This window comes from Oryza glaberrima, chromosome 12 (assembly GCF_000147395.1).
Source record: "Oryza glaberrima chromosome 12, OglaRS2, whole genome shotgun sequence".
In the NCBI taxonomy this organism is placed as follows: domain Eukaryota; kingdom Viridiplantae; phylum Streptophyta; class Magnoliopsida; order Poales; family Poaceae; genus Oryza; species Oryza glaberrima.
Genome location: NC_068337.1, coordinates 3,829,268 through 4,088,870, shown reverse-complemented (window position 1 = coordinate 4,088,870; position 259,603 = coordinate 3,829,268). Strand labels below are relative to the sequence as shown.

General features: G+C 42.6%; 23 protein-coding genes, 3 long non-coding RNA genes, 1 other non-coding gene and 5 pseudogenes across 40 annotated transcripts; 15 read left to right on the top strand and 17 right to left on the bottom strand.

The window, feature by feature from the left end:
• The first annotated feature begins 19,516 nt into the window (after positions 1-19,516).
• Positions 19,517-22,416, top strand: LOC127757934 (uncharacterized). 3 transcript variants are annotated; one of them, XR_008013561.1, is made up of 4 exons: positions 19,517-19,654; positions 20,263-21,194; positions 21,364-21,540; positions 22,017-22,416. XR_008013561.1 is itself a non-coding variant. In XM_052283522.1 (3 exons), the coding sequence occupies exons 2-3, from the start codon at positions 20,289-20,291 to the stop codon at positions 21,463-21,465; spliced, it is 1,008 nt and encodes a 335-aa protein (XP_052139482.1). In that variant the 5' UTR covers positions 19,517-19,654; positions 20,263-20,288; the 3' UTR covers positions 21,466-21,989. The 3 variants fall into 3 exon arrangements, 2 of the variants coding, with proteins under 2 accessions (XP_052139482.1, XP_052139483.1); XM_052283522.1 differs by lacking the exon at positions 22,017-22,416 and having other exon boundaries at positions 21,364-21,989; XM_052283523.1 differs by lacking the exons at positions 19,517-19,654; positions 22,017-22,416 and adding an exon at positions 19,670-19,826 and having other exon boundaries at positions 21,364-21,989.
• Positions 22,417-29,044: 6,628 nt separating this feature from the next.
• Positions 29,045-35,369, top strand: LOC127757804 (protein kinase STUNTED-like; annotated as a pseudogene).
• A 6,447-nt stretch (positions 35,370-41,816) lies between these two features.
• On the bottom strand, positions 41,817-44,763 carry LOC127756450 (uncharacterized). Its single transcript, XM_052281780.1, has 8 exons — positions 44,359-44,763; positions 44,114-44,256; positions 43,762-43,920; positions 43,463-43,642; positions 43,136-43,365; positions 42,882-43,022; positions 42,541-42,615; positions 41,817-42,099 (listed from the first exon to the last, which is right to left on the bottom strand). The coding sequence occupies exons 1-7, from the start codon at positions 44,606-44,608 to the stop codon at positions 42,561-42,563; spliced, it is 1,158 nt and encodes a 385-aa protein (XP_052137740.1). The 5' UTR covers positions 44,609-44,763; the 3' UTR covers positions 41,817-42,099; positions 42,541-42,560.
• Positions 44,764-46,976: 2,213 nt separating this feature from the next.
• On the top strand, positions 46,977-52,366 carry LOC127756451 (uncharacterized). The gene is made up of 8 exons (XM_052281781.1): positions 46,977-47,078; positions 47,142-47,192; positions 47,281-47,419; positions 47,532-47,588; positions 51,420-51,539; positions 51,623-51,675; positions 52,105-52,199; positions 52,281-52,366. Exons 1-6 carry the CDS (start codon positions 46,977-46,979, stop codon positions 51,628-51,630), a joined length of 477 nt encoding a protein of 158 aa, XP_052137741.1. The 3' UTR covers positions 51,631-51,675; positions 52,105-52,199; positions 52,281-52,366.
• Positions 52,367-56,630: 4,264 nt separating this feature from the next.
• On the top strand, positions 56,631-65,665 carry LOC127756452 (uncharacterized). Of its 4 annotated transcripts, none has more exons than XR_008013215.1 (4): positions 56,631-56,897; positions 59,353-59,418; positions 61,800-61,901; positions 65,435-65,665. It is a non-coding gene; the product is annotated as an uncharacterized LOC127756452 (long non-coding RNA). The 4 variants fall into 4 exon arrangements; XR_008013216.1 differs by lacking the exon at positions 65,435-65,665 and adding an exon at positions 63,830-63,844 and having other exon boundaries at positions 56,662-56,897; XR_008013214.1 differs by lacking the exon at positions 61,800-61,901.
• Positions 56,915-65,983, bottom strand: LOC127756447 (uncharacterized; annotated as a pseudogene).
• Positions 65,984-67,991: 2,008 nt separating this feature from the next.
• LOC127756448 (protein kinase STUNTED-like) lies at positions 67,992-71,295 on the top strand. Its single transcript, XM_052281779.1, has 8 exons — positions 67,992-68,312; positions 68,393-68,672; positions 68,828-69,337; positions 69,457-69,717; positions 69,817-69,986; positions 70,083-70,162; positions 70,254-70,557; positions 70,645-71,295. Exons 1-8 carry the CDS (start codon positions 67,992-67,994, stop codon positions 70,906-70,908), a joined length of 2,190 nt encoding a protein of 729 aa, XP_052137739.1. The 3' UTR covers positions 70,909-71,295.
• A 4,737-nt stretch (positions 71,296-76,032) lies between these two features.
• LOC127758038 (probable anion transporter 7) lies at positions 76,033-79,158 on the bottom strand. 3 transcript variants are annotated; one of them, XM_052283656.1, is made up of 2 exons: positions 78,811-79,158; positions 76,033-77,992 (listed from the first exon to the last, which is right to left on the bottom strand). In XM_052283656.1, exon 2 carries the CDS (start codon positions 77,713-77,715, stop codon positions 76,396-76,398), a length of 1,320 nt encoding a protein of 439 aa, XP_052139616.1. In that variant the 5' UTR covers positions 77,716-77,992; positions 78,811-79,158; the 3' UTR covers positions 76,033-76,395. The 3 variants fall into 3 exon arrangements, with proteins under 3 accessions (XP_052139616.1, XP_052139615.1, XP_052139617.1); XM_052283655.1 differs by having other exon boundaries at positions 78,835-79,158; XM_052283657.1 differs by having other exon boundaries at positions 76,033-77,849; positions 78,835-79,158.
• Positions 79,159-85,610: 6,452 nt separating this feature from the next.
• Positions 85,611-91,982, top strand: LOC127757524 (NAD-dependent protein deacylase SRT2-like). Its single transcript, XM_052283050.1, has 12 exons — positions 85,611-85,733; positions 86,586-86,628; positions 86,716-86,965; positions 87,050-87,115; positions 87,193-87,238; positions 88,131-88,291; positions 88,381-88,510; positions 88,830-88,994; positions 89,401-89,528; positions 89,642-89,741; positions 89,830-90,210; positions 91,490-91,982. The coding sequence occupies exons 1-11, from the start codon at positions 85,695-85,697 to the stop codon at positions 89,881-89,883; spliced, it is 1,182 nt and encodes a 393-aa protein (XP_052139010.1). The 5' UTR covers positions 85,611-85,694; the 3' UTR covers positions 89,884-90,210; positions 91,490-91,982.
• Positions 91,983-92,667: 685 nt separating this feature from the next.
• LOC127757525 (NAD-dependent protein deacylase SRT2-like) lies at positions 92,668-97,563 on the top strand. 2 transcript variants are annotated; one of them, XM_052283052.1, is made up of 11 exons: positions 92,668-92,807; positions 93,701-93,733; positions 93,834-94,069; positions 94,155-94,220; positions 94,303-94,348; positions 95,232-95,392; positions 95,484-95,613; positions 96,172-96,336; positions 96,769-96,896; positions 97,009-97,108; positions 97,199-97,563. In XM_052283052.1, the coding sequence occupies exons 1-11, from the start codon at positions 92,778-92,780 to the stop codon at positions 97,250-97,252; spliced, it is 1,149 nt and encodes a 382-aa protein (XP_052139012.1). In that variant the 5' UTR covers positions 92,668-92,777; the 3' UTR covers positions 97,253-97,563. The 2 variants fall into 2 exon arrangements, with proteins under 2 accessions (XP_052139012.1, XP_052139011.1); XM_052283051.1 differs by having other exon boundaries at positions 93,691-93,733; positions 93,820-94,069.
• A 2,312-nt stretch (positions 97,564-99,875) lies between these two features.
• Positions 99,876-102,383, bottom strand: LOC127756471 (uncharacterized). Its single transcript, XM_052281797.1, has 2 exons — positions 100,876-102,383; positions 99,876-100,206 (listed from the first exon to the last, which is right to left on the bottom strand). Exon 1 carries the CDS (start codon positions 102,293-102,295, stop codon positions 100,886-100,888), a length of 1,410 nt encoding a protein of 469 aa, XP_052137757.1. The 5' UTR covers positions 102,296-102,383; the 3' UTR covers positions 99,876-100,206; positions 100,876-100,885.
• A 12,396-nt stretch (positions 102,384-114,779) lies between these two features.
• LOC127758254 (uncharacterized) lies at positions 114,780-118,577 on the top strand (annotated as a pseudogene).
• Positions 118,578-118,776: 199 nt separating this feature from the next.
• Positions 118,777-119,557, top strand: LOC127756456 (uncharacterized). The gene is made up of 3 exons (XR_008013217.1): positions 118,777-118,901; positions 118,975-119,044; positions 119,184-119,557. It is a non-coding gene; the product is annotated as an uncharacterized LOC127756456 (long non-coding RNA).
• Positions 119,558-123,737: 4,180 nt separating this feature from the next.
• LOC127757377 (uncharacterized) lies at positions 123,738-125,034 on the bottom strand. Its single transcript, XM_052282876.1, has 2 exons — positions 124,937-125,034; positions 123,738-124,776 (listed from the first exon to the last, which is right to left on the bottom strand). Exons 1-2 carry the CDS (start codon positions 125,032-125,034, stop codon positions 123,738-123,740), a joined length of 1,137 nt encoding a protein of 378 aa, XP_052138836.1.
• Positions 125,035-128,234: 3,200 nt separating this feature from the next.
• Positions 128,235-139,772, top strand: LOC127757572 (uncharacterized). The gene is made up of 16 exons (XM_052283114.1): positions 128,235-128,687; positions 129,484-129,648; positions 129,814-129,936; positions 130,166-130,387; positions 131,208-131,341; positions 131,434-131,526; positions 132,566-132,629; positions 132,806-132,854; positions 132,964-133,046; positions 133,374-133,528; positions 136,262-138,000; positions 138,102-138,259; positions 138,455-138,506; positions 138,617-138,699; positions 138,805-138,898; positions 138,993-139,772. Exons 1-16 carry the CDS (start codon positions 128,301-128,303, stop codon positions 139,526-139,528), a joined length of 4,137 nt encoding a protein of 1,378 aa, XP_052139074.1. The 5' UTR covers positions 128,235-128,300; the 3' UTR covers positions 139,529-139,772.
• Positions 139,773-143,010: 3,238 nt separating this feature from the next.
• Positions 143,011-148,373, bottom strand: LOC127757375 (bidirectional sugar transporter SWEET7b-like; annotated as a pseudogene).
• Positions 148,374-152,112: 3,739 nt separating this feature from the next.
• Positions 152,113-156,791, bottom strand: LOC127756832 (probable methyltransferase PMT26). The gene is made up of 5 exons (XM_052282211.1): positions 156,541-156,791; positions 153,976-156,106; positions 153,445-153,892; positions 152,815-153,009; positions 152,113-152,631 (listed from the first exon to the last, which is right to left on the bottom strand). The coding sequence occupies exons 2-5, from the start codon at positions 156,056-156,058 to the stop codon at positions 152,403-152,405; spliced, it is 2,955 nt and encodes a 984-aa protein (XP_052138171.1). The 5' UTR covers positions 156,059-156,106; positions 156,541-156,791; the 3' UTR covers positions 152,113-152,402.
• A 2,620-nt stretch (positions 156,792-159,411) lies between these two features.
• On the top strand, positions 159,412-163,227 carry LOC127756834 (probable L-ascorbate peroxidase 5, chloroplastic). Of its 2 annotated transcripts, none has more exons than XM_052282214.1 (11): positions 159,412-159,586; positions 159,688-159,819; positions 160,124-160,244; positions 160,326-160,426; positions 160,521-160,608; positions 161,630-161,697; positions 161,785-161,871; positions 162,073-162,147; positions 162,227-162,304; positions 162,404-162,508; positions 162,620-163,227. In XM_052282214.1, exons 1-11 carry the CDS (start codon positions 159,497-159,499, stop codon positions 162,656-162,658), a joined length of 984 nt encoding a protein of 327 aa, XP_052138174.1. In that variant the 5' UTR covers positions 159,412-159,496; the 3' UTR covers positions 162,659-163,227. The 2 variants fall into 2 exon arrangements, with proteins under 2 accessions (XP_052138174.1, XP_052138175.1); XM_052282215.1 differs by having other exon boundaries at positions 162,602-163,214.
• A 1,228-nt stretch (positions 163,228-164,455) lies between these two features.
• Positions 164,456-168,153, top strand: LOC127756835 (probable L-ascorbate peroxidase 6, chloroplastic/mitochondrial). Its single transcript, XM_052282217.1, has 11 exons — positions 164,456-164,623; positions 164,745-164,864; positions 165,254-165,374; positions 165,448-165,548; positions 165,643-165,730; positions 166,792-166,859; positions 166,941-167,027; positions 167,299-167,373; positions 167,460-167,537; positions 167,634-167,738; positions 167,820-168,153. The coding sequence occupies exons 1-11, from the start codon at positions 164,558-164,560 to the stop codon at positions 167,835-167,837; spliced, it is 927 nt and encodes a 308-aa protein (XP_052138177.1). The 5' UTR covers positions 164,456-164,557; the 3' UTR covers positions 167,838-168,153.
• A 23-nt stretch (positions 168,154-168,176) lies between these two features.
• Positions 168,177-177,005, bottom strand: LOC127756833 (aldehyde dehydrogenase family 3 member H1-like). Its single transcript, XM_052282213.1, has 10 exons — positions 176,730-177,005; positions 175,770-175,838; positions 174,298-174,394; positions 171,089-171,295; positions 170,858-170,973; positions 169,829-169,933; positions 169,570-169,742; positions 169,385-169,475; positions 169,104-169,253; positions 168,177-168,654 (listed from the first exon to the last, which is right to left on the bottom strand). The coding sequence occupies exons 1-10, from the start codon at positions 176,931-176,933 to the stop codon at positions 168,412-168,414; spliced, it is 1,455 nt and encodes a 484-aa protein (XP_052138173.1). The 5' UTR covers positions 176,934-177,005; the 3' UTR covers positions 168,177-168,411.
• Positions 177,006-179,999: 2,994 nt separating this feature from the next.
• Positions 180,000-185,702, bottom strand: LOC127758253 (putative receptor protein kinase ZmPK1). 2 transcript variants are annotated; one of them, XM_052283884.1, is made up of 4 exons: positions 185,414-185,702; positions 185,220-185,325; positions 183,386-183,629; positions 180,000-182,685 (listed from the first exon to the last, which is right to left on the bottom strand). In XM_052283884.1, exons 3-4 carry the CDS (start codon positions 183,411-183,413, stop codon positions 180,371-180,373), a joined length of 2,343 nt encoding a protein of 780 aa, XP_052139844.1. In that variant the 5' UTR covers positions 183,414-183,629; positions 185,220-185,325; positions 185,414-185,702; the 3' UTR covers positions 180,000-180,370. The 2 variants fall into 2 exon arrangements, with proteins under 2 accessions (XP_052139844.1, XP_052139845.1); XM_052283885.1 differs by having other exon boundaries at positions 183,386-185,325.
• Positions 185,703-189,303: 3,601 nt separating this feature from the next.
• On the bottom strand, positions 189,304-192,763 carry LOC127757896 (aspartic proteinase Asp1-like). The gene is made up of 9 exons (XM_052283487.1): positions 192,404-192,763; positions 192,076-192,193; positions 191,328-191,563; positions 190,999-191,232; positions 190,426-190,564; positions 190,158-190,346; positions 190,004-190,076; positions 189,818-189,905; positions 189,304-189,739 (listed from the first exon to the last, which is right to left on the bottom strand). Exons 1-9 carry the CDS (start codon positions 192,568-192,570, stop codon positions 189,628-189,630), a joined length of 1,356 nt encoding a protein of 451 aa, XP_052139447.1. The 5' UTR covers positions 192,571-192,763; the 3' UTR covers positions 189,304-189,627.
• A 15,364-nt stretch (positions 192,764-208,127) lies between these two features.
• Positions 208,128-211,323, bottom strand: LOC127757374 (uncharacterized; annotated as a pseudogene).
• Positions 211,324-222,125: 10,802 nt separating this feature from the next.
• On the bottom strand, positions 222,126-223,816 carry LOC127757635 (uncharacterized). The gene is made up of 4 exons (XR_008013503.1): positions 223,400-223,816; positions 223,148-223,283; positions 222,954-223,043; positions 222,126-222,593 (listed from the first exon to the last, which is right to left on the bottom strand). It is a non-coding gene; the product is annotated as an uncharacterized LOC127757635 (long non-coding RNA).
• Positions 223,817-225,206: 1,390 nt separating this feature from the next.
• LOC127757122 (eukaryotic translation initiation factor 2 subunit gamma-like) lies at positions 225,207-229,499 on the top strand. The gene is made up of 9 exons (XM_052282558.1): positions 225,207-225,361; positions 225,909-226,022; positions 226,676-226,737; positions 227,184-227,296; positions 227,519-227,621; positions 227,982-228,209; positions 228,291-228,509; positions 228,599-228,859; positions 228,936-229,499. The coding sequence occupies exons 2-9, from the start codon at positions 225,917-225,919 to the stop codon at positions 229,236-229,238; spliced, it is 1,395 nt and encodes a 464-aa protein (XP_052138518.1). The 5' UTR covers positions 225,207-225,361; positions 225,909-225,916; the 3' UTR covers positions 229,239-229,499.
• Positions 229,500-229,869: 370 nt separating this feature from the next.
• Positions 229,870-235,657, bottom strand: LOC127757121 (SWI/SNF complex subunit SWI3C homolog). Of its 2 annotated transcripts, none has more exons than XM_052282556.1 (9): positions 235,505-235,657; positions 234,849-235,412; positions 234,185-234,744; positions 232,948-233,302; positions 232,760-232,830; positions 232,206-232,294; positions 231,971-232,023; positions 231,736-231,878; positions 229,870-230,602 (listed from the first exon to the last, which is right to left on the bottom strand). In XM_052282556.1, the coding sequence occupies exons 1-9, from the start codon at positions 235,533-235,535 to the stop codon at positions 230,039-230,041; spliced, it is 2,430 nt and encodes an 809-aa protein (XP_052138516.1). In that variant the 5' UTR covers positions 235,536-235,657; the 3' UTR covers positions 229,870-230,038. The 2 variants fall into 2 exon arrangements, with proteins under 2 accessions (XP_052138516.1, XP_052138517.1); XM_052282557.1 differs by having other exon boundaries at positions 231,971-232,017.
• A 1,999-nt stretch (positions 235,658-237,656) lies between these two features.
• LOC127756605 (replication factor C subunit 2) lies at positions 237,657-241,730 on the bottom strand. Its single transcript, XM_052281956.1, has 12 exons — positions 241,549-241,730; positions 241,347-241,425; positions 241,175-241,254; positions 239,986-240,105; positions 239,834-239,903; positions 239,682-239,755; positions 239,480-239,600; positions 239,330-239,392; positions 239,185-239,244; positions 238,711-238,836; positions 238,551-238,634; positions 237,657-238,080 (listed from the first exon to the last, which is right to left on the bottom strand). The coding sequence occupies exons 1-12, from the start codon at positions 241,590-241,592 to the stop codon at positions 237,982-237,984; spliced, it is 1,020 nt and encodes a 339-aa protein (XP_052137916.1). The 5' UTR covers positions 241,593-241,730; the 3' UTR covers positions 237,657-237,981.
• An 897-nt stretch (positions 241,731-242,627) lies between these two features.
• TRNAR-UCU (transfer RNA arginine (anticodon UCU)) lies at positions 242,628-242,700 on the bottom strand. The gene has a single exon. It is a non-coding gene; the product is annotated as a tRNA-Arg (tRNA).
• A 2,604-nt stretch (positions 242,701-245,304) lies between these two features.
• Positions 245,305-247,396, bottom strand: LOC127756637 (nifU-like protein 1, chloroplastic). Its single transcript, XM_052281994.1, has 4 exons — positions 247,217-247,396; positions 246,872-246,962; positions 246,382-246,698; positions 245,305-245,732 (listed from the first exon to the last, which is right to left on the bottom strand). Exons 1-4 carry the CDS (start codon positions 247,295-247,297, stop codon positions 245,541-245,543), a joined length of 681 nt encoding a protein of 226 aa, XP_052137954.1. The 5' UTR covers positions 247,298-247,396; the 3' UTR covers positions 245,305-245,540.
• Positions 247,397-250,356: 2,960 nt separating this feature from the next.
• Positions 250,357-250,869, top strand: LOC127757373 (bisdemethoxycurcumin synthase-like). Its single transcript, XM_052282875.1, has one exon. It carries the CDS (start codon positions 250,357-250,359, stop codon positions 250,867-250,869), a length of 513 nt encoding a protein of 170 aa, XP_052138835.1.
• Positions 250,870-251,144: 275 nt separating this feature from the next.
• Positions 251,145-254,078, top strand: LOC127757268 (protein GAMETOPHYTE DEFECTIVE 1-like). 3 transcript variants are annotated; one of them, XM_052282762.1, is made up of 4 exons: positions 251,145-251,479; positions 252,215-252,798; positions 252,943-253,100; positions 253,212-254,078. In XM_052282762.1, exons 2-4 carry the CDS (start codon positions 252,259-252,261, stop codon positions 253,444-253,446), a joined length of 933 nt encoding a protein of 310 aa, XP_052138722.1. In that variant the 5' UTR covers positions 251,145-251,479; positions 252,215-252,258; the 3' UTR covers positions 253,447-254,078. The 3 variants fall into 3 exon arrangements, with proteins under 3 accessions (XP_052138722.1, XP_052138721.1, XP_052138720.1); XM_052282761.1 differs by having other exon boundaries at positions 252,218-252,798; positions 253,212-254,077; XM_052282760.1 differs by lacking the exon at positions 251,145-251,479 and having other exon boundaries at positions 251,502-252,798; positions 253,212-253,979.
• Positions 254,079-254,112: 34 nt separating this feature from the next.
• On the bottom strand, positions 254,113-259,243 carry LOC127757267 (transmembrane 9 superfamily member 1-like). Its single transcript, XM_052282758.1, has 12 exons — positions 259,050-259,243; positions 257,977-258,169; positions 257,756-257,860; positions 257,621-257,638; positions 257,437-257,525; positions 257,194-257,346; positions 256,885-257,019; positions 256,607-256,773; positions 255,779-255,873; positions 255,197-255,570; positions 254,690-254,963; positions 254,113-254,600 (listed from the first exon to the last, which is right to left on the bottom strand). The coding sequence occupies exons 1-12, from the start codon at positions 259,167-259,169 to the stop codon at positions 254,533-254,535; spliced, it is 1,791 nt and encodes a 596-aa protein (XP_052138718.1). The 5' UTR covers positions 259,170-259,243; the 3' UTR covers positions 254,113-254,532.
• Positions 259,244-259,603: the final 360 nt, after the last annotated feature.

The following is a 259,603-nucleotide window of genomic DNA, read 5'->3' as shown; positions in this document are numbered from 1 at the left end:
GTGTTTTTTTGAAAAGTTTATATAAAAAATTATTTTAAAAAATCATATTGATCTATTTTTTTAAAATAAATAGCTAAAACTTAATTAATCACGTACTAAACACTGGTTTGTTTTGCGTGCGGGAGAGTGAGGCGCCCAAGCCTCACTCCCGAACAGAGCCTAATGGAACATTGATAGAGGCGACGTGGTGGGCCCAGCTGGCGGAGGGCTACACGCGCGTGCAGTGCAAGTGCAGTGGCGGCGCTTTGTGGAGTGAGTCAAACGCGTACGCGTCATCGGCAGCGTCTGGTCCTCCGGTGTACGGACGCCCGCGTTCCCGCGCTATCTGCCGCGCGCCCGCCGTGCAGCTTCTTCCTCGCCGAGTCTTCTCCGGTGATGTCACGGTGGTTGGTCGGTCGGAGTGCATCGTCGACTCGTCGTGTCCCAGACCATGAGGTGAAGTGTCCCGGAATTATTCTTATTCAGGTTTCACTTAATTAATTATTACAGTACTAGTAATTCACCCATGTCTACGTCTCCTTTGCATGGTTATAAAGTTTTTCCAAGTGATGCAAACTTTGGTTGAAAAATGTCATGAAATTAAGGCCCCTTTTCGTTAAAGTGTGGACATATAAAACGAGAAAACCATTTATTCATGATTAATTGTTGATCCAATTTTCGAAGATGCTTATAGGGATAGAGTTTAGGTGTGTGTTCATACAGGTGAGTGTGCGTGTGTTGTGAGTGTCTGCATTGTACTATGTAATTTTAAAAAGTGTTAATTAATTAGTTTACTTTTAAAAATAAATTAATCTGATAATTTAAAACACCTTATATATGAAAAACTTTTACAAGAAATAATACACTATTTAGCCATTAAAATACGTGCTAACGAAAATTAAGATAAAATCTTTATCTTAATTAAAAATAGGGCCCTTGAGAGTGACTATATTCCTCTCACACCGAAGGAATTAAGCTTCGTTTCAGCTCACAAGTTTGTGGTCTTGTGGAGATGATCTACCGGTCAAAAGTTTCTGATCTGAATGACAATTGAGAGAATACATGTGTGTGTACCTGCCATGTTTGAGTCCTTAACTTCCACAGGTTAGTTAGGTACTGATTTCTGATGGCACCTTTAATTTGCTAACCATCTTTCCGTTTGGTCACTTCATTTCAGGTACTAGAATATCAACAAGAGTGGCTGAATTAATGAAAGCGTATTTTCAAGGTAATCAATACATTATATAGTACTATGACGCTACTTGTGTAGTATAACGTTTACTTGTTGCAGCCATACAAATAATTAATTGTTTTTTTTTTGGAAAACTCATGTATTTTCAATATAGGAGTTCACATACAGATTACATGAGTGATTTGGACATCTCTCAAAGAAAGAGATTGAGTTGCTCTTAAAACGATCTCTATGTAATTTTCAACACACGTAAAACAAGAAAGTTCATTAGTATATAATTAGTATTAATTATTATAAAATTAAAAAAATGATAGCAAACCTCCGAATCGCATGAGAATGGAAGGAAGCACCGACTGAACGGAGCTGAGCATGGAAGGAAGCATCCCAGACAAAGAAGATGGGTGTTGATATCTTCTTCGAGCTGTACACAAAAGGGGAAAAAAAACCTAGAACGAGATAAACTCGATATATAACGGGAACATCCACGGAACCCCCCCTCCTCATTGGTGATCATAGCAGCCACCGGAGACGGAGGGGAGAGGGGTTCCAACGAAGGGGAAATTAAGGAGGAGTCTGTTATTCGCTTTTCACCCACGGGAGAGAAAAAATAAGGTTGAGAAAGAGTCCCCCATCACAGGTATAATTAGGTTAGTCACATATCAAAATAATAGTTTCACATTTGAGATTTTGTGGAAGACTGCTATTAATTATTCAAATGAGTACGATTGGGTTGTATACATTCCGCGTTAGAAATCAGCGTATGGTTATACTATAGTAAGTCTTGGGGAAAAGAAGCCATTTTTCTGACAAATTGACCCTTTTCAAAAACTTATTTCGAAACTAACCCCTGCCAAAAACATCAACCAAAAATAGGTCGTTCGCTCAGCGCCAAGTGCATTGGCGCTGAGGTTGGGTGTGTCAGCACCAACGGGCGTGGCGCTGATTTCGTGCCACCGTGGCGGCCGGGCCGATCCCCCAGCTGACGTGGCAGCTACCTCAGCGCCAAACACATCGGCGCTGAGCTGGCCAACCTCAACGCCATCCGCTTCGGTGCTGAGGTGGCACTTAGCCTTTTCGGCCGAGTCCCGACCCAGCAGGCCGTCTGTCTAGCTAGCGGGGGGGTACCTCAGCGCCAGCAGAAATGGCGCCGAGACTAGGTACATCACCGCCATGCACCCTGGCGCTGAGATGGGACTTAGCAAGCTCGGCCATGGCCCAGCCCAGCAAGCCTTCTGGATGGCTTGCGGGATGGGACGTCAGCGCCAGCCATAATGGCGCTAGCCCTGGGCACCTCAGCGCCAAGGCACCTGGCGCTGAGGTTGGACTTAGCCGGCTCAGCCATGGCCCAGCCCAGCCCAGCAAGCCTTCTGGATGGCTTGCGGGCTGGGATGTCAACGCCAGCCATAATGGCGCTAGCCCTGGGCACCTCAGCGCCATGGCGCTGAGGTTGGACTTAGCCGGCTCGGCCATGGCCCAGCCCAGCAAGCCTTCTGGATGGCTGGGCTGGGAGCTCAGCGCCAAGGCATCTGGCGCGGGCCTGGAGTATGTCAGCGCCATTTTGCCTGGCGATGAGGTTCCAGACCTACTGTAATAAGCAACACAGCTCTTTGCCCAGTCCAGCTTAACACAACCACACATCCAGTCAGTAATTTATTCACATCACAGGCAGTATTATATCCATACATCCATACATCAAGTCCAACCTCATTCCATACATTCAGAGAATCCATCAATCCATGCATACATTAAGTCTATACATATAAGAAATAAAAACATTCCATCCATCCATCCATCCATACACAACGAGCAAAAGTCGTAGTCCATTGATCGAACCATGCATAAAGTCCATCCATCCGTCCATCGAACCATGCACTCACCTCCTCCTACCTCTAGTGCGAGGACGAGGCACATCGGGGGTGTACCTCCAGTCCTGCGAAGGAGCCCGCCTGCGTCGTGGTCGAGACGGACCGGGTTGCGAGAGATCCGGTTGTGGTGCATCCTGCAGCTGCGAGGGACCGAGCTCATCCGCCTCCTCTTCTTCGTCCACCTCCTCTTCTTCCTCCTCATCCCCTTCTTCCTCCGCCTCCTTGTCTTGCTCGCCCTCCTCGTCATCCGCCTCCTCTTCTTCATCCCCCTCTTGGTGGGCATGAGCATGTTCGACCACATCAGTTGACCTGCAGCCGAGCCTTGCTGCCAACTTCCAACATCGCTGCCGTAGTCTCTGAATGAAAAATAATCCCTATTGAGTTATCGCTTTTGGAAAAAACAACGTAGTTTCATCTCTTATTTCAACGAGTACCTGTAGGGCGTTGCGAAGGGTGCCGCCCTCTCCTTCCGAGCCAGGAGCCGTGCCTAGCGCCACTCCCGCGTCGTTGATGGTCCGCAAGAGCTCTCGACCCTACAAGTTTGAAATGAAGTAAGTCACAACATTTATGGGAGAGCTTGCATACCACCAAAGAGTGCTAGAACTAACCACTCTGTCGCGAACAGGTCCCGTCTCGACCGTGCTACCTTCACGGGTATGAGTGTCGTACTCGTTCTGCTCCTCCACATCCTCGGGGTCATCCGCTATGTCGGCTAGCGTCCAGGCCGGACGTAGGACAAGACGGTAGGTCCTGTGGAGCCACGCCAAGTACGCGTCGAACTCCGCCATGTTGTGCTGACCCTGGTCTGGTACTGCATTCTCCTCGAACTTCTCCCATTGTGTGATATGATCCTGATGGTAATAGGCCCAATCAGTGACCTTCTTGTTCTTCTGACGGTCCACCCTACACATATGCAAAATATCAATCTCAAATATGTCAGAAATGTTGACATGAAAATAACTCTGCATGCAAAAAAAATTCTTAACCGGAATTACTAACTTGTGTAGGTCGATACTGGAGAAACGGTGCGGGATTGTTTGAAGCCTCCCGAACTGTCGCATCACGCGGTTGCACATCTGGAACTCCACTGCATAGAAGCAGATCAGTGGGCACTGAAGGGTCTTCAGCGCATCCTTTATATGGCACATGGGATTTAGTTCCAGCTCGAGCACTTCCTGTGCCTCATATGGCATCCACACCACCTGCAGCAACAACAATAAAAAACATTGAATCACATTTAGTACTATATAGTAAGAAAACATTTTCATGTGCGATAGAACGGTGATTTCCTTACATGTTCTGGCTGTAGGTAGTCCATCTTATTTGTGTAGTGGTAATAGGCCAAATTCCTGCGGCCTATTACTGGAGATGGGACCGATTCCCACAGGTGAGCTACAGTGGGACGTCGGTCGGCATCCTGATGCGGCCAAACCTGATGGGTCCTCCACATGGGCCGACCAACAGGAAGCATCGTCCACATCCAAACCTACGTCACATACGTTATTTTACAACTTTTAAGCAAGAAATTGAAATGTTATGAAACAGAACATGCGTGAACTAACCTGTAGCAACCAAACACAGCCTGCTAGGTTCGCGTCCCCGCCTTGCCTTCGGTAGGCATCACATAGTTGCCGGTACAGCCAGGCTAGGGCAGCAGACCCCCAGCTGAAGGTACCAGCCTCGTCCCAGTCCGCGAGTAACGGCAGCCACATCCAAGAGGCCATGTCTCCACCAGAGTCAGGGAACAGAATACTGCCGAAGATGTACAGGACGCACGCCCTACAGTATCGCTGCACAGTGGCCTCGTCTGCCTCGGCGGGACACTGACCGAAGTTGGCACGCAACCAACTCAAAGGAACCCCTGAGGTCTTCGTCTGCCTCTGACCGTCAGGTGCCACTGGAGGCTCCACGCCAATGTACTCCTCGACCCTCTGCCTCCAGTTCCCCGACGCTGTGTCACCTGTGACCGCTTGACCCCGGATAGGAAGACCCAGGATCATGGCGACGTCCTCCAGAGTGACCGTCAGCTCCCCGCAGGGTAGGTGGAAGGTGTGTGTCTTTGGACGCCACCGGTCCACGAGGGCCGTCAGAGCAGCGGCGTTGTACAGAGGCACCGGTCGCTGCGCCATGGTCACGAATGCCAAGAGCTTCGCCCGCCGTAAGTACGGGACGTACCGGTCATCGAACAGTATGTGTGCCGTGTGACCTCTGACTCGAAGGGTCTTCAGGCGCTGCATCAGTAGACAAACATAATTACTTATAGTTAGCGACAATATGACATATACAAGGGTTGTGAAAACAAATGGAATATTGTTGATGCTAACCTCTCCGCTCGCAATCTGGGGAGCCCGATGCTTCTCCTCGTAGAAATCCTCCAACCCCGGAAAGTGCTCCATCCTGTAAATGAAAATGGAATCATCAGTAATTGCAATGAAATTAAATGGAAAAATCACAATGAGAAAGGAAAGGAGAACAACAGAAAGTAAACATTGAAGCCAAAATAACAACTTAACAAATGTAATGCAAACTAAATTTACAACATTAAAAAATATGAATGTGATCCAATCCAACCTGTGTGCTACCCTCACCACCTCCCCCGGTCCTACGGTGCTTTTTTGGTCGATCCTTAGACTTGTCTCGCTTCGGGCACCTAGTTTTCTTATGGCCTAGTTCGTGGCATAGCGAACATCTATTTTGCATGACTGGCTCTGAATTTGTATTGTTCGGCTTTTGTGACCGGCGGTTGCTTGAACCTTTGTACGCTTTGTCCATGTCGTTCTTGAACCTTTTTGTCCTTCTTCTACCCCGTGTGTTGTTCTTCAATGACAAGTCCAAAACGAAGAACTCTCCATCATAACTTGGCCACTGCGATGGATCTAGGTAAGGTTCAAACCTAGGGGAGTACGTGTCCTACACAGCTCTATTGGAAGCATCATAACACATTCGGGGGGCCACCTCCACATCCAAACCTCGCAACTTACAAACGGTTATCATGTGGGAGCATGGCAAGTGATGGAGCTGAGGGAACTGACAACTGCATGTGTTATCTCTCGCAACCATGACGTAGTGACGTCCACCCCATTGCACCCCAGCCGCCGTGACTCCGCCTTGCTCGCTAACCTCATACTTCATCGAAGGGAAATCGAAACATGATGTTCTTTGCCCCAAAGTTTGTCTTTGTTGCTCCTCGAATATGTCCTTAACTTTTGTGGGCCACTTCTTTCCACTCAGGATATCTACAGTTGCCTCTTTGTGTCTATCAACAAACCAACTATTGCACTTCGAAAATGTGTATGCCACAATAGCTGTAACCGGCAGTTTCCGAATGCCTCTCAAGACATTATTGAAACTCTTGGCCATATTACTAGTCATGATGCTGTGGCGACGCCCGTTGGTATCAAATGCTCTTGCCCATTTGACCTTAAGTGCCATATGGTCTTCTAGCCACTTCTTTAGCCTCTCTCCGACCACACCCAAGAGGCGTTTTATCTCATCTAGGAACAATGATTTCTCATTTATTTGACAGATTCGCTCAAGATCTTTCATCTGATCCGTCGTAGTTCCAGCTATGTAGAAGTTAGCACAGAAGTGCCTCATGCACCACCTGTGGTGAATGGTAAGGTGATGAGGCATGCTGTGGTTGATGGAGTTCAAAATGCCAGGGTGTCTATCAGAAATTATACACACTTCTCTATTAGGACCGATCAACTTGTGTCTCAACATGTTGATGAACCACTCCCAGTTGGATGTATTCTCCTTCTCTACCAGAGCAAACGCCAAGGGAACAAGATGTAACCCTACGTCGACCCCTATTGCCGTGAGCAATGTACCTTGGTATTTACCGGTTAAGAAAGTGCCATCAATTGCTAGAACCGGCCTCAAGTGCTTGAATGCTTATATGGACTGGCCAAATATCCAATATGCACGTACAAATACTCGCCTCTGTACTCCCTCCACCATCCTTGACTTCTCGGGGTGAGCCTCAACATGGAAATGCATGGTAGGGTTCTTTTCTTTGATGGCACACATCAGTGTAGGCAAGCGAACATACGCCTCATCCCAATCTCCCCAAATGACCTTCATAGCAACTTGCTTAGCACGCCATGCTTTGCCATACGTAGGCCGATAGTGCCATATTTGCTCAACTGCCTCGACAATCGCTGCTGGAGACAAAGTTGGTTCAGCTCGCACAAATGCCTGTAACCTATTTCCAATAAATCTCGAAGTAAGTTGCAAATGCTTGCCGGTTACTTCCGCACTACAGCATGTGTGGTCTTCGCCTACCCTAGTCACCCGCCACCTATCTCCTCCACTCTTCCTTGCATTAATCTGCCATTTGCAATCGTGATCGAGACAAGCCACAGTATACTTTACTGACGCGTTAGATTCCTTCACATGGTACGGCCGGTGGACACGGATAGAATAACTCTGCAGCCATATTTTCAGATCATCCATCGATCGAAACTCCAATCCCTTCCTTGGTTCATCACACATTGGTTCGAAGGCACCATCATATTGTGGATCCCCATCAGCAATTGCTAGCCTGGATCTGGTAAGATCCTCGAATTGTGTTATTTCCGGGTTTCTATCCACCAATTTCTCAAACACAGTCCTTTCATGCTCCGACATCTTACGCACTGGACGATCATCATCGGAGTCGGAAGCGGACTCATCCAATTCATCCTCTGTATCATACTCCAACCAGCCTGGGTTCAATCCACTGCGTATCATAGCCTCCTCACACTCCTCTCGGGTATAGAATTTCAGCCTAACCAACTCCCTTAGGCCCATACTTACATTCTTAGCATTCGCTTCTTCCTCAGGCAACTCCACATCATCTCCTACCTCCCGACCATCCTCAACATCTCCTTCCTCTCTTACCGGCACATTCTCCTCCACATTAACTTCCTCCCTTAACGGCACATTCTCTTCTGCATGTACTTCCTCACTTACCAAGACATTCTCCTCCCCATGTACTTCCTCCCTGACCTCCACATCCGCCATATCATTTACTCCCTCGCCCACCTCCACGTCTTCCCCAATTAATTCTTCCTTCCTACTACACCTCTCCGACAGTTCGTGAGAACTAATGGGTGATTCTATGAGTGGACTTTCGTTCAAGTCTACAAATTCTTTCTTCCCTTTCCTACCTTCTTTCTTCCATGCAAACACCTCAAGAGCTTTGAAATGTGACCCCAATACTATATCTATATATGTTTGCCATTCGATCTCTCCATTCAAGTCTAACATAAACTTATGCGACATGACACCGCCGCCCACATCGTATCTCCCTTGCATACCAACCGACTCATCACTCCAATCTAATTCATGCTTAATGCGAGACATTAACTCCTCAAATGTTGGCTTCGCATGAAACACTAACTGTCTAACAATCATTCCCTCAAATTTGCTTTCACCGGTACTTTCATCTACCACACAACCACCATAATGAAGCCGGACCAATCTATCCATCTACAGTATTTAACCCATACACAAACATTAATTAATTTGAAAATAATCTCTAAATACCATAGCAATCCCAAAACTTCCAAACCTATCAACATGTCCAACTTTTCCATAAAACAATACCTAATTGTTTCAACTAAAATACTACACATTATTCATAAAAAAAATTCCCTTCTCCTGCATAGTGCCTAGACCTCACCACACATCAACCCCTTGCATCCATTTCAATCACCACACATCAATCCAACAAAGCCCTAACCATCACCACACATCTTTCCAAAATATAGGTTCTCAATTCTACAAATCAACATGAACCAACTGGAGCAAGATTAATATGTGTCTTCCGCACTACATCCCCACCCACATTATCCAATTAACATCCCAATCCGAGCCAATAATTATCAAACCACGGTTAGAACCAAAACAATGTGAAATATCCAATAAAACATGGGGGAAATTAGGGTTTCTAGAGGAGTTTACCTTCTCAATCGATCTCCAACTCAATCCCGACAAAATCCTCTTCGATTTGAGTGGATTTGGGGAAGAATAGAGGAGAGGCTGGCTGGGGGCGGCCTCGGCCGGCCTCTAAGTACCAAAACTCAGCGCCAGGCCCTTTGGCGCTGAGATTGGCCTGGCGCTGAGATTGGCCAGCTCAGCGCCGATGCGGTTGGCGCTGAGGTAGCTGCCACGTCAACTGGGGGATCGGCCCGGCTGCCACAGTGGCACGAGGTCAGCGCCACGCCCGTTGGCGCTGACATGCCCAACCTCAGCGCCAATGCGCTTGGCGCTGAGCAAACGGCCTATTTTTGGTTGAAGTTTTTGGCAGGGGTTAGTTTCGAAATAAGTTTTTGAAAAGGGTCAATTTGTCAAAAAAAAAAGGGAAAAGAAAAGCGTTAAGACTTGAAGAGTTGTATTAGATGATGACTTTGTCCACAAGATACGGATCGATGTGAATTTACGTATTTCGGGATAATAGAGTATAGGCATGTACGGATTATTCGTACGTGATTATTTGTCTATGGATGGTACAACAGCTTGACAAACATAAATGTTTCATCCTCACACGTTCATACATAATGTTTCTTTTTTCCGTTATGAAATAATGTGAAGTGGTCTTTTACTTCATCGTATACAGAGCCCCGTTTGAACCTGCAACGGATAAACATAAAGGACGTAAAATGAAAAAAAAACTATTAATGTATGATTAATTGAGTTTTCATCATCTTAAACTAGAAAATGGGTCTATGTGATTTTAGAGCAACTTATATATAGAAAGTTTTCATACGAAACCTACTTTTTACTTCCTCCGTTTCACAATGTAAGTTATTCTAGCATTTCTCACATTTATATTGATGTTAATGAATCTAGATAGATATATATGTCTAGATTCATTAACATCAATATAAATGTGGGAAATACTAGAATGACTTACATTGTGAAATGGAGGAAGTAATTTTAAAAAGCGTGCTAACAAAAACCGATGTAAAAGGTACATCTTAATCGAAAAAAGAGACTTTAGATGAGCTTTCAATCTGCCCCGTACTGCTGATAGAATGTCCATCACTCTTTGTGTTGGACAACATATTCTATCGGTAGTTATGTTTTAGTTTAGCTTTACTATGTCTTAATTAACATTAATCTATTATATTATTAAAACAGCTTTTAAAGAATGCACAACGTTCGTTGTGGAGGCTAGAAATTCCCACATTAATAGGAGAAAAAGAAAAGAAGAGTTTAAGTAGAATACAATTTAGAAATATCTGAAATCTAGAATTCAAAATAAGTAATATTGGAAGAAGAGTCCATATAGAATCGAATACGAGATTAATTAAAATTCGGTTAAAATAAAATAAATTCTGAAATTAGAAAAGAGAAAAAGAAAGTTCAAGTAGAAATATAATTTAGAAACAACTGAAATTCGGAATTGAAAATAATTAATGTATGAAGAAGAGTCCTTATAGAACTGAATACGAGAATAATTAAAATTCGAAATAAAAATAAAATAAATTTTGAAAATACAAAAATAATTATAAGAGTTCAAGTAGGAATACACTTTATAAATAAAAGAATATCAGAATAAAAAAATATAAAATTTTCAAAAAATTAATCAACCTAGAACTCAACGATGACAAATAACAATAAAGAAGGGACAAGTAATAGCCCCGTAAAATAGTAAGGTGGTGAACGGTTGTTGGGAAATTCAAAATTTATAAACAAAACCACAAATAGAACCTCCAAAGACAATTAAGAGGTGGAACGACAGATAGGACGTTAAGAAACATAGTCACAATGGTTGGCGGGACTTTTATAAAGTAAAAAGTAAATCACAATAAAAATTATGTTTTATTTTTAAAATCTCAATGATAATAAAAAGGGAGACAATATGCAAGCCATACAGGAGTATAGTGGTGTGGAGTCGGCGGCGGTTGGCGGGACTTCTAGAAATTAAAAGATGAATCCTTAAAATTCTAAATAAAAAATAAAATAAATTTTGAAAATAGAAAAATAATTCTAAGAGTTCAAGTAGGAATACACTTTACAAATAAGAAAATATCAGAACAAAAAATATGGAATTTTCAAAAAAAAAACCATGTAGAACTCAACGATGATAGATAACAATAAAGGGGAGAGAAACATTAGACCCGTAAAGGAGTAAGTTGGTGGTAGTTGATGCGACATCTAAAAACTATAAGCAAAACCACAAATAGAATCTCAATGATAAGAGGGGGATGATAGACAAGCCGTTAAGCAACACGGTCACGATGGTTGGCAGGACTTCTAGAAAGTAAAAAGTAAATCGCAATGACAATCATGTTAGATTTTTAAAATCTCAATGATAACAAAAATACATGAGTATAGTATGGCGAAGCCGGCGGCGGTTGGGCGTATTTCAAGAAAGTAAAAGATGAACCCCAACGATAGGTATGTTCAGGGAGACAACAGGCGGATCATAGAGAAATACAATATTGATGTTTGACAACACTCCTAAAAATTATAATAACAGAACCTGACGAGACAATGGACTCTAAAAACTAGAAGGTGTATTTTTTAAAGGTTTAAAGGAAGATAAATAAAAGTCGTGAAAGATTGGGTAAACAAATAAAGGGGTGATAAAAGAGTAAGAGGTAACGACTGGTGTGACTTTTAAATAAAAGCTATAAAAATTTAACGATGATATGTTTCGATCTTTTAAGGTTATAAGACAACATAATGGCTATTTAACAGTAATGTCAAATATAGAAAAATAGATAATTTTATATGGGTGCTAGCCACGTAATTGCGCGGGTCACCCATCTAGTTTATAACTATTATATCATGTGAGTGAACACCAGGTAACCTATTTTGTTTTTCGAACTTTACCCAATATTATTTTCATAACATGTTGATGTGTAAAATCGAAAAAAAATTCTTGACTGAGATATGTATGGTAGATATATAAATAAATTACGGTTAGTGCTACTTTTATTAGCAAATTTGTTTTACTTCGACCGTCCTTTAAACCATCTTTTTATTTTGGAATAGGTTATTTTGCCTTTGTTTTATTTAATTTGGAGTATCCAGAAACTTTCTCGAGTAAATTAATAACTTTAACCATATATTAGCACCTGTAATATGATAATCTTCTCGACTTATATGCATATTATTCTTTATGATATTAAGTGTAGATGCCTAGATGGAGGCATGCAGATAGATACTAAGTGGCATGAGATGGTCCAAAGTTTAACAAAAATTATCTTACCTAGTCTAAAGTGAAAATATTAGTTAGATGGTAGCTCAAAATGAAACTTTGATAATAAAATATGGACCAAAGTGCAATTAACTATATATATACCAACCAATTTTTAATTCAAAAGGTGATATGATTTTGTAAATTCACACGTGGACAGTTACTTTTGAAAATGCAGAAAAAGCAGTAATAAGCACTCAATTACGAGATTCGTTTATGACAAGGACCAGATTCCTTAAATTTTTTAATCCATTTCTCCCCTCTAATTGTGACACAATTAAGCGCGGTTATGGCACGTTTAATTATTCTCACTTGGTGAGGCTTGAAAAAAAAATTAAAGAACCTTCAATTAATGGTGCTTTTGCACTTTTACATCATATTGATAGATATGATCAACCGATGTGGCAAATATATCGAGCCAATTAAATCCATGTCGTTAATCACGCGTTGCATAAATCAGTTCGATCCCAAAGCAATCGCTAGCTGATAATTAAGTGTTAGTAGTAATAATTACTCTAACTCCTTACTGGACGACTAGTTAGGCACGGCCACGTGCACGCATGCGAGTGTCGACTGTCGAGCACTATAAACTTGAAAGTGATTACTTGAGTAGTGTATACGAGTAATAGGTGCTAAGTGCAAGTCGACGCTCTCGCTCTCAAGAAGGAGGAAAAGAATCAATGTTTACGCACGTCTCATTTAGAGGAACCAATATTTTCAGTGGTACGCGACGTTTACGATGACTTTGCTAGATGCTTTCTCTATTCTAAATTTATCTATATATTTCATATGTACACCAAGACCAAAAAAAACTAATAACTCTCTCATATTATATTTACTCTAGCAACAAACTCAATACATGCACCATCCCCACTATTTTTTAGCCAATAGCAAATCAAGATATTGCATGTAGGTTATAAATACTTGTGTGTATGGAGACATGCATCAATGTCCATTTACTCCAATGCACAAATAACGAATAGACTTAATGAATGAATACAAATATGATGATTATTTAGGAATAACCTCAAACAAAAAAATTATATGTAGATCAATTTGAAATGGAGGGAGTATGTCCGTCTAGTCTAGGAGGTGTACATAAAAGTAGGAATATAGGATGTGCGCGTGTTGGTTTATTAGGGTGAGTATGTATGCATTGGAAGCGTCTTCGTTTGCACGGTGTTTGTCAAAAGAAAAATTGTTTGATTTTTTTTCATTTGAAGTATTGTTTATAAAATTTAGTTATGAATTAATTATTTCCTCCGGTCACAAAACTGTCTCCTTTTCAACATTGTCATATTGATCACTAGTTTATACTATAGCATGTTTATGAAAAACAATAATACTATTTAACAAGTTAAGACCTGATTTATTTTTTAATATTTGTTGTCTGTACTCCCAATTAATATGAATATTTTGGTGATATTTAAAGTGAAGTGTCGTTGATCACGTGTCTTTATTTGAATTAGCAGCTTTTATTTGCTCCACTGCATTTGGATTAACTCGATCGTTATAAGTGGAGAAATGCTGGTGGAAAGGCCAATTGATAAGGTGGTAGTGCATGACCCAAGAAAATAGATTTAAAGTTTATTTAAAAACATAATTGTATTTTGCTACTATTTTTTAAATATGCCTTTTTTTATAGAACTATATATGTATCAATCAATATATATCTGGTTCACAACCCATTTTCTTCTATTTTTTCTAGAAACATTACTGAATTTTGTCAACAAACCCATTTTCTTCATTCAATGTATACATCTATAATTTGAACCACCTAGAAAATTAATGTGGTTAGCACATAAGCAAATGCAATATATTTCAACTTTCTTTGAAAGTTAGATAGCCTTTACTCCAAGAAAAAAATGTGTTCTTTTTTTTTCATCAACTAATACACCAGTACTCCCTCCGTTTTTAATAAATGATACATTGACTTTTGGACTTTCGTTTGATAAAAATTTTATGCTAATGCACAAGGTATAAATCATGTTTAAAATACTTTTAGTGATAAAACAACTCTCAACACAATAAATAATAATTACGTAAAATTTTTAAATAAGATTAATGTTCAAACGTGTATCCCAAAGTTAACGACATCATCTATTTGAAAACCAAGGTTATTACTTTAGGTTATCATAGTGAATATAATGGTTCCTTTTAGCCATATACTTATACAACATAATACTACTCTGTTGTTTTGTAAACTTATTTTAATTTGAAAGAGGCGTTCATGATAAAACGTTTACTAGTATTTTATCTTTTACCGTCAATAATTTTTAAATAGTTAAAACTACCGTGAACACACTTTGATAACCATCTTTCTACTAGGTACTAGTCTATTAAGTTGCACTTTCGCGCGGCTGTAACCTCCCTCTATGTTAGATGTGTTTACGTGCTGTTTATAGTAATTAGATTCAACTTAGGGTTCGTTCGATTCTTCCAACTGGAGAAGAAATTGTAGTGCTCGCTAAACAAGAAGCGTCATTAGCATATGATTAATTAAATATTAACTATTATAAATTTGAAAAATAGATTTATTTTTTTAAAACAACTTCTATATAGATTTTGTTAAAAAAATACACCATTTAACAGTTTGAAAAGCGTGCTAACGGAAAAGAGGAAATTGAAGTTCCAGGTTGAAGAATAGAACAGGGCCTTATAATAACAAAAGAGTAAATAAGTATTTGTAGACCATATTTTACAGGAAGTGTAGCTACGCAAGAAGTCATGATAATTATGTATATAAGCGTCTCCACGGATATGTCTCATTGTTGATGGATACGTTGCCTACCATTGAAACGCTGTTGATGGGTACGCCGCTTGCCCTGAAAGAGATTATCATCATGGACACTCCATTGTCGACGGGTATGTTACTTGCCATTGAAAGAAAAATTATTACTACGAAGGCCTCGTTGTCGTTGATTACGTCTCCTATTACTGAAAAAAAATTAGTTGTAAATGCGAGCACCCGTGTTAACACTACTTAAAAAAAGCCCATAAAGATCGGCACTATAGGTGCCGGAACAGCTAAAACCGGCACCTATAGTGATTTTACCGCGTCCATAGGCTGAAAGCACGTAAACCTAGCACCTTTAAGTAACTATAGGTATCGGTTCTAAAGAAAATCCGTCACCTATAGTATAGGTGCCGGTTTTATAAAAACCGACACCTTTAATATATTATAGGTGCCGGTTTTTTTTAGAACCGACACCTATCCAAACCGAGCCGAGCCACCAAGCCAATCTAGCCGACGGACGAGTGGGCGACACATCGGCCTATATGAGAGCCTTATCCCCTCTCCCATCTCTCTCGTCTCTCTCCCTCTCTCTCTCACTCTCGGCTCTCTCAAAAAATCTCAGCACGAGGCGATGGCTGGAGGGGAGGCGACGGGCAACGGGCGGCGGCGCATCGTGGCGGGCGACGGGCGACGGGCGGCGGCGGCGGTCTCTGTCACGCCCAGAAATTCCCGAATAGAATTCCAAGCAGAATGTGCATTAAAATCCCCGTCCAGGACCGGCCGAGGTACACAAACGACAATGTTGACATTCAGATCCACGTCTTACAAACATCATAAAAGTCTTACATAAATGCAGCGGAAAAACGAAAGACAACAGGAGCTAAGCCTTGACTAGAACTGCAGCGGGAACACCACTCCACAGGCATCCTCGACGGCATGGACGAAGCCTACTCCTCGGAGAAACCTCCATCTGACACATACTCGTACTCTGGGGTTGGGAAAAATAGAGCAAGACTGAGTACTACCCACTGTACTCAGCAAGTCATACCGGAATAGAGGTATGATGCAGGGAATTATCAAAGGAGAGCTAGAGTGGTTCATTTGCATAAAGCGAGCATTTATAAACAGAAGTTGAAAGAATTAAACAGTTGCAATAATTAATTAATATTGATCATCCGCTGTCCAACGCTATCCCACGTTGCAACAGGCCCAACCATCCACCTATACTATCCAATTTCATTAGACTAAACTAGGGTAAGACTAATCACGGTGAATCTGGTTGACTGCCCATAACCGCGGGCACGGCTATTTGAATAGTTTTACTCTGATCAGAGGTGTACAACTGTACCCACAAGACACAGCCCCACGACACGTTTCCGTGCGCCGACATGCCACCACGATATACCGGAAAGAGGCCGTGACAAGACCCTTCGCATAACCCCCTCTAACCAAGCACACCACACCTCAGGTTTCACCCCCACTCCTCGCAAGGCAGCGGGCAGTCCCCTCTCGTGCCTAGGTGAATCCGGAAGCGACAGAGGCCGTCGCAGGGCCCGTCCCGCTCCATCACGCCCACCCTTGCCTGGATGCGTCAGCTAGAGGAAAGCTACACTACAAGCCCAGCCGTTGCCCACGCTGGCTTGTGGTAAGTACGATAAGTTCTTCCAGGGCATCCCGCGAACCGGTCCTTAACTGCCATGGGTGCGACTAGCAAAACCATGCACCCACAGCCCACCATGTGATTCATTTTAATTAACCAACACCAAAACGGTGGTACTAAACCAACCTTACCAATTGAACCTAAAGGCTATATTTTAGTGAGCTTTCCCCATTGTGTGCTAGTGGAACTAAGCATGGCTAAGCAATTCCTAGTCCAAAATCTATTCATGTTATAACCCAAGCTAACAAAGGAGCATGATATCAAAATGGCATGGCTGTAACAATAGGTAAACACCCCATAGTAACATTATAAAACAATGCAATATTTGAAGAAAAACAATAGAGCATTTGCAATATAGGATCAACATGTTCAAGTGACAAGCATGACTTGCCTTGCTCTGCTGCTGGAGGAACCTCGGCGACTATTTCGAAGAACACCGGAGCGTCGGAAGAACCAGAATCTAGCGACATACAAGGCAAACTTCGCAAACAGGCTATAAGACTACTGAAACAGAGAACAAAACCATTTTTAATGGATTCTACACATTTTTCTTGATTTACTGAGACTTGAATGGACTTAAACGGAGCTCGGATGAATTAGTTATGAATTTTAGAAGATTCACTGTGTTTATTACTATAACAAAAAGTCCTTAAATCATTTATTGCGCAATAAATCCCAGGGCTGACGTCATCAAGGGGGCGCGGCGCCGACATGCGGGGCCCACCGGTCAGCGGCTCAGGGGGGGCGGTTCACTGTGGACCGGGACCACGCGGGTGGTCCACCGCCAGTCCACGGGACCGACGGCCTAGATCGCCCTTGGGGCCGATCGGACGGGCGGTGGCGACCCGGCTCAGCTCAAGACCGGCCAAGCGGCCACGGCGACGGCGAAGGCGCGCGCACACGCGTTGCCGGCGACGGCAACCGGCGGCGGAGGCGGCGGCGCAAAGGCGGCGCCGACGGGCGGTGGTGCTAAAGCGACGGCTAACGGGCGGCGGCGCTAAAGCGGCGGCTAGGAGGGAGAGGGAGGGGAATAGAGGGGAGAGGGCGCCTCACCGAGGGTGCCCGGCGCGGAGGAAGACGACGGCGAATGGCGACGGCGAGCCACGGGAGGACGACGGCAACCGGCGGACGGGATTCGGGGTGCCCTAAGGAAGGAGAAGAGAGAGATTAGAGGGAGGAAGATGAACCACGGCGACCGGCATTCATGGCCGAAGGCGGCGGTAGAGATTGAACTCATCGGAGCGCGAGGGGATGCAAATTCCGGCGATGAATCCCGATGGGGAAGGGGCGGACGAGATGGAGTTCGGCCTCGCGAACCCGACGGCGACGGCGGCACGGCGCGGCGGCGACCCTAGCGGCGGCTAGCGGCGGCCGGAGTAGAGGGGGCGGCGGCGGCGAGTGGTTGCACGGCGCGGGGACGATGGAGAGCTCGGGAGAGAGAGGCGGCAAAAGGAAAAACGAGGAGGAGAGCTCGGGGATGGATTCTATAGGGACGGGAAGGTCGGGAACGACCCGAGCGTGTCCGATTTCGCCGGCGACGTGGGGAAGGAGAGAGAGAAGGTGGGGGAGGATTCAAAATCGAATCCCGCCCCTCTCGTGCGCGGGCGCGGCCGGGAGACGCGGGGAGAGGGGGCGGCGACGTGGCGTGGGCGCGGGCGACGCGGCGCGGGCGCGGGGAAAGCGGGGGAGGTGGGGCGCGGCGGCGGCGGTTTCGGGGGTGGTGACCGGCGCGGGCGGCGGGAGGTTGGGGGAGGACCCGACAGGTGGGCCCCACCTGTCGGCGACCGCGGGAGAGGAGGGAGGCGGGGCGGCCTGGCTGGGCCTCGGCCTGCGGCCGACCCAGCGGGGAGGAGGGGGAGAAAAAGGAGAGAATGGGCCGGTGGCCCATTCGGAAAGGGAAGGGAAAAAGAAAAAGAAAAAGGAGAAAAGGATTTTCCCTGGAATTAAAATATTGCATGCTTAATTTTAATTGGTTAAAATTATTTCTAGGGCTCTGAAAATTCCACTAAAAATCCTGTTAGTGAATTTCGACATGTAGAACTCAAGAAAAATTCCACATGTCAGATTCGATTATTATTTGTATTACTTTCTTAGGGTTTTCTCTTGATTTGCACCGGCATTTTCTTAGGGTCATTTATAAATTAAATTTTAGGCTTGAGAGGAGAACTTCGGGGTGTGACAGTCTCCCCTCCACCAGATCCGATGGGAGGGGAGGCAGCAGGCGGCAGGCGACGGGTTGCGGCGGCGCCCAGCGGGGGAGGGGGGAGCGGCGGGCGGTGGAATTTGTTGATGTTTGTGTGAATTTGTTATCGAATATGTTCATTCTGTGATTTCATTTATTTTGGTAAAGATTTGTGGATGATTTTGGGGTTTGGGGCGCATGCCCTGTGATGGCGCCGCTTGGTGAGTTCGGCTCGGATTCAAGCCGGCTCACTTTTTTTTTTTTGGCTTGAGCAATGGTAAAGGTGCCGGTTCTATTTTTGTTATAGGTGTCGGTTGCTATTATTGGTGCCGACCAATTAGTGTCGGATGAAAAAGGGTACCTATAAGCCTTTAAGGTACCTTTGGACTTTTCTGTAGTAGTGTAACTTTATAAATTAAACACAACTGGGCGGTTCCACTTCAATAAATCTAATCCAATTAATTGAGTTATGCTCATTTCGCAGGTGTTATTAATTTATTATTAATTACTATAATGTAAAATATATAATGAAAGTTGTAACCGTTATACCGGACGGAGTATTAGCAAAACGGAAGAGGTGAAAGTTAGATAGAATACAAAATTTAGGTATGGAATATTCAGTTTTCTTTAGCAACAAAAATAAATAAATAAATTCCTAAATAAGAAGGGGTTTCCTCTTCTCTTGCCGCATGCGTTCCTGGTGAGTGGTGACCCGGTCGGTCGGTCTCCCCTTGCTTGTCGTTGCCTCCTTGGGCCACACCTCTCCTCTCCCTCTCCTCGTCGCCCTTCCACCAAAGCGAGAGGCGACGCCTGCGCCGATCGATCGAGTCCTCTCCCTCCGCGGCGGTGAGCGATCCACCCGTGATCCTTTCCTCCTCGCGTTGTTTTGCTAATTGTTTTAAAATATCAATTAAATCTATTTTTTTTCAAGTTTGTCTCTCTCTATCGTATCTCTCTCTCTCTCGCTCCGGCATGTGTTAACGCTGTTTCTTGGTAAAGATGCTCGACTTGATTTAGGGTAAGGAGATTGGTCATACTGTAATGGGGGATTAATTAATTGCAATGCGTCCTCTTGGTGTCTGAAACTCTGAATTCTTTTAAACATTATCATCCTCCTAGTAAATTATATATTTCATCGAAGATAGATAGTACTAGATTCTAGGACGAATTCCATTTGAACATAGCAATTTTTCTGATATCTCTAGTAAATAAGTTCTATATTTAATTCCGAAATGTTGGGTGAAACAGGCATTTCAAATCTTGATCTTGACTTTGAGCATATATATACATACATACATACATACATACATACATACATACATATATGTATGTATGTATGTATGTATGTATATATATATATATGCTCAAAGTCAAGATGTATGTATGTATGTATGTATGTATGTATGTATGTATGTATGAATGTTGCTTGATCTGAAATCAACCTATATATCCAGGTGTTGTTGATCGATCGATTTGTGAAATGGAGCTCCCAGTTGCTGAACCTGGGCCGGTGAGGTCTGAAGGATTGCTCCTGCAGTGTCCCTATTGTGATTCAGAGGCAATGCACAAGCTTGCGCAGCTGTTGCTCCCGGGCTTGGCCGCGGTATGCATCGACTGCACGACGGGCGATCTCTTCAGGAAGCCATCGGTGGTGGCCGTCGACATGAGGAAGGAGATGGTGGACTACGTGACGCAGAGGAGCGAGACGTTCATATCCGATTCGCTCATCGAATCGGAGGCGAGCCAGGATGAGGAGAAGGAGATGCCCGAGGACCCGTTCGAGGTCGTGTCCATCTTCATGGACGATTTCAGCAGCACCAAGAGGAACATCATCGGCCATGTCTCTGGGTGGCTGATGAGCGACAGCCGCGAGGACAAGATCGATGACTTCGTCCAAGAAATGGAGATGACCAGGTTCTGGCCGCTGGAAAGGAGAGAGGCCATTGCTGAGGTCCTCCTCAAGAATGTAGACCTGAAAACCAAGTACCACTGCCCTGAGAAGTATGAGAATGAGCAGCGTCTCGCTGATCATAAGGCCCAATGTAGCTTCAGACCTGTTACTTGCCCCAATGACGGATGCCGAGCCAAAGTTTCAGTTCGCTGCATGACAGACCATGATTCTGCTTGCCTGTTCAAGATCCTTACATGTGAGCAGAGCTGCGAGAAGCGGCTCATGAGACGCGATATGGATAGGCACTGCGTGACCGTGTGCCCCATGAGGCCCATGAAGTGCCCCTTTGGCTGTGATTCCTCCTTCCCTGAGCGTAATCTTGAGCAGCACTGTTCTGAGTTTCTTCAGCCACACCTCCTTAAAGTCCTCAAGGCTATTCATAAGAAAGGTTTTACAGATGAGGGGTTCAAGGACCATGCTCTACTGCTGGAAAAGGTTAGGCTCCTGATTTTGTTAATTTACAATGTGTAACATATGCTTTTCAATTCAAATGGTTTCCCTCTTTTCTTGATTTGGAAACATTTTGTCAAACTATTCTGAAAAAGAAGACATACATGGACTGCAGCAATATGATTTACTGAAATAATCTGGTTTTGTTCTGCAGCAAGACATCGATGGTAAACTGGGTAAATCTCGAGAAGTAAGATCTCTTACTAATGTTGTAAAGAACCTTGAAGCCAAAATGAAAAATGGTGGTTCGAGTTAGAGTGCATGGCGTCTCCACAGCAAATGCAAGTTTTTTTTTTGGAGGTAGCAAAATGCAACATATGGATATTGAATGGTACTCTCTCCGTCCCAAATTATAGGACGCCAACTTTTTAAGTAAAAATCAAACTCAGTACTAACCATATATATCTTAAGTATTATGTATGTTATATCACTAGATTTATACTTTAAAGTACTTTCATGTGATGCTAATTTCATATTTGTTAGGTACATAACAAGGAATAAATTTATGGTTAAAGTATCTTATTGAAGACTGTGTAAAAAAATTATAGGTCTTATAATTTATGACGGAGGGAGTATAGTTGAAGAGTTGTTTCCACTCATAGTATACACAGAAGAGTACAAGATTCTGCACGTTTTTTCTGTTACAACTATAAATTTCCCCTCATGATTTTTCTCAAAATCGATTAGTTTTTTATGATGTAAAAGTATAACATTATTTTATCCTTGCTATTGTTTCCAAGGAACTCTTTTTTCATATAAATTGAGAATAACTTATCAGGAATGCTAATTTTTGTTTAATCATGGAAGTGGCGATGCTGGAAGTAAGGGATGTTCTGCCAAGTATGGTTCCTGTATCAGCTAATACCCACTAGCCGAAGTTAAATGCTATTCCTCACAAAAGGAAGTTGTTCTACACTTTTCAAAGATAGTATTTGTTTTTCGCGAACTTTTTCCCTTTTCAATAATCCAGATCAAGATTCAGAACACTGGCCGTTACCGGCAACTAGTTGAAAGCCAGTCACTGGTTGAAATAGTTTAAATTTAAATTTTATTTTTCAATTTACAATTGAGTGTCGTTTACATGCTGTCACATGTGTAATACGGTAATACCCGTTGCTAGGATATCTCCACCTCCTGCAAGTTTTGCCGTTTTCATTTATCATGGATTCATGTATGATGATTATCTCAATGTATAAATTACAAGAATGCCAAACATATTTTTTTTCCCAACAAGTCACTGGTCGGTAACCATTATATTTAAATTCTAATATTTGGATTTGGACTTCTAGAATTTTGATCGCTGATTACCGGCCTAGCTATTAGGCGATTGTTACCTTTGCAAATACTGGCTTTCTAAAACATCTATCTATCTATCTATCTATCTATCTATCTATCTATCTATCTATTATATACTAAAAGTCCATTAAACTTCCTCAAAACGCTCTCAAGCTGACACGTGGCGCTTTAATAAATTAGAGAAAATACTAGAAAATCTGAGAAAAAAGAAAAACATCCGTACGTTGATTTTCACTTAAATTGGTGGGTCCAATATTATAAACCGTTAGATTAGATTAATCTTAAAGCAAACCGGACACTACAACTTCGGTCCCACTTACCTCTCCTCCTCCCCCTAGGTACGTATACATATGGTGTACGTATGTATATATCGCAAGCAAAACAACCATGCCGCTCTCCTTCCTTCTGTATCCCCTCTTCTTTTTTCTCCTTGTATAGTTTCTATGAAATACAAATGCATACATATGTCTTATTTTTGGCTTGGTACTCTGTAAAGGGGAGAAGGGTTAATGCAGAATATATAAGTCACTGTGACCATGTGATAGGTAATTATTATGTACAAATATTCACGGACAACTAGCTACTAATTAAGCTTGTAACTAAATATCGCATTGACGTTATATATAAGATTGTGTTTACAAACATATATAAATTATATCATCATATCACTCTTTTCAAATATATACATAACTAAATTAGCTATGCAATATTTTAAAATAACGTTTACACCCATTATATATATATATATATATCCATCTATTATCTATCTATTATATACTAAAAGTGGCGCTCTAATAAATTAGAGAAAATCCTACAAATTCTAAGAAAAAAAGCAAAACATCAACCCCTTGATTTTCACTTAATTAAATTGGTAAGTCCAATATCATACACCGTTAGATGAAATTGATTTTAAAACAAACCAAATACTATGCGGTCCGACCTCTCCTTCTCCCGCACATATATAGGCATACGTTCTTACCATGTATGTACACTTCCTTCCCTTCTTTTTTTCCTTTTTTTTCTTTTTTTTTCATTTATGTAATGGATATATTTATTTAAATAATAATAATTTTACAAACAAAAAGTCTACCATCATACAACTCACAGATAACTAAATTAGCTCTACAATTTTTGAAAATAAAATTTACACCATTATATGTTACCCATTAAACTAATAATGTAAGATAATTTCCACTTAAACCGGTGTACTCATTACTTTGTACTATTATTTTCAAATAATACACTATTTTAAAATGAAGTTTACACAATTATATTGTGTACCTATCAAATAAACAATTTAAGATTTATTAACTAATTTATATGTACACTTAAACTGATGGACCCATTATTTGAATCATCGGATCTATTTTTTATTGTAGTGCACTGTTTCAAAATAAAGTCTATACCATTATATTGTGTACCTATTAAATTAACAATTTAAAATCTATATTAACTAATTTACACTTACACTAGGACCGGTGGACCCATTATTTAAATCATCAGATCTATTGGTTGCTAATAAATAAAACATCCGAATTTCTCTTTTTGGCCCGCAGCACACTACACGTCTGCACCTTTGCCTCTTGCACGCATGACAAAGCGTTGTGTTTGAGACATCTAAGGTGATCACGACCGCTGCAGCGCTATAGCTTTGCCACATATCAAATCATATATGGAGATGATTCATTTTGTTAATAACATAAAAGGAAAATTAAAGGTGTGATGCTGCGAGGAAAGATTTAGGCACCGTGGGTTCTGTTTTTCCCAACACTTAGCTCTGTTTAAGCTGAAACTGAGAGTTGATTACAGAATAATTATAATGCATTGTGTTATCTCTTATTTGGATTTTATACTATTTGTTTGTACAAGTGAAAGAAATAATTATGTTATAAATGCGAGCACAATATTAACGAATATCAATAGAACTCTTACTAAATTTAATTTGCCCTTAATCTATGAGACAAAATTTTTAAACAAACAATAATATTACCTTTCAACAATACAAGTGCCCGCGCATGCCTTCCTAGTTGATCCTAACAAATAATAAGATGTAAATGAGGCCATAGCAACATTTTTTCTTATATCCTCAATACAATATCGATCATCACGCATAGCGACTCATTTGTATCAAGGTACCAGGAGGTATAAAAATATTGAGTAAATTTCATAAAACCTCGTCAATTATGGTTCAAGTTATATAACAACATAGGGATTTTGTCACGTGGCACATTATTTCGGGTATTACGATCCTAAAGTTTCACAAAATTACATCATTAACCATTTTGACACTCCTATCAGTGACGAAGCCACGATTTGAAAATGAGGAGGGCCAACTTGACAAGTGATCGTGATTATAAACAAAAATAGCTTAAATTTGGTTTTTCATAGGTAATGAATTGTATCAACATAAAAGCACATAATAACACAAAAGATAGACAGACATGTAGCTATATTGTATATGTATTTACTCATTTTGATTTAGCACAATGAATATAAAGTAGACATATCATAAGCAGTGATAATATCATTGCAGCTGAAAGTCTAGATAAATAGGAAAACGGGACTGCCTATCCATTTGTCAGGTGATTTCTAACAAAAAAATCACCCAGATGTGATTTTTTTCACCCTTAGATTTATATCCAACGGACTAAAAAAGAAAATAGCAAATATATATTTACTTACACATTATTTTTATCAAAATTACAGTGCACTTACATGTCATATGAACTGAATTTACAAATGTAATTTTAGTTATATATGATTGTAATTTTATATTTTAAAGAGAATAACAAATACATATTTTCTTACATAACATTTTTATCAAAATTGCAGTACACTTACATGTCATATGAACTGAATTTACAAATGTAATTTTAGTTATATAAGACTATAATTTTATATTTTAAATAGAATAACAAATACATATTTGCTTACGCATCATTTTTATTAAAATTACAGTGTACTTACATGTCATATCAACTGAATTTACAAATGTAATTTTAGTTATAGAGGACTGTAAGTTTATATTTTATTTTTTATTTGAGTTTCAAATATTTTATTTTTTTCAACAGTTAAAGAAATCAATTTAAAACCTTGTTAGAGCAGAGATTGTGCACTGCTCGCATGATAATAGAGTTCACAGGTACTTGTAAACTGAAAAGGAAAAGGTGCACGATCGAGGACATCTGGACATGTGTGAGTGTGACCGTGCTGTGCGTTTGCTATCTACACACGAGCAGCTTCTCTGAGCCCCTCGGATGCCGAAGAAACAAAAACACACACGTATCTCGAGGTTAATTTGACGGTTGGAAAATCGACAAATTTCAACGGAAAAATTTGTCGACAGATTTCTAGCAAAACTGGTTTTCAATTGGCTGAGTATGTAGGCTGCATTTATCCCATTTTCTAAAACACAAACACATGATTTCTAAGTGGATTTATAAGAGCGTAATATGAGATGAAAAGTTTAAAGTTTTCAAAATTTTACTTACACATTTAAATTTCGAGTTGAAAGTTTTCAAAGTTTAAATTGAAAGTTGTTAAAATTTAGCTACAAAGTTTAAATCTGGAGTCGAAAGTTTTCACATTTCAACATGAAAGTTCAAATTTTGAGTTTAGAATTTCAAATTTTGAGTTGAATGTTTTAAATTTTTAGTATGGCTTTTAACTTTTAAATAGAAAATTATAATTTTTTTATGTAAGTTTTAGTTTCACGAATAGATTTTTTTCAATATGTTAGAAAAAAAACAACAAAAGAAAAGGAAAATCTTACCTTAATTACCACCATATCCAAATCTAACACGGTTAGTTACTGTACGTGTGTGTGCCTCGAAGAAACCGCGTGTGTCGCGTGTGTGCAATTTGGCTTGTCGACATGTACGCGTGGATCACGAAATCCGCACCATGAGGATGAAGGCAGTTAAAATCAAGGAACCATACCAATCTAATTTATAAGGAAACTACTAGTTTTTGTCTTAATTCCTAACCTGTAGCAGGGGCCCAATTCAGTAGTGCTCGTTGCTACAATACCATGTGGGTACTATCCATGTAGTGTGAAATCCCAAAATCCCACACGTTGCTGCGAAAATTTATTATGACCAGAGAAAAAGCCCGTGTGTTGCAATGGGTGAAAACTATTTTAATTTTATTATTGTTATATGGTTTAGTTAAGACGAAATTTACTATAGGAATTTTCTTGGATCTATATATTTTTAAAAAATTATGAGCTGCGGTTAGTAGTCTGTTCATCTAAAGTTAGCATGCGAGTTTTCTTATACAACTCCTTCTGTATTTCCAAAAACGAACGAACTTAAAAACCAACTCAAATACGGATATGTATTTCCATAAGCGAACAAACTCATAGATGACTCATACACGGATGACGTAACAAAGGACCGGCAAAAACATCTTCAATTTTTATAATTGTAGAGATATCAATAAATGAAAATAATGTGTAAGATAGCTTAAACAACATAGGCTTACATAAACATAAGTTTACATAAGTTGATGTGATTTAAATTTAAATAGTATGTAGAATGATTCAAATGTAAAAGTAAGATGATGTGGCATTGTGAGAGAACAAAAGAAGGAAGATAATTTAGACCATACATCTAAGGGTTAAAAAAATTGAGATGATATGGGTTAACGAGAGAAGAAAAGAAAAGAGACAATTTGAAGCATAGATTAATCATGTAAGTACTAAAAGCAATTAATGTGATATGACTTAATGAGAGAAAAGAAAAATAACATGAATTAAGTAAGTATGAACTATATAGATATATAGGATATTAAAAAAATAATGAAGAGATATATTGAAATATTATATGAATTATGTGGGATGATTTAACATGCTTACATTTTAAATATCTAAAATTTAATAAATTATTAAATTATAGATAATATAGCATTCTTGAATGATGCTTAAATATAATAATTGTTAGTAGATGATAATGTGGTATCTTTGCATGTTAAGCTTTAGGAATTAGTAGGCAACTTTATAATAAGAGAGGATACAAACTAACACAAACCCTAATTCAAAAGGGACAATTGCATCCATGCCCTCACTTTCAACCCCAACTACTGTTTTACCCCATTTTTAGGGTTTACAATTTTACACTCACTTTTTGAAAACGAACCAGCCGTTTGCCCTCAGTTTTAACACCCGTTAGGTGGGCCCTACTTTTTTGGGTTAAAAAACAAATGGAAATGAAAAAAAATGATTTATGAAATATCAATTTACCATTATACCCTTGAGGGAATGGATAAGCATCCAACCAGCTCTCCTCTCCTACCGGATTGGTCCTTGCGCGCGTGGAGGCGGCGGACGTGGGCGCGAGCGGGCGGGTGAGGCGGCGGCCGCGGGCGCGGGCGAGACGAAGGCGGCGGCAGCCACGGGCGAGCGCGAGTCGGCGGCGGCCGCGTCGAGGTCGCCGCCTACCTCTAGGTGTGGCACCTCGACGAGGTGGCGTCGCCCCTCGCCATCGACGGCCTCTTACGTCGGGTGGATGCGCCTTCGCCTCGACTACCTTGCGCCGCCGCTGCAGTTCCTCACCAACGCATGCGTCGTCCTCTTCATGGTCCAGACTAGCATCGACGATGAATGCTAGTAGTATTTGTGATTTTTGTTCAAATTTTGTAATTGCATAGTATTTGTGATTTTTTTTGTTAAAGTACAAAAAGTCACAAGAGATGCTCATATTTGGTCAAAATGCTCATCACACAAGCTAAAATCAAAAAATAGGAGCAAAATCACACCAAGCTGAAAAAATAGGGGCAAAAATACAATAACCACCAAGGGTATAAATGTCCTTTTTCTACAACTAACACCGTTAAAACCGGTTGTTAGAAGTAGAGGTACACGACTGATTCAGATTAAAAAGTAAGGTAAAACTGTAAACCCTAAAAGATGAGGGTAAAACAGCAATTGATTTTGAAAGTGGGAGCACCCATGCAATTGCGCCAATTCAAAATCCATGTCCATACTCATCATTAGTGAAATACATCACCATTTTTAACCAAAAAAAAATGTTTATAGACATAGTTTGAGATGTTATTGGTCAAGCTTTGCAAGTTAAAAAGTGAAAGCTGAAAATAACCCTACTTCATTTCGATTTGTTCAGAAATGAAATTGTTTAGGCTAAATAAAAAATAGCAAAAAATTTTAAAGGCTGAAAATAGCTTAGTCAAAGTACTAGTGCTGGCGACCGGGCGTAATAGACAAGGCAGCCAGAGTAGTAAACTGTAAAGTCCCCCCTGTCCCTGCGCGAACACGTCCCCCGCGCCCGTTAACCTCGCCGCCGTCCTCCTCCCCCTACGTCACACTGCACACGGCGTAGCCAGCGCGCCGCCGCTTTAAAATATTTCGCGCGCAGCCAGCTTCGTCGCCACGCCAACGAACGCCCCCCGCGTATAAACGCCACCGCCACCGCGCTCTTCTCTCTCTCTCTCTCCTCCGATCGATCCAAGAATCGAAGCAGAGCGGAGCAGCGTCGCCGTCGAGAGAGAGAGAGAGAGAGAGAGAGAGGTGTTCCGGCGCCGGGATGAAGCTCAGGTCGCCGATGTCGCGGCGCGCGGCGCCGATGATGCTAGCGCTGCCGGCGCCGCCGCGGCTGGGGTGGGGAGGGAGGACGGTGGTGGTGGTCGGTGTACGGGACGACGCGGAGGGGAGGGAGCTGCTCACCTGGGCGCTCGCCATGGTCGCCTCCGCCGGCGACCGCGTCGTCGCGCTGCACGTCGCCACACCCCCCGCCGCCGCCGATCAAGAAGGCGCCATGAGAATGGCGGCGAGGAGGATCAGAGCCACGGAATCGCTCGCCGCATTGCTCCGCGCGTACCATGACTTCTGCGATCTCAACCAGGTTCCAGCTCATCGCCCACACGTACTCTGAATCTTGATCCGAGAATCTCTCCGCTCGATCGCTTGACGAATTCTTCCTCGCCGCATTCTCAGATCAGCCTGGAGCTCAGAATCTGCCATGGATCATCCATCAAGAAGGCTCTCGTGAACGAGGCGAGCTCCTATGGCGCGGCGCACCTCATCCTTGGCGTCACAAACAACTCCCGTAGCCATCTCCGGCCATCGTCGTCGTCCTCCGCCACCATCGCGAAGTACTGCGCGAAGAGAGTGCCTCCGAGCTGCTCGGTCCTCGCCGTCGGCAATGGCAGGGTCGTGTACAGGCGAGACGCCGCGCAGCAGCAACTCAACCAGTGCATCAGCCCACGTATGCTATTGCCAATTGCCCACACAATTTCTCTCTGAATTTTTGTTCATGAAGACTCGTGCCATTTGCAATGTTATGTGAATTTTGTTTCAATTCGTTTTTGTTTTGGTAAAAATTTGGGTGAAAAAAATGTTGGAATGCTGCTTCTGCTGCAGTGGTGGAGACGCCGAGGAGGATTTACCGGAAGATTTACCGGAAGCTCGTCAGAGCGGCGACGACGATCACCCGCGAGAAATCCCAGGACGACGCGGCGATCGCCGGCGGCGGCCGGCACCTTCGCCGGAACATCTCGACGCCGACGAGCGCCCCCGTCTCGCCGGTCGTAGCGTTCACGCCACGTCAGGCGGAGGTCGCCGCCGGCTGGCCGCTCCTCTCGCCGGACCTGAAGTCCGCCTTGCCAGAGTGGACGGAGATGTCGGTGGCGCGGTGGGCAATGCAGCTGCCGAGCCGGTGTCCGGCGCCATCGCCGCTAAATCCACGCAACAACTCCGGCGACCAAGCGACCTCACCGGCCATCACCGCATCGGAAACTCCATCTCCGGCGACCGATGAAGCGGCGGAGCAGGTTGCACAAGAGCTTGCCTCGCTGAGAAACAAGTACTCATCCAAGTACACCATGTTCAGCTACAGCGAGCTTGCAAGAATGTTAGGAAATCTTGTGGGCTGCAATGTGGGCCAGTTCAGTGACCTTCTAAGCCTAGCCCAACCAAGACAAGGAGGAGAACTACAAAACAGCAGGGCTGCACTTTCAGGGGCTATCGAAGAGATCAATTAGCAAGGCGGCGAACGGCGGCGGCGGCGACCTGGAGGCGGGCTTGCCTCCTTGTCGATCTCCTTCTTCCTCCCTACTTCTGCTAGTAACTTGTATCCCTTGTTCACTCCCATTTCCACCACAAAGCTTGAGTTGTAGTAATACAATTGCAGCTCAAAACTACCTTCACCTCCATTGCTTGTACTGGATATTGGTTCGTTGTGATTTGTGTATTGGGTTGTTAACAATCTGGTATCAGAGCTGCTCGGTTCGTGGGATTTCTCGTCATTGAGGTCTTGGGAAGGCAGCAGTGCAAGGTGGAAGAAGAATTGGGCAAGGGAGGTGTTCAAGAATCTAGCGCACACAACCTGTTCGACAGAATGACAAGCCAACATAAGGTGTTCAAGGATGATGAAAGGATAGCAGAGCCCGTTCCCATCAAGTCCACCATGAACAAGGAGGGAATATCCATGGATGAAGCTTTAGATCGGATTCTTGAGAAGTTTGAGTTGATGGAGGCCAACCGTAGACAAGAGGAGAAGTTCAATCAAATACTACAGAAGTTGGAGGAGGTAGAGGCTCGTAGGAGCAAGGCTGCCGAGGAGACAATTGCATCCATCAGAGCAACCACTGCTATTCTCAAGGCTACATCACCTACAGCACCCATGGCACCACCTACTCTAGCGCCTACCAAGTGTTTGACAGAATGCCCCAACAACAACCTCACTTGGGCGACGGCGAGTTCAAGTCACATTAGTGAGGATACTGCTACAACAGTTCCCTGGGAGCTAGGAGACAACAAGGACAAGGGCCACGCCCCCTGCATCATCACCAAGGACTCACCCGAGGTCACGCCCACCATGTGTTCGACGAAATGCTCCGGTCCTACCGTCGAGCCTGATCTCACTGTGGCTGCAGTGGTTACGTCCGCCACCACTGCCGCGGCCTCTATGGAGTTGGTAGCTGCTGGGAACACAATCGGTGCCACTTACATCAACAATCTTGACCACCCCAAGGTGACGCACGCCAAGTGTTTGATGTTGGACCTTGGCTCCAATAGTGGCGCCGACCAAACTGTGGTCACGTTCCAGACCTTAGTGGACATGACTAAAGGCGTTTTTGCACCTGATGCAACAATTGAAGGCAGCTCACCAAGGAAGATCGTTGAAATAGACTTGGTCATAGTGATGCCTACAGGGTGTTCAATGCTATTCTTTGACAAAGGTGCCAGTGAGTTGTTGCCTGTAAGGGGACACGTTATGTGGCAATTGTTATTGGAGCAGTGCAAGCGAAACCCTTGGTCGCCTCCTAACTCAGTTTATCAAGTTAATGGAATATGGGAGTTGTGGCATGTGCCCTGGCTGGACTTCAACTATTTTAGGACAAGATTATCTTTGATGCCACCTTGGCCACCATCGACTCAAATTGGAACCATAATGCTTTGGCTGGTGGCAAACTCATGGCTGAGGATGGTAGAGCTGAAACCGTGGCCTGACCCACAATCAAGTCAATGTAGCACAGGCGGGAGGTGGACTGAACTGAAAGTCCCATGGTCAGCACCAGATTGTGAATGTTCTATGGGAGATGATTTTTGCAGTGCCAATTGCATAAGAAACGAAGCACTTTCTGTTGCATTATCTTGTGCACCTAAAGGAGATTTAAATCATGAAAAAATTGATGGATCACAGAAGGATACCTTGGTGGCATTACTTATCTTGGAACATTTCCATTATGTGGGTGATGAAGAAAAAGTTACACAGGGAATGCTAAATGGTCTAGTTGCAGTGGGCTGCAACTACTTGATCCTGATCATGTGTGCTGCTATAATCACAACAACATTTCATCTTGCTATGATTACAACTCAAGGCAACAACGTATATGGGCCAAATCAATTGCATGAGAAGCTCATTCCCAGATTGATTCCTTTGACCATGAGAGGATTGCCCCTGCCAATTCATGGTAATGGCTCAAATGTCAGAAGCTATTTGTATTGTGATGACGTTGCATAAGCTTTTGAGGTGGTTCTTCACAAGGGTCAGGTCGGCCATGTGTATCATATCGGTACTGCGAAGGAAAGAAGGGTGATTGATGAGGCTACGGACATATCGGTACGGGATTCTATCCTTTGGCCAAAACTGAAGCATGTTGATGTACTGGAGGATGGAAACAACAGGTGGACTAGAGATTTTTCAAGTAGAAGCATTGTATTGAAAGGGCGACAAGATTGTGGACTTTGTTGGTGTGCACTGGATGTTATCAGGGACGTGAAAGTTGATCTGGTCCTGCAACTTTTGAAGCAATATGGTTCAGCAAAATTGGTGATCATTAATTCCTTGAGTATACCATGGGATCCAGGCGGCTCTCGTGTGACACTGGCTGGGCGTTCTTCTTGTCACATTGGCTACATTACAAGAGAAGCATTAACAGAGGAAATCAAGTATAAATCATTGCATCAAACATATCCGTTGGTGAAGTTTCCACATTTAAGGTCATCGGCTTGGGGACAAACCAAATTTCAAGAAATGGGGATTGTTAGGAAATCTTGTGGGCTGCAATGTGGGCCAGTTCAGTGACCTTCTAAGCCTAGCCCAACCAAGACAAGGAGGAGAACTACAAAACAGCAGGGCTGCACTTTCAGGGGCTATCGAAGAGATCAATTGGCAAGGCGGCGAACCGCGGCGGCGGCGACCTGGAGGCAGGCTTGCCTCCTTGTCGATCTCCTTCTTCCTCCCTACTTCTGCTAGTAACTTGTATCCCCTATTCACTCCCATTTCCACCACAAAGCTTGGTTGTAGTAATACAATTGCAGCTCAAAACCACCTCCACCTCCATTGCTTGTACTGGATATTGGTTCATTGTGATTTGTGTATTGGGTTGTTAACAAAGAATCACTTCCAACTTCTCTCCAGGTAAAAAAAAAAAAAACCTAGTACATATGTATGTGAAAATATCAAAAATTCGGATGAACTGAGCTGAACGATGATGAATTCATGATCCATTGGATCGGATTGGGATTGCTCAGATCGGATAATCGGCAAAGGCCAAAGGAGGGGCGAGCGAGGTGTACAAGGGTTGCTGTGATGATGGCAAGGAGGTTGCAGTGAAGGTGCTGAAATCTTCAGACAAGGTGATGGAGGAGCTCGTCTAGGAGATGGGGATCGTCAGCTCCGTCCGCCACGACAACACCATGCCGCTCGCCGGGTTCTGCCTCGACGACGACGGCGGCGGCGCCAAGCTCATGCTGGTCTACGACTACATGGCGAGAGGCAGCCTCGAGGAGATCTTGCACGGTGTGTAAATGTAAATAGTAAATTCACAAGTTATAAAATGCAAGTTCTCTGAACATTTTGATCATTTCTTGATCGATGTTGCATTGCTGTTGTGTTGTTTGCGCAGGTGAAAAGGAGGGAAAAGATTTGTTTGGTTGGCCGGAGAGGTTCAAGGTGGCCGCCGGAGTAGCACGAGCGCTCGTGTACCTCCACGGCGGCGACGGCGACGGCCGGCCGGTGATCCATAGGGACGTCAAGTCGTCCAACATCCTCGTCTCTGAAGATTTCCAACCAAAGGTAAAAACATTTCTTCAGATCAGATTCTTGATTCTTCAGAGATATTTGTCAACATAGCAAAAATCTGAACCTGTGTGATACGTGATGCACAGCTGTGTGACTTCGGCCTCGCGCTCTGGGCGGCGGAGGCGGCGTCTCCGGTCACCGGCGACGATGTCGCCGGCAAATTCGGGTTTGTAGCTGCAGCTGCTTCTTCTTCTTCTTCTTCTTGATGAAGAATTCAAGTGAGGAAAAGAACTTGAGGTGATCAAGCTGGCATCTCCATGGCAGGTACTTGGCTCCAGAGTACTTCATGCACGGCAAGGTCAGCGACAAGATCGATCGTGTACGCCTTCAGCGTCGTCCTCCTCGAGCTCGTCTCCGGGAGGAAGCCGGTGAGCTCCGGCGGCGGCAAGGGCAAGGAAAGCCTGGTCATGTGGGCGAACACCATCATACAAGGAGGAAAGCTCACTGACCTCGTCGACCCCAGCCTGCCGACGGACGGCGGCGACGTCGCCGGCGAGGTCGAGAGGATGACCCTCCCCGCCGCCCTCTGCATCCGGCGATCGCCGCAACGGCGGCCTAGCATTGCAAATGTGAGAGAGACTAGCTGCTACTGCTACTACTACCTCCGAATTGCCATGTCATTCGGCCATTCTCAACCTCTGAATGTGTTTAGGTTCTCAAGCTGCTCGACGGCGATGGCGACGCTGTCAGGTGGGCGAGCTCGCAGGCCGGTCTGTCCGCCGGCGATGACACCGACGATGGCGATGGCGCTTCGCCGGAGAAGAAGGACATCCAGTCGTACATCAACCTTGCGCTGCTCGACGTCGACGACGACTCGGCGTCCGTCAGCAGCGGCGGCGCCGACTTCACGGCGGCGAACGTGTCGCTGGAGGAGTACATGAAAGGGAGATGGAGCCGGTCATCGAGCTTCGACTGAAGAGATGATCCATCATTTTTATTTTTTGGGTGTACATATTGATCTAATCATTCATTCAGTTCATTGTATTTTTCATGTATGTTAGTCCAGTTTCCTCACACGTCTGGGCCTTTCATGCTCTTCGCCGTCGGCGGATTTCATTGATTGGTGGCTTACAGCACGGAAATCTGTTGCTAAGGTTGACCGCAAAACATTCGATGCGGGGGTTATACTTGTAACTTGGTTGATTTGGAAAGAGCGAAACGCGAGGGTGTTCGATGGAATTGCGGCAACGGTTCCCGAGCTCTGCTCGGCCATGGGGGATGAATGGGAGACCTGGATGGCTGCAGGTCTTGTTAGCCCCATTTGCCACTCTGTAGCAAATTTTGCTATGAGATTTTAGCCTTTTCTTTTGTGTCGGTAATGGTGGTGTTTTGACGCACCGCGCAACCTTATACATTCCTGTTCTTTCTCTTAATATACATCGGCCAGCTATTCGCCGGCCCGGCGAAAAAGTCCAGCTTCCTCTCTTTGTGTTTTAAAGGGGAGTTGAGATCCCCATCTTCAGTTTTGGCATAGTGTTTATGCATTCAGTTCTGACTCAATTTGTAGTGTTACAAACTTACAATTCAAAGGATGAAAATGAAGTATGCACATTATTATCACTAATGTTGATTCCAGTGTTAGCTTCCTTCCATCTTCGTGTAATCTACCTGTAGTGTGATGTTAACTTTGGGTGTACATATGCTGCTTGTTTATCGACTATGAACCTTTTCAAATGTTCTACTAACTTATAAAATGGCTGCTATTCTTGCTCAAATCAGTACTTCCTCAAATCAGTTCATGTCCAAGTCCAAACTAATACTCATTGCACAAATAAAAAAAAGGGTCATGCCATAGTAAGATATCACATTATCACAGACTATTTTATGCCGTACCAAATAGGATGCAGCATCTTTTTGTCCGTAGTAATTCAAAATGCCATGGCCACAATCAATCTAGGCGTGCAGCGTGATGATTACAATAATCAAATAAACAGGTTAGTCCCAGAACCTAGATAACTCATGACAAGTCAACTGAAAGCTACGATAAGTTGTATTATTAGGCTTACGTGGAAATTGTTTCATCACATGCAACATCATGTGGACACAGGCACGAACAGATAGCATAGCATTAGCAGGTCATCACAGATATGCGAATGCATGTGCAATCATGCATTCATCAACAGAGAGCCAGGTCATCACACCCAAGTCAACAAGAATAAGAATGACACGTTTGCACCATGATCACCTCACAAGTCAAACATTCTTGCAACAAGTAAAATGGGTAGCTAAGATTCCACACTAAGACCCCCCATAAAAAACTGGATGAACTTTGATAACACGTGTTTAGATAAGGCAAATTTATCAAGAAACCATCTCAGAAACAGAATTAAACAGCACACAGAGTAATGTGAGCTTATCCCCTTCCACTCTTTTTTACTGGTTTTGCCGTCTCCTTTCCCTCTCTACTAGTTTTGCTGGTAAGGCGGGCATACGCCTTGACACTTGCCACCACCTTACCACTATGGCGACACTACAGCGACATCATAGCTACGCCTTAACAATCATGATTTGCACAGACAAGCCAGAGGTAAACAAACAGGCCATTTGGTCGGACATCTCCATGGATGTTGTTGAGGGATTTCCCCGCGTCGCCGGCAAGTCAGTCATCCTCACCGTCGTTGTCCGTTTCTCCAAGTACGCCCACTTCATCACGCTGGCTCATCCGTACTTGGCCGAATCGGTGGCACGCGCCTTCTACACCGATATTGTCAGGCTGCACGACGTGCCCGCGTCGATCGTCTCCGACCGCGACCCGGTGTTTACCTCCACATTTTGGCAAGCCCTGTTCGCCGCCACCGGCACAAAGCTGCACATGTCGTCAGCGTTCCACCCGCAGACGGACGGACAATTCCACCCGCAGACGGACGGACAATCGGAGGCTGTCAACAAGGCGATCGCCATGTATCTGCGTTGCCTTGTGGGCGACCGGCCACGACAGTGGATCAAGTGACTGCCCTGGGCGAAGTACATTTACAATACGTCTTTCCACTCGGCGCTACAAGACACTCCGTTTCGCGTGGTGTATGGACGCGACCTGCCTCGCCTCTGGGAGTACGAGCACGGTGAGCTCCGCTTCGTCGCTGTGGCGCGCACACTGCAAGAACGCGATGCGTTCCTTGACGATAGCATGCGCACTACAAGAACACGATGCGTTCAATTCCTTGACGATATACCACTGCTGGAGAAAGACTTTTTACCCACGGTTAGTAACCCGTGTAGTCTCGGTTATAAAATAATCGGGACTAAAAATCCATCTTATGTCAAAGAGGTAGCGGCAGTTCCGGTTGGTCGCTATTTTTTCTTTTTTATATTTTTTCTTTGCTCACTACATTTTGATTTTCCAAATCGATTTGTTTCCTACATATCCCCAACCATATCCCCAAATCATCCACAAATCAAAGTAGCATCACAGATCATAGATTCACATCACAAATTCTAAAAAAAAAATACATCACAAATTCTCAAAGAAATACATCACAAATCCAATACATCTCGGATCAAATCCAATGAATCATAAATTTTTAAAAAAAACAAACAAACAGCGCGCGCAGGCCGTCCGGCCGTCGCCCTCCCGGCCTCCGCGCGCGCAGGTCGCCGCGCCCGCCCGGTCGCCTCCCTCCAGGCCTCCACGCGCGCAGGCCGCCCAGCCGTCGCCCTCCCGGCCTCCGCGCGCGCAGGCCGCCCGGCCGCCGCCGCCTGGCTATCGCCCTCCCGGCCTCCGCGTGCGCAGGCCGCTGCTCCCGCCCGGCCGACGCCAACCCAGAGAGCGAGAGATAGAGGAGAGGACGTGGTAGGAGGAGGAGGAGGAGGCGCGGAGGGGGAGGAGAGAGGAAGGGGGAAGAAGGGGTGAGGAGAAGGATAGAGGAGGCTGAGATGAGACCGAGATGAAGGGGAGGAGGCTGTTTCAGGGTTTACCTTACCGCCGGTAACCGCGCGGTTACCGCGGTTACCGGGCTTACCACGGAGGTACGGTAATATAAATACCGCGGTAACCTCCTTAAATACAAATAAATTTAAAAAATAATTTGAATTTTTGATAAATTTTGCACGGTTTTGTACGGTTTGTCACGGTTACCGCGGTTACCGCGCGGTAACCGTGCTTACCGCCGGGGCGCGGTAACCCCGGCCCCGGCGGTAAGGTAAACCCTGGGCTGTTTAATGGGAGGGGAGGAGAGAGAGGAAGGGGGAGGGATAAGACCGAGATGAGACTGGCGCGTGGCTCGGGGTGAACTTTTTAATTTTGGTTCCGGTTTGTATAAAGAACCGGGACTAAAGATCCTTTTTAGTTTTGGTTGTTTATACTAACTTGGACTAAAAATAATTGGAGTCTAACTCGACTCGACAACTTCTTGAACCGAGACAAAAATGATCTTTAGTCTCCTAAAAATCAAAAAGTTTTTAACCGAGACTAAAAATAATATTTAATCCTAGTTCCTATTTGAACCGGGACTACTGTGATTTTTAGGCAACCGACGAAAAATGGTTTCTACGCTATCATCTCGAACAGGCCCAGCAACATGCCAAGAAGTTCTATGATCGCCGTCACCAGGAGCTTTCATTTGCTATCGGCGATGGGGTGTGGCTTCGCCTCCGCCATCGTGTTCCAGCCTCTCTTGCGACACCGGTGAAAGGGAAGTTGGGTCCTCGCTACTATGGGCCGTATCAAATTTTGGAGGTCATCAATGACGTGGCGTATCGCCTAGCCCTGCCTGATGGTGCACGACTGCATGATGTATTTCATGTCGGGTTATTGAAGCCTTTTGTGGGAACTCCGCCGACGTCGCCGTCGGCGCTGCCTCCGACGCAACATGGCGTCGTTCTACCTATTCCGGCAGAAGTGCTCAAGTCTCGTGTCGCGCGTGGAGTACGACTAGGGATGGCAATTGTGCCCGTTTGCCCGTTTACCCGCGGGTAAAAACCCTATTAGGGTTGGGTTTGTTCTCCATTTTATACCCATGGGTATCTTATTGGGTCAAAAGCTATGCCCTATGGGTAAATGGGCATGGGTATGGGTAATCACTACCCATGCCCGCTTTGCCCGTTTACCCGCGAAATCTAACTTACATGTAGGCTAGGAGCAAAATCCACTAGAATACATAAGCCACGTTCTTTGTTTTCTACGGTTTCCCTTTTATTTCCCTTATTATTTCTCTCCTCTTACTCTATCGCCGCCAGAGGAGAGACACGACACCGAGGCGGAGAATATTTGATGTTTTAAGTTCGATTTGAACTTAGTAGCTTGTAGACTTTTTGTTCCACTGTTTTTGTTGTGGCGGGTAAACGGGCACGCCCGCGGGCATAAGGCGCCCGCGGGCAATGGGCATGGGCAACCATCCTTACCCGTCATATAGTAATGGGTATACCCACGGGCACAAATAATCTCACGGGCATGGGTATGGGTAGGCACTACCCGTGCCCGTCGCGCCCGATTGCCATCCCTATGTACGACAGCTTCTGCTGCTGTAGCTCCCCTCGTGTTTCACTGTGCGCCTCTGCCGTTCTCCCCCCAACAGCAGAGCACTACTGGAGAAATGATCTTTGGAGGGTCGAGCGATTTCCACAATAGTCTCGGTTCTAATAAAAACCGGGACTAAAGATTGTTTTTAGTCCCGGTTAAAAAAAAATTGATCCCGGTTCATCCCCTGTCAGAAACCTGCCAGGGGGTCGAGGATCTTTAGTCCCGGTTGATACTACCAACCGGGAGTAAAGATTACCACTTTAGTTTCGGTTGGTAGTACTAACCGAGAGTAAAGATCATTTAGATCTTTAGTCTCGGTTGATACTACCAACCGGGAGTAAAGATTTATCTTTAGTCCCAGTTAGAGTTACCAACCGAGAGTAAATATTTCTCTCCCATCTTTGATCGGTTAAGTCCTATATAAAATCAGTTAAGTCCCCTCGATCTCTCCTCCCCTCAGATCCGATCTCTTCCTCCTCCCCTCCCCTCTCCTCCTCCCCTTCTTCTCTTCCTCCTCCTCCCCTCTACTCCCCCTCCTCCCTCTGCACGGCCGAGCGGCGGGCCGAGCCGCGACCGGCGCGGGTGAGCCGAGCGGCGAGCAGCGAGTGGCGGCCGGCGCGGGCGAGGGGCAAGCGGCGGGCTAGGCGGCAGCCGGTGGGCGCGCGACGGGCCAGGCGGCGGCCGGCGCGGGCGAGTTGCGGGCAGGCGGCCAGCGGCAGCGGGGCCGCGCACGCAAGCGGCGGCCAGCGTCCTCCATTTTTTTTTTTTGTGATTTGTGATTCACTGGATGTATAATTTCTAGAATTTATGATTCATTGCATGGATTAGTGATGTTTTTATTTTGTGTGTAATTTATTTAAGGATTTGTGATGTATTTGATTTGTGTGTAACTTAGATTTATGAGGTGAATGATTTGGAATGTCACTTGATTTGATTTGGGGTTTGATTTGGGGATATGCATCTCAACCGATTTGCGAGAAAATACAGGGATTAACTGTCAATAGTAAATTAGCAATGAAAAAAAAAAAAGGGGATCAACCGGGACGTGGCTCAGCCATTCTTAGTCCCGGTTGGTAACACCAACTAGGATTAAAGATGAATCTTTACTCCCGGGTATCTGAACCGGGACTAGTCCCAGATTCCTCCTCCCGGTTCGTTAGGGGGTTGCGAACCGGGAAAGATGTGGGGTTCTCCAGTAGTGGAGGATGGGAACCCCTGGTGCGCTGGGATGGTTTGCCTGCTTCAGCGACATCCTGGGAAGATTTGGACTCCTTCCGGTCTCGTTACCCAGCATTCTAGCTCGCGGACGAGCTGCTTGTCAAGGAGGGGAGAGATGTTAGAGCATCCCCAACAGCTCCTCTATCTAGTCATCCATCCGATATTTGAAGTATGAAGGAGAAAAACAGTGCTCCAGCAGAGTCTCCATCACATACTTCATTTTTGGAGGTCCTCCAAACCTAGCCCTTCCCAAGCCAATATGGAGGTTCTCTCTCCTCACTCCATCCTCAACTACCCACTTCCCAAGATTTTTTTTAAGTGGTGAAAGGTGAGAGGAATAGGAGTAAAAATGTGTGGTAGTTGAAAAATATTAGTAAAATATAGGATGTTGGTATATGTAGGATGTAATATGGATGATCTGTTGGAGTGAAAAGTTATATAGAGTGAGAATCTTTTTGGATGGCCATCCAAATAGGAGTATGGAAGATAAAATTTAGATGAGCTGCTGGATGCTCTTATGTAGGGATTAACGTATCGGCGCAGAGGAAGGAACGCACAGCTGGCGCAGGCGCATGGATAGGATTAAGCTTCATTCCAGTTAGTTGCTTTGTTAGGAGTTTGTTAATTCCCTTTACAATAGCAGATTAGTTTCATTTGTGAGGCTATATATGCCATCCGATCAGATTAATGAATCAAGCAAGCAAATTATCAGAAGTTCTCGTTCGTTTCCACCACGGCTCCGGGGCGGCGACGTGTGCAACCTCGCCCTCCCTTCGAGCACAGTTACGCCCTTCGCCGTTTAGGGCCAGCCCCTAACATCTAAAAGCAAAAGCTGAAAATTAAATTTCGATAAAAAAAACCCTAAAATCAGCTTTAAATTTAGGTTGAAAATCCAAATGTATGCAGCAAATACATACCAACAGCATACGCTATATATATATATGACTCTTGGATCATACAGCATCTGTATGACACATGACCATAGAAATAGGATTCCTGGCCTGGACTTGCAATGGAACGTCAGGCAAACATAAATCCCCTGCTGCAGCGTTTCCCTCCTAATTTTCGAAGGGCTGCCTTGGACTCCATTACTTGACAAATTGACGGACAACAAAATAGCAATCACAGGTACAGGGTAACCATCCCACGACTCCTAATAAATAGCGTTGGTACTTGGTAAGCCTGACCCGCGCATCAAGGATTACAGAACAAGGTTTTCAGGAATGTAGACCATAATAACTGAAACCTAACCCTATTGTCCCCCTGATACATATTCTTTCATTATACCAGGAAACACACAAGGTGAACATCTCAGCTTTAGTGCTTGCGACCGCGATTACCATTGCTTCCCATTTGTCCTATGCATCATCTATCCCTGCAGCAATTAGTACATGAAATTAGTATAGTTATCTAGTCAAGGACATGAGAAAGGACAGTGTGGAAAGAACATGATACCTACATCTTGAGGCCATATCTTAGAAACATCACAATGACAAGGCAAACATGTTTATTGAAACAAGGCAGAAGGATTCATCTATTTCATTTTGTTATTAAAATGACACATAATATTTTGCAAACTAGGAAAACAAAAAACGCTCTTCCAAGTTCTTGATTGTGAAAAAAAAAGAAAGAGAACGCACAGATTTTCCATCTAGACATAACCAATCAATTCAAATTTTGCAGGAAAACATAAAAGTCAATGAAGTAGGACCTTTCCTCTGCTTCAGAAAAAAGACAATTTCTCCTAGGAAATAGTAGGATCCCCTATTTCAGATATCATTTGCTGTCACAACATATGCATATGTTTTTCCCTAACCTTTCCTCTGCTCAGAAGAACTAAAGAATATCTTTCTTGAAGTACTTCAGTTCTTCCTTCAGTGAATTCTTTCCCCTACAAAACAGTGCATGTCAGCATGGTTTCATAATTGGAATTATCACAGAAATTTCAATATAAAGTTTGCAGATTTGAACTTTGGGGATATAAAATACATGAAAATACAAGCTTGTCCTTATTTCTCTAGATTTAGCAGTGCCAAGTGAACTACTGTTGCAATTTTGTTCAACCTATTTCAACTGAGATTAATGGTTTCATAATTCCTACATCCTAGCTAGTCTATATCCTTTCATATCATATGCACAATTAGAACTAAATTCTACCTCGGTTTTTTCATCTTCCTCTTGTGAGAGCCATTGATGTACTTGCTCATCATATCCTCGTCAAATATATTATCTAATGAGTCTTTGGAATAGTCTTCAGCGACATAAACTGCAGAATCCAATTTCTTAACAGTAGTGCCCCTATAGATAGTAGATGAAAATGGTATTAGCATTCTTCACATCAAACAAAAGATCCAGATATTTTATCTGTGTGACAAGCAACAAAAAGAATACTACGTTTTCACATATCATACCAGTTAGGATAGCCACCTTCGATGACAGCAATCATATTCCGTTGCCAAACAACAAAAGGTTCACTGCTCAAGTCAGCAGCTGTGGCAGCTGCGGCAGCATATTCATCCAATTCGTCCTTTATGATACACAGGGCAGAGCCCCTGATTGCTTCGCTTCTTCTGTCTCCTAAGGGGCCAACATCCTTGTGGCTTATGATCTTCCACGACCATTCAGCTTCTCTCGCTATGCCCTTGTGATCATTATGTTGCAATTGATGTCAACAGGTTCATAAATACCAGCTACAGATACTGCAAATTAAGTAGGTATATTTTGTCTCGTGAACATACCAAAAGTGCAGAATGAACCATAGGGTCAGTGACCGATGAAGAAGTAGGTCCCGTGCCAGCCATAAGGCCCAAAGCCTCATGCCGAATCCTTGTACTCAGGTTGCGATCACTGTAGTGCACGTAGATGCGATCTCCTAGACGCAGCCGCTGAACCATTAGCTCAGCCTCCTTGGCGACACACTTGGAATTAACCATCGTTTTGCAAATGATGCACATACAACAGCGAAACTAGTAATTAGGAGCTTCAAAACTACAAATTGCAGGTGCTGGAGATGGAAGTGAAGAGTTTGGACACATACTAAAGCAGCGTAGGCGACAGTAGCAGACTCGGCGTTCATCTTGTCCACAAGGTTTGAAGCGCATTCTAGAATGTTGTCACTGAGGCTGAGGTTGTAAGGGTGGACTTGGACACCTCGATTCTGCCACTCAGACCTCAAGATGCGCTCATTCTTCAGACACTATATATACAGGAAAGGAATGATGGATGATTTGTATATGTTTTCATTTGGTGAGAAATGAAGCTCAAGAGTCCCTACCTTAATCGGTAAAAGTATTATCTATTTATATACATTAGCTAGTCCTCCTATGTATCAATTAGCTAGATTTAACCAAATTAATCCAGCTTTGCAGAGTGAAAGAAGAAGCGATTACCAGCGAGATGGCGGCAGCAACAGATGGAGGAGCACTGCAATTGCGTCTGTAGAATTCCTGGAGGTAGGCATGATACTGAGGAGACTCATCCGTCACATCGCAAGGAAATAGTCTGCCGAATCCCCACGCTCGCTCAAAAAGAACTGACCAGTCACATTATTATTTATTGTGCAGTTGAGTACTCCAATTAAGAAGAAGCAGAAATTATCGAACAGAATGGCAGATGGATGGATTGAGTAATTTACCAGGGTATCTGACAGTTTTTGGTGGCGGCAGCGGCTTGAGCAGCGCGACGACGCGATCTACGTCGTCGACATATTCCAGCAGCTCAGCGTGCTCCTGGCGGAGCAAGGCCTCGAAGTACTTGATGGGAGGAGGGTAGGCGCGTAGCTGGGTTCCGACGTTCTGGGACGCGAGGATGTTGTCGACGGCCATGTCGCCGGAGAGGTCCCAGCCGTGCTCCAGGAGAGCGAATCGGTTCCCCTTCTCCGCCATTCCGGCGGGCGGCCGGGCTCGATCCTACTCGATTGGAGGCTAGGGTTAGGGTTTGGTGATGGGGGCGCAAGGCGGCGGCGGTGGCGGCGGCGGGGCGATGGACTCTTCTTCCTCTAGTGGCGGAGCAGAGCTGCCAGGCCACACACCCCACAACAAATCTAGTATAGTACTCCGGGTCCACGCGGCGGAAGACTGGAATTCTTTTTAGGTCAAATATGTCCAATTAGTACATTTCAGATTTTGAATTTTGAGTGCGGGAAACAGAAATCGTCATATCCGTCCGTCCGTGTGACGGTGGAGAGAAATTGGACATTACGCCACTGTCAAGAGTGGGCTTCATCACAATGCCATTTCACGAAATGACGTCGTTAAAATGTCACACACAAGAGTAAGCTTACATTTGTTTTGCCATTTGAACCATTTCTCTTCATTTTCACCTAATTTCTCACCTAGGCTACCCAAAATACCCCTTCGGTCTGATTCTTCTACCTCGGCTGAACTAACCGGCCGCGCAGCCGCTCGCCCACCGCGTTTGCATCTTTGCCCACACCATTAGAGGAGCTCCGACTGCTATACATGCTTGCTGCGGCAACGGTGATAGGGATGAGGCTGTTGTCGTCGGGGTCATCGTTCACGCCGCCGCTGTCGCCTTCGGCCGTCAGCGGCAGGGGATGAGGGGGGAGGGAGCGGGGTAGGCGGCGGCGCTTGGCTGCAGCAACCGAGCATGCTGGCACTTTGCCTGCCCGGTAGCACTCGGAACCTACGGCTTCGCACGTCGCTGAGTGCCCGCGACATGGCCGTCGATGAGCTGCTCACCACGGCGGCGGCGGGCGGTGGATCCATCGGGCCTCGCCTGCGCCTTCTCGAATTGCAGCGATGGCACCTGCACTGGCGGCGGAGGAGGCCTAGGGCCGAGAGTTTCGTGGAAGGGAGCGGCACCTGCATCGACGGCGGAGGATTAGGGGCGGAGGAGAGCTTTGCACGGGCAGCGGTGGTGGGACCGTCTTTTTCGGCGATGGGGTGGCCTGCTGCGGTGGAAGCGGCTGAGGCGGAAGTGGAAGAAGGCCGGGGGATGAGGGAGAGGGCGGCGAGGAGGAGGAGCAGGCGGAAGAGGCGGTTGGCAGGGAGGATGCAGCGGAGGATAGCGGGAGGACGACGATGGCGGGGAGGCCCTCTTCGCCGGTGGCGGGAAGAGCAGCAACGACGGCGGCTGATGCTGGCGCCGCCTCCCGAGCCCGTGAAGCCTTCTCATTACACCTCAGGTAGAAGAAACAGACCTAAGGGCATTTTCGTCAGCCCAAATGCGAAACCAACCGCAAATCAGTTAAAATGGCGAATGTGGCAAAGAAAATGTTGGGCAACGCTTGGGGATGTTTTTTAACGAATCGATTCGGCAGAGTGACATTCCAGCGAAACCAGTTTTTGGAAATGGCACAATATCCGATTTCTCGACGGTGGGAGGCTGTGACCGCGACTCTGCCTCCTATACGGTCATAGTCCATGCAGTACCACTCTACTTAAATGCAGTTTTTTTTCCTCCATCTACCATATATAGTTTAACAAATGGTTTTACTCATTCATCATTTATCATGTCACACATCCAATGGTCGAAACCCATCTGAAAAATTCCGATCCAACGTCCCAAATCAGCGCGCGTGTCCACACACCCCCTCCGCATCCTCTCCCGCACCTCCCTCTCTCCCTCTCGCGCACTTCCCTTCCTCATCTCTCGCGGAGAGTCTCTCCCGCACCTCCCGACCCCGATCCCTCCACAAATCACGCCTCCATCGCCATCCGCTCTCATCGCCGATCTAAGCCGTTGCCGACCAGAGCCGCTGCCTCGCCGCTCCTCTGCGCCTCCACCTAGGGGACCACACCGCCGCCTCCGCGCTGCAATCGACCGGCACCGCCGAAGCCCACCCTCGACATCTCCGGACAACGGGACAAGCTCCGTAATCCCGCCCCCCTCCTCGCAAACTCCTCCGCCCTCCCCTCGCCCTCCTCGGCCGATGGTTCGCCTCCTCGTGCAAACACTAACCCTAGCTCGCCTGGCGCCTCCTCGCGCAAACCCTAACCCTAGCTCGCATGGCATCTCCTTTCTTCCCGCGGATGCAACGGGTGGCGAGCGGCCTTCGTGCAGGTCACGACCGGCGAGGTCGCTATAGCGGGATGGGCGCGACGGGCGGCGTGATTGATTCATGCCCTATAGCTCGGTCTCGATCTGTACCTGCTGCTTATGGGGGAGGAGAAGGGATCTTCAAGTACATTGAAGGTCTACCTCTGTTACTTCCTTCTTTTCCTTTGCATTTAGTTTCATGGTTTCTTGCGTCATATTGATTTATGGTTTGTTCTATTGGCTTCGTTTTGCATGAGAACTTCTCCGGACGTCAGCTCTTTCAGTGGCCATAGGTCAGCAACCGCAGAAGAATTGATGTCTACAGACACAAGGGAGCAAGAAATTACATGGCTGGTAAGATTGAACAATTGTAATGTATAGCCGGTGTGAAAAAACTTACATATACAATTCGTTCAGGCAAGGTCTTGTAGTAGCAGTGGAAGTGATCCTAACAAGAAAATATCAGAGGTAAGAGGGGGAGGCAAAGCGTCTGTTCAAGTCAGAGACTTCACATGGCACATCATCTCCCAAGTTTTAGTAACTAACAATATGGCAGAATAGTGGATTGACTTTGCAAACTGAGGAGTCAGCATTTGAAAAACTTGTTTCGAAACCACACGCAGCATCAATCGCCCAAAGTGAACCTGGGGGAGAAGATCATGGCTTTGCAGCAGATTATGTCACCTTTCGGGAAGGTATGAGATCACTAAATGCACACTTTATGCTTCCAAACTAATGTAAGAAGCAAAAGTATTTTCTGTTCAATTTTTGGTCGTTAATCATTACCTATTTCATTTTGACAGACAGATACAGCGTCTGTCCTGTTGGAAACCATAACCTACATCAAATTTCTTCATGGTACAGGTGACACCATCAGCACAATCCTTTTTCGTTGTTTTGCACATGCCCCCTGTGTGTTTTTGTCTCTCAGAAGTTTCTATAAAGTTGTACGGAGTAGAAGATACTGCCATGATCCAAAGTGCACTGCAGCTGAGCGATTCACTGTAATATCGAGATATATGGATCGTTCATCGTTGCAACGACTACTTCAACCTTTTGCCTTATTTCAGATTACGCATTTGGGCATTTGGTATATTGACCTCTTGCTTTGTGCCTTTTGTCAGTGGACCTAGAGTGCATTTTTCTGATAAAAAAATAATTTTATTGCATTTATCTGCGAATACACATATAGAGTTTAGATGCTTCAATCTATCTATCTATCTATTATATACTAAAAGTCCATTAAACTTCCTACAAACGCTCTTAAGCCGCCACATGTCATCCCTACAAATGCTCCTAGGCCGCCAAGTGGCGCTCTAATAAATTAGGGAAATTCTGGGAAAAAAATAAAATATCTAACCATTGATTTTCATTTAATCTGGGGGACCCATATTTTCTAACCATTGGATCTAACTAAAAAATACCAAATAGATAGATTTATATTTAGAAAGCACCACGTTCTATATCGATCCATCCGTACGTGTACGTGCATGTGTGTATATACTTCGTACGTACGTGTCCCCCCTTCCCTTCTTTTCTTTTTTCTTTTTTTTCACTCATGAGAGATAAAAACCAAATTAATAATTTCAGCTAATAGTTGTAAAAAAATATAATGTTATTTCAAGTTGTATTCTACGCACAAGTCCATTAAACTTCCTATGAATGCACTTAAGTCGCCACGTGACATCCTACATACTCTCCTAAACTGTCATGTCGCACTCCAATAAATTAGAAAAAATCTTTGAAATTATGAGAAAAAAGAAAAAAAAATCTGACCATCCGTTATAACTTATAAACCGATGAATCTATTATTTCAAACAATTAGATATATCTCGATGAATCTATTATTTCTAACAATTAGATATATCTCAAGGATCTGTTTCCAATAAAAAAGAAATCTGCTCTCTCTATATATACGTACTCCTCCCTCTGTGCTAAGTACGTGAATTTCCTACTTTATTGCTAGCAACCCCATATAAAATCTTAAGTCACTAAATTATACTCACTCTGTCCCTAAATATTTGACAACGTTGACTTGTTTAAACATGTTTAACCGTTCGTCTTATTCAAAAAAAATTTATGAATTATGTAAAACTATATATATACATAGAATTCAAATGATAGGAAAAGAATTAATAATTACTTAAATTTTTTTTGAATAAGATGAACGGTCAAAGATGACTAAAAAAAGTCAACGGCGTCAAATATTTTGGAATTGAGGGAGTATAATAAACCATAAAGATGCAGATAAATCAAAACGTTGAATATGTTTTCAACGTGCGTGCTGCTTGCTTTAATGTGGTTATCCAAATAGACTAACCTATTCTTGCTAGGGATTATCAATGCAATTAGCAATTAGGTCTGCTACAAATGAGGGTGTGCACGTGTTTTCATCCTGCTAAGCTCTACTAGATTTATCTTAATCATCAAATTTGCGAACACATTTAAATTTAGATCCATGGTGTCTTTAAAATACTTAATGATTCAACCGTGGTAAACTTCTACGGAAAAGAATAATTTATAGGGCATGTCATCCTAATTACCATTTAAAAATAAAAAAATATATACTAAAGGTATACAAACACTCCTATACTACCACGTGGTACGTCTATAAACACTACTAAACCGTCACGTGGAATTATAATAAATCGGTAAACCATCTATTTTCGACTATTCGATTTATCTTTTTTTCTTAAAAAATCCACAATCCACATCCATCGCCTGTCTCCCACCGGCATAACTCTCCTCTCCCCACTGGCCCACCCTTCCGACCACCCCACGCATGTAAGTATACATATATACACTTTCTCCATCTTCAATAATTCTTTCTCTCACCTTCCTTTTTTATAAATAAAAATTTTAATTATAAAAAATATTATGAAGAAAACATTTCTAACCATCAATTTTCAATTAAATTGGTGGACTTATAATTTCATCAATTTTCATTTAAATCAGTGGAGTTATAATTTTAAAAACTGGATTTAAAGACATAAATAATCCAAACAGATGAACGCATTAAATCTACCTCAATAAAAAAAAATCTCCTTACCAAATAACAACAAAACATTAAAAAACATGACAACACATATTAGATATTCTTGAATCGTTTTGCATAGTAAAGATCAATTAAACATGCTCTATAGCACCCTTAAGTCACCACGTATGATATTTTAAAACTTTGAAAAATTGAAATTCAAAGAAAAAAATAAAGTACTCCCTCCATCCACAAAAGTTAGACATATTTCATATTTGAGTTTTTCCAAATAAGTTGTTCCTATTTATAGTCTTTATGTATTTAAGACTTAAATGAAGAGATAAATTAAATGTTTGATTAGAACCGGAGGAGTCATCTAAATACTCATTGGTTGCATACTTGCATGCTTGCATTTACTCCTTGATTTTATAACATCCAAGATGATTTAATATTTTCTTGGTTTTGGTGACAAAAGTAATATGTGTGGATGGAGGGAGTATATATCTATACATTGGTTTCCACTTAATTTGATGACCTATTATTTTTAACTATTAGATCACCTTTCTCTTTATAAAAAAACTTAAGCCACCACATGTCTTGTCTTAAAGATCCTTAGAATGAGAAAACAACAAATCATAGGTTCTCACTTAGATTGTTTACAAAAGATTGAAAAAAAAATAATGTACCCTCCACCTCCCTCTCCAATCACATGCACATAACACTATTACGCTGCGAACCCTTTCTTATACCTGATTCGAGTTCTATTCTATTCGTTTTTCTCCAGTCTCCTCCCTATTTTCAGCTACTAAACTAAAGAGAGAAACAAATATTAAAAAGACCATAATTTTAAGCTATACTTATAATTTTATTTTATATATCATCTAATCGATTTTAGATGATGGTTTCTTTTTTATATAAAGTCTCCACATGTTACCCCATAAATCCTCCTAGGCGTTTTTAAACTGATAACCCATTATTTCCAGCCATTAGATTTATCTCATATTAAAAGACAAGTGTGTATTCATAATACATCATCTTCCAAAATAATATATTGCACAACTATATTTCTTCATCCAATATTATTCACGCTAAGTTGCATGGAGTCTCACCCACACTCTACATAGAATGTTCACATATGGATTCTCTCTCAAACTAAACAATAATATTAGACTATATAAACCCATGCATTTAGTGGAGCCTCATATCCCACCCAATTCATCCGTCAACAAACAATGACAACCTACATTCAATTAAAAAAACACCTTACTTTTGAATTTACACTTAATTTGCTATACATGTTTTCTAACACAAAATATGTCTACCTACTTTTTAGATGATGAAGAATATTATAAATAATTGCTTGTAGGGATTAATTAAATATGACATGTTATAAAAATAACTAATAGCTAGGTTAGAAAATTATAAAGCAATGCTAATGAAAACAATTTATGGAGAAATCATATATTGTAGATGTTCAAACATAGTCTACGACACATGCCCGCGCGAATGCGCGGGCTATCTTCCTAGTTTTTAATAAAGTTGACAATAGAAACCCTTTTAGGTTTCCTTGCACTGAAAATTGTTTATGCCCTTTGAACAAATCATGGCATATTTCATTATACTGATATAACAAAAATATCTGCTATTAGATATGCAGCAAAAATTGAGTTATCGCAGTTATATAATTCAGTGATGAACATTTAATGGGACTATTTTTTCAGATGCCTTCAATGTTTTTATCTGGATAGATGCTGGTGCTGAGTCCACTGCTTTCCTTGATGGTGGATCAATTGAGGAAGCTCCCTGCATTTCTGCAAGACTGCCTTCTTGTGAGCGGTCAGGTAAAAAGCAAAATGTTCACAGTTGCTGTTTGTGCTATTCATTCTAATTTTGACCATCCTGTTATACTATTTCATTCATTTAGGTATCTGATGAGTTTTATCATATCCTACAAAGGTTGTGTTCAGGGAAATGAAGGTACATTTTTCTTAAACCCATTCCTATGCGATCAGTGTAAGCATTTTCTGTATTATGCCAGCAAGTTTTTGTATCAAAATGCAGGTAGATTTAATACCCAGATTTGTGAAAGAAAGCCCAAACTTGCTAAACAGAATCTCTATGCCAGCAATTTTGATGCGATAAGATGTTGTTAGGATTTAGGACAACTTATTCTCAGAACTTTAGCAATATTTCCTACCAAATTGGTGAGCGGTTAGACTAGACACCCTTTCAAGGTTTCTATTGTTCTGTCGCTGGGCTTACGTTTTATTGTTGATTTGACTAGGATTTAACAGATGATCAGCTGCTTGTAGGAATTAAGCTTCGAGTTGACAAGCCCATGGAAAAAGGAAGATTAACACATGGTCTGAGTAGGATGTTATGATTGTTTTTTTTCCTTTCTGACAGGAGGAATGGATACATCAGTCAAGAAAGGAGGAGTACGAACAAGAGAGCAAGGCATGCAGATAGGAAAACATCATTCGGCGAACTGACCAAACTGTGTGAGTAGTTAGATGATTTTTTAAGCATGCATATGTATTCTAGACAAGTTGTTAGGTCTAATGGTGCTGAGCATCTGTTAGGTTAGGTGACGGAGTGCTGATGTATTTGACAACTGTGGGCAAGTAAGTTGCTTTAATTTTAAATATCGAGGTTTATGCTGGTGCCAATGTATGAAATACAGCAAATAAGATGTTTTACTATTCCAATAGTTGCGATTGTACTAACTTCAAAAAGATTATATGTAGAAAAACTGAAGCTTGCATATCGATTTATTGATACCTAAAAAGAGTATATGTAGAGAAGAACTGGTGTTAATTGAACTGAGAATGATAGTAATGCCTAATTAAGGGCCTCATCATGTGACGCTCCGCAATAATTAGAGGAAAAAGAGAAAAGAAAAAGAGCAAAGCAGCCCAGCATCTGGCCTTGGGCCAAAGGCAGCAGCAGAACAGTAGCAGCAGGCATAGCAGAGCAGCAGCGCTACAGTACATCGCGGCGCTGTAGCAGTTCAGTGATTCAGTCCCACCTCGCTTTCCTAGCCGCAGCTTCACCTGCTTATAAGGCCTTCTTCAGCGGTATGAGTCGGCTGCTAGCTCATACGCGCTCGGCACAATGCCGGCCACTGCCTGGGCGAGCGTGCCTGTGAGCACTTGAAGAAGAGCTAGCGCGTCCTGTTCATCGCTTAAAAAACACTTGAAGAAGAGCTAGCGCGTCCTGTTCATCGCTTAAAAAACTCTATGAGCTAGCTAAAAAACTCTATGAGCTAGCTAAGAGCTGCCCATTGGAGACGGCCTAAGGTTTCTCGCCCGTTCACTATTAACAACGAATTTGTTTATTTTTCCGTTGAAAGCGAGGACAACATTCACTGTTAACAATGAATTTGTTTATTTTTCCGTTGAAAGCGAGGACAAAAATGCAGTGTGTTTTATTAGCGATTAACAAATAATTTATATGTAAAACCTTTATATATGTGTTTTAGAAACTTAAAAGCCATGCTGGAAAGAAACTATGTTTAAAACATCTTAAAAGCAACCTCAAATTAAGTTTTAAATTTTAAATTTTGGTTTTAGCTTTGGCTTTGTAGGCATCCAATAGGGATCTAAATCATACTACCTCCCTTATTTTTTTATTTGATGTTGGTTAGTTCAAAATGAAACTAACCAACGTCATCTAAATAAAAATAGAGGGAGTATATGCTATAGTCTATCAGATAATTTATTGATGTCTAAAAATTATCGTTTCTTAGGCCAACTGATACCGTGGTAAGAAAAAACCAAAAAACACATTGTTCATGAGTAATTTTGCAAGTTGGTGTTTTGTTTTGGTGGTGTGCTTTCGATATATCATATTAGGTTACTATCGGGGCTTTGAATTTCATGTTGTGATTGTTCCTTCCTTACTCTTTTACAAATGATTCAAACTCATGATTGAGATTTTTTTTTTGACAGAGAGAATATGTGTCAACGGGTGATGGGATGGTTAGCCCATAACCTAGAGGTTGTGTGTAAAACCATTTATAAAAGAAGGCAAACTATCTAAGAATTACATGCATGTAAATTCAAGGACTCACAGCTAAAGACATAAGGATCGGAGATAAATTACAAGGATTGTTAGATGTGAAATTTTGGTTGTAATTCCTAGAGGGGAAAAATATCTATTGTTATGTATATTGCGATTGTTAAAACATGTTCTTTTTTAATTGTTTGGGCTGCATTAACAAATGTTACCGTAGCGTTAGCACGGGCAAATTACTAGTCTAAAAATGTTAACGTATTTTTTCCTTTCTAGCCGCTTTCCGTCAATGCCGTTGGACTAAAAAACCTCGTCATATTTAGACAAAAAAATTAATCACATACTCATCCTTTCAAAAAATCTCTCAAGTCACCCCTTTGTAAAAAGGTTTTTTTTGGGAGAAACAAAAGAAAACTAGGGGTATGTTCGGTTCTTGGCCACGTTTTGTCAAACCTAAGGTTAGACATGTAACGATAGGCTTAGGTTGATATTTGCTTTTCTACTCATGATAGGTTTGCCGCAACTTGGTAGGCATGCTTCTGCATACTCGCTATGTTTTTCCTTTATCAAATCTGTGGCGTTCTTTTTCTCCGCCCAAACCAAATAGGCCCTAGATCCAAATATCCTCCAATTCACAAATTTACAATGCAATTCCATCATCACAAATTCAAAAGAAAATGTCATATTCACAATGCAATCAATTAACTTATTAAAGTAATAGAAAAAGGAGCCTTCACGTTCGCTGGCACGGCTTAGAAATTCTCATATTAATCAGAGTAAAAGAAAAATAAAGTCCATATAGAAATACAATTTTAAAATAGCTGAAATTCGAAATTTAAAATAAGAAATATTGCAAGAAGAGACTACAGTCCATATAGGTATACAATTTAGAACTAATTAAAATTAGGAATTAAAAAATAAGAAAATTAAAAGTAGATGTTAGAGTCCATATAGAAATACAATTTAGAAATAACTAAATTCGAAATTAAAAAATAAGGAATATTGGAAGAAGAGGAGTACATACAAAATATAATTTAGAAACGATAAATTTGAAATAAAAAATATTAAAAAAAGAGTTTAGAGTCGACGTAGAAATACAATTTAGAAATAACAAAAATTCATTTGATTAAGGAATGTTGGGAGAATAGCCTATAGTCTATATAGGAATTTAGAATTGATTAAAATTCAGAATAAACAATAAAAAATCAAAAGTGAAGTTTAGAGTCCATATAGAAATACAATTTAGAAATAACTATAATTCAAAATTAAAAAAATAAGGAATATTGAGAGAAGAGTTTATGGTTAGTATAGAAATACAATTTAGAAATAAATAAAATTTGGAATTAAAAATTAATAAATATTTAAAGATGAGTTTAGGGTTCATACATAAATACAATTATAAATAATAAAATTCAGAATAAAAAATATGAAATACAGAAAGAAGAGTGTAGAGTCCATATAGGAATTTAGAATTAATTGAAATTTAGAATTAAAGAATAAGAAATTAAATGTAGAGGTTAGAGTCCATTTAGAAATATAATTTAGAAGGCAAATAACTAAAAGAGTAAATTTCAGAAAACTGCAACTTTAGTTACAAAACTATCAGTTTGCTGCAACATTAGCGACATGTTTCAGTTTGCTGCAACAATAGCGTGGGAAATTATCACAAAACTGCAACTTTTACGTTATATGCTGCTACAGTTGTCACATGTCGCTAATGTTGCAGCAAACTGATAGTTTTGTCACTAAAGTTGCAGTTTTCTGAAATTTACTCTACCTAAAAATCAAGAGTCTAGAGTCCATATAGGAATATAACTTATAAATAACTAAAATTTGGATTTAAGAAATAATGAATATTGAAAGAAGAATCTATTCAAACAAGAGTCCAGAAATACGATTTAAAAATAACTAAAATTTTAAATGAAAAAAAATAAAAAATATTGAAAAAAGAGTTTAGAGTCCATATACTTAACTATTTGCCATTTTTAACCATGTGGCATACCAACATGGCAACTCAGTGTAAAAATCGATGTGGGATCCACTTCTCATTCTTACAACTTATCCTTCCTATCTCCCTTCGGTCCGGCCAGCCCTACCGACATTCAAGCGCCGCCCACTCCTCCGCCGGCGTTGTCGCCAGCCACTTCTATAGTCAGCGACGAAGATGCGCTCGGCGTCGCCGTGGTTCGCCAACCATGGCTCCGGGCCGCCGGACGTCGAGCAGCTTGCCACTGTCCAGCCGAGCGCATGTGGCGGTCGTCCTCAAATCCTCTGGCGCGACGTTGCGCAAGCCGTTACTGTGTCTTCGCCACGCATCCGGACGTCTGCAACTATGCAGGCTCCTGTGACGCCGCCATGCTCTTAAGCTGGCTCTACGTCCTCGCCGCCAAGGGTGTCCAGGAGCTTGTCCTCATCTTTCTTCCCATTTGGCCAGTACGAGTCGACCTACCTACCGATCTCCGCGTCGCCTCCTTCCGCCACCTCTACCTTGGCCTATTGAGGTTGTTCCCCGACATCGAGCACACTTTCTCCCCGACGCCAACGTCTTTCCTAACCTCGTCGAGCTCGCTGTGGTCGTCGCCCCGCGCCTCGAGCGGCTCATCCTATGGAACGAGATGCCCTACACCTGTCGTGTCCGTTGTGATCTTCGACGTCTGGTGGCCTGGAGCCATGGCTAGCGACAGTGCCAACGAAGGAGTGGACGACGCTTGGTTGTTGGCGACACTAGTTGGACCAGAGGGGGAGAGGAATGAGGGGTTGTGAGACTAAGAAGTGGGTCCTACATCGATTTTTACACTGGTTTGCCATGTTAGCATGCCACGTGAGTAAAAGTGGTAAATAGTTAAGAAACCACCGTCCTAGAGCGGAAAAAAATAAAGGCAGATAGAGGGTTATTTGGACAATTGACGAACCTACTGCTTTCCCAACCTAGTAGCGGCGAATAGTTAAATTCCCCGGCTTCGCCCCCGAATTAACGTGGGGTCGAGGTTCTTTCATCATCGCTCGATCTGCGCCCCGTCGATGTGTGTGGTCGTGGTTTGGGTGGGGGTTGCTTAACCGGCGCTGTTTGCGGCGGATCAAGCCTCCTTCGACCTTTGCGAAGCAGTCTGAGCGTGAGCGGGGAAGGAGTTGAAGACAGGCATTGAGAAGGGTGCTCCAGATCCAGTGGATCTTTTCCGATCCAGGTATGTATGGAACCAAAAACTTGCAAATCCAAAATTTGGGCCTTGGGACTTTCGTTGTATTAACGTTTAGATCACAACTAGTATCATCCATTTAGCTAGCCTACAAGGAAGCTAGATCGACCTAGTTTGGCTATTATCACTTCCTTTTCTTTTTGTCCCCCAAAAAAAAAGAACCGGGATGGGTTGGGTTGATCCCATTTTTTGGCTATAAACTGCATCAGTCCTTGCCTACAAGGAAGCTAGATCGACCTAGTTTGGCTATAAACTGCTTCAGTCCTTGCCCAAATGGAAGCTCAACAAATCGGAGTCATGTGCCATCAACTGGTCTGATTGTTCATAACATCTCTCAGCAGCCAAGTTTGACGCCCTGCTGGTATATAACCATGCTGATCTTTCTACCTGCGAAAACGGAATAAAGCCAAAAGAGAAACTGTCAACTGCTAATGGTAACTGTTGTATAACACCTCAAAACAAAATCTCAACAAATTAAATGCCACCTCGCGAGCAAATCGGGAATTCTTATTCCCAGCCTTCATAACTGGACCCCATTTATCATTAAACTGAAATAAAACAAAACAATCTGCTGTTAGCTGATACTAATTCCTAAATTAACTACCATAGCGTCGCAGATGGTTGAAATAAGTGTGCAAAGTTACCTTTGAAGCTAGCCTCTTTTCAGCAGTTTCACGTTCGCTGTCCATTCCCTTCTTCTCACTGGTCAGTTTGTTTATTTTCTCCATTACATCAACCCTGTCCAAAATAAAAACACAATTACTTATTTGCTGCAAAATCATTCGAGAGAGAAAAAATATTGAATAGGAAGAAAGTAGAATGAACAACACTATTGTCTTACTCAGTGGTGCTTCTGAGCATACAGATTTTATCTTCTACACTATTTGATTTCACTCTGGCACGAATAATAATCTGTGTTGGAGAGTCCAAATTGGAAAGAACAAGCCATAAGCAATTAAGCAGAAGCTAACAAACAGAATGATTGCATGCTACTCTAGATAATCCATAAATGAACAATAAATAGAGAAGACATTAAATATTGGTTAGACATTTTATTCAATATATTTTTCATGTTACCATCTGAATCACCCTTAATCATTGTAGCATGTAAGCATATTGAGAACCACTCAGTAGGAGAGAATGTCTTTTAAGTTTTCACGCAAAAAACATCAGAACATGTACTGATCTCCACTTTGAGAGGGGAAATGGGCTAACCATCTGTCCGAAACATTGTAGCAATTTTGTGTTTATTTTTTTTAGAAAAAGAATACCTGTCGAATTGACCCCTGTTCTCTGATAATTTGCAATTCCTTTTCCAGCTCAGGTATAATTTGCATAGTCTTCCAACCTTACAAAATGCAGCACGACCAATTATTACTGAAATAATATAAATGGAAAAATCCAGACTAATGGAATAAAAACAAAACACATTATATCGTTATCTTCAAGCATATAAAATTTCTTCCAGTTTTCGTTGTGCTGGATGCACATCAAGTGTTAAGGAAAATGATGATTGTCACTTGATTTTGCTGAGTACTCTTTATGTATATAACTCGTAAAGCTATGTTCACTGGCTCCTATTTTTAGAGTTAAAACAGGAGAGGATAATTTGGGATATTGCTACAAAAGTACAATTATACGCCTGGGTACCACCTTGTGCTTGATCATTCCCAGATGCATGTATTGTGGCTGTTTTGGTGCCAGCTAGAGTCGGCACCCATTCATCATGATTTTCCATGATGATGTATGATAGTATAATAATCCCTTCCTCTAACAGACCCAAACTATTATATTCAGTCAAGTTTATAACATCCACCATATTCTAGGTCACCTAAAAATAGCAAGTGAATAGCACATACCTTGGGCCTTGTTGTTGAGCATCTCTTTGGTAATATGATGTGTCACATACAGAACCTATATATAATCGTGAAGAATTTTGCATTGTTAGACTGTTTGTAAGAAAACATTCCTAAATATCATCAAATGAAAAAGAAAAACTCTATGTATACCAACTATATCTAAAGTAAATTGAATTTTGTGATAGGGCAAAGATGATACCTGCTTGGGGTCATTGGTATTAGGTAATAATCTTTGAAGATGTCCAACATCTCCTCCCTGAAAAAACCGAAAAGTGCCTCAAAATAAACAATAGCTTACTAAGTTGCAATTGTAATAAAGTTATAAGATGTTATTCTCGTAATGCATAGTATGTGGCTTATTTTGGACTAAATTTGGTGATAATTACAGTACCATGATGGGTAAATGAATTCAGGATGAATCTATTATGCTAACAAGACAAGAATTTGGTACGGAACAAAAGTGACATGAAATGTGGCCCATGGTTTGTTTAGCTGCAACTGTTTTTTTTTTTGGGTTCGTCTCAGAGTTTGTAACAGAACAATGGCTTCATAACTAACATTTTCTGTGCATTCTTTGTTACCAGGTATCAGAGTGCTCGGGTAAGCTCAAGGTCATTTACAATTGGAATGCTTTTGTCTGATTTCTTGAGGTTTCTTTCTCTGTTCTCTCCTTTCCTTTTTATTTGGGAGTATATGCAAGTCCTACAGTTTTAATCAAATATGAGCATGCAAAAATCTAGCCTGTTCTACCTAATAAACTACAGCTACCTGATTAGTCCTACGGTTTTAATCAAATATGAGCATGCAAAATCTAGCCTGCTTTACCTAATAAACTACAGCTACCTGATTAGTCTTATAATATGCCTCCACTGAAAAGCGAGGCTGATGTGCTGCTGACTTCCCTGACCTACTATTGTTGTGCATGCAACCGGTCATATTAATTGTCCTTAATAAATGGCAGGGTTCTTATCCTCATAATTGTAGTGTAGCTTCATTTACCCCTCCTTTGTTTATCTATAGCCACCACAATATCACTATATGTACACTTTATGCAGCATTTCACTAACTTGATGCTCTTATCTAGGAGGAAAAAGTCTACTTTCGACCCTTGACTCTTGCAATGGTTTAGTTTCGTCCCTCAATTGTCATACCAGTCGAAACCGATCATTCCATCCCTCGACAATCCAAACTAAACATTTTTCATCCTTGGACTTTACGGGAGGTGGTTTTGCATGCATGTACACTGCCCTTGGCGGTGTTACTCGATACGAGTGTGTATGTGTGGGAGAATTATGGGGAGTCTGAGTCATGTGGACATTGACTGTACATGGCATTAATGGCATTAAATTACAATCTATCTAGTTAATAATTATGATAAGGATTATTACATACATTCGAATGGGAGAACAGAGGGTACCTGATATACTTTCTGGATCTCCTTAGGTGCTTGATTTGTTTTCGATCTCCCCAACTACGTAAGAATCACATGGATTACACACACAAGAGAATAGAGCCATCTTGATGATTATTTAATATCACTTTGTTTACCTGATATTCTTTAGGATTTGAAATTTTCCCGGTTTCAATCTCCACGTCGAACAGCTCCACGTGGCTTTCTTCACTAAAAAAGCTTCGGCTGCAAGCAAAAATTTTTCTAAATAAATATAAACAAAATATGTGAGTAACTTGAAGTAGAGAAGTGAAATAGACATCACCAAACCTTCCTGTAAAGACAATGTCAAAATATTGAAGCCAGCTGTGTTTGTTCACTTTATCTTGATGTAGCGCATAATCCATAACAATGTCAGTATAATCCCACAAACTACAAAAGCAGGCACATATGTTGAATATCAAGACATAGCACTTAAAACAAAATAAGTGGAATGAGAAGAACTGAAAACTTTGTTAGTATAATCCTTGTTGTAGTTAGTTTGAGTTAATAAGTCAGGTCTTTTCCTTTGGGAATAGCTTTCCTTAGGGAGTAAGCTAGTGAGTCAAAGTCTTAGGCTACAAGTCAGTGGGTCAAGTGAAGAGTCTTAGTTATAAGCAAGCCACTAGGATGTTGTGTATCTTTGTCTTTCAGCTATAAATGAGAAGATGAATCAGCTAGCTGTAGCTCATCACAGCCCCAAAACCTATCTCTCTTGCTAAATCCATACCTAAAGCTTCCCTAACATTGAAGTAGTTCAATTCTGCACTAAAGGGATAACCAACGATCACAGTGGTATAATTTTGAAAATGCATAAACCACATACCTATCTGTTATTAAGAACGTGGAGATTCCTTTGTTCTTAATGTTCTGAAGCATTGGAAGAAGTGATGGATCTTTATCGATGTACCTGTCAGTTTCAAACTACAAAAATTAGTGCCATGGATAACATGCGAAATATATTCAAGTAGCAAATCAATGACAGATCGAGCCCATGTCATAAGTGTGCTCTATAGGGGCAATGAAGAGAATTTCAATATTTGTGCTTTCCACGTAACTTAGTTAACAGATCAGGAGAAAATTGATTAGTCTATAAAAGGATTGGTTATTTGTTTGGCTGCTTGTTAAGAGATGGGCTAGATATAAACTGTAGCCAAGGATGCGTTTATAGGGCTGGTTATTTGTTTGTCTTGTTTCTTAGAGATGGGCTAGATATAGATTGTAGCCGAAGATGACAACTATATATAGCAGCCCAAGTTATCTCCTTTTAATCAAACAAAAATTAAAAGGTCGTGCTATTTAGGATAGTAAAGAAATTGGCATAGACTTGTTCATTCTTAGATCATAATTTCTTACATGTACCACATCTAGCACTATTTGAATTATACCAATCATATGACTGAAAATTGCTACTCATACCTAGCAAGGTCATTGGCCACAGATTGTTTAAGAGTTCCATCTTTATAGCCCTGATCAAAGGCTTCCCTGAGATGTTTGTATAAAGTCATGTAGCTGCATCATCAAATATCACATTGAAATAATGTTAATGAAAATTGAAATGCTTTCACTATATAAATAATGTTTGGTCAAAATCATACGTAGGCGCTGGCACTTCTTGAGGATTGGTATCCATCAAATCAACGAGTTGGGCAAATAGATATCCTTCACAACAAGAGAAAGTTGTATCCATGGCAGCAAACTCAGGTTCTTCAAACATAAATGTAGATCCATAAACATTTTTTGATTCCTCATATGGCATCTCATTCATGCCATGGTATGACATTTTTACATTATTATAGTGGTCCACCTAATGTTCAATCACAAAAAAGGTGGATAGAGTCAATTAACCATTGTCTATTTTGTTTGTATACAAAAAAAGTTCACTTGTTTTGCTAACCTTGATTATATTTCCCTTTTTCTTGTCAATTATCAAACCTCTGATCATATGCTCACTGTTGTAGTTCCATTCTAATATCTATTCAATAGAAAATGAATAAATTAAATTAGAATATAACTAACAAAGTAAAATTACTCTTACTATGATAAATTTGATCTCATATAGTATTTAAACAAGTAGATTAAACAGTGCAACAGTAAAAGATGATATCATGACTGACAGTTAGTATAGAGTGGATGTTGTTTTGTCTAAGGTTTGCGGGGGTCTAGAGAGAGCTGCGGCCGTGGAGGAGGGAACTATTTTTTGTTTCTTGCTTAATCAAAAGAGATACAATCCCATGGAGAGGAATAACTTGACCTCTAAAATACCTTTCTCTAATATTAAGGAACCAAACCAATTTAATCTATAAGGAATTACTTATTCTTACATCTGGTTCCTAACCTGCACAACAGGAGGCCCATGCAAATAGTGCTCAGCACTGTAATACCATGGTTTTTTTTTTGTATCTGACATACCCTAATTATAACTAAATGGAGCTGCTCCACGCCCATAATATCTTATCCCTCCTTTTGGGCAACTCATCCTCGAGCTGCAGGGGGTGGCCATGGTTGCAACTTCAGAAAAACGCATGGTTGTCGACAAGCCATTCCATCGGTGGTGTTGTGGTTGTCCTCAACGTTGATTCAACAGCCCCAAACAGCAGCTAGGCCAACTTCCTTGACTAGGCAAAGAGCAATGGCAGTGGCTTGGCTGGCCCCATCGACGTCCTCACAGCATGAGCCCTTTGGCATTGAGATATGCAATGGCTCCAAGATGGTTGTCGTCAACGATGTTGCACTACATGGCAGCAGCCCTAGGGGAGAGAAGGAAAGGAGAGGAAGAAGAGAGATGGTGGGTGGGGCGGCCGCATTGGCCTTAGTAGCCTAGCTCAGCGCCAACCCCCATTGGCGCTGAGGTTAGACGGTTCAGCACCATTTCGGTTGGCGCTGGCGCTGAGTATTGCCACGCCGGCGAGGGGAATCGGCTCGGCCGCCATGTGGGTAGGGGGGTCAGCGTCAAAGTGCATGGCTGGTGCTGAGCCGATGGCCTATTTTTGTGAAGTTTTTGCCATGGTCTGGTTTTAAAATAAGTTTTTGAAAAGGACCCATTTGTCAAAAAAGGTGGTAACTATATGTAATATCAAGGAACCATATCAATCTAATTTATAAGGAAACTACTTGTTTTTGTCTCTAATTCCTAACCTGTAGCAGGGGGCCCAATCCAATAGTGCTCGTTGCTACAATACCATATGGGTACTATCCAAGTATCCATGTACTAAGACAAACTAACACAAACTCTAATTATAACGAACTAGAGTCAGCGCTCCATGCCAACAATAACCTTCACAGAAAAAGTGTTAGAATAACTCACAAACTTAACATATGAATTTCAAAAAACAACTGACTGACTCTTTTACTCAAACGTACCTTTTCGGGATACTTTCCATTTACTAATCTCTTTTTGGCTTCAACATAAGCAAGGTTCTCAAATGTGACCTTATAATTGATGAGTGTGTACTCCATTTTAAATCCAATGGCTTTGATATCTTCCATATTTACTGTTCTGCTACAGAAAATCTGTTGACAGATAGCAAATTTTGTTTCTGCACATACAATGAAGAGAAAAAAGTGTTTAGTCTAAGTAATTAATCTAAGTTATGTGAATCTGACCCCAATTTTGTACATACCCTTCACAGGCTCAACTTCTTCTTGTGAGTTAAACTCTTGAGTGACATCATGTGTTGGCTCCTCCTCCTCCTCCTCCTCGACCTCCTCGTCCCTGATAAACTTGGATCAGTATATGCTAAAAAGTGATAAATACTTTAATTAAAGAAACACAAACAATGTTTTCACTTCTAATAGTACATACGGTTCGGAAGGACATTTGTAGTAGTTAGTCTCCCATTCATAGTCACGGTTTGGTATTTCAGTGTAAGGCCCCGCTTCAATAAAATCATAGAACAAAACAAAACCATGTTCCCCTCCTACTGCTAGCACCTTAGGAGTCTTTTCGGTCTGAAATAAAATGATGATGGTGAGATGACATATCAAAACATGATTGTATGCTAAAAATACTAATAAATAAGATGTCAATCTTACGTTGTATTGCCAGGATAGGCAAGGAATGGTGGATGCCCAGCATTTAGCTTTTGACCAATGATGCTCCCAGTACTTGTTTAAAGCACTAACATACTGCATTTAGGTAAACAAGTACATAAATAGTAAAAAAAATATCTTGATATATCTTAAACAAATAAGAAGAACATGAAACACATACTTTTCCTCTTTTCTTTGTAAAGATCTCAATAGAACCATCCGTGTAACCAATTGCAATAGTTGAGTCTATGTAGCAACCCATGGAAAGAATTTTTTTGAATCGATTTCCAGTGTTCACTTTGTATTGGAAAGAAACTCTGCCAATAGCAACAATTATTTATATATCAAAGTCCTATAAAATATTACGAGTAAATATCACAAATTCTTAGATTTCGGGGCACATCTATCACCAAACCGCGGGTTAACTAATCATATTTATGGATGCTATTATTATATGGTGAATGGGTAGTTGGTCTATAATATATTTTGTCTCCTAAAATCATTTAAATAAACTAATGAAAATAGAAACTTTATGATAAACATGAGTTAAATTAGAAATTACCTTTGCTTAGCTGTAGGAGTCCACTCAGATCCGGAATAGTGATCATATTTATAGAAAGATATTATGTTATCAACCCTGAAGTACGGTTTAAATATAATCAATTTCCCTTTATGCTATAATATCTGTTTTTTTATGAACAATGACAGACCTTAGCTATAATGCAAAACATACCTAGCAATTGCAAATGATTTTGACGACCCATTACTTGAAATGATGAAATTAATTGAAGATATTTCACCGTCGTGATCACTATATACAACAATAATGCAATATTGGATATGACATGTTGTTTGATTAGAAAATTAATAAGCTTGACAAATTTTACTTACAAGGAAGCAACTTGAACCCACTTATCAGATTCTTTTTCAAAGCCAGTGATTGTGTTGGAGAAGATCTGGAGATAATGAAACAATAACAAATTAATGTGTGCACAAACGACGAGGATAAAAATATTGGGGAGCTAATTTTACCTTGATGTCTAATCCCCACCGCCGCTTAGCTATGAAAAGACAATTATGAACAGGGTGAAACTTTGCTATTAGGTTTGGTCGGCCTTCCATCTCAATTGATTGCACCTCATTTGTTCTTGAAGCACTTGCCCTCTTATGAATAATGATCATACTGTTGCTTGTCTCATCTTCAGTTGCTCTTGGGTGAAAACTTGATGCTAGATAAGAGCTGTTCCCACTCCATGAAATCGAGGTTGTTTCTCCTCTAGATGGCTTCTGTAGTAAGCAACAAACGTGCAAGTATTGAATATCATTATTGATGATATATAGTAATATTATTATCTAGTAAGTTAGTAAGAAGAGAATAAATGGGAACTTACGTCATGTATGATTTTGGATTTAAAGCAACCTTGCTCTTTGTTGTATTGCAATAATGTTATCAATCCTCTTTCATCGCCATACGCAAGGCCGAGCTTATTAGGCATCCACTCCATATGCTTTACACCAGGACAATAAGCTTCAAATTTCTTAGTCCATCCAAGCGAAGAGCTCTCGAAGACCGCCTCCCATATCTGTATTCCTAACCTAGTGCTGACGGCCAACAAACTTCTACGTTGGTTGTAGAAATCAAATGACATTGGCGTTGGACAATAAGCGATTGCATGAATTTGGGGAGGCATCCCAGAGTGTTCCTCACCCACGGGCAAAGAACTTTGGTAAGGGACCAACTGATAGTCCATTGTCACTGCACCTGGAGTCCCACACAAACGAAATACAATCAATCAATCAATCAGTTTTCTTCTTCAAGCAGATCGATGGTCGCACGCTAAACATCAAGGTTTATGGGTTGGGCTGGGCTTACGTGCCTAAAACCACCGATGAACAGTCCTAAATTGTGCCTACACGCGCGTTATGAGCTAATGAAGGAGGCTGCTCATGGATTCGAACAAGGCAGGAGACATCGTTCTTTTGCAAAGACTAGATTCGAACACGGAACCATGCCACAGATGTAAAAATGAATAGCAGCTTACCTTTTTCTATTGGAGAGGCCGGCCGGAGAGGTGCAGCAACAAGATAACACTCTGCACGGCTAGCTCCTGCAAGTTGATCGAATAACTTACTAGCAATCTTTCTTCTCGATCCCCACACACCCCATTGCTGGGTTTTGGAGGAAGAGCTAGCTTTCTTGAGGGAAATTGGGGAAAGTAGATGGATCAGCCACGAGCAAGATGGGGAGAAGAAGTGGGGTGAAACCATTCCCGAACAAGTAATTTTAGCTCTGCCTTATATTTTTCTATCTTGTATCTATTTTGGGTATGGGATGAGTGGTTGTAACTAAGGATATAATGGGATGGGATCAGCAACAGGCGCTGGAATTCTTATGCATTGTGCCTCGGAGAGTCAGAGAAGCTTCATATATTGAGCATTGTTTATATAATAAGATTATTAACGCTTAATTCTTTACTACACTTTCCTAACTTCTACTACTTTGATTTTGATACGCACGCATTCCAAATCGCTAAGCAATATGTTTTTATATAAAAATTCTATATAAAAGTTATTCTAAAAAATATATAATTTTTTAGGTAATACATAATTAATCATACACTATTGAGTTATCTCAGTTTTTGATAAAGGTTCCAAACCTTTACTAACGAATGTAGAAAAGTAACTTTTAAGATTTGAGTTTAGAATTTCAAATTTTGAGTTGAAAGTTTGAAATTTTTGGTATGGCTTTTAATTTTTCAATAGAAAGTTATATTTTTTTTCTGAAAGTTTCGATTTCACGTATAGATGTTTTTCAGTCTGTTAGAAAAAAAACAACCGAAGAAAAGGGAAATCTTACTTAATTACCGTCATATCCAAACAAACACAGTTAGTTACTGTACGTGTGCGTGCCTCCAGGAAACCGATTTCTCTTGTCGACGCGTATGCGCGTATCACGGAATTCTGCACCATGAGGATGAAGGCAGTTAGTATCAAGGAACCATACCAATCTAATTTATAAGGAAACTACTTGTTTTTGTCTCTAATTCCTAACCTGTAGCAGGGGGGCCAAGCCAATAGTGTTCGTTGCTACAATACCATGTGGTTACTATCCATGTACTAATACAAACTAACACAAACCCTAATTCAAAATCCATGTCCATACTCAGCATTAGTGAAATACATAACCATTTCAAAAAAATAATGTTTATGGACGTAGTTTGAGATGTTATTGGTCTAGCTTTGCAAGTTAAAAAGTGAAAGCTGAAAATAGCCCTACTTCATTTCGTTTTGTTCAAAAATGAAATTGTTTAGGCTAAATAAAAAATAACAAAAAAAATTTAAAGGCTGAAAATAGCCTAGTCAAAGTACTAGTGCTGGAGTAACAGACAAGGCAGAGTAGTAAACTGTAAAATCCCCCCTGTCCGTCCCTGCGCGGACACGTCCCCCGCGCCTTCTCACGGCGGCGGATGACACCGCACGCCGCCGCCGCCGCCACCGTTAACGGTTAACCTCGCCGCCGTCCTCCTCCTCCTCCCCCTACGTCACACCGCACACGGCGTAGCCAGCGCGCCGCCGCTTTAAAATATTTCGCGCGCGCGCGCGCGCAGCCAGCTTCGTCGCCACGCCAACGAACGCCCCCCGCGTATAAACGCCACCGCCACCGCGCTCCTCTCTCTCTCTCTCCTCCGATCGATCCAAGAATCGAAGCAGAGCGGAGCAGCGTCGCCGGCGAGAGAGAGAGAGAGGTGTTCCGGCGCCGGGATGAAGCTCAGGTCGCCGATGTCGCGGCGCGCGCCGCCGACGATGCTGGCGCTGCCGGCGCCGCCGCGGCTGGGGTGGGGAGGGAGGACGGTGGTGGTCGGTGTACGGGACGACGCGGAGGGGAGGGAGCTGCTCACCTGGGCGCTCGCCATGGTCGCCTTCGCCGGCGACCGCGTCGTCGCGCTCCACGTCGCCACCCCCGCCGCCGCGACCGGCGCCGATCAAGAAGGCGCCATGAGAATGGCGGCGAGGAGGATCAGAGCCACGGAATCGCTCGCCGCATTGCTCCGCGCGTACGACGGCTTCTGCGATCTCAACCAGGTTCGACTCGACTCCAGTTCATCGCCCACACTCCCCCAACCAGGTTCGATCGCTTGACGAATTCCTCGCCGCATTCTCAGATCAGCCTGGAGCTCAGAATCTGCCATGGATCATCCATCAAGAAGGCTCTCGTGAACGAGGCGAGCTCCTATGGCGCGGCGCACCTCATCCTCGGCGTCACAAACAACTCCCGGAGTCATCTCCGGCCATCTTCGTCGCCGTCGTCCTCCTCCGCCGCCGTCGCGAAGTACTGCGCGAAGAGAGTGCCTCCGAGCTGCTCGGTCCTCGCCGTCGGCAATGGCAGGGTCGTGTACAGGCGAGACGCCGCGCAGCAGCAACTCAACCAGTGCATCAGCCCACGTATGCTATTGCCAATTGCCCACACAATTTCTCTCTGAATTTTTGTTCATGAAGACTCGTGCCATTTGCAATGTTATGTGAATTTTGTTTCAATTCGTTTTTGTTTTGGTAAAAATTTGGGTGAAAAAAATGTTGGAATGCTGCTTCTGCTGCAGTGGTGGAGACGCCGAGGAGGATTTACCGGAAGATTTACCGGAAGCTCGTCAGAGCGGCGACGACGATCACCCGCGAGAAATCCCAGGACGACGCGGCGATCGCCGGCGGCGGCCGGCACCTTCGCCGGAACATCTCGACGCCGACGAGCGCCCCCGTCTCGCCGGTCGTAGCGTTCACGCCACGTCAGGCGGAGGTCGCCGCCGGCTGGCCGCTCCTCTCGCCGGACCTGAAGTCCGCCTTGCCAGAGTGGACGGAGATGTCGGTGGCGCGGTGGGCAATGCAGCTGCCGAGCCGGTGTCCGGCGCCATCGCCGCTAAATCCACGCAACAACTCCGGCGACCAAGCGACCTCACCGGCCATCACCGCATCGGAAACTCCATCTCCGGCGACCGATGAAGCGGCGGAGCAGGTTGCACAAGAGCTTGCCTCGCTGAGAAACAAGTACTCATCCAAGTACACCATGTTCAGCTACAGCGAGCTTGCAAGAATCACTTCCAACTTCTCACCAGGTAAAAAAAACCTAGTACATATGTATGTGAAAATTCATCTTCAGAAATCAAAATTTCGGATGAACTGAGCTAAACGATAATGAATTCATGATCCATTGCATCGGATTGGGATCGCGCAGATCGGATAATCGGCAAAGGCGGGGCGAGCGAGGTGTACAAGGGTTGCTGTGATGATGGCAAGGAGGTTGCAGTGAAGGTGCTGAAATCTTCAGACAAGGTGATGGAGGAGCTCGTCTCGGAGATGGAGATCGTCAGCTCCGTCCGCCACGGCAACGCCATGCCGCTCACCGGGTTCTGCCTCGACGGCGGCGGCGGCGCCGCCAAGATCATGCTGGTCTACGACTACATGGCGAGAGGCAGCCTCGAGGAGATCTTGCACGGTGAGTAAATGTAAATTCACAAGTTATAAAATGTGAATTCTCTGAACATTTTGATCATTTCTTGATCGATGTTGCATTGCTGTTGTTTTGTTTGTGCAGGTGAAAAGGAGGGAAAAGATCTGTTTGGTTGGCCGGAGAGGTTCAAGGTGGCCGCCGGAGTAGCACGAGCGCTCGTGTACCTCCACGGCGGCGACGGCGACGGCCGGCCGGTGATCCACAGGGACGTCAAGTCGTCCAACATCCTCGTCTCTGAAGATTTCCAACCAAAGGTAAAAAACATTTCTTCAGATCAGATTCTTGATTCTTCAGAGATATTTGTCAACAACACTGCAAAAATCTGAACCTGTGTGATGCGTGATGCACAGCTGTGTGACTTCGGCCTCGCGCTCTGGGCGGCGGAGGCGGCGTCTCCGGTCACCGGCGACGATGTCGCCGGCACATTCGGGTTTGTAGCTGCAGCTGCTTCTTCTCATCTTCTTGAAGAATTCAAGTGAGGAAAAGAACTTGAGGTGATCAAGCTGGCATTTCCATGGCAGGTACTTGGCTCCAGAGTACTTCATGCACGGCAAGGTCAGCGACAAGATCGACGTGTACGCCTTCGGCGTCGTCCTCCTCGAGCTCGTCTCCGGGAGGAAGCCGGTGAGCTCCGGCGGCGGCAAGGGCAAGGAGAGCCTCGTCATGTGGGCGAACACCATCATACAAGGAGGAAAGCTCACTGACCTCGTCGACCCCAGCCTGCCGACGGACGGCAGCGGCGTCGCCGGCGAGGTCGAGAGGATGACCCTCGCCGCCGCCCTCTGCATCCGGCGATCGCCGCAACGCCGGCCTAGCATTGCAAATGTGAGAGAGACTAACTACTACTCCGAATTGCCATGTCATTCGGCTATTCTCAATTTGCTAAGCTGCTTGATCTCTGAATGTGTTTAGGTTCTGAAACTGCTCGACGGCGATGGCGACGCTGTCAGGTGGGCGAGGTCGCAGGCCGGTCTGTCCGCCGGCGACGACACCGACGACGGCGATGGCGCTTCGCCGGAGAAGAAGGACATCCAGTCGTACATCAACCTTGCGCTGCTCGACGTCGTCGACGACTCGGCGTCCGTCAGCAGCGGCGGCGGCGACTTCACGGCGGCGAACGTGTCGCTGGAGGAGTACATGAAGGGGAGATGGAGCCGGTCATCGAGCTTCGACTGAAGAGATCCATCATTTCCAATTTTTGGGAAAATTGGAACAATGCCATTATAATTTTGCAAAATTTAAGATATGTTATTCTGACCCACATATCATTGACTCATGTGGGTCCTACATGTCATTGAGATGCCGATATCATATCTTAAACTTTGCAAAATTATAATGACATGGTTCTAATTTACCCTTTATTTTCTGGGTGTACATATTGATCTAATCATTCATTCAGTTCATTGTATTTTTCATGTATGTTAGTCCAGTTTCTTCTCTTTGTGTTTTTAGGGGGTGTTGAGATTCCCATCTTCAGTTTTGGCATAGTGTTATATGCATTTCTGACGCAATTTGTAGTGTTACAAACTTACAATTCAAAGGATGAAAATGAAGTATGCACATTATTCTCACTAATGTTGATTCCAGTGTTAGCTTCCTTCCATCTTCGTGTAATCTACCTGTAGTGTGATGTTAACTTTGGGTGTACATATGCTGCTTGTTTATCGACTATGAACCTTTTCAAATGTTCTACAAACTTATAAAATGGCTGCTATTCTTGCTCAAATCAGTACTTCCTCAAATCAGTTCATGTCCAAGTCCAAACTAATACTCATTGCACAAATAAAAAAAAGGGTCATGCCACAGTAAGATATCACATTATAACAGACTATTTTATGCCGTACCAAATACTACCTCCGTCCCATATTACTTGTCTTTTTGAGTTTTTGTTTGTCAATGTTTGATCATTCGTCTTATTAAAAAAAATTTAGAATTATTATTTATTTTGTTTGTCAATTGCTTTATTATCAAAAATACTTTACATATGACTTATCTTTTTTTATATTTGCACTAATTTTTTAAATAAAACGAATAGTCAAACGTTGCAAATAAAAAGTCAAAAACGTCACCTATTATGGGATGGAGGGAGTAGGATGCAGCATCTTTTTGTTCCGTAGTAATTCAAAATGCCATGGCCACAATCAATTTAGGCGTGCAGCGTGATGATTACAATAATCAAATAAACAGGTTAGTCCCAGAACATAGATAACTCATGACAAGTCAACTGAAAGCTACGGTAAGTTGTACTATTAGGCTTACGAGGAAATTGTTTCATCACATGCAACATCATGTGGACACAGGCACGAACAGATAGCATAGCATTAGCAGGTCATCACAGATATGCGAATGCATGTGCAATCATGCATTCATCAACAGAGAGCCAGGTCATCGCACCCAAGTCAACAAGAATAAGAATGACACGTTTGCACCATGATCACCTCACAAGTCAAACATTCTTGCAACAAGTAAAATGGGTAGCTAAGATTCCACACAAAGACCCCCCATAAAAAATTGGATGAACTTTGATAATGTGTTTAGATAAGGCAAATTTATCAAGAAACCATCTCAGAAACAGAATTAAACAGCACGCAAAGAGTAATGTGAAAGTTCATTCATTCCTATATCAGTAATTGAATGGGGCAATTGCAAGGTATCTACAACCAAGGAAACCTAACAGACACACACAAATTGTATAAGTTCTGCATATATAAGTAAAAACGCAAGCAAGCCGAACAAATTTAAAGGCATTAAAGTTTGTGCCAATTTGATCGTTTTTTTCCAGCGGTTGTGCTGATTAGACTCGCAGATGGAAATCAAAAGCCCACCCTTTTTTTTCAAAAACACAGCCCATTATCCATACAGCAAATTAGCAAATCACAATAAGAAAATTACTGCAGGAACATACCCCCCTTGATATAAAAGTCTTGAAAACAAGTTCACACACAACCAGAGGTACTCTGCCCACTAGTTATATCACTTCCATCGTCTGACATCACGGTAACAGTTACATAGTTGAAATGCAGCATGGATCATCACACAAATTCCTTGGAACATTCGTGAACAAAGGCAATAAGGAACAAGAGTTCTGGAGCATGCTGGGTCAACTTAACCTGCTGTCTCGGTCTTCTCCAGCGCTGAAATTCAAAATTGTCACTTGATAAGGGAACAGGAAAGAAAGCAAACTATAGCTTCTATAGCAGTGTAAACTTACTGTTGTAGTTGAGTAACTTCTCGATGAGGTCAACATGGGTCATGAGCATTCGCCGGCAGCAGTAACGGACCAAACCCAATGCATCCAGAGCATCCCTGACAACAGAAAGTCGTAGAAAGTATGTAAAAAAAATTAATAACATGTACATAGATAGAGTCAACAGCATGTCAAAAACTAATAACAGCTCATAATCATTTCCAAAGATACATATGTACTTGCACCAGTGTTGTTAAGGTGCTAAGGCATTTATGGAGACGAGTGTACACCTCAGCGCTATAGCGTGCAAGGTGTAAGGCAAGGCGACGCAATACGAGGTGGCTGAGGCGTGATTAAGGGAGAGATTTGCAAAGAAAATAGAAAGGAAAAGGAGAAAAGCCCACCAGGCCAGGCTGCCAGTCCACAAAAAACCAACATCAACTACCCCCACATCTCTTGTGCCCTAAGAGGCATCGACGCATCGTGCGCGGCTAGTTGACGAAGGAGAGCACCACATGTGCACGCTGAGATCAGCATCTCCATCCGCCAGCCGGCGACCACCTCCCCCATAGCAGACCATCTCTGTCGCGGCCATTAGACCCCAATACCTCTCCTCCCCTCGCTGTCTTCCACTGCCACTGCAAGAGATAAGAACCGCAGCAAGCAGCAGCAGCTTGGATCTGGAGCTAGATCTTATGGCAGGGACATGGGATCTACAACAGCAAGCTGGCTGCGACGTGGAAGAAGGTGACCACAAGCTATCTAGGATTCTAGGGTTTCAGGATGAGGCGATGAGCTTATCCCCTTCTACTTTCTCTTTTTCTACTGGTTTTGCCGTCTCCTTTCCCTTTCTCCACTGGTTTTGCTGGTAAGGCGGGCGTATGCCTTGACACTTGCCACCGCCTTACCACTATGGTGACGCTACAGCGACGCCATAGCTACACCTTAACAATCATGATTTGCACAGACAAGCCAGAGGTAAACAAACAGATTAACTCGTAGGGAAAGTAGAAATGAATTGGCTTATCTAAACAAAGGTAAACACCCCTTGGATCATCAGTTTCCAAGATATGAACAAATAAAGCTTGCAGGTTGGAATGCATAGGTCAAGGTCTTATAGAATCAGAAAGATTGATGATTTCCCACTCTAAATGTGACAACATTAAGAGATAACAGCTTCATGTTACATTGTACTCTGACTTATTTCCGTATTTGTTTTCCCCCATATTCCCTACAAACAACACAGTCTTGACTCTTTTTTTTCCCTCACTTCCACTCACCTCTTAACCAAAACTGCTAGGTAAGCTTGGGAAAGAGAAGGGGGGAAGGAGGATGATTTTCACAAACAAATTGCAGGGGTAATAAAGTGGAGAATACACGCATAAATAAAGCAGCAAGTGTTCACTTCTTATATGTTTGCACTGCAAATGATCAATTACAACAGATTTCTATAATATCATATCCCATAGAAGCAATCATTTTGAGCAGAAAAACAATAAATTTCCCCAGTCACTTGTACTTCTGACTCGAGGAACTGAATAGGTACAGATGCTCAGGTCTGCTAAATTGGATTGCTTTCACCAAAAAATATATCAACATTAACTTGACTATATCCAAAATCACTTAAAAAAGTATTAAGTAATCAAACCAACATCACAAATGCATGCTCCCAGAGATGAGATGCAAATCATCATTACCCCTCTGTGTAGTCAGCCTGGAGGAGATCCAGGTACAGATCCCACTTGTTCCCAATCACCTGCGAAATATGGGGAAAAAAATATGAGCACTTCCTTACCACTAAACCCTAATCCAACCAACCAACCAACCAACCAATCTCATGCGTACAAACCACTGGCCACACAAATTAAACAACTAGGGAATCTCACGAGAGCAAAAGCTACACTGCAGAATCTAGAAGCGACCGAAACCCTAACGAGCAGCGTGCCCTAACGGAGGCGCGAAGTAGCGGCAGCGGAGCCGCGGAGGCATCAGGGAACGCATCGAATCGGACGGAACCGCAAGAGAAAAAGCAGCCCAACCGCCCGCCGCCGCCGCCTTCTTCTCCGCCGGCGGCGAAGCGGGGGCCGTTAGCCGGTAGCCCTAGATGGGAAACGGTGGGGGAGGTAAAATACGTGGAGGACGTCATGTCTGGGAGATTTTCTACCTTCCCGCAGGTGAAGCACCGCACCGGGATGATCATCTCCGATGCGCTCCCGCCGCCGCCGCCGCCGCCGCCGGAGAAGAGTGGGAGAAGGGGAGAGTCGGAGAGGGTTTTTGCGCGTTTCGAAAGGGAGGAAGGAAGGAAAGAACGGTGTCCCGCAGCCTATACGGCATAAAACCCACCCACACATACATGTGGGTGACCCCACATGTCAGTTGGAGTACATATAACCTAATGAATCTGGATATAGCCCGTGTCCAGATTCATGTATAAAAGTAAAATTATTTCGGGATAGAGGGTATATGTACACCAAGTAAATCCCTCAGGTTTGGATAAAAAATAAGGGTTTGTGATCAAATATCTTGAACGACAGTTCCGTGTTTCAAATGTATCATCATTGTTCATCAACCGCAGGCAAATTTTAAATTTCGAAACTTAATTTAATGCTGATTTTGTTCTTTTATTGTAATTTATTTTCAAGCATTGTTTTTTAAAAAACTGTGAATAATAAAGATATGCATAAATTACTCCTTTTCTTAGATTTTACGCCTAGTTTACACCATTTTAAGAAGAAAATTCAGAGGATCAACCGAAATATTTCCTTCACTCTGGTATAATCAACTGACACTTGTGACCATAAATCTTTTTGACCATACAGATTTCATTTTTTTATTAAAAAAACAGAGAGAGGGGAAAGTATCCGCATCGTTATAGCCTGGTTAAGTGGTACTTACTTTCTTACTTTCTCCGTCTTATAATGTAAAATTTTCTAGCATTACCCACCTTCATATCTAAATTCATTAACATCTACATGAATGTTGGCAATGCTAGAAAGTCTTATATTACGAAACAGAGAAAGTACCTAGCAAGGTATGGGACTCACGGACTCACTGTATTGCTTCTTCTTGAGCAATAAACCCAGTACACTGGATTTTCCAATTCAAACAAACAGTTCACAAAATCCAAATGAAGAATGATGCATGAACATATTGCACCTTCTTCTCTGCCCATGACAATTCCATATTTCAATACAAAAAGGTGCAATAAGCCTGAATAGGTGACAGCAGCATACATAATGTTACACTTGAAAGTTGTAAAGATGCCATCCAATCTGCCTGAATAACAGAAACTTGACTGACTACAGAAATGATAAATTTACTACAAAAAATGTGCAATCCTTTCTGCACTGTTTTTTAAGGATGTATGGGATACAATCTTAACTCCAAAATATAACAAATGACAAACAGATACATGTAAGAATCCCGTATTGCTATCCAGCCTCACCGTAAATTAAAAGTAAAAGAATAGTCATCCTCTATTCAAAAATCTTTTCGCCAGTGGAGAAAATCAAAAAAATGATGGAACTGAAAATACAGAGGTACCCTGGAACAAAGAAGACTGTTTTCCAGGTTTCTGAGTTTGTCAGATCCATGTTAGAAGCCTTTGCCCCCTCCAGAATACTTCCCGTTAGGCCAACACCAACTATCCCAGCCAATGTCCCAGCTGTATTTGAAACCCCCATCACTATACCAGCAAATTTTGGAGCAACGTCCATGTGATTCACGGCGAAGCCTGCTCTTCCTAGGGCCAGAAAACCGAGCGATATCGATGAACAAAGCACAGTCCCTGAGGGAGTCCTGAATAAAGGAAGAGCCATAAGTGCAACAGCTGAAACAACGAAACCAATGGTGTTCAGGAGTTTCCTCGTCTTTGTAATAGATAAGATCCTTCTTGTAATCAAATGATCAGCAACCACTCCACCGATATTAGAAAATATAAACATGTTGAAATAGGGAAGCATCTTTGACGATCCCATATCCTGAAGGCTAAGCTGAAGGCCTAATTCAAAATAGGTGGGTAGCCAATTCATAAGGACATACAAGGCATAGTGGAAGGTGAAGTTGTTTACAACAATTGCCCAAACTGGTAGACTGAAGATAATCCTTCGCCATGGGATCTTTACAGTGCGAGGTGCAACAACCCCTCCTGCTTGTGCCTTGATCTTCTCTCGTGATGCCACTTTTGGCATTGACACTTTCGGAAGGTCAGTGCGAGGTGGCTCGCTGGAAAACTTTAACCATATTACAGACCATGCTACACCTAACACTGCTTCAACAAAGAAAACTGACTGAGCTCCCATGTGCTTCACCAAACTTGGGAAAAACAACATGCCACCGGCTGCACCAAGGTACATCCCTGAGGTTGTTAGAGACACTGAGCGAGAGCGCTCCTGCGGAGGCACCCATTGTGCCAGAACAGTGTGAATGGCAGGAAATATGAATCCTTGTGCTACGCCGACAAAAAGGCGAGAAAGGACCAGGATGACTTCTCTCTTGGGGTCTAGTGGAATTAAACCGCATATCAAAGACCACAGCACAAATGACAGCAGCAGAACACGTCTACCTCCAATTCTCTGTGCTGCCCATCCACCAGGGATCTGTGATAAGACATAACCATAGTAGAACATGGAAAGTATCATGCCTTTGTTTGCTTGATTCACGCCAATGGCATCAGCTGCCACGGTGTAAGCAATCGAGAATCCGACACGCTCGATGTAACAAACATTTGTGCAGATGAATGTCAGCAGCACAATGACATAGCGCTTTGGGAACTTCATTCTCGTCAATGCCGTCATTAGTAAAGAAAGATAACCACAAATTTCTCTGATGCAGTCTTAATCAGGCCACCACTTACTGACCTCCCACAAATATTCACCAGGGCTTACCATAAGCCTGCCTCTCTTCCTTCCATATCTAGGGACACTAAGATCTGAAACAGACAAAATACTGATCATTCACCAGTGTGAAACAGTGTGAGCTTCACTTCTGCTTCATATATCCATAGCAGTTTACTGATCTCATAAGCAAATTAACTGGAAAATTCTCTATATTCTGTGCATTAACTCAGAAAACCTGCTTAATGAAGATCAAAGAAGAAGCACACATCAGTTAGTTAAACATACCAAGAGATGAATATCTCTATATTGTGCCCTTTTACCCTACTGAGTAAAGTACTTTGTGGTAAGAACAGCAGAAAACAATCGAAAACAGCATAATATTTTTTTTTAAAAAAAAAGAAAATACAAACTGCAATTTGAAACCACGTGGTTTTGATTTCATACTGCCACTAACTCTACGTTCCAGGAGAAAAGAGGGAGATCTTGAACAAACAATAGTATTTTAGATTCCAGAAGAAATGACTATACAAGCCGATCGACAGATAATATCTACTTGTAGATCGGCCCTACGCGTATCCAAGTACCTAAAAAAAGGCAAACTTGCGCTAAGCTTTTCAGTTAAACAGTACCAAACTAAGCTTAAAACAAAGCAAATTTTAACCAATCCTGCAGTTCCAAGCAAGCAAACGGTGCTACCGCGTTGCACTAGTTCCACAGATTCAAGTCATCAGGGGGCAGAGAGTAGAAGAAAAATCTCAGCCAGAAACGCTCCCAGATCAAGAAAGATCTGCATCTAAAAACCTCAACTTTCTACCCAACTCCCAAGATCTCGGGCAAAACCCCAACCATCCACCTCCAAACTCCACATTGGATATGGATTAGACCATCACACCAACGGATACTCCAACCCAAGTCGCGAAATTTTGGTCAAGATTCGCCAAACCCCCGACGGCGGCCGCACATGGATTCAGAACAGAAACAGCACAAAGATTTTTTTCGCGGACGAGCAAACCCCCCACAATAATGGCAGGAATAGCAACAATCCCAACAAACCTGGGAACGGGAAAGGGGAATCACCTCAAGATCCCTGTTTCTTGGCGCCCGCCCGCCCGCCCGCACGCACGCGGTCCCAGGTGCCGGAGGAGGAGCCGTGGATCTGGTCGTGGTCGGGCGGCGCGCGGCGCTCCCTCCTCTCCTCCTCTCCTCTCCCCTGCTACTGTGCTGCTATACTACTGGCGCCAGTGGGGAGCGGAAACAGGAGAGCGCGAGGTCGGTCAACTTCTGCTCGTATATATTGCTGCTCTTTTTTTCTTCTTCTTCTTATTATTTCTGTTTCCTCTCCATGGCTTGCACAATGCAGATGAGAGGAGAATGCACATGCACCACCACTCCCAAGTTTGGTGAAAAATCTGTAGCTAATGATTTCGCACCTAATGATTCTTTTCCTATGTCGGTGATCTCTTCTTCTAGAAGAGGATTTGTTGGGTTGGTTTGATTTGTGACCTAAATTAGTCTTACCAATTTTTGTGAATGCCAAATTTTGATAAGTTTTTTTTTGAAACCTAAGGCGGAACTTTGTTCCACTTTTATATTTAGAAAAAGAGAATTGACCCAGTTTATAAGGAAAACCGGGCCCGAAAACCATACAACTGCACGGTTAATTGCGAGAAACCGGCTAAAACCCACCACACAGAAGAAAGCAAGAGATCTAGCTACACAACTAGCAACAACGGCGGAGTCTAAATGTAGAACATCATTGCCAAGCTAAAACACAAAAGCGGCCCAAACAGCTCCAACATCACAGAAGAGGTGTTATCGTTGCCGAGCTAGCCGCCCAAGCGACCCAGCAGCACCGACTTCACAAACCGCGGCGACACTGAATCCGTGAAAGTCGCCAGAGCGAAAAGCAGCTCCGACATCCAACAATGGACATCAGCCAAGCCACCAAAGAGACACTTCCTTCACACGGCCAGCACCAACTCCTTGGAAGAGACTGCAACTTGTCATCGTTGCCAAGCATCGCCGCACCCCATCAGCGAGCAGCTCCGACTTCATCAGCAGAAGCAACCGAAGAGCGTGTCGCCCACCACAAGAACGCCATGACGACGCCTCCAAGAAGGTTAACGGCGCCCAAGAGTGTCGTCGTCGTCGAACCAGCCAAAGGCACGGCAAGGCTTTCGCCAGCGTCTTCACATCACTCACACAAGCACCCCACGTCGACGACCATGGAATAGACCGTGACGTCTCACAAGCAGTCATACCTCGACGTGACCAACCACGTCAGCGCATCCACATCCACACATCGTGAGCAGGAGGCTCACCACCAGCAAGCAAACCTGCCGGAGCCCGCCTTGACTCCGCGCAGCCGCCGAGCTCGCCGGAGCCCTCCCGAGCCGTGCAACGCCGCCACACGCAACCGCCGCCCCACGCCACGCTCGCTCCCGGTCTCCTCCTTCCCTGCCGCCTAACTCCTTCCCCGCCCTCATATGCTGACGCTGGCGTCGACGCGCCGTCTGCTGCACGGCGCCACCGTCGCCAGCCATCACCACCACGGCCGTCAGCCGCCGTGGTCCACCGGTCGTCTCCACGCCACCGTCACCAGCCGCCGCCGCCAGCCGCCACCATCACCGGTCGTCGCCAGCAGCCGCCGCCCATCCAGATCCGGCCGGGATGGCGCGGGTCCGGGGGACGGAGCGCGCTACTCGGTGCTAGGCTGGAGCGAGACGACCATGACGGCGCGGCGGAGGTCCCTGCCGTGGCGGCCTGGACACGCCGCGGTCCGCCGCCGACGTCGCCAGTCGCCGTGGTCCGCCGCCAACGTCGCCTTCAGTCGCCGTGGTCCGCCGCCGTCGTCGCCACCGTCACCGTCAGTCCCCGCCGCCGGCCACCCCCCTTCAGATCCGGCCGGAAACGGCGCGGATCTGGCCGCCACCGCCGCCGCCCCGGACGGCTCCCCCAGCCGCCGAGCGTGGGGAGGGCGAGGCGAGACCCCGGCGCCGCCGTCCTTGCGGCTGCGCGGCTTTGCCGGCACCCGCTCGGGTGGCGGCGAGGTGGAGGAGGGGGCGGGGCGAGGAGGAAAGCGGTGGCGCGCGCGTCGCCTCCCGAGCCGCCCGGGGGAGGGCGGCGCGAGGGCTGAAAGTTTCTCCTTCTATGTACTTCCTGCATCTTTTGATAAGTTTTAGTATGGTTAATTTTGGCAAGGCAAAGTTGTGTTCGGATTGAAGCCAAAATAGCCTAAGTTAACTATCGAAATGACATATTTTCTTAGGCATGCCAAAATTTGGCTTCAAATCAAATAGACACTAAACACTATTGAAATTGCCAACTATTGGTAAGGCCAATTTAGGCCTCCAACCAAACCAGCTCGTCGTTCCAAGAGCGGGATATTTCAAGAAAACTATCTGGTTAATGAGAATTCGTAGTTATATGATCTATTTTCGGAATTTACAACTGTTGAGTTTCACAACAAGAATTTGAACCATTTTTTTTCAAAACAATCTGTCCACGTCGGCCCAACTGATAGGAAGAAAATGAATAATTAAAAAACCAAAGAATAATTTTAACGGAGAACAGATTACTGAAATAGCTGAGGATGCTAAAAAGCTCCCTAAATTTATAAGGTGTTTCAAAGAGGGTCAGTCTACACCAAATCAAGGACTTGAGTTTCACGGTATAGACTATAGAGAAAGAATGTCTCATGAGAAAGTTAGCTAGAGTTGATGTACCCACTAATGTCGTGTTGGGTTGTTCGTGTTAGAAACTAATCGACCGCGCAGATAAAATGAAGTAACTCGTTAGTGCATGATAAATTAAATATGAGATAATCCATTATATGCCACTGACTTTGTCGCACATCTACGATTTACCACTGACTTTGTCACGTTCTACAATATGCCATCGACTTTTGCTTAACTTCTACGATTTACCATCGCCGTCCGTTAGTACTGTACAAATTTGTCGAAATGACCAAAATACCCCTATGACAAAAACTTCCAAAATTTGGATAAAATTATCAAAATATTATATTATAAACATAAGATTGTAAACATCCAAAATTTGATCAAAAACTTGAAATATGATATTTCATATTTTTTATCCAAATTTTGAAACCTTTTCTCCCAGGGGTATTTTGGTCATTTCGACAAATTTGTACAGTACCAACGGAGACTAACCGGACGGCGATGGTAAATTGTAGAAGTTAAGCAAAAGTCAATGGCATATTGTAGAACATGATAAAATCAGTGGCAAATCGTAGACGTGTGACAAAGTCAGTGGTATATAATGGATTCTCTCATTAAATATTAGTTTTTAATATATATATATATATATATATATATATATATAAATTTTGAAGCAATTTGCGTATATAATTTCTTTTTGAAAAAATTCACCATTTAGCGGTTTAGAAAATAAGTAAGTGAAAAAGAAAAAGGTAAATTGGGAAAATAGGACAAAGAAGACGGCCTAGGACCTGATTGATGATAATACAGAGAGAGTCATACTACACCAAATCTACTGTTCATCAGCATGACAGTAGGTAATGCGTGTAGTGCACTGCACCAGGTCTAGCCGGATCATGAAGCTGATTGGCTATGCAACGCGGAATCTTCAACGTTTTAGCTAGATGACACACAGTAAAAAGCAAGAGTATCTCCAACAGTCTTCTTATCCTACTCTCCAAGTTAAATTTTGGCAATTTTAACTCAATTTCGCACTCCAACAACCTGGCTATCTGGATGGCCAAGCCATCTCGCTGGCCAAAGTCCTCCTCGAGCTGGCCAAATTTGGCCAGCCAAAATAGCCTAGCCAATTGTGGGCCTCACGCCGACAGGCACCCCTCACCCCTTTCTCTCTCCGCTACCGGCGTCGTCGAGACGCCATCGCCATACACCGCTGCTGCCGAGGTCGTCATTGCCGGGCGCCGCCGTCGTCGGCTCCGTCGCCACCGTTGTCGGCGCCGTTGCCAGCTACCGTTGTCGGCTCCGTCGCTAGCCACCGTCGCCACCGTCGTCGACTCCGTCGCCAGATCCGCTATAGCTGCCGAGGTCGCCGTCCGCTACCGTCGTCTCCGAGGTCGTCGTTGCCGGATGCCGCCGTCGTCGGCGCCGTCGCCAGATCCGCCCTGCGTCCACCCGAGCTTGGGGCCCTTGACGGGGGTCGTTCACCGCCCTTGCCGCCGACCCCATCACGACCTCTTCCTCCTTGTGTCCACCCCGCGCGCGCGTGCCGCCGCAGGAGGCGACGTCCACCCGATTGGCCACCCCGCGTCCACCCGAGCTCGCCCCGAGCGGCAGCGACGACGGGTGGCGATGCGGCGGCTGCGGCGGATGGGGATGGGCGGATGCCGGATGGGGAGATGGGGCGGTGGCGGCAGTGGGGGCTTGGGGAAAAGGGGGGAGAAGAATGAGGAAGAAGAAAGGGTTGCAGAGACTGACACGTGGATCCCCTGTCATACACTCATAATAGAGAGGATAAATGGAGAGGCTGTTGGAGTAAACAATGTGTTTGACTTGCCAAATTAGATGGAGAGTTAACCAAATAGGTATTTGTAGAGTTAGATTTGGAGAGACTTTTGTAGATGAGCGAATGGATAGAGACTAGATTACCTAAGCTAGTACCTTCACTTCACGTGCACAACCACTTCGATCTCGATCTATGACCTGCTTTTAATTGGTTAATTTACTCTTGGTGGTATCAAAATCAGGCTGTGGGTTCAAGACAGATTATGGGTTTTAATTTGCATGTAGACGACGATTTGTGGTTCTTGGGGCTGCAGGTGTTTGGCACATGATGTCTTTCTGTCGACATATAATGCACATGCACTTGTAGTTCCAGTGTCTCAATCTTTTATATATATATATATATATATATATATATATATATATATATATATATATATATATATATATATATATATATATATATATATATATATATATATATATATATATATGCTAGTATGTCTTAATTAGGGCATCTTTGGATTAATTGGAGATAACATATATATGAGCAGTAAATAACGAAGAAAATGGGTGACATGTTAAGTTTGGATCATGTAGTACACTCTAAGATGTTGTAGTAGTAATGACTAAAATAATGCTTTCCTAACGGATGGGAATCTCAAGCTAAAAAGGAAAATTTACATCAGTCCCAGCCTAGATTTTCTATTAAAAAAACCCAGAAAAACCTAGTAACCATATGGTTTCTCTACGTCTGCACTACGAGCTGATTTTCAATTATATATGACTATAAGTTTATAGCAAGTGATTGCTACTCCCTCCGTTTCACAATGTAAGTCATTCTAGTATTTTCCACATTCATATTGATGACATCAATATGAATGTGGAAAACACTAGAATGACTTATATTGTGAAATGGAGGGAGTAATTAGCACGTGTATGTTCCCAATGCGCACTCCTTCCCCCGTACATACTACGAAACTTTCAACTAAAAAATCATACAAAACTTTCCATGTGCCCTCATACTTTCATATTGACTCTAAAACTTTCACCCAAAAACAAAACAAAAAACTTTGTACTTAAATCATATACAAAGCTTCCGACTGCGCCCTCAAACTTTCATATTGAATTGGAAAAAGTATGATTTCAAAATCTAACTTTCATCTGAAATATCAAAGATTTTTATTCAACACATACAATTTTCAGCTTAAAATCAATTGAAACGGAACTTTAAACCGTGGCCTCAAACTTCCATCTTAAAATTTTAAAAAAATCAATTCAAAATCTCAAAACTTCCAACTGAAAAAAAAACAAAAAGTGTGTGCAAGTGGCGCAGCTATGCGAAATAGCCTTTTAAGCTGATGAATCAATGTGACAAATGTGCATGGACATTTTTAGTTAGGATTAATATAGGAGTTTTTTTTTTCTCTAGTCACTTGCAACACTAATAGGCTCTTTTGGTAGGGCTCCAACTACTAAATTTAATTAGGGAGAATAGCTAATATGGTCCCTAAAGTTTTGCTCCTGGGTCATTTTAGTCCTTAATCTTTCATATTGTCCAAACAAGTCCTTTAAATTTGTCATGTGGGCTAATATAGTCCTTGGTCCCACCAAAATCGTCACATGGACATGCCATGCCACATTTCTATGCAAAATCTATATGATTTGTCCAATTTACCGTTACGCATAGGAAAATAAAAAACAAAAGGAAAAAGTTAAAAAAATATATGGTATATGTAAGAGCAAAAATATACCTCAAAAGGGTGAAAAAAGAAGTATATTTTTTCTATGGTTATATCTAATTCACCCTTATATTTATTTTTCTATGATATACGTAAGGGTAAATTGGACAATTCATCATAAATTTTGCATGAATAATGACATGACATATTCATACGGTGATTTTGGTGGACCCAAGGACTATTCTAGGCCTTATGACAAAGGTTAAGGATTTCTTTGGACCATTTAAAAGGTTAGGGACTAAACTGATCCTACAGATAAACTTTAGGGACTAAAGTAGCTATTCTCCCATTTAATTACATAAGTTGGGTTTGAAGTAGAGTTATGAAGCTGTCAGCTCTACTTCTTCTTTGGTGATTCTAAAACCGTTTGATTGGACTCCAACTTCAGAAAAGGTGAAGCTACAGTTGGAGCTATGCCAAACTTACCCTAAAAATAACTTCCAAGCAAAAAAAAAAAAAGGAAAAACAAAAAATCCGATATACATATACATACGGTTGACCACTTGGGCTGGGCTGGGCCCCGTGGGCCTGGTTTGCGTAACGCGAGTGACGTATCTGCATACGTGGCAGTAGATCGTCCTTGGTCTCGTCTTCCCCCTCCACGTCGCCCTTGTTTATTTCCCACCAAACAAAAAAACCAAATCGCCGAGCAGCTTCGCGGCGACGCACCACGTCGGCCGGCCGCCACCGCCGGAGAGGGAGGGCCTCCCCGACCCTCCCCGCCAAGAAGGATCCTATGGCGGCGGGGGCGCACGCGTCGCGCGCTTCGGCTCCGGTAACAATTTCTCGCCATTTTTTTTTCTCGTTCTCCCTCGATCGAAACTGGCCTTTTTTTTTTCTCAACGTCATTATGTGGTTTAGTGGATCGGGATTTGATGGGCCTTGACTCAATCGACGGCGCCCAAGATTTTCTGGGCACGATTTTGGAAGGCGGTTCATGCCGTGGCAGTTTGGAATTTGGTGGTTCAGGAATTAGGACTCAACTGAGAACCTGGAGTAGGCATTTCCAATAGCTGTTGCTTTGTTCCTTTGTGAAATTAGTTACGTAAATGTTTCGTTCAGCTGAGGTGCAATCACTGAATCACTGAAGTTCATAGTTCAGTGAATGTTCTATATGGCATTGTTATGGAAAAGGAATTTAGTCCTTCCTAATGGCTAATGATGGAGCTACTGAACTAGCATGCTAGCTTCATTATAACATGTAGGAGTACAATTTGTATGCCTGTTCCAAAGCTCCGTAATTTTTCTATGATAATCCTGTCTAACTGTGAACCAACCTAGACAGTTTCTTGTGGTACTTGCGATATTGGCTCACACAGGCTACACAGCAGATTTTTAGGACCTCTACAACACCATGCTACTCGCGGTATTATGATTTATACCAGAATTTCTGTTCCATCTAAACAGTTTGCATAACATTTAAACAGGCCATGAGTTAGTTTGGAAATATAAATTATGGGTAATTCTTTTACTGTCGTAATTCAAGTTTCTTGGAATAATTTCCAAATTATGATCGCTTTCTTGGTCATTGACTGTGCAATTAAGTTTATTCTATTTATATGCATCTTTCTTATTGGCACTATTGAGGCTTATGGAACAACCAACTTACCTGTGTAATGGAATTCAGATCATTGCAGGTCTCACAGGTGCTCTTCGAGCAGCATATAAAGGCAAGTTGTCTGAGAAGAACTGTTTTTCTGGCATGATTTAACAATTCCTAATTTTCCACTAACTAGTTGAAACCAGTCACTTATCAGGATTTTCTCCTCAGTTATGCAACTTCCATGCGTCAGTAAATAATGGACTTCTCCACAGAAGGAAAATACAACTCCATTTTATATGCTCTTTTCGCTCCATACAAGCAAGATATAACCATTCGTCAGCTGTTGCACCTAAGGACTATTGCGAAACTTACATCCAGTTTCTAAGAGATAAACAGATAGTTCCTGATTCAGATCCTCCAAGTGCTAAGGATGTGGACCTACTTTACCGGTTTATTGATCAGAGGTAGGAATCTGCCCTTGAACATTTTTCAACATTTTTAGCTATGTTTCAAGTGAGATTAACTTCGCTATCTTCTACTTGCTTCAGTAAAAAACTCATGGTGTTAACTGGAGCAGGAATGAGCACTGAATCAGGAATTCCTGATTATAGGAGGTACACTTAACCCAGTTGCCAGACTTGCCATGTTTCTATGTACTATTCTAACATGCAGAATTTTTGTTTGGTGGCAGCCCTAATGGTGCTTACAGTTCTGATTTTAAACCACTTACTCATCAGGTGTGACCCTACTTCTGCTTGTCAAATGACAACTATTATCATGCTTTTTTACTTCTCTGTGTCAAATGATAACTATTATCATGCTTTTTTACTTCTCTGACAGAGGTGCATGGAGATTTTTCTCTCATTATGGAGCTATTTTAAACTCATATGTCCTAAGTCAGTGTTTTTTCTAAAAAAATTTCATTCCTAAGACTAACAAAGTTGTGCACTCTCTGTTTCTTGACATATATTATCCATGTGAAAAGCTCATAAAAAATGCTACTTAATTAGTCATTTTTTCTTTACATCAAGAGCTTTTTTAAAATAAGTTCAGACTGTTATATTTTTATTCATTTTTTCTGAGCAGAACTTATCTGGATACTTTACTGAAATGCTGATTTAAAAATGATTTTGGCAGGCGATTTTAAAATAATTCACATGGAGAAACCATTGAAAACAAAAAAAAAATCTATCATTAAGGAACATTGATGGACCTACTAGAACTTTTAATCCTCTGGCATGCTTTAATCTTTAATGTAATTATTTTTTTGACAATTCTTTTGTGGTTTTTGCAATTTTATGTTGTATTTCGTTCATGAATGCTTGTATCAACTTCTCCAGAGCTTGACAAAATTCGGTTCAGATTATGATTCACCTAAAGAACAGTAAAGAAACCTTTTACTGTTAAGGAACACTTATCAGATCTATATAGGTCTCAATTTTTTCTGGCATGAACCTTAATTTGAGATGTCATTGAATCATACTATATGATTTTCTGATAGTAAACTTAGTTTCTGCAACATATGTACCAATGTTCAGTAGGAAATCATGCTAGTAGCCCCTAATGCTCTCCTCATTTGTCCAAATCAGCTTACCAGTGATTACACCCTTCCAACTTTACTATTTGTAGGAGTTTGTTCGTTCTATTCGAGCCCGAAGGCGGTACTGGGCTAGGAGCTATGCTGGATGGAGAAGGTTCAGGAGAGCACAACCAAACTCAGCCCATTATGCTCTTGCATCACTGGAGAGAATTGGCCGGGTACACTCAATGGTTACTCAAAACGTGGATAGGTAATGGGCTGGATCTATGTCATTGCGGCATAGTTGAGAATGATAATGTTATTTATTTCTCACCTTCACTTTTCACGTATGTATTTAAGGTTGCATCATCGTGCTGGGAGTAAGCCAGTTGAATTGCATGGAAGTGTGTATGAGGTAGCATGTTTAGACTGTGGTACATCCATTGACCGAGAATCATTCCAGGAGCAGGTCAAGGACCTCAACCCAAAGGTTTGCCTGTTTGATAGTTGCTTTTTTTTTTCTTTAAGCTATGTTCATTATATCAGTAGTATGTGCTGTACATATGACAGAAATTCAAAAAAAAATATTAAATAGGTGTTAATGTTGACAGAAATTAAAATATTTGATAACTGAACTCTTGCATTTGATGCTATAATTGTCCAATAAATCAGACTTACAGTACATGAGTATAGGGAAATGATGTCATTTTCTGATCAAAGTTTCAAGTGAATCAATGGTTCTTACTCCCCTAATATGGACTATATTTCAGTTTTGGGACGAAGCATAATATATATTGCTTTATCTGCAGTGGGCTCTAGCTATTGACAGTTTGGAAGTAGGACAACCGGGCTCAGACAAAAGTTTCGGAATGCAGCAGCGACCTGATGGTGATATTGAGATTGATGAGAAGTTCTGGGAGCAAGATTTTGATATTCCTAGTTGCAACCAATGTGGTGGAGTGCTGAAACCTGATGTGAGAATACTCTCCTACCTTATGGGAGTACTTTTAGTTATTTTTTTAAAAAAATCTCACGTATAAGTATTCGGCATTGGTTTATTGCAGTTTGAATGAGGAGTATGACAGCAGGCCATATTAGTTAATATTTTTATAACATTGATTTTTCATAATCAAACAAGGCCATCATTCCAATATATTATCCATTTTCAAACTTGATTTCCATGATTTGCATGCATGCAGTCTTTCATTGGTGTGCATCTCTAGCAGTTCTTTTTTCGGACAATGTTTCTCTTACACTGTACAAAATTCCCTCTTTTTTCCTGATATTTTGGCAGCAGCTCATGTTACCACTTCGGAAAACAGCAAACTTTCTTCCTTCACTATTTAAAGTGATTGTTCACGTGTGTTCTGATATTTGAAGGTTGTGATGTTTGGTGATAATGTTCCTGAAGAGAGAGCTGAAAGCACTAAGGAGGCTGCAAGAAATTGTGATGCTCTTCTAGTGGTTGGTTCAGCACTAATGACAATGTCTGCTTTTAGGCTCGCAAGGTACCACCTGAAATATTATTCAGCCACCCCCCTTGTATAAATTTAGACCTAGTTATCATCTGTTGAGAACCTTTTTCATGAGAACAAAAGATTGACGATAAATCCAATCCTAGGCTTGCACATGAAGTGAATGCTCCAATTGCGGCGATCACCATTGGTGAGACCAGGGCTGACAGTATTTTGTCATTGAAAATTAATGCGAGATGTGGGGAGGTTAGTACTTCCATCTCATACTTATTTTTTGTAATGCACCATATGACTCACTATTTCTCCCTTGCTGTGATGCCACCATGTTCTTCAGATACTGCCCAGAATACTTCAGATGGGAAGTCTAGCTGTACCAAACGTAAGTTAAGCTGGTGCTGCGCAGTCATCTTTGTCGGAAACCATGGTTCAATCTAGGGTTTGCCTCCTACTCTGTGCTGCACCGTCGCTCGTAGATTACTCCATCCCACTCGCCGGCGTGCACCGGCGATCGGGAGAGCAGGTCTCCGGAACCTCTGCCTTCGACGTTCTGCACCGGGAGAAGGCGGCAATAAGGTTTTTGGGAAGCGCTTCGCGCGACTGCTCCCTGTTCATCCGCGATGGCTCGCCTTCCTCTCCGCTCGCGTGCTGCGCGCCTTCGTCGACGCTCGCAACCGCGAGTAGTTCCTGCCGAGCAACCGGTCTTTCCGCCACCTCGGTACGTGTTTGACATGTTGCGCATATTTGACCTGTTCATGTTTTACTGCTTAGTTTACATGTGTAGATCTAATGATGCGTTCATGCTAGTTTACATCTGCAATGTCATGATTTATTTATGGAATAAATTAAATCATTATGTGCTTATAATTTCAACAGGAATTACTTAATACAAATGTTTAGCTAAGCGATGTGCAAGGATATGCTTAAGCTAAAGAGAGGATCCTTCCTTCCACTGAAAATTACCTCAAATTTCTTACCCCCTCCATTTCAAAGTATAAAAATTAAATATTAAGATTAGGTCAAAAGATTTTCTTTTAGTCACTTCAGTTGTTAGTTTTTAAATTTTGAATTGTTTAGATTCCTTTGCAAGCATGCAGTTGGCTTTTGAATCATTGACGTGATTCATCAATATAGAAATCCTTGTATTGTGGACCTGTGGTATAAAATTTGAATCCTAAAATAACTTATATTTTATTCATAGAACAGAGGGACAATGACACTTATATGAGTCCGGCATGCAGGCTTGTTTGAGTTGGGGTTCCAAGTTTAATTTCTTAAAACTTATTTTTGAAATTATATTTTTCAAGACTTCTATTATCCAGTACTGAAATTTGAAGTGCCAAGCGTGCAACTATAGTAAGATTATTCTACTCCCTATGTTAAAAATTATAAGCATTTCTACGTTGTTTTGGTAAAGATTAAGATTGAAGGAGAAGATTTCTTTTCAATCAGATCTTTGAACATAATTTGAATTTTGAATAGCCTGTATTCCTTTTCCAAGCATGGATCGGTTTAGAATATTTAGGGGGTATTTAGATCCTTTCCAAGCATGGATCGGTTTAGAATATTTAGGGGGTGTATAGATCCAGGGTGTAAAGTTTTGGCGCGTCACATCGGGTATTATATAGGGTGTCGCATGGGGTGTTCAGGCACTAATAAAAAACTAATTACATAATCCGTTAGTAAAACCGCGAGATGAATTTTTTAAGCCTAATTAATCCGTCATTAGCAAATGTTTACTGTAGCAACATATTGTCAAATCATGGAGTAATTATGCTTAAAAGATTCGTCTCACAATTTACACGTAATCTATATAATTAGTTATTTTTTCGTATATATTTAATACTCCATTCATATGTCCAAACATTCGATGTGACAGGGTGAAAAATTTTGCTAGGGGATCTAAAGAGGGCCTTAGATTCTGTACATTGAAATAAGTGTATCTGTGGTATAAAATTTGAATATAAAAGTGCTTATGTTTTGAATATCCTTGCCAGACCAGCGTCGCGGGCCTCCTCGCCGCGCCTCCGCCCTGGGCCTCCTCTTTGTGACGCCACTCTGGGCCTCCCCTGTCGCGTCGCCCCCGTGTACCGCGGGCATAGCGGCGCCACCGCCGAGCAGCCGCCGGGCCTCCTCGCCGCTCCCTGCCACACCAGTGCCGCGGGCCTCCTTGCTGCGCCGCCGCCCTAGGCCTCCTCTCTGCGACGCCGCCGGGCCTCCTCGCCGGATCGAGATCGGTAGGGTTAAGGTTCTTTTTTCCTTGAAATTTTTCCTGTGACAGTGAAAATAGGGAGTATATTTTGCCTTGCACTGAGGGCAAAATGGACACTATAAAAAAATAACGGATGTATCGGTTTTGTGTTGATAGTGATGGTATTGTTAGGAGAAAGAGGCTTGTGCAATGGTATTTTTGGGAAATTGCTTTTGTTGATGGTATTTCTGGGATTCAGGAGCTTGTCAATGGCATTTCATGGATTTTCTCTTTTTCAATATATGACACCGTTGATTTTTTTTTTACGTTTGATCATTTGATTTATTCAAAATATTTATGTAATTATTATTTATTTTTATAGTGACTTAATTTATCGTTAAGGTCTATTTGACATAGTTTCAGCCCTATCTCTCCTAGAGGTGGAGCCTAGCCAAACATTTTCAGCTCCACCAAAAATGGAGCGGAGCTAGGTGGAACACTCTCACATATACTAATAAACTAGAGATGTAGGACTGGGTTAGGCTGCTCCACAACTTCACTCTATGACATAACTCTTGTAGCTAAATTTAGGAGTTGGAGCTCTATCAAAAAGACTCTAAGAGTTCTTTAAACACAACTTAATTTTTTATATTTTAAAAATAAATAAAACAAATGATCCAACATATCCTCTCTGTCCTTAAAAAAGTCTAATTCTAGCTACGAACTTGAATATATGTGTGTCCAGATTTATACATAAAGTTTGTCTTTTTTTTTTTTTTACGGAGTAGTATACCACAGCCGTAAAACTGACAAATAAGCCAGCAAAATAGGGCGGAAAAAAAAATCTGGTATACGGTTGGGCTGGGGCTGGGCCGGGCCGCGTGGGCCTGTTTCTCGTGACGTATCTGCATACGTGGCAGTGGATCGGCTTGGTCTGGTCTTCCCCTCCACGTCGCCCTTGTTTATTTCCCACCAAACAAAATACCAAATCGCCGAGCAGCCTCTCTCTCTCTCCACGCTCTCGACGCGGCGACGCCGCCTCCACGTCGGCCGCCCCGCCGCCGGTGAGGGAGAGCCCCGCCGCGAAGGATCCTATGGCGGCGGCGACGCGCGCTTCGGCTTCGGTAACAGTTCCTCGCCCATTTTTTTCTTTTCGTTCTCCGTCGGTCGAACTGGTTTTTTGTCCCACTTCTTTTTTTTCTTTACCTCTCGTTCTGCGGCTAAGTGGATCGACGTTTGATGGGTATTGAACCAATTTAGAGTGCTCAAGAGCCCAAGATTGGCACAGTTTTGGAAGTATTGGTTTATGTGGTGGTGGCAGTTTGGAATTTGGAGGTTCAGGAATCAGGAATCAGCTAGAGAACTTTGGAGCAGCCGAGCAGGCATTTCCAATAGCTGTTGCTTTGTGTAATTAGGTTTGTAGATGTTTTGTTCAGCTGAGCTGCAATCACTGAGGTTGATAGCTCAGCATGAAATGTTTTATATGGCATTGTTGTGGAGAAATGATTTTAATGATAGAATAGAACTACTGAACTAGCATGGTGGCTTCATCCTAACATGTAAAAATTGTATGCCTGTTCCAAATCTCTGTAATTTAGGTGCAATAATTCTGACCAACTGTGAACCAACCTAGACATTTTCTTGAGGTTTTCACATGGTTCTACTTTCGCGCTTGGTTCTCATCGATTGGCTCCAACAGCAGATTTTTAGGAACTCTATAATACCGAGCTACTTGCGATATTATGATTTATATCAGAGTTTCCATTCCATCTAAACAGTTTGCATAACATCTAAACAGGTCATGAGTTAGTTTGGAAATATAAATTATAGCTAACTCTTTTATTGTGCTACTGTCGTAATTCAAGTTTCTTGGAATAATTTCCAAATTACGATTGCTTTCTTGGTCATTGCCTGTAGAATTTAGTTATATTATATTTATATGTGTCTTTCTTATTGGCACTATTGAGGCTTACGGAACAACCAACTTACCTGTGTAATGGAATTCAGATCATTGCAGGTCTCACAGGTGCTCTTCGAGCAGCATATAAAGGCAAGTTGTCTGAGAAGAACTATTTTCTGGCTCGATTCAACAATTCCTAATTTTCCACTAACTAGTTGAAGCCAGTCACTTATCAGGATTTTCTCCTCAGTTATGCAACTTCCATGCATCAGTAAATAATGGACTTCTCCACAGAAGGAAAAGACAACTCCATTTTATATGCTCTTTTCGCTCCATACAAGCAAGAAGTAACCATTCATCAGCTGTTGCACCTAAGGACTATTGTGAAACTTACATCCAGTTTCTAAGAGATAAACAAATAGTTCCTGATTCAGATCCTCCAAGTGCTAAGGATGTGGACCTACTTTACCGGTTTATTGATCAGAGGTAGGGATCTGCCAATGAATATTTTTCAATTTTTTTAGCTATGTTTGACGTGAAATTAACTTCACTATTTTTGTACTTGCTTCAGTAAAAAGCTCATGGTGTTAACTGGAGCAGGAATGAGCACTGAATCAGGAATTCCTGATTATAGGAGGTACATTTAACCATATTGCCATTTGCCAGACTAGACATTTTTCTATATATTCCTCTAACATGCAGAATTTTCGTGGTGACAGCCCTAATGGTGCTTACAGTTCTGGTTTTAAACCACTTACTCATCAGGTGCGACCCTACTTTTGCTTGTCAAATGACAACTATTATCATGCTTTTTACTTCTCTTTACAGAGGTGCATGGAGATTTTTCTATCATTACGGAGCTATTTTAAAGTCACATATCCTAAGTCAGAATTTTTTAAATTTTCATTCCTAAGACTAACATAATTGTGCACTCTGTGTTTATTGACAACTATTATCCATGTGAAAAGCTCATAAAAAAATGCTACTTACATTGGTCATTTTTTCTTTCCATCAAGGGCATTTTAAAAATTGGTTCAGAGTTCAGACTGTTATCTTTTTATTCATTTTTTTTTCTGAGCAGTAGAACTTATCTGGAGCCTTTACTAAAATGCTAATTTAAAAATATTTTGATCTATGTCAAGTCTGTCCTCCCTATATATAAAGGGACCCCATGTACTCCATAATCAATCAATGATCAATGAATCTCTAAGTTAGCCCTAAACCTCAGAGCCTCTTTTAGCTTAGCAGGGAGAAACCCTGCCTCCGCTATTAGAGAGCGAGTGCCCTATCCCCCGGTCTTCGGACCCTTACACTAGCCAATCCATAACACAACTACTTCAGAGCTTGACAAAAGGTCGGTTTGGATTATGATTCACCTAAAGAACAGTAAAGAAACCATTTTTTGCCATTAAGGAACACTTATCAGATCTATGTAGGTCTCAATTTTTTCTGGCATGGACCTTAATTTGAGATATCATTTTTTCAGAACCATGCTATATGATTTTCTGATAGTAAACTTAGTTTCTGCGACAACATGTACCAATTTTCAGTAGGAAATCATGCTAGTAGCCCCTAATGCTCTCCTCGTTTGTCCAATCAACTTACCAGTGATTACACCCCTGCCCACCTTACTATTTGTACAAAATAGGAGTTTGTTCGTTCTATTCGAGCCCGAAGGCGGTACTGGGCTAGGAGCTATGCTGGATGGAGAAGGTTCAGGAGAGCACAACCAAACTCAGCCCATTATGCTCTTGCATCACTGGAGAGAATTGGCCGCATACACTCAATGGTTACTCAAAACGTGGATAGGTAATGAGCTGGATCAATGTCATTGTGGCGTGTAGTTGAGAATGATAATGTTATTTATTTCTCACCTTCACTTTGCACGTATATATTTAAGGTTGCATCATCGTGCTGGGAGTAAGCCAGTTGAATTGCATGGAAGTGTGTATGAGGTAGCATGTTTAGACTGTGGTACATCCATTGACCGAGAATCATTCCAGGAGCAGGTCAAGGACCTCAACCCAAAGGTTTGCATGTTTGATAGTTGCTTTTTTTTTCTTTAAGCTATGTTCATTATATCAGTAGTATGTGCTGTACATATGAAAGAAGTTCAAAAAAATAAATTAAATACTCCCTCCGTCCCACAATATAAGGGATTTTGAGTTTTTGTTTGTAATGTTTGACCACTCATCTTATTCAATTTTTTTTTGCAAATATAAAAAACGAAAAGTTGTGCATAAAGTACTGTAGATAATAAAGTAAGTCACAAATAAAATAAATAATAATTTCAAAAAATTTTAAATAAGACGAGTGATCAAACGTTGCAAGCAAAAACTCAAAATCCCTTATATTATGGGACGGAGGGAGTAGGTGTTAGTGTCAACAGAAATCAAAATATTTGATGGCTAACTCATGCATTTGATGTTATTATTGTCCGATTGATCAGAGACTCACAGTACATGTGTATAGAGTAATGATGCCATTTGCTGATCAAAGTTTGAAGTGAATCAGTGGTTCTTACTCCCCTAATATGGACTATGTTTCGGTACTGTGACTAAGCATAATATATATTGCTTTATCCGCAGTGGGCTCTAGCTATTGACAGTTTGGAAGTAGGACAACCAGGTTCAGACAAAAGTTTCGGAATGCAGCAGCGACCTGATGGTGATATTGAGATCGATGAGAAGTTCTGGGAGCAAGATTTTGATTTTCCTAGTTGCAATCAATGTGGTGGAGTGCTAAAACCTGATGTGAGAGTGCTCCTTTCCTACCTTTTGGGAGTACTTTTAGTTATTTTTTAAAAAACTCACATATAAGTATTCGGCGTTGGTTTGTTGCGGTTTGAATGAGGAGTATGACAGCAGGCCATATCTAGCCATATAGGCTTTAGTTTAAAAAAATGTTTTTTTAAACATTGATTCTTCATAACCAAACAAGGTCATCATTCCAATATGTCATCCATTTTCAAACTTACTTTCTGTGGTTTGCATGCAATCTTTCATTCGTGTGCATCTCTAGCAGTTTTTTTTTTTTCGGTCAATTGTTTCTCTTACACTATACAAAACTCCTTTTTTTCCCCCTGGATGTTTTGGCAGCAGCTCATGTTACCACTTCAAGAAAACAGCAAACTTTCTTCCTTAACTATTTAAAGTGATTGTTCACGTGTGTTCTGATATTTGAAGGTTGTGATGTTTGGTGATAATGTTCCTGAAGAGAGAGCTGAAAGCACTAAGGAGGCTGCAAGAAATTGTGATGCTCTTCTAGTGGTTGGTTCAGCACTAATGACAATGTCTGCTTTTAGGCTCGCAAGGTACCACCTGAAATATTATTCAGCCACCCCCTTGTATAAATTTAGACCTAGTTATCATCTGTTGAGAACCTTTTTCATGAGAACAAAAGATTGACGATAAATCCAATCCTAGGCTTGCACATGAAGTGAATGCTCCAATTGCGGCGATCACCATTGGTGAGACCAGGGCTGACAGTATTTTGTCATTGAAAATTAATGCGAGATGTGGGGAGGTTAGTACTTCCATCTCATACTTACTTTTTGTAATGCACCATATGACTCACTGTATTTCTCCCTTGCTGTAATGCCACCATCTTCTTCAGATACTGCCCAGAATACTTCAGATGGGAAGTCTATCTGTACCAAATGTGAGTTAAGCATGGTGCTGCGCAGTCATCTTTGTTGGAAACCATGTTCTCATGTAAGAACAATCTTTGGAGAACAAGTCACTAGGGAAGATGAAACAATGAAAGAAACTTTTAGCTAGACTAATTTAGTTCAGTTCAACTGGACAGAATATCATTGCCATCCTGTTTGCATGAGATGAGGGCGTTAACCTTGTTAACCCTGTGTGTTGTAAGTGTGTAAACCTTTTTCAGATTTTCAGTGACAATTCGTTCGAATGTACCCAAAGATATGGATATCCCGAGCTGATCAGCACATTGAAGAAGTACAATATGCTTTGGTAGTTCCTTGTAATGTGTCATTAAGCAGAAGTTGAAAAACGTTCTAGCTGGTTCGGATATTTGGATTCACGTAGTCTATTGTGTTCTTCACCTGTTCGTCTCTGCAGATTCTTCGTTGCAAAAGGGTTCTTTTTCAGAATACTTATAAGAGCAGGTACAATAGGAGACTATCAGCCAGCTGTAAATATATTTTAATGAGATAAAAGATGAGAGATAAGAGGAGCGGTCTACAGATCTGTAGCAAGCTGCAGCACGGACTTCAAGACCCAGTGTGTGTATGACAGGTGGGACCATATATTAATAGTATAGTAAGCAACTATTGTATGAATTGGCTATTAGATTGGCTATAGATAAATTGGAGCTAGTAGTGGGCTATACTATTAAACTTGCTCTAAGTCACATGACAGAGGAATCTATCATGTATGACCCTTTCTCACAGGACTCAAAGGTGCAAAGCAAGCTGTAAATTTCAAACTTGAGTTGAAGCTCTTTTTGCCCTTAAACTTTTCCTGATCCATTTTTTAATACCACAAACTAAAAAATCCATTTATTTTTACCTTTTAAAATTGGACGAATAACGGCCTACATTGATTTTGATTGAAATAAGGGTGGTTTTCGCTAGTGCAAAAACATATTTTATATGTTTTGCTGATGCAAATTTTACCAGACCAAGTCCACATTAATAAAAACTATTCTCTCCATTTCAGGTTACATGACGTTTTGACTTTGGCCAAAGTTAAACTATTTTAAGTTTGACTAACTCTATAGAAAAAGGTAGTAATATTTACAACAACAGCATAGTTTTACTAAATCTATAATTGAACAAATTTTCATAATATATTAGTCTTGGGTTAAAAATATTACTACTTTTTTCTACAAAATTAGTCAAACCTAGAGTAGTTTGACTTTGACTAAAGTCAAAACGTCTTATATCCTAAAACGGATGGAGTATCTAATAATTGTGCACTGGTGCACGTGCAATTCACATCCCGTGACATACGTTAGGAAATATAAAACCAATGTAACGCTGTAAGAATATTTGGAAAACATATACAAATCCACCACTTATTATCCCCAAAGAATTTACAATGAAGATCCACTCGAAATACTTAGAAACTGTATATAGGGCCATTCATTTGTGCCATTAAGCTTCTTAGATCTGTGTGGTTTCAGTCAGAAAAAAGACGTACTCCTGACAACTTAACTGATGATGTACATGGCACTTTTTTTTTAAAGATAATAGATTAAACCGGCCTCTACATCCAAACGGATGTACACAGCCAATGTACATGGTACTTGCACCTCATCTAAGTCAAAAAGAACTTAAGCAGCTCTCATGTGCCATGGGGTATCATCCAGAGTTCCTAGATCAGAGAATTCGGACCAGCCAATCTCGATGCGCAGCAATGACAACAGGGAAGATAACCGATGCAAGTATTGCAAGGCCAGCAGACCAGGGGAAGGCTGATACGCGATCAGCCGCACCGGGGCGGGGCGGGGCGGGGGTGGCGCACGCGGGGTCAGTCGTCCCCTCCTCTAGTCTCTGTATCTAATCCACTATACATTATATATATTTAGCTCCTCTAGTCTCTGTATCTAATCCACTATACATTATATCTATTTACGTATGTATATACTATATACACACGTATATATAAATATATTTTTAATGCATAAAAAATATATACACATATACAAAATTTATATACGATATATACAAAGTTTATATAGGACATATACAAACTTTATATACATACGTATTAAAAATAAAAAAACTAGAAAAATACACGTATACAAACTGTACATACGTGTATATAAACTTTGTATCAAATACAAACTAGAAAATACACAACATAGATACAAACTAGAAAATACACAACATATACAAACTTTGCATACGCGTATACGAACTTTGTATACGTACAAATACAAACTTGGTATACATACGAATACAAACTTTGTATTCATACACCTTAAAAAAACCAGAAAAAAACAGAAGAGAAACCGGAAAAAAAGAGGAAAAACCAACCGAGCAGAAACGAAAAAAAAGGGAAAAAAACAAAAAAAAAAACGGAAAACTCGCTCTCCCTCCTCCCCGTGCGGTGCGTCCGCCGCCCCCTCACCACGCGCGACACGTGTCCAGTCGCGCGGAGAGGGGCGCGCGCAACTGATCGACAACTAGCCTTCTCGAGCAGACAAGTATCTGAATTTGTTCAATAAATTGTTCTGAATGTTGATGGTCGCCCACTCGCCCTTCTTTAGCTAAGAATCTTGTCAAAGCAATGTCAGATGTTCAGAAGAGAGAAAACAAACAGGGCTCAAACACAGGCAATGCTAGTTCCAATATCGGCGGCCACAACTTCTAAAACGTCTTCTAATAACATGTTTAGCTTTGTGATGATTATCGAAGCAGAAGGCACAATCAGCAGTAAACCTAAGACATCTCCAAACAAACAAAAAACCAACGACCCTCCATTTTAACACAAAGATATGCAAAACCTTATGTCTATACCAAAAACACCCCGCCAAAGTCCACAACATCATAAACCGAGGCCAATCTTGTGTTGATAATGGACGGACGATCGGTCAGGCGTAACATCGGTGGATGCTCCTGCTTCATTCAACATATTTCCTATCATCACGACCTGAGATTCAAATTGCAGACAATAACAAAACATCAGGCCGTGTATCATTTTTACCATCTACATGTAAGTATGTAACCAAGTACTTGTTGCAACAAATAACATCTCCAATAACTGTAGAAACTTCTGTAACAAAGTAACTGCAGATTTCTAAAATTTAGCTAATATGAAAACAAGTTCAAATATTGAGAAGGATTCTTTACAAGTTGTCCAGGTGAACTACTAATGCTGAAAGTATAGCAGAATACATATATCCACATCCAACTATCCAAGCAAGCCATTAATCAGTCAAGAAAATTTTAATAGGTTAAGATTAAGCTCTGAACCAGTTTGATTCTCAAGCTGAACTAAAGCTAGCACCAAAATTTCAGTATATGACTATATGTGCTGTCTTATTTTAAAATGATGCTTAAAAAGACTTTGATCAATCGACACTTGTATGGTGATGTCTTCCAATACATGTGGCATACATGTTGCCATGGCTAACTTATGTTCCCATAGTTGAGTTCCTAAAATTCAAGGGCACAGTAGCTATAATCATGGCGGAATTGTTGAGAGCGACAATGGGATAGGATGTAACTAGCAGTGACCAAAGCCCTAAATTATGTAATAAGATCAGGTATACAAAAGTACATACAGGAGTGACAGGGCAAACAACAAGTCATTCATTACCTGATTGTAATTACTTCGAGAGCATGCTGCATATGAAATCAATGTTGAACGACAGCCCCTTGTATCCATCCTCCTTCTCACCCTTTGGATAGTTCTTGCATGATTTAACTGACTTGGCCCTCATGTCAACTGCGATCATCCAGACCTGATCATGGTGCATATGTTTGTGCAGCACAAAGTGCACAATGTGTGGGTCTAGCAAGCTCACCACAGGATACTCTGGCACCCACTGATGCAAATCGTATTTCTTGAAGGATGCTGACCCCCACAGTTCTTTGACATTGAGCACATCATCCAACTTCCATACCATCTGTGGCATTTGCAGTGTCCATGTCCTGATGATGACGGCGAAGGATTGGGCGCGGCAATTGTCAACATCGACGAACTTGATCTTCCCATTAGAAACACCGGCTGTCCTGAAGGACTCAGAGTTCCCGCAGTTGTCATCTGGACCACTGACACCAAGCTCAAATTTTCTCACCGGAACAGGGAACTTGATCAACTGGAGCTTGGGTGAAGATTCCAGGACATCACAGTAGATAAGGCCAATGTCGTAGTCAGCCCAATACAATTTGCCGGCATAGGCGAAGGCGATGTTGCTCTTCCATTGGCGCGGCCCAAAATCCCCTTGCGAGTCAAAAGGCATGGCCAGGTTCTTGACAACCCATCTGCTGTCGTTGTTCTTGGTGTTGTCCTCATCTAGATCACTGCCAACTGAACATTGGAGCACGGAGAGCTTGGCCATCTCCTGGAGGTGCAGGATGGCCGCGGATCCTTCACCAGATTGCCACTCCATGAACGTCTGCAAAGATGCAACGGTGAAGCTGAAACCATCACCCGCGGCGGCGGCGTGGTTCAAGATGCCAATGTCGCCGGCCAAGCGCTGGCGGTTGTCGGGGAATCTGGGGAGGCGCGTCAGCGTAGGACAGAGGGCGTCGGCCAGCGAAGGCCTGAGGGCGTCGGCCGTGTAGACGAAGTACTCCTCCGGGTACTCGTGGTCGTACATGCCTTGAATCTTGACGGGGACGACGACAAGAAGGAGGAGGTGGGTGGCGTCCGCGGCGACGAGCGAGGACCGGCCGAAATACCCGTGCTCGAGGGTGGGGGGCATCACGGCCTCCGCGCAGTGCAGGTAGATGGAGGAGAGCGCCGGCGGCACGGCGAGGTTCAGCGACACGGAGAAGGGGAACCCCGTGCTCGTCCGGTGGCTGGCCCGGCCACCGGTGGCGGCGCCTTCCACGGGCTTGCGGACGATGAGGTCCGTATCGAATATGACGCCGCAGCGGGTGAAGGTGGACGGCCGGCGGCGGTGGTGCGGGGAGTAATCGACGACGGCGGGCATCTCCTCCTTCTCCTCCTCCTCCTCCTCATCGTCAGGATTCCAAGATCGGAGGTCTGGCATCTCGTCGATGCAGTCCATCCTCGCTCTTGTGAGAGAGGAACCCCAGGACGATTGCTAGGGATTTGATTTGGGGATGGGGAAAGGCGGAGACCGGAGAGTCTCTGCTAGTCTGCCTTTAGCGAGAAAAAGGACAGCATGCCACTCCATTCGGTGGGTTTACATAACACGTCACCCAATACATTGCAAAGGATAAAATGTCATTCAATAGGTTACTTTCGGGATATTTTACCACTTCGTGAGCTTTTAAGACCAAAATACCCCTAGCTGTGGATAGAGAGGAAGAGGGAGGAGCGGAAGGTTGACCCGGACGACGCTCATGCTCGCCGGCAGCAGGTGGCGAGCGCACGGGGGTGGGCTGCGATGGGCGGACAGGGGGAGGAAGACGGCGGCGAAGAGGGAGGAAGACGACGACTGTGATGGGGGAGGAAGACGGCAGTGCTTATCGGGAAGGACGGCGGCGGCGATGGGGGAGGAAGACGCCGGCGATGGGGAAGGAAGACGCCGGCGAAGAGGGAGGAAGACGGCGGCTGTGATGAGGGAGGAAGACGACGACTGCGATGGGGGAGGAAGACGGCGGCGATGGAAAAAAGGGAGGAGGGCAACGCCGACAGGAGGGAGGAGGAGGCGACGATGATGACGCGGAGGGCTCTCCACCGCTGCCTGCGCATGCGCTCACCCCCTCCGGTGCCACCCTCGCGTGCTTACCGGCGTCTTCTTCCTCTCCTCGTCGCCGCTAGCGGGAGCACAGACGGCGCTCGTTCTTCCCTCGTCACCGCCCGTCGCCGGCGACCACGGCCGCGCCGTTCGACTCCCCTCTCCGGCTCTCTCTCCCTTCCTCTCTCTCTCTCCATAGTAGGGGCATATTTGTCTTAAACCTCCTCAAAGTGGTAAAATATCCCAAAGATAATCTATTGAGTGGCATTTTATCCTTTGCAATGTATTGGGTGGCATTTTATCTAAACCCACCGAATGGAGTGGCATATTGTCCTTTTTCTCTCCTTTAGCATACTTATGTTTTTTTGTTATTATATTTTGAAACGGACGTAGTGCTTAATAAAAGAAAAAAGAATAATAAGTATATATAAAGTGTTTATATTTTAGGATGGTGTAAATATATTTTAACAAACCTCATGTTTTAGTAGTCAAAGCTGTATAAAATCCTAAGTATTATGATCAGTAGCACAAAACGGTTATTAAGTTTAACAAAACATCACCCCTATATATATTTAGGAACTATTTTCTTAAAATTTTAAAACATTTAATGTATATAAAACTTTTAGTTGTTGATTTCTTTATTAAGGTTGTCAGTATAACTCTTCACTATTTTGAAAATTATTGTTTCATATAATGTTGAAACAACTGAATTTTAAATCAAGATGGAGTTTTATGAAACATTCGAACCATAAAACCTGTGTAATATGTGTGGTTTCTGCAACTTGTATAATAAAATGTGGGGGGTTTTATGAAATTTACTTTTGTTCTTCGAGAGAGGTGTTAGACTGTGTTTTCGATAAGTAGAATTTGACACCTCAAAATATACTCCCTCATTCAAAAATAAACTAGCTTAAACAGGATGGGACATAATCTTCTATTTTCAATTTACTAAATTTGTGTCCCATACTATCATGTGAACCACGCCTAATGAATTTTAAATTAATGTAAAATAAAAAGGTTTAAAAAACAACATATTGTATAAAAATATTTGTGCGTATAAATTTTATATATAGAAATATATGTACAATGCAAACTTTCCAGATATAAAGTATAGAAACATCTTTTATAAAAAAATATTTGAATCTAAAATTCACATTTAAATCGAGAATATAAACTTTAAAAATTTGGTGTATCGAGTTTAGGTGTACAAACTTCGTATATATAAATTTGGAACAAATTTAGAAAACAACTTGGAAAACATTACAATCCAAATTTGAATTAGATATAAAACTTTGGGTTTATAAATTTTAGACGTGAAAACTCTAGTCAACAATAAATTTTAGGTGTATCAACTTGAGCTATATAAACTTAAAAAGACTAAATTTGAATTGAATTTAAAAAACATATAATAAACATGTGTGTTGGCTGAGGCCCAAGTGTCTGGTACTGGCCTAATAAAAAAAAAAAGGACAAAAACAAATAAGAAGAAAAAGAAAAAAGCCCAACACTCTAGGGGGGAAATTTAACTATTTGCCACTTTTAGGTTTGCCAATTATCCAAATACCCCTCTTATATTTGCCCTTATTTTCTTGCCCCTCTTAGGTTGTGGCTTCTTAACTATTTGCCACTTTTACCCATGTGGCATGCCAACTTGGCAGCGCAGTGCAAAAATCGTCGTGGGACCCACTCGTCAGTCACACAACTCTCCCTTTCCCCTCTCTCTCCTGTCAGCCCCATCGTCCTCCCCTTCATCCCCGACTGGAGGCCGTGGTTGCGGCGGAGCACGGCAAGGCGGAAGTCGAACTCGCGGGTGCTCGCCTTCTCCTCCGGTGCCTCCCTCTCCTCCTCCCATGGCTCCCTGTCGAGGGAGGCTGTGTTGCATCGCTTCGTCTCGACGGTGGCGTCCCCCGCTAGCTCGTAGCCATAGAGGCGCTCAGCGAGGACGCCGACCACCGTCAGCGCAACCCGAGAGGAGGAGCCGAGCGCTGCTGCGAGTCCGACCTCCGCCTCGCCGCGCTTCGTTGTCCACCGCGAGCCGGTGCACCGGAGGAGGAGCTGAGCATCGCCGTGAATCCGACCTCCGCCTCACCGCGCTCCGCCGTCCACCGCGAGCCGGCGCGCCGCCGCCGCTACCGCCGGGAGGATTCGCTGCCAGGAAAGAGAGGGTCGTCGGCGATGAAGGGGACGGCGGGGCTGACCGGAGAGAAGGGAGGTTGACCGGAGAGAGAGGGCTTCGTCATCCATGAGGAGCCGAGCGTCGCCGTGTGTCGGAGGGTGATCCTCTCTAGCGGGAGGCTGCAAGCCCCCCCCCTTTGTGAGTTTGGCCGGGGGACCAGGTCCAATACTGAGGAACGTGTTCTCGTGTGAGCGAGATGAATCTGCCAAAATCAAGCTTGCGAGGTGGAAGGCGAGAGAGTTTTTACAGGTTCGGGCCGCTATCAAGCGTAATACCCTACTCCTGCCTGTGTGATGATCTTCGTGAGGTTACAAAGATTTCAGATCCTGGGAGTACCAGCTAGGGCTTGGCCAGCCTCTTCCCAGAATCCGGTTTTCTAAGAGACGTCCCCCTACTCGTAGGGCATGGTCCTCTTTTTATAGATCAAGGGGATACCACATGCATCGCCCCTACTCTCTCCCCATGGGAATGGGGCCCACATTGCCTATATCAAAACACATCTTGTACCTTGGGCCGGAAGCGATCCGCGCGTCTACTCCTGGGTGGTCCCCACTGAAACCCGCCGGCTGACACGGGAGACATCCCCCATCATTCGCTATTAAATGTTTAGCGACTTCATGGGCACACGCGCATCGGAGATGGCGATCTGCAAGACATCCCACTACGCACGATGGGACAGGGCATACCTGCCCCCACGCTGCCTGATGCGAATCGGGACGTGGGTGCACTGCCGCCCGTCCCATCCATCCATCGCCGGGTCACAGACTGGTCAAAAGGCTGTCGCCAGGCGCACGTCCATCGGTGAGCGGCGTACGCCCTGCCACGTCGCATTAAATGCAACGGGGGCGGTTGGTGCGCCGCTCATAAATGCGGCTGGTGGACAGCGCTCCCGCCTGCTCAAGCCCCCCGCATGGCCGCCACGTGGTAGCCGAGCGAGGGCCTCGGGGCGATCCAACTCCTCGGGCCCGAGGGGTGTGACGGGGCACTCCCGAGCCCGCAGGGGGGGGGGAGGGGGAAGACGACTGCTCTCTCACTTTAGGGTTTCTGCCGGTATCGGCTAAATTGTTTTACTAGATTAGATTAGCTAAGGCATCTACCACCCAAAAAAATCAGTCAAGGGCTTGATTGACTAGATATTATGTTTCTTTTCATACTTAGTGTTGCATCAGTTAAGTTTGATCTACTAAGTCGTGCTTAGAACCATAATCCCTAGCCCGCTTCTTGATTGCCAATAAGGGTTTCATCGGGGTTTCAGTCGATGAGGTATCTGGACGTTGCATCGGCTTACACGGATTGCATATAGATTGGATTTAGCCGATGACAACAAAGACTTTATTGTTTATCTAATCTTGTAGATTTTATGACATCGGATCTCCAGCCGGTGTATACTTTAACCTTCAGGTCAGTGCTTATTCTATTATATCATACCGCTAGCCGATTGGTTTATACTGGATTATATTATTGTTATACTATACTATCATCAGTCGATTGCCTTTATATCATTATTTACTCAAGTATCAGAATCTACATTGGACATATAGCCAATAGCTCAAAACCCTATCACAATCGGCTGGTATCGGCATCGGCTGGAATTACTCCATCGGCTTGTCAGTCGATCGGCTCATTGATCTTCAATTTGTATATCTTGTCAGTTGCCAGGTCAAACTGACTGACACGCCCGCATATCACCAACATTTAGACCTGCACTGGAGCTAAGCAGATCTTCTAGGCCAGTGTGTGTTTTCGCATCAACACACTTTTGGCACGCCCGGTGGGACACGAGTTTTGCACCCAACATGTCTGAAGAGGAAGTCAATGCCAAGAAGGAACAATCTCCTAAGTCGATGGTTGAAACATTTCAAGCTACAGTAGATGAAGCAATTCATCGTGCCTTGTTCGATCAATCTGAAGTTTTGGCGGATACATTGCAAAATTTGATCAAAAGGACAGTTGATGAGTTAATTGTTCAAAAACGCCAGCTCGGGGACAGATTGAAGAACAACAACAATATCGGCTCAGGTGGCAAACATATCGGTATCAGCATGATGAGGCATATCAACAATATCGGCCAGAAGGAATTCAAGGACATCAGTATGGAGAAGATTTGGCCAATAGAATTGCAAAATTAACAGAGGAACAGTTTGGACTTAAGCCCAAGGAACAAACTTCTGTGTATCGGCTGCCATATCCTGAGTGGTTTGGTAGGGTTCCATTGCCACACCGATACAAGGTTCTAGATTTCTCCAATTTTTCAGAGCAAGATAATATATCTACAATGGAACACATCAGCAGATTCTTAGCGCGATGTGGTGAAGCATCGGGTGAAGAGGCTCTGAAAGTTAGATTTTTTTTCCATTGTCTTTGACTGCATCGGCCTTCACATGGTTTTCTTCTTTACCATCAAATTCTACCAAAGGTTGGGCCGATCTGGAAAAGCAATTTCATACATACTTCTTTGCTGGCATCGATGAGATAAAACTTTCAGATTTGATATCAGTTCGACAGCAAGAAGGAGAATCGGCTATGGAATATATTCAAAGATTTCGTAATGTCCGTAGCCGATGTTATAGTTTGAGTCTAAGCGATGAGCAGCTAGCAGATCTTGCATTCCAAGGGCTATCTACACCTATCTGAGATAGACTCTTTTGCCACGAGTTTGACAGCCTAGCTCATCTAATGCAGACAGCATCGGCTCATGAAAGCCGATTTGAAGAAGCAAAGTAAGACCAATTTTGGAGTCATCGAGATCAGAAATAATATAATTTTGAAGGATGAGTTCTCATACTCCAAAATTTGGGGGCAGGTGTTAACAGTGAAATTTGATAAGCCCAAAATTTGGGGGCAGGTGTTAACAGTGAAATTTGGTAAGCCCCTAAGAGAATTATCACGTCGCCAATAGTCGGATCCCTGCTGTGTTAGACAGCACCATCTGATGACTTGGAGATGACACTGGTTGAGAACCATCTGGGACTGACCCAGCAGAACTGTGCTTGGCACAACTGGACTTGACAAATTTGTTGGCTTGGGAGGTTCATGCATTTCTCTTCTCCTTTCAGTCCTAGGCCCGCCTGGTATTTTTATGTAACCAGGAGCATTGAGTGGTTGCCTATCATCCTGAGGCCAAGCACTTATACCCTCTAATGGCTAAAGGCAATGGACATAGGTCTTTTTGAAAGCTTCCACAAAGTAACAGGGAGCAATGTAGTCATCCAGCTTGTTAGTCCTAAAGTGGATGCATGAAATAGCATGAGAGCTGCCAGTATCTATAGGAGCATTCCTTTTTTTCTAGGTTGAATGTGAACCTATGATCATGGTGCTTAACCTCAAAGCTGTCATCTCCATTGCAAATTGCATGACAGAAAGCTGATTCATTGATGTACATATTAAGTTTTTTAAGTATTCCTAGGCACACAACAGTTGCACACTTCCAGAATTTCTTCTGCAATTGCTTGTCAGGAAAGTGTTTTTTCCAATTGGCATATATATGCCTAGCACAGTTTCTGTGTTCAGCCTCAGGTGCTCATTTCCGCACAGCATTAATGATACCCTGCAATTGAAGAATATTTTTAAGTCAGTAACATGTATTCAGGTCTCAATAGCAGAATGTTTGAAACTCAAGAGTAGTAAACATATTACCTTCTGTTGGTCTGAAATGAAGACCCAGCCATCTCATGTGCCAACTTTGAGGTCACTGCAAATCAGGTCCATAAACCAATCTCATTCCTCATTATTCTCCTTGGCTACCACCGCCCATGCAATAGGATACATCTGATTGTTAGCATCCCTCCCTATGGCACACAATAGCTCTACATTAGTTGCTCCCTTGAAAAAGCAACCATCTAGTCCAATTACCCTCCTGCATCCACTTGAAAACCATTTCTTGCATGCAACTAGGCAAATCTATATTCTCTTGAACACTGGGGGATCCAATCCAATTTCCTTGTTAACAACCACTGTGCTACCAGGGTTGCTCCTCAGCAACTCAAGTTGATAATTGTACAACTTTTGATACTGTCCAACAGTTGCATCCATCTTCTTCATGAAAAGCCATTTTGCTCTCTTCAACTTGGCATAAGATGCTTCTGCAAACATTTCCTCTTGTACTGTTGCTTTCATGTGGGCCAGGGGCCAAGAAGGGTTGGCTGAGATGAAATTCCCATACTTCTCAGCAATCCTTACAGATGTAACCATTCTGTTGTCCCTCTTAGGTGGGCAAGCATGCATGCTGTCAAATGTTACAATATGCCAGCTGTTTGACCTTGAATTCTTTGAAAGAAGACATATCCAAGGACAGATAGCCCAATCACACTTTGCCCTAACCCTCTTGCCATCATCCTTAATAAATTTGATGACTTTCTTCTTAGCAAGAACATATGTTGTGATGGCTTTCTTGAATTTGTTTCTTGCAGTTAAACTTCATCCCTAATTCAAATGTAGGGACACCTATCTTCTTCTTATACCTTGGGTGCTTACTTTTTGTAGTTCCCACCTCCCCATCACTGCCCATTTCATCCACAGAGTCATCTTCATCACTGTCTGCATATGGGGTCTCATATCCTTCTTCGACACCACCTGCCATACTTGTTTCTGGTCTCTGACTTTGCAAGAAAAAATCATCAAGATCCTCTAGCTGCCCTGCCTTCACCTTTATCTTAACCTCCTTATAGTGTTTCTCTATCTCTCTTAGGGATGGAAACGGGATGGGTCGGGGGCGGGTTGGGTTGGAACGGCCCCGCCCCTGACCCCCGACCTCTCCACCCGCCCCCGGCCCCGAGTGGAGATGCGGGGCCAAATCAGCCCCCGTCTCCGACCCCTTCGGGGCCCCGCAACCCGACCGGGTCCCCGCATTGGGTAGCCACTCCATCCAATCAGCACGAAAAAAGTAATTGAATAACATCATAAAAAAATTCAGCAAGAACTCAAATATTTCCATGATCCATCATTCCATCCATGAACTAAATGCATGCATGACCACAAATACTTTGACACATCTATTCATTCAACCACAGCAATTCACAGTCTCGCTTGCGCTGCTCCGCTTGCTGTCCCTGCGGACCGCCCACTCGCTCGCTGCACCTGCGCGTCACCACCACAATTGTGCGCCATCACCGCGCCGTGCGTCACCCATGCACCGCCCCGCGCACTGCCGCGTTGAGACCAGCGGCGGCAGAGGGTTGTGCGACCGGTGGGGAGAGGAAAGGGGACATGGCAACCGGAGGGGAGAGGACGACCGACGAGAGGCGGAGAAATGGAGAGTAGCAGTGGCTTTGAGAGGGAAATCCGGAGAGTGGCGGAGAGAGGGAGAGCGGCGAGAGAGAGAGACAAGATCTGAAGCGGCGAGAGAGAGCGGCGTGGGGGGCTCGGGGGGAGGATAAGGTACGTTAAGTTTCTGTTTTCTTATATACCTTGGATTCCCACTATTTTTAGATGGGCTTCTTGGGCCTGCAAATCTGTAATGGGCTACATATTGAGGGGTAATATACCCCCGGGTCCCTGCGGGTCACCCGCAGGAGGAATGTCTCCCCCGGCCTCTCACCCGCCCAAATGCTGGGCCCCGGCCCCGACTCTCCGCGGGGCAAAAATGTCACTCGTCCCCGTCCTCGTAGGGGCGGGTCCCTGCAGGGGACCTGGCCCCGTAGGGGAAATTGCCATCCCTAATCTCTATTGCCTCCTCATCATCATCTGATTGGGCATCATCCCTTGAAATGTAATCATTGTTAGCTTCACTATCAGAGGGTGGCTGGTTTGCAATGGGTGTTGTGTCATCATGGTATAGCACAATCCTCTTATCTTCAACTGCTTTGCCCTTAGATCCACTACAACCAGCCTCAGCAACTTTTTGAACTATTCTGCCCTAGATCCACTACCACCAGCCTCACCATGTTCTTCAACCGCTTTACCCTTGCACCCACTACCAGTAGCCTCACCAACATCAACTTCAACATCCATGTTTACACACTCCTCTTCACTGTCCACTTTTAATTCCATGTCTGCCTCATAATTACTGTTATCAGCTGACCCATCACATAAATCAACAATTTCTGGTTCTTCAACATAGATATTTGCCACATCCAATTCTCCAGTACAATCACACATCAATTTGCAAGCCTTGTCATTCGAAAGAGCACGAAGACCTGTTTGCAAATCTCTACCAGGAAACAACCAGTGCAACAAAGTCCTAGACATCACACTACAATGATCACGTAGGTGTCCAAATAACTCGGGCAATGATACTTTGTCTCTATCTATATAAGACAGGGCCTCAGATCCACCACAATATTTCTTCTTAGTCCCATCTAAAATGAATACCCCCTTCATATGAAACCTAACTACAAGAGTGTCCAACAAGTCCATCCCCTTCATGCAGAACAACATAAAAGAATGACTTAGGGTTATTCAATCTGTCCTACACAGGCATATCAAGTCCAAATCCCAACTTTTCCCCAAAAGATAGAATAAAAAATCCCTAATCAAGTACATCACTGACTAAATAACTCCCAACTTCCACCAAATCCTAGATCCAAAAGCCATCTAACAAGATTAAATATTGTTCAACCCGCATCCCATTGATACCATGCAACCACAAAGAGGAAAGAGAATACCTGCCAATCGGGTCAGACTTCCGATTGCGGGGGAATCCTTGCCGACGATACCCCCGCCGGCCGCCCCACGGAGCGCCGACTCCCTCAAGGTGGCCTGCCACGCCTAAACCACCCCTAGCTTCCATAGTTATTAGAACCGGACCGGACATTGAGCCGGTCGTAGCCTCGGTTCACGGTTTGATTGGTTCAACCGGCTAAACCGCCGGCTCAACACGGTTCATATAGCCTGAGATATGCACTATTGTCACCACACCCAACATAGCTCAGTGGTGGGGTTCCTCGTAGGAAAGGAGGAGGTTGAGGGTTCGAATCCCACCCCACAACATTTTATTGCATATTTTCTTCTCTCCATCCCACCAGCGCCTCTTCTCCTCAAGTCCCCACCAGCGCCCCTGGTTTCGGTTTTTTCCGGTCGGACTGCCGGTCCGGTCCGGTCCCAATAACTATGCCAGCTTCACGCCAAGCTCAAGGTTGTCGGCGGCCACTCCGAGCTCTAAGCCGGTCAACAAGTCGCCAGCGCCCTCTGCCACCCCCGCTCAAGGTTGTCGGCGGCCACTTTGAGCTCTAAGCCGGTCACCAAGTCGCCAGCCCCCTCTGCCACCCCCGCCTCCAAATCGTACACCGTTGTCGCCAGCCGCATCGCCCCAGTCAATCTAGGGTTTCGGGAGAGAGAGGAGTGAGCACTGAGCGAGTGTGCGGAGTCACAGTGGACACGGGGTCCTAACTAACCCGTGCTGACTCAACGCCAAAGACCACGGTCAACTTGCCACGTCGGACAAAACCAGGTCCAATACTGCCTTGGGATGAAATTTAGGAGTGAGCACTGAGCGAGTGAGCGGAGTCACAGTGGGCACGTGGTCCTAACTAACCCATGCTAACTCAACGCCAAAGACCACGGTCAACTTGCCACGTCGGACAAAACCAGGTCCAATACTGCCTTGGGATGAAATTTACCCGGTTTTGACAGTTAAGGGACGTCCCGTACCTGGTTTTGCGGTTGGAGGATGATTTTGTATCTTTGATGTCAAGTTGAGGGACCTTTGATGTACTTTTTCCTTTTTCCCCATCGGGCGCTTGAGACTGAGCAATCTAGAAAAAGTATACTTTGACTCCCTCAACTATGGTCTGAGTATGATTCATGACCTCCAACCACAAAACCGGGTATATTGACTCCTCCAACTATCAAAACCGATGCAAACTATATCCCTATGTAGTTTTGGAAGCGGTTTTGGTTGACGTGACGCCCACGTGGTGGTGTTGACCCGGTCTTCGTCCCGCGTGTCGTCGCCGTGTCGCTTATCTGGCACAAGAGTAATAAACAAAATTGTGGGGCCGATATGTCATTCACACAAAAAGAAAATAGTGGGACCCACAGACATGTGGGCCCCATATGTCATCCTCACCTCTCCTCTCTCTCTCATCTTTTCCACTCATCACCTTCCAACACTAGAGCGCGGGGCGGCGGCGACGGCGACGGCGCACTGGGGAGGAGCTCGCCGACCGTCCACGCGCGGGGAAAGAGCCCGCCGGCCGTCCCGCGAGCTCGCCGGTCATCCGTGCGCAGGGGGAGGAGCTCGCCGGTGTCCGCACGTAGGAGAGGAGCTCGCCGGCCGTCCACACGCGGGTGAGGAGCTCGCCGGCCGTCCACACGCGGGGGAGGAGCCCGCTGGCCGTCCCGCGAGCTCGCCGGCATCCGCGCGTGGGGAGGAGCTCGCCGGCGTCCGCGCGCGGGAGAGGAGCTCGCCTGCCGTCCGCGCTCCGGGGAGGAGCTCGCCGGCGTCCACGCGCGGGTGTGGAGCTAGCCTGCTGTCCGCGCGCCGGGGGAGAAGCTCGCCGGCGTCCACGCGCGGGGGTAGAGCTTGCCGGCCGGCCGTGCGCCTGGGGAGGAACTCGACGGCCGTCCGCGTGCCGGGGAGGAGCTCGCCGGCGTCCGCGCATGGGGGTGGAGCTCACCGGCCGTCCGCCTGCCGGGGGAGGTGCTAGCCGTGCTTTAATTTGGGCTTTAACCACGCGGTCGTCGTGGCCACGGGAGCTAGCCGTGCTCGATCGATGCATATGCATGCTGAGCATGCTTGCATATGCTTTCACTATTCCGGATATGGTTTTAGATAAGCTAAGTAGCTCGTCGGCCGTCCACGCGCCGCCGCCTTCTTCCTCCTCCCTCCCCTGACTGCGGCTTCGAGGAGGAGCTCGTGCTTCGTGCTTCCGCCGGCCATCGTCACCTCTCCCTTCGTGCTTCGTGTTTCGGCCGGCTGATGGAATGTAAGAGAGACAAAAATGAGAGAGAGGGGGAGAGGCGAGGATGAAATGTGGGCCCCATGTCGGTGGGTTCCACTATTTTTTTTGTGTGTGAATGATATGTTGGTCCCACAATTTTTTTTACTCTAATGCCACGTAAGCGACACGTTGAGGACACGCGGGACGAAGACTGGGTCAACACCGCCACGTGGACGTTATGTCAGCCTAAACCGTTTCCAAAACCACCCAGGGATATAGTTTGCAACGGTCTTTTAATAGTTGGAGGAGTCGATATACCCGGTTTTGTGGTTGGAGGTCATGAATCATACTCGGGTCACAGTTGAGGGAGTCAAAGTATACTTTTTCCGAGCAATCTCGATAGGATTTGCCAAAAACTAATGGGCTACCATTCATAGCGCTGGGCCGAATTCCGAGCCCATGGGAAAGACGCGAAGGATATGGGGTACGTATCAGGTGTCCCTCTGTTGGGCGCTGTAGCAATTAGTGCGAAAAAAATGTACCCAGGTCCTGATGACCGTACAGAATACAAGAAGCGCTACATCCACCTGGGAAGCTACACATATCCGAGCGTCCGCGAATATATTTCTCGGTTTCTTCGGCTTTCTTCCCCAAGTCCGGCTCGAGTTTCATCTCTCGACCTCGCCGTGCTCGTGCTGTTGTGCAGCGGTGCAGGTGCTCTCTTCCACTTCCTCCCTCCCTCCCTTCCTCCCTCCATGGCTCCATCTCCACTGGCGTTTCCGCCGCAACTAACCAACCCCTTCGATCCGATTGCAGGCGTTCGATCGGTGACGAGACGATCGGAGACGCGCCGATGCCGCCGGTGCCTGTGGAGCACGAGGTGGGCGCGAGGGTAGAGTGCCCGGACCCTGATTCAAAATGTATATGTCCTTCTCTTCGATCTCTCTCGTTTGGCTATTTCTTGGCTGCTCGTGGTTGTGTATGCGCGCGTGCCTTCTGCTTTCCCCCCTGTTTGCATTTGGTATACATGTTCGATTCAAAGAGAGAGAGAGAAGCTCAACCTGAAATTTTTTTTTTTTCAGATGGAGTAAACATGGTGAGAGACCGGCTTAAAGACAGAACTGATATTCTGTTGAAAGTAAGGATATTGGTTTGATTGATTGCACTAGTTTGATTTACCACCCGGCCGTATACTCATTTTTTTGGTTTTGTTTTGAAGCTGAATAGTGTGGTCTGGATTTCACCCAGTAGCACGTCACTTCATGAGCTTTTAGGTATGAAGATATCTATACTTGTTTTTAACTTCTTTTTTCGAGGGGACTACTTTATTTTTTTAACTTCATGATCCATTATATATGACGCACTAACATTATTTTTCAAAAAAAATTGGAGGAGGAGTTGCGTCCGATTTCACAGATGGACATGCCAGCAGGTGTGTTCCGCTTCCTTTGTTGTATTTAGAATATGTGGCCCATTATAAAATTTGCTCTTTTTTCCCCATGAATGTGTATCCATAATTGCTGATTGATGTATTTAGAATATGTGTTTTATAGTTTTTCTGGCAGGTTACAAAAGACAGAGTTGGCTCACACCATATGTGTAACGTCACAGGTTAGTTTCCCAAACCACAGCTTTCTATTGGAACGCGTGAGGATATATTTCTTATTTTACCTAATGAACTACAGCTTCCTACCGGAACGCATGAGGCTACAGGCAAAATTGCCTACATTGACACAGAGGGCACGTTGTATCTTTTGAAATGCTGAGTTATACGTCTCGCTGTTTCATTTTGTGAATTCATTTGCATCCCTATTCTTCTAAAACTGTTTCCTTAATAGAGTTTCCAGTGACCCTGAAAAATTAGTCAAAATTGCTGAGCGATTGGGTGTTGATGCCACTCCTGTTATCCAAAATGTAGTATATTCCCTCCATTCTTTTTATTCTTACATTCCATTTCTGGACTAATGCACGAACATATTTCTGCCTCTTACATTCTTTATCCATTTCTTAAGACGGTATATGCGAGTGCATACACCTATGAAGACATGGAGGCCTTGTTGTCTGATCTTCAATCCAAGATGGAAAAGGAACCATTTAAGATGCTGGTACGCATGGGTTCACAAAGTAAATCTATATTGATAAGTTACACATCTCATTTAGGGGAATATTAGGTGAAAACCATCAAATAAGTGTAAACCCATGAAAATTAAATCTAGAAGTTTTCTAAAATCATGAAAAAAAATATCCTAGAGATAGGTATAGGCATGAAGTAAATTACCACCAAATCTCAAGTCAAAACTCAAATTCATTTTGTTCCTACCAAATGAAGTTTGAGTTTTGACTTGAAATTTTCTGGTAATGTATTTGATGACTAGACCTATCTTTAGGATTTTTTTGTCATGAATTTAGAAAAGTTATAGGTCCGGTTTTCACATGTTTTGACTTATATAAATATATATCTGATGGCCTCCACTGGATATTTTCTCCCTCATTTATTCTCATGTGGTATTTTGTTCTTACATATAGATAATCAATTCGGTGACAACATTGTTCAATACAGAACTCTGTAATGGCTGTGCGTTTGATGGATGTCAGGTATTCTAGCAATTAAATTCTTTTCTGGTAGCTGTATGTTAGTTGGAAATTACCATTTTATCTGCATGCTTAAAGTCATGGCTATGTAATTGCAGATAAAGACACTAGAGATGATGTATTGCCTAAGGATGATAGCCAATAAATTTCATATAGGGGTGTATGTCACGAACCATGGTGAGCTTTTACATTTTGTGTGTTCCAGTTAAAGGAAAATGCTTTATTCAGAGTAAGGAATTGGAAACTGTGACTTATGAGCCTATTGATTGCTAATCCAGAGGAAATGGGTTTGACTGATGCTAAGATTAAGAGGTCACTCAAGCAGGGGCTATACTTCATGGAAGTAAAAGATCTCCGTAAGGTAAGAAAGTTGTATTTAAACTACTGTTTCTCGTAAGATTTAGTGTTTTCTGATTACCAAATGGCAATCTAGTAAACTAATTGTTCTTTTGTGCCTCTAATTTATTTTGCTCTTATTTTGTAGCTGAATAATGCTGTTCAGGTCACTACAGGAAACAGTTCCCTTGGTGACATGCATCAAGGTGGTGATATGCATGAAGGTAACACACTTAATTACCCCTCAGTTCTGTTCTAAGCACAAGTGCCATTTGGAATTATAACTTATTCCCTCCATACTCCATTTGGAGTTATGTCTATAACAGAAAGATACAATGGATGCACAAAAACTGTATGCGGACGAAAACATGAAACTGTATGCGCCAACAGCCAAAGGCTCCTGGTTTGTTCCTGACTTCCTGTACATCAGTATAGTTTCAGATACAACCCAATTCACATAATTACAGTTTTAACGAGCATGCAGCTGAAAGTACTGTGTTATGAAATGGTTTTCAACTAAAAAGGTTTTTTTTGTGAAACTACTTTTGAAAGAGTAATTCTTTCATAGATTTTGCATTATAACTGTAGTTTTGTGAAATTACTCAAAGTTTAAGTTTAATACCATGGATTTTGCATGACATCTTCTTACAGATGTATTTTTGGGTCTGCAGGATTTTAGAACCAAAATCAGAGTTTCTTATCCAAATTCCTGGTTTTATCTTGATGCAAGTCCAGATGATAAAATCAAACAGTTATCACAGATGATCGAAAAGCGAATTTCACTATCTCGGGAAAGTTTTTATCTGACTTATTTGGGCCGTAAGCTTGAACCCGAAAGTACTCTTCGAGAACTTGGGCTTGTAGTTTCACTGATAACATTTGAGTTGCACGTACGACTACGTGGAGGTTGTCCAGACAAGGGGTGTGTAACTTCTTTCTCTCAGTATTACCTTTTTGTTTGGAACAACTCTAGTTTATCCTCTTAGTTATTCTTATTTTTGAGGACTAACCTTTTTTTCGCAATTGTTCTAATCTTTTTGTCATGTAACAAGCAATATTGTTATTAACCTCTAATGTGTGACTTATTAACATTTTATAGAAATCAATCACTGCGGGAATTTATTGCAAGCAACAGCGTGTGTTGGATTACAATGTCTCATGGGAAGAATCTATACTCTAACAGACTTGTAAGAGAAGTGCTTGTAAGATATCCTGGGCAAAAAGGAATGCGACAGGTGGTTAAGTTAGTTATGCAACCTTTAGCCATCCGTATATGTAATGGGATATTGCATCACGTACACAAGGCACATGATGCGGATAAGAGTTGGAACGGATCAATTTCTTTAGAAACATTTAGGATGGTTGATGGTTGTATGGAAGTTTCACAACATGCTGTCAAAGATTTAGATGAAACTAGCGTCTGTGAGGACTATAAGAAAATTTCAAAACTGTTCCTGGATATGTTGGAGCTCAACAAGGGACATCCTTTATACCTCAGTCATTTATGCAGTAAGATGAAGAGTGCTAATGTTACTTCAGCAAAGAGCAATACTTTTCAATTGTTCTTAAGAGTTCATCCATCATTGATGACATATTCAACACGTTCCTCCTTATTGTGGGAGATGAAACGTGAAATCGATGGATTATTACCTCCCAATGCAAAAAATATTCAGTCTGCCATTGATCAAATTTTGATGAATAGAGATTGGACACTACTTGCTAAACAGGAAGCTGCTTTCTCACCTACCTATAACAGAAGTTACAAGAAGTCGTCAAGTGAATGCTTCAAGTTCATTCGAAATTGGTTAACTCATGGGATAGAGAACTTCAATGTGAGTTTCTTTTCTCATTTAATTATCATCATCTGTTATTCTTCCATGTAGTTATGTTTATTCTCACTTTTTTTTTATTTTCTTTTATAGACCTCAGATCCAAGAAGGTTTACAACTGAAGATATGGACTATCTATTGGAGATAGTCTTCAAAGATTTTCTAGCTGATATTGTCTGGACGTTGCTACAAAACAACATTGGGAATTTAAACAGATGGTGCTTACCTGGTCCTTATAATTTTTGTGAAACTGTGTATAAACTAGAATATCTAATTCTATTTCCATTTCAGGTTTGCAGATGTACAAGAAAATAACTCTTTCTAGGTTGATTTGTGGACAGAACAACTAACCTGTGTACATGTAAGTTATCGTTCATCAACAATCTTTTTTTTCCATGTGCACGAAATAAAAGATGTTCCTAAGAAAACAATATGTTCTATAACATATTTGTAGTGACACTATTTTTGATCTTTGCTTACAAGTGTTCCTCCTGCAACAGTGAAAACCTCTCACTCCCGCGAAGTGGCCTCAGAAGTGGACCAATCAAAAGATGATTGCATGACATTGTTGGAACAGGGTGAAGAAAGCTGCTGAAGAAACTTGAAGGACATTTGCTTCGCCTCTCTGTAGCTCTTAAGTCTGCTTCCTTGCTGTGTTTTGTTTCTGGAGATAGTCGTAGGTCTGTCTTTTGATGATTGCCTGTTCGAGATGAGGGTGGTATCTTTTGGTGATGCGACGATCTGATACTGTAAGCTGGAGTCCCAAGACAGAATACCATTTTTTGTAAACCCTGGTTCATGCTTTCTGACAAAGCTGCACGAAAGATTTTTATCACTCAACTTTCATATTGTTTCATCTTGGCAAATGGACCACAGGAGAAGTATATTTGTTGTAAGCATAGAAAAATGGAAGAAGGGGTAGATCATTTCTTCATCTCCATAGGATGAATGCTTGAATGGCCATAATGAATTGGACTCATGTTCGATGTTGTGAGTTGTGACATGCTCATCTGCGGATGCCATAGGTCAACTTGGCAGGATGTTTTATATGCCAAACTTGAATTCAGACTCAGGTCTCATTTTTGCATTTGAATTATCTATGTGGTAGGAGCAGTATAGACGGGGAGAACCATACTTTGAATGCCCGTTGCGGATTTGAGACAAATGGCTCTCGCGTCGCCCTCCCCCAAGGGCGGCTCGGGAGGCGACGACCCGGCCACCCCCTCTCCCCCATCTTCCTCCTCCGCCTCGCCGCCGCCTGAGCAGCCACAAGGACGGCGGCGGCGGGGCTCCTCGCTTCTCGTTTCCTGGGCGGCCAGGGGAGCCCCCTAGGCGGTGGCGGCGGCGGCGGCAGTGACCACCAAATCCGCACCGCTCCGGCTAGGGGAGCCCCCTGGGCGGCGGCGGCGGTGACCGCCAAGTCCGCGCCGCTCCGGCTGGATCTAGCGGGTGGCGGCGGGGACGGGGACGGCGACGGTGGCGGGGATGGCGACAGCAGCGGTAGGGGCGAGGGCTGGCACGGCCGGCGGCTGGCGGAGGGGATGGCGACGGTGGCGAGGATGGTGATGGCAGCAGGGATGGCGACGGCGAGGCGGATCCGGCGCATGGAGGAGGATCTGGCCCCCTAGTGGCTAGATCGGACGAGGATGAGGCCTGCTGTGGCGACGACGGCGCGGAGGTCACGGCGGCGGTGGCCGTGGCGGCGGTGGCACGATGCTCGCGGTGACGGCGGCGCGGAGCCCGTGGCGACGGGAGCAGATGGCCGGCGGTGCCAGTGGGTGGTTGGTTGGCCGGCGACAGCAGCGGCTGAAGGCGGCGGTGACTGGCGTGGGGACCGCGGCGCGAGGAGGCGTGGAGGCGCGGCATGGCCGGAGGCTGCGTAGGCCGACGAGGCGCTGGCAGCGGGGCGGCGGGGTTGGCCGTGGCACGAGGCTTGGCCAGTAGCGGCAATGGTGGTGCCATTTGTGGTGTGGTCGGCGGAGGCAGTGGTCGGCGCACGGTGGTGGCAGGCAGAGGCTGGCCGGTGGGAGGGGCGTCGGTGCAGTGTTGCTCACGCGCCGGCGGAGGTTAGATGGCAGTGGAGCATCGGTGCGTCATCGGGGATAAGCTGGCGGTGGATGGCGGGTGAAAACCCAGCCCGGCTTTGGCCGGGCCGGCAACGATGGCGCTCTGGCGTCTCACCCCCTCTAGTGGGGTTGCCGGGTGAAAGCTCAGTTAAGGTTCTTGTGACTTGACGGACGACGGCGGCGATGCCTTCGTCGTTTCTCTCCCTAGAGACGTCGTCATGGCAGCACCCTTGCCAAAGCCACCCAAATAACTATTGCGAGCTCACTTTAGAGTCTCTTCCTCTCGTATCGACGTCCTAGTTTATACAAGCTGGCCGCGTCGGGGGGCTAGGGGGGAGAGCGGTTCCATCTTCTCTCTCACCCTGAATCCCTTATATGTGGATAGAGCGGGTTTTGTGTCAGTTGTAAGGGTTGGGTTTTGGGCGTTCCCTGTTGTAGTTCCTTTGTTGACATAGCGGTGGTCGGTCACGCTTAGCGACGGCCGGTCCGGTACTAGCCTCCTCTTGAGTTTGTGTTTGGCGCTGTCGGTGTGTGGGTGATGGTATACTTTTTTTCTTTTCCTGGTTACGGCCTTCCAGGGTTGTAATCTTGTAATTTTTTTCTGCTCTATCAATATGAACTTCGCACTGTCATTCAAAAAATTTTTTGGTTGAATCATATATGATTTTGTAATTTGGAGGAAAGGAATAGAACAATCTTCTAAGATTAATGCATCTGATATGGCGCACGTGGGACGTCCTCACGGAAACGTTTTTGCAGTTTAAACACAAAACCTAAGAAGGAAGACACTGCATTGAGATAGAGAAAATATCTTCAACACACTTTCTAAACAAATAGTATGATCGATTTTGAGAAGAGGAAAAAAAGAAGGAATTAGAGTTCTAGACAAATATAATCTATTATGAGAAATGAGAGAAAATAGAAAAGGAATTAGAGAAGAATGTCTTCAACACACTTTCTAAACAAACATGATCGATTGTGAGAAGTAAGAGGAAGTGAAAAAGGAATTAGAGTTCTAAACATATTAGAAAATATAAATTGCGCCATAAACGAAGATAGACATTTTCGTTTCTATGGTTGCATCCTAGCGACATAAATGAAGATAGGAATTGCGTTAGACATTGTTCATATGTCCTAAGGATGACAGATTAAAGTAATCCAGTAATGGCCTTGTACTTTTGTACATATCTAATTTTTTCTCCAAAAACTCACTATATATCTCAATTTTCCTCTTCAAATGTCCTCTCTTTGGCCCAGCGAAAATGTCCTCTCTTTGGGCTTATCAGCCACCTCCTAAGTAAAAAAAGAAAAGAAAACAAAGTGTAAACAGACAGTTCTTTTTCATTGGCTTTTAAAGCCATATAAACCACTCTTGCACCAATAGGTCAAAGCTAGATTTTAGTATCTTTTTTCCCATTGTGTGGACTGAAGTTAGGATTTCACCCTGGGACATGTGTCTTAAAGCCAACTGCTTAAAAACAGTAAAAGTAAAATATATAATAACCTTACTAGAAGGGCCTAAACTTCTATGAAGACAATCGAAATAGAAAGCACAAACAACAAATCTTGGAATGCTCCATCCAATAATACAGTTCAAACTGTGGCAGCAAAGGCATATCTAAAAATCTCACAGCACCAAAGCCCACATGATCATCTTGATAGTGGACAGTCAGGAAACATGAAATTGGATTCGATGTCTTCAGTCCTATTTACTGCCACACTTGCTGTCATCCTAACCTGAAGTTCAGAGTGCAGACTTCAATAAAGCATCAGACAGTGCATCACTTTTTCCCCCAACATGAAGTTCATAGTGTAGACTATAAATAATTTATGGGTAAAATTTTTATATATGTGTTCTTAGCGATTTAAAAGCCAATGCTTGAAAAAAAAAATCGATGATACAAACATCAAAATCAGGTTTTAAAATTCAAATGTTCATAGCCGCTTATATGTTGCAGGACAGAAGATGGGATCCAGTGTTTCATTTTCCCCTCTACATGTAACCAAGTACTTATAATAAATTACTTCTAACTGTAACTCTAAATTTTTCTCTAAATGATTGTAAATTCCAAATTCAACTAATATGTAAACAAAGTGCTTCAAATATTGAGAAGGATGTTCTATAACTTGTCCAGGCGAACCATTAGTGTTGAGTGTTGACCGTGTATCAGAATATCCCCATCTAAGCAAAAGCAATAGCCAATAAGACGGGACAAGGTACTAAGGCAACAATCTTCAAATGAACTATTCTCCGTAATCTTGAGCTATGACAACCCACATGTAGATTTCAGGATAGCAATTGTAATTCTAAAAGCGAGCCTTCTAGCAGGCTAAGAATTTACTTGACAACCATTGATTAAAAACTTGGAAGAATAGAAGCAGTGTTTTGCTATAACTTTCTGTGAGGCTCACCGAAGAAAAGGTTTACATGTTCTTCCAAATTTAGAATTTAACAGGTTATGATTAAGCTGTCAACCAGTTTGATTTACAAGCCGGACTAAAGCTAGCACCAAAATTTCAATGCAGGTGCTGTCTTACCAAAAGAGGATGCTTAAAATGACTTTGGTCGATTAACACTTGCATGGTCGTTTATGGACTTGTTCTAGAATGTGGCACAGCTGTTTTCATGACTAACTTATGTTCCCATAGTTGAGTTCCTGAAATCCAGGGGTATGGAAGACCTATTGTCATGACGGAATTGTTGAGAGCGACAATGGGATAGGATATCACTAGCAGTGACCAAATTGGATTGGAAGTAAGTTGGGAGAGTGCTGAATGCGCTTGGTTGAGTGGCCAGAGCCCTAAATTATGTAACTAGACGACCCAACCTCACAGGTTGAGCCAGATGGTATACCAAGTACGTGATTAGATCAAAGCATAGATCAAAGCCATACAAGAGTCATAGGACCAAGACCAACGACATGCACAACAATATGCAAAAAAATAATGAGTGATAATACATTGAAATCATTCATTACCTGACTGTAATTACTTTGAGAGCTCACTAGAGATGTAATATGGGTTGAACAACAGCCCCTTGTATTCATACCCCTTCTCACCGTTTGGATAGTTCTTGCATGACACAACTGACTTGGCCCTCATGTCAACTGTGATCATCCAGACCTGCTCATGGTACATAGGTTGGCGCAGCACAAAGTGCACAATGTGTGGGTCTAGTAAGCTCACCACAGGATACTCTGGTACCCACTGATGCAAACCGTATTTCTTGAAGGATGCTGACCCCCACAGGTCGTTGACATCGAGCACATCATCCAACTTCCATACCATCTGTGGCATTTGCAGTGTCCACGCCCTGATAACAATGGCAGAGGGCCGGGAGCGGCACTTGTCAACATCTACGAACTTGATCTTCCCATCAGAGACACCGACTGTCCTGAAAGACGCAGTTGGTCCACAATTGTCAGTCTTAACATGGAACAAGAGCTGAATTTCGCTCTCAGGAAAAGGGAACTTGATCAATTGGAGCTTGGGCAGAGATTCCAAGACATCACAGAAGATAAGGCCAATGTTGTAGCTAGCCCAATAGACTTTGCCGCCGTGGGAGAAGGCGATTTGGCTGCTCCACTTGCTAATCAGTCCAGAATGCCCCCCATAATCTGAGTCAAAAGGAGGCAGAGCAAGCTTCTTGACAACCCAGCTGCTGCTGCTGCTGTTGTTATCCCTGTCGCCGCCTGAACAATGGAGTAAGGTGAGCTTGGCAAACTCCTCGATGATTGCGGTTCCTTCCTCTAGCTCCTTAACGGTGATTGTTCCTTCCCCCACCATCCACATCTGCAAAGATGAAACGGTGAAGCCACCACCACCATGGGTCAAGATGCCGATGTCCCCGGACGAGCGCTGGCGGCCGTCGGGGAAAGCAGGGAGGCGCGTCAGCGTAGGGGTGAGGGCAGAGGCGGCGGTGTAGACGAAGAACTCCTCCGGGTGGTCGTAGCTGTAGTACCTGGTCTTGACGGGGACGACGACGCAGAGGAGGAGGTGGGAACGGGATCCTCTGACGTAGAAAATTCTACGTCAGATCGAGGGACATTGATGCCAGATCACCGTTGCTTGTGCATCCAACGGTTGTATCCATTCCAGTCTCCATTCGTTGTTCCTCAGCCCACAAGTGCAAAGGTTCAGCCTAGCTGAAGACCAAGATGAAAGGGAAAAAAGGGCATCGGCCATGCATGGCCGCCGGCCGCACGCCGTCCGCTTGTCGCTGCGTTGGCGCAGGTGGAGCAGGTCTCGCCGGCATGTCCTCCTTGGTCTTGGTACCAGTTGACATCTTTCCGGGACATCACGTCATCGTTCGACAGCACACAGTAGCAGTCCCCGTCGGCGTGAGCGCTGCCGACCCCAAGGCGAACAGACGGTGCGCGTGTCGTGTCTCGAGACGGCGACGCGCCACGAGGACGATGTCGGCAGTGACGAGATCGTTGACATGCCAACAGCGAGCGCCGACTGCCCGCGAGGAAGATGCCAAGTCCAGTTGACATGCTTAGCTTCTAGGGATGAAGCACAAAATCAGACCATGGTTAGCAGAAGAACACGCCCGTGGCCGTTGGCTCAAACCAAGAGACGTGGAAGACGACATCGTCGACGAAAAAACTCAACCTCCTTGAGACCATGCAAGGGGCAGCAGAGATCCGCGGGGGGAGGACGGAGGATGCGGGGGTGAGGGACGGGGAAGAGGGCGGTGGCGGACTGTGTTTCCTCAGAGACCTGCTCCACCTACGGCCGTGTGGGAAGAGGCGACGAGCGGCCGACAGCCATGGTTGACGAGAGGCAGCTTCCTCCGGCCTCCGATCCGCCGCAACGCTGTTTTTCTCCTTAGAGTAGTTTGCAACTGTGGGCCGCACAGAGCGAGCAGGGCGCGCTGAGGATGGACTGAAGCGAAGGCTATCGATCGTTGGATGCGGAAGGAACGACGATGTTCTACGTCAGAGGGACATTGATGCCAGATCACCGTTGCTTGTGCATGGACGTCCCTCTGACGTAGACTCTACGTCAGAGGAACCGGTTCCGACAAGGAGAACGAGACAGTTGATTTCTTTTTCTTTTACACGATATTCTCGACTACTCCGCCCTTTATCTCAATATCAATATTTTTATTTGCTACTCTCTCTGTTCCTAAATAAGCGTTGTTTTACACTTTTCACATCCAATTTTTGACCGTTTATCTTATTTGAACTTTTTTTTATAATTTGTATTTTTATTGTTATTACTTCCTCCGGTTCAGGTTATAAGACTTTCTAGCATTGCTCACATTCATATAGAATTTTAGGTTATAAGATTTTCTAGCATTGTCCACATTCATATATCTATATCAGGTTAGAAAGTCTTATAACATGAAACGGAAGTAATAGATGATAAAATATGAATAGTATTTTATGTGTGACTAATTTATTTTAATTTTTTCATAAACTTTTCAAATAAAGAGAATTGCATGCCATTACTTTCACCCCCTAACTCGAAATAGCCATTTATAAAATTATGAATTTCAAATTTACCACTGAAAACAATTGGGCAGCGTTAGGCTGCAGCGCGGTGGCTGCGGCAGGTGTCGACGTCGACTGTGGTGCTTGCGGTGGCTTGGGGCGATAGCTGCAGCGGGCTGCATCAAAGCAGGTACAATAGCAGGTTATTTTTTTTCTTTTGAGGAAAGTCCACGGGAGATTTGGCTGGCAGGGATGTAATCATCATTTCAACCTTCTAGACGAAAACCTTGCATCCTGCCAGATTAGTAGAACTTGTCTTGACAAAATTTGTACGGGGAGATGTGTTGAGTAGATTGGAGCAACGTCTACTTCTCCTTTTTAAAAACTTTGCATCCTGTAGGAGAGTGAAGGTTGGTTTTTTGGATGGGATACCATTGCTTCTGGATCTTGTTTCTATACCTTATTTGTTGATTTGCGGGCCTCGGCTGCTAGTAGACGAGTAGTTAAAAGAGGCGGTGAAATAACAAGGACTAGAAAGGTGATGCTTCCGACTTGAAAGAAGATGAACGTCGGCTGGGTTGGGCCTCCCAAGCCAATCTTCATTGAAGAAACCACCTCCTGTGGTAATCTCGGCGAAACCTCCAAGCACCAAGTTCCTTATCTGACATGCTGCTATCGATGGGTTAGAGCTCTAGGATATGTTACACTAGATACAAGAGGGGAGCAAGCTAATTTAGCATACCACGATATAACTAATCTGGCGACTTGTAGTAAGTGGCTAACTTTAGTGCATCCTCCTGGTTGGTCCTTGATGTGGCTTGTGGCTATAGCTTGCGATTCAAAGAAAATTCAAGGAAAAAAATATATGTAACCATATATGCAGTGGAAACTATCATTGGATTAAAAAATGAACGCCTGAGTAAGATTTTACTCATGGTTGACTTTGAGAATAATTTTTTTTACTTTTGGTGAAATGGACAAATCTCAGACGTCTATTTTTAAGATCCAACAGTAATTTCTAAGTTTTCACTATATTTACTATATTTGTGGTTTGCAATATATATTTACCCATAATTCAATACCTTTCCCTCGTAGTTTCCACTACATATATAGTATTTTTACATGCAGATGACCAATCAAGTAAAACTTGGAGACTGTAAGTGAGGTACGAGCAGATAAGAAGATCGGAGTCAAACATCTTCTCTTAACGGGGAATGAATTTCCATCTTATCGGTAAAAGTACCATTCCGTAAAAAACTAGTTACATGGTTTTCAGCTGTTACAAATACAAATAAATGAGGTATATCTTATCAGTTACACTGAAAATATTATTATATTTTTAAACATATTTGATATATGACCTGAATTGAATTAAAGCTTATTTGAACGGATGGTTAGAAAATTATCATTTCCACTGCCACGAAAAATGTTATGCAGTAGTAGTACTAATCTACTCCAATGGCATGCTCAGATTAGCAAGATGGTAATATTGTTAAAATTTTGACATGATTTTTATGTATTTACTAAATTTGACGATAAACTAAATATATGTATTTTTATAACTTTATTAGAAAATGGTATGATTGAAAATGACATTAATCATATGCCCTAAATTTACTGACGTCTTGTTTGGCAACTTAAGGGAAGGGGATTGGGAGTTTACACGGAATTGATGGTGAGATTAAGATGGGAATTTGATTTTTCATCCTAGTCTCTTGTTTGGTAGAGGTGGTGGAAATTGATAGGGAGTTTAGTTAAAGATTAGATCATTAATGAAAACGGATGGCTGAGATTTGTTTAGACGAAGTAAAGGAGGAATTCCCTCCCAATTATCTGCCCCTACCAAGGTATTGAAAAGGAGGGAGTTTATTCCTCAATTCCCCATCCCATCCCACCAAAATTCCCATATCTCCCAACCAAACAAAACAGTTAATAGCCTTATCCCTCTAAACTATTAATCCCTTCTGAAAACTCCCTCCAGCCAAAAAGACCGTAAAAAGAAAACCAACCAAACAGACCGTAAAAAGAAAAGAAAAGGAGAGAGAGAGAAAGAAAAGGGATAACGCACGGCGCACTTCGAAACCCCTCCTAAACCACGCGTGACCCAATCGCAATGGCGACGCCGCCGGAATCCCTCTCGCCGGCTGCAGCGGCGGTGGAGGATGATTGGGAGGAGGCGCGGGGGCTGCTGTACGAGGCCTACAACGAGCTGCAGGGCCTGGCGGCGGAGCTGGGCGGCGCGGCGGCGCCCGCGCCAGCGGTGGTGGTCGTCGGCCACCAGACGGACGGCAAGAGCGCGCTGGTCGAGGCGCTGATGGGGTTCCAGTTCAACCACGTCGGCGGAGGCACCAAGACGCGCCGCCCCGTCGCGCTCCACCTCCGCTTCAACCCGCGCTGCCACGCCCCGCGCTGCCGCCTCCTCGCCGGCTCGGGCGCGGGGGACGACGAGTACGAAGAGGCCGGTGTCGCCGGCCGCGCAATGCCGCTCGCCGACATCCAGGTACCGTGCGCACACGTGTTCGTGGAAATGCCAGTGTCGTGTGTTGCGCCTATCCGTTCCAATCTGATGGCATCTCTATTATGACAGCATTATTCATGTAATTGCTGGTGTCATATGCTAGCAGGAGGTTTTGTGGTGCTAGGAAATGATTTATTTGCGAAATTGGTGAAATATAAAACTCGTTTAAGAAGAACCAGGAAGGGGGGAAATGAGGGCATGAGGTGTATGAATGTAATGTAACGCACTTCATTTGTTTGTGTGATTATCCTTTCTGTAGCTATGTTATGCTGTACTAGGCTAGCTTAACTAACTCTATCTGTCTACTATGAATTCAATGTTGTGGTTTCGGCTAGTATGATATCGGTATTAGGTAACTTAATGAATGAGATCGAAGGGAGGGAGCCGTGTTACTGATATTTTCTTAAGAAAAGAGGATTCTAGCCTCTATGGGCTAGTACACCAACTATGCTGATAACCGCTAGATTCCAGGAGTCTAACCTTTGCCGATTAAATGATGAATAGATGCTATATTCACTATAAAGGGTAGTTATGTCAATACTCAATATAAATAGTTTTGACGCCAAACTGATACGAGAATTTTCCCAGTTGTTAATTATTTATTATTGTCAACCTGAAACATCAATATTTTATTTTAGCTGTTTCATTTGTAAGAAACAAATGTTCACTTGTTGATTTCATTATTATCAACTTACAGCTTAGAACTCAGAGAAGATTCAAGTTATTGGACTGTTCTTGCATTAGGTGATTGACATTTTATAGGAATATTTACTTTCAGGCATACATAGAAGCCGAAAACATGAGGCTGGAGAATGATCCTTCCCAATTTTCAGAAAAAGAAATTATAATAAGGATAGAATACAAGCATTGCCCTAATCTCACCATTATTGACACTCCAGGCCTCATCCTACCAGCTCCTGGCCGTAAAAACCGAGTTTTGCAGGTATTTCCCCCTATTCTTGCTTGCTGTCAGTTAAGGCTGATTCTTTTCAGCCTTTAAGGTCTTTTGTTTCCACTGAAACTTCACTTTCTATGACCCTACTATGAACTCCTTTTTATTATATTAATATTTAATAAGGTTATCCATTGGTAATCTTGCGACCTGCAGAGCCAAGCTTGTGCTGTAGAGACCCTTGTTCGTGCGAAAATAAAGCATAAGGAAACCATAATACTTTGCCTTGAAGATTGTAGTGACTGGAGCAATGCAACTACAAGGAGAGTGGTGATGCAGGTTTGCACTTTAAAACTAGCTTTTCTTATCAAAAGGTGCTCAATGACATTCTCATGGTCTCTTGTGATTCCACATTAGTTGTACCTTATTTACTGGGTTACTATGTTTAAACAAAAGGCGTGCTTACTATATCAAGTTCAAAGTTCAAACGTTCAACACACAATTATTTTGTTAACCTGTAAGCAGTGCCAGTAAGCTATGTTTTGTGTTTCCCTTTTTCATACTGCAGGTTGATCCTGATCTTGCAAGGACTGTTCTAGTCTCCACAAAACTGGACACTAAAATTTTACAGTTTGCACGAGCCTCTGATGTTGAAGTCTTTCTTCACCCCCCGACCTGTGCTCTAGATGGTTCCTTACTGGGGGATTATCCCTTTTTCACATCAGTGCCTTCGGGGAGAGTTGGCTCCTGCCATGAAGCTGTATTCAGATCAAATGAAGAGTTCAAGAAGGTGAGACATCACGTGCCAGTATCACTTAACATAGAGATTTATGTTCTGCCAAAGTGTTCGAATAATTTTCTTTTGCTGGCAAGTTTGATGGGTGTTACTTTGTTAAGTCACTGTGAGTTTTGTAAGCAATATGTGGGCAAGCCAATTGGTCATCTGGTCCTATTTGCTGTGAAATTTTTACATTATCAAGGAAGATTACCTGATTATTAAATGATAAATTAGAAACAATTATTAATTTGTTTTATATGGATGCAAATCTACATTTTAAGTATTGTAGGTTCCAGAATTTAAAATTTGCAGGTAACTTTTAGAATATAGTTATATATGTGAAAAACCCATGTAGGTTTAAATATTTTTGTAGGCAGTTGGGTTTTACTCCTTAGTTAACTATTCTGGAGTTACACTATATGTTTCATGATAGCTTGTGGATCTTGTAATACATGGAAATACCCGATACTTCCCAAACTCTATAAATGGCTACCCTTAAATATGCTCCCATATTTCTGCGCACTTTTATATGATCAAGACATCACAGGAAGAAAGTGTTACAAACACATAATCCTACTTCACTACTGCTTATTTCTTAGTTTCAGTAATGTAAATAGACTGATCACCCTTAAATATTACTGTTCGGGAAGGACATTTGAAATGTGACGAATAACTTCTTTGTTGAACATAAATGCTGCCAGCATTCTTCTCTGTTGTCACCTGTTTAGTCAGTTTCAGTATGCTTTTTCGCTGATATGAACTCTACTAATCTGGTAACTTCTGTCTTACCTTCATCCTTGAATTGCCTCTAATGGTTACTTTCATTCTGCAGGCCATCTCATTGAGAGAGTTGGAAGATGTCGCATCTCTTGAGGACAAGTTGGGAAGGGGACTTACAAAGGAGGAGAAAAACAGAATAGGAGTGAGTAACTTGAGACTATTTTTGGAAGAATTGCTGAGGAAGAGGTATCCTTGCTCATTATAGAGCTGGCATGTGTATGTTTTTTAATTATTCTTCGTATCATTGCTTTGAAGTAATGCATACTAATATGGCCAAGGTACATTGAGAGTGTTCCATTAATTATTCCACTTCTTGAGAAGGAACATCGTGGTGCAACAAGGAAGCTGCGTGAAGTCAATCAAGAAATCAGGTGATTCATGATGCCTATCATTCATAGCACACTTAAAAGGATGGATTAATTTCCTCCTTAAATTACTTGTATTTGTTTCCATATAATAAATTTTTCTTTGGTGAAGTTGAAAGCTTATAATGAAAACAAGGCTCAAATGTTTTATTCTTACTGGGAAAATCGCTGCCAACTACTAGCACCTAATTGCAAATAACTGTCCTGGTGGACTATATTAGTTGACATTCTAGTAGGCTAGTAGCACCCTCATAAAGATTCAAGAACCATCACGCTACCATGGTTTATGTTATCTTTCTTCAGTCCCAATGCAGTGCTATCAGATGCAACCTTGAGGCCGGGAGCTGCAACAGTGCAACCTCCAATTCCTTGGCTTCTATGCTATGCTTCGCCAAAACATTCAATCATGAGCCAATTACAAGTGAAAATTATTCCTTGCTTTCCAGATTGACCAAGTGTAGCAGCAGTAAATTTATTCACTACTTATTTCTGGAATCACTTACAAAGTTGAGTGACAGCCTCAAAATCTCAACCAATTTATCTCCGGAATAGATCCGATTTATCTGAAATCTCATGCTAAATTATTTGAGCAATGCCAGAACCAAAGAACAAATGATGAATATTACACGGGATATTACAACAAGAACATCAACTGAAGATTGGAAATTTGTTAGCCATACAATGCCAAATTGAAATTTAACTTTGTACTAAGCCTTGCCCTGATGGGTTTGTTTGAGTCTTCTTAGATTCTTTTCCTTCTTAATATAATGATGCGCAGCTCTCTTGCACATTTGATTAAAAAAAAAAGATCCATCCCAGGCATCAGCAATAAATCTTTACTGTTCACTGAGTGAAATTTAAGCCTCCTAATATTGAATGGCAAGGCTGGAAGAAGCAAACCAATGACCCTCCCAGAATAAAACTCAAACATGTTATTTATTTTTCCTTTTTCCCCTTGTGTGCCTTTACACGGTTCCACCATATATTTATCCCTGTTGTTAAACATGCCTGATATACCCTGCTGATGGTATATGTATCTGGACAGTGATTTGGATGAAGCAAAAATGAAGGAGAAAGCTCGCCTGTTCCATGATTCATTCTTGTCGAAGGTGCTTACTACTCTGAAACATATATTATTGTTGATGCAGATAGTTGGATACTGAAACTTTTGCAATGAAGAAAAGTTCATGCGTTGTCACACATATGCAGCCAATGCCCACTGGATCTATTGCTCAGCAGCTGGTTGAAATAAACCTGAATACTGATTTACTGTTTCTTGTTTCAGTTATCTTTGCTATTGAAAGGCATGGTGGTGGCACCGCCTGATAGATTTGGTGGGTGTTTTATCTTGTGCGGCTCGGTACCAGAAAACTTGAGGTTCTTCTTAGTTGGCTGACTTTCTGATTTTGTCAATAATTTATTGAAACTGTTATTGGAGTGTAGGAGAAACTTTAATTAACGAGAGGATAAATGGAGGAACTTTTACTGGAAGTGAGAATTTCCTGATCCCAAACAAATTGATGCCTGTAAGTTCTGTTTTTTTCCTCTGTATTGAAGATGCCCTACTATTTTCTGTAGGTTTTTATTTTGAGCCTTTAAACAGGATGTAATGATTCTTCACTGTAGATAAACATTTTAATAGATTGTATCTAAATTGGTGGTTCTTGACGAGCCTAAAGTTTGTTAGCAGTGACAGATTGATTTATGTAGCAGTAGAGTCATTTTTCTTTCAGATAAAGACAAAAAGTCTACCATATCTATCGTCTTTTCAGCCTGTTAAAACAAAATTATCCACTGAGTGTTTGACACACTGTCTTTTGAATATGCACTCATTATACCTTTTCTTTTCTTAGAATGCTGGAATGCGTCTCTACGGTGGCGCACAATACCATCGGGCAATGGCTGAATTTCGTCTGGTTGTTGGAAGTATTAGATGCCCTCCAATTACTAGGGAGGAAATTGTCAATGCTTGTGGTGTGGAAGATATTCATGATGGGACAAACTACTCCAGGTAGTCTCATTCCATATATCAGGCATACTTTGACTATATTTATATAGCACATTTACTCATTTTCAACTTTTTTTGTTAGGACTGCTTGTGTGTTAGCTGTGGCAAAAGCACGTGACACATTTGAGCCTTATCTTCACCAGGTTGGTTAGCTTACCTCATGGGTGGGCACATTAATAATCACATTTAGATGGTCCTGTTCAGCTTTCATGATTGTTATTCCACACTTGAGCTACTGGAATAGTACTTGCTTTTGTGTGATTATGTCAATAAAATCATCAACCGATTTTTTTCATGCACGTCCCATCATTTTTTGGATCAAGTTCAGAACTAGAGTGTGCCAGGGTTCCACAGAAAATGTGTGAAATCAATAAAAAATGTAACATGATGTATAAACAAATTTAGTAATTGAATTAATTTGTTGTGGTCTGTATGAGGGGTGATATTTCCTCTGCTTAATCCCTTTCTGCGATTAAAATCTATCCTTAATTATGTGCAGCTGGGTTTTAGGTTATTATACATAATGAAGAGACTGATTCCGATATCTGCTTTTCTGTTGGAGGTACTAATTAATCCTGAAGTTATTCAGTTCAACTAGTATTCTGCTCTTTTCTTTTGTAATACCGTGATAGAATTCCAACAGAAAGATGGTGAGAACTGTAGCAGCCATGATGTACTTGTGAAGCGTGTCAAAGCTGCATTTGATAGGTTTGCTGAATCTACTGAGCAATCATGTCGTGAAAGGTAATACTGTAAGAGCATCCTTAATTTCAATACCTTTATAATTGTTTCCCTTCTAGTGTACAACTCTTGTTCAAGTGGTCTTGCAAACTCAGTTCAACAAACTCTTTGATATCAAATGAAATGCATTTCCCTAGTTGATTATTGTGCTATCAGGCATACAGTATTTTATGGTGTTGGCAAACTAGTTAGTTTTTTTTTAATAGTGGTTCTTCTTAGAAATGTATCAGCTGAATTATAATATCATTGAATAATAAAGTGCAAATGAAGTGAACTGAATGAGTTATCCGTATCTTTGTCATGTCTATTCCCTCCTTTTTGATCTCATGGCATTAAATTTTGTGCGTTCCAGAGCATATTCATATTTGAAAAATGTGATTTTAGTGGTTTGTCTCATGTAAATATGACACAGAATTTAGTGTTGTGTCAAAGTAAAACTTTCTGTTATTGTCCAGATTTCTCCTGAATCTTCATGGCATGATGCATTCATGCATATTGTTTGTACCTGATGGTTCATGGCATGATGCATTCATGCATATTGTTTGTACCTGATGGCATGATTTATCTGCATGTTGAAATGTGTAATGCAGATGTATGGAGGATTTGGTGAGCACCACTCGTTATGTCACTTGGTCCCTTCACAATAAGGTACAGTTATTAATATTAATCAGAACTAGTATCTTTCGAGGGATTCGTCGCATTCCTAATGATTTGCTACATTGTATAGAACCGTGCCGGATTGAGACACTTCTTTGATTCCTTTGTTGCACAAGAGCAATTATCCGTGAACACACTTACTGCCCACTCGACTGGGCTGCATGAGCAATCCTTTGGCTTGAATGACAATAAGCAGGATAGGCCAAAGGGAGACTTCAAATCAAGTAATTCTTCAGAAGCAAATTCACCCACTGTTGCATCAGAGACTAGGCTTGTTGATCTCTTGGACAGCACACTATGGAACAGAAGGCTGGCACCCTCATCTGAAAGACTTGTGTATGCACTGGTTCACCAGATTTTCCATGGGATCAAAGAGCATTTTCTTGTCACCACAGAGCTTAAGGTCTCCCTGCAGTAAATCCTGCACTCCTTAACGAGTATATGAAGTTTATTGTTTATATCTTACTTGTTTTGCTCATCAAAATTGCAGTTCAATTGCTTTCTCCTCATGCCGATTGTTGACAAATTACCGGCGCTTCTAAGAGAAGACCTTGAATCAGCCTTCGAAGATGATCTTGACAGCATATTTGATGTTACTCAGCTGCGCCATTCACTTGGGCAGAGGAAGAGAGATCTGGAGATCGAATTGAAGCGGGTACTAGTCTTTTGCGTATTTTTTTTTTTTTTTGCACATCAAGCATTACTACCTCAGTATTCTTATTTGCAAATTTGCTGGTTTCAGATCAAACGCTTAAAGGAGAAATTCGCAGAGATAAACAAGAAGCTGAATTCTCTCCAGGTTAGACAGTAAGCTACTCTAGGAGAAGCAGAGCAACTAGCTACTCTAGTCGAGTTAGATTATTTCTATGCTGTAATAATAATAATCCCTTAGTGTGTAATAATAATAGTCTAGTGTGATTATGACTTCTTTGTTGGATCTTTTCATGTGTAAATATACATATATTAACCCTTCCAATGTCGTTTCCCTTCCTTGCAAACCGACTAACAAAGAACTTTTACGTGATGTTTACTGTTCAATTATTACCCTTACTTTGCTGTGAGATGGGTTCACTCAAGCTGAAGCAAATGCAAATGAAAAGCTGCTTATGGTCACATCACATGCATGGTAGCGACTGTTTCAACCCAAATCCATCACCAAAAAGCAGCAACTCTTCTTCCCCTTGCTCGCAACCTCTCAACCCATCACCCTAAACATAGGTATTACCCAACACCACCCCTCTCTCTCCCGCGCAAACCATGGTGGCTTGCTCCCCGCATTGGACACCGCCAAGAACGCGGCGTCGTCGACGACATGACCGGCGGTGACAAGGACCACCGCCGCGGCGGCGGCGGGAAGGAGACCTTCCTACGCAGCCTCGACCGCGTGCCGTCCGGCCTGCACATCGACGCCGACTTCCCCTCCGACGACGATGACGACGACGACGACGAGGAGGTCCGCGTCTCCTTCGCCTCCACCATGGGCGACCACAAGATGTACAGCTTCCGCCACCATCAGGCCGCCGTGCTGGAGGAGGAGGAGGAGGACGACGACGACGACGAGTTCTCCAAGTATGACATGGACGAGGACATGTCGATACAGGAGCGGCGCCGCCGTCTTCACCAGGGGCTCGGCCTCGCCAGCAGCCGGGACCTCGCGCTCCGGCGACATAGCACCAGGAAGCGCATGGTGGACATCCCGCGGAGCGTGTCCAAGATGCCCCCGCTGCCTTCGCCGGCCGCCGCCTCCGCCGCCGCCGCCGCCGCCGCGCCGACCACCGCGGCGGCGGCGGCGGCGGCTCCGGCCCCGCGGCCGTCGGCGCGCGACATGCTGATGCAGCGGCCGGCGAAGCCCATCACGCGGCGCCGGTCCGACGGCTGCCTCGCCGCGCGGGACGGCGGCTCCTCTGGAAAGCCACCACCGCCGTCGTCGCCGTCGGTGCGTCGTGTTCGATCCTTGCCGGCCCGGCACGCCGGCTGCGACGATGTCTCCCTCGTCGAGAAGTTTCGAAACGCCATGGCTAAACGTGATCTCCCCACCGCCGCCGTGCCCCCGACGACGCCGCCGCCGGCGGCGGCAGCGGCGGCGGCAGCGCCGGTGGATAAAGGCCGCACCGACGACGGCGGCGGCAAGGACCGCGACGACGCGACCAAGAACCAGGAGAGCAGCAAGGAGGTCGCCGTCGTCGCGGCGCCCAAGGATGCCGCCCCCGCGTCGAACACCCAGACCGGCGTGCAGCTGGGGCTAGAGGAGATCGAGAAGTTCATCGGCAACACCCCCATCGTGAAGCACCTGATGCGGCGCGGCCAGAGCCAGCATCACAGCGGCCAGCTCGCGTCGCCCTCCGGCGGCGCGCCGCCCAAGGCCGAGAAGCCGGCGGGCGGCAAGAAGAAGGGAGGCTGGCTCAAGAACATCAAGTCCGTCGCCATCGGCTTCATCGACAGCGGCGGCAACAGCAAGTCGACCACATCCACGACCACCTCCTCCGCCGGCGCCAACGCCACCTCGTCGTCGTCATCCTCGGCGTCGTCGACGGAGCGGCTCAAGGTGCACCAATCCGGCAAGTCGTGCAAGGAGCTCACCGGGCTGTACATGTGCCAGGAGATCATGGCGCACGAGGGGTCGATCTGGAGCATCAAGTTCAGCACCGACGGCCGGTGGCTGGCCAGCGCCGGCGAGGACCACGTGGTGCGCATCTGGCAGGTGGTGGAGGCGAACTCCCCGGCGTGCCTGCCGAACGACGGCCACTCGGGCCCCCTCCCGCCGCATCCCCCCGGCGCCGCGCCGGCGGACGGGACGTCGTCGTCGTCGACGCCAGCGCTGTCCCAGCTGTCCAAGAAGTCGGTGAAGGGGAAGAGCGGCAGGGACACGCTGCCGGAGCACCTCGTCGTCCCCGACAAGGTGTTCGCGCTCGCCGACCAGCCGGCATGCGTCCTCGAGGGCCACCAGGACGACGTGCTCGACCTCACCTGGTCCAAGACCGACCAGCTTCTCTCCTCCTCCATGGACAAGACGGTGAGGCTTTGGGACACCACCACCAAGGCCTGCCTCAAGGTGTTCGCCCACAACGACTACGGTCAGCGTCGCCATTGATTCGTTTCTTTGTTTCGAAATCGATATCTCTTGACAATAATCCATCTCAAGAATTGAATTGAATTGATTTGATCGATCTTGCAGTGACTTGCATCCAGTTCAACCCGGCGGACGACAGGTTCTTCATCAGTGGATCGCTGGACGCCAAGGTGCGGCTATGGAGTATCCCTGATCGGCAGGTCGTCGACTGGACCGACCTCAACGAGATGGTCACCGCCGCCTCCTACACCCCCGATGGCCAGGTATCTACTCTCGCTAGTCTAATATAAAGTGAATTGTCCGTTTTTTCTCATCAGCTTAAGCTTTTTAAGTTGAACTTGTTGGTGCATACAACTCAATATTCACTGTCATTTCATCTTCCATAGCTCAACAATTCCGTATCCATTTTACTTCTCTTTTTTTCTCTGAATTCTGATGTGTGAACAATTCGAATCAAGGGCGCCATCATCGGCTCGCACAAGGGTAGCTGCCGGTTCTACAAGACAACAGGTAGTACAGTACATTCTCTGTTCTTCATTGACTCATCAGATGATCAGACTGACATCCAGTTGCACTGAAGTGATCAATTTGAGTGCGGATTTTTTTGGGTTTTGTTGCAGATTGCAAGCTGGATCAGGAGGCGCAGATCGACATCGAGACGAAGAAGCGCAAGTCGCAGGCGAAGAAGATCACCGGCTTCCAGGTACATGAACACAATGCATCACACTTTGACTAGCTGCTGAAATTTAAGAGCTTGGCAAGAACATGGCCTAATTGTTCATCTTGGCCATGGCCATGGACACCTCAGTTTGCTCCGGGGAACCCCTCCGAGGTGCTGGTCACCTCCGCCGACTCGCAGATCCGCGTCTTCGACGGCGTCACCATGGTCCAAAAATTCAGAGGTGCGTTGGCGGCGGCCATGGATGAGAAAATCTCAGCTCTAATTGAAAATCAGAGAGATCAATTAATGGTGGTGGTGTCCGTGGTGGATGTCAGGTTTCAAGAACACGAGCAGCCAGATCTCGGCGGCGTACACGTCGGACGGGCGGTACGTGGTGTGCCCGAGCGAGGACTCGCACGTCTACCTGTGGCGCGCGGCGCGCGGCGCGCCGGCGGCGGCGGCGGCCATCGGCGGAATCGGCATGAAGCCCAAGACGTGGTGCACCATCCGCTCCTTCGAGAACTTCTACTGCAAGGACGTCTCCGCCGCCGTGCCGTGGCCGCTCGCCCCCTCCTCCGGCGGCGACGGGTCGACCTCCGGCAGCTCGCCGTCGCGGCGGCAGGGCGGCGTGTCGTGCACCGACGACGTGTGCAGCATGCCGGCGAAGAGCGGCGAGCTGGGCAGCGCCGGGACGCCGCTGACGCACTCCGGCCAGCTAGGCTCGCCGGCGCCAGGAGGCGGCAAGGGCGGCGCCGACGGCAATGCGTGGGGATTGGTGGTGGTGACGGCGAGCTTACAGGGCGAGATTAGGGTTTATCAAAACTTTGGAATGCCGTTCAGGATAAGAGGCCAGGGTAACCTGTTCTACTGACTACTGAACAAATGCTGCCATGCGTATGAACATTTTTGATGATTTTATTTTTTTCGTATTTTTTATCCATTTTCAGAACTGAGAAGTGTGTGTGTGCTTAGATCTAGTACATGTGCAATATGTTCAGTTGACTACCATATGTAGGTAGTAGAATTATGGATTAAATTCGCTATGTAACAAGTTAGTGAATTAGTGGGATGTACATCCAACTCTACAAAATGAAATTCATTACATTTGTCTTTGTACCAAATTTGCACTACACACACCATAATTATATAGCACATGATACTGCTGTGTAAAAACAACTAGATTAGCAATATACTTATATATTTTTAGAAATATCTTAAATCGTTTAAAATCTCTGATGGCTGGCTGACATTGGCCATTCCATTCTTCAACATCTTCCTAAAATCCTAATGGCCGCCATCGGTTTCCTCTTGACCTTGTCAATGCCGATAAACATAAACTTTCCTCATGGTTAAAGGGGAGTTGAGAGAAAAGAGAGGAGGAGAGCAGTGGCTTTCCAGTTTCCCCACTAAACAACAACGCTATCCGAATTCAAATCCTATCTTCCAAATTCAACAAGAATTATACTACGTTAGATTGTTTTGACCAAGACGTGTTTATTTTAGGCTTTCATTCGCTTTTATATTATATTAATAAAATACTTACCATTGGCCACCAAATGTGTGGCGGGGGAGAAGGAAAAAAAATAATGAGGGCAAGATTGAAATGTGTACCCCTGGGACTTATAAGGGGATCTATATTATGGGGGAAGCAAATCCTCCAACTTAACTGCACATGCGTACAGTTGAGTCACTGACATGTCGATCCCATTTTTCTATAGCCCACATGTCATGGTTTAACTGCACAACAGTTATAGGATCCCTTCCCTATCTACATTATAGCGGGGAGCTACTATAGTAACGATAAAATCAGGTTGTGATTCAATAGCATGAACATTGCATCTGAAAGAGTCATTCACAATGCATCAACTTGGTATGTTGGTGCAATTTGGTACAAGAATTTAAAAAATGTGCGCTCTAGCGCAACAAGGTGTGTGCAATTTAGTGTAGGAACTTTATAAGTTAGCGTACAAGTGCAACAACTTGCAATGTGTGTGTGTTTTCTATACAACAAGTTAAGAAGTCATGCGATAACTTAATTATTCCGAAGAATTTTTTGTAATATACATTGTCAGGGCTATGGATACCACATACCCAATAGTAATTGACTAAGCTCGGCGGGGCCCACCATATACCAAGTCTTATACGGAATCATACCTCGTATATAGAAGGAGATCTGGATAAGGCAGGGCAAAAAAGAGTTCTACATGGAAACTATAAGGACTACTTGGATTGTATCCATATTGGTCTCCTTAGTTCTACTTGAATAGGGGGACATATATGTGTTAACGACCAAATTTGGTAATCTAAGTATCAGAGATGGAGATGGAATCAAAGTAGAATTCGAGATTGAAATCGATCGGGAAACAGAGTAAGAATCGGTTATAGTCCGGATCGGCTACGATTGGGATCGGCTAAGTCCGAGTCAGACTGGGTTAGGTGATACAACCGATTCCGACAATACGACTTGGTGTACGACATCGGGTCGAGTTGATATACTTCAAGATAACTGCCACGCATGGATAGAGTCCTGAGAAGACAATTGTATCTATTAGTTAGGATATTTTATGTAATTTCCTTAGAGATATGTTTAAGCAAAAGTCTGCCGCAAAGACTTATGGTATCTTAGAGTTTGTTAGAGATAAGAGTCGTGTCCGTTATGGACATGTCGTGTAATTCTCGGGTATAAATGGACCCTGAGCCCTATGTAATCAATTTAACACACGTTCGATACAATCTCGACGCATCGCCACCCTTTTTGCTTTAGTTTTGTTTCGACGAGTTCTTGCTTTCGGGTTGAGCTGCATCGGTTTCGATCTTCAACAAGAGGTAAAACTTGTTATGGCGGCTTGTGTTCTCGGGATTAGTGCTTCCATCTTTATGATACTCTAATCTTGTTCATGTAATTCGTCGAGTTATCATATATCTTACATAATCTCTAGCAATATCGCTACCTAATCTACAATCGGCTAACATCTGTCGGTAGAGGGCAGCCGATTAGATTAGATATCGATGTTGACTTAGATTATATAAGGTATCCACCACTTTATGAAACTTCCAACGGCTTGATTGTCTAGATATTGTCTTTCTTTTCATACTTATAGCTGCATCAGTTGAGTTTGATCTTATGAGTCGTGATTAGAATCTCAATCTATAGCCTGCTTCTTGGTCGCCGATTAGGGTAGTATCGGGGTTTCAGCCGATCTTACCTGATTTAACTATATTTGTTCTATATGCTTCATTGATATGTTAAATCTGCTCTTTATGTTAAGATCTTGTTGCATTTAAGTATATTAGGCTTTTGTTTGATATATTCTACTTGCTTTAATATCTTAATATAGAGTGGTATCGGAGTATTAGCCGATATATGCTAGATCTATCTGATCGGCTATGCTATGAACATATATAGTCTCATTATAGTATATATTTCGATCTAAGTGATTTATATTGTCTCGGCATGGCGACCGATCTATCCTAATCACTTGATTTAAGTATATATCGATATAAGGAGTATATATTGTTAATATCTACAGCTAATCGAGCAGATTTAGTTCCTTCTTATCTATTCATGACTGCCGATCGATACATATATGACATCGGCTCAAAGATAAATGATATGTCATCGGCACCTAGCCGATTGGCTATCGTTTATAGGTTTAACCGCAGTTTCTTTGTCTTCGTTTCTTGTTGATTGCAGGACCAAATCAACTGGCACGCTAGCATACCCGAAGGCAAATTTTGGACCTGCACTGGAGTTAAGCAGATCTCCCAGGCCTCGTGTTTTTCATCAACAATATGGGTATAAATACAAGACCCCCTAGGGAGGGGAAGACAAGTCCAGACAAATCAAGAAGCTCAGTTAGAATAGACACCAATACACACCGCCAAATATCGACATCAAAGATCAGCCTAGACAAACCCAATCTGGTGCGATCAGTGGCCAACAAAAGGGATCTAGCGCATCTCCGATCTCGTCGAGTATGTATTTGAGGAGAAAGACTACCCCATCGCCGACTACGAGTTGGTGTTCCATGCCGCCAAGTCAACGACGACTAGATAAGTTATCCCAAATATTGTACTTGTTTGATTATGATGAATAAGAGCAATACCGGCTTCGGTCAATAGGAGTAGGGTTATTACCTTCCGGTGAAGGGGCCCGGACTTATATAAAAATCCTTTGTCTCTATCACTTTTACCTCAATCTCGTATATACCATGGTACCAATAATTCCCATACCATGCAAATACTGTAATTGTGATCTAAAACGTCGACAACACTGATTGTATTTAGCTTATTTTGGATTCTAAGTACTACTTCAGTGACATCCAGAAGCAAGAAGTAAAACACTTGTTTCTCCTAGCTAGAAGAACATCTCCGGTCCACCTCCACCTTCACCGGCAACAGCTTGCACCTGCGGCACAAGGTGACAGAGAAGAAACGCCATGGATGGATGGCGAGCTCAGCTCAGCTCAGCTCTGAATGGAGGAAATGGCGAAAGAATGTGGTATGTAGTGACCTTTTCTTGAGCTTGGAGAAGAGATGGTCTGCATGGAGGAGGTCGTATGATCTAGGGTAGGTGCTGAAGGACTCGCACCAGTCGTGGTACATGCCGAACAGCCCTCGCTCGTAGATGATCGGCAGCTTGTCCGGCGAGTCCACCGGCACCACGTTCATCACCCACACATTCATGTCCTTCAACGCTGCCGCGAACCTGATCAAGGAAGAAGATGACAATGCCATTGATGCGATGCGAGACAAGATGTTTGGATGAGAGTGGATTTTAAACTGTCGAGGGAATGTCCCCTTATTTACCTTTTTTCTTATAAATTCAATGCAAATAGTTGTAAAATATTCTAAATTTTTTTTGATAATAATATAGAATATAACAACATCTATCAGTACATAAAAATCAAGTTAAATGCAACCTAAAGATAAAAAATTCGGGTGTAATATCTCGATGAGTGAGCTGAGTTTGGATTTAAAATTTTGTGAAGTGATATATCTATATATGCTGTATGGGTGTTGTAAAAAAAATTTAAGATTTTTTTTATAATCGTTTGAGTGGTTTTTTAAAATAAACTAGAGGGATCAAGATAGTTTCCAATCGTGTAGTGGTGTCATACCCGCCGTAGACAGCTCGCTTGTCCATGACGTTCCTGACGTTGCTCCAGTCGATGCCGACGCCGGCAAGGTACGAGCTGTTGACGACGTGGCCCCAGTGCTACATCCCATAAGCACGGAGTCCGGCAGGGTATACCTTCCTCCAGCCTGCTACACTCTCTCGAAAGAAGAGAAGATTCATTTGCTGACATGTCTGAGTGCTATAAAGGTTTCATCCAGTTACTCATAAAAATTAGGAGGTTCGTTTCACTGCAAGACCTTAAATTGGTAGGAATGAAGTCGCATTATTGCCACGTTCTTATCGCACAGCTATTGGTGGGCAGGCGGTGCATGCACGCCCGCAGCGTGATGTTCCACGTGGCGTCGGGGTCATCGTCGGTGTCGCAGAGCGGCGGCTCCGGCTGCTGTAGCGAATTCTGTCCAATTCAAAAAAAAAAAGAATTATATGTGACGCGGTAAAAAAAATCGAATCCTATTATATGTGTCACGGTAATATATATCTCTGTCTTCTCTATCTCTTTCTCTTCTCTACTACTTAAAAAATTGAAAACGTTTCCGTCGGCCGTAATAACGAAAAAATGATGAAAAAAACTTTAAAACAACAAAAAAGTCCGATTCAATTTACTTCTGTCGTCCGTGAAAATCTTATCTTATCTTAATCTCAATCTTTCCAAGGGGACCAAGCGGCGCCCTCCGTTCCTGCCCGCGCGATGAAACGCCGGCCAAAGCAAAAAAAAAATGAAATTGAGCAAAGGAATAAACTAGATTGAAGTTCCCAAAATTAAAAGAGGATAAACAATATTGAAACTCCCCTAACTCGAAAAGAGGGAATAAAATATGTTGAAATTTCCCAACAAAATTCCCCAAATTCGAAGGACCCTAATTTCGGGTAAGAACCCTAAGAGTCAAAATCCAAATCAATTAAGCTAAGCGTTTGGGTTACTTGCCGGACTTGAAGCCCCTAAGCTCGCCAGAGCTTTCCGAGAAGCGGCACCGCCGCACCTTTGTTAAAATTAAAATTTGGTAAGCCCGGAGTAATCATTGGCTTCGAAGTCCTGAGATTAGCCGATGAGAGTTATCAAGTTATCAGTTGTCGGATTCTTGCTATATTCGGTTAAGGAAATTGATCTACTAAAGGAAGCTTATCCATAAGAGACCGATTTCAAAAAAAATGCGGCATGGCAAGTTATCTATTAATTAGGAATAGTTTGTTAGTTTCCTTTTATCTTTAGGAAAGTGTGTTTAGTGCCCTATAAGAACTTTATCTTTTTCTTTTTTCTTTAGTTTCTTTCTTGTCCGACAAGGACTAGTATCCCCCTACAGGTATAAATATGTACACCCGGGGTCATTGCAATCTATCATCTCTCGATCAATACAACTACTCTCGGCGTATCGCCACCCTCTTTACCGAGGTTTTTACTTATCATCCGTCGGAACTTGGCACCTGACACGGGGCTGCATCGGCTTTCGATCTCCGGCGAAGGGGTAAGCCCTACGTTCCACCGGTCCTGATGAATCTATCGGCTACATTGGTGTTGTTCAAGGCTACATCGCTTCAATCTCTTGGATCGCTCTGGTTTGGTTGATATATTTGCCTACCTGATATCTCAATTCTATCTCTAATTGCATTGTGTTTAGAGACGCATCGGTTTAGTTGGAACTGTCTCGGTTAGGTCTGATCTTCTGTCTTAGCCGATATATCTCTATAATCACAATACTGTTATAAATAGATTTGTTATATCCATCACATTAGGCAGATCTATCGGCTCATCAAGTATTAGATTATCATATACAATCTCGTACTGCATCGGTTAGGTTCGACCTACTAGATTGTTGTTGATAATATAAGTCTTGTTAAGCCGATAGGTTCATGCTAATGTTTTATCGGGGTGCTAGCTGATAAGTTATCTGGACGTTGCATCGGCTTATAAGGATTGCATATACATATAAGTTGGATCTAGCCGATGACAACAAAGGTTTCACTGTTTAATCTAATCTTGTGGATTTAATGACATTGGACCTCCAGCCGATGTATGCTTTAACCTTCGGATCGATGTTTATCTATCATATCATTATTAGCTGATTGGTTTCTATTGGATTATATTATTGTTATACTTTATTATCATCATCCGATTGTCTTTATATCATTATCTACATTGGACATATAGCTGATTGCTCAAAACCCTATCGACATCGGCTGGTATCAGCATCGGTTGGGGTTACTCCATCGGCTTGTCAGCCGATCGGCTATTTGATATACTGTTTATATATCTTGTCAGTTGCAGGATCAAACTGACTGGCACGCAGGTAAGCAGATCTCCTAGGCCAGTGTGTGTTTTTCACATCAACAACCTTCACCTCCTCGCAGTCGCGTTGGGTTCCCCGTGCGCGCGCTGTCCTGGAGCACCCCTCCACCGTCCCTTGCCGAAGACGGGAAGCGTCGGCTTGGCGTCGCCCCTCCCGCTGATGAGGTCCAGGCCGCTCGGCGCTCGTCGCTGTTTGCGTGCCCGCCTAGCAGGATTGCCGACGCCGTGGCACGGATTTGTGCCGCCCTCGGATGCGCCCCTAGCTGGCGAAGCAGGAGCCGCTCGACGGTCGTCACCGCACGCACGCACCAGCTCGCCGGACCGCCATCGCCGCCTTCGCCGTCGTTCTGCTCGCTGGTCCCCAGAGAGAAATTGGATCGGGAGAGAGGGATTTGGGAGCTAGGGTTTTGCCCCTCTCTCCTGGTCGGCGCTTCATCTAGCGCGGGGATGATCGGAGCTGTCCATTAGATCGGATGGCTCAGATTCGCCCAACGTCGGGCCGCCGCCGCCGCCGCCGCTGATTACGCTACGCCCAATGGGCCACGGAAGTGCATCGAACCGTCCTCACATGTGGGCCGTGCTCAGCTGTTCGGCTTGCGAGCCGTCGAATTGACTCGGATCGCCGAAGATGGGATTTGTTAATATATCAAATTTGTTAATATATCAAAGATGGGATTTGTTAATTCATCAAATTAATATATCAAATCGGTAAAAATTAGTTCTACCTATTTGTTAATATATCAAATTAGACTTTATTTTTACCGATTTGAGGTTTTCAAGGTGTCACACTATCAAAACGGTGTTTTTCCCGTTGCAACGCACGGGCACTATTGCTAGCAAAGTATAAAACTAAAAATAGTTTGAAAATAATTATCTATAAGCAACGATGACGAAGAAAGTTTGTGGAGAAATCGTACTTTTGAAGCATGGCAGGTGTTATTAGGTTGATATTACATCTTTATATGTTTGTCAAATACAACCCACAATGCATACCACACACATTCCTGAAGGTTACATTTCTAGTTACTATTAATAAGGTAATGGCAGAGGTGACTATTGATATAATCATGCAATCTTAGGTCCCACAGACTTAGAATTTTCTTTAAGAACTGCCTTTCTCTGTGTTTCTTTACTGAGATTTTGCACAATGCTCTAAACTATACGGTACGGACTTGGTTGCTGGTGCTGATCAAATATTGGTCGTATGGTGCTGTACACCGGGACATGTTTTGCTATTGGTCCTTTTGCATGGCTATTAACAACCCTGAAGAAGATGATAGACAACCTTTTTTTTGAAAATTTCATTCTGAAATTATGGAATCCATTTGACAAATCAAAATAATATAATATATATAATCACAACTTCACAAAGAGATAAAAAAACACAAATTACATTGGTTACTAAAAAAGTACTATGACTTGAATGTAGAAGTTGATAACACATAACTAGCTTAGAGCGTTAGACACTCAGTTATGTTCGATCACTAAGCTAGCTTATGGTTCAATCGTGATATTGATGGTGACATGGCTTGCAGTGCTGCTATTGACGTCGTCGTCATTGCTGACAGGGGCGACGATGCTGGTATCCTTGGCGATGGGGGCGACGGTTGGCAGCTCAAGGTTCTTATCCTGCTTCTTAGGTGTGGTTCGGTAGTAGATGGCATAGAGGATGAGTTGCATGATAGCAAAGAGCACGCCAAGACCATTGGGGATGGTGATGAAGATGTCGAAACGGATGAGCGCGTATGACGTCCAGCACAGGCCATTGAGGAAGCTCACCACTGATAGCAGCAACGGCATGTACTCTACGCTCTTCGTCTTCACAACCTGACTCATGATGGTGAGTGGTGAGGAGTACATGATGGTGCCAAAGATGACGCAGAGGATACCGACGATCAAAGAGCGCCTCTGATGGGTGTGCGCACCCAAAAGCACACCGAGCGCTACCGCCGCCATGAAGAGAGCCTCCGTAGCGAGCACCACTCCCATTTTCTTTTTGTTCTTCTTGTCGGAGAAGAGGAAGAAGATGGTAAGGTAGACGGCCTCGATGACGAGGCCAATGCCGTTGATGGTGACGACGAGGATGCTGTTGGGATGGACGATAGGGAGGCCGTAGAAGACCCAGAGCATGCAGTTGAGTAGCGTGGCCAGGTACGGGTCCGCCTTGAAGTTCTGCACATTCTTATTCTTGATGATTCACCAGAAGGTGGGCACCAGTGAGAGGAAGAGCCCAAAGGAGATGACGTTGCCGACGATGCCCACCACGTTGCGGATCAAGTCCGGGGACACCATCTCGCCAGCTGGTGGCGGCGGACGTCGATCGCCTTCCTGTTTGCTTGGTTCGCGCGCTGAAAATATTTCAGGCTGATGAAATTGCTCGCTTGATCGTACATGTAGCGGTTGGTGTTGGTTTGGTAGCTCGTTGAAGCGGCGTAGGGCTGGATTTATACACGTCGCGTACGTCCGAGGTACGCTCTGGAATCTGGATAGGGTCGGTGTCGGAGTCCCGGTAACGGGGAACAAAATTAGGAAAGCTCGTTCCGTGTCGTCGGCCACCATTTCCGACTCTGAGCAGCGTACGGCCCATGGCCAAACGGACAGATCAGGGCCCGCTGGGCTGACTATGCGTGGGATGGAGGGAGTTCATGTTTTGCTCTTGTTCAGTTGTTTGTACGCCATTTGTTTCGGTTGTGGTCCCCATCGGTTGATCTAGTTTTATTATAAGCCATAACGGTTTATTAGCGATTAAAAATAATATGTAAGTAAAACTTTTATATATATGTTCTTAGTGATTGAAAAGCCAAAGTTGAAAAAAATTATGTTGAAAAAGAATCAAAATCAAATTCAAAATTAAGTTTTAAAATTCAAATTTTGGCTTTGGCTTATAAGCGATAGGGCAAACGATAAGGCCCTGTGATTTAACGAAAATGGTATTTTGCGGGCACGTTGAGGGAGAATACTCCCCAGATCGACCCCAGTCCAGCCCTGCACGAGGCTTTTTTTTTGTTTGGCTGTCACCATTCTTGTAGGAGAGAACCCATTCTATACCATCGAGTTTATTCGAGTTCAACGATTTGGCATCGATATTATATCTTTCTACAATATACCGATGACTTTATCAATTGTTCTACGATATACCATTAGGTTGAGCCTTCTTTTTAAAAATACCCAAAATGCCCTTATAGATATACAAGGTTAACAATTAATTTATCCCATTAGAAGTTTCAGAAAAATATGAAAACTTTTATGTGGCCTCCTTAAACAACATGGAAATTCGTATAGAAGTTTCAAGTTGTTTACATTTCTATTTTTATAAAAAATATAACTTATTTGTTATATGCCATATAAAATATTTTTTATTGTTGTTTATAATATAAATCATCTTTCATAAACTACATAAGATATTTTTGTGGTATTATCTCTTTTATAAGCATATTTTCTCTCATATACGACATAAAAGTTTTTTTTCTAAAAATTAAGTATCCAGAAAAAACTTGAAACTTGTATCTATGTTGTGTACATAGGCCACATAAAATTTTTCATATTTTTAAGAAACTTCTAATGGAATAAATCAATTGTTAATTTTCTGTCTCTAGGGTATTTTGGGTAGTTTTGAAAATAAGGCCCAACCAAATGGTGTATCATAGAACAATTGATAAAGTCGTTGGTATATTATAGAAATAAACAATGTCGATGGTATATCGTTGAACTCGAACAAACTCGGTGGTATAGAATGGATTCTCTCTTCTTGTAGTGTTTATTATTGCTATTATTTGAACTAGAAGGTAGCCCGCACATTCGCGCGGGCATCCTGTCATTTTAGTTTGAAAATTTGTCCAATGTATAAATTCAAGTTCAAATTGAAAGTAAGATATTTTTTCCTTTTTTAATTGAGCGTTCATCGGCGCTCTCTTTTCCTAAGAAATTTGCAGAAACTTTGATTTCTAATGAATGTATTTTACTTGTAACATTAGGCTAGTGCTTTCGTAAGATTGGATGCTTGGGATTTTTGGTCAGTGTAGTGCGGAACTTCTAATACTTATAATTAATGATCGTCTGACTGGATTTAGATTGATGCTTGGTTTTGTGCCTTGTAAGCTGTATATACGCGGACGGCGTTGACGAACGCCGTCGCTAGATCGGACATGACGGATTTCTTTTGATTTTTTTCCCTATAAACGGACGGGAGTTTGTGATGGAGATAGAGAATTGGACAGATTCAAATTTTTTTTTCGCTTTTTTTTTACTGCATCGACAAAATCGGATTTTTTTTCCACGGACGATAAAAACATCTTTTATTTTTTATTTTTTAAGTAGTAGAGATGAATAAAATACTTACCATTGGCCATCAAATGTGTGGCAGGGGAGAAGGAAAAAAATAATGAGGGCAAGATTGAAATGTGTACTCTGGAACTTATAAGGGGATCTATGTTATGGGGCGAAGCAGATACTACAACTTAACTATAGATACAGTTTGAGTCACTGATATGTGGATGTCATTTTTGCTATGCCTCGTGTGTCATGGCTTAACTGCACAACAGTTAAGTCAGTTAAGTCATAGGATCCTTTCCCTATTTATATTATAGTGGGGAGCTACTGTAGTAACGATAAAATCAGTTTGTAATTCAATAGCATGAACATTACATCTGAAAAGAGTAAATTGCATTCACAATGCATCAACTTGATATGTTACTGCAATTTGGTACAGGAATTTAAGAAATGTGTGCTCTAGCGCAACAAGGTGTGTGCAATTTAGTGTAGGAACTTTATAAGTGAGCGTACAAGTGCAACAACTTGTAATGGGTGTGCGCTTTTGATACAACAAGTTAAGTGATGCGACAACTTAATTATTACAAACAATTTTTTGTAATACACATTAAATTTTAGGTACTACTATTGTGTCAATATACTATGTGTATTTTTAAGCATGTTTATAATTTCGTTAAGATAACTGAAAGTGAATTAAACTTTACTATGTAGAAAATATTATATTTCGGTTGAGATTTGGGAATGTGAAGAAAAAAATTCAAACCAGATGTGCAAATAAGATGTGTAACGTAATTCTTAAAGATTAAATTCAAGATTATAAGGTAATATCTATAGGATTGTTATGTGATGACATATTGACATCGTGAAAAAAACTCAGCTAGTATTTGTTAACCAAAACAACATGTACCTAGCCAAGTTGTTGCACCATAATACTAAATTACTAAGTTCTTGTACTATACCGTATTCATTTCCTAAGTTGTTGTACGGTGGGTTCAATTTACTCTCTAAACAATAATGTTGTGGTGTGTACAGTAGCTCTATCATCTCATGCGCCCATTCTAGAACTAATGGTATAAATGCATGACAACTAGCAAATGCACCGCGCTGTTCACCTCTACCGGTTCCGGATCCCATTTGCAGAAATCAAAACTACTCTTCAAACGCTCAATGATGGTTTATGCTCTTGTGTGACTTAAGTGTACTTGTTAACAATATCACAAATTGCCGCGCAAACTAAATTGTCACTCACTATGCAAACTAAAAGTTGTTTACGTTTTGGGCTAAAGCAAAAAAAAAATCAATTCACATGCTGGTAGCATGAAAAATATGGTGTGAGCGGAACAGACGAGCATTTCAGAATCAGGAAAAATCCCTGCCGCAGCTGCTAGACAAGATATAGGACGAATTCAAGCCATGGAAGATATGTGATATTATCCGCCTAGAACATTTTCATTGTTTTAGTAGTAGCTTCTTTCTCTCCCCTCTCTTTCTCTCTTTCACCATTTTAGTGATCTTGTAAATACTTTTTCATCCCCTACTTAATATAACACCAGCTTTGCTGGATTCGGTTTTCAAAAAAAAAAAGTTGTTTACGTTTTGGGCTATTCTGGCCTTGTTTTTCTTTTTTTTTTCTTCAATAGAAAAGACAGGAGCTATGTCCATCAATTAAGGGTGATCAAGATCCACATAAGAAAGCCAAATGTAGGCCGACTGGGATTTAAGATGACTGTTCAGGCCTTGTTCTCTCCAATAATTTGTCCCCAATTTGTTTCGTTCAATCTCGCTTGGAAAAGTTTGTATTAGGGATATTCCAGCCGATCACGTGTAATCAGTTGGAATATCCCTAATAATTTGAACATGCCTCAATTCTACACAAACCTACTGAATTAACCATCTCTCTTTTGTAAAACTTGTATACAAAACTCAATTATGACATGTCTAATTTCTACTCAAATCTACCATCATTTTTTTATTACAACGTGCCACAATATTTGCCAAAACTCTTTTTCTGGTGCTAAGCACTACTAGCCATGATCATCAACTTCTTCCCAACTAGCTCGCCGTCGTCGCCGCCTTCTCGACTTCCTTGGGCCGCCACATCGTCTTCTCGGCGCAGAGCATCACCTCTCCTTGCTTGGACACCGTCATCCTCACCTCCCAGTGCAACGACCTCAGGATGCTCTCCACCTCCGCCGCCGTGTCGCGGCCGTCCCGCACGATCAGCTTCCCCTCCGGCCGCAGGATCCGGTCCACCTCGACCATCACCGGCAACAGCTTGCACCTGCACAAGGTGATAGAGAAGAGACACCATGGATGGCGAGCTCAGCTCTGAATGGGGGAAATGACGAAAGAATGTACTCCCTCCGTTCCACAATATAAGTCGTTTTGACTTTTTTTTTTTGGTGTCTACCAAAAAAGTCAAAGCGACTTATAATGTGGAATGTAAGGAGTAGTATGTAGTGACCTTTTCTTGAGCTTGGAGAAGAGATGGTCGGCGTGGAGGAGGTCGTATGATCGAGGGTAGGTGCTGAAGGACTCGCACCAGTCGTGGTACATGCCAAACAGCCCTCGCTCATAGATGATTGGCAGCGTGTCCGCCGAGTCCACTGGCACCACGTTCATCACCCACACATTCATGTCCTTCAACGCTGCCGCGAACCTGATCGAGGAAGAAGATGACAATGTCATTGATGCGATACGATGCGGGGTGTTTGGATGGGAGTGGATTTTAAACTGTTGAGGGATGTCCCGTTCTTTACCTTTTTTTTCTTTTAAATTCAATGCATACAGTTGTAAAACATTCTAAAAAATTTAATAATGTAGACTATAACAACATCTATCAGTACATAAAAATCAAGTTAAATGCAACCCACAAATAAAAAATTCGGATGTGAACAGTACAATACTATTCATATGTTAAATTTTTTTTTTATATCTCAATGTTTGGGCTGAGTTTGGATTTAAAATTTTGTGAAGTGATATGTTGTATGAGTGTTATCAAAATTCTTTAAGATTTTTTTTATAATCGTTTGAATGGTTTTTTAAACAAACTGGAGGCATCAAAATAGTTTCCAATCGTGTAGAGGTGTCGTACCCGCCGTAGACGGCTCGCATGTCCATGACGTTCCTGACGTTGCTCCAGTCGATGCCGACGCCGGCGAGGTACGAGCTGTTGACGACGTGGTTCCAGTGCTCCTCGTCCGCCGCGAAGTCGTCCGGCGCCGGCTTGCCGTAGACGCCGACCTGGCTGTGCGACAGCCAGTAGGGCGCCGCCGACATCCGCTCCGGCCACAGCTCCGGCCACCGCGCGCCGCGGACGGACTTGTTGGTGGGCAGGCGGTGCATGCACGCCCGCAGCGTGATGTTCCACGCGGCGTCGGGGTCGTCGTCGGCGTCGCAGAGCGGCGGCTCCGGCTTCTCCCGGTTGCTGTAGCAGCCGTTGCTCGTCGGCTTCTTGAAGATCACCATGGCCGTCTCGTCCACGGTGTCGTTCGTCTTCTTCACCATCTTCCAGCACATGGACTTGGTGAGCGCCGCCATGTCTGCGTGCGGCGCAGCGCGGCGCGGCGAGGAGTAAGAGCGAGGCATATGAGATGAGAAGAATTAATGGGGGAGGGGAGCTCACCGTGCCAGATCTGGACGTCCTCCGGCGTCTTCCGGTAGACCGGCGTGGCGGACCAGACGAAGAGGCCGCCGGGGCGGAGGAGGCGGTTGACCTCGAGGAGGAGCTTGCCGCCCCAGATGTGCCATGGCACGCGGCAGCGCGCGCAGTGGACGGCGTCGTAGGCGCCGCCGGGGAAGGGGAGGCGCTTGGTGCCCATGACGGCGGAGATGGCCGGGATGCCGCGCTCCAGCGCGAACTGCACCTGCGCCTCGTGCTCGTCCTTGGGCGCCAGCGACATGGTGAGCGCGTCGCGGTCGAACAGGAAGCCGCCGAAGCTGGCCACGCCGCAGCCGACGTCGAGCACGACGCGGCTGCGCCGCCCCCACGCCACCGCCGGGACCGCCTCCTCGATCAGGTCGATGTAGTGCGCCGCGCCGTTTATGAACTGCGTCCCGCCGCCGGGGAAAGTCAGGTGCTCGCCGGAGACCTTCACCCAGTTCTGGTGCCCCTTGTACGACGCCAGCTTGGTGTGCGGCACGTTGTGGTACCAGATCTTGTCGCGGCTGTACGGCCACGGGATCGGCCGCCGGTAGCCGCCGGGGAGCGGGACGAGGCACGTCGGCGCCGCGGCGGGGCAGTGTCGCTCACGGTGCTCGTAGTGCTTGGTCGTCTTGAGCTTCTTGATCGCCGCCTCGTTGTCCAGGCACGGGATGTAGTCCTCGCCGGTGCTCACGTTGCAGAGCTTCCACTCGTGCGCCACCGCCGCCGCCGTGTCGCTGCCGTTGCTCTTGTTCTTGTTTCTGTCGCGCGCCTTCTTCTCGGCGCTCGACTCCGACGCCTGCGTCGGGAACGAGCCGTTCTGCGCCACCGCCGACGCCGTCTCGTTCAGCAGCTCAGCCTGGCCGCTCGGGAGGAGCTCCTGCTCCGCCGCCGGATTGATCTTTTCGGTGGCGGCGGCGGCGGCGGCGGCGCTGTTCGCCGGCGCGTCGTCCTCTGTTGTTTGGGAGACCGTGCCATTGCTGCTGTCCACGGCTGCGAGTGTCGTCGTCGTCGTCGTGTTCGAGTCGTCGTTCATGTCGCTGATAGTTTGGTTGTTCGATGACGCGCCGGTGGCCGTGTCGTCGTCGGTGGTTTGCGCCTCGCCGCCGCCGCCGCCGCCGTCGTCGCCATTGGTGGGAACTTGTTCGGAGCTCTTCTCCGTGACCTTGCCGTCCTCTGCCACCGTCTCGACGCCGTCCATCTTTCCGTTCTCGTCGTCGAATGACGTCTGGTTCTTCGACGGCGTGCCGCCGTCGCCGGTCGCCTTCGCGTCGGTGGGCGCATCGTCGGAGCTCTTGTCAGCCTTAGTCTCGGTAGAAGCCTCATCGGCGTTCTCGCCGGCGTCCTTGGTGTCCCTGGGCTCCTCCGCCGTGCTGTTCTTTTTCCCCTTCGTGTCCGTCGACGGCGCCTCGTCGGCATCGCCGCTGGCTTGGTCGCCGGTGTCCTTGCCGTCGGTTGGCGCATCGTCGGCGCTCTGCTTGTCGGGATCTTCTGGGCTCACCACCTCGCCGCCCTCCGTCTTGCCGTTCTCGTCGGAGAATGTCTGGTTCTTCGACGTCGTCGTCGTCTCGCCGTCGCCTACCTTGTCGCCGGCGGGCTTGCCGGACTCCCCCGCCCCCGTGCCTCCGGTGGTGGTCTTGGCGACCGCATCCGTCGCCGTTTGCGTGTCAACGCCGCCGCCTTTCACGCCGGTGTCCCCGACGTCGTCCGTCGTCTTCGCCGTGTCGCCGGCATCTTGGACTTTCTTGCCAACGTCGTCGGCTGCCTCGTCCGTAGTTCGCGGCGTGTCGCCGCCATCGCCGCCGCCGCCGCGACCCTTGACGCCGTCGGTGACGTCGATGGACGACGCGTCGTCCTCCTTGACCGCCGCCGGCGGCTTGTCCTCCGGCGACACGGCCATCGGGACGTTTCCCGTCGACGACATCATCCACGCGCCGACGAGGCAGAGCGCCACGAACAGGACGATGGTCGCCGTCGAGCAGGACGACGGCGAAGAACGGCGTCCTCCGCCGCCGCCGCCGTTGCCATCCAGCCGCTGGTACCGATCCCGATCAAACAACGGCATATTGTGACAGGCTCACAGCTAGCTCATGCAGTAGGCACTTCACACTCTCTGCACATTCACACAGGAAAGGCTTATTAGCCTCTTATTTTGGAGTGAACAAATTATGTGTAAATTGATCTGGGATTTGAAATCCAAATTCCACATCAGTAACAATCTAATCACACTGATCAATATAGCATATTACTACTCCAGTAAGATACTGTCTGAGTATCTTATTTAGCCAGTTTATTTGTTTATGTTATGTGGACAGAGACACTGTCTGAAATGTTGCAAATGCTAATGACAAGAAACAAGAATGGAATTCCTGTTTACAGATCAGATTGTTTGGGTTATTACTACCTACATTATATAAAAGAAGGTGATTTATTTAATTAAACAAGCGCCAAAATTCAACAGAATTAAGCACAAATGAAATGAACATCCTAGCATAATTAGCAACCAAGAAACAGTACAACAAAACAACATCCTGGATTGAAACTGACCTGATGAGTGATGAATTGAACACACTCAAAAAATTTCCAAATCAACTGATCCTCAAACCAATCGAACGGTTGCGAAAGCGAGATCAAATATGCACCATTACTTATATATGCAGCTAGCAGCCACAGTACTAGATCGATCTCGAGCTGTTGCTTTGCTTGGGAGAAGAGAAGAAGAAGATGTGAAGTAGAGAGAGAAAGTGAGGCAGATGAAGAGAGAGAGAAATTCAAAATGCAATCTACCCCGTTTCTATTTCCCAACAAGAATCAACCGGGGCATGGACGCATGCGTCGTCTCCTTGTTCCTCTCGTGGCTAATCTTTTATTAGCGCGGGGAGTTTGTGTTAAGGGAGGATTACGCGGGAAGCGAGGAGAAAATGGGGTGACGTCCACGAACACCACTCTCTCCGGGTTTCTGGCGCCATCACCATGCAAAATTGCAAACTATGCAGAAATGGATCGAATTAATTAATTAGCTGGATCAAATCAATGGGAAATTAAAGAGAAGTTTTCATTCACGAACAAGGGTCGAGTGCTTCTCAAATTTTGGCGATTGAATGGGGAATATTTCTTATATATGGCCACATTTGAAACGCAGGATATAATAAACACAAAAAGAAATTAGAAAAAATGCAGGAATTGAAGGGGTGTGTTTCTTTTATCTTACAGGAATGAAAAACAAATGAAAAATGAAGATAATCCCTTCAATAACAAAAAACAAACAAAGAAAAAGGTTTCCAAAATTGTTGGACGTCTTCTTCTTTTTTCCTATGAAATTGGCTATAGAAATGCAATCCTATGAAAAATTTCCATTCCCTTCTTACGAACATATAAAAATTCCTTAGAAAACTGAATCCTCCAAAATTTGTAAAGCAATCCTCCAATTCGAAGGGACCTTAGAGTAAAGATATATCGTTGTTGAGATATGAAAGTAGGTGTAAACATAATTATATTTTTGGAACGGACGAATATATTGCTGGAAATTCCATGGTGCAGGATGAAAGATGCATGTACTTACTGGTGAAGTGTAGCTGACTCTACAGGAGTTGACGCGTCAAGGGGAAGCTTGGCTGGCTAATCCTTTCCATGCATCATATACCGTTTTCTTTTTCATGCTTCTTATACACTTCGTGTGCAACTAATTAAATGAGGGTAAATTTCATAAAACTGTAACTTTAGTGACAAAACTATCAGTTTGCTGCAACATTAGTGACATGTTTCAGTTTGCTGCGACAATAGTGTGGGAAATTATCACAAAACTGCAACTTTTACATTATATGCTGCTACAGTACTAGTTTTGTCACTAAAGTTATAGTTTTTTGAAATTTACTCATTAATATATCCGCTGGTTAGGAGTAAGCATGCAAAAGTTGTTCTTCCACCTGTTGCAACATGCTAACATATCCTGTTTTTCTTTAGCAAGAGAGAGCAACGACTTTCAGCCTCAAAATTGCTTGCTCATAGTCATTGCATCACCAAACTTTAAGCACTTATGGTTTATAAATAAATACTAAAATGGAAAAATAATAAAACAAACAAATTAATTATCCACACGATCTTGACAACTATACACTGAAAAAGTTTTGAGGTTTTAGTCTTCATGACGATACCTCCAACTTCCTAAGGAGTAAAATTCGTGTGCTCGTCGCTAGATGCAATCAACAAAGATTATATAAAGGGATTTCACCAAATCTCAGGTATTATTCTCAACTAACCTCGTTAAGACCACCACAGCAAGCAAAAATAAGTCTTGGAGCTCTACTCACTTATTGGTGGAACATCTGGTTAGAGAGGAATTGGAGGATTTAGATCAGCGAGCCCGTCGTAAAAGCTGTGTTATTTAACCCTTGTAACCTCTCAAGTCTCAAAAGTTGTAACCTCATCTATTCTCCATTTTCCCTAAACCTTTTGTATTTTCTGACTTTTACTCTTTCTCAGTTATATCCGGCAGAGCACTTGTCATTGTTGGTTTCAGAAAAAGATAATGTATTAGAAAAGGGAAAGCGACCAATTTGATTCTATTGCCAAAACAAGCAATTAAAGCCTAGACATGGAGTTTTCATCCTATGGAAAAAAAATACAATAGCTCTACCACAATATTTAATCCAATCCTATGGATGCACATGGTCATTATAATTTCAAAGTCTAGTTTAAATCATATTTCATATTTGTAACCTAAAGTAAAAATTCCATGCAACTGGACTCCCAAAATTATTTCCAACAGATTATTCAGCATCGATATCAAAATCAGTAATGTGAGCTATGACTGTGTGACAGAAACCCACGGTTCACCTTTCCAATTGAGCACGGAATCCTGACTCCTAGCAGTTTGAATGATTTTCTCCAAATTTTGGTCAAATTTACTGTTTTAATTTTGAATTCTCAAAAACCATTTAATAATTAACTCGCACTCCACTTTTATCGAACATCAAAACCTTCAAAAGTTTACAATTTTTGTAGATTTTTATCGCAAACGTGAACCCTGTAGAGTGCAGACACGATTCTTGCGTGTTTACTTTTCTACTTCTTCTGTCCTAAAATATATATGATACTCTTTTTTTTTTGAGAAACACAGTACGAACGCAGGCGCTCACAACGTGCGCACACTCACCCCTATGAACGCACACACGCACACCCTACCCCTATGACTTAAATTTTTTATATTTGCACACAAATTTTGAATAAGACGAATGTTCAAATGTTTATCAAAATATCAACGGCGTCATATATTGAAAAAGGAGCAGTATGAGATTTAACATATTTTAGTCCTATATAGATTTGAATAGATCTTTCTTCATATTTATATAGTATCAAATCTTTTATTATAGGTTGCTATATATTCTACAACAAAAGATTTAATCTTCCCAAACTCAAACAAACGGAAAAAAAAGAAGCAAACCACTCCCCAAACGGCCAAACCCCCCCAAACCCTTCCTCTCCCCTCGACTCCGGCGCCGACATGGCCGTCGTGCACCGCATCCTCCGCCGCGGGCTCTCCGCCGCCTCTCCCCTCCCTTCTCTCCGCGGCCTCCTCCTCGTCTCCCCTCAGGTACCACCTATTCACGCTCCCCTCGGCGTCCATTACCCGCGCCGGCGCACCGTTTCTTGATTTTTTTTATCGGTGATGTTTCTTTCGCTTTCCCCGCGAAGGAGCTCGGCAGGCGTCCGGCGAGCTCGTCGTCGTCGGCGGCGGCGGCTGCGGGGGACGTGGAGGCTGAGCTGCGCGCCGCGCGGGAGGACGTCAGGCAGCTGCTCAAGTCCAACCCCTGCCATCCCATCCTGGTACCCTGTACAAAAATTTTTAGATTATCTGTCTAGCTGTCAAATTTTGCATCTGTAAACAAGTTCGTTATCACTGTGATATGTAGTGAACTAGTACTACAATATGGTTCGATTTGTGATTTGTGTTAAGTTAACTGATCGATTATGCTGTTCGAAACAATAATTTTAGACTTTGAGGAGATGACTGATGAGGAAAAGCTATTTTTTTTTAGTATTCGCTATATTTGCGTGGTTCATGGTTGTGCATCTTCTTGATCAGACATGCATATTTATGACATGTCTGCTGAGTTACCATTGGTTTCAGGTTCGGTTAGGGTGGCATGACGCTGGCACTTACGATAAGAACATCACTGAATGGCCAAAGTGTGGTGGTGCGAATGGTAGCTTGAGATTTGGAGTTGAGTTAGTACATGCAGCTAACAAAGGTAGTGGCGCGTCTGGTCCATTAAGTATCAGTTGGTTCCTGATGCATATATGATGATTCTTACAGTAGTTCTCTGCTGCAGGTCTTCTGAAGGCGTTATTCCTGGTCATTCCCATCAAGAGCAAGTATGCAGGTGTCACTTATGCAGATATATTTCAACTTGCCAGTGCTACAGCCATTGAGGTCCTTCTGGCACTTCTAATCTAATGATATCTATCATTCAAATAGTTCTTCCTTATTTAGTGGTGATATGACTGCTTTGGCTTTCGCATTTCAGGAAGCCGGTGGCCCCAAGATCCCCATGATCTATGGAAGGGCTGATGTTGCTGATGGTGAAGAATGCCCACCTGAGGGGAGACTTCCTGGTCAGTAACTTTTAGGTTCTGTAGACCAAATTTGTTCATAACCATGATTTGTCGTCTATAAACAAAACTATAATGCTGTCCCTTTAGTGTCATGTCATACTGATCTCAAGTTACTATTGCAGTGGGTCATCATCTTACAACTTCATTTCCCAGATGCTACTTTCTTCTAATTCATTAAACTTAGAATATTGATATGTTCTAGAGCATTGAAATTTAATTGATATGCGTTTCAAAACACAGAAATAAACTTACAAATTTACTCTATTTGTCCTCTCATTTTATCTCAATTTACGAGTTACATGCAATGCAACTGAGATACCTGATTGATGTAATCCTTTTCAAGCTTGTACACCTCTCACTTTAAGGAACCACCCATATCAAAATCTTTATTTGTCTGTTGTATGTATTCACACCAAAGTATGTTAACGTAGTGTCAATAATAGAGGACATAAATATAATTGTAAATTTTTTCTTGCTACTAACTCATTGTAGGTGGCCTGTTATTTTTAAACAGATAATGGTCTGCCTATAATAGGTTGTTGCATTCCTGGTAATGTTTCCCAGGTCCAACTTATTTAGAAGGTTTAGGCAGGGTACCTTATTCATGTATCTGTGGATTTTAGTTTGTGAAATACCAAAATTGGTGTGAACAGACTAAAAAAAATGAAAGAAACAAGTTATGAAATATTGCTACTGTGAGCTCTATAATCTGGTGTAATCACATTTTGGATACACAAATGTGCAAGAAAAATTACTCCAGTTACAATTTAAGGAAAATTTAAAGCTGCCCATGCTGCGCAGAATAAAAATCAGGCATGTGATCGTGCTTTGCCTGTGAAACTGATGAAATATTGCTTCCCTAGTCTTGCTGCAATTTCAGCTGTTTGGTTTTTGTAATCACATGGCATTGATATATTTCCTGCTCTGTCGTATACTGACGATGATCTAATCCTCTTTCCTTTTAATGTTGTTTCTGTTGGTACAATTTTGTTCCCTGCATTTTACATTTCCACCCTTTCAGCTGCTGACCCACCTTCACCTGCTGAACACTTGCGAGAAGTATTCTACAGAATGGGCCTGAGTGACAAGGTACTTGCAAACTGGTTCATTCAATATTCCAAACAACTTTTCTGGGGGGTTTGCATTGGCTAGTCTCATCTGTTTCACGATCTGCAGGAAATTGTTGCGTTGTCAGGAGCTCATACACTTGGTCGAGCTAGACCAGAGCGTAGTGGATGGGGTAAACCAGAAACAAAATACACTGTATGTAACTTACAGCAGTTGGTTATTGTTCTGATTTTAAGAACACCTTGTCCATTGATGCATTTTCGAGTATTGCATGCTATTTAGTTATTACTATTTTTAGATTAGCACACCTTCATGAAGTTCTTCTGATGGTGAATTTGTTCTTCTGATGGTGAATTTGTTATCTGGCTAATTGATTATTTTTCTTGACTGGCAAAGGAAAATGGGCCTGGTGCTCCTGGAGGGCAATCTTGGACATCTGAGTGGCTCAAGTTTGACAACAGCTACTTCAAGGTAGGATGCACAATTTTCTATATCAATACTAAGCATTATAGCAGTAATAAAACTTATGCAAGTCTGCATACATATTCAGGAAATCAAAGAACGCCGAGATGAGGATCTTCTAGTTCTCCCTACTGATGCTGTGCTCTTTGAGGACTCATCATTCAAGGTTAGTGAAGTTGCTCATCAGCTAGTGTTGTAAAGAATTGCAAATCAAAAGTGATGCTCTAAATTTATTTCTTTTTTTGCTTGCTTGTCATGCCTGAAGATCTATGCTGAAAAGTATGCTGAGGATCAGGATGCATTTTTCGAAGACTATGCTGAAGCTCATGCCAAACTGAGCAATCTTGGGGCAAAGTTTGATCCTCCAAAGGTAAATGAGATTAAAGACTTCCTCACTTCCATTATTGGAATGGAGAAAATGTCCAGTCAACTTGACTTGCTTATTATCGCTGAAATGGCACAGGGTATTTCACTTGAATAGCTGGCGTCAGCTGCCGATGAACTGCATTTTGGCGAGTGATGAACAAGATAATACCTTGTTTCTTCTTGCTACTATAGAGCATATTCTGGTTTTACTACCCATCCAGAAATTTAACTTATTGTAAATGTGATGTTGGTGTTGTGTATTGAGTTGTATTACTGCTTGCCATCTTATCTATTGTATTATATTATATTAGGTAAAGATAGCTCGAAAAAGAGCAACCAAATTTGTTTAGGTCAACAATTAGATGCATCACAACCTCAGTTAGATAATAGGTTTTTATATAACGAAGATAGTAATGTGAATTGTTAGTTCCTACATTATTTCTAGAGTAAATTGCAGATTGGTTCAGCTTTTATTATCAAAGTGTCACTTTGAGCTACCTCTAATTCAATCTTTTCACTTAAAGCCAACTTTGTTACCAATCCTTTGCAATTTGGGCTAGTGGCTCACCTGTCAGCAGGCTTACGAGCTTTTCTGTTTCTCCTTCCTCCTCTCTTTCGGTTTCTTCTCCAGATCGAGCAACAAGAGAGAGAGAGAGAGGGATAGGGCGTCGGTGCTTTGGTGGAAGGGGAACGAAGGCGTTGGTGGTGCCGCGGCGGAGTGTGTTCTTGAGTAACGCGCAACGGGGGAGGGTGGTGGAAAGCAAAGGGAGTGAGGGAGATAGGGAGCGAGGGAGATGGTCGGAACGACGCAGGCAATAGCTCAGCTCCGCCCGGCATGGATGGTGGCAGTGGTGACTTGTGGCAGTGGCTAAAGGGGAGGGGAAATAGGAAAAATGGGTTCACCTCGGCGAGGCAAGCCCGATGGCGCAAGAATTTGGCCAGCGGAGCTCCGGTGAGGGAGATCGGCCGGGGCTTCGGTGAGGGAGATCGACTGGTGGCCGGTGGTGGTTTGGCATGAAGAGAGCTCGATGTGTGGTGACGGCACCGCCGCACGGAGTTGGAGCGCTGCTTTGCCAATCTAGGGGCGCCATCGCCGTGCCATGCTCCTCCTCCTCCACCGCCAAACTCCGCGCCTCTGCTGGCGCATCGAGCTCTCTCTCTCTCTCTCTCTCTCTCTCTCTCTTGCCTGCTAATAGGTGGGCCACTAGCCCAAATTGCAAAGGATTGGTAACAATAGCTGGCTTTAAGTGAAAAGATTGAGTTAGAGTTAGCATAAAGTGGCACTTTGGTAATAAAAGCTAGACCAATCTGCAATTTACTCTTTCTTATTTCTAACATACTTATTTAGCATTAAGATCAAACTATAGTTGTGAGTTGTGACACCCAACATACTAGCACTAGTTCCTTCGATTTCTCATGGAGGAGGAAGATTTGTATTGCGCGCGAAATGAGAAAGCTCATTAGTATATGATTAATTATTAAAAAAATTAAATATTAACTATTATAAACTTTAAAAAATAGATTTATTTGGTTTTTTAAACAACTTCTATATAGAATTCTTTTTTTTAATAAAGTACTCCTTCCGTTCCAAAATATAACAACTTTTAGTCCTCAAGATTTGTTCCAAAATATAACAACTTCTCCACCAACATTCTCTTCCCAACCATTCACAACTCTCCACCATTCACTTTTCCCACCTACCTCCACTACTCAACCAATTACAACCCTCCACCATTCACTTCTACCTACTTTCTTAATAACCGTCAAACTCTAAAAATACTTATATTCTGGGACGGAGGGAGTAACATTTAACAGTTTAAAAAACGTGCTAATGAAGAAAGGAAATTGAAGTTTGAACTTGAAATATGTGTCTTCCACTCTTCTCCCACCCAATCAAATGAACTAGTTAAAGAATTCAAAAATAAACACACACACAAAAGAAAAAAAGAGAGTGAAATTTTGCTATTGGTAGATTCCTCCCCCGACCACGGAGCAGGGAACCACTCCCAAAACGCCACCAAAACCCTCACCGCCTCACCCCGCCGCCGCCGACATGGCCGTCGTCCACCGCCTCCTCCGCCGCGGCCTCTCCGCCGCCTCTCCCCTCCCCTCTCTTCAAGTACTAGTACCACCTACGACGCCCCCCCTCCCCCTCCCTTTCGCCGTCCATTACCCGCGCCGGCGGCAGACCGGTTCTGATTTAGTGATGTCATGATTTTTGTTCGCTTCCCCCCGTGAAGGAGATCGGGAGGCGTCCGGCGAGCTCGTCGGCGGCGGCGGGGGACGCGGCGGCTGAGCTGCGGGGCGCGCGGGAGGACGTCAAGCAGCTGCTCAACTCCACCTCCTGCCATCCCATCCTGGTATGCTAAAATATGCTTTGCTGCTTCAGTGTTCTTGTGCAAAGATTGCGGGTTTGTATGGTTCGAAGAGTATAATGGGCTTTTAGTTTATCTAGCTATATCCATGGATTTCGCATCTCTACAGAAGTTTGTTATCACTGTGACATGTATAATTGGGGAACTAGTACTAGAAGATTGTTCACTGTGTGTTTAGTTAACTGGTCGATTATGCTATTTAACACAGTAATTTTTACTTCGAGAAGATGCAACTGTTCTAGTTCACCTGTCTGTAAGACTGTAACACGTTCTACGCACAATATTTGTTAGATTTGTGCGGTTCATGGTTCTGCATCTGCTTGATCGAACATGCATGTTTGTGACTTGTCTGCTGGGTTAACTTTTGGTTGCAGGTTCGGTTAGGGTGGCATGATGCTGGTACTTATGACAAGAACATTACTGAATGGCCAAAGTGTGGTGGTGCCAATGGTAGCTTGAGATTCGAAATTGAGTTAAAACATGCGGCTAATGCAGGTAGTACTTCTGTTCTGTCATTTATCTACTGTTCATGATTCATGGTTATTCTTACAATAGCCCTCTACTACAGGTCTTGTGAATGCTTTGAAGCTGATCCAGCCCATCAAAGAAAAGCATGCAGGTGTCACTTATGCAGATCTGTTTCAGCTCGCCAGTGCTACAGCCATTGAGGTCCTTTTGGCACTTCAGTCTAATGATAACTATCATTCAAACAGTGTTTATTATTTAATGGTTATATGACTGCTTTGGTCTGTTTAAAACTCAGGAAGCCGGTGGCCCCAAGATCCCCATGATCTATGGAAGGGTTGATGTTGCTGCCCCCGAACAATGCCCGCCAGAGGGTAGACTTCCTGGTCAGTAGCTTTTGGGTTCTATAGCTCAAATTTGTTCGTTACCGTGATTTATCATCTGGAAACTAAAATATAATGCTGTACCTTTAGTGTCATGTCACACTGATCCCAAGTTGTTATTGCAATTGGTCATCTTCTTGTGGCTTCATTTCCCAAATTCTACTTTCTCGTCATTCATTAAACCTAGAATATTGATAACTTTCAGAGCAGAACTGATAAGTGTTCCTACACTCAGAAATGAAGTTATAAATATATTCTATTAGTCCTCTTGTTTAATCTCAATTTATGGGTTATCATGCAATTGAGATACCTGATTGACATAATCCTCTTCAAGCTTGTATACCTCCCACTCTAGGAAATCACCCATAGCCATCTTTATTTTCTGCAATATCTATTTACGTCAAAATCAAATTATTTAGATGTAGTGTCAACAATAGAGGACATTAATATAAATTGATAGTTTTATTGCTAACTTACTGTAATAGTCCTGTTTTATTTCTTCTTTAATGATAAATTTATTTTCTTAAATGGGCAATGGTCTGCCTATAATAGGTTGTTACATTCATCGTAATGCCTCCCAGATTCAACTTATTTAGAAGATTTAGGCATGGTATCTTATCCATGTATCTATGTATTTTAGTTCATGAAGTACTAAAATTGATGCTAACAGGCTAAAAGCATGAAAAAAACAAGTTTCTTATGAAATATTGCCACTGTGAGCTCTGTAATCTGGTGTAATAACATTTTGGACATGCAAATGTGCAAGAAAGATTACCCCAATTGCAATATAACAGGAAAATTGTAAGCTGCACATGCTGTGCAGAATGAAAATCAGTACTATGATTGCACTTTACATGTGAAATTGATAAAATATAGCTCCCCAAGAATTGCAACATTTTCAGCTGTTTGTTTTTGTATTCACACGACATTGATATATTTCCTGCTGTCTTATAGTGTACTTTGATATTTGAAATCTAGTGCTGATGATGATCTAATCCTCTTTCATATGCATGTGCTTTTTGTTGCAATTTTATTCCCTATATTTTACATTTCCACCCTTTCAGCTGCTGGCCCTCCTTCACCAGCGGAACATCTGCGAGAAGTATTCTATAGAATGGGCCTGAGTGACAAGGTACATGCAGATTGCTTCATTCAATATTCCAAACAACTTTTTCTGGGGAATTGCTAGTTATATCTGTTTTGTGATCTGTAGGAAATTGTTGCGTTGTCAGGAGCTCATACACTTGGACGAGCTAGACCAGAGCGCAGTGGATGGGGCAAACCAGAAACTAAATACACTGTATGTAACTTATAAAGAGATGCTTCTGTGCTGCTGTGTTAGTTGACCATATTATGCTTCACCACTAATCGTGAATGACCTATATTAGCATCAATGCTACAAACTTTCCTATTACATTGCTTATATGCTTTCCAATATGTTCTTGTGGGTAGTAGACCTATAGTATTAACTATATCTAGCATGCACTCCTTCATGAAGTTCTTGCTGATGAATGTTTTGAATGTTGAATTTCTTGTTTGGCTAATTGATTAATTTCTTTTGACTTGCAAAGAAAAATGGACCTGGTGCACCTGGAGGGCAATCTTGGACATCACAGTGGCTGAAGTTTGATAATAGCTACTTCAAGGTAGGATGCACTATTTTCTATATCAATACCAAGCATGATAGCAGTTACAATTTACAATACTTATGTTAGTCTGCATAAAATTTCAGGACATCAAAGAACGCCAAGATGAGGACCTTCTAGTTCTGCCGACTGATGCTGTGCTATTTAAGGACTCATCATTCAAGGTTAGTGAAGATGCTCATCAGCTCTTGTTTTAAAGAACTGCAAATCAAAAGTGACGCTCTAAACTAGAACTTTTTGCTTGCTTGCCATGCCTGAAGATCTATGCTGAAAAGTATGCTGCGGATCAGGATGCATTTTTTGAAGACTATGCTGAAGCTCATGCCAAACTGAGCAATCTTGGAGCTAAGTTTGATCCTCCAAAGGTAAGTGAGATTAAAGACTAACATTACTGGAATGAAAAAATGTGCAGTCAACTTGACATGATTATCACTGAAATGGCACAGGGTATTTCACTGGAATAAGTGGCGTCTGCTGCTGATGAGCTGCATTTTGGCGAATGAACAAGACAATACCCTGTTTCTTCTTGCTACTACTATAGAGCATATTCTGGTTTTATTACCGATCCAGAAATTTAATCCATTGATCAGCAAATGTGATGTTGGTGTTTTGTATTGAGTTGTGCTCCCCATTAGAAATAAAAATAGAGGTGGCCATTTTCGTTTCCAGGACCAAACATTTTGGCACATTACAATACAATATTTTGGATGATGTATCGTACTGCATTGAGCTCTTACACATTATGATCAAAATATAAAACATAATTTATTCCTTTTGTGATATTTCCCAAGTAGGACTGTACATAACCAGCAATCTCAAGTCAAATTACTTTTCATAGTTTATTTGGATCATCTGCTTCCAGATCTTCCTTCATCACCAGATAACTTAGTCATCATCCATATAAAATTACATCTGCCAATCCTACTATACATATTTATTTTATACCCACAACTGCACTGAAATGTTCTCTTCATCGAGAAAACATACAGCATACATCTTTTATCATGGTGAAATATACATTGCTGAGGACATAAGATTTCATTTCCCTCTTGGAAACCCCAAGATAGCCTTGATCATGGCTCCCAGGTTGCCCTTGAGCACTCCCCTGAGGATCTTGAGCTTCGCCGCCGAGTACGGCGGGTACCTCGCCGCCGCCTCGCCGGCGAAGCGGCGGACCAGCACGGCCTTCTTGTGGCTGAAGGCCTCGAAGCTGAACCTGCCATGGTAGGCTCCCATGCCGCTCTCCCCAACTCCTCCAAAGGGCAGGTACTGGTTTGTTAGCTGCAGTGGTATTTTTGCAGACACATCAGAATCAGTCACTTGGTTAGCACTGCTATTTGCATCAGTTACACATGCAAGTCATAATGCATAGTTAAGGACCAGATTAATGATGATTATTACTCTCTCTGTTCGTAAATAGAAGTCAAAACGTACCTTAAAGTACTCTTTAACTCACTGGCATATGTTTTTATATAATAAATTGATATCAGTAGAATTGCTATGAAAAATATTTTCATTCAGTTATAGTTAATGATATTTATGAAAATATGGCTAAAAAGGAACGAGAAATTAGAATCAATCATTTGGTTAGCACTATTGTTTTGCATCAGTTGACATGCAAGTCATGAAATGACTACCAAATGCACAATTAAGGGACATATTGGTACTGATTTGCGAGTAATGAAATGTTTGGATGCAAAATTAGAAGCCAGATTAATGCTGATTATTACGTGGACAGCTGTGTCGTTGACAAGCATTCCTCCTGCAGAGATGGCTGCCTCATATTGTTCCTGGAGCTTGCTGTCCTTGGTGAAGAGGTAGGCTGCAAGTGGCTTTGTCATGGAGTTGATGAGAGCAAAGCTCTCATGGATCTTATCAACCTAAGGACAGCAGCATCATGTGAGAACAGAGATTTGTCCATCATGTATTAATTTCCCAACTAATGGTAACATTGTCAATCTACAGAAACTCATCTGTAGTTGACTACAAAAGGTCATTTATTAGCTCTAACCGTTATGATAGGAAGCAAGGGGCCAAAGATTTCCTCCTTCATGATCCCTGAATCAAGAGGAACATCCATGAAGATTGTAGGGGCTATCTTTCTGAAAATGTTGCAAACAAATAAAATTTTAACTGATCATCCAAACTATGTATTCAGAAGCATTTGTCAGAGTTGTAAAATTTCAGTCAACTTACAGCTGATGTTCATCTCTCTGACCTCCGAACACGATCTTATCAGAGACAGTTTCATCGTCCATCAGCTTCTTCAGCCGGTTAAAATGGTTGGAATTCACAATTCGCGACAAGTCAGATGATCGCAGCGGGTCCCTCCCGTAGAACTTCTCCAAAACTTTCTCTAGAGCCTCCAGCTGAGTTCGTGGCACGGTTGATTAGTTAAAACCATTTCACCACATATTCTTTTAAATATTCAATATAAAATGAGTTTTTTTCTTACCAGCTTTGGGGCGAATGATTTTGTTGTTATGATGAAATCAGGAGAAATGCAGGCCTGCCCATTGTTGCAACCCCATTTCCCGGCGGCTATCCTCTTGGCAGTAACCTTCAAATCAAATTAAAGAGAAGATTGCGACATGAACGAACAGGGTATCCTATATAATTGTACACTCGAACTCTAAGTAACCTTCAAATCAAATTAAATATTGTCATATGAACGAATAGTGTGCACTATATGATTCTACATTTGAAGCTAGCACGTTAGGATTTCTATCTTATCATCTTATTAACACGTGTTTCTATATGTGCTCTACGTGATTCTACACCCGAAACGATGCACGTTTTACTCTATCGTGCTATAGGCACATGAATATGACACCTATCTCCCTCTAGTCATAAATAAGTGTCATTCGAACATCTGCGAAGTCGACATAAATTAATTCTAAACATGGCTATTGTTCAAAAATATATGTTTTACCATATGAAAAATGAAAGACAAACTTATTATAATAAAAACCTTCATACTACTTCCTCTGTCCCAAAAAATCTTGATGTTTTAAGGTTTGTCAACAAAATTTGCTTCATGTTAAAATGATCAAATTACCCCAATTTATTTGATTCGGCTGTCATTTATTTAAGTCAGCACACACTCAGCAGGTTACAAAGAAAATATATGCATACAATTAATCAATGTATTTTTTTCAAAACTCATTGGCAGATGACCTGAAGGAATAGACGGCCCACTTATCTAATCAAGTTTGCTAGTCTAATGACATTTTTATGGGATAATACTGGAAATATTGAACGGCTTGTTTTCTGGGACGGAGGAAGTATTACACTTACGCAACTAATTTTGGATGCTACAGAAAAGAATAAAGTGGTCAAAGTTATGTCTTATTAACTTTATATCTTATTTGTGACCGAGGGGAGTAGGTCTCAGTGTCCCATGGGGGTAGCAAATCCTGAAACACCAAAGTTTATGGTGCAAAATGCAAATTCATAGAGGGGAATTGTGTTGTGCTTTGCTTACATGAAGGTTGACATTAGAGTCGACAACAACCGGGCATTTTCCGCCGAGCTCCAGGACCACCGGCGTCAGGTGCTTCGCCGCCGACGCCATCACGATGCGTCCTACCTTGCCATTCCCTGCAATTTCACCCAGTTTCGTCAGATTTCAGAGCCACTGCAAGAGGAGCTAAGCTTCGATCACTTCTCGAACTCCATCAATGGCGACAATGAGAATCAAGAACTAAGAACCTACCTGTGTAGAAGATCTTGTCCCATTTCTGCTCGAGCAGGGTGGTGGTTTCGGCGACGCCACCCTCGACGACCTTGATGCAGCTGCCGTCGACGTAGCGCGGCAGCAGCTCGGCCAGCAGCGACGAGGTCGCCGGCGCCACCTCCGACGGCTTCAGCACCACGGCGTTGCCGGCGGCGATCGCTCCGATTATCGGGTCGATCGACAGCACTGGAATGGATAAGCAAAAGTAATATTAGCTTGATCAATGCTAGCTACTGGCAATAAAATAAAATGCTAACTCGATCTGAACCACAGACAACATGAGGAATTTAAAATAATACCTATGCATGCTGGTTCCATCTAGGCATATAGCTCTAGTTACATGATTTTACCCTCGACGAAAAAAAACAGTTAAAATTTTGGAAAAATTGTTCGCTTCAAAATATTTTGTTGCATTCTATAGAACAGCTGTAAAATTAAGGATAGAGCAGTAAAAATTTAAGTGCACGTATCTATGGTTTCACAGGAAATTAAGGGTTGGTTGAACTCAAATATCGTTTTTCATTTGAGAAATATTCTTTTTCTTTTACTCAGCATGATATTGTACCACCACTATAAAGGGTGCAGATCTTTTTCTATTTTCACTTTGCCTGATCAACATGATAATTTCTCTTTTAGCGTTGTCTTAACTAGTGCCTAGTCGATTTTTCTACACAAGCTTAGATTTTAATAGTACAATCGAATTTGATATAAAGCCCATGGTTATAATCAACCAACCCATATGGTTATAATCTACTCCCTTCATTCCAAAATATTTGACGCCGTTGACTTTTTTTTAAAATGTTTGACCGTTCGTATTATTCCAAAAATTTAAATAATTATTAATTCTTTTCCTATCATTTGATTTATTGTTAAATATACTTTTATGTATACATATAGTTTTACACATTTCATAAAAGTTTTTGAATAAGACGAACGATCAAATACGCTTAAAAAAATCAACGGCGTCAAACATTTAGGGAATGAGGGAGTATATATTTTAATAATGCAATAGATATATGTTCCTCCAATATCATGATGTTGTTTATAGTAGAAAAGCATTTTCGCATTCTATTCATGTTATTATTTTTCTGTTGCTGTATTGCATAGAGGCATCATGGAAGTTGCATGCTGCAGGTGGTTGAGAGTTTGCTGTCGGAACCCTCTGCTTCTGTCTGATACACACCTCAAAACTGAATTCTTTTTGAGCAATTAATAGATAGGTTGAGACTTCGCATTGGCATGCCAACACTATGGTCCACTAGTAATCAAACGATTACGGCAACCAGCTAGTCAGCGTCTCAAAAGATGCTTATTTAATTCTGAATTTATTGAAGCTCAAGCAGTCAGACGTCGATCGATAAAGATGGATCACAATTTCAGAACCACACTTAAACTTTTGTTTGCAATGTACTCCGTAGGAGGGAAATCATGTGTACTGGGTGGCAAATCACCAACCATACACATCACATCATGCAAGCCATATGCATGAGTCAAGTTCTTGGATTGAGCAAGCATGCAATGCAAACCACTAGAACGAGACACATCACACATGTGTTTAGAGACATCGAGCAGAAATGTATATACTTCCCTAAAAAATGTAGACATGTATGTGTACTCTTGAAATTAATGGATATAAATGTTGAATCTAAGAATTTATCATGGGTGGGCCTGATGTACTTGTTGCAATACTCAATTCTACTTCCTCCGTCCAAAAAAAAAAAAAACTCAACCTAGGAGGGATATGACCCCTCCTAAGACAACGAATCTGGAGGGGTCATATCCCCTCCTAGATTAAGTTTTTTTTGAACGGAGGGAGTAACTCACAAGTGGATTGAGGGGGTTGGAGTTTTCAAATTCAGATTTTTTTTAATGAAGCCCAATTCATGGAAATGTATATGATCAATTTAAGCAAAGAGAGTTTTGGAGAAATCTAAGGAAAAAATGGATATATTTTTAACCAGTATTTTTGTCATCGACAGAATAACCAAACAATTTAGAATTATATCTTGGGAGTATTTTTGGTAAAAGGAAAATTAGCCCCTGGCCCGTGAAAGAACAAAAATGGAGAAGATGGGCATTAATTTCGATGAGGAACTGCCTCCAATTCCATACTATTATGTCGTCACAACTTGTTAATTTGGATGGTATTTTGGCAAAAATAAATTCTATGACAATTTTAATATATGTTCACTGATAATTTTATTTTTTGGAATATATACTTATATTTGTGAGAGCTTGTTTATTATATTTGCCTAATGTGAGCTCATTTGTGCTCACGCGCATGCTCGCTCTCTCTCTTCCTAGTACCACTGGGAACTTTTTTTTTTTTATAAAACCATGCAATGCATTGGCACAACATATATAGTTTTAGAAAATAGTCTATTTGGCAATAGCAACCAGACCGTGGCCATAATGCGTAATTAATTCGTTCAACGCTATTTAAAAGTTCCATCTCTTACATGCCGTAATGTGTTTCCAGTCTAGGCCTCCCTTCCTGTGTGGTCCAACTGCCATATCTGTTCTAATTGTTTCATATTTTCAGAATATATTACTATCTTTTCAATATAGAATTAAAATCAGTGTCAAATACTGAAATATCAAAAGATTGTTACACCAAACAAAATCATCATAGTCCACTGCAAAATCAAATGATACTATATTATTATTGCGGGATTGTTTGAAAGCAACCCTGACCACAAAAAATATTATGCAAGTATTTTTTTAAGTCAAATCTAGTTATATATGAAACCATTGTGTATGGTTTTATCGCATATAGTCTCAGTATTTGAAAATTTTAAAATGCTGAGATTTTCCTTAAAATTTTAAAAATGCTTGCTGACTATTATTTAAAATTATAAACTCTAGCCGGGTACTGTGAGGAGGGATTGAGCAAGTGACCAACATTAACGAAGCTCTCATCTCACAATTAATTCCAATGAGACATGGACGTCAATGGCATGTCATGCACAGGGAACACGGATTATGTGTTTCCATCGGAATTGCGAGTTTGACTTCTGCTACTCAACGGAAAAACAACATTCTAGAACAATATTAATATTAATATAGTAATTGCTGCAAACAAATCGATTGAGTTAAAAATGTTCAAGGCACGCAGTAAATTAATTACTTTTCTATGAAAGAAAGATCAAATCATATGTGAATGTTAATTTGGTTTTGGTCCAACTTACAGAAAGGGTAGTTCCAGGCCGAGATGATGAGCACGACGCCGAGTGGCTCCGCCGCCACCCTCGCCGTCGACGGGAACGTCATAAGCGGAGCAGTGACCTGAACGCCATGTACACACGTGTGCTAATTAATTACTCCCTCCGTTTTAAAATGTTTGACACCATTGACTTTTTAACATATGTTTGACCGTTCATCTTATTAAAAAAAATTGTAAAATATGTAAAACTATATGTGTACATGAAAGTATATTTAATAACGAATCAAATGATATAAAAAGAATAAATAATTACTTTATTTTTTTAATAAGACGAATGGTCAAACACGTACTAAAAAGTCAACGGTGTTAAACATTTTAAAACGGAGGGAGCGGTTAATTGGGAAGCAGCTAGGATATAGACATAGGGTACTAATACACTCTAATTAATGACTTGTTAGATAAATCAAATTAAGGTTTAGATAACTGATGAACAAAATTTTGTTTTTTTAGGTAGAAGAGAGGCGCCATCGCTACACTTTATAGTGTTATATATTTTGTGGCAATTTTGATACTATTAAGATGTCTGAAGGAGCATCAGGTGCTATAGTAGTTGGCTAGTTGCCACTCCTCTGTAATCAGCCTCCAGAAAAATATCGACTGTTACACTAAATTATGATTGTTTTACTATGCTCTCCTTAGGTTCTTAGGCTAGTTGAAAAAAGAACCTATACAATATGATCTTTAATTACCAAGTGGTGAAAAAAAAGAGAACGAAAATGGCCTTACGATTCTCGACAATGATACTACGTAGCTGCACATATCATTTCATAGCTAATAGAGGCACCTTGAGTGATGAATTTTTTTTTAAAAAAAATGCGTGCAAAATTTTTTAACATTAAAAAGAAACAAGTTTACTCAAAACATGTAACATAATTTTAACGCGGATGTCACCATGTAAGTGTGGCGCAGGAAGAAGAAAACGACCATCTATTTATCAAATGACTGGATTTTATTTGGCAACCACTTTTTTCAAGCAGACTAGCTACACATCGAACAACTCTGAATGCCTATTTTCTTTTCTTGGGGTGAAATAAGAAATCTAACTTCGGACTTTTAAAAGTATACTTTAGTGTGAATTTTGTCAATATAAAAACAGAAATAATCTATAGGAGCATAAAAAAACTTATTTTGTTTTTGGAGTAAATGATATTTAGGCTGTGTTCGGATGGCTGTGTTGCGAACTAATCCCTCGCATGCAAAACAAAACGATTGATTAGCGCATAATTAATGAAGTATTAACTTTTTTTAAAAAAAAATAGATTAATATGATTTTTTAAAAGTAGCTTTCGTATAGAATTTCTATTTTTCTTTAGAAAACACACCATTTAATAATTTAGGAAACGTGTGCGTTAAAAACGAGATAGGTGAGTTGGGAAGTCACGAAGTCACAATAAAGACATAGCCTTAATGAAGTGATAACAGCCATAATATCCACACCTTTTGGGGCTTCATCCATTTCTTCAGATTCTTGAGGGCAAACTTGCAGGACGACTTCACCAGCGCAATCTGCAAATTATTTTATTTTTGTCATCTATCAGCAGAGCAGACAGAGTGGCAAACTGCAACAGCATATGCATATGCAATTGATGTTCAGAATCGTCAGATCAGGAAATTGATCAGTTCCTTTCCTCAGTTGTACGTTGTGCGCTGTGAGCGTTTATGTAAGCACAGTTAACATCTAAATCAGCAACATTAATCATGGTAATTAAAACTGCTAACAAGTGGCAATAACGACGTACTAATACTGATCAACGGCCGATATCTGTAGAAACTGGTCGACTGTACGTCTCAGGATGTATACTGTGCCGCTATTGTCAAGGCTAAGTACGATGAATCAAACACAAACCAATATTCAGCTAATCAATTTTGTACTTTTCAAATTATTTACCACCATCACAGGATTACTTTTACTCTACGCTTTGAAAAATACATTTTCTCAAAAAATATTATGTATATTGTGTGAACAACTTATTTTAAATTTCAAATGTTCATTTGTTAAAATATTTAATCTATAACCAATTTAGTTCTTTTCAAACTATTTACCATTACAACAGGATTATTTACCCTACGCACTAAAAAAACATTTTCTTAAAAGATATTCTGTATTGTTTGGACAACTTATTTTGAGTCTTTTATGTTTATTTATTAAAATATTTAATTTATCTTTATAATAAGTAGACAATCCGCAGCAACAATTCACTCAAGTAATCTGCTTCAAACTAAGCGAGACAGAAAATTAAGGACGGAAATGTGGCAGCAGATCAGAGTAGTTAACCAATTCGGTATCAGTAAGCCAGTAACCAACTCGATCATAACAGAACAGAGATTACTTGGGTGGATTATTTTATCTTATTTTATAGGAAGAAAGAAGAGGAAGAAGGGAGAGATTGGATTTGCCTCGTGGACGTAGGACTCGGTGTAGGGCTTGGCGAGGTCGGCGTGGAGGGCGCGGCACACCTCCGCCTCCGCCTCCGCCGCCATCCGCAGGATCCCGCGGAGCTGCGCCGCCCGCCACTCCGCTCCCCGCGTCCCCCCCGCCGCGAACCTCCCCCGCAGCGCCGCCACCTCCGCCTCCATTCCCACGCTCCTCGCCGCCGCCATCTCTCTCTCTCACTCTCTCTCGATCGCCTCTGATCGCCGGCGATGGATGGAAAGGCTTTGCTGCTGCTGCTGCTGCTGGTGATGGTGGCGAAGGATGCGGAGGCGTGTGGGGGGTATATATAAACCTCTCCCCTGCACGCAGGGTTTACCAGACGGTTTGAACGTCAAAATGGGACCCCGGGCGAATTTGACGAAATTCATGAATATCGAGCGAATTTGTGGTGGGAAAAACGATGGGACTTTGTGGGTTGCGATTTAAATCCCGGTGATTTGTTTCGAATCAAAATGTCAGAACGAATTTTTTTTAAAACACATAATAAATGTGGCACACACAACACACGTGTGTTTACATATTTTGAGCACATGCATAAAATTGGACCGACATATTTTGAGATTAAAAGGCACCACGGACATCTCGCTATCGATTGATACGTTGTCTACCACTTATATAAGGAATAATTAGCTGAGAATATTCGTGTCAAGGGTAAGGCTTTAAGCTGGGTGGACAGGTTCAATATTGTTTTTAAACCGAAAAGTTAGAATATCGAATGAATTTTGTAGAAAGCGATTACTTGCGTCAAAATCTGACTAGTTTCTTGTTAAATTACAAACTATATAATAAAATTTTAATCAAATTAAGGACTTTTCTTAAAAAAAAATGCCGCATGGCATTGGATATAATTTTTTTAAGGACATTGGATATAATTTTGACACGCTGAATATGTATGCAACACAATTAACATTATATCAACAATAGAAAAGTTTAAAATACATGCTAGCAAGTCACATAATATTATAATGTCCATAGTAGTATCATAATGTACATGATATCAACCAACTAAAGTAACGAGCTTTCGGTCTATTAAAGCCATTTATTTTTCCTTTTTCCTTAGTTGAAGTGCCAGCATATACATAAATTTAACACATTTAATATTTTTTTCGTTTTTAATCAATATTGATGTAATTCACTCTATTGGTTTTGTGACGGCTGTATCTTTTGAGGATTTAGGCCATGTTGTACTGTACCGCATTTTTTTTTTTGCGGGGAGTACTGTACCGCATTTGTAAATTACTGGGATGGAATTTCCGAGATTTATTTATTTTTCCTTGGAAAGAATTAGTTGTCCTGGTGAATTAACTTTCTTTTGGATAAATTCACATTAGAACTTATTTGCTTTCAATTTCTGAAGCTCGGTTGTTTACGGTACAGAGGAACAACAGAAGTAAAGGAAATTTCTTGACTGCATTTAAACATGGAACCCAACAAAAAAACAGAGAACTAAATGCACATGCAAAAAATAATAATTATTGGAATCGAGAGCGTTGTGGAAGATTTCATTTAGATATTAAAATAAGACCTATTCTTTTTAAAATTAAGCACACGAGCTTTATTGTTCGTTCAAAAACATAATGACCACTAGCTCCAACAACACCACAAATTTCTATAGAACACAAAAAAAGTTTGTTATCTTGACGTCTCATTTGACAATGTTGAGACGGAAGAGCCAGAACTAAAACTTTTAATAAAGCCGACTCCCCTTACATATTTAAAACCATATATCTACTATACAAAATATCAATAAAATTATTCCGGCGTCATAAATATTTATGCGGTGCAATTTCAATTGGATTTTAGTGAGGTTACTACTAATTTACCGTTGATCTCAATTTTTTTTTAACTGTGTTATAAGATATATTTGCGGGGTGGGTGAGTGTGGTATACTTGTGGGTATAACAATAATAAGAAACCTATGGGGTTAGCTGACCCCACAAGTCTCTAGGGTTGGCTCTAGCTGACCCCACAAGTCTCTAGGGTTGGCTCTGCTAATGAAAGAATGACTAGAGACACTCAATGACACCCAAAGCAAGTACTCCCTCTGTTTCAGGTTATAAGACGTTTTGACTTTGGTCAAAGTCAAACTGCTTTCAATTTGACCAAGTTTGTAGAAAAAACTAGTAACATTTTCAACCCAAGACAAATTTATTATGAAAATATATTTAATTATTGATTTGATGAAACTAATTTAGTATTATAAATATTACTATATTTGTCTATAAACTTAGCCAAACTTGAAACAGATTGACTTTGACCAAAGTCAAAAACGTCTTATAACTTGAAACAACTTGAAACGGAGAAAGTATCTATTGTTTTTCTATAGCCCTGAAAGATTATAACCGAAACCTAGTGCTGAGAAGCAAAATAGGACGCCTCGCCAAGAGCGTCGCCATCTCCCGTCCTAGGGCAGGAGAGGTTTTCATATTGAAGAGTAGAGAAGATTTTATGTAAAATATCTTCTCTTCATAAGAAAATAGCTTAATTGTTTATGCTTAGAAAACATACGAGATGAAGATATTGCATAGGTAGTCGTTGTAGCCTTGTGCCTTCTCAGATACACACAACGAACGGACATACTCATGTGTGAAAGGAAAGACACATTACGCATTACATAAATATCAATAAAATTATTCCACTGCTTATAAATATTTAGCATTACGTACACATGGATGCACTTTCAATAGAATTTTAGCGAAGTTAGAGGGCGTTTTCATCACGATTCGTGATAATAGTGTGCGTGTAGCGGTATTGTGTGACTAGGCACACATGATGCCAAAAGCAACTAGTAGTAGCTAATAAAAGAGAAGATTCTTGGTGACATTAGTCAGGCATAACTAGAAAACATAGACCGTGTTTAGATCCAAAGTTTGGTCTAAACTTTAGTCCTTTTCCATCACATCAACATGTCATACACACGAAACTTTTCAGCCACATCATCTTTAATTTCAACTAAAATCTAAACTTTGCGCTGAACTAAACACAACCACAGGAGAAGAAGTCCACAGGTCGTCCCCTTGTGCCTCATCAGATACCCACAGAACGGCCGCACTCAAGCCTGAAAGGGATGACGTCCTTTCAGCCTGAAAGGGATGACGTCCAGATTTCTCAACGATACATCTCATGTCCTTCACTCCCCAATAAATCGCACAAAAAATTATGCATCTCAGAAATGTTTAGTAGGTGTCCAAATTTTTCAGTCCCATTGGAGAATATTACAGTTACGAGTACATCAAATTCAGACAGCTAGCTAAAGAGAAGAGAAATGCATCCAGAATGGGAAAAGATACAGCCAAACAAATCTGTGCACAATTGAGACGATAACTATCAGGCGACAATGGTGTAGAGATAATTCCAAAAGATCATTAGAAGGCTAAATATATTGGTTCCAGTGAAAAGGGAAAACACTGTGAAACAGACATATATAGGATCTCATCAAAACAACTAACCACAGGATCATCTTGAATTAATGTGTAATACAAGAACAAGAGTGATACATCAAACATTTGTTTCCATTGCATCCAAGTAGTACGAAAATTATAAAACTGCATTATGGCTTTCATTTAAGGTAAACAGGCGACAGGGACATGGAAAATTGTCGAATTCATTCATACGAAAGGAACTTCTGCACCACATGATTCATGTTTGGTCTTTGGTTCCTTTCTTTCTCCAGGCACAGAACAGCAAACTCCAGCACCAGTAGCACCTCGGAGCGCACAAAGTTGCCATTCAATCTAGGATCAACAACACCATCGATCAATGTTTGGTCACCGGTTTTAATCTTCTCTGTTACTGTCCACACTAACTGCCTCAATGCAGCACCTTCATCTGCACTGCCATTTGCTGGTAGCTCAGACATTCGAAGCCCCATGACTAACTCCAGAAGCACCACTCCGTAACTGTACACATCAACCTTTTCAGTTATGGGAACACCAGAAACCCATTCCGGAGCGATGTAACCCCTAGTTCCTCGGATCTTTGACATGTTGGGATCAGTCTGGTTTCTCTGTAGCAGCTTCGCGAACCCGAAATCGCTGATTTTGGGCTCGAAATCCTGGTCGAGAAGTATGTTCTCAGGCTTTACGTCACAATGGATGATCCAATCCATACACTCATGGTGAAGGTAAGCTAGCCCTTTGGCCACACCAACTGCAATCTTGTACCTATGCTGCCACTGTAACAGTCCCTTGCTACCAAACAAGAACATGGCCAATGAACCGTTCTCTACATACTCATAGACCAACAGCCGGTGACTTCCCTCTGAACATACACCCATTACTCTCACCAGATTCATATGGTAGATGCTTCCAATCACACTTACCTCTGTCTGAAACTCGGCCTCACCTTGCTTCACATCTTTGAGCTTCTTGATGGCAACTATGCGATTGTCATCTAGAATCCCCTTGTACACAGAGCCATATCGCCCACGGCCAAGCTCATCTTTGAAATTCCTAGTAGCCCTCCGCAATTCTTTGTAGGTAAACCTACGGAAATGATCTGTTACAACCCTGTAGCCTTCCTCCGCAGCCCATATCGCTGATCGTGCTGAGTGTGTTTTTGCCATGAACCACCAGCCAAAAGCAATGAAGCAGAGCTCCACAAGAAAGAATGCAGCCAGGAAACAGTAGTAGTAGTACCACATCATGCCCGTTCCTTTGTTGCTCTGTGTAGCGTAATTGAACGTTTGTGTTTTTGATGCATTGTAAACATGGCGATTGGCAAGTTCAGAAACATGTGCTTGTGACCGGGACAGAAAGCTCTGAGGAACCTTGATATATGCTGCACCAGGGTATCCTGGAACTGTCTTGCCATTGAAGAGATCAGACTTCAAGAAGCAGCCATTAGGGTACACTTTGTACACGAATGCTACACAGGAGCAACTCGCCAAACACATTGCCCTACAAGCGTGCAGGGATGTTGACATGACATAGTTCATATCAAAGCCCCAGAAGTCAGTCTGAGGAATGCGCACAAAGCTCATTTTCTGGCCATCATTGCTGCAAGTGAGGTTGAATGCTGGCTTGCATCCTCTGCTCCAATCACCAGGATCACTGACCACATAACCAGGAGGGCAAGAGCAGCCAATCTTTGGTGTGTATGCACATATCCCGTTCCAACCACAAAGGCCGTGTATTTCACAGGGTTGGGAGAAAGCCATCCAAGAATTGTACCAGCTCCCATCTGACTCATTCAGGCTGTAAAGCCGAAGATTTCCATCATAGTCCAACGTGAGTCTCCTCTTAATCTCCAAACCCCAATCTGAGGCATAGAAAGTTGTGTTATCGCTCGCCATAAATTTCCCCAGCTTATCAAGAACACCACTCCTGCTACGGTTGTAAGAGATCCTATAGTTTGTCCAGCTACTCTGGTCAGGGTTAGGCCAGTAGAGGTTAAAGATGTCTGGTCCATCATAAGCAAGTGATAAAACGTACCGATCATCAAACCGTAAAGTGTAGTAACTTGTTGGGTGTGAGGGATCAGTTGATACCAGCTTTGCGGTGGCTGTAACAGGCTGCATCGGGAGCAGAGTGTTGGTTGGATGATCAAAGCTTTGCCATAGGATGCTTCCACCTTGATCCTTCACCACAAGGTTCCTGGAGTCCATGAGCTCGGCATGGACAGCTTCTGCAGAGCTACTGATTTGCCAGACAACCGTGCCATCATAGTCTGTGAGAACCATGCTTCCATCCTTGTTCAGCATGACTTTCGACCCGCTCTCATGCACAGGGCGGTCTTGATTTGCGCTCCAGGCGATGGTCTTGTCAGCTGAATTGGTGAACCAGATTGACAAGGTGAACACAGTGGATGAAAGGTTGTAGAAGCCGAACGAGAAGGTGCCATCCGTTGACCGCAGTACATCAGAGGCATGCTTCGCGGAGAGGGAAGACCCTTTATGCAGGTAATTAGCATGACCAGCCACTGCAGAAATAGGAGCCAGAAAGGAAAAGAATATGAGGTTTAGTATCAATAAAGAGCTTGGCATGATATGCTTTCAAAGAGCAAGATCCAAGGAGAAAAAATGCTGCTACTGTATCATGCAGGAGGAGGAAAGGAATCAGTTGCATGTATGCATAGTTCCATAGTTCTGTACAATTGCAATTAAACAATATGAACAAGCACATGGCAAGTGATTAGGTACCTAATTAAGATTAATAATTCAATCAACTGGGGTACCTTGGAATACAGTCCAATATGATATTCCTTCTCTCATCTGTTTTTTCATCCTATGATAGATGACTAGATGTCACCCGTGATCAGTTTGGCAGTCCACCAAGTTGAAGATTTCAGGTCTTACTATATGTTTGCTTAAATCTATTATATATTTATAAATTTAGGCCAAGCACATGATTACCTCAGAATGCTGGAAAATATATGTTTTTCTTGATTGAGAATAGTAATAATATCATTAAAAAAGTGGGTGCCAGTGATAATTTGGTTTATCTAATTTGACACAGGTTCCAATTAATTTTTCCTTAATTCTTGTTTATGAATTGACAATTATGCAAGTAGTTTAGTATGGTTTATTATTGGTGTACTTTTGCATTCAGTTACTCTCTAAAACATTATATAACAATCTAGATCTGGGTATATCGGGGTATTTTTAAGGAAGATAACTCACCTGGGACGAATGATTTAGATTTCGGCATACCATTTTTTATGATTACATGTAGTGCAATACTACAATCTCACTGGGAAGTCATCAAGTCACCCCAAGGTCCAAGGAGATCATTTGAAGAATAACCAAGTTTTTTGAACAGTAGAATGAAAAATCAGATGGCCAATCCAACTTGAATTTAATACAACATAATTTTGCAGTCTCCACTAGTTTCTTCAATTGATAGTGCAACAAGTCCAGGAAAATGCTACAGAAAAAAAAGTTTACACTTAGCATGAATTAAGAAAAATAAATGATGCATCTCGATTTTAGTTATTCAAACATAAACCCATTGTAAGGAAAGAAAATGCACACCAAAGAACACTCCATCATTTCCCTGTAATAGGATTGTGATGGAATTGTATATGAAAAGAAAAAAAAAACTGCACACGGAGACTAATCACCAGCATTACAATGGGCATTTGAAGGTGCCTGTGCAGTTCCTGTTATTTCTATAGACTACTGAATGAAACATCAATTTGATGGAACGAAAAGCATGCTATCTAGCATCCCAAAGAAAATATTCTTCTTCAGACTTCAGAGATAGAACTAACAGCAACAAAGGTATTGCTGATCAAGAATCAGGACTGCAATATAGCTGCAACAAATAAAGTGCAGATTAATCGTTATCCCCGACAAGCATGTATATAGGCCACTCAAATCCATATAGCAAGTATGCAAGCCTGAATCAGGGGAGGCACCATGCATCCTAGAAGATAAGACCGAAGACCAAAAAATTAGACAAGAAGGCCATGGTCATGATAGGTGGAAACACAAAATAAAACAAAGTCTTATTGACTACAACAGAGCACACAATATCAGGTAGTATATGATTTAGGTGTGTAACTAACAGATTATTTTGTATCAAGTTGGAGTTAAACAACACAAACCCCTGGCACAAGACTAATTAAGAAAGAATTATACTCTTTTCAAATTATTTGGCATTACTATAAACTGTCTTCTCAATAATATATGATATAGTTCACTCATCACCGTCAACAACTATTTTTTGACTTCAAAGATGAGAAGTTGTAGGCTTTCCACACATGCAATGTGTCAATCATCAGCTAAAGGAAACACGAGTTTTCTCTATTGGTTTGTGGGATCATGCAAGTTTAGGGGAACATCGTCCACCTCTAACATACTTTATTGGCGATCTTTTTTACCTTTTTATGGTCACTTGATAATACCATAAATATCAAGGCAAAGACAATATCTTATTAGTTATCAGACACATCATGGACATAGATTATTCAAACAAATACAATCCAAGAAAAAAATCAAACAATTTGGAGAAAGTTGAATGGAATAGGTTATTTTAGCCACTTTTGAGAAGATATAAATCATGATATCATCTCTTCTTGCTAGACTTTACACAACCTTAGGGATTCCAACTTTTGACCAAGATAGGTGATGGAAACTACTGATGGGTGACAAAAACTGCTGGTAAAACAAAGAACATGGCTTGACATGTTCATTAGGGCATAGCTTAAAGTCTGAAAGGATAGACACAAGATCGAAACTTATGGTCATCGTGAGAGAATAACTATAATCATATGACCAGCATGAAGAATAACTATCATAGTGAAACAGCATTCTTGTGTTGAACATTTAGCTTTATCTAACTTCAGAAACATGCCAGGAAAAAAGGTTTCGGCTTCAGGAATTCAACTGGCCACCAGCACGACAGGATGAAAAGAACATGTACCACTACTCAAAATAACAGCTCAAAATGTAAATTTATACCAGGCAGATTGTACTAAGATGAGAAACATTGCATCAGACAAGTGAGGCTCACAGTATTTATTTCCTTCGAACTGAAACTATGCGGGCAGTGTATTTGGAAGCCCTGCAAAATGCTGTCGTCTATAAACCAGGTATCCTCCATTGGCAAACTCAAGACCCTGCAGGTAGCAAAGATGATAATCCGGAATCCGAATAAAAACTGAATTCGAAGGCATTTTGTTCAAAACCGAAGATTAGAAAACGAACATTTTCTGATAAAAAGAGGAAATCGAACTCTAGAAGAAGAGAGACCCCCAATCTGAAGGGATTTCGTCAGTCTGCTCCCTGCTGCGAATGGCCATTCCCCATTCCCCCCACAAACGCGGCGCCGCCGTGAGACGGTGCTGGCTGGATGGAGACAGCGCCGCCCATGCGAGCAAGCGGCGGAGGACAAAGATAGCGGCAGCGCACTGGCGTCGTGCCGGGCTCGCCTCAACTGCCGACGGCGGCGAGCCGGCGACGGCGTGGGCGCAGCCGCAGTCGCGGAGGAAGCCGCCGCCTTCGCCTCGCCGGCGGCTCATATATGGGCCGATTTAGCTACAGGCCTTAAGAAATTACAGCCCAGAAAGCCCAAAAACGTAAGCAAATATTTCCGACTCCGAGTCTTTGAACATTTTTTTTATTTTTACAGAAATTTTGAAAAAACAAAAAAGTTTTTTAAACATTTTAATAAAAAAATTTCCTGAGCCCGCTTAGCCGAACGGCCCGAACCCAAGTTTGACTCGGTTTGGCACCATCAATTTTGCCATTAAAAGGCAAGACCAAACCGGAAAAAGGTCCAAAAAAAAAAAAAAGTCAAAGCAGTCAAACCACCGCGCGGAGAAGGAGATGGACGTGGACCCTCCTCCTCCGCTGCCGCCGCCACCGCCACCGCCACCGCCGCCGGCGACGCCGCAGCAGAACACGGCGGTGGAGCTTCCTCCCGGCGTATACTTCAACCCGACGCGTGAGGAGGCCATGCACCACTACCTCAACCGGTGGATCGCCGGCAAGACGATACCGGAGATGGAGGCCGGGTTCGTCGCCGGCGCCGACGTCTACGGCGACGGCCCCGACGCGCTGCGGCGGCGGCACCGGCCGGGATACTGGTGCAACTACGTGTACAAGTGGTTCTTCCTTTGCCACCGCAAGCGCCAGAGCTTGCGCAGGACCACCGGCAACAAGCGCGCCGAGCGCGTCGTCGCCGCCGGTGGGCGGTGGAAGGTGGAGCAGGGTAAGAAGGTGCTCGGCGGCGGCGGCGGCGGCGGGGAGAGGGACAGCTTAGGGTTCTACTCCAGTAACTCCACGAAGAAGACGTCATGGATTATGGAGGAGTACACGAGCTCCGCCGCTGATGGCGCCGCCGCCGCCGAGGACAGAATGGAGCCCGTGCTCTGCAAGATCTACCTCTCGCCGCGCGCCCCCGCCGGCGAGAAGCGGGCGCTGTTCGGGGAGGACGGCGTGGCGGTCGGGCCCGACGGACGCAAGAGGAACGCCCGGGTGGCGGTTCTGGCGACACTGTTCGACGACGTCGCGGCACTCCTTGGACAGCCGGTCGCCGCGGCGGCGCTGCCGGCGCCAGGCGATCAGCTTGGCCATGGCCATTTCGATGATGTCGCGGCTCGTTTCGGACAGGTCGCCGTGGCGGCGCTGCCGGCGTCGGGCGATCTTGGCCACGGCTATTTCGATGACGACGCCGCGGCCCTCCTTGGACAGGTCGCCATGGCGCCGGCGCCGGCGCCGGGACATCACCAACAGGGTTATGTCGTCGCGGAGGCGCCGCTGCCGGAGTCAGGTTATCTTGGCCATTATCACCACGACGGCCATCTCGCGCAGGCGGCGGCGGCGCCGGAGCAAGATCATTATCTTGGCTATCACAGTCACGACGCGCATGTCGCGGACGGGGAGGCGACGCCGGAGCAAGGCTATCATGACGACGCGCATGTCGCGGTGGCGCCGGCGCCGGAGCAAGGCGATCTTGGCCATGACCAGGGGCATCTCGCGGCGGCGCTGACGCCGGAGGAATGTGGCGAGATAGTTGGCGCATACGAATTCCACCCGGAAATGGTGCAGATGCTGTCCATGGGCTTCGCCGTGCCCGACGAACAGTTGGTGCCGCAGCTGCTAGACCCCACCGCCGGCGGCTACGACATGGCTAGCTCCGCCATCGCCTCCGTTGGCGACGTGAAAGCATACGCCGCCGCGGCGCCCACGCCGCGAATTAGACCCAACGCGGCGGAGGCAATGGCGGCGACGGCGACGGCGGAGACAATGCCACCACCGCTGGACGCCGTGGCGGCCGAGCTATCCGCGCCGCCGCGTGGCTTACCGCCGGAGCTCGCTTTCAGTGCCTTGCCGTCGGTGCAGCAGGAGCCATCCTGTGATGGCGACGACGACAGCAACTTCGGCGAGCTCGTGGCGGAGGTGATGCCGCCGTTGATCGGGGAAAACGCCGACGTCGATGCCGGCAGCGACGAGCCGCTGCCGGATTTGGCCGGCATCACGCCGGAGTTGGATTTTGGGCATGACTTCTTCAGCAATCAGCACAGAGAATGAAAAGTGTTGGAGTGTATAAAGTGAATTGTGCGCCTTTCTCTATCAGCTTAAGCTTTTAGGTGCAACTGGCTGGTACATGCAACTTAATATGGTATTAGAGCCAGATGTCTCGAGTTCGAATCCTGGCTGGCGCGCAATTAAATAAAATAATTGTAGCCCACTCTAATATTGACTTGAGGGGGTCTCGCGCAATTAACTAATATTCCGCGCTTGAGACTTGAGGGGGTCTCACGTGAGTTCGAATCCTGGCTGGCGCGCAATTAAATAAAATAATTGCAGCCCACTCCAATATTCCGCGCTTGAGATTTGAGCAATATTGACTTGAGGGGGTCTCGCTTGAGTTCGAATCCTGGCTGGCGCGCAATTAACTAATATTCCGCGCTTGAGACTTGAGGGGGTCTCGCGTGAGTTCGGGTCTCGCGTGAGTTCGAATCCTGGCTGGCGCGCAATTAACTAATATTCCGCGCTTGAGACTTGAGGGGGTCTCGCGTGAGTTCGAATCCTGGCTGGCGCGCAATTAAATAAAATAATTGCAGCCCACTCCAATATTCCACGCTTGAGATTTGAGCCCACTCCAATATTCCGTGCTTGAGACTTGAGAGGGTCTCGCGTGAGTTCGAATCCTGGCTGGCGCGCAATTAAATATAATAATTGCAGCCCACTCCAATATTCCACGCTTGAGACTTGAGAGGGGGTCTCGCGTGAGTTCGAATCCTGGCTAGCGCACAATTAAATAAAATAAACAATTAAATAAAATAATTGCCTCAATATTGACTTGAGGGGGTCTCGCGTGAGTTCAAATCCTGGCTGGCGCGCAATTAAATAAAATAATTGCAGCCCACTCCAATATTCCGCGCTTGAGATTTGAGCCCACTCCAATATTCCGCGCTTGAGACTTGAGGGGGTCTCGCGTGAGTTCGAATCCTGGCTGGCGCGCAATTAAATAAAATAATTGTAGCCCACTCCAATATTCCACGCTTGAGACTTGAGCTTTTAGGTGCAACTGATAATTGCAGCCCACTCCAATATTCCACGCTTGAGACTTGAGGGGGTCTCGCCAGCTTAAGCTTTTAGATGCAACTTAGTAAAAAGAAAAGGTGATTTGATGTTAAGAGATGGTTGATAATTTGTTTGTTTGGAGGAGATTTGATTCTTTGAGTTCTTGCAGTAGACATCGAAGAACTCTGATCCCTGATTTATTGCTAGGACTGATTTTTTGTTGTGGCGACAGGTTCAACCAAGCACTGGCCTTCCAGATTTTTTGCATTGAATCCGATTGTACAGTGTGCACTCCATGAGTATTTTTTCTACAAAAAAATTGGCCTGATAAGTATATATTTCCAGCATCGTGTTATGATTCATGACAGCATGACAACATTTCACAAGTTACCTAGATGTGATCTTATCAAAGAATGGAAAATGCATAGCAACTCCTGAAAAGAACACCGAACATATCAGGGAATAGAACATTGTAACATACTAACATGTACAGGCACTGCCTTTTTTCGTTCCCTATGATACTGATAATAAACATGTTCAGATTACTCAATGACACTAAGGAATCAGCTAACAAATCATATACATAGCATATTAGACTACATAATGTATAGTCCCAGTCAATAACAGATTGTGGAACTAATTATATTCAGTCTTACAAGTATACAGGAAGAACTTTTTCCCAACTAAGAGTGGGACTGGGACTGGGACTGTTTCATAGGAACATCATAATTTTATTTCATATGAACATGATGATGTTTACAGGTAACTAGATTTTCTCTTTTCTAAAGAATACATTCGCCTAATAATACCGTGTAGAGCCTCCCTTTGATGTTCATCCTTCTGACGGTCGGTCCTTCTATCATCCTAATGGCCTTTTCCCTTGTCGCTCATTTTGTAATTGAACTGTAACAGACTGCGGACTGCTCATTCTGATAACCAATGATGTTGGGGAACTGAGGCCAACAATAACCGTCCTCAAATCCATGAATGGTATTGTCACTGTTTGAATAAACAGAGAGTAATTATGGGTATATATGTTCAGGTGTGTGAAATGATCACAGAAGGGAAGATCCAAACTTGGGGATTCTATCACAGGGTGCACGGATCCATCCAATCTGCCCTCTCTCATTGTCATATATCACCATCTGATCTTGCATTGTGATGTCTGAGATAGGAGAAAAGAAGATTAGCACCAAGGCATTAGAAATATGCGAGAAGATGATCTATGGAGTTTCGTTGCTTGTTTATGTCTCAACTTCCTACCTCCGACAATGTTCAGATCCTTGAGGCCAACCTCTGATCCATTGAGGATGCCAAGGCATGCATTCCCATATTTCTAGCATAAACATAAGAAAATGTTAGCAACCAGTAATGCATAATTAACTACTAGTAATATGCGGAGTTCTAGAATGTTTACAGTGACAATAAGGTAGTTTTCAGGAGGGATCTCCATGAGAGCTTTCTTGCCATTAGAAAAGCTCAATACGACTGATTTGAACTCCTTTTTTACATCAAGAACAGATTTGAATGGTTTCTTCCCCTTCCAGCATAGAGGCAAAGAGTGGTCAGGTACCTCTTTCAGGTTCTTGCTTAAATCACCCTTAATCTGCAAGGCACAAATCTCATAAGCCCCATGTTTATTTATCAATCCTGTGATGTCAGAATGGGAAATGTTTAAAACTTACTGCATCAACAAGTGCTTGATATGGCTGTGCAGAAAAGTAAGTGAATGAACTGCCGCTGTCAAAGACTACTTCCATTGGCCTCACACCTAGCGGCCGGCCACCAAAGTAAAGGTTTGCCGAGCCAGGTGAATAGTAATTCCTAAAAATAGAAGGTCAGATCATTTGAAACTAGGAAATACAGGGTCATGTCATTTTATTCTTAAGATGGGTCATGTCCATGCCAAGTTTGAAGACCCATCAACAACATGGGTATACAATGACAAAAACAACAAACATGTTAACCAGGATTCACTACACATTCCATACAGAGCAAAATGCAGTGTATAAAATTATCCGTGATTTCCAAGAACAAAGAAAAAAAGGTAAATCCATAAATGACCATGTTCACTAGGCTGCTCTCAATTAATCTTGGGAGTCATTTGACACTAGTAATGATCGACCACTCAATTTCAACATCATATTCAAACATGATACTAGTCGTCTGCATTTACTTAAGCATTGTTGCAAACAAGCACTGAGCACCCAACCCATGTTTGTCAGACCAAAATGAAGTCCAAGGATAACAGGGCTCACCAGGATGTGCTACGAGCCATAGGAGCCCACGTTGCACGCGAGTAAGGCACAATGTCATCACCAAAGAAGAGGAACCCTCCACCTCTTGTACTGAGGCAGTGGCCAACCACGTTCTTAGTGATCCCATGCTGCTTGAGCTGTGAAAGCAAGCTGACGGAGCCACTCCCAAGCCCAAGGACACCATCAGTAGCTGACACCTCAGTGCTACTCCCAACCTGCTGATCATACCCACACCTGCACACACAAAAAGGCCACCATCAAGAACCAGATCAAGTGGCCAATTCTTATCGTCTTCCAATGTTATATCTAGCAAGTTACAAGTAGCATACCCAAATGCAAGACCGGGATGGACGATTGAGGAGTTTGCAAGTCGGAGTGCGAAGCTGTCAGTGACAAGCACACCAAGTGATGATCCCTGGTCAGCATACTTAATCTCATAGTCACACTGCTGCTTTGGTGAATCACATTTGTGCCTCCCGGTCAGACCACAGTGCAGAGCGGCGCACATCTGATCCACACATGGAACCAGCTTGTTCTTTGTTGGTCGGTATAGCGGGTGCGGAACCTGTACCAAACCATCACCATGCAAGACAACATTGAACATAGCAAAAGAAGATCTTGAGCCAAAAGAGCAATCAAAGAATGCATTCTAATAAGGATTACAATGAGCTAGAGTGAAATATAGCAATTGACATAATCCATGGGAGACCAAAAATGGATTCAACAATCAACACCACATTTAGAAATGGAGAACTGAATAAGAGATGCCCATAAATAGGCTTCAAGCCCAACTGAACCCAACAATGATGTAAGCAACAAAAAGGGACATTTTACAGCATCAGCATGCAAAATCATCATCCCAATTTATGAAAACCATCTCTATTTCTTTTTGAAAGGTCAACCTCATCATCCAAACTACTACTAGCACAAGCCAGGAAAGGAGATTTTCTCCCCCTGAAAAAACTACTACTGAGACAAATCTTGGATTACACAAACAAAAAGAGACACAAAGCCATCACCAAATTTGGACATGCAGGTTGGAGGAGGTGGATCCCAAGAAGAGAAGAATGCTAGTACCTTGGAGCAGCTGACGCAGGGGGCGTCGCACTGCAGCCAGGTGAGGTCGCTGCCGGTGTCGACGTCCAGGAAGTAGGGCCTCGGCGGATTGCCGATGCTCATCGCCACATAGTACAATCTGCGCAACAACAAGAACAAAAAGAAAAAAAAATCAGATTAGGACTTTGATTCATCGATGCCTCCAAGGGGCGCAGCGCACACAGAAATCCACGCCCAAATAAGACCAAAATTTGCAGTCAGTTGATTAGTTCTTGGCGCCGGAGGAGAGGAATGGATCAGAGCGGAGCCGAATGGATCAAGGAGAGGAGGGGATGGAAGCGAGCCATACCCGTGGGGGTACACGTCGCCGTAGAGCGGGAACACGGCGGAGGACTCCTCCGCCCCGGCCGTCACCGACAGCCCGCCCCTCGCCGGCCTGTCCGCGCTCGCCGCCGCCGCCAGCACCACCACCACCAGCAGGGCAAAGCCGGCAGGGCGGGCCCACCCGGCCGCCATGGGAGGAGGAGGAGGAGGAGGGGAGAGCTAAGCTCTGCTTCTGCCCCCTTCCCCTTGTCTGCTTCTTCCTCTTCTCTTCTCTGAATATTTTTATTTTTTTTTTGTTCAGATTTCTTCAGAAGATGATGAAAAAAAAAGGGAGAGGATTTTTTTTTTTTGATGGATGGTGATGGTGATGGTGAGATGAGAGGAGAGGATGTGTGCAAAATGGTGGGTTTTATAGTGGAAGTATGGAATGTATTGCAATGGAAGGTTCTTTGTTGGGTGCAGCAGCAAGGAACAACAATGCCTTTTTGTTCTTTTCAGAATTGAGAACTTGAGATGACCTTTTCTCCTAGGTAACCTCTGAGATGGATGCAAGGTCAGGTGGTGTGCTGGTGGTGGTTATATGCCTTTTTGTTGATGCTGTGGAGAAAGGTATTTTGCATGTGGTTTGATCATCTTTACATCATTAGTGAAAAAGGCTAAAAGTGTACTTTAGTTCTAAGATGCATTTGGTTTTGACACGTGTGTTTGAAAAATGTTAGCTAGTAATTAAGTTATATCTTATAATTTTAAAAGCTCATTCTTCGATTAAAATGTTGGTTCGATTAGAATGGTAGAATAGTTAACATCCTATCTCAGGAAGTGAAATGATGGTGGGTGATTCAATTTTGAGATTTTCTATATTTTGTCATTGACAATGCAACGGCGGAAACACGGGGCACGGCGAGAGGTCAGGTCCCCTCCAACATTTTTTTACATGGAATCATTCAATTAATTAGATAATTAAGCTAAGTAATACTAATACGTATTAGGACTGCGTTTAGTTCCATCCAAAATTTGAATTTTGGTTGAAATTGGAGATGATGTGACTGAAAAGTTGTGTGTGTATGATAGGTTGATGTGATGGAATTGTGCAAACTTTGGATCCAAAGTTTGGATCTAAACACACTCGTTCCTTCCAAGACTCTTGGAACCCTTCTATATCTAAATCTTAGCTCCGTCATTAGACAAACGATCGATTTTAGGAACCATTGCGAACGTGATTTCTTCTAAATGCCTTCACACATGCATTTTCTTTCCATTTTTCTGTGTCTTCCTTCTTACGTTGCAAAATGTCTATCTTACCCTAAAAAGTATACGCTAGGCTAGGGAGTGCTTAGGGCAAGTTTTATAATAGATGTGGTGGTCACTTTTAATTTTATCTACATCATCCATACAAAAAATTAAAACTAACTTATATAAATACATTACATTTAATACACTAGTCCCAATACACTTGTCACCAATCAACCCCTCTTATTTTCTCTTGTTTCTTAAAATTTGTGTGGAGGTTGTCTCTTGTATATATGAGGTGTGACTCCTCTCTCTCTCTTCTCTTCTCTTCTCCACATCATCATTTCGCCCTTAGTATATTCTAAGGAGCGTCTTTTCCGTGCATTCACTAGAGAACAGTTGGCAAAATACTAATCACGATGGTAAAAAGAAAGAAAAATGCATATGCTATAGCATTTAATATAACTCATGTTTGATGGTAATTCGAAGTATCGACCGCTTTTTAATCGCTAGATGTAGGCAATATTCTTTTAAGATTGTTCAATATATTACTACGGGGGATTATCTACTTTATTATAATAATAAAACAAATATTTTAGAAAATAAATTTAAAAATAGATTAAAATAAGTGATGTATAAAAAAAGTTTATTTGGGAAAATATTTTTCAAAGCATAGAGCAAATAATATGTTTTAACAATCCGGTAAATAATCTGAAAAGAACAAAGTAAGTCTAGTATCTCTTTCGATTTTCATAGATGGCACTTGCAGGTTTTCGTGGACTAAAAAACAATGTGTATTGAGGAATTGCTATGATTCAACTTAATAAAACTACAAAAATGAAGAAAAATCATTTTGGTAGTAGGACGAAGTACATATTAAGATGATTAGGCGATGTCCTTAATTTGCTTGAGTAAAAATGATATACGATTTACCAACAAGACTAAAACCTGATTTGGATGATTTATCACTGAGCGATAAAATGATCAAATTTGCGCCCTTTGCCGCTCATGCAGGGAACTAACAAAAAGTTGTAGCACTACGTGACGGTTGCTTGTCACTTTTCACGAGTACTAGTGATTTCTATCAACGTGACAGGTTACAGGTAGACGTGTTGTTTGCTTCGTTCCTTGTTCTTGTCACACTGGTACAGACAGAACTCTCAATTGGCTATTAAATTGCTGGTTGAGTCAATATGCAAGTCTCCCCTAATAAAGTTAAGCCCCAAAAGAATGTGGATTGATAATGAAATTAGAACCAGCAAGCAATTACGAGAAAAACCACTCCAAATTCCAAAAACGTGTAGCATCTCTTGGAAGTTGGAAGGCAGATGGGGACTGAAAGTTATATCTGTGTTTCAAGCTGACTTCTATAAGTAGGAGTAGTTCTTTTTTTAATCAAGTAGTGATTTTATAATTAACAGTCATTTAACCTGCAATCTATATAATAATTGGGTATAGCTTCTTTAAAGCAAATACCGGAATGAATTCTAGTTTTTTTAAAAAAAAGATGAGAACTGAAATAATTTTGATAACACTTCCAACAATTTTGTGCAAATGTTAAAGCCACAATAATTTGTAACGTAGAATCTATTTTACGAATTTCATAGGAAGTGTAACTTTTTTTATCCCTGTAAGATTTCCTACAAGACACATTTAAATTCTGAAGAAAACAAAACAGAAATAAGTGTACAAATGATACCTTCTGGCGTAGTTTTACTAAAGCAGCAAAAGAATTGCTGTATCCTGGCCACAAAGAAGGTGTAAACTGCAAGTTGGAGTATTTTAAGAGATGAAACCTACACCGCAGTGCAATTATACTATTCATTCTCATTCCTTACTTTAGGCATGCACAAGCACTAGAATAATAATAACAACACAAGAACAAATTAATGTGGGTTGTATTTTGGTGTAAGGAAGCATATAAGTGCAGCTTTATTCCTAGCCTTTGCCCTCCATCAGTTGTGATTCTAGCCTTTGCCATTAGCATCAAGTACATTAGATGCATAAAACAACAGGGAAAAGCATTTCTTTGTTTCTTTACTTTGGAGCCAGTGCAGCCTGCTGATTCATATTCCTGTTGTGCAGGGCGAACAAGTTCTGAAATTTTTCCTTTTTCGAAACACAATACAGATAGGTGACCTATAAACACAGCTTACCCTTATGAGTACTGAAATTATCATCCTACTCTTCACAATTTATGATAGTTGCAAGCGCGATATTTGCACTCTATAAATTCCTCAAAAAATATTTGTAAGAATTTGTAAAATTTGCTCCTCTGGTTCTAAAGTTGTTGTCATCGTCTTTTTCAGAATTTTTTTTTTGTCAAATTTCAAGACATGATACTTTCCCTACAAGTGCCTCAAAAATAATTGTAAGAGTTTATAAAATTTGCTCTAACAAAATTGAAGGAAACAATCCTCTTTTGCCCCCAAACCCTAGCTGGGGATGAAAGATCCATGCTCTATAGTTGCCTTGTAAGGGGAAAATTGAAGATCTATGGTCCTAAGAGTGCGGTGATTGTTTTGGTAATTAATGACAACCCATTGTTGCAACTAACTATTTTCATGAGTTGGTGAGATTAGGTTGAGTTCCGGCGTCAAGTTGAAAAATTGAAGCTAAAAGATAGACACTATAACTTGATGATGAGCAAGTGAAGACATTGACGATATGGGGTATGAAGTGGCTATCTATGGAAAGATGGTGAAGGGCAAGCAAGGCTCAGTTATGATACCTGGCTAGGCTAAGATCAATCGAGAGCACGATACCTCGAAACCTGATAAAGACGGAGATGAGAATCCATTTTTATGTCTATCAGAATATCACTTAATTAAAAGGTATAAATTGTGGTTCACTTACAATTTATGAATTAATCCGTAACACCTCCGTGGGTTGCAGAGAAATTTGAGATTATACCATAGTCAAAGACGGGTTTCTCTCAAATGCAAATCTCTCAGATTCGCCAGAATTATATTCTCAAACATGGTGGCGCTCCATGTTAAAATGTCTTTCATCCTCTTTTGCTTGTGACCAGACGAAATTGCCCTTGGGTTTTTCCTTCCACTCTTAGTCACCCTCGCCGTGTCCGGGGAGCTCGGAGCTATTCTGAGCCCAAGCTCTTCCTCTCCTCTACGCCAGAAGCTCGAAACTTTCTCTTTGTCACCGCTCCTAGCCCAAGCTTGTCCTCCTTGTGCCACAGGCTGAGCTCAAGCCCTTCCTCACTACTGAGCTTCGAGCTCAACCTCTTCCTCCACTTTATGCCGGAGTCTTGTCTTTATTTCCCTTGACTAGAAAAAAATACCCGTGCATTGTAACGGGTGAAGGCTATTTTAATTGTACTATTGTTAGATATATTTGTTTTTGTCTAAGAAGTATATGGGTTTTTTGTTTTGAGATGATATCCAATTGAAACCCTTGTATTTTCAAAAGCGAACGAATTTAAAAACCAACTTAAATACAGATGACGTACCAAAACTATCGGTATTTTTGTTTTGAGATGATATCCAATTGAAACCCTTGTATTTTCAAAAGCGAACGAATTTAAAAACCAACTTAAATACGGATGACGTACCAAAACTATCGGTAGAAACTTCTTCAATTTTTAATAACATATGTAAATACTCCGTAGAGAGTCCCGCCTCTCCCAAGCCGGGCCCACTTACATCTGGCAGCTTTTATAGACTGCCCTCACAGACCAACACAAGCCTTTTTTGCACACTTTGTTCTCACTCATGTGCACCCGGGAAGAAGAATTTCCCTGTCGGTCACCCATCCCAAATTGCTCCAGGCGAGATCGGCTTCCGGAAAAGAAGTTGCAACTTGTTGGTACGAGTATTCTATTAATCCTATTAAACTCTGGGCTGGGATGTCACATCCTCACCCCCTTAAGACACCGACATCCTCGTAGGTCAACCCCAAGCCAGGAACGTCCCCTCTTGGCCACGTCCGTATGTCGGGATGTCACAAACATCATCTAAGGTTTTGTAAAAAATGAACTTTCTCTCATCCTATTGAAACGAGATTGGTGGCATAACATATATTTTCACTAGCTACCCGTTTCAGTGCCTTAGATCCATTTACCACAACCTTGTGCATCGAATGTGATTGAGAAGAGAAGAAAAGGCAAGAAAGTTGAGGAACACAGAAAACATGGTCACAGATGGCCAAGCAAGGTCACGGTGTAGGACAGAGGGACCCTTATTTGATGATGTCACACTAAACTATAGCCTCAGAGAGAGGGTAAGAGAGAATTGCGATGGGAGGGAACGGGTGGACCAGAAAGGCAAGGATGATATCTCGAGTTTTGTTCGGTGACATTGGCAGGTAATTTTCATCATAATCTTAGAAATATGATGATGCACGTCCAATGAAAGACAACATATACCCCTAAAATGTTGAATTGATGCCACGGCAGAGCCACCTCCTGAACTGGTCGGGTGGCTTTTCAAGCTCCGCCTATGGTGTTTTCACTATAATTTCTTTGGCTATACATGTGAAAAATTGTCGATAGCTAGGAAACACCTGGCTCTGGCACTGAATTGAGGGGACGGATGAATCAAAATGTGAATGGACAAAAAAGTATCGTGCTGCATGTGTAATATATAGTTTGGGCATAAAAAATCATGATGTTTGCTCATATTGCTAGTTATTGCATCACCCTCACGTCATCTTGATCACATAAATCACTTAATCCTAAATAGCCGAACGAAATCATATGTTGAAACGTGAATTCATGATGTCAGTAACACGTACTTCCTCCGTTTTATATTATAAGACTTTCTAGTATATATTGCTCATATTCATATATATATTAATGAATCTATAGATATATATATGTGTCTAGATTCATTAATATCTATGTGAATATGAGCAATGCTAGAAAGTCTTATAATATGAAATAGAGGAAGTACAAAGTAGTAACGCTAAGAGTGTGTTTGGATAATGGAAAATGGGGGGTGGGATTGGGATTGTGAAATGAATGAAGGGTTAGGATTAAATGGAAGAGGGAGAATGAATGGTTAGGATTTAAAGATGGGTGGAAAATCATTTTCCTTACCTATTTGCCAAACACTGCCTAATTGACTCTCCAGTATCTATCTAACATGTTTCTAGAAAAAAATAGTATGGAGAAATATATAACCTCTTATATATTTCACATTTATACTTACTTAGCAGAAGTGGCTCCCCACTTAATCATCATCATCGTGGTTAAAGCTCGCGAGCTGCCTCAAGGTCATTGTCAGACGCTCTACCGGGCTCCACCTCTGTGCCCAGCCATCTATCGTTTGCCGTGGCTTGTGAAGACGACCTGAGTACTAATAATGGTTGCAGCATCTCCTTGGTTTATTTCGTGCTATACTCATCACCGGCGCCGGAATATTATTACTACACATATGTAGGTGTCGATTGATATTAAAAAGGGAACAGTCACTGGTTGAGAAATGATCTTTGCTGGGTCGATCCAAAACCATAATAATCCCAGTTCCAAAAAGAACCGGGACTAAAAATGATCTTTAGTCCCGGTTGAAAAACCCAGAGTCATTCTATGATCTTTAGTGGGACTAAAAATCATCTTTAGTCCCGGTTCATCCCCTGTCAGATTGATGTCAGGGGGCCGAGGATCTTTTGTCCCAGTTAGTGTTCCACTTTAGTTTCGGTTGGTGTTCGATCTTTAGTCCCGATTGGGAACACCAACCGAAACTAAAATTCGAAGAGTAGTATATAATCCATATCCCTTATCCTCTCCTCCACAGATCGAATCTCTCCCCTTCTTTCCCTTCCTCCTCCGCTTCCTACATCCTCATCCCGATCCATCCCCTCCACCTCCTCCCCTTCCTCATCCGATCCCCTCCCCTCTCCCCTTCCTGCTCATCCTCCCCTTCCCCTCCACCTCCTCCCCTTCCTCATCCCCTCCCCTCTCCTCCACCTCCTCCTCTCCCCTTTCCTGCCCATCCTCCCCTTCCCATCCGGCAGCCAGTGGCCGGCGGGGCCGTGCCCGGTGGCGGGGCGGCGGCCGTGGCAGGCGGCGGCGGGGCCGCGGCGGGGCGGCGGCAACGGCATTGTTTTCTCTTTTTTTAAAATTTTTTTGATTCACATGTATAATTTTGTGATTTATTGGATGGATCTAAGATGACCTGTGATGTATTTGATTTGTGTGTAATTTTTTAGGATTTGTGATGTATTTGATTTGTGTGTATATGTAACTTTAAGATTTGTGATGTTACTTTATTTATGATGTGGATTTCGGATGTTACTTTGATTTGGGGATATGCTTTCCACTTGATTTGAGAGAAAATAAGATTTGGGAGAAAATAAAAAAAAAAAAAGGGAACCATCTGGAACTGCCGCTATTCTCTCTTTACTCCTGGTTGGTGTTACCAATCGGGACTAAAGATCCATCTTTAATCCCGGTTATTTGAACCGGGACTAAAGATAGCGATCTTTAGTCCCGGATTCGTAGTCCCGGTTGGAAAACGGGGACTATAGGAGGGTTACGAACCGGGAGTAAAAAGCACTTCTCCACCAGTGAGTCTAAATTACACCGCTGAATTATAGGGTAAGTACGAATTATCCCCTTAGGCTCAATAACCAGACATCTTTCACCTTTAACTATTAATACCGAACGAACTCCCCCTGATCCCCACCCACCCCCGACTCAAACCGGAGAGGTTTTGGTCCTACGTGACAGTCCAGTCAACAATTCCTTTTAAAAATGGGAAAATTGGAACATGCCATTATAATTTTGCAAAATTTGAGATATGTCATCCTGACCCACATGTCATTGACTCATGTGTGTCCTACATGTCATTGAGATACCGATGGCATATCTCAAACTTTACAAAATTATAATGGCATGGTTCCAATTTACCCTTTAAAAATTGACGGGCCCCACCTATAAGTTTTATCCTCTCCATCACCATCCCTCACCTCTCTAACTCTCTCCACAATCCTCTCACTCTTCTCCCTCCCCTCACCTCCATTTCTCTCCATCACCAAGTAGCCGCACGAAGGGGGAGCCAAGGATGGCGGCAGTGGGTGGCGACGGGCAAGGACAGCGGCGGCGGGCGAGGATGGGGCGGCAGCTCAGAGTGGCAGTGGCGGGTGGGGAACAGCGATAGCGGCGGGTGGTGACGGTGACGCCAGCTCGGAGCAGCGGAGGGGGAACTAAGGACCGTGGCGGCGGACGGGGACGGCGGAAGCAGCTCGAAGCAACGGCGGCGGGCGGCGGGGATGAGGGAGGCAGCTCTGTCGACGAGTGATACTCGCGAACCGGATGAGTAGAGTATTGAGGTACGTTGGAACGAGGATCTACGTAGTACGACATCAAGCAGACAAAAGACAAAGATTATACTGGTTCAGGCCCCTTATCAGGTAATAGCCCTAGTCTAGTTTATATGAGATTGATGATGATGAGAACATATTACAAAGAGAGTAGTCGAAACAGAGGGTACCGATGAGATCGTAGTCGAGAGGTTCGACGAGATCTCCCGGCGAATTGGCTCCGCGTACTCCGACTTCGTAAGCTTTGGTGGGTGTGTTGGCAATTGAATTGGATCCCAACCCCTCCCAGGAGGTCCCTTTTATACTATGGATCATCTTGATCCACAAGAAAGGTTTGAGGATATCGGACCTGGTACGGTATAACAGAAAATCTATCCCTTCCGAGTAGGACTTTGGAAATCACTTGATTCATAGAGATATTTTCCTTAATTGGAATCAGTTTCCATGTGACACTTACGGGAACAGTCCGTATACGTGAAGCTATACCTTATCGGTATATTCCATAATCGTAGGATAGGAGGTATGCCTTATCTGTAACCCTGACAAGCTCGGAGTGGTGGTGACGGGTGGGGATGACGGCTGCAGCTCGGAGCGGCGGAGGGGGACCCGAGGACGGCGGCAGCGGTGGGCGAGGACAGCAGAGGGGGAGTTGACGACGATGGGGCGGCTCAACGTTGATGGCGGAGGGGGAGCCGAGGACGGTGGAAGGGGACGTGCTGACGCCAACGCTCGATTATCTCCCTCTCAACCCCCCTCCTCTCTCTTCTCCCTCCCTGCGAGGGGCGGGTCTTCTGGCGCAAGTTTGGGGATGGCCGCTGCTTGCCATTTTCTCATGCAAGTCCTCGCTGGCCGCCACCTCTCCAAGCCGCTGCTGCCTCCACCACGAGGACACACGCAGGCTTGTCCTCGGCCTCCAGCGCGAGGACGCTCGTAGCCGCCGGCGCGCGGGGCTCCTCCCCGGCTGGCGCACGACGCACACGAGAGAGAGGGGAAAGAGATAGAGAGGAGAGAGATCTGATAGGTGGGCCCGTCATGTTTTTAATAAAAGAATTGATGATTGGACTGCCACGTAGAACCGAAACCGCTTGTAAAGCTGCTCAGGAGGGGGAGGGGTCATCCGGTAGTGATAGTTGAGGGTGAAAGATGTTCGGTTTGAGGGTTTGAGGGCGTAATTGGTACTGACTTATTAGTTCAGGGGCGTAATTCAGACTTTTTCCTATTAAAAACATATGAGCAGATAGAGAGAGAGAGAGAGCGCTCTAGATCGACACCGATACATCATCGGACAAGGAGTTGATTCCTGATCGGTTTGCTCTTTTGTTATTTTTCCTTGAGTCGCTGACGGAGATGGGTCTGCTAATTTCCTACCCATCACGTGCAGATATGGATACGATTCATGCAAAACTAGCAAGGAGGCAAAATTAATAAAACAAAAGAAAAAGAAAAGGGACCATAGGTGGGGATAATACTCTCTATCCAGCGCCCGATGAAGAAGAAAAAAAATCTGACATCTTCTTACCATGTCATAGCACTTTTGCACTCTTCCCTATGTGCATGTTAGAAGTCTGCATGTTGCATGCATATGTATTATGAGTTTCCTCCACCTAGTAACCTTCAAAATGAGTTTCCTCTTAATAACTTATTTATCTTATCAACGATATGATTACACCATTATATTTGTTATAATTAAATCTTTATGATAAGATGTCACATGATTATATTCTAATGAAAAATATATATGTTTCAGCTAGTGAAACTCGATGTTTCACATGTGTGGTGAGAATGTTTTTACCTATAATTTTACTATGTTTCATATTTTTAAGTTTTTGTGTTGCAATGGATTATTTTTAGTGTTTCAATAACCATTTTATGATATTTCACTAGCTCATTTGAAAATGTTGCATATAGTGTTCTTGGATGTTTCGGTAAGTATTCTGAGATGTTTGAATAGGTACTACTCAACGTTTCATATTTAAGATGTTTTAATAAGTATTTTATGATGTTTTGCTAGTGTATTTGTAAATATTGCACATAGTGTTGTTTAGATGTTTTAACAGTTAAAACTCAATGTTCCATATATAATATAAAAATGTTTCAGTTACGAATGTAGTCATATATTTATTTTTTATCAAAATATAATCATATGAGATATCGTTGTAAAGATTTAATTGCAATAAATATAAAGGTGTAATTGGATCCTAAAACGGATATGTAATTTATGAGATAAAATGGTTTTAAAATTTATTAATTAATATTGCACGCATACACGTTAGAAAAAAAGGTGGATCATCTCCCATATGCATGGATGGAGGAGTGCCCGATTTTCCCTCTCAAAATCGGGCGCCCGATTTGTACTCGTGTCCCGTAGGTGGTCGATTTGGTTTGGTAGAGAAGAACCAGATCGCCTCATTTATGGAATAATAAAATCTAATCCATGTTCGACCATGGATTAGTCTTAAAGTGTGACCTGGGGCGAAGTTAGAATAAAATGAAGGGGGTTCCACTCACTTGCTTTACTCTGGTTTGAATCAAATTTAGCTTGATACGGGTGCCTAAGTTTAAACTGACGGGATATATATATGGTGAAAATAAATAAATTATAGCTAATTTTTTTTAACCGGGTTCCAAGGCACCCCCTAGCTAGCCATAGCTCTGCCCCTGAGTGTGACATGTGTGGAAGCTATATGATTGAAGGGCATCTCGTGCGTGCGCATGTATGCATCTTAACATGTAGTAGTACAACATTAGTCTACTTTTTTATCTTTAATGATTTATACATTTTAAACTGTGTATTATTTTTAAGATCCGTTTTAACCATTAGACTCCACTCAAAATATATAATAAAATGAGCACAATATGAAGTATTTTAAATATATAAAAATAATTTATTTATATTGTAGAAGTAACCAAGTTCTATAATAGAATTAGTAACTTTTTATAGCATTATAAGTAATTCTATGGATGTGTTCAAAGAAGGTCTTCATGGGTAAACTGTAGATTCATAATTAAATAAATGATTTTTTATTATATATATATATATGTATATATATATATATATATGTTAGTATTGTTTTTCAGAAAAAATAATTTAATTTATATAAGAAGTAACTTTTAGAAAACAAAAGTAACTATTCATGATATTAAAAGTAACCATATGACTGTAGGAAAGTAATTAAAAACATAAAAGTAACACTTCATGCTATTTCACAGTAATCACTATATTATTTTAAAGAAACTTTGCATTATATTGGAAGTAACTGTTAAGGAAATAGAAGTAATTCTTCATAGTATGAGAATATGCTAAAGGGAAAGAACTAACATTTTCACGGTGTCACAAGCTGCCAGAGGGAAGTAACTCTGAGAAAAATAGAAATAACTCTTCACATTATTTGAAAGAACCACACTGGTGAAGAAAATAACACTTCACGGCATTAGAAGTAACTATACTACAAGATATAAGTTCTTTGTGGTATTAGAAGTAACTATACTATGGCAGGATGCTATATGCCAGGGATGGTGTTTGGTTGGTTGGCTGGACCTTGGGTTGGAAATTTTTAAAGACCGACTCTTGTGCCTGGTCATGATGTTATAGATGTTTTATGGTGGATTTTTTTTTCTCGTAAATCATTGTACTAAAGAATTTATATGAAACTGACACAACTTTGAAGGCGTGTGGCAAACACAGAATTATTAACACATTTGCACAACATAAGTGTGGACAACCACTAGACTAATGTAACGCCCCGATTTTCGTCCGGGATTAAAAATTATTTAATAATATATTTTCTAGAAATTAAATAAAAGTTAAAGCAATTTAATCAAGTGAATTATTAAGGGAATTAAAAATTTCCTTTAAAAATCATTGGCCGAGAATATTTTGTAATATTCTTTGTGCCTAAAATACTTTTTGAAATTTCCCGCGAATTTTCGGAGCTCGAGAAATAATTTGAATAGCACAAAGTTCATTGAATCAATTAAATAAAATGAAAAACAAATAAAATCCCTCCCCTTTCTCCCCCTTGGGCCCGGCCCAATCCCCCTTCCCCTCCTCTCTCTATCTGGGCCGGCCTCCTGCCTCCCATCCGCTTGGCCCGCTCGCTCTCTCCCTTGAAAAGTCTACATAACACCCTCGCCCTTCCTCTCCCCCTTAGGCCGACAAGTGGGACCGCGGGACCCACTTGTCAGGTCCATCCCCTTCCTCACGCCGGCCACAACCGCCGCCATGGCCGTCCCGTGCTCCCCACGTCGCCGCCAATCTCGCGCGCCCCGCGTTCAAATCCGAGCGGACGTGGATCCCCTCCACCTCCTCCACCTCTTCCCCTACTTTTCCCCAAATTTCGGTGCCCAATCGAGCCACGATCCACCCCACGTCGCCACCTCCATTCGCCGGCCGATTCCGCCACGTCCGGCCTCGAACCGCCCCTCCCGAGCCTATAAAATCACTCCCCGTAGCCCCCTCTCTCTTTTCCCCAATTTTTCCCGAGCTCGCCACCCCTCAAACCATCCCCGCGCCGCGAGCTCCCATTGCCGCCGCTTTCCGGCGAGCTCCGGCCGCCCGCCACCGCTGCTCCACCCAACGCCGCGCCAATCCGCCACCACCGTCGGCTTCGCGGCGCCGTGCTGCAGCCCGGCCCCTACTCCATTTCGCCTCTCCGCCTCCGGAACACCGCCGCCTCGTGCACCACCTCTCTCCCCCGCCGCCGCCGACTTCAGCCGCCCGCCATCGTCGCTCCCGTCGTCGCCGCACCTCGCCATTCGCGCCACTGGAATCGCCATCACGAGGGCAAGCCCGGCCGCTGCCTCGTTCCACCAATCTGTGGCCAAGTCATCACCTCCACCACACATCCGAGCCGTTACCATCCTTCACCGCCTCCAGTCGCACCTCGCCGCCGCTGCGCCGCGCAATCACCGCCGCCGGCTTCGCCGTGCCTTGCCGCCGCCCGTCCGCCCCTCCTATTCCACTCGCACCCCCTGGAACACCATTCCCACCACAAACCCGAGCTCCACCATCAACTGCCGCCTACCGGCCACCTCTTGCTGCCGTCCCCATTCACCTCACGCCGCGCCACCGCCTCCACCGCGTTCGCCGCATCCCACCGCCCCTCGGCCACCTCTCCGCCATCGTCGTCAGTCGCCGGAGCGCCGTCCGCCACCTTCCCGAAGAGGCGCCGTCGCGCCTGTCGCCCCTCACCGGCGCCCCTCGGTGAGCATTCCCTCCCCCTCCTATTTTTCCCCTCCGCCGCCACCCATGCCCGCCGCCGCGCCGCGTCATGTTGCCAGTGTCGCCGCCGGTGGTCGCCGTCCGGCCGTGCGTCGCCGCCGCCGCCTCGGGTTGGCCGGCGAGCCAACCCGCCCCCTTGCCGTGCCGCCTAGGCCACGGTGGACTTGTGCCCTCCCCTTGAACCCGTTGACGTGTGGGGCCCGCGTGTCGGCGCCGGCCGCCCCTTGCTGACGTCAGCGATGATCTTTTCCTTTGTAAAATTTATTAATAATTGTGCAATAATTCGTTAATAATTCTAGAAATTCATTTAAATGGCTCAAAACTTCTAAAATTCATATCTAATTCATTCGAACTCCGAATTGGGCCATTCAACTTGAAAAATTCATCTAAAATTGAGCTCTACATGTTTGTTTACTTTTTATGTACTGTCTTCTTGGTTTTTATTAGAATTTTTCCTCGTTTTGCGTGCCAGCATGTAGTTCCCGTCGTTTCAGAAGTCCGCGGTTGCGAGGAAAAGAGTTCGGAAGATCAAAGTTTAGAAGCAAGGCAAGTCACACATTCCCCTTGAGCACGTTGATTCCAATTTATAAATGTTTTACCGTTTGCAAATAAACATGCATGTCTTGCTAATTACATGGGATCAGGGTTTACCTATCTGCTCGCTTGTGCCATGTTTACTTGATATCTGTCCTTTGTCAATATTGGGTAATAAATCGACTAGCTCATGTTACTTATGTGACCTAGCTAGAACTATATGCTTAGCCATGCTTAATTACCATTAGCTCAGTTGATGGGATAATTGCAGTATTAGACCTTTTTAGCATCAGAACAAGCTGCGCGCTCGAGACACCCAGCCATGTTTCAGTGGCCGTAATTATCCAACTAAAATGCGACTGAATGATGGGTTGTGGGTGCATGGTTTTGCTAGTCGCATCCATGGCAATTAAGGACCGATTCGCGGGATGCCCTGGAAGAACTTATCGTACTTACCACAAGCCAGCGTGGGCAACGGTTGGGCTTGTAGTGTAGCTTTCCTCTAGCCGACGTACCCAGGCGAGGGTGGGCGTGATGGAGTTGGGTCGGCCGGGGTGTCCGGTTGATCGGCTTCCGGATTCACCGCAGCACGAAAGGGGGGCTGCCCGTTGCCTGCTGAGGACAGGGGCGAACCCTAAGGTGTGGTGTGATCGGTTAGAGGGGGTTATGCGAAGGGTCCTGTCACGGCCTCTTTCCGGTATGTCGTGGTGGCATGTCGGCACACAAAGACGTGTCGTGGGGCTGTGTCTTGTGGGTACAGTTATACACCTCTGATCAGAGTAAAACTATTCGAATAGCCGTGCCCGCGGTTATGGACGGTCGACCAGATTAACCGTGATTAGTCCCACCTTAATAAATCGAACCAATGCACTGTAGTTCAGGTGGGTTGGTTGGGCCTGTTCAACGTGGTGTAGCGTTGATCGGTGGAGATTTAATATTACCTTAATTACTCAACAATTTTACTGTTTTGCTCAATAAAATGTTTTACAACTGCCTTTATGCAAATAGCCCCAAAACCGTCCTTGTGTTCCCCTTGCACGTCTGCATCGTTGGTGTGGCTTGCTGAGTACGGTGGTTGTACTCAGCCTTGCTATTATTTCCCCCTTTTCAGAAGTGTAGTGCTTCTGAGCTAAAGACGAAGTTAGAGGACCAAGGCTCAGACCCCAGTTGAGTTTTGCTTGTGGAGTGGAGCTGAAGCCCTAAGCCCCTCTAGGATTGCCTTTTCCACTGCTGCTGCTTTTGTTTCGGTGTGAGGACTAAGTGCCTCTTCTGTAAGTATTTTACGCTTTATTTACGTTTGGAACTGTATATTACTTGTCGTTTTGTGTACCCTGGCTGGTCCTGGACATAGATTTAATACACAAAATAGTCTAGAAATTTGGGCTAAATTTCTGGGCGTGACAACTAATCAGTCACTAAATTGTACTCATCATTGGTTATACCACATCGAATAAACACTATAGGAAAAAACACCAATAGATCAACATCAAGCATCAGCTGTATCATCAGCAAACTACAAAAAGCCATACGGCATGGTGTCCACTTCCACCTTAACAAGTACTTAGCCAACACTATTACATAGCCATTTCACTGCAAATATCAAGCATCAGTAGCAATAGAGATCTAATCAGTACTTCATACAAAAGGCCATATGGCATGGTGTCCACTTCCACCTTAATCAGTACTTAGCAAATGCTAACACATAGCATGGTGTCCCAGTACCACCCCTCCAATACAATTTTAAAATAGTTAGATGCAATCGGGATGATGCTCATGTAGGAACTTCGTAACCCAACGAGCACGATGCGTCTCATTTTTCTTAATGTATATGAGGCTTATAAACTTGTTAGCAGTCAGATGAGTTAGAACAAGATCCAATTGGTCCTCATTAAAACTGGGAAGATCCATCACTGCATTGTAGAGTTCAGGGTGCACCTTAGTATGGGTTGTAGAGCGTATGGCAGCAGCCACCTCATGCATATAGCACCAGTCATGTTAGTCAGGAAGGCCCCTTCTTCTTCAGTCACAACAGGGGTTCGCTTTCTCTTCCCAGATGAGGTTAAGCCAATAAAGTTACCACTAACAGGCCCAACAGCACTAGCCCCTGCAACACTCGCATATCCAGCACCAACCCCATTCCCACCCTCCATAACACCCAAGCCACCGTCAGCCATGTCAGCAGGACCACCAAGGGCCTCATTAGAGCCCATTGCAAATCTTCCTGTGGCTTGGGTTCCACCAAAGATAATAGCCATTGGCGTGTAGTTCTCTAGAGGCACATTCAGGAACTCAACATCTTTAGATTTGTCCTACATGATCAGATTTATTATAGTTAGAGAACTGAAATTTTTTACAGCTAATAGTTGGAAGTACAGCTAATGATGATTTATTACAATTAGAGTGTGAACTCAAATCACATACCTTTGTATGGCCCATATAGTGTTCATCTTCTAGGACAATCATGTTGTTCTGATCATCCCATAAAGCCCCACTTAGATCTTTCAGCCTAGCGATACGAACCCACCTTGAACGCCATTCGCGAAGATGGTTGTACACTTGGGTTCCACTGGTGTCAAGCCCATAGTGGTCAGTCAAATTCTTAGCAACTTGGTTCAGGTGCACTTCCTTGAAACCCTTGTCAGTCTTAACACCTTGCGCTATGAGCTCGACCATCTTTCTTAGCATAAAGGCAGACATGTGGGATGTCCAGCACAAGGCTCCTCTTGCACCTTGTCCAACAACCTTGTCATTTTCACATGTGGAAGTAAATAAACAAAAACAATTGAATGATAAGTTGTCAGCCACCTTGTTTTAACATATATAAATTCATGCATTAGTAGAAAAGGTCATAAATACAAATAAATGCCCTATAAGCTACTAGCCACAATATCTTACTCCCTCCATCCACAAAAGTTACACCTATTTCACATTTGAGTTTTTCCAAATAAGTTGTTCATATTTGTAGTCTTTATGCATTCAAGACTTAAATGAAGAGATAAATTAAATGTTTTATTAGAATCCAAGGAGTCATCTAAATACTCATTGGCTGCATGCTTGCATTCACTCCTTGATTTTGTAGCATCCAAGGTGATTTAATTTCTCCTTGATCTTGGTGTCAAAAGTAATATGTGTAACTTTTGTGGATGGAGGGAGTATAATAAAAAGTTCAAGCAAAAGTAGGAAATGTCATTAATACAAATAATAATAAACTAACCACAATATCTCATAATAAGAAGTTCAAGCATAGGTAGAAAATGTCATTAATACAAATAATAATCAACCAGCCACACTATCTTAGCATGAAAAGTTCATACATAAGTAGGAAAGACCATTAATACAAATAATAACCAGACACAACATAATTAGTTCATAGATAGTAATGTGATACATATCATGCTACAAATCAGACCCTAGATGACCCTCTAGTTGCCCACGTATCCCCAGCCAAGTCATCCCTAATTTGTACCATTCCCCTATTGTCTTGATCTAATTCATCGAGCTCTTCTTCCTCATCATCACTTGGGTTCCAATCTTCTTCAAGTGGCACAAATTCATCATTGCCATAATGAAGTATCCAATTATGAAGAATGCAGCATGCAAGAACCAACTTAACTTGGGTCTTGTATGGATGAAAATGTTTGTTATATAGACAATCTTGAAACGGTTTTTGAAGGAACCAAATGCTCGCTCGATTGTGACTCTAAGAGAGGAGTGTCTTAAATTAAACAACTCTCTTTGGTCACGAGGATAGCGTGGCTTCCCTCATACTCTCTCAAGTGGTATCGACACCCACGGTATGGTGGGAGGAACCCTGGTCTAGCAGCATAACCAGCATCAACGAGGTAGAATTTTCCTAACATATGATAAACATGGGTTCAGTCATTACCACAGGACAATAAATCCTGAATGATCTAAATTATTGACACTCTATTACCTGCGGGGACACTAAGGCCATCATCCCTCTCCAACGCATCTGCAAGTATGAGGGCATCATGTGCAGACCCTTCCCAGCCAGCAAGTACATATGTAAATTTAAGATCAAAGTCAACTGCAGCCATCACATTCTGTATTGTAACACCCTTTCTACCCCTAAATGCTGCTGACATAGCAGATGGAACTCGAGCAAGCACATGGGTTCCATCTATTGCACCAATACAATCCTAATTGACATGAAAAATGTTACGATATGTTGTGGGGGAAAAAAGGTCATTTGTGGATAATATTTGTTTTACCTTAAAATATGGGTTGAATCTTCTGTTGCCTAGAATTTTTCAAGGTATATCAGTTGAAGGTGGTTTGATCAACTCATTTCTCAGTTCACCAACAGCATACAAGACCTCTCCGAAGTACCTACTGATTGTCTTAGTTGACCTTCTAAAAATGGGTTGTAAAGCCCTAAATCTAACATTGTGGCCTACAACTAGAAGGAACATGGCAACATGTTCCTCCACTGAGCTGTGAATAGAGTCCTGTAGTAGCTCTCTTTGGCGCAACAAGTGACACAGCCAAAAAAATGGTGCCCTTCTTATTCTAAGCTGATTTACACAATTTGTATCATTTGTATCATAGATGAAACGCAGGTTGGTTTGTCTAATTAAGTCCCTTTCCATCAATGGTCCATAAGAAATCCTAGGGGTGCGTTGTCTAGCCCTCCTCACAATGAAAATCATGTAGGCACACATTGTAGCAACTAAACCAGCAGCTTTAGCCTTTAGGATTTGACGTACACAGCGTATGTCTTCCATCTATGCAAATAACAAATTTATAATGCATTATACATTGTCAGAACATGGAATGCAAAAAAGCACAACCATACATCCAACCACAAGAGGCAATAGATCCTACCCATACTGAGACCTACATACTTGAAAAAGAACTAGATCTAGAAAAATAATCACATAATAATATACTGAATAAACATGATGCAAAAACATGCACAGGAGACCAACTACCCAACTAAAATAACATCATCAATACTAGATATGTACAATTGATGAAGCATAAGCAAAGGGAGCACCCACGACGGTGCACAGGAGCCTCAAACCCTAACTTCTTCTCCTGGGGAGTGAAATGAGGAGGTAGGGATGGCAATTTTGCCCATGGGTTCTGGTATCTGCGGATACCCGACCCAATGGGCACGGGCGTGGGTGAGATTTTTTACCCGTGGGCACGCCCGCCCGAGACCCGTAGACATCGTGGGTAACAACCGGGTTTCATTTTTGACCTGTGGGTAACCCATGCCCGACCCGATACATATGTATTAGCTAATTTTGACTTATCTCTTAATTCTTATACCCCTTTCTCTTGGTTCAATGTGATACTAACTAGTAATAAGTTGTGATGTAATTCAAATTATTGTTGATAACTAATAATTAGGTAAACTGTTGATTTTATTTCTCTTTGTTAAATTATACATCTTTCGAGTTATTATTCATGTGAGATCCATTGGGTACCCGCCAGGCATACCCGTGCCCGTCGGGCATGGGTACAGGCACAGATTTTTGCCCGCTGACCCTAGTGGGTAGGGTTTGGGCGGGCGACGACGGGCATGGGGTTAGGCATGGTTTTGCTCTACCCGTGCCCGGCCCGACCCGTTGCCATCCCTATGAGGAGGGGATACGGCCGTGCGAGGAGGTAACCCTCGCCCTTTTGCATGTGCGGCTGCAATGAGGGATCGTGTGGGTGCAGTTGCGCTGCAGCGGATCAGCCTGGATGCACAGCGATGCTCCCCCCTTGTGTTTCTGCTCAGCCTAGCCCAGAGGGCGATTTTGCATCTACCCAGCTTGGCTCACGGGCCGGTCCAACCAACCAAACAAGTTAGATTTTGCTGGCCTGATGCGATGCAGGTGCAGTGCACCCATCAAAACACGGCCTAAGAGTAAGGAATGAGTGCATGGTGTAGACACATTCTTTTTTGTTGCATGTATTTACTATTTTTAGAAAGGAAGGGAGTCACCAATTAAGACTAACGGGAGCACAAGCTTGACCTAGTCACCTCCATATAGAATTATGTCTCTCATACTCCGTACATGTAGTGTATCTTATTATAAAATGTATCATTTAATATTTAGTAGCATTCAAGCTCAACGCATGTAGAAATTTATGGATATGTTTCAGTATAGATCAACAAATTTACCTGTTAAGATTCATATCACATATTAGACAAAAATATGTACAAGTTTCCTACACAAGCCAATATACACATCAAATTAACATTGGAAAAATAATTGTATGGAACTCATCTGTCCAAAATTTTAAACATGTGCCCCATGTCTTTAAACTCTAACATCATCAACCACAAGAAATCAAGAAAAAAAAATCAAATGATATGCTATCACCACAATTGATGTTAGATATTTAAGATGGAGTATTAAGGAGATAGATTGACAACAAAGCGGATGGAGAAGCTCCTAAAAACACACTCACATTAGTTTACATTTAAAATTAACGTAAAGTAACTAATTTAACAAATAAAAATGAAAAAACTATTTAATTCGCATACATATATTAGAATAGGTCAATGGCGGTTGAAATGACAAGCTTCTCCAAAAAAAACGCCACTGCACCTAGATATATCCCACTAAACACCACGATATATCCCACTAAAATATCATGATAGTCGTAGTCTAACATAATAAAATCATATAGAGCATATCTCAGCAAAACAATGATTGAAAGAACTTTCGCTACAGTGATTAAATACGTTGTCTTGACTAACCAATTTGCTCGGGCAAAATATGACAAACTATAGCCAAGCAGACCCACAAAAAAAAGGACGCTAACCATGTATGAAAGAATACAGTACTCCTACTTAAAGTGCTTTTTATGGTACGTCAATATTATTATTCATAAACTTTTATCATGCCTTCTAACAATTACTATTCATAAACTTTTCTTATAATTTAATCAATGTCAATAAAATATATATATGCTAAAACAATGAGCATTCGTAAGGTTTCATACTGTTTGAATACTTTTGGTGTTTCATCATTTACTGGATTTATCCATATTCACTCAATAATAAATATTTATTATTGCGGCACTGACATCTTGTTATCAGGGGCACTACATATCCAGCAGCTACCTAAAACTTCTTTTCAGAATAGCATTGGCTTAATTAAATTCACAACTTTGAAATTTGCACTTCAAAAATTATATTAATCTTAAAATATGGCATACCAAAACTAACCAAATATATATGAGAATTATTATTGAATAGAGAGTGAATTGAAACTTAAATAATAAATTACAATAAAATGGTAGTTCAAAATTGGTATAAGCTTTTTAAAATTGCTAATTACTATTACAAGCAGACATCATTTTAAATCCAATAGTGTAATAATGACTAAAAATAAATTCGGTAACTCAATTGACTATAAAAGCATTAATAAGAAAAAAATAGTGAACTTATTTATATTCATTAAACAAAAATGTTTGTGCATAGAATTGTTTCTAAGTTTAGAGCTTCGCAACAATTACAACTCATTAAAGATAAAAATCGATTATCTAACCATTTTCACAAAATAACATGCTATTATGTAACTCACTAAGAAAACTAGCTTAGGTTGTGTAGACATGTCTTTTACATACCTAGTCACTTATTCAAATTTCACAAATGAAGCTATTCTGTTAGATGACAAATTATATCAAATTGTGTACATTTCAATAGTGGCTAGATATTACACCTTCTGTCTCTTTTTCTTCAACTAACTATCTATATTCTAATAAATATTGCATTTACTAACATGATAAACATATGTTATATTTTCATATTTTATCAATTATAACGAAATTTATATATAAGAAATAAGGGTAATTAGCTTACAAACCAGATAACTTTTTCTTTTACTTTTAACTTTTTTAGAGCATAATTGAATTACATTAGCAAAAAATTATATTGTTTAAATAGCTTTTAATGTTTAATCATTAACTGAAAAATAAAGTTATCTTTTTCATGTATTAAATAACAAAGCTGACCAATACATGACCAATACATGGTTAACAGTTATTATTATATAATAGTCAAAACAGAACTTTTAATCTCATAAATTAATTGTCTTTATAATAGTAATGACTTAGATTCAAAAATTCAATTTTGTCTTTAGAATAGTAATGACTTAGATTCACAAATTTATTTTTTTTACTTCATATGTATGTAGGTTTCCAGCCTCACTAGTTTAAAAGCGCATCCCTTCACCTTTTGAAAAAAAATGTGTAATTCCCTTAAAAACCTTAAAAAACAAAAGGAATTTCGACCGCACTTCCTTCTCAAAGTTATTTCCTTCTCTTAGAAAACTATTGCTACAAAAACCCTTCTAACTAAATATAAAAAAACTCAAAAATCATTAAAAAAAACTATATAGAAATAGGTCATATTTGTATCTCTAGACCCATTGTTATGCATGGGCATGTAGCTAGTAAATAGCGAAAGCCACAACTCACTTCAATAATATATATAGTGCACTATGATCATTGGATTTATAACAAGCGTCGATCTTTAATTTATCTATAAATTATATATTATTATATGACTATATATATCGTTGAGTATTATTAATCTTTACAACATTTTGGATTATATTTAGAAAAAAATATCTTTCCAGTTCTTAAAAAATAAGTCAAGTAACTTGTATAAATAAAAGATCATTACCAAATATAATTATTATTATTTACTCATGTAAAAACATAGATAATTTATATTGCGGAGCTTCACACATGAACTATTAAGGTGGAAGTAATAGTTTTGGCTCTAGCAATATTTATTAGTGAAAATAAAGAGGACAAGAAATCAACAAGAAGATGGAACAATCGAACCATAGAACAATATTGGGTTAAAGTTTTAGTTCCACACCGCATTATGACGAAGAACAAATTCAATAATATTAAAATATTATTGATTAATGGGAGTATATATCGTACCATGGTTGTGGACAACTTTCCCCCTCATGTGTGTGGCTAGTGACTAACCTTCCTTTTTCTTACCTTCTTGAAGTCCTCTTGATATGTTTAGTTAAGAAATGTTTGTTTTGAAAGAAATAAAAAATGATTTGACTAGATTATTTTTTATGGTTGTTCACTTACTACCTATATATACTATGGTGCGACATTTTTGAGAAAAAAATTAAATCTTATACTAGGTAGGGAGTGAGGGGAAGCTCCGGAAGAAGTGCCCCAACTATCAGAGTTTTCTCCAAGAAGTTCCGGAGGAGTGTCGACTTTGTCGACATTTTTCCACTGGAGATCCGAAGAAGCACCGAAGTTGTCGGCCTTATTCTCTCGCTTGTTCCTTGGCAGATGCTTCTTTTAATAAAGTAAGTATTCAAGATCTCTTTGTGGTATTTAATTTATTTGCTTGAGTGAGATATATTATCATCGATGTGGGTTTGTCACTTAGTTGAATTATTAAGTGCTCCAATACTATGATTTTGGATAAAGAAGAAAGCTCTTGCGCGAGGCTAGAGTAATAATCAATAACTTACGCATGGTGTCTAGGTTAGCGGGTACCTTCGTTTGTTATGTACTCTACAGAAAGGCGGCAGGTGGTGATAGCCATTTATGTCCTTTATATCCCTCCACATTCGGGTACATCATAAAGCCATAGGTCGGACTCAGCTTGGCAGACCAGGGGAAAGCTAGTGTCCGAAGCAATCGATAAGGTTTTACCTTTAACTCAAGTCTAAATTAACTCATAGGAATCCTCTTTAGTCTTAACCCACCATTAGTTGTTGTCCTTGGATAGAATTTTGTTCTTAGAATACTCTAAAGTGAAGTGCCACAGTGATATCCATGCACTTATGAATTTATCTGTGACTGTATCAAATACCAACAATTTCAAGGAATTACAGAATGTTGAAAGCAAAAACTATGCGTTCGTCGAAAACAAAGAAACTGTTGTTGCAAGAACCATTGATTCAACACTTCGGCCGGGGAAGGGAACCTTCCTTTTTCTTACCTTCTCTTGAAGTCCTCTTGATATGTTTAGCTAAGAAATGTTTGTTTTGAAAGAAAAAAAAATGATTTGACTAGATTATTTTTTATGGTTGTTCACTTAACTATCTATATCTACTATGGTGCGATATTTTTGAGAAAAAAAAGTCAAATCTTATACTATAAGCCCAACGGACAGGAGTTTGTTTCCTTTTTTTTATTTTTTTACAGATGTTACGGACCTTTTTTTTTCCCACACGCATAGAATCGGATCTTTTTTGTCGCCCTTTCCTTTTATTTTAATGGACTAACTAATCGGATCTTTTCTTTTCACGAACGCATCTCATCTTTTTATTTTAACGGACGGACTAATCGGATCTTTTTTCCACGGACACTGACGGACTGTTTTTTTTACCGCATCGTATATAATTGGATTTATTTTTTTTTTTGCCCTTTATCTTATTTTTACGGACGACGAAAGCACCTCTAACAATCTAACAAGTAGTAGAGATAGAGATGTATTTTAATTTTTAAAGCAATAGTTGCAAAACAATGAACACACAGAAAATAGGGAAACCTTGTATTTTATTAATCATGATTCATTAACATGAATGTTTAAAAAAAACATGAGGGCTCCCGTAGGAGTTATCCTTTTGCCTTCGCGAGAAATGCTTAATAGAAAGGTATGCTGACTGCAGATTGTGCAGTCCGCTGATTCCCGGCGTATAGCAATGAGACTACCGGTTAATTACATCCAAAGGACGAGCCTATGGAACACCTCCGATTAAGCTGCGCTTTGCGATCGTCGCCTTCAAAATTATTTGCTCGTCGAAGATTGAGGTTGGTGCAGATTTAACAGTGAATATAGTGAATGTAGAACGGATGGCTTTGTTTCACCAAAACCCAGTCACAGTACACTACTGTCACGTCGGTGTGCGGAGGGAATTTGGTGAAGCGGGTGACCTTTGCCTCGTCAGTGCCCACTCATGTATCTCAGCCTTCATCAAACATGGATTTTGTGGTTGCTTTTGCCTCGTCGGTGCCCAGCAACGGTGTATCCGGTTCCCGTCCATTTTAGATGTGTTAATAGTATAGTGACCTGGCCTTGTCAGCACTCGGCCATGGTTTCGTCTAGCCTCGTCGGTCATACACAATGAAACAAACGAATGGTTGTAGCCTTGTTAGCTTAAGCCAATACGTCGCCCAACCTCGTCGGTCTCGGATGCAACGCCTCCATAGTTGGTGTATGCATGAGTCAAGAATAGCTCCTGTGCATATGCATGGGTCAAAATATATTTTAATTATGAAAACAACGCCTAGACAGTCCGGTCGCCAATGGGGGCCGGACATATCTAGTACCATTGTTACTGGTATCATAGTAACCGATAGACGATCCGATCTCCAATGAGGACCAGGCGTCTTGTTTTAATCATAGAAAATATCAAATGGCACTCAGATGATCCAATCGTCAATGAGGGCCGGACCAGCCTAATACCATTGATTATATAAATGCAGTTTGATCATAGCCGTGTTTCGGCTCTCATCGATCTGACTTTAATCATTGAGATAGATTAAGAGCATCTATCTGGTAGAATTTGGAGAGAGAAGGAATTACTCCCGTACATGACATGCACGAGGCAAATATGTAACTCTTCCAGTATGAATATGAACTCACTTTATGTTATTCAGTGCGTGCTCCTCTTTTCCAAATTTTCTCTTCTTTGCATACAATATTACAGTTTGTAGAGGCCCTGTACATAAGAACACAGAACACCGTACAAACTAAAGAGCATATACCTAAAACAAATTAACGAGGGCCGACGCGCACGCTGACGTGTTGCGACGCGGCAAGGGCCACAACAGCGCAAAACGCCGTGGGCGCTGCATTCTTGGGCAGGGTTGAAGACTTTAGATATGTATAAATCATGGTTGGTCCGATACCAATAAGATTTAAACTCATCCTAAGTTTATACAAATAAATATCCACATCCAATATGTGATATTTTGATAATTTAGACGGCCCAACCACCACAAGGATCAGGCTCACCTCATATTTGTTTGCAGCCCATATTAATCGCTTGATAAAGATGACGTGTGCGTGTGTATGCGCCACTGGGATACTTATATCCATGGTTAAGTTCACAACGCATCCACGCTACTGGGGATACTTATATCCATGGCTAAGTTCACAACGCATCCATGACATATTCGTCTGTGCTTCACTTTATTGTTTTACCGTCCGGGCTACAAAACTGCACAATGCTACGGTGTATATTTGCTCCCTCTAGGAGATAATGACAGGCTATGCATATATCTATACAGTACTACGGCGTTGTTGTGTTATATAGGATAAACAGCTTGACGGAGAACAAGATCAGCTTGTTGTTTAGGACTCACCGATAGAGATGCCATCAGCGCTGCTGCTACAGGTACAGATCGCCCATCTGCGGGATACGCATCACCTGATTATGCATCATCTTTATTTTTTATCTCCTTCGATCTCACTTCGTCTCTCTCTATGTAAATACTCCTATCTGGGTACATGTGTATGCGTCGCTAGGGCATATTGCTGCCTAGGTGCGCAGCGCTTACGCCGTGTGTGCTCCTCTCGCGATCAGGCCGGTTTATATAGGCAGAGCGACAGCAACGGCGCGGCCTCATCCTCGCGAGTTTTCAGCGTCGTCGACGTGTTGTAGATAATCAATCAACCGTCTGCTGTAAATAAGGAAATTAACAAAGCGCCTGCATGCAGAAGCAATCACGAGATTAAATAGCTAGCTAATGACGTTGGGCCCCATGAACATATCATACTCCTCCGTTTCGTAATATAAAACTTTCTAACATTGTCCACATTTATATAGATCCTAATGAATCCATATACATGCCTGTTTGGCACAGCTCCAGCTCCAACTCCACCCCTACATCTATATAAATATAAGCAATGCTAGAAAGTGTTACATTGTGAAAGGGAGGAAGTATGTGTTTGTTTGCAAATTTATCTCCTCGGCACAGATTAGAACCATGCACAAGCTTAGAGATAATCCTGAGATTAGAATAATCAATGACAGTGGGCCACACGTCATATGTGCTTGCTTGAATCGCCATGTCACAGATAATTAATTAATGACCAAACAATCAAACTACTAGTAACGTACCGTTTGTGAAGGTAGATAATTCTTTGTAGAGCAGCACATATTTCCTCTATTATGTATCACATTTGATTTCCATTTGAACCAATGGTTTTTTATGCTTAAAATGTACAACAAAACGAATCCAATTTTGAATATATTCAGACATCGTATGATATTTGAATTTTCTGGTCCCACACATCATATAGATGTTCGTCAAATATATTTTGTAAATAACGGCTGCAAATATCATTAGCATGTAAAATTAATGCCAAATGATTTATTATTTTTTTCTATGAATTTTGGTTAAAAAATTCATCAAACATTCTGCTCAACCAGTATGGCACATTATAAGAGTTGTTTGCTTGGAGGTACAAACCTGACTTCCTGGGCACCATTTGCAATTTGTCGAGGAATTTATTGGGTACCAGTGCAGCCGTCTACTCCCTCCGTCGCAGAAAAAACCAACCAGTATTAGATATGATGTTTCCTAGTCCAATAAATCTGGACAGACTAGGTTGACTTTTTTGGACGGAGAGAGTGTCAGAAGTCATGTGCGAAAACCTCCACCATGGGTGGAGCAACTCCCACCGGAAGAGCCCTGCAGAGGTGGAGCACGGGGACTCCATCGCCTCCATCGGGGTTCCGCCTCCCGCGTCGGCGTTGGCAACAGTGGCGGCGGCGGTGGCGTGAAGTGCGTCGTAGGCTGTGTTAACCTTGTCTCCCGACACAGAAAACAAAGCACGCTATTATAGTGAGATTAATTAAGTATTAGCCTTAAAAAATTTAAAAAATGGATTAATATAATTTTTAAAATTACTTTAATATATAAATTTTTTATAAAAAATGCACCGTTTAGCAGTTTGAAAAGCGTGCACGTGGAAAACGAGGAAAGTGAGTTGGAAAAGGGAGAAAAGAACACAGCTGTAGTCGTTATCATCGTTAGCCTCCGCCGCAGACTGCTTCGACGATGGAGAGGGGTTGCACTTCCGTCGTGCCATGGCTAGAGCGAGGCGCGCTTGGATTTGGGGCAACCTGAGCCCGAAAATCCTAATGGGCGATCATTCGCCCCGCGCGATCAGCCCTTTCCTAACGTGATTTCCTTTTTTCATCCCATTACTTGTCTATTTTAGTAAATTTATGCACCTAAAGTTTGTACACCTCAAGTTTACACATATAAAGTTTATACACCTAAAGTTTATAGACACAAAGTTTATAAGTCAAAAGTTTATATACCCGATTCAAATTTAAATTTGAATTCAAATATCTTATATATATATATATATATATATAGTATTTTCTATACATAAAGTTTATACGTACCCAAAGTTTATATACCCACGGTTCAAATTTGAATTAAAATTCAAATATTTTTTATATATAGTATTTATATACATAAAATTTATATGTGCGAAGTTCACGGTATAAATTCTATACATAATTATAGAGTCTATGCACTAAAAACAGTAGTAGATTTTTTTTCTATATTTTTTTAAAAAAAATTAACTTGTTTTTTTATTTTTTAATATTTATGATGTATAGAAAAGAAGGGAGGAGGAGAACCCCGTAAGCGATCACCCGCTCATTGCCGATCCCTGCCTGAGCCAGTAGTAGCGTTGAGTCGTTGTCGCGAGAGAGGGGCGCTGATTAGCGACCAGTCGCGCCCCCCGCGGCGCGCGCAGTCACTTCTCTCTCTAGTCTCTCTTCTCTACGGTAATGTATATACATACGTGTGTAATATATATATATATATATATATATATATATATATATAGGGGTGCGCTAAACCGCACCCAGGGTGCACTATAACTAAACTACTCCCCTCATAGTATCCCCTCCCCCACCCCAACCGCCCCCCCCCCCCCCCCCCCCGCCCCCCAGCAACCCCCCACCCCCATCCATCCCGCACAAACTCCCCCATTACTCCCTCTCTAAAAAAATTTCGTTAAGTAAATCAATTACTATAAATGGTTTTAGTTCGATAAGTAAACAAGTTACTATCAAAAAGTTCCCCACACTATCAATCCCGCAGAAAATAGCCCACACTTTTTTTCTCTTTCCTTCCACACTTCTTTCGGATTGGCCCATTAGTAACAAGATTACTGAGTCTACCAATGTATGAGTAAATAAGTTACTAACACTCCCGCACTCCTAAATTTATTTCTTCTCTCAGTAAATGGATTACTCTCAGTTGTTTTCAGTCTTCTCGATTTGGTTCCTTCTCTCAGTAAATGAATTGCTCTCATGTAGTTGTCAGCTCTTTTCTTAGTAAATAAATTAATTAGGATATTAGTATTCCCAATTGGTTCGTATACCTTCTTAGTAAGTAAATTACTTAGAATTAACGTATTGGTATCGCCACGAGATTCCTCTTAGTAAATAAATTACTATTACACCGATGGTTCTCAACACAACATATTGATCTTGCCATAAAATTTCTCGTAGTAACCAAGTTACTATTACACTGATGGTTCTCAACATTGTCTCTTAGTAACTAAATTACACCGATGGTTCTCAATATAACATATTAATCTTGCACAAAATTTCTCTTAGTAACCAAGTCACTATTACATATTAGAGCAAAACCTTACTAAACTACAGTACATCTGTTTCAGTGTTCATGCTTCTTACAATCCATTTGAAGAAAAGCCAATTGAAAGAAATATATATATACAAGAGTTAACATCAAGTCTATTTTTCACAAACAATGTCGTCGCACTTTCTCTCTCTTGCTTCATGCTATAGAAATTCCTCGTGCTGAAGATTGCAGCATCTTCTCAAATCCTCCAACCAGTACAATTTTCATATTTAGTTGGAGAATCACGAAAGGGTTAAGTGTAATCAACCATAAACCTCAGCTCAGGTGCTCCTCAATCCATCCGGTGACAGAGTAGCAGCTGCCATTACCATAGCAATCAAATTCAGAGGACAAAATCAAAATTAGGAGAGCCTACAACTGCAGCCAAGTATTTGTATTTGAGCTGAATAATAGATAAAAAACATCACGAGAATGCAAATGAAAAATGGCAGAACTGCAGGGATTCTAAACAGCTGCTTTCTTCTCATCACCATTGCGCATCAAAGAACAAAACGTGCCACACTTTTAGAAAAGAACATGGATTCCAAGACCAGAAAAAGGGCACCCGAAAAAAATTAGAGTGTTGTTAACTGAAAGATGTAGAAAAGGTAATTGGGATGCTTCAGGCTAAAAAGATGCAAATATCGCTGATTAATAACACACAATTTATGAACTGAACCTAGCTGCAGCCGATGTCATCGGATTGGTGTGGATGGAAGGCGCTCGATCTGTGTCGTCGACCCCGCCGCTGCCAGCTGTGTTGAGCCACCTGTGAGGATATGTTGGAAAAGGATCAAATCTTGCTTGCCGTATGGCAAACCATGATTAGCAAATTATTTGGCAATGGAAGCATGATTAGGTGTATCTCATTACCTTCCTACCGTATCTAATTTGGAAAACGGCCACTACAGCCGTACATGCATGGGACACAAACCGATGACATCTAAGAGCATCAAAGAAATTAGTCTCTCTTGGGGTCTAATCATTCAACTTGTGTCTGCATCCTGTTCTGGAAGCAATAGAAAACAGAAGACTGCAAGTTATTTTAGAATCGTATGCTCTGCTATGCTGCATATCACAGAGATCGAACAAAAAATACAGAGGATGATGCTATATTTGCCTCACCTCGGTGGGGAGCTGTGGAAGGTAGATGCCGGATCTGGCTCATCTCGATAGCGGCACCGATCCTACCGTGGCTAGCAGAAGCCGACATGGGAGGAAGCTCGCGGGAGAGGGGAAGTTGAAGATCGGCGACGGCACTCCACCTGACTCCATCGATAAATCCACCAGATCCGCTGACTCCTCACCGCTGCCGCCGGCGAGAACAGATCCAGGACGCCGCTGCCTCCTTCCTGTAGCCTGCCATCACCACCGCGCTCTGGCCAGCCGTTCCCAGATACACAAAAATCGGATACAAGGCTAGTGGAAAATAAATAGAAATAACCGTAAAAGATGGTAAAACCAGTATATATACATGCCAGGTGTTTTCTAGCCATAAACAAATTACTCCAGAGATAAAAATGGTGGGGTGGGGAGGGTGGCGACACGGGATGGGGGAGGGGGGGTGGGCCGGTCGGGTGAGGAGGGTAGGGGGCGTTCTAGTACACCGCACCCCAGGTGTGTGTCTATATATATATATATATATATATATATATATATATATATATATATATATATATATTAAATTTGTTTGATGCTCCATGGTGTCCGGGCACCATTGTTGAAATTGAGTATATACTCAATTTAAATGAGTATGAAACTTTTTCAATTATTTAGGTATTAACATTAACTACTTTACTAACTGGTTCAAAGCAAGTTTGAACTGAATTTGAACTTGTTTTTGTTAGATTTTGATTCTAGGTATATAGTATCCATACATAAAATTAGTTAGTTATGTAATCATGAATTGTGAAATAAAGTTAAATTTGAGTTGTTTTGTTGATAGATATATGTATGAATCGAATTCTTATAACTGGTATGTACTCACAATTTGAAAATTTTGAAAAATTTGAGTGATTTTGTGTGTGTGTGTGTATATATATATATATAATTTTAATGTAAAAAAATATACACATATATATAAAGTTTGTGTGTACGTATAAAAAACACGTGTATACAAACTTTGTATATGTGTATACAAACTTTGTATACAGGTATAAAAACCCAAAAAATACACGTATATACAAACTTTATATATGTGTATACAAACTTTATATACGTGTATAAAAATTAGTAATACATATGTATACCAGCTTTGTATACGCGTATGCAAAGTTTACATATGCGTATATAAACTTAGTATACACGTATATAAAGTTTGTATTTGTATATATACAAAGTTACTATACGTACGTATTAAACAGATAACAGAAAAAAAACGAAAACAGAAGGTACGGAATAAAAACAGAAAAGAGAAACCCAAAAAAAGGGAAAAAAAAAGGAACGTGCGCAAAAAAAAGCGGAAAGAAAAAACAGAAAAAACGAGAAAAAAAGGAAACCGTACGGAATTGTGAAAAAAAAAACAGCGGGCAGCGCCGCCGCCCGCGCCCCCCTCTCCGCGCGTGTCACGCGGGGGAGGACGCGCGTGACTGAGAGGAAGTTTAATAGTATAGCTCACTACTGGCTTCAATTTATTTATAGCCAATCTAATAGTTAATTCATACAATAGTTGCTTACTATATTATTAATGTATGGTCCCACCTGTCATGCACACACTGCGTCTTAGAGTTCGTGCTGCAGCTGGCTACAGATGTGTAGCCCGCTCCTCTTCTTTCTCATCTTTTTATCTTATTAAAATGTGTTTAATGCTAGCGCTCATTAGCAATCTCGGTCGCCGAGATGGATTCCAACTTGGGCCTGTAGGCCTAGAGAGGGAATATAAGAGAGAACGGGCCGGCAGGCTCGGCCCAAAATAGCGCCGGAGTCCGTAAATACGAACAGCCCAGGCCCACCGCCGCATCCCCGCAACCAGTGTCTTGCTCTCCGCCGCCGCCGCCGCCGACCAGCCGTTGGTACTCGCGCTTGCCGCCCGTCGAGCTCCCCTCACCGATAAAGGCTCACCGAAGGTTTCGTCGTCGACCCCGGGAGGTAAGCGTCGATCCCGCCCCCTCGCCGTTCTTAGGGTTTTTCCTAGGGTTTGGTTTCGGTTCTCCCCAGTCTCAGGCAGGAGATTTCGCTTTCGCGCCATCCCATCGGAGTCGCGTTGCGCAGCGGAAAGCTTTGCGGCGAATCACGTAGAGCGAGGGACCTTGACCCGCCACTTACACATTCATGTGCGTGAAGAACACGATCTTATGCGGAAGATTTCTGCAAGCCACACATAAGTGACTGTGGATCTAGATACGGGCTCCCACACTCCTTTGGAAGGTGTGATGATTTGTGGGTGTTCTGGTAGTGTGGATTTGTTGCTCTGTAAAGGGTTTACAGATTGCTGTTTAAAATTTCTGTATTCTGATTTCTGAAACTTGTGGCAAGTTTAGCAGCTCCTGTATATGCCGATTGAAATACAAGTAGAATTATGCACACTGTAGTTTAGTTAGTTCAAATGTCATGGGTGGAGATAGTGTGTTTTCTGTTTTACCAGCTGCAATTGGTATTAAGGCCGTAGGTGACCTTGCTGTTTATCATTTTGCAGTTTCAAATATGTCTGGCCGAGGACTGATGAAGCAGGACTTAAGCAAGCTTGACGTGACGAAGCTCCACCCTTTATCACCTGAAGTTATCTCACGCCAGGCGACGATCAATATCGGTATTGATGCAACCCTTTTAGCAATGCTTACTGTTATATGGTTAAGTATTACAGAACTTATCGCTGCATTTTTTGTTTTGTGTGTTTTCTTATGTACAAACTACATATCATGATTCATGATTCTGAAAGAATGCTTAGGTTGCCCCTTCATAAGCATTTAGCCGTGTTAACTAGTATCATGAAATGACCTACATGGTTGTTCTTTTATACAACCTTACATTTCCAGTACTTTTTGCAGAGTAGTTTGCTTCCTAGGTTATTACAGTTCATCAGTACCATAACTCCTCCACAGTGGAGTTTCATTTGCATGCTATTGGTAGTTTGCTCATGTAGATGTAACTTTCCTTTCTTCTGGATGTGCCTGTTTAAGATGGTACTGAGGTCTGAAGCTCACTAAGACCTGGGAAACTGTTTCTGTTTGTACTTGTGGACTTGTTCAGTACAATACTTACTTTTTTTGTCCAGATACTGTGCATGGGAGGGAGCATTCTGATTTTTTTAAAAGAAAAAAAAAGATAACAACTAATGGAGATGTTTGTCTCTGGTTTTTTTGTTGTATAACTAGGGACATTGTAATGTTATATTATTTGCATATCTGATTTGTGAACTTCCTGCAGCGGCATGACATTCTTTTTCATTCTGTAAAATTTCAGGTACCATAGGGCATGTGGCCCATGGAAAGTCCACTGTTGTGAAGGCTATATCTGGAGTTCAGGTATTATTAATGTATTTTATTATCATGCTTCTTTCCGAGTGATGAATCTGAACTCTGCGTATACCTGACAACTATGTATCACATTTATTGGTAACCTGTGAGTTTTCCATATATTCTACCACATGATGCTTAGATGTGTGCCTTTTTGTACATGCTTGAATAAATTGCAGAGAACTTTAAAATGTATTGATAAAATTACACCATAGGGTGTAGAATTGAGAAGAGTTGTATCTGGAAATCCATATGATAAAGTAGTATAGAGGAGAATATGCCCCATCATAATGTCATTCTGTATATTGTAGTTCATGACTAGTTGCTTCACATATTCCATATGTAGTGGTGTACAGTTCATGAACATCTTTCATATTTAGTATTTATGTTCTTCACATGTAATTCATATATTTATATTTGTATAGTTGTCCTGATGTCTTCCCTGTGATTTGTAGACCGTTCGCTTCAAGAATGAACTGGAGCGTAACATCACTATAAAGCTTGGCTATGCTAATGCGAAAATCTACAAATGTGAAGACGAGAAATGTCCACGACCAATGTGCTACAAGTATGCAAACAAACCACTAGACAACATGATCTTTTTAGTGTTTCCATTGAATATCTGATAGAAATTGTCAGTAGAGACTCAAATGATTGATTCTCCAAGAAAATAACTTAATAAAATTAGTTGCCATTCACCTCTTAGGATTATTGCTTTGGTGTGAAGCTCTTATACAATATGTGTGCTCTTGTTCACTCTTTGTTGACTTTAGTTTCCTATTATATAAAGGGCTTATGGAAGCGGAAAAGAAGATAGCCCTCACTGTGATGTGCCTGGGTTTGAAAACACTAGGATGAAGCTACTGAGACATGTTTCTTTTGTTGATTGTCCGGTATGATGAAATCCCTTTCCCTGTCAAATATGAATCCTCTCTTGAGACACACGGCCTGATCAGTCTACCTGAATGTTTAATGATATTGCTTTATGCAATTCATTGCTTTGCAGTAGCATGTATATTTGGTTTTAAACATTTCGGTCTGTCAATTGTGATCATGGGGTTGTAGTTGCATCTGTTTTTAGATGCAAATATTGTTTCCACTAATAGGTGCATGACAATATACTGGAGGACTGAAGGATATAGATAAAAGAAATTGTAAAATGCTATCATTTCAACTTCTTTTATGGGCCACTAAGACTAGGTATTGGTTTACATTTGTTGAAGCCTGAGAAATTACCTATTTCCTCTTAACAGGGACACGATATTCTCATGGCTACGATGCTTAATGGAGCTGCTATCATGGATGGAGCATTGCTTCTGATAGCAGCAAATGAAAGTTGCCCACAACCCCAGACATCTGAGCACCTTGCTGCAGTTGAAATCATGCGTCTCCAGCATATCATCATTCTTCAGAACAAGATTGATCTTATCCAGGAAGGTGCGGCGATGAATCAGCATGAAGCAATCCAGAAATTCATCCAGGTCACTGTTGCCCATCCATTTCTTATCTAGTAGATTATCTCATCTGTCTTTTTGTTCATGGAGATTTTTTTTTCTCTGCAGGGCACCATTGCTGAAGGTGCTCCAGTGGTGCCAATATCTGCTCAACTGAAGTACAACATTGATGTGATCTGTGAATACATTGTGAAGAAAATCCCCATTCCTGAAAGGAACTTCACTTCCCCTCCAAACATGATTGTTATTCGCTCCTTTGATGTCAACAAGCCTGGTTCAGAGGTTGATGAAATTAGGGGTGGTGTAGCTGGTGGCAGCATTCTCAGAGTATGTGTTCTCTCCTGTAACATAATTAAATATTTTAATCGGTAGTTTTTTATGTTAAGTATGAGCTGAATGGTAATGCTTCGTTCCAGGGAGTTTTGAGGGTTAACCAGAACATTGAAGTTCGCCCGGGAATTGTAATGAAGGATGAGAGCGGCAACATCAAATGCACCCCAATCTATTCGAGGATCATTTCACTCTATGCTGAGCAGAATGAACTCCAATTTGCTGTGCCAGGAGGTCTTATTGGTGTTGGAACAACCATGGATCCAACTTTGACACGTGCCGATAGACTGGTTGGGCAGGTTCTGGGTGAAGTTGGATCACTTCCTGATGTCTATGTGGAGCTTGAGGTTTGCCATAACTCATTTGTTTCTTCAGGGTTTTAGTGAACGAATGTCATTACTTACATCTGAACCTTTCACACAGATCAACTTCTTTCTTCTTCGGAGGCTATTAGGTGTGAGGACAAAAGGCACAGAGAAGGCTGGGAAGGTCTCCAAGCTCACCAAGGGTGAAATCCTCATGCTTAACATCGGATCTATGTCGACTGGTGCTCGCGTGGTTGCTGTCAAGAACGATCTCGCCAAGCTTCAGCTCACTGCCCCTGTCTGCACAAGCAAAGGTGAGAAGGTTGCCCTCAGCCGCCGTGTCGAGAAGCATTGGCGCCTCATCGGATGGGGCCAGATCCAGGCTGGCACGACGCTCGAAGTTCCACCATGCCCGCTCTGAATTGTGTTTCTCCAGGCAGAAATCCTAATCTTTGAGAGAAGATAGAAGAGATGTGGAAGGGCAGAGAGCTCCTAGGCACTATTTTTGTGAGGTGGAGGAGAAAACATGAATTTGATTTGGAAGCCATGTCATTGCGTGCTATCGAATTCAGCTATGCTACAAAAGTTTTGCTTACATCTGCATTCTGAATTATGGAGAATCGTTTTTTCACCATGTTATAATGAATTTGAAGTGGGGGAGAAACCTACTAATTGATCAGAATTGCATTATTGCATTTCTCACTGAATCCAATCCGTGATGTATTATTGCATTGAACATGTTGCAAGAAAGGAGCATATCGCTCTGGATTTTCTTTTTCTATCTTCTTCTCCCTTAAACCAGTTGTGACTTGCGACGCAAAGAATCTCCATACGAACATGACTATTTACTAGCATATCATCAAAAGTTTCAAAATATAAACCACAGTAACCAGCTAAAGAATACACAAGCCTTTGCACAGGTATCTTCTACAGTAGCAGTCAGGAGAAACAGTTGTTCGATTCAGGATGAGCCCCCATTTCTATACGCAACCTTACTTAGGCTAGGCACTGGAATATCAAAAGCTATCAAACAATTGAGATTTTTGAGGCAGTTGAAAAACTAACATCTAAATTCTAAAATACCCCCACTCTACCTGTGATTGTGCAATTGAATTACAATGGTTAACTATCACACGAATCAGAGCTACAAATCAAGAAACTAGGATGTCTGGAAATCTCTCTACTCAGCCTATACTCTAAAATTGCTCCCGGAAGGCGGTCTCAACCTTGATTCGATGGACCGGGCATGTCAGGGTTGTCGAACATGACATTGGGCGCTGCCGAGGTTGAGGGAGCGTTCATCGCTGACAGAGGCAACCGACCCCCGAAAGAGAGCATCTGCAGCTGCCGCTGCTGCTGTTGCTGTTGCATCTGCTGCTGTTGCTGCTGCAAGAAGGCCTGTCGCTGCTGTTGCTGCTGTAGCTGCATCTGCTGCTGTTGCTGCTGCAGCTGCATCTGCTGCTGTTGCTGCTGTTTTTGTTGCTGTTGCTGCATCTGCTGCTGCAAGAAAGCCATCTGTGGGTGCACCTGCATGTTATTGGAGTAGAAAGCTGGAGTGCCGGCCTGGGGCATCGATCCCGGTATTCCTGGCGGTCGAATGTTCGCTTGACTCGATGGATTTGAGGCCATAGTGTTGCCTCTGGGTGAAGCTAACCGAAGCCCTGACATCATCCGGATGCGCTGAGCTTGCAGCCCCTGCCTCATCCTCTCGGACTGCTCACTGTCCCTCAAAAGGTAGGTCTCGATGTCTGCAAATTGCTTCAACTTCAACTCCAGCCTCTTCAACTGCAAATGAGTATTACAAAAATAAGAGCAAAGAGTCCAAATGAAAATGATGAAAGCCACATCAAATATCAGCCAGTATGGCATAATCAAGTGAAAATGACATATTGGACAGTCATTAACCCCCACATCACATGCATAAATTTCATATCAGATTTAGGAACCAACTCCTGGAGGACAACTGATGTCAATTACCAGGTGGTTGGTTAACACTAAAACAGGCTACTAGGCTGATTAAGGTTCCAAAGATAAATCAACATTCAACCCCGCTGGATCCTCCTGGTTTTAACTAAAAGCCAGTTTTAACCCTGGGTAATTAAGTTTCTGAAACTTATTAAAATTATTGTCACAGGAGGATCTGTTTTATCCACACTCCAAATTAGCTAGAATCATCAAAACTTGTAAAAAAAATCTCTCCCACTGGGTAAAGCCAATACTTGCCGAATGGGCGTTGATGCTACTCAGTGACTATCTTTTATGCTCAGAAGTCACAACCTCTTTTGTTTCTCAATGCTTGGTCAGTTTGTTGACATGTCACTGTAGATTGTGAACTATCATCGTCCAATCACAAACTGACCGTTGTGATCCATGTTTTTATCAAATTAGCATAATATTGTTTCTGCACTATAGCTAATTCCATTCAGAATCAGATTTCAAGGCTTCTTCAAGTCCAAAAAGAAATGAGCAAGGACTGATAACGCTTCATCTATACTTCCTCCTTTTCATATTATAAGACTTTCTAGCATTGCCCACATTCATATATATGTTAATGAATCTAGACATATATGTGTGCCTAGATTCATTAACATCTATATGAATGTGAGTAATGCTAGAAAGTCTTATAACCTGAAACGGAGGTAGTACTCTATACTACTATAAATGTTGGTAGTGGTAGTGGTAGTGGTAGTGGTAGTGAATCTACCACCACAACACCCTATCACTGACGTGTCGGACCCTCAATGTCGGTGAAAATTTTGTGCTCCCTAGTTCAAATCCTTTGATTCCGTGGCAACACACGGGCAAATCAGCTAGTTTAATACAAATAAAAACAATGCCACAAAAGAATATGAAGCTAACTAGATTGCCATCACCATTAGAACAAATTGCAGAATGTGAACTTCTGTATTCCAACAAACCTGATGATTTATGATGGTAGCACTTAATCTCTGAATTTCACGCTCCTCCTGATCCGCAAAAAGTTTACACTTAGTTGCTGCTGCCGACAAGCCACATCTTGCAGCATGTCTAACATTTTCTGAAGAGACAGCCAATGAGGAATCTGTATTAAAATAAAACTGCATGTTAGAGTAACATCTTGAAAAGAAAGACTGAAGGATGCGGAATTACTAATTTTAGGAATAAGGCAGTCACCACAGTTCGGTCGAGCAGCATGGCCCATAACATCATTGCCAATTGAACTGATCCTTAATTGATGAACATTATTGTGTTAAGAGAAATCCAGCAAGGTGAGATAAAGTGAAAAGTAAGTGTAAAGACCCGAAGTAGAACAATTTACACTCCAGTTATAGAACTGGTATAACATGTCGGAGCTAAGAGTTCATTAATCTCATCCCTAAACCTCCCTTACACAGCATAGGTGGCTCACCTGGAGTCACCTCCAGTCAAAACAATTAATGCTTCACTTGCACAGGATGCCGCAACTCTTGGTCCTAATGAAGAGGCCAAAAATGCAATCTGCAAATCATCTCTGAACAGTAAGGCCAGAGACATAATAGAGATCTACAATAAACTGACAAGATCTGGGGAGAATGATCCAGTATGTGGGAGATTACTATCATAGTTTTCTACCTATCTACTAAGTTCCACCTAGATATTATGTTTCCATGTCTTGTCCCATGCCGCAAGCTATCATGTTAGTTCTAAATGATGGTCTGCACGAGATATTAAATAATAAAATGCCCATGGCTTTGCAACTAAAGCTGTGGTTTGCCTATACAATAAATCCCAGCTGTCTTACATCAGGTGTTTTTTAATTTGAGAATTCGGTCAACGGCAAGAAACTATGTATATCACTAAAAGTGGGCTGTATAAAAGCAGTGAAGATGACTGATATTGCAATGGAGCATAATGGTTTCAGCACCCAAATTTGAATTGAGCAGTGCAATGACATAATAAACAACATAGTCTGCAGTCACTCACCAGTGACATGACAGGATTAGCAGTGTTAATGAAAGGAAGGTCTCCAGCTTCGCCGCTTTGAGGCAAGCTTCCTAAGGCAAACAATTGTGGCAATTTAAAAACGGAGCCAGAAGCATTTTGCATCAACCAAAACTGATATCCAACACAAAAAAATGTTAAGTTTTTCAGTAAAGAAACAATGAATAAACCTGAAGTACTGCCATTGGAATTTGAATGCAAAAAACCATTGTTTTGTACTTTCGATGAAAAGGATGCTTCTGGTACTTTAATATTCTCTAACAATCCATCTTCTACTGGAAGACGAAGAAAATGGTGAAGACATTGTATTTTCGACTTTGTTCCAACATGCTCCGCAACAGCATTCCAGTTTTCTTTGTATTTGTCTATGCCCTCCAATAACAGAAATGTTTCCTGATCAGTCCAGCTGTCCCCATCATTGTCCAGTCCATCTTTCTTCCCATCCACTCTCTGAAAATCTAAGCTTGAGTGCCCAGTAACAAATCTTGCATCGTGGAAGCAATCCGAGCAAAGAGCAATGTCTGCCTGCTTAGTCAGTTAAAAGGAAAGCCTGAAACATCTTTACAAGCTTCTTTCAGAAAGAAAGGGATTTCGCAAGAGAAAGCAGAATAAAATTACTAAATACGCAAGAGATATAGATATCCATGAAGATGCACATGATTCAAGAAGGCACTTTGTGCAAGAGGGTCAACAGGGGTGGCAACTAGGACCAGCCTAACTAGAGAATTCTAAGCAATTATCAGGCATATTACAAAAGAAGATAGGCAATACTACCTCCATTATTATTTTACTTTACAATTTGGACATCGACACAATATCCAATGCACATGTCTCATCATTAACTTTTCTTAACTTTAGATTTATAAAAATTATTAGAAATAACTATATGAAAGTGTTTTTCAGGACAAATCTGTTAATACAATTCACATATAAAATCCTAATATCTTATTAATGATACACGATATCGAGGTTTGATTACACACATTCTAGAACATCATCTATTTGAGAACAGAGGTAGTAGAACACTAAAATAGCAGAACAAGAGCCCTGAAGACAGGTTAGCCTAATGCACCATCCTAATACCTAATCACTGCAGTTATCTAGCGCCTATCGGTGACTTTTAGAACACTGCATATGCACATCAATATCTTAAATGGATCTGCTACAAAAATGCAGTTTCGCACACTAGACAATACACCATCCATTTTACAATAGTTGTCCAGTGCACATACATAGAAGATACAAAACTCCTTATTAGTTCAATTGGACTCTGATTGTTCTTAAGATCAAATTACTCCATCTAATGGTGTCAAATATAATCTAATTCCACCAAATATTATTACTGGCTTGTGTATTCAACATTTGAAGAATGATAAATATCTAATTGGCAGTCAGAATTATACACACCTCCTTTTGTGACTCGTAGTGCAAGCTAGGCAAAGGTTGTGCGCAGAAACTACAAAAGCTCTCAGACAATCTCTCCAACAATGTCTTCTCATCAAAACCAGCATCACCATTTTCCATCCCTGGAGAAGATGAAATTGATGCCCCAGAAGCAATATCCTCTGCCCGGACACTGCATTTTGGTCGATCAAACAAAATTAAACCATCAATTGATTTCAATGGAGCAGACATGAGATGCAGCTCCCCTGTTGGCTCCTCTCTGATTAGTGTTGCTGCCATCCTCAAGCCCCGTTGAACAGACCCAGCCGCAAGGTAATTAATAATCCCCCAAGCGTCCAAAAACCTAACAATTCTACTCAGGTCATACAATTCAGGCGTGCTTGTGACAAGCCCTTGGCACTCAGAAAATGCAAGCCTCCTCGCAGGACGCTCCAGATACGTTGTAATTACCCTATTCCTCAACATAATGTATTTCTCTGGCGTGTGCCCCGGGGACTTCCCTGAGAAGAACTGCGGCAGCACTTGCCTCTCCAACCTGTGCACCGTCATTGGCGAGAACCAATCTACGATTTCCAAATCAACCCATACCACACAGCTTAAGTCAATTTAGTGTTCAGCTCAACTAGTATGGCACATTTCAGGAGCTCTTCGATTCAAGGAAACAAACCTGAATGCTTGGGTACCATGAGCAATTTGCCATCAAACTGCTTGGCCACGCCGCGGCACTCCATGAGTAGAGGAGGGGTGCAGACGTAGGAGGACGGCTTGTCGGGGTCGTTGGACAAGGACGGGTGGTCAGGGAGCACGGACGAGAGCACCTGGAGCTGCCCGTGAGAGATGTTCTCGAGCGCGGGGACGGCCGCGCCGCCGCCGCCAGCACCAGCACCAGCCGCGGCGGCGGCGCGCTCCGCCGCCATGACGGCGAGCACGGAGGGGTGGAGCCGGTTGACCACGCGGCGGAACGCGGGCGGGAAGGCGGAGACGCGCTCGATCGCCGTGGGGTGCACCTCGGCCTCGCGGAGGTCCACCACGGGGTCGTCATCGCCCCCGCCTAGGGTTCCGCCTCCCCCGTTGGCGGCCGCGGTGGCCGCGTGGAGCGCCGCGTCGTCGTCGTCGTTGTCGTCGTTCGCCGCCGCCGCCGCCGCAGCCGCCGCGGAGTCGGAGTCGTCGGAGTGGTCGGCCGCGGAGGTGTTCGCGTTGCGCTTCCGCTTCCGCCACTTGGCCCGAGCATCTACAGGGGAGGTAGGGTTTTGGCCGCCAGCGTCAGCGCGGGAGGAGGTCCCCGCGAGGGGGAAGTGCGAGGCGAGGAGGGGGGGCACGTACCTGCGGAGGAGGTGGCCTTGCGAGGAGGCATCGTCGCCGGCGCCGGTGGCGGAGGAGGCGGCGGCGGCGGCGGCGGCGGCGGTGGGGGAGCTTGGAGTGTTGCCGGCGAGGGAGGCACGTGCGAAGCGAGTGAGGAAGGGCGTTGAGCAGCCGCGGTTCGAATTTCTTCCCTCTTTTTCGGCTTTTGCTATCCAATCAAATCATTCAAGCTTTGGTTACTGGATTATTCAAACGCGGAAATGTTAAAAATTATTTAAAAGCATTTTCTGAAAAAATAAAATATATCTGAGAAAAAAGGTACATTTTATAAAAATTAAGAAAATGTTAAAAATAGATAAGTCAGACAGTTAAACCTATGACCTCATGTTCTGACTGTCACGAAGCGTTGATGTCAGTTGAATACTCGAATTAGAGTTAATTTAGAATAGATTAGGAGGAGGAGGAGATTTGGGGATCTAAATCCCAAAGGATAAATCCGGAATTCTGAAGTGATGGTTGCACCTGCGATGTGGCAAAAGGGGGAGGAAGGGGGTGGCACCACCGGCGATAGATCTGAAGAGACTGATGGACCAAGTACACACTGAGAACGCAAGAGCGATGGGCTAGATTAGATGGGGTAGAGATTATCACCGATCACAAAGAGGGGATGATCAACTAAGGTGTAAGGTTCAAGCGAGGCAAATCATTAGAGAAGAGGGTGGAGGTAGTAGTAGTTGCAATCGGTGGAGAATTAGGTAATTTGATAGAAATGGTAGGGGTGTCCACCACTTTATTATTTATTTATGTTCTTCTATTATTTTTTTTAGTCCTGAGGTACGAATTCATTTAGTTTATTTATTTGTTTAACTCTCGTGTAGTTAAATAAAGCATGAATGTGAATCTATGTGTGTTTTTCAAAATAAACATGTAAAAGATAACGTGATATCATTGGTTCAACGCATCAACATGCTACTTATGAAGGTGAATTATGGTATTATATCTTTCTAAAGCGGTAGTGTTAACCTGACATTTATAGTTGAACAAGACATAGTTGGAAAGATGAAATTGTCGGGATCAATTATAAGGAGGTCTTGTTAAATTTTGATTAGAAAAATGTTTGAGGTAAAGATAAATAAATCCTTATTTGATCAAAGTAAATTACTTTTAGAAAATATTGATAGGCTAATTTCAAGGTTTTTTTTCTCCGCAGTAGTGAGTGCACTTAACTTGTTGGACTATTAACTTACCGCTAAATCGCTAATGGAGCGTACGCCGATTGAACAGTCAAATGGAATAGGGAATAGTTAGTACATTTAGCTAGTCAGTCTATTGACTTGCTACTACTGGAGTCTACGCTAATTCAATGGTCAAATAAAGTCATATGTAAGATCTGTTATCCGAATCATCAGTGTTACTGATATGTGTGAGTTCTACTTTTCTTTGATTCCACATATCAATGCCATTGCATGACCAAAGTCTCGTGCATCATACATTATCATGAGCGGGCTCGTCCATCTAGGCATTTAGGGTATGTTCAATTCTTTGTCTCTCATCCACACATTAAAATAGTAAATGCTATATAATGTCTCATTGGTGTTACACATGTTTTATGGTTTCTTAAAAGCTATATAAATATCTTAATGTGTAATTTTTTTCCCCAACCGAGGATAAACATAATTTTCGTTGGTAGACCCAGTTTAGCATGCATTAATTAGTGTAAAGAGGCAAAAAGGATTCGGGGACCCATAATAAACAGCATAGAGAACAATTGTGCGGCCATTACAACCTGCAACGAACTGCACTAGCCAAGCAAATTCAATTATATCTAATTTGGGAAGAGCTGACGAAAAAAAAAAGTCTATATGTACTAAATTTTATCTTACTAAACTTGTATTAACACTGTGTTTCATACTGTGTGTACATCTATATTTTCTATTACTATTTATTTAAATCAAAATGGTTGACATGATTGTTTGTTCGTAAGAGTTTTGTAAAAGAAGTGTAGCAGCGCTCGAGATGAAACTATGCAGTTATCTGCTTGCAGTCGGACAGTCTGATCTTTTTCATGGATTAACTTTTGCTTCTATAAATTCTTGATCAATGGTTACCACAAAACACAATATCAACTTCAGTCTTTCACGAAAGAGGACTATGCCGTTGTAAAATAGTTAACAAAAGAGGACATCAAACTGAGTGGAATTAAGAGCCGGGAAATGCCAATGCAAGCTTCCATCAAACCATAAGCAGAACAAGAAAATGATGCATGATGTACAAGATGACAGGCCGAAAACCATTCTTTCCATGATGGACACACTGGTGCACAATTCAGTTGGTTACAAGGGTGGAGTTCACTCTATTTAATCCCCATCACAAACATAAAAAAGGCACAACAGTCTGTCGAGAAAATGAGCTTCCCCCAGAACCTAAACTTGGAAAGGAGACAGAAGATATCCCTCGCAGAAATGGCCACCTGCGTCATCTTTCCAATCCATGTTCTCTTAGAAGACCAGCGTTTGTGGCATGTCAAAAAGAGCGCGGATAGTCTCACTAGCCACATCCAAAAGCTGTAAATACTCATCCGCTCCATCGACCAAGCACTACATATTCCAAAAGAAATGGAATGAGAAAAATGGGATGGAGCAACAATACTTCAGAGCTATCATATTAAGTGTATGCTTTTAATGATGTACACATAAAATTGCTGGAACTGTTCCACATATAAGTTAGCAGTTTTATTTGAACTTCAGTATGTGGAATATATGACAAACATAGAAACAGAAAATTCAATCCTTCATTACAATCATCTATGGTACATTGTATACAATGTTGCCTTCTAAGTTTTTAGTCACAAACATTCACCTCATGATGACAAGAAGGATCTTACAAAGACTTGTTCGGTAAAGTAAATCTATAGATATAGTGGAACAAGCATCTACTCCCTCGGTCCCAAAGCAAGATTTATTTCTATGTTTGTCATATATAATTGTCCACATAAACCACTTTCATAAGGAGGCGAAGGGAGTAGGAAAGAATAACAAAAACAGAAGAGAAACCCAGTAGGACAAACCTTATCTGCTTCCCCAAGCTTTTTACATATTCTTGCCTTCTGCTCATCTGGAATATCATCGGCATTAACTATCACATCTAGAAACTGCACGGAGTAGTTAGGTTAGCAAATGACAAGGTGAAAACAGCACATATCTAGATTTAAATTAAATAGAGATGACCTGTGAGATCAACTGTGAAACGGGGTATCCATCTGCAATAATATTATTGACTTCCTTGTTTGCCACATCAAATTCACCAGATTTGCAAGATGCAAGCAATGACTTGACAACGTCTTCAGGGATAGCCTGACATATGGACAAACAAGATGAGCAAAATAATTTAACCTCCCATAAAATAAGGTTCCCTGGACTACTTATACCAATCACAAACTACTTGCACACTAAAATTTATCATGACATGAGAGAAGTTTTTCCAGGTTACAAGTACACCGAATTTCTCTCAATTAAACAATTTGATCACCACGTGCACAGGATCTTGTTAACAAAATGGTGCAAAATCCACTTTGCTACTTTCAGGAAAACAATGTCATCAAGTAAGCGTGACTTTGTACAGACTCAAACATAGAATAGCAAAATAAATGACACATGTAAGTTTAGGCATTTGCAAGGGAACAGAAATGAGTGGTAATGTACCCCTGAAACACTAATCAAGTCAGTAGAAGAAATAGAAGATCCAAATAAGCGAGCAGCGCTCTGCAACAAAAAACAAAAGGTATATTAAATTAAGATTAATATAAATAAACCACATAATGCAAACGCCAAACTAGGTAAACCATACCTGAAGATAGGTTATAGCACGGCGGAGGTCACCATTAGAGATGGTGCTTAGTGTAGCCAATGCCTATTATGAAAAATAAAAAGAAGTGTTAGCAAAAATGCGGATATTTAAATGTAGATTTAGATTTTGAAGTGAATGCAGTACAGTTACCTGAGCATCAAGACTGAGCCCTTCTTCATTGCATATATGCAAAATGCGATTGCTCATTACTTCTTCTGAAAGAGGCTTGAATCTAAACTTTGCACATCTTGATGCAAGTGGTTCTATTATCCTGTATTACACATTAGGATAATGAATTACATAAACTCAAATAAAGATCCACAGGGGGAAAAAAGGAGAAACAAACTAATACCTGCTGATGTAATTGCATATGAAAAAGAATCTTGTCACTTTGGAGTAAGTCTCCATAGTACGCCTTAAAGCATTCTACAGACAGATATAAGACATCATCAACGCACGGTTCTGCAGCAACAAGGCTTTTAGCGTTCTGCCTGTTGTCTATACCTGGGCATCTTCTGTCATCGAATCTGCTTCATCTAGTATAATAATCTTGTATGGTGGGCAGGGATAACCGCTGAAGGCCATCGCAAAAACAAACTAGTCAAGAATGCAACTACAGATGGAAACTGAAAGGTCCCTAGTTTTGGTTAAATTACCCTTTTCGTGCAGAACCAACAGCAACAGCAGCAAAGTCCTTGATCTTAGTCCTCACCACATTAATTCCACGATCATCACTAGCATTAAGTTCTAGAACTCTTGACTTGTAGAGCTCTGGACTGCATCATCCAAATAGTACGAAAAAACTATCATGAGTCCCAAACTTACTGAGAACAACCTTGCACTATTTGCAGAAAACATATCCTCTTAATGTTATTTCATTATTTAGTAGTCATGATTAGAATGGGGTTTTTCTTGCAAATGAATTTAGGAAGTAACCACCATATTAGAAGAGCAAAATTGGCAGACAGATAATCTCAATCACTATAGTGCTCATTATCAGTTGAAAAAAAAAGAGAATAAACTTCGCTACTACTCAATCTAATCAAATTTCCTCCTAACAAACTGTTTCAGTATTATTTTTTCCCTTAATTCATATGTGCTATTCCACATGAAAATTTTGATTCTCTAGATTTCCCTCCATACATCTGACCGCCTCCAATTATCATTGGTAAGACATGAACCATTACACACATCGAATAGATTCTAATCAAGCAAGTGAGATTCTAATCAAGCAAGTGAAGTGGTAACAACTCAACAAGAAAAAAGGGGCCTGTGAGAGATGCAAGAATAAATTACCTAGCCCAGAAACAATGAAAATGGCTGATGAGTGAACAAAATTATAACAGATCTCAACATTTCAACAATCCAAATTTTAAACTTGAACTACCATTTCACCATACATCATTCAAACACATTGATCCAGTGGTCCGATTAGTATTGTAATATGCAGGACTAGGATCAACCATGTCATCAAACTAATTGTACCCACTTTTGGAACGCCTGCCTACAAAGATGTATACCAATATTTGCCAAAATAAACAAAATACCCAAGATAATGAAGGTCGAACTTTGTGCAGAAGCTTCATATCCTTGCCAATTTCTGGCATTTGATCCCCTTTTTTTGGCATTTCCGCAGTATTACATACTCCAAATTAAGGTTATCAATTCTAATGTCTCAAAAGTTAAGTGATTCACCCCCAGCGCAGCCTATCTAATGCTCCCATTGCATTGAGAATTACCACCTCTTCCAAGATTACTAAGATAAGCCAATTTCAACCGAACCAAAACAAGATTCTCATAAAGAGAAAAATTCAAGTAAACAGTTGCCAACAAGAATTGAGTTACCCGTAGAGCTGGTAAGCAATGGCAAGCGCGGTGGTGGTCTTCCCGGTGCCAGGCGGGCCGTAGAACAGCATGTGCGGAAGCTGCAAAGGGACCAGATCACAAATCAGAAACCTCCCAGGGGGTCACAAGAGAAAAAAAAAGAAACAGAGCTAGGGTTTAGCCCGCGGCTCACGTCGGCGGTCTGGAGGGTGGTGGTGAGCACCCGGACCACCTCCTCCTGGTGCGCGACATCCTTCACCTGCCTCGGCCGGCTGCGAACGGGAGGAGGATGAGCAGCGGGTCAGTCAGTCGCAACTAGGGCAATCCATGAGGGCTTATCGACAAATTGAGGGAGGAAAATGGTGTGGGGGAGGGGAAGAGAGGGCGGCGCTTACTATTTCTCCACCCATGGCTGCGAGGACGGCACGAGCGGCGCCATCGGGCTACCGCGTCCTCTTCCGCCGCCGCCGCCGCCGCCTTGGTCGTCGCCGCCGCCGAGGGAGAGGGGTTCGCGCGCGCGGAGGGCGGAGGCGAGTGGCGGGCTGCGGCTTCGCTTCCCGCCTCTTCTCTCTGGTTCTTTTGTGGGGGGAGGTTTTGCAAAGTCTGGAGGAGTGGAGGATTTTGGGCCGGCAGGTAGGCAGGATGGCCCAAAAAAAATCGTGAAAAACCGAGAAACTGGATAAATTTTACAACAAGTTTTAAAATTTTTGTTTAAACTTTTTCGAGGTTGGTCGGCATACTTGGCTGTTACATTATTACTATCTTAAAAGCACAGTCGTCATCCTCTCATTTCTCCCTTTCCCATGTATATATAAAAAGAACAGCTCCAAAAGAACCATTATACCAAAAACATCTTCCGGTGAGATTTGGTGTCAGTGTTAGGGATAGGTTTTGAGCAATCTCGGTTGTAGTTACTTTGTTGGTCTAGCGATAGTCGGTTTGGTGTTAGTCTTCTATCGGGTATGTGTTTTGGTGTTGTCAGCGTGTGGGTGACGGTTTTTTTTCCTGATTATGACCTCTCAAGATTATAATATTGTAATTTTGCGATTCCTTACCATATGAATATATAATGATGTATCGTGTACAGTTATCCTAAAACGGATGGCATGGATTGTTCTAAATTTTATAGGTACACCAATAGTACAGGATATTAAATACCAATGGTGCACAGTTTCTCTATTGGTGTGTGTGTTTTGAAAATTTTTTATGTAAATTTTTGAAAATAAAAAGTGTAGCAAATCATTTTGAGTTGAAATAATATTATGCAAAAGTCAATGCACCATGGTTAGTGCTCCTCTGATTTCTTTAGTGATCAAACATGTTTTCAAATATAACTTACGCTCAGGTTTTGAAATTAAACAACGATTATAAGCCATAATCCAACTGAGCAACAGTTGCAATGGGATTAGTAGAATCCAATAAGTGCAAAAAGGAAAGAACTAACCTAGGGCAAAAAAAAAAAAAAAAAAGAAGACACGCCTGGTGGGACTCGAACCCACAATCGTCTGATTAGAAGTCAGACGCCTTATCCATTAGGCCACAGGCGCCTTCTCTTTCCTCGGCCCTCCGTTTTACTCGTTTTATAGTAAATTATATAGTATTTAACATTAAACTTATGGGGAAACTACGAATCACCCGATATTTAATATTGAAGCTATAACAAAACTATATAAGTTTTTTTACTTTAAATCCTAACACCATTGTCACGTTGGAGCTATTAACGTTATAGTTTTGTAACTAAATATGTTCTAAACATATGCTCTCTCTGTCCCAAAAAAAATTAACTTAAGAGCGGATGTGACTTCGCGGATGTGACTCCCTCCTAGAACAATGTATCCGGCATACTCTATTTCTATATATGTTGTCTATGTCCAAATACAATGTCCTAGGAGGGATCATAGGTTGATTTTTTTTTACGGAGGGAGTTCTGTGATAACGATATACTCCCTCTGTTTCAAGTTACAAGACGTTTTGACTTTGGTCAAAGTTAAACTGCTTTAAGTTTAAGTTTAGCTAAATTTATAAAATAAAACAGTAATATTTTCAACCTAACATAAATTTATTATGAAATTATATTTAATTGTTGATTTGATGATACTAATTTAGTATTATAAATATTATTATATTTCTCCATAAACTTAGTTAAACTTGAAATAGTTTGATTTTGATCAAAATAAAAACGTCTTGTAACCTGAAACGGAGGGAGTACTAAATATGTAACCTGAAACAGAGGGAGTACTAAATATATTATGCTACATCTTAAATGTGTAGTTTCGTGATAAATTAAATATGAAATTTATAGTTTTGTAATACACTAATAATAAGTTATAAAAAATAGTTTGTGGTATTTTGATCATAGTATACGTATTTACTCGAAATTGTAAATACGCATACGTATACACGTGCTGCCCCGCAAGCCTCGTTCGTCACGTCAGTTGGCACCCTCCCCGCGCCGCGACACGACGCCCGACTCCGACTCGCCGCCGGCTTCTCCCCTCCGCCATCTCTCTCGCGATCTCGCCGCGCCCTCGCCGGAGGAGCGAGGAGGAGATGGAGGCGACCAAGACGCGCGGCACCGGCAATGCGGCTGCGGCGGCGGAGAAGAGGAGGGGGCACGGATCGACGGCGCTGTTCGTGGCGGTGGACTACGCCTTCCTGCTCGCCTTCGCCGGGTTCCTCTCCTACCTCGTCGTCTCCCACCTCCTCCCCTCCGTCGCCTCCTTCTAGATCTGCTCTGTTTTCCCTGTTTTTGTTATGTTTCTTTTTTTTTTCGTTTGCTCGATCGGATCCGACGCGGGTGACGTCACTTCAGATCGCCTCGTCGTCGGATGCCATGACATCTCCGATGTGTAATTCCGTGTAATGGGATGAGAAACCAGAGCTGCAGTTTCTTGGAAATTTGGCATGGATTTCAGTTCTTGCTTGCTTGCTCATTTGTTCTTCAATTGTTCATGTCCTGATCCCGATTGGTTGGCCTCTGGATCTGATACTGTTCTTGTCAATGCAAATTTCTGAATGCCATTGTTGCTTTGTTGGTGTTAGATCTGATTGGTTCATGCTTTGTTTTGTAAGTACTTCCTCCGTTTCATAATGTAAAACTTTCTAGCATTGCCCATATTCATTTAGATGTTAATGAATTTAGACATATATATATATATATGTGTGTTTAGATTTATTAGCATCTATATGTATATGGGTAATGCTATAAAGTCTTACATTGTGAAACGGAGGGATTACGATTTGAAGATGTGAGTGAAAATATTCAATTATGTGTCACTTGGGAGGTCCAAAAGATATGTAGTGAGCTTCTCATCAGTTTTTGATTGTCCAGTAATGCAGCTAGTGCTATAGTTGATGACTTGATGTCACCTGACTGTTTAAGCAACAATTCAAGCCTAAACTTTATTGGAGTTTCTTTAGACAAATACAAGTGAATACCACTGCAGAGAGTATGTAGCTCATGCTGTTACATTGAGAGCTTGTTCTAGTTCTCTTTGTCAGAAACTACATTGAATTGGTTTCGCGTATAACTGGTGTGTTTGGTGTAGAGACAAGCATTTAAAAGCAATTTCTGAGAGCTTAGAACTCCTGTATCAAATAGCCAAGAAAATGGATCAATGTTTATGAATGTTAATATCTATACAAGGCAATGCTATAGCCACTCCAATTCACATTGCCTCAAAGCTCTCTGCATATTTACAACCAACCTATAGCAAGGAAAGAATCAAAAACCTCTTTTGTTAGATATCGGCATATCATGCCGCAATTGTTCATATTTATTTTCTTTTGCTTTGTTTAACCTTTTCATGTGCAGGTAGAAACATGGAATACACCACCATTTCTTTTTATGCTTTAATTTCTTCGCAGAATTGCACAACACAGAGCCATTCACACAAAATTACATTGTCGACATGCCTTTCTGTACACAAAACGAATCTCTAAGTCAGAAGACTCAGAAGTTCCTGTAGATTTTGATAAACATCTATTCCGTCGTGTTTTCCATGCTTCGAGAAATCCTTTGATACACAAGAGTTTACGTTTTTCTAATTTGCACTCTTTGGCAGAGCTGCACAAAATTAGAGAGAGAAAAGGCAAGTTAAATTTAAGTCAACGTGTGCTGTTGTTTACGATGGGTTAAAATAACTCCAGAATTCCACCAAGAAACACACTTTTCCATCTTTCTTTCAAGAGGAACAGATCAAAACTTCATTACAGATCTAGACAGATAGTATATGATATATCTGATCCCTGTGCTGAATGCTGACTAAAGATGGGCAACTCTTCGTGAGGCTTCTGAAATGCAACCAATTTACAAATTTACATCAATTTTCTGTACAGTGTTGCAGATGTGCTGCTTGAGAGGGGTGGCACACAGATATTCTTCAGACTATGACAATAATTGGACGATTTGGATGGATGGAATCTTCTCTCGGAGCTTCTTACTCACGGCAATCCGAACAGTCCTCACAACTGCAGCAGGGCCTGTGAGCCGAACTTTCACAATGGGGCCCTTGATCATGAGAAACTGGAGGCCACCACCTCCCGTGCCAGCAAGGTATGGCCTGATTTCATTGAGAACCTAGTGAAAAATTAAATGCATTGTCAGTACATCTCTTTTCTATTACTGCCAATTATGTATTTTGATCCATATTATGGAAAGAGCAATTCCAACTTACAAACATATGATGGTGTGAACCATAGAGACTAATGAATCCACATGTGATGAGAATTAAGATATATTTGCTGAGTAAAACTACCATGTCATCGAATTGCTCACTTAAATTATGAACACAATTTTTTGTATATTTCGAATAATACTGCTAGATGCATTAGTGGTAAGCAACATCGACCAATAGAAATTCAAAATGGAATGTTATGAACAAGTGAACCACAATAAAATCAATATAGATCAATATAATACAGTAATAGTATGCGGTTCTTTTTATCCCCAGGAAATGACAAGTGACATCATCTAACAGATGATGCAGTTCCTGGAAAAGGAAGACATGCCAATACTTGAATGAAAATTTAACAAAAATTCCAAAACAATTTTGCTGATCAGCACAAACTAATTATGTTATTGTAAATAATTTGTCATAAAGAGGTAGCTATGCAAAGTTCTCTCTTTGAAGCTTTTTTTTTCAACAAATTTTCAAGGCATCAATTTGTTTCTGCATGTGCAACAAAGGCTACAACTGACAATTCAATTCAATTCATTATCAGTTTACCTTCTCAACATTCTCTTCATTCAGCTCAAGCCCAGTCTCCTTATCTGTAACAGGTTCAACAGCAGCAACATCTGGTATTTTCTCCATCAAGCGGCGCTCGATGCCCCTCTTGATCGTGATCAGCGAGCTTGGGCACGATCCACAAGCTCCTTGAAGCTTCAGCCTCACCACATTCCCGGCAATTTCATGAAGGGCAACATCCCCTCCATCTGCCGTCAGGTAAGGGCGCACTTGATCTAGAACAGACTCGACGTTCCCAGCGGTTAATGGCAGCTGCACCGCGGTAACCGGATCCAGGCCGGCAATGGCTCCAACAACTGCTACAACAACAGAATGAATTGGAACAGACACGGGTCCAGTTCATAAGAATATAAAATGTCCAGTAGGTATGCTGAATTGTTCGGTTTATTTCAATTATTTAATAGTGAATATATGCAATTTTGCTCGATTTCATTGGAATTTTGTGTGCATTTAAAAGCAACAGCCTCACCTAGCGGTGGCCCCTGGTGATTGGGGGCGGCGACCAATCTTGTCGCCGGAGAGGAGCTGCTCCGGCATGACGACCAAGCATAGGCCGCAACCTTGGACATTCCAATCATGCAATGCAAGAAAAAAAAACCGCAAATATTAGGGAATGATCTAATATCAAATAAATAGAAGGGTGAGCCTTCGAATCCAGGTCGTCTAACTCATCATCTTGTGGAGCTAGCTAGAAGATCTCTAGGCATTTCTCATGCAATGCAAGAACCAGGCGGGCAGCTCGGTTGGTTTATATCAAGTAAGGATCGAAGGAATCGCCAAAAAGACAAATGCAAGAGGTGTGGCGTCGCCTAACCTTGAAGGAGGCGGAGGAGGAGGTGGTGGTGGACGGCGCCACCGCCGCCGCTGCCGCCATGGGCACGGTCGTCGTCTGCATCTCCGGCAGGGCTGCAAGCCTTGCGGAGCTGAGACGGCGAGACGCGCGGTAGGCTCCTCCGGTCCCGCTCGATCTCTCGCTAGCTGTTGGCCGTGATGGTGTTTCGAGCAGCTATTTATGTGAAACCTCTAAAAATGGGGTCCTCATGCTTCCTCCGCATTTTGCTGTTAAAATTGCATGCAATTTTGGCATTTTGCATGCATGATGCATGGCGAGACATCTTATACCCCCCTGTTTCTTTCTAACAAATCTTTTGACAAGATGTTAACTATCTTTTCTTGACAACTATTTATTCGATATGTAATCTGATTGCACCGTTGTACTTGTATGTAGTTAAATCTTTATAACAAGATATTATATGATTATAATTCTGGTAAAAAACATGATTAATTAAAATATTTTTACATTATTTGTGAAACTCGAGATATAACTATTGAAACATTATGAAATATTTGCTAAAATATTCAAAAACACCTCATGCATCATGCAACATTTACGGATGAACATTATAAAATATCATTGAAACATCTGAATAATACTACGTACTCCGTACAACACTAGAACATTAGAAAAAATACTTGCTAAACATGTGAATAACACCAATATTAGAATACATCCACTATTAATGTTTTCGCTGGATCTTTGGTATGTCGTTTGTATCTCTATCTGGTTATGTTTTTAAAAAATGCTACAATGTTTCTATCCTCCTCCGATTTCTACCCGTCTCTCCTGACTTTAGTCGGTTTTGCATGCGTTGGCTCTGTTCAGGTCGCTCTCCCACGCGTGATATTGGATTGATACGCTCTTCTGCGCGCTGACATTGGATCAACACTTGTTGTATCCGTTTCTAGTCGGTTCGTTCCCAACGCAGCTAAAATTGAAGTCCTATCCAGCAGGCAGCAATGATTGCATAGATTGAAGGTAAATTATTTTATTCAATACACTTTAGTTCCAAATAAATAATAATAATCTTATAAAAACCATAATATATTTTAAAGTATCTATAAAATTTCTAATCTTTTTTTAATATCAGCAAGTCAATATATATATATATATATTATGTTTTTAACTATCCATATTAAATAAATTGATAGAGATGAATTAAATTATGCTTAATAATACTCTTTCTTTTTATTTATTGAGGGATATGCTTTACAAAGTTGAAAGCAAGCATGACTTGATACAACAATGCAAGTTGATGAATTAAATCTTATGTTTATAATATGATATTTCGGAATTTTTGTTCAAATTTTGGAAGTTTTTGTTCCAGGAGTATTTTGGTCATTTGGAAAAAATGTATAGTACTAACGACGACTAACTGAACAGCGAATGTAAATCGTAACGGCGAATGTAAATCGTAGTAGTTAAGAAAAAGTCGATGGCATATTATAGAACGTGATAAAGTCAGTGGCAAATCGTAGATAAATAGTAAACACATGCACCACGTGTCTACACCGTGCACTCGTTCATTAGTCCTAACTAATGTGCTCGTGTTATTGACAAAAATAGCATCATTTCCTCTCTCTCCTCATGTGCATCTTTGTGTTGAAAAAACACCATATGCAATCCACATGCTGTAACGACCAAATGAATGTCCAAGATCTTGGGAAAAAAATTATATATATGAAGCCTATATTTAGAATGTGCATAGAAAAAGATAAAAAAAGAGGCATATTCATTCAAAGGAGTTAGGCCGTGTTTAGTTCCAAATTTTTTTCTTCAAACTTCCAACTTTTCTATCACATCAAAACTTTTCTACACATACAAACTTTCAACTTTTCCGTCACATTGTTCCAATTTCTACCAAACTTTCAATTTAACCAGCCTTAGAAAGGCATGGCACATCCTACTCCCTCGTCTCCTCACTAAGTCATTATTTCAAGCCCATTAGCCCAATCACCCCCCCCCCCCCAAAAAAAAAAAAAATCTAAGTTGCCCTAACTCTTCCCTATTCCCTATGCATGGAGGATATCTCGTAAAAAGATGGGAGGATCGTCCCAAAAAAACATGTGTTTGGTTAAAGGGAAAATTTGAACCATGCCACATAAATTTTGCAAAATTTGTGATATGCCACCCTGACCCACATATCATTGACTCATGTGGGTCCTACATATCATTGAGATACGGGTGACATATTTCAAATTTTGCAAAATTAGGGTGACATGATTCCAACAAACCCATTCTTTTTTTGAACCATCCCATCTAAAAAAGAATATCCTCCAAATATTCGGGATGATCTTGTCCGGGAAAAACTGGCGGACAGCACTATCTCACCTTCGCACTTGTGCCTCACACGCCTCTCGTCGCACGGTAACCCTCTCTCGCCCACTTTTTTTTCCACTACTTCCCTTTTTTTGGCTTAGCTAAAAATATGTTGACATAATTTTTTTTGGCTAAATACAGTTAGTTTGTCTGCCATCTAATCTTCATCACTATTCGTGCAAAAGTGTATTTGGATAAGCCGATCGAACAATTTGTTCCCGAGGTGGCGAGTCCTTTTTCTCTGCATGACATGTGCAGGTCAGTGAAGGTAATTACACTATTTACACATAAATTATATTATAATTGCACATGTAATTATAAATTGTATTATAGTTACATGTATAATTACTTTATAATTATAATTACATTGTAACTTTTTTATTACTCTGTAACTTTTATATATTTTGATTCTGAATATTTGTCGATAGTTTTTCTAGATAAAAGTTAATTTATGTTGTGTATTTTAACAGTAAATTTTAAAGCATACCATATCGTATGAATGATTTGTGTTGCCTTTGATATAACCGTAACTTACCAATATTATTTTAATCATGTGATCTAAAATTCAACCGTGCGGAGCTTAGATTTGTGGCGCCAAGTCTTTTTTTTTTAGAAAATTTGATCCATAGCACAAGAAAGAAAGCAGTAAAAAAAATAGCACAATAATTTTTTACTTTCGATCATAAGCACATGCCACTGATTTTTCTTCCCTCATAGCACTTCCGTCGTAGTCATCATTCCAGTGAACTGTTTAACTGTTAGTCAAGAGTTAGAAAGACCATATTGCCCTGGTTCATATGAGCCACACGGAGGAGACGATCGCCGGCCATCGAGAGCTCCTCGATCGTGCTGTTCCGTCCCTCGACGTGCGGCTCAGCTTCGCCCAGGACGTCATGCCGGAGCTGGCCATGGTCACCGCGGCGAGGGCAATCGCTGAGTGGGACCACCCTGCCGCGGACATCACCCACCTCGTCATCTCCACCAACACCGGCGCCCACACCCCTGGCGCCGACGAGCGGCTTGCGGCGCTCCTCGACCTCTGTCCAACGTGCCATCCTCTACATGCACGGCTGCTCCGCCTCGCCAAGGACATCGCCGACAACACCCGCGGTGTGCGCGTGCTCGTGGCCTGTGCGAAGGTCTTCCTCATAGCGCCCGTCGCCCCCGACGAGGCCCACCTCGACACCCTCATCGCCGCGTCGCTGTTTGGCCGCAACGCCAGCGCCGTCATCGTGGGCACCGACCCGAGAGCCCCCGTCGAAAACCCTGTCTTCCACATGGTGTCCAATTGGATAGGGAGTGAGAGCTAGGGTTTGGTAAAGAGAAAGAATGAAGAGAACGAGATGACACAATGGGAGATTATGGCAAGGAAGATGAAGGGCAAATGGGTTTAACAAAAATTTTCTATACTTCAATCTAACTCCGTTAATTCCAAACCCGACGGAAGTGCTACTGGGCGATGAAAAATCGGTGGCATGTGCTTTTGATTGAAAGCGAAAAATTCTTGTGCTATTTTTTTGGTACTTTTTTCCTGTGCTATTTTTTTCTTTTTTCTTTCTCGCTCTTTTCGCTGTGAAAAGCCGGGAGGGTTTCCGTCTGTCCCTCTGTCCGTACCCACCAACTGCGTCATCTCTCTCTCAGGCCGTCGCGTCGCCGCCGCCGCCGCCGCCGCCGCAGCCGCCCGCCGATCAGACGCGGTCTCGCGGTCGCGCCGAGCCGCTGTCCGCCAACTCTGGCTCCCGCCTCGTGCAATCGCGTCGCCTTGAGAAGCCGAGAGGCGAGAGCCGCAGTCGCCGTCGCCCGTTGCGCCGCGCCCGACGCCAAATAGCCAAGCCCGACCAGCTTCGCGCCGTCGCGCGGTGCCGCCGCCGCCGCCGCCGACGCCCTCTGCGCTGCCCCGAGAGGCACGAGAAGCCCAAGGTAATTGTTGTCTGCTGCTGTGGTGCTGTGATTTTGGATTAGGAACATCTCTTTCATTTGAAGCCTGGGATGGCTGACTGATTGCTAGTATATTTGAACAATTGAACTTTCAGTTTTGAACCTTGTCCCAACTCCCAAACTCCCAATTTGAACCTTGTGAAGCATTGTCAGTTAGAAGTTTCCTACTTTCATATGTTAAGCACATTCAATTTATAGCCAATTTTATGAATTTATGAAATTATACTTATATCTGCTATATATTATCTAATAGTAGTTTAGAACTACATGAAATTAAACATATCAAAATTAGGCTTTGGGTTGTAAAATTTTCTTATTCCTTCACATTTCGAATACCCAACCTCAAAATCATGGGCTTGTCCCTGACAAGGAAGGAACACAACTTTTCCCATTTTTAGGAAGGAACATAGTTGGTCGCCCTAAATTTCGTTAGAACACACACACTAGTAGCAGAGAGGGAGAGATAGAGAGAGAGACTGAGTTGGCACAAGACTTGTTTTATGGATAGGTATATCTCAAATACGAGGAGGTATATACCTCTCCAAGGATGGGAGAAAATCTCTATAATATTTGCATATTTTAACTTGCTTGTTAAGTTAGCTGACTATTGTTGTTATAAGACTCTATTGTTATATTTCTAATTTTGTATAGCCCTTTCACTAACTTTGAACTTGTGTATAAAATTTTGGTATGTGATGTTAACCTGCAATTTTGAAGTAGGACTACCCAAGGAAAAATTCATAGCTACACCACTGTTTGCCATGGCGCCTGCCGGCTTCTTCGACCTCAGCATCCTCCCCGACGACTCCAAATCTACCACCACAAACACTAGCGTAGTCGCCCGTGCCCTTGACCTCGGCTACTCCGCGGTCGCGCTTGATCACCCTCACCGTGGCCTACTCACCGACTCCCATGCACCTATTGCCTCCTCTCTCCGGGTGTCACCCTCCGCCTCCCTCCACCGCCATCGACATCCCTTCCTACAATACACGCGCATCACCCTCTCCCTCGACTCCGCTGCCGCCTGCGCCTCCGCCCTGGCCCCCTCTGCCGCTCGCCTCCTTCGCACCTATGACATCGTTGCCGCGCGGCCGCTCACCCAAGCCGCCTTCGACCACCTCTGTCAGGCCACATTTGACCACCTCGATATTGTCTCCATCGACTTTTCCCACAAGCTGTCCTTCCGCCTCAAGCTCCCCATGCTCAAACTTGCACTGCAGAAGGGCCTGCACTTGGAGATCGCCTATTCTCCCATCATCGCTGATGCCGCTTCAAGGAGACAGGCCATAGCCGAAGCCAAGGTTGGCCATCTCTTGCTCTTCCTTATTGCCTTCGCATATCGTAATACTAATACTCAGTTCCTTAGTAACCAAAACCTTTTCATCTTTTTTCAGCTCTTGTATTACTCAGTTCCTTAGTAACCAAAACCTTTCACCTTTTTTCAGCTCTTGGTGGAGTGGACTAAAGGAAAGAATCTCATCATATCAAGTGCTGCTCACACTGCTTCTGAAATTAGAGGACCCTATGATGCCATAAACTTATCTTCTTATTTGCTTGGCCTTTCTACCCAACGAGCCAAAGCTGCTCTATCCGTCAACTGCAGGTCACTTGCACATCTCTTATATGATATCCGTAGCTTATTTTAGAAAGCTAGGCAGTTTAGCATGAATCATGATGCCGTGCCATGTATTCTAAGCCATATGTTCATTCTCAGGTCACTGGTTTCCAAGGCTCTGAGGAAAAAGCACTTCTACAAGGAAACCATTAGAATCGACAGGCTGTTACCAAATAAGCAGTTGAATTCAGCAGACTTCAAGCTTGCTGACTGGATTAGTTGGAATCCTATGCCTCATGAAGTAGATCTGCTATCTTTGGAATTGCCAGCTTACAAAGGAGAACCACAATCTCTTGATATAAATCCAGAACCTTCTGCCAATGAAGATGATTGAACTACTGCATTTACCTTATGATGGTGATGAGTCCCTCTTTGTCGAGCACCAAGAGCAGTTAAGCCATGGCAACGAAATCCTATTCCCAGTTGAAACTCAAGAAGGGCCTGTGCAAGTTAGCAGAGTGAAGTCTTATGACTTGTGTATTGTCTGAAGAATAGGTAAATTTTTTGTTTGTTCTTGAGAGCGAGAACACAATTCTCTTGTACCACATTCCAATCCATCTCAGATATTGCAATTTTGGTTGCTACTTAAATAGTTACACATTGTTCATTCTTCCGCTATGAAAGATCGGACCATCTACATCGATCGATCATGAGTTTTGATCTACATTTTAGCTTTTATATATTCAGCATCTGGATCATGATTTTTTGTTATGGATTGTTGACGGCAACTGGACTAGCAGAAAGTAGTGTTTATAGCTTGGTCAATAAGATCCCAAGCAGCAATCAGATTTTACAACAGATCATACAAAACCACGATATCTAGCTCATTCCCTACTGCCAACAATGACAACATTTAATCATGTAAACCTGCCATACGAAGGACATGCGTAAATTCGAATATTCAGGTTAGTTAAATCAACTGTTTGCACATAATAACAGTATAAATTAAAGAGAAATATACTAAATTTGTACCTCGAAACATGTGTCCAAAGATTAAATGTAGATAAACCCATGTATAAAGCTTAATGGCTATAACAATGTTGCAATACATATAACCACAGTGTGCTCGTGGTAAAATGACAGCCTTGAATTGGAATCCACAAGCCCCCGGTCCAATCCATACGAAGAGAAGAAATCTAGTGCCGCATGAATATTTCACATGTTACAATGTTACATCCTACTTCTGATTAAAAAACCAACCAAATCCTCAACTACCACAGGTATGCATAATCAGGGCGACATAGTCAAAAAAGAGAGTAGGCGTATGAATGTATTTATATTAAGTTAGGAGATCATGGCCCCCCTTCGGTCTGTGGCTCAAAAAACTTAATCAGCATCTAGCATTAATCCACTTCTTGGCCTCTCTACCACAGTTCCAGTGACAACATGTGATCTGCTACGTCTTCCAAACTGCGATCATCTAATCACATTTGATGTTTCTGTAGATTCTCCTCACAAAAAGAGTTGACCCTAGATAGCCAATAGCACCTGAATCGCCAAAACAGATGTCAAAACAAAAACATCATAATGATAAAGTGTCACGCATTAAAAGGTACTAGTAGAAATTAAGATCTTACCACAAAGTATGCCTAGACCAAGGCAGAACATCAATGTGTAACCGAAGTAGAAACTCGTCTGGAAAAAACCTGACATCTTTGTCTTTACATGATAGTAGTAGATGGAATATAGATACACATATAACGCAGTTGATGCAGCAGAGAGAAATGAAGTCCATTGCCAGTGATAGTTCTCAGCATTCAGCAAGAAATAAGTACCCACAATAGTGACACAGATAGTAACTATTAGAAGGATGACAAAGACCAGCAGCATGAAGCCGTAGACATAATAAACCTGCCAAGGAAGTCAAACGAATTGTCACGATCAAATTATCCATATTATTAAAATTAAACAAAGTGCATAGACAGATGTATGAAGCAGACATATTAGAAATCCACCAAGAGTTCATTCAAAAAATAAATTGTGTAATTTATGAAGCAGCCATATAAGAGGTTGAACACCAGTACACCATAGGCACTACTTCTGTTTCCAAAACAAACTTGGATACTTCAAGTTAAACTGTTTACCTTGTAGTTCCAGAATGACGTGAACACAAAGTACATCTCAATGAAGATACTGCCAAAGGGAAGCAGCCCACCCATCAATGAGATAACAGAAGGTGTAAGGTACCACTTCTTCTCTGGAATAGGCCGTGGAATAGTCTTTACTCGGCAGGGATTGTTAGGAGCACCACTCCAGTTCCTACCAACAACAGTTCCCAGAAGCACCAGCGGAAAAGAAATGAAGGCCCAAAGAACGAACATGACAACCATTGTGCCGAATGGTATTGCCGCTAATGATCGGTAGAAGATAGCAATTGTATTCAGAACAAAGCCAATTGCAAAGCACAAGAATGGAAATAGGGATGCTGTAAGGATCATAGCCTTTATCCAGTTTTTACCTGCCATGTAAGGAAATTACGGTTCAAAAAACCATACATCATGAAGTGGGAAAATATAATATATGACAACATGCAAATTCTAGAAACTTCAAAAAAAAAAAAAAGGAATGACAGGAGGAAACTATGAAACAGAACCTTGAGAAGAGATTGAATTGCACAGACAAATAATACAAGAAAATAATGCAATTCCAAAAGGAAAGAACCATACCACCATTCCTTGAGTAGAGGCCACCACTGACATAGCCAGAAATAAAAGATGTAAGAGCATAGCACACAATGAAGGTTGTGATGATAGACCCTCGCCTGACAAATATCGCGCGCTATATAAGTTAGAAAAGCAAATCCATGCACAAAATGTGAAATGCTAAAAAAAAGAAAAAAACTTAAAGCTGTTTTCAAAATAATATAGGAATTTTATATCTTTAGGATTCATACAATCACAGGCCTTAGGGATTTGGGCTAATGGATGTGTGCATCTTTAACAGAAGGCAGACATTCCACCACTCCAACCAGTAAAGTGAGAAACACAATACAAGGCAATTTTTGGACAATGAAAAGGTACAGTTCCTTTCTTTTCTTAGTTCTTTTCAGCATGGTTAGGACATAAACAAGAAATAGTCGTTTGACCAAAATGTTATCTGCACTTAACAACCTATGTGCCGTTGTTTCTCAGGTTCAGACGACTGGTGAGTGGTGAGCCAGTTCCCAGTAGTTTTAAGTCATACCAACCAGATGCAGAAAATTTAATCCAAGACATTTTAACAAAATTGTCTATTATGCATGTTAGATTCAGAACAATTCTTCATTATTGAAATTGATTACTGCAGAATCAAGATTTTCCAGGTAAAGTACAGGACATGGAAGGTTCCTGGACAGCTTTCAAAAAACATGTGGTGGGAACCTAACAAGTTCAGGTATTCCCTATCTTCTTTCTTTCATCTATTGAGTAATATGGTAGTTTCATTGGTCAGCAACTCAGGTATTCCAAACTATGCATTGTATGTGCAAGGAGATTTTGGGGATGGGGGTTGCTTACCCAACATATAGCATGCCAACAATGGCCAATACAATAACAAGAAGGATAAGAGCTGCCAGCTGAGTGCCGATGCCAACAACTGCAGAAAGAAAGGCCAAACTTCGAGGAGGGCGAAATACATCACCATGAACAAGCTTCCATCCAGATTCCTCATTAACATCTCTCTCCTAACAAAAGGAATATCAAGACTTGAGGTCCCAATCGAGTGGCACTAGGTGCAAACAAATCCAACTTAGATGCTAGAGCTAAGAATACAATTAAACAAAAGGTAGATATACCAGTGACTCCAGATCATCATCTTCACGAGCATACTTTGCATAGTCATTTCTCAATGTCCGCATCAATATCATTGAAACCAAACCAGTGAGGAAAATAACCATCATGAAAGAATTGAAAATGGAGAACCAATGAATCTGAACATTAGAAATTTGCATAGAAGTCAGAACCTTTGAACAACTTTCAAAAAGAACAGGACGATTCAGCTCCCTGTTGTTACAATTAACATTTTTTCTCTTTCACATAAGTAAGCAAGCTGAGAGCTGCATGTTACGCATAGTTTTTTTTTCTTTGGAGTGGGAAAATATTACCTGGTGCTCAAAGAAAGGATAATCCAGGTATACTTCAAAGCGGCGTGCAAAGGTCACATCTGTTTGTAACCACTTCACTGAATATGTCATGTCCAATTTCTTACCAGCTTCAAGAAGCTTAGGAGACTCTTGGGTGAGATTAACATGAATGATCTAAAATAATAAAATGAGATCAAATTATGTTATCATGTCAAAAGCAATGTGGTAATGAAAAGTTTTATCACTTTTATGCAAAACTCATACCCTGTTATCATTGTATTTGACAAGAATGCTCTTGTGTGTGTAGAGATAACGCTTGTTTTCATTGTTTTTGTCCGTCTCCCCAACAAAACCTGTTTAAAGCACATAGCCAAAATCTAGTTAAGAAAAGAAGTGCAGGGAAAAAAGACAGAGAAATCAATGGAAGTACAGGTTGATAGAAACATACCCCAAAGAGGCAGATCATCTAGGAGAATATTGCACCAAGAATGCAAAAACAGTTGATAAAAATACAATGTCAGAAACAAAAAGAACTTTAAAAAACACAATGTTACTACCCAAATCAAAATATCGATTCACATACCCATGAAAAACTCGAACCAGTATGAGTTATCAATGGCATCGGAGAACTGCTGAACCTTTTTAGAATCAAGCTCAAGTGTACAAATGGAGCCCCTCTCCTCATTTCCTAAACCAAAGGAAGCACTTATACAATTCATAAGACAAGAAAATACACCAATCTGTGGGGCATTAGAGCAAATAGTAGATAAACAAAAGGATAGAATGAAAGAAAGATTGACATACTTAAGAACTTTATGTCAATCTGACTATCAATCAGCTCATTTCCACCCAGGACCTCTCCAAGACCACCCCATTTATGCGCAGGGTTCTCAGATGGTTGACAAAATGGAAGGCTGTGATAGTTGTAAGTTTCTTGTGGATTATTGTAAGGGCCGACTTTATTCACCCAGAGCTTAACTGGTTCTTCAACTTTGTACTGCATATAAGAAGCATAAAAGGCAGATGAGAACTGTTGAGCTCGCAAAGTTCTACCATGGAATTATGGTAAACATAATAATGAATTTATTTTAGGAAAGGAAACAGCACTTAAGATATTCTGCTGCAAATTCTCACTCGTTATATTTTTGTCTACTACTTCTAACCAAGATGCATGCCAACATGCAAGAGAAGCCATGGAAGAATTTATAAGTAACGCAAGGCTAGCTGTTAGCACATTTCTTGAAACCAAAACACTATTGACCTTACTATACCAGAAACTGTCCTCAGTCATAAGAACACATCGTAGCTAGTGCTTAATCTTGACTTTAAAGTACGCAATAAAGCATCAAGGCGTGAAATTCCTTTTTTTTCCTGGAAAACACCATGTACCATAGTGTAAGACATTGCTGCCTCAATTTAGATCATGTGCTACATACACACAAGGATCGCGTAGTCTCGATCTCAAGCTTTGAACACAGGGGAGCGCGATGATGAGTAAGTATTTTTCCACTACCATAATCTACAACCTATTTTCCTGCCGATTATTTTTCTTTTCTTGTTGCGATTATACGGCGCACACCGCTACGCACACAGCATCCACAAACTGTTGAGAGACGGAAACCAACGGCGCATTCCTGATCTCACTAAAATTCCATTCTCTACGCGCGCGCGCGCGCGCGCGGAAGAATTGTAGTAACATCCTCGGCGACCGGACCCACACGAACGCTCGCACCGGCCACAACCAGAGCGAGATCGCGCGCATGGTTGCCCGGATCTGGCGCCGGGGGTGCGACCAGCTCGAGCGTGCGTGTAGGGGGGGTAGGAAGAGGTTTTAGATCGAGAGGGAGGGGGATAGGCTAGCGAGCGAGCACACGCACCTTGTGGTCTGACTCGGAGGCGGAGGCGGGGCGCGGCGTGGCGAGGGCGAGGAGGGCGGCGGCGAGGGCGAGGAGGAGCGCGCGGCCGCTGCCGCGGCAGGCGGAGGCGGGGAGCAGCATGCCGCCGCTGCCGCCGGCGAGATCTGAGGAGGGTCGGGTCGACTCACGAGCTGATCACGAGCCAAGCCGCGGTTGATTTTCTTTTGGTTTGGTCGAGCCGTGGGGGGAGGAGTCGGGTGGATCGGGATGGATCTCGGGTGGGCTTGGACGGCCGTCGGATGTTTGACCATTGACTTTTTTTTTTTTCTAAGGACACTTACACTTTTTTTTTAACAAAATACAACTTCCTTTTTTTTTTAACAAAATACAACTTCCTTTCAAATTTGGAAGGCGAATGTTTTACGTGTTTTGTGAACTGTACTGAAATGTTTGATGTGTATTTTGTACTGTACTCACAGCGGAGTATCCGCGGATACCTGACTTGATGAATATATGTTTTGGATTGAAGCTAAAACGTGTCCTTACCAAAAATTTTGGTAACTCAAATAGTAAAC

Excerpts from the sequence above, each read along its gene's own strand:
- LOC127757373 (XM_052282875.1), top strand. The coding sequence starts at position 250,357 with ATGAGCCACACGGAGGAGACGATCGCCGGCCATCGAGAGCTCCTCGAT.
- LOC127756835 (XM_052282217.1), top strand. The coding sequence starts at position 164,558 with ATGGCCGTCGTCCACCGCCTCCTCCGCCGCGGCCTCTCCGCCGCCTCT. Across the intron at positions 165,731-166,791 it reads GCCAGAGGGTAGACTTCCTG|CTGCTGGCCCTCCTTCACCA; the intron begins GTCAGTAGCTTT and ends CCACCCTTTCAG. Across the intron at positions 167,374-167,459 it reads TTGATAATAGCTACTTCAAG|GACATCAAAGAACGCCAAGA; the intron begins GTAGGATGCACT and ends ATAAAATTTCAG.
- LOC127757121 (XM_052282556.1), bottom strand. The coding sequence starts at position 235,535 with ATGCCTCCTCGCAAGGCCACCTCCTCCGCAG. Across the intron at positions 232,831-232,947 it reads TTCCAATGGCAGTACTTCAG|GAAGCTTGCCTCAAAGCGGC; the intron begins GTTTATTCATTG and ends TGTTTGCCTTAG. Across the intron at positions 232,024-232,205 it reads TTGACTGGAGGTGACTCCAG|GATCAGTTCAATTGGCAATG; the intron begins GTGAGCCACCTA and ends TCATCAATTAAG.
- LOC127757268 (XM_052282760.1), top strand. The coding sequence starts at position 252,193 with ATGTTAACCTGCAATTTTGAAGTAGGACTACCCAAGGAAAAATTCATA. Across the intron at positions 252,799-252,942 it reads AGGCCATAGCCGAAGCCAAG|CTCTTGGTGGAGTGGACTAA; the intron begins GTTGGCCATCTC and ends ACCTTTTTTCAG. Across the intron at positions 253,101-253,211 it reads GCTCTATCCGTCAACTGCAG|GTCACTGGTTTCCAAGGCTC; the intron begins GTCACTTGCACA and ends GTTCATTCTCAG.
- LOC127758038 (XM_052283656.1), bottom strand. The coding sequence starts at position 77,715 with ATGACGGCATTGACGAGAATGAAGTTCCCAAAGCGCTATGTCATTGTG.
- LOC127757525 (XM_052283051.1), top strand. The coding sequence starts at position 92,778 with ATGGCGGCGGCGACGCGCGCTTCGGCTTCG. Across the intron at positions 93,734-93,819 it reads TCTTCGAGCAGCATATAAAG|GATTTTCTCCTCAGTTATGC; the intron begins GCAAGTTGTCTG and ends GTCACTTATCAG. Across the intron at positions 96,337-96,768 it reads GTGGAGTGCTAAAACCTGAT|GTTGTGATGTTTGGTGATAA; the intron begins GTGAGAGTGCTC and ends TGATATTTGAAG.
- LOC127756448 (XM_052281779.1), top strand. The coding sequence starts at position 67,992 with ATGAAGCTCAGGTCGCCGATGTCGCGGCGCGCGCCGCCGACGATGCTG. Across the intron at positions 69,338-69,456 it reads CACTTCCAACTTCTCACCAG|ATCGGATAATCGGCAAAGGC; the intron begins GTAAAAAAAACC and ends GGGATCGCGCAG. Across the intron at positions 69,718-69,816 it reads CCTCGAGGAGATCTTGCACG|GTGAAAAGGAGGGAAAAGAT; the intron begins GTGAGTAAATGT and ends TTGTTTGTGCAG.
- LOC127757267 (XM_052282758.1), bottom strand. The coding sequence starts at position 259,169 with ATGCTGCTCCCCGCCTCCGCCTGCCGCGGCAGCGGCCGCGCGCTCCTC. Across the intron at positions 257,861-257,976 it reads GATTGACATAAAGTTCTTAA|GAAATGAGGAGAGGGGCTCC; the intron begins GTATGTCAATCT and ends CCTTTGGTTTAG. Across the intron at positions 255,874-256,606 it reads GTTGGCATGCTATATGTTGG|GCGAGGGTCTATCATCACAA; the intron begins GTAAGCAACCCC and ends GATATTTGTCAG.
- LOC127757572 (XM_052283114.1), top strand. The coding sequence starts at position 128,301 with ATGGCGACGCCGCCGGAATCCCTCTCGCCGGCTGCAGCGGCGGTGGAG. Across the intron at positions 129,649-129,813 it reads GTAAAAACCGAGTTTTGCAG|AGCCAAGCTTGTGCTGTAGA; the intron begins GTATTTCCCCCT and ends TGCGACCTGCAG. Across the intron at positions 133,529-136,261 it reads CATGATGGGACAAACTACTC|CCGCCGCGGCGGCGGCGGGA; the intron begins CAGGTAGTCTCA and ends TGACAAGGACCA.
- LOC127756832 (XM_052282211.1), bottom strand. The coding sequence starts at position 156,058 with ATGCCGTTGTTTGATCGGGATCGGTACCAGCGGCTGGATGGCAACGGC. Across the intron at positions 153,893-153,975 it reads GGACGTCCAGATCTGGCACG|ACATGGCGGCGCTCACCAAG; the intron begins GTGAGCTCCCCT and ends CGCCGCACGCAG. Across the intron at positions 152,632-152,814 it reads TTCTCCAAGCTCAAGAAAAG|GTGCAAGCTGTTGCCGGTGA; the intron begins GTCACTACATAC and ends CACCTTGTGCAG.
- LOC127757896 (XM_052283487.1), bottom strand. The coding sequence starts at position 192,570 with ATGGCGGCCGGGTGGGCCCGCCCTGCCGGCTTTGCCCTGCTGGTGGTG. Across the intron at positions 192,194-192,403 it reads GGCGACGTGTACCCCCACGG|ATTGTACTATGTGGCGATGA; the intron begins GTATGGCTCGCT and ends GTTGTTGCGCAG. Across the intron at positions 189,740-189,817 it reads CCCTGTGATAGAATCCCCAA|TGACAATACCATTCATGGAT; the intron begins GTTTGGATCTTC and ends TTATTCAAACAG.
- LOC127756605 (XM_052281956.1), bottom strand. The coding sequence starts at position 241,592 with ATGGCGCCGCTCGTGCCGTCCTCGCAGCCATGGGTGGAGAAATA. Across the intron at positions 239,245-239,329 it reads GTGCTATAACCTATCTTCAG|AGCGCTGCTCGCTTATTTGG; the intron begins GTATGGTTTACC and ends TTTTTGTTGCAG. Across the intron at positions 238,635-238,710 it reads TTTCACAGTTGATCTCACAG|TTTCTAGATGTGATAGTTAA; the intron begins GTCATCTCTATT and ends TACTCCGTGCAG.
- LOC127756450 (XM_052281780.1), bottom strand. The coding sequence starts at position 44,608 with ATGGCGGAGAAGGGGAACCGATTCGCTCTCCTGGAGCACGGCTGGGAC. Across the intron at positions 43,366-43,462 it reads TGGTTCATTCTGCACTTTTG|GGCATAGCGAGAGAAGCTGA; the intron begins GTATGTTCACGA and ends AATGATCACAAG. Across the intron at positions 42,616-42,881 it reads AGGAAGATGAAAAAACCGAG|GGGAAAGAATTCACTGAAGG; the intron begins GTAGAATTTAGT and ends ACTGTTTTGTAG.
- LOC127756471 (XM_052281797.1), bottom strand. The coding sequence starts at position 102,295 with ATGGACTGCATCGACGAGATGCCAGACCTCCGATCTTGGAATCCTGAC.
- LOC127757524 (XM_052283050.1), top strand. The coding sequence starts at position 85,695 with ATGGCGGCGGGGGCGCACGCGTCGCGCGCTTCGGCTCCG. Across the intron at positions 86,966-87,049 it reads TACCGGTTTATTGATCAGAG|TAAAAAACTCATGGTGTTAA; the intron begins GTAGGAATCTGC and ends TACTTGCTTCAG. Across the intron at positions 87,116-87,192 it reads GGAATTCCTGATTATAGGAG|CCCTAATGGTGCTTACAGTT; the intron begins GTACACTTAACC and ends GTTTGGTGGCAG.
- LOC127756833 (XM_052282213.1), bottom strand. The coding sequence starts at position 176,933 with ATGGCGGCGGCGAGGAGCGTGGGAATGGAGGCGGAGGTGGCGGCGCTG. Across the intron at positions 171,296-174,297 it reads GGCCTGGAACTACCCTTTCT|TGCTGTCGATCGACCCGATA; the intron begins GTAAGTTGGACC and ends TATCCATTCCAG. Across the intron at positions 168,655-169,103 it reads TCAACGACACAGCTGTCCAC|CTAACAAACCAGTACCTGCC; the intron begins GTAATAATCAGC and ends ATACCACTGCAG.
- LOC127756451 (XM_052281781.1), top strand. The coding sequence starts at position 46,977 with ATGAGAACTTCTCCGGACGTCAGCTCTTTCAGTGGCCATAGGTCAGCA. Across the intron at positions 47,193-47,280 it reads CTAACAAGAAAATATCAGAG|AATAGTGGATTGACTTTGCA; the intron begins GTAAGAGGGGGA and ends ACAATATGGCAG. Across the intron at positions 47,420-47,531 it reads TTATGTCACCTTTCGGGAAG|ATACAGCGTCTGTCCTGTTG; the intron begins GTATGAGATCAC and ends TTTGACAGACAG.
- LOC127757934 (XM_052283522.1), top strand. The coding sequence starts at position 20,289 with ATGGAGCTCCCAGTTGCTGAACCTGGGCCGGTGAGGTCTGAAGGATTG. Across the intron at positions 21,195-21,363 it reads ATGCTCTACTGCTGGAAAAG|CAAGACATCGATGGTAAACT; the intron begins GTTAGGCTCCTG and ends TTTGTTCTGCAG.
- LOC127757122 (XM_052282558.1), top strand. The coding sequence starts at position 225,917 with ATGTCTGGCCGAGGACTGATGAAGCAGGACTTAAGCAAGCTTGACGTG. Across the intron at positions 226,023-226,675 it reads CCAGGCGACGATCAATATCG|GTACCATAGGGCATGTGGCC; the intron begins GTATTGATGCAA and ends GTAAAATTTCAG. Across the intron at positions 226,738-227,183 it reads AGGCTATATCTGGAGTTCAG|ACCGTTCGCTTCAAGAATGA; the intron begins GTATTATTAATG and ends TGTGATTTGTAG.
- LOC127756637 (XM_052281994.1), bottom strand. The coding sequence starts at position 247,297 with ATGCAGACGACGACCGTGCCCATGGCGGCAGCGGCGGCGGTGGCGCCG. Across the intron at positions 246,963-247,216 it reads CCTCCTCCGCCTCCTTCAAG|GTTGCGGCCTATGCTTGGTC; the intron begins GTTAGGCGACGC and ends GGAATGTCCAAG. Across the intron at positions 246,699-246,871 it reads TCACCAGGGGCCACCGCTAG|TTGTTGGAGCCATTGCCGGC; the intron begins GTGAGGCTGTTG and ends TTGTTGTAGCAG.
- LOC127758253 (XM_052283885.1), bottom strand. The coding sequence starts at position 183,413 with ATGCCGAAATCTAAATCATTCGTCCCAG. Across the intron at positions 182,686-183,385 it reads ATCTAAATCATTCGTCCCAG|TGGCTGGTCATGCTAATTAC; the intron begins GTGAGTTATCTT and ends CTATTTCTGCAG.
- LOC127756834 (XM_052282214.1), top strand. The coding sequence starts at position 159,497 with ATGGCCGTCGTGCACCGCATCCTCCGCCGCGGGCTCTCCGCCGCCTCT. Across the intron at positions 159,820-160,123 it reads ACCCCTGCCATCCCATCCTG|GTTCGGTTAGGGTGGCATGA; the intron begins GTACCCTGTACA and ends CATTGGTTTCAG. Across the intron at positions 160,245-160,325 it reads AGTACATGCAGCTAACAAAG|GTCTTCTGAAGGCGTTATTC; the intron begins GTAGTGGCGCGT and ends TCTCTGCTGCAG.
- LOC127757377 (XM_052282876.1), bottom strand. The coding sequence starts at position 125,034 with ATGTCAACTGGTACCAAGACCAAGGAGGACATGCCGGCGAGACCTGCT. Across the intron at positions 124,777-124,936 it reads GGCGTGCGGCCGGCGGCCAT|AATTTTCTACGTCAGAGGAT; the intron begins GCATGGCCGATG and ends GATCTGACGTAG.